The following is a 268,165-nucleotide window of genomic DNA, read 5'->3' on the forward strand; positions in this document are numbered from 1 at the left end:
CCACAGAGTGACACATGGTGGTGACACTCTCAGGTGACATCGGTAACTTCTGATTTTCCAAGACAAATGATGAGGTTTATATACTGTTTAAGCCTGCATTACACCAATGGTACAGTAACAGAAAATCTGGAAAAACAAGAGTAATGGCTTGGGAACTTTTACCAACAATTCCAGCTTATATGAACTTAACAAAAGGAGTTTTGGTTCACATCGTAAATCAATTAATACATTAATAGTGAGTTTCAATCACATCCTTCAAACTGGAAAAGCGATACTGAGATGATTGCAGTGGGAGCTGTGTACGTGTTCTCAAGGAGGGTCCCAGGCTGTCCTTCTGCATTCCAGTGACTTGCAGTTTCACATGCAATTAGGTTTTTATCCACATTGTATAAGAATATAGAAATCATAGGACATAATGCTAACCTCATAGTGCAACATGGTCTTATAACAGTATAATTCCTCAACAAAGTAGAAACAGTGAAGATTTATTTTAGGATTTGTCTAGGCTGTAACAAATAAATGTTTTTTATGTTTAAACCTTATTATGCTGTTTATCTTTTAGAGCAGAGAGGATGTTTTGAGTTCAGGTCCGCTTTAATATAGAGAAAGAACTAAAAACGATTATATTACAATATATACAATGTCCCAGGATGATCTTAAAAGTTTCATGGAACCATTTGAATACTCGTCGGGATATGGCTATGAGCAATTTAAAGGCACACTTGGTTGTTTGGAAATTTGATGGACACATACTGTACTAACAAATAATTAGAGGACATGTTAAGAAGTGGAGAGGAAGATCAAATGGGGTGGGATGGGGGTAAGGTGGGAATGGGGGACGGGTTAATGGTTTTTTAAGTTGAAACCAATATGTTCTTATTCTGGCATTTTGTAATAATAATAATCCAAACATTTGTATAGCTCTTTCTCCATATTCCCCTCTACCCCTTAAAGGACATCCGAGGTGAAAATAAACTGATGAGATAAACAATTGTATCCAACCATCATTTTTAGATAACCCACAGTTTTATTTTATATATTTAAATCTAGTTTTTACTGTTTAATTTTCCCTGCTCAATAACACCTTCATTGAAGTATGCCAGAGCTCAAATCTGTGAACTATTTACCCTTTTTTTCTCTTTCCTGCTCTCAGAGGCCATTTTCTGCCAGGAATGTGTTTTATGGTTGTAATTCCTTATCAGTGAAGGTTATGCTATAGTCCTTCCCAGTCCCGACCTGGACAGAAACTACCACTTGCATACCTGATACACTTGTCTGTCTCATCATGTCACATGACACCTCACTTGTCCTTTAAAGTGGACCTGATCTCTTGCATAGGACAGAAGGAAAGCATAGAGAAATGCACCATGTATGTATTTAGAGAGTTTAGCCTGTCAAATTCACTGTTATCTGTGACTAAGCACAAGTTGTAATTTGATCCCTCAGATGTGTCAGCTGACTGCCATGGCAGAGAGCTAATAGGTAAACACAGGATGTTAACAATATGTCTGCTTCCATGAAAGCAGGAAGTAGATAAAATACAGATTTATTGCAGGATTTGTATCAGTTGTAACAAAGAAATATTTTTCTTTAAAGGTTATTATGCTGCTGCTTATCTTTTAGAGCAGAGAGGAAGTTCTGAGTTCAGGTCCGCTTTAATGCTGGGCATACACGGCGCGATATTTGTTATCAATCAAGCTGCTGATGGCTCGATTGATAATATTCAACCTGTCCGATCACCGCGGCGGATCGACTCCACGCTCGTTCTCCGTGAGCGGACAAAGGAAGAAACGAGCGGCTGATAAGGAACTGCCCGAGCGGGAATCGATCCATGCGGCGAGCGGGGACGCGCCGGCATCGAGCCAGCGGCTCGATTCCGGTGCATAAACGCGCGGTGTATGCCCAGCATTAGTCTGCTTTTCTATCCACCCCATCACAAAATCATCAGGCAGCCTACATAGCCCAGACTGTCCTATTCAGATGGTAATTATGTAAATGAATTTACTAGAGATAAGATCAGGCACAGCTGAGAAAACAGGCAGATTTGGTTGGGCAGCTCCTGTATACATGCTAGATTCTCAGCTGAAATGGTCCTTGATCGCTTTACATGATTTGCAAACCTGGATACTATAGAGATAGATGCTATGAGCATAGGATTTAATGAAATATACTGTAATTCTAATATAAATAGACTTTGGATATCAGACACTTAAAGTGACCGTAAAGCGAGCTGCAAAAAAAAGGGTTTAGATATTCACCTCTAGAGGGAATGCTCTGGATCCCAAAGAGTCTTCCTGGTTTTCTCTCCATCTCCTCGTTTCACCACTGTCCTTCTGGTGCAATGATTCCACCTGAAGGTTGAATATGTCTTTGGCCCTCCTTGGGTAGCCTATGGAAATACTTGCGTCCCCGATTACTTCAGAAGATGAATAGCTCTGTACTGCACACACGTGAATCCAGTCTTGCGCAGTGCTGATGCTCCCATCTTCAGAAGCACTCGGGTAAAAACACATGCTTCCAAAGCCTTTTCGAGGAGTCACAAATTTTTAATAGGCGACCGCCGAGGAATGAGGAAATGGAGGGAAGGCTCTATGGGAGTCAGAGCCTTCCATCTAAATAGATTAGTATGTTCGGTAACTTTTTTTACAGATTGCTTCCAGTTTGCTTTGATACTGAAAACTGTACTGTTGTATTTCTGTGACTGACCATCATCATCATTTTTATGGAAAAAAAATAGAAACAAAAATGGGGTACATCCTACCCAAGAAAACTTAAGTGTTTCTGCGTCCTGTTCCTGTGTGTGTGTCCATGCGTTTGCAATACTGCGCATGTGCCGCATGGACAGCTGTTAGGACAGGAGAGTGCACGCGTGCGCCGGCGTGTGGTGATGACAGACCTAGAGCCCATTTTTAAACGTGCTAAGGTCACTAGTACTGTAATAATACAGACAATGATATGCACAAAATATAGACATTGGTACATAACACATCTGTCTCTGTCACTCGCAGTAGGGATAATTCTAAACTTGTTCCGGACAAATTTTGGACCAGTCCATCTATCTGCTCATGGGGAACTCTCAAGATTCCGTTTTGCTTTTCAAAAGTGCTGTAACTTCTTAGGGACCGACGCAGTACAAATCTACGTCGGGAGGGTGGCGCTGCAGTTCTGACTGGATGTAAACTCTACGTCCCATTCACCGCCCGTTCCGCCGCTCTTGCACTCTGCCCCCGCCGCAATGTGCTGCCCTGCCGCCTCTATGACGGCAGAGCACTGTGAGCCGGGCAGGAGCTGTTTTAATTGGCTCCTGGCCCTGTCATTACTGTAAGCCAATCCCATTGGCTTACATTGAGTGACAGGGTCAGGAGCCAATGAAAGTGGCTCCTGACCGGTGCACAGCGCTCTGCCGTCATAGAGACAGCAGAGAGAGCAGCCTGCGGCGGGGACAGATCGGCGTGACCGGCGGGAGCGACGGACTAATGCGGCGATTTGTCGGTATGCAGCGTTTTAGCGTACCAGCAGCCTCTTGTCCTTAAGGGGGCAGAGGCTGCTGGTACCAAAGTGGTTAAGGCCAGGATTTGCATACAAAGTGTCAGCCAGCCTCCCTGCTCACACGCCACTATTTTGGCGCTGCGTAATATGTTGGCGCTTTATAAATACAATAAATACAATACAATACAGTTGGGCTGTGCCTCTTCCATCCATGAAGTGCTTTTGAAAGTAAAGGAAAACCTAATAAATCTTCATAAGAAAATACACTAGTTCAAAACTTATAATGCTGGGAATACACCATGAGTTTTTTGGTCAGATATTGTAGATGGCTCGATAGATAATTTCCGACAGGTCTGATCTGATTTTGATCGTTTTTTTTCTGATCGATTTTCTCATAGAAGTGTTTGGAAATCGATCACAACATCGATTGGAAAATTGATCAGAAAATCGATTGGCCAGTAAATCTGCAGAAAAAACTTACAGTGTATTCCCAGCATTAGAAAGAGGTTCTGAGCTATCAGTTCATAATACCTACTGTAAGTGTTATAGTTTACAGTGCATGTGCTGTGGGACATACTGTATAGTGATCATTTAAGGAACTGTGTAGCTAAGCTGACATCTTCTCAAAACTAATGCAGAATTTGTTGTCCTAAATACCCAGTTATAAATTATGGCTAAAAGGGCAACAAACAAGGGGTATTCAAACCAATTTTTTCTCAGTTCAGGTGATGTAAGAAAAAGCATAAAGCCAGTGCCATTTCTTACAGCTCATCGGCATAAGGGCTGGTTCAGACGGACGCTTGCGGAGCGTTTACCGCAAGCGTTCGGAACGTCGCGGTAAACGCTCCTATTCAAGTGAATGGGAGCGTTTACACCGAGCTTTTGCGCGCTTTTACCCGAACGCGGCGTTCGGGTCCCGATTTTCGCGAGCGTTCGGGCTGCCCCTGGAAGCGACATGTTGCTTCCAGGGAGCGGCCAACTGCGACGGCTAATGTTCCCCTAGGGGAAGAAAAAAATGCGACCGCATCACGACGCGACCGAAGGCTACTGAAAGCCTGACCGCGCAGCCGCCGCAACGCCCCCAGGCGCGACGCCACGTCCGTCTGAACCAGCCCTTAATAATGCATTGTTAATAATTAGGGGGTGTGGTGGATAGCACCGCTAGAGTCTCTGGTTCAAATCTGGACCAGGATACAATCTGCACAGAGGTTGCATGCTCTCCTCATGTATATGTGGGCTTCCTCCAGGTACTCTGGGTTCCTCCCACATCCTGAATATATACAGATAGATTAATTGGTACACACAAACACGGCCTTCAACTTCAATATTATAAGAAAATGACTTACTATGGCAGGGACTGGATTGCTAGCTCCTCTAAAGGAACAGTAAGACTTCAATTCAGTAAAAGTGAGGTAAATTAAAGACTTGTGCAGTAAATAGAGTTGGGCCGAACCTCCGATTTTAGGTTCGCGAACCTGGTTCGCGAACTTCCGCGGAAGGTTCGGTTCGCGTTAAAGTTCGCGAACCGCAATAGACTTTAATGGGGATGCGAACTTTGAAAAAAAAAATAATTATGCTGGCCACAAAAGTGATAGAAAAGATGTTTCAAGGGGTCTAACACCTGGAGGGGGGCATGGCGGAGTGGGATACATGCCAAAAGTCCCGGGGAAAAATCTGGATTTGACGCAAAGCAGCGTTTTAAGGGCAGAAATCACATTGAATGCTAAATGACAGGCCTAAAGTGCTTTCAAACATCTTGCATGCGTATACATCAATCAGGTAGTGTAATTAAGGTACTGCTTCACACTGACACACCAAACTCACCGTGTAACGCACCGCAAACAGCTGTTTGTGTAGTGACAGCCGTGCTGGACTGGTGCGCACCATGGCGAGAGTGCAGGTTTTGGTGGCTTTACAGCCCATATGGTCACCTGGCTGATGTAGCTGAATGACAGAACAGTGACTGTCCAGCTGATCAAATTTGGTCTGACCACAATGAGGCAACGACCTTATTATCGTGGGTGTGCCCCCCGAGACACTCATCTAGGCGCCGGTCATTGCTTCATTGTGATACGCAAGCCCCTTCACCACGGCAAGGTAATGATCACGAAGGGGAATGGGCGCATGTACATGCCTTTTCTTTTGTTGTTGCAGCTGCCCGCAGTGCAGCCAGAAAAATTAGGCAGTCATGTTCACGCACCAGAAAAATTATTACAGCGGCCGCTGCTAGCAGCGGCCTAAAAAATTCAGCAATCCGCCTGGAGTCCCGGACCCTGTTGGTGGTGGCGGAGAAGGTAGTCAAGCGGCAGGCAGGCAGACATGCTGTGTGGAGGGACTGGGAGCGACTTAGTCTTCTTGGGGCAGGCCAGGCAGCCAGTCACACGGCGTGCAGGCAGAGATGCTGTGAGTGCGGGGACTGACTTAGTCTTGGGGCGGGCAGCAGCCCTCCGGGATCCATGCCTCATTCATTTTGATAAAGGTGAGGTACTTAACACTTTTGTGACTTAGGCGACTTCTCTTCTCTGTGACAATGCCTCCAGCTGCGCTGAAGGTCCTTTCTGACAGGACGCTTGCGGCAGGGCAGGAGAGAAGTTGGATGGCAAATTGGGACAGCTCTGGCCACAGGTCAAGCCTGCGCACCCAGTAGTTCAAGGGTTCCTCATCGCTGTTCACAGCAGTGTCTACATCCACACTTAAGGCCAGGTAGTCGGCTACCTGCCGTTCCAGGCGTTGGTGGAGGGTGGATCCGGAAGGGCTACGGCGAGGCGTTGGACTAAAGAACATCCGCATGTCCGACATCACCATGAGATCGCTGGAGTGTCCTGTCTTTGACTGCGTGGACACGGGAGGAGGATTAGTGGCAGTGGTACCTTGCTGGCGTTGTGCCGTCACATCACCCTTAAAGGCATTGTAAAGCATAGTTGACAGCTGGTTCTGCATGTGCTGCATCCTTTCCACCTTCCGGTGAGTTGGTAACAGGTCCGCCACTTTGTGCCTGTACCGAGGGTCTAGTAGTGTGGCCACCCAGTACAGGTCATTCCCCTTGAGGTTTTTTATACGGGGGTCCCTCAACAGGCAGGACAGCATAAAAGACGACATCTGCACAAAGTCGGATCCAGTACCCTCCATCTCCTCTTGCTCTTCCTCAGTGACGTCAGGTAAGTCAACCTTCTCCCCCCAGCCGCGAACAATACCACGGGAAGGTTGAGCAGCACAAGCCCCTTGCGATGCCTGCTGAGGTTGTTCTCCTGCCGCTGTCCCCTCCTCCTCCTCCTCCTCCTCCTCCTCCCCCAAAGAAACACCTTGCTCATCATCCTCTGAGTCTGACTCGTCTTCTGCATACGACTTCTCTTCTTCCTCCTCCTCCCCCCTCTGTGCTGCCGCAGGTGTTGAGGAAACAGCTGGGTCTGATGAAAATTGGTCCCATGCCTGTTCCTGCCGTAACGGTTCCTGGTCACGCTCATTCACAGCTTCATCCGCCACTCTACGCACAGCACGCTCCAAGAAGTAAGCGTAGGGAATTAAGTCGCTGATGGTGCCCTCACTGCGGCTCACCAGGTTGGTCACCTCCTCAAACGGCCGCATGAGCCTTCATGCATTTTCCATCAGTGTCCAGTTGTCGGGCCAGAACATCCCCATCTTCCCAGACTGTTTCATTCTACTGTAGTTGTAGAGGTAGTGGGTCACGGCTTTCTTCTGTTCTAGCAGGCGGGAGAACATGAGCAGGGTCGAGTTCCAGCGAGTCGGGCTATCGCAAATGAGGCGTCTCACCGGCATGTTGTTTTTGCGCTGAATTTCCGCAAAGCGTGCCATGGCTGTGTAAGACCGCCTCAAATGCCCACAGAACTTCCTGGCCTGCTTCAGGACATTCGCTAAGCCAGGGTACTTTGCCACAAATCTTTGAACCACTAGATTCATGACATGTGCCATGCAGGGTATGTGTGTCAGCTTCCCCATATGCAAAGCGGCAAGCAGATTACTGCCGTTGTCGCACACCACGTTGCCTATCTCCAGGTGGTGCGGGGTCAGCCACTCATCCACCTGTTTCTTAAGAGCAGCCAGGAGAGCTGCTCCAGTGTGACTCTCCGCTTTGAGACAAGACATGTCTAAGATGGCGTGACACCGTCTTACCTGGCATGCAGCATAGGCCCTGCGGAGCTGGGGCTGTGTAGCTGGAGAGGAGAACTGCCACTCAGCCAAGGAGGAGGAGGACAGCGAAGAGCATGTAGCAGGAGGAGAGGAGGTGGCAGGAGGCCTGCCTGCAAGCCGTGGAGGTGTCACAATTTGGTCCGCTGCGCCCTGCTTGCCATCGTTCACCACCAGGTTCACCCAATGGGCTGTGTAGGTAATGTAGCGGCCCTGCCCGTGCTTGGCAGACCAGGCATCCGTGGTCAGGTGTACCCTTGACCCAACGCTCTTCGCAAAATATGACACCACTTGCCTCTCAACTTCACGGTGCAGTTGGGGTATGGCCTTTCTCGAAAAATAAGTGCGGCCTGGCATCTTCCACTGCGGTGTTCCGATGGCCACAAATTTACGGAAGGCCTCAGAGTCCACCAGCCGGTATGGTAACAGCTGCCGAGCTAACAGTTCCGCCACGCCAGCTGTCAGACGCCGGGCAAGGGGGTGACTGGCCGAAATTGGCTTCTTCCGCTCAAACATTTCCTTCACGGACACCTGACTGCTGCTGTGGGCAGAGGAGCAGGAACCGCTCAAGGGCAGAGGCGAAGTGGAGGAGGGTGCCTGTGAAGGTGGAAGGGAGAAAGCGGCAGAAGCAGATAATGCACCTGATGGAGGAGGAAGAGGAGAAGGAGGGTGGCTTTGCTTTTGTGTGCTGCTGCTGCTTTTGCTCAGGTGGCCATCCCATTGCTGTTTGTGCCTTTTCTCCAGGTGCCTTCGTAAGGCACTTGTCCCTACGTGAGTGTTGGCCTTTCCACGGCTCAATTTTTGTTGGCAGAGCGAACAGATGGCTTTGGTCCGATCTGAGGCACACACATTAAAAAATTTCCACACCGCTGAGCCACCCTGGGATGTGGGCACTATGGGGACCTCAGCAGCTGATGCTGAAGGGCAAGTTGGCTGGCTGTACATAGGTGGCGATACATGGTGCCGGACTCTGCCACCAGCTGTTTCTGACGAAGAGCTGCCCCAGCTTCTTTCAGCAACTTCTCTCCTCCTACTACTCTCTGACTCCCCCTCTGAACTGTCCCCCTCTTCATCTCCTCTATTGGGAACATACAGAGGATCCCTATTACCGTCATCATCATAGTCATCCTGCCCGGCTTCGCTTGCCTCAGACAAATCCAAACTTGCACCATCAGTAGGTCCTTCATCCTCCTGACACGTTACATCCATAGTGTTGCCGCGTAACTCAGACATATGAGCTGGTGAAAATTCATCTGGCTGTAACAACAATGGCTGTGCATCAGTGATTTCACCACTAAATAATTCTTGCGAAGTGTCAAATGCAGCGGAAGTGGTGCTAGTAGTAGCGCTGGTGGCTGAGCAAGATGAGGTGTTCTGTGTCGCTAAATACTCAACCACGTCCTGACAATCTTGGGAGGTGATGGGACGTGCCTTCTTCCGAGCACTGTACTGTGGGCCAGGTCCACACGAAATTACATTTACACGACCTCGCGCAGACCTGCCGGGTGGCCTTCCTCTGGCTCTGGCACTACCTCTTCCTCTACCTGTTTTGTCCATATCGGGTATGCACGGAGTGGTATATCACACTGCGTGCACTCACGTAGGTAGGTGGGTTCACTTAACTGCACAGGTATGCGCACTGATGCGGTGGGTTCACTGAACAGAACAGGTATACAGTGGCGGGTTCACAGAACAGGTATGCAGTGGCAGGTTCACTGAACACAACAGGTATGCAGTGGCAGGTTCACTGAACACAACAGGTATGCAGTGGCGGGTTCACTGAACAGGTATACAGTGTCGGGTCCACTGAACAGAACAGGTATGCAGTGGCGGGTTCACTAAACAGAACAGGTATACAGTGGCGGGTTCACAGAACAGGTATGCAGTGGCAGGTTCACTGAACACAACAGGTATGCAGTGGCAAGTTCACTGAACACAACAGGTATGCAGTGGCGGGTTCACTGAACAGGTATACAGTGGCGGGTCCACTGAACAGAACAGGTATGCAGTGGCGGGTTCACTGAACAGGTATACAGTGGCGGGTCCACTGAAAAGAACAGGTATGCTGTGGCGGGTTCACTGAACAGGTATGCAGTGGTGGGTTCACAGCACAGGTATGCAGTGGTGGGTTCAATGAACAGGTATACAGTGGCGGGTCCACTGAACAGAACAGGTATGCAGTGGCAGGTTCACTGAACAGGTATGCAGTGGTGGGTTCACAGCACAGGTATGCAGTGGTGGGTTCACATAACAGGTATGCAGTGGTGGGTTCACAGCACAGGTATGCAGTGGTGGGTTCAATGAACAGGTATACAGTGGCGGGTCCACTGAACAGAACAGGTATGCAGTGGCAGGTTCACTGAACAGGTATGCAGTGGTGGGTTCACAGCACAGGTATGCAGTGGTGGGTTCACAGAACAGGTATGCAGTGGTGGGTTCACAGCACAGGTATGCAGTGGTGGGTTAAATGAACAGGTATACAGTTGCGGGTCCACTGAACAGAACAGGTATGCAGTGGCAGGTTCACTGAACAGGTATGCAGTGGTGGGTTCACAGCACAGGTATGCAGTGGTGGGTTCACAGAACAGGTATGCAGTGGTGGGTTCACAGCACAGGTATGCAGTGGTGGGTTCAATGAACAGGTATACAGTGGCGGGTCCACTGAACAGAACAGGTATGCAGTGGCAGGTTCACTGAACAGGTATGCAGTGGTGGGTTCACAGCACAGGTATGCAGTGGTGGGTTCACAGAACAGGTATGCAGTGGTGGGTTCACAGCACAGGTATGCAGTGGTGGGTTCAATGAACAGGTATACAGTGGCAGGTCCACTGAACAGAACAGGTATGCAGTGGCAGGTTCACTGAACAGGTATGCAGTGGTGGGTTCACAGCACAGGTATGCAGTGGTGGGTTTACAGAACAGGTATGCAGTGGTGGGTTCACAGCACAGGTATGCAGTGGTGGGTTCAATGAACAGGTATACAGTGGCGGGTCCACTGAACAGAACAGGTATGCAGTGGCAGGTTCACTGAACAGGTATGCAGTGGTGGGTTCACAGCACAGGTATGCAGTGGTGGGTTCACTGAACAGGTATGCAGTGGTGGGTTCACAGCACAGGTATGCAGTGGTGGGTTCACAGCACAGGTATGCAGTGGTGGGTTCACAGCACAGGTATGCAGTGGTGGGTTCACAGCACAGGTATGCAGTGGTGGGTTCACAGAACAGGTATGCAGCCAGACAGGAACAAGTTAAGCCTAACTAATCTTTCCCTGAGAGACAGTCTGCAGCAGCTCGCCCTACTCTCACTAACGCAGGCAGCACACGAGTGACCGTAATGGCCGCCGCTGCCTGCCTTATATAAGGGGGGGTGGGGCTCCAGGGGCTAGTGTAGCCTAATTGGCTACACTGGGCCTGCTGACTGTGATGTAGAGGGTCAAAGTTGACCCTCCATGTGCATTATGGGGCAAACCGAACTTCCGCAAAGGTTCGCCTGCGGGACGCGAACGCGAACCACCGAAGTTCGCGTGGAACCGTTCACAGGCGAACCGTTCGGCCCAACTCTAGCAGTAAATACCTTAAAGAAAAAAAGTCAAGAAATTGCAATTCACAAAGAGTAAAGCATTTGGTAAATTAAGTAGAAGGGTTTAGTATTTTTCTCCAGCTCTAACCAGTCGGTAACTCACAATCTTCATGCGGTCCAATAAAGAGAGCCAGACAGCCAATAGGGAGAGCCACACAGCCCTGCTTCTCACCCCATTTGATCCGATACTCTGCAGGGCAGTATTTCAGAATGGCAGAGCAGCAGAAGCAGACATTTAAAAAGGCTTTTCTGTATCCCTTTAGATGTGCATATTTATATACTGATACACAGATTGCTCTCTCTAGTTAGCAGAGTTGCACATCTAAAGGAATGAACTGGACAGAAAATAGAAGAGCTCATGCACATATCTGTAAGGCCTTGTTCACATTGCGTTCGGCTCGCATGTCTGTCTGCGGTGTGCTTTTTTTCTGCGATTTTCTGCATGTTCGCTAATTTTTGGGGGCGTTTTTGTACGCGCTTTTGCAGAGCGCTTCCATCTTTTGATCTGGAAAAAATAAATACAATGTATTTAAAAAAAAAACGCTTACGCAATCGCCTGCCAAAGCGATTTAGTGAGCCTTTTGCGTTTTTTCTATGCCTTCCATTGAGGCAAATCACCTCAAAAATGGCCCAAGCATCACTTTTCAACGTGGATCGCAAACAAACCGCGCTGATATGAACACTCTCATAGAGAATCATTGCACAAGCGCTTTCAGGGTGGTTTTGAAAATTGCCCGCTCTTAAAATTTTACAAAAACACCTCTAATGTGAATGAGGCCTAAGAGAAGACTGATAGCCTGCTGCCTGTAGCTTGCTGTCTGACCTGCTCCACAGCTGGAGAGACTCCAGGGATTAGTGAATTGAAGCATGTTTTCTTGGAAAATTACCAAACTTCTACCACATGGGGGAAATCTTAAGGAGCGTACACACGCCATATGCCGACAGTAGTACGTGAATACAGGCCTTCAGCAGAGGCTTGTACTCAAGTATTACTGTCGGCAGAACGACCGCCCCGCGGGAGGGTCTGACGGACCCATTGTTTGTAACAATATGGCGTGTGTACACGCCTTAAGTGTATTTGGGAAAAAAGTATAAAATACAGAATGTGGTATTTTACAGTCCTAAATTTTTTTACCAAACTGCCCTTAGTGATTTGAGGCCATATCGACCTGATTATATGCGCTATGAAAAAGTGCTGCTGCAGATGTCAGTGCTATATAAATATACAATACTGTGATAATAATTATTATTGCATAAACATATTAGGTAGGGCTGTACAATAAACAATAATGGGTGGATATTACAGACTTACATACATAACAAGTAAAAACGTTGATAGAGGCAGAGAAGAGGATCCTTCCCAATACACCTTATAATCTAAAGAACCTGCCAAACTACAATTCGTATAGGAAGCCAATGTTAGGTGCTAATGTGAGGATCATCCAGCAGTTAGTTTGGTTCTGAATGATCAGATCTCTACCAATGGGGCTAGCTTTTATATGCCAGGGGTGGACAAATTAAATACATACTGGCAATTTGGGGATTTCTTCATCCCTGGTCTGAATACGAGGGGCTTTCTAATTGTGTTTGGAAATAAATAAAAAACATTTGGCTGGATGAATCCAGTAGGGTTCATCCGAAGGGCCACTCAGCTCACTGTTGTAGATTTGAAACACTAAGAAGCTTTGGAACTGAGAGAAGGATCAGAGCAACAGTCCAGCCCCAATTATGTCCAAATTCTGTCAAGTAAGGAAAACTTGTTAAAACATTACATATAGAGATGGCCCGAACCTCTGATTTTAGGTTTGCGAACTTCCACAAAAGTTCGGTTTGCGTGAACTTTCGCGAACCGCAATAGACTTTAATGGGGAGGCAAACTTTGAAAACTAGAAACACTTACAGTATGCTGGCCACAAAAGGGATGGAAAAGATGATTCAAGGGGTCTAACATCTGAGTTTTTGCATGGATGAGTGGGATAGATGGCAAAAGTCCCGGGGGGAAATCTGGATTTGACGCAAAGCAGCGGTTTAAGGGCAGAAATCGCATTGAATGCTAAATTGCAGGCCTAAAGTGCTTTAAAACATCTTGCATATGTATACATCAATCAGGGAGTGTAATTAGAGTACTGCTTCACACTGACACACCAAACTCACTGTGTAACGCACCGCAAACAGCTGTTTGTGTTGTGACGGCCGTGCTGGACTGGTGCGCACCATGACGAGAGTGCAGGTGATGGCGGCTTACCAGCCCATATGGCCGGGCTGAGGTAGCTGAATTGACAGAACAGTGACTGTCCAGCTGATCAAATTTGGTCTGTCCACAATGAGGCAACGACCTTATTATCGTGGGTGTGCCCCCCTCGAGACACTCATATAGCCGGCGGTTATTGCTTCATTGTGATACGCAAGCCCCTTCACCACGGCAAGGTAATGATCATGAAGGGGAATAGGCACATGTACATGCCTTTTGTTTTGTTGTTGCAGCTCCGGTGCAGCCAGAAAAGTTATGCAGGCATGTACACGTACCAGAATAATTATTAAAAATTCAGGAATCCACCTGGAGTCCTGGACCCTGTTGGTGGTGGCGGAGAAGGCAGTCAACCGGCCTGCGGGCAGAGATGCTGTGTGGGGAGCGACTTAGTCTTGGGGCAGGCAGCCAGTCACATGGCGTGCAGGCAGAGATGCTGTGTGTGGGGACTGACTTAGTCTTTGGGCAGGCCTGAGCGTGCTTTGCAGACCAGGCATCCGTGGTCAGATGACCCAGCGCTGTGTGCCAGAGATGTCACCACTTGCCTTTCAACATCACGGTACAGTTTAGGTATCGCCTTTTTTGAGAAAAAATAGCGGCCTGGTATCTTCCACTGCGGTGTGTGGCTTTGCTTTTGTGTGCTGCTTTTCCTCAGGTGGTCATCCCATTGCAGTCTGTGCTTTGTAATCATGTGCCTTCGTAAGGTAGTTGTCCCTATGCGGGTCTTGGTCTTTCTCAATTTTTGGTGGCAGAGAGTACAGGTGGCATTGCTCTCATCTGAGGCAGACACACAAAAAATGTCCACACCGCTGAGCCCTAGGGTAATGGCACTTTGGTGGTGGCGGCCGACTGAGTGTTAAGTGGGGTGCCAGAATCAGAGCAGGAGGAGGAAGATAAGTCAAGCGTCCGTGTGGAAGCTGAGAAAGATGAGCTGTTCTGTGTTAAATAGTCAACTACGTCCTGACAATATTGAGGGTTGATGGCACGTGCCTTCTTCTGAACACTGTACTTTGGTTGAGGGTCGCACGAAATCACGACAGCGCAACCTCGAACAGACCTGCCAGATGGCCTGCCTCTGCTTTTTGTTTTGTCCATATTGGGGGGGGGGGGGGGTGTGAAGTGAAATGTATGCACTGACTTGACTAATACAATGTGCAGTCACACAGGTGCAGTTAACAGGTATGCACGGAGTGGTATATCACACTGCGTGCACTCACGTAGGTAGGTGGGTGCACTGAACACAACAGGTAGGTGTATGCAGTGATGGGTATTACAAATGTGCACCTGTCACACACACGTACCGTGAACAGGTACAGTGACTGGTGATATTAAATATCACACTGCGTGCGCTCATGTAGGTAGGTGGGTGCACTGAACACAACAGGTAGGTGTATGCAATGATGGGTATTACAAATGTGCACCTGTCACACACACACACACACACACACACACACACACACACACACACACACACACACACACACACACAGGTACCGCCGTGAACAGGTGCAATGACAGGTGGTGTTAACAATGCGCGTGCTCATGTAGGTAGGTAGGTGCACTGAACAGTGAACAGGTGCAGTGATTGGGATGAGATTACAAATCTGCAGCTGCCTGTCACACACACACACAGGTAGTCACTGATTGTGCTGGGCCTGGCAGTGGCACAGTAGGAACTACACCAAAGGCCAGCTGCGGCTGACTGACAGGGCTGTATATAATGCAAGTGGGCCACACACAAAAAAATAGATCACAAGATTAGCTCTCAAAAGAGCTGTTGAGGGATGCCTTTTTAGCAATAAGAACCAGCAAGGAGCAAGCTAACAAGCCTACAAGAGCCTAACTAAGCTTTCCCTATGAGAGTCTGCAGCAGCTCTCTGTTCTCTAATTACTTCAGGCATACGAGTGAGTGAAAAGCCTGACGCTGCCTGCCTTTTATAAGGGGGGAGGGGGGGGGGGGGGGTGGCTCCAGGAGGGAGTGTAGCCTGATTGGCTACAATGTGCCTGCTGACTGTGATGTAGAGGGTCAAAGTTGACCCTAATGATGCACTATGGAGGCGAATCGAACTTCTGGAAAAGTTCACGGTTATCCGCGAATGTGAACCACGGAAGTTCGCCGGGAACCGTTCGCCGGCGAACATTTTGGGCCATCTTTAATTACATACTGTATATACGCGAATACAAGTCAACCAATATTCAACCCTCTTAAAGAGGAACTCCAGTGAAAATAATGTATTAAAAAAGGGCTTCATTTTTACAATAATTATGTATAAATGATTTAGTCTGTGTTTGCCTATTGTAAAATCTTTTAAATCCCTGATTTACATTCTGACATTTATTACATGGTGACATTTTTACTGTTGGCAGGTGATGTAGCTGCTGCATGCATTTTTGGCAGTTGGAAACAGCTGTAGACAGCTATTTCCCACAATGCAACAAGGTTCACAGACAGGAAACTGCCAGGAGTACCACGGTCCTCAGGGTTTCTTGTGGGAGGGGTTTCACCACAATATTAGTCATACAGCACCCCCTGATGGTCTGTTTGTGAAAAGGAATTGTTTATTGACTCAAGTATAAGTCTACCCAGCAAAGGTAATGGTTGCACTTAGTGCTCAGGAGGGGTTAATGACTGCACTGAATACAGTATTGCAGCTCCTGTTCCTTAAAGGGATCCTTAAGCCTACGAAAAAGAATCTGTTTTACTCACCTGGGGCTTCTACCAGCCCCCTGCATCCGTCCTATGCCCTCTCAATCACTTGCAGATCCCCCTGTCCCCCGCCGGCAGCTACTTTAATTTTCGGCTGACAGGCTTACTGTTCCTGCGCAGGCCTGGCCACGCGTCTCCTTCTAAGTGTTCCCATCCGCAATAGCGCCCTGCGCAGGTCGGTATTGTGGACGGGAGTGCGTAGAAGGCTATGCATGGACAGGCCTGTCGGCAAAGTGAAAGTAGATGGCGGTGGGGGACAGGAAGATCCGCTCGTGACTGCGAGGGCACTGGGCAGCTGCAGGGGGCTGGTAGAAGCCCCAGGTGAGTAAAACTGATTTTTTTGGGTAGGCTTAAGGCTCAACACACACCATACAATCTTTGTTGTTCAATCTTACCACTTTCATGTAGTAGCTTAAAGCCCAATCTACACGATACGATTCTTTGTACGATTCTATTTACGATTCGATTAAATCCGACAAGTCCGATCGAGATTCGATTTGATTCAGTTCGATTTGCAATTGCAAAACAATGGCTAATGGAATTGCATCGAATCGAATCCCGATCGGACATGTCGGATTTAATAGAATCGTAATCGAATCGTACAAAGAATCGTATCGTGTAGATTGGGTTTAAGAGTTTATCCAATCATTCAAGGTATTTTCAATCTGTTGGCCCTTATACTACATAGATTTGGTAAATCTGTATAACCAAGATTGTATGGTGTGTGTTGAGCTTTAAGTGCAGGCAATACCTCCTCCAGGTCCCCAAGTGCTGCAATTATTCACTCCCTTTTATGCAGCCCAGTATTTCTACCCTGCCCTTTTCCTTAATTGTTGTGGCCAGGACTTTCAGACCTGTTTTCTTGCCATTTCCTTTCCTCAAAGTATCACTTACCACTGGGTACATTGCTGCAAATGGGAATGTCACTATAGTACACACATTACTCAGTGTGCTCAGTGTTGCCCGTGACTCGTGTATAAGTTGACCCCTATATTTGTATAAAGTATAATAAACCTACATTTTTTATACTTGAGTATATACAGTATCATGTCTGGCTACAGTGTAATATTTCTTTGCTCTGCTTTTTTCTTTTGAGTGATGATTGAGACGTAAGGCAAGCATTAACTATGTATATATGGTAAATTATTGATCTCTACCATATATTGATTGTTTACCACATTGCACTATTTGATTTTAGATCAGGTCTCAGCAGTGATCTGCACTGCTGCTGTCAATCGCTTTGTACTATTCTATTCTAGCTGTTGCTTGCATAGCACCGCTGCTCGCACCTGGACTTGGGCATACATGAGTAAGGTTTGTGCGTGTCAATGTGGAATTAAGCCGCTCGTGCATGGCTTTTTCCCCCGCGGACATTACTTGCTCACGCCCTGTCTAGATGTCCTCTTCCACTGAGGGGAACGTTCCCAGAAAATGAAAATGGACTCTGCACTGTGATGATGAGAAAGGTAAGGATCCAGAAATCCTGTACACCTTCCAGAGGTTTCAAACTTCTGAGGTAACTATCCAACTTTAAACACTACCCCCCACCCACCACACACACACACACACACACACACACAGGTTTGCTTTAAATGAAACATAATGTCTTACCTATTAAAATGTCTGCCTTTAGGCCTGAGTCATATATGTGTCAGCCTCCATGAATGTTTTAAACGGCATTTAAGGCTGCCTAATATGTGAAATGTGATTACATCCAAATTTTGTTGGGAGTAAAAAGAAGCTCTACGACCACTTCAATAGGGAAAATGCTGAAACCCCTTCACAGGTGATAACCAAAGGCAATGTAACAGTGCCAAGCAGCGTATCGAGCGCCTAGAATAACACCCTCAAACATTCCAGGCACAGAACGCTCCCGGTGACAGGAGTGTGACGGGGCGCACAGCCGGGCTGCGAATGCACAGTGGAGCCCTACTGGTGTGACTAGAGCCCTAATACCGGGAGGGAGGCTCGGGAGTGCAGCGAGGGAGGCAACAGTGTACATGGGGCTGGAGGTAGTCCCAGGTAACTATCAATTATTTTTCTTACTTGTCTAAGGTACCCTTAAGGCTACTTGCAGACCAAGACGTTGCATTAGGTGCCACGTTAAGGTCGCATAACGTGCACCTAACACAACGTATGGTGCTGCAAGAGAGGACGGTAGAGTGAGCCGCGTTAGGCGGCTCTATCCCTATAAGGTCTCCCAGAGTGGCGCTGATTGGCCGGCGGGACCACGTGATGCGGAGCGAGACACTCCACATCACGTGGTCCCGCCGGTAAATCAGCGGCCGCCAGTGCAGTGAATATTAAGTAGCCATGTGCGCGGCTACTGTAGCTGGCTCTCCCCGCCTCCTCTCCGCCCCCCACTGCGCATGTGCAAACAGTCTAACGCGGCTATAGCCGCTCTAACGCCGTAGCATGCTGCACTTTCCCAACAACGTGCAGCGTTACATGTAACGCAACCTGGGCTGTGTGAACAGCCCACTTGTGTTACATTGCTGTGCTTTGGGGGAGCGTTACAGGCGCACTAACGTGCGCCTGTAACGTCCCTGTGTGGAAGCAGCCTTAAAGGACACCTGAAGTGAGAGGGATATGGAGGCTGCCAATATTTATTTCCTCCTAAACAATACCAGTTACCTGGCTGTTCCGCTGACCCTGTCTCTAATACTTTTAGCCATAGATACAGAACAAGTAAGCAGATCAGATGTTTGACTCGATTTGCCGCATGCTTGTTTCAGGGGTGTGATCCACACACTACTGCAGCCAAAGAGATCAGCAGAAAGCTAGGAAACTAGTATTGTTTAAAAGGAAATAAATGTGGCAGCCTCCATATCCCTCTCACTCAGTTCAGGTGTACTTTAAAGTGAGGTAAAAAAGTACTACTAACACACAGTAAAAATTCACATGTTTTCATTATTGCCTCTTGCGTCTGCATTCCATAATTACGACATGCAGTGTTTATTTGTCGTCCAGCCCTGTGAGGCATGGATCCCTCCCTCTGTGTGCTCAGGTACAGACAGGTATCACAGCTGCCTCTCATACCACACCAAGCATTCTGCACATTACACTCAGCACATCCTGTACACAGTGCCAGCGGACTTTGTTCAGCTGTTCAGGTAATGAAAACGTTTACTGACTATATACTTTGTTTCTTATTTTCTGCTGCTCTTCTTAGTTTTAGGTTAAAATGGCTATTATTTATTTTGCATTACATATTTTTGGGATATTGAATAGTTTTGTCTCCATTAACATTTATATATTTTTTTCATTTTGCCCTTTTTTATTTAGCAGTTGAATTTTTGGGAATTTTGGGGTTATATGAAAGTTGGACTTCAGGGGGCTATAGGAAAGTGTACTTCAGTGGCATAGCTATAGAGACATTGACCCTAGTGTACATTTCACACTACTAACCCCCACATATGTATGATAATCCAATTATAAAGATGATCAAAAACCAGCTGCTGTGTGAGAGAGGTGTAAAGGTGGCCATACAGTTATATATTTGCAGCAGATTTGACCATCAGATAGATGTCTGTCAGATGCCTGTCAAGTCGAATCTTATAGGAATCTATCTGATGTGTGCCACACACTAGGAACAGATTTCCAATAGATTTCAGAATGAAATGTATTGAAAATCGTTTTAAATGCATTATTGGACCATTAAATCCAATGCAACTCTATGGGCCATCGATCTGATGCCAGCAGCAGATCGACCTAGCTTTTCCATCCTGTCAGATAGATCAAATCGATCGAAACCGGCCACAAATTGGTCAATAGATTTTATAGAATCGATTTCTGATAGATCCCATAGAATCGATTGATCAATGGCTGAAATCGACCAGTGTATGGGCCCCTTAAGGAGAGGAATAGATTATCACTATTCAAAGCACATACAGAGCTGATCATTCATCACCACGACAGCACCAATACAAAGCTAAAGTAGCGACTGGATGAGAGCCTCATTTGGGCCCCTCAGATTCAGGGGTCCTGGTGCGGTTGCAACGTCTATCTTCTATTGCTTTGCCACTAGTATACTTCACATTTCAAATGTACTATAAATGCCTGAACTGTAATGTTTTTAGATCAGTAGATTTTTCAGATTAATAGTCTTATTTATGGCTGTGTAATCAGGAGCACAAAAAGCTACAATAAAAATTGTGCTTTCTAGTACTGTTTTGCCATGTATCGTATGTAAATTTACTGCATATGCTATTAATACTATTTTTTAACTGGTGAGATTTTGCTTGTTTGAACTGAAAGGAATATGGAGGCTGCCATATTTATTTCCTTTTAAGGAGGAACTGTCGTGAAAGTCTTAAAATGTAAAACACATACAAATAAGAAGTACATTTCTTCCTGAGTAAAATGAGCCATAAATTACTTCTCTCCTATGTTGCTGTCACTTACAGTAAGTAGTAGAAATCTGACAGAAGCGACAGGTTTTGGACTAGTGCAATTCTCCATAGGGGATTCTAAGCATGACCTTTTTTCTTTATAAAGACATTCCCTGAAATAGAGTTATACAAAGATGCTGTCCAGCCTTCCTGACCGCTGCACACTTTTTGGCAGTTGGATGGAGCAACTGCCATTCACTAAGTGTTTTTTAAAATAAAGAAAACACTGAGAACCCCCCACAAGAAGATGGGCTAGTCCAAAATCTGTCGGTAATGCCAGATTTCTACTACTTACTGTAAGTGACAGCAACATTGGAGAAAAGTAATGTATGGGTCATTTTACTCTGGAAGAAATGTACTTCTTATTTGTATATGTTTACATGTAGTTTAAACTTTAATATTTTTGCGACACAGGTCCTTTAAACAATATCAGTTGCCTGGTGGTCCTGCTGATCTCTTTGACTGTAGTAATCTCTGCACACCTGAAACAAACATGCAGCTAATTGGCTCAGACTTGGGTCAGTGCACTTAATCTGCATGCTTGTTCAAGGTCTATGGCTAAAAGTATTAGGGCTCTTTCACATCAGAGCTTGCGTTGGAGAACGCTCAAAGCATAAGTTTTGTTGTATGCGTTTTAATGCGTTTTGATATGCGTTGCACTGCAGTGAGTGTGCGTTTTTAATCCGTTTTCAATGCGTTGCAGCACATAGAAAAACGCAGGTAATTTTTTTTTCTTTTAGTTTTCAACTTTCTACATTGTTCCTCTGTTGCATTCTGGGACTGATTGCCTGCGTTAACGGATTAAAAACGCGCATAGCGTTTTACATTGACTAACATTGTAACGCATAAAGCTAGCGTCGGCCGGAAAACTGCGCCTGGGTGCAGTGTAACGCAACGCACAAAAAGGCTGTGTTATATGTGAAAGCTAAAATGAAAGTCTATGGACTTTCATTTCACCTTGGGTAACGCAAACTTTACCCTTTGCGTTGAAACGCAGAAAATCTGCCCTAATGTGAAAGAGCCCTGAGAGAGGCAGAGAATCATCCAGGCAACTTGCACTGTTTGGGCTGGTGCACACCGAGCGGCTTTTTGGGCGTTTTCAGATCCGCTTGCGGCTGCGGATCTGCTTGGTCAATGTATCTCAATGGGGTGGTGCACACCAGAGCGGCAGGCGTTTTGCAGAAACGAAAAATGCCTGGGTGAGGCATTTTTTGGATTGCGGATGCGTTTCTGCCTCAATGTTAAGTATAGGAAAAACGCAAACCGCTCTGAAAAACGGCACTTCAGAGCGGTTTTGCAGGCGTTTTTGTTACAGAAGCTGTCCAGTAACAGCTTTACTGTAACAATATATGAAATCTACTATACTGAAAACCGCAGCAGCAATCCGCAAAACGCTAGCAAAACGCCTCATAAAAATAAAAAAAAGCGTTTAAAAATCTGCTAGCGTTTTGCGGATCTGCTAGCGGGTTTTGGTGTGCACCAGCCCTTTAAAAGGAAATATGTTAGCATCCATATCCCTCTCACTTCATATTCCCTTTGAGGCTGGTTTTATACCTATTTTTGCATTGCGATGGGAATGCAATGCTTCTGCCGCATCACACCGCAACGCAAAAAAGCACAAACATATGACCTGCAGCAGAGTTCGCCAACGGGGCCATATACATAGAACCTCCCCCAGCTCAGTGACGTACTCCCTGTTGGATAGGAAGTACAACAATGGGATTCCCGTCGTCCGTGCATGTGCGCTGCACTGCGCTCCCGTCGATTAAATTCCTGCATTGTCCATTGACTCCAATGACTCAGGGTCTATAGTTAAAAGTATTAGAGGCAGAGAATCAGTAGGACAGCCTCACAGGCCTAGTGCACACCAGAGCGGTTCTGCTGCGGTTTGCAATCCGCTTGCGGGTGCGGATCCGCTAGGGTAATGTATTTCAATGGGCTGGTGCACACCAGAGTGGGAGGCATTTTGCTGAAACGCATACTCCCGGGCTGCTGCATATTTTGGATTGCGGATGTGTTTCTGCCTCAATGTTAAGTATAGGAAAAACACAAACCGCTCTAAAAAACGGCACTTCAGAGCGGTTTGCCAGGCGTTTTTTGTTACAGTAGCTGTTCAGTAACAGCTTTACTGTAACAATATATGAAATCTACTACAACCAAAACCGCTTCCCAAAACCGCAAAATGCTAGCTGAAACGCTACAGAAAAAGAAGAAAAAGCGTTTCAAAATCTGCTAGCATTTTGCGGATCTGCTAGCGGTTTTTGGTGTGCACCAGGCCACAATGTGCATTGTTTACAGGGAAACAAATATGGCAGCAGCCTCCATATCCCGCTCATTACAGTTGTCATTGAATTAATTAAATTTCTATTTTTTCCTATATTTATTTCTACATTATTTAATCATTATTCACCCATTATAAATTCGGTACTTATCCGTTAGCCGGGCGCATCCGGCAGGTGGCGCTAATTACTATTCCTCCTCCAGGCCGACATGGATAGTAGGGAAAGATGTAACTCTGGTGGAGTTTTGTCGCCACCTAGAGGATGCGCCCGGCTAACGGATAAGTACCATAAATTCTTACCTCACCCCAATTTACATTTTTAAATTGATCAGAGATTAATCTATACTGGAGGCAAGGTGAATCACTAAGGGCTCTTTCACATCAGAGCTTGCGTTGGAGAACGCTCAAAGCATACGTTTTGTTGTATGCGTTTTAATGCATTTTGATATGCATTGCACTGCAGTGAGTGTGAGTTTTTAATCCGTTTTCAATGCGTTACAGCACATAGGAAAACGCAGGTAATTTTTTTTTTCTTTTAGTTTTCAACTTTCTACATTGTTCCTCTGTTGCATTCTGGGACTGATTGCCTGCGTTAACGGATTAAAAACGTGCATAGTGTGCGTTTTACATTGACTAACATTGTAACGCATAAAGCTAGCGTCGGCCGAAAAACTGCGCCTGGGTTCAGTGTAACGCAATGCACAAAAAGGCTGCGTTATATGTAAAAGCTAAAATGAAAGTCTGTGGACTTTCATTTCACCTTGGGTAACGCAAACTTTACCCGTTGCGTTGAAACGCAGAAAATCTGCCCTAATGTGAAAGAGCCCTAAGGAATGTTTTTTTTTCCCCCTCCTCTGTGAAATGAGCAGGGGCATCACATGATATATCAGAGAGATCTGGAGGAGAAAGCTGCAGGACATCATGGTTCTGCTTTCCTCATTCTTTATGGGCACTCAGTGGTCAAACCTATGTCCCCCTTGTTGTATGACTGTTAATTAGCTGATGTCAGATAACTGTGAAAAATAATACCAGCCATTTACTCTAGCCTGACTAGCATTGATGGAGGCTGAATACATTCAATGACCAAAAAGAAAGGTGTGGGTTTTAGGGCCCATGACAAATCATTCAGGGCTCGTTTCCACTATTGCGGTGCGGAATCGCTTGGATTCCACCGCTGATGAAATCGCACGCGGATGCGATTCCCCATGTGTTTTTTGCCGCGAATTCGCATAGGTGAGGGTATATGCGATTTTAACCATGTCACTGCCTGTGTGAATTTACATTGGTACCTATGCAAATTCGCATGCGAATTCACGGCAAAAAACGCATGGGGAAACCGTATGCGATTTCCCTATTAAATACATTGCATGCGATTCGCATGCATTCCACTCGCAGGCGAATTCTGCGGCTCTTTTTTGCGTTTTTTCACCGCTGAAAAAAACGCACCTCAACAACGCTACAGTGGAAACAGGCCCATCCACTTGCATTACATGTGCGAATCCGCATGCGTTAGACGCATGCGGATTCGCGATAGTGGAAACGAGCCCTCAAAAGCTATAAAACCTAGCTTTTAATTATAAACTTTAAGGCTGGTTTCACACCAGGACGTTGCGTTTTAGGGGACGTTATGGTTGCATAACGTGCCCCTAACGCAACGCCTGGTGCTCCCTGCTTTGGACGTCAGAGTGAGCCGCGTTGTGCAGCTCACTCTGGCGTCCGTGATGCCGTGATGCGCACTCTTGGACGCATGCGGCATCACGTGGTCCCACCGGCCAATCGCCGCACAGAGCGGCCGCTCCAGGAAGTAAACACTGCACGTCACCGAGTGCACTGAATATTAATTAGCCATGTGCCTGGCCGCTCTCCGCTCCTCCCCAACGTTACTGAGCATGTGCAAACAGTCTAACGCGGCTCTGCCGCTTACAAAGTACTGCATGCAGTACGTTATATTATGGCGCAGCGTTACACTGTAACGCAACGTGGGCACTGTGAACAGCCCATTGATTTTTCATTGCTGTGCGGTGGGGTGCGTTACAGGCTGCTCTAACGTGCGGCTGTAACGTCCCACTGTGAAACCAGCCTAAATGGTATACAGATTTGAAAAACATTGTAAAAGTCCATGGGCCATATGCAATTACCGTGTTCTCCTGAGTTTTCTCCTAGGTAATAATTTTTCACCTTCTCTTTAAAATAACTTCAGCATTTTGCAATTAAAAAAAGTACCAAAAGTAGTAGAAAAATAACTATCAAAATTATTTTGTGCATTTTCTTGCTTGCTGGTGGTTTAAAATGCATTTTTGACAAGATGTGAAGGTTTTACCAAATAGAAAAAGTGAATTGCATATGGGCCCATGTATCACATGATATTGTCAAGAATAGCCATTCTTGACAATCTCACTGATAGTATGCTGCAGATTTCTGTACAACCAATCGTTTTTATTGAATTGCAAGCCATTTTGGACCCCATGCCATGTTTTGTGATTTTTTCCTAAGGCCTCTTTCACAGTAGGACGTTGCGTTGCAGTGCGACGTTAAGGTCGCACAATGCGGCCCTAACGCAACGGAAGTAGACTTTAACTTGGACGTTTTCTTTATGCGTCTCTTCGTGTGCCGTTTTTGTCGCACGGTGATGGAACGAAAAGGGCGCATACGTTACATCATGTACAACACACATAACGCAGCAGATTCATTGCTAAACGCACAGCATGCAGCACTTTCTAATAACGTTACACACAAACGCAACCTGTGCTCTGTGAATGTCGCACAGACTTAGTATTGCTGTGCGTTAATCTGCGTTGAACCATTTTCTAACGTGTGACTTTAACGTCCCACTGTGAAAGAGGCCTGAATGTATTGCAACATGTAATGTTTTCCCCTTAATATTATTATTTAAATAAAGAATAATAATTATAGTTAATGACTTTTGTGTAACATTCTTGTTATTATTATTGAATAGTGTGTTGCGTATTACAGTACACATTTGTATACACAGTCATACAGGATTTATGTGAGACGGTGAGTCTGCATTGAGTCACAGACGTCTACTAGCACAGGGAAGTGGACATACCTTATCAGTGCAATCACTTTCGGCCGAAAGTCAATATTGCTTAACTCAACACAGTTATCAATATCATTTCAAATGAAATCATTTAAAATGCTCTTAATTGCAAACCAAGTTCTAGGTAATAAAGGAAATGTGGTGACTTCACAGGATGCAGTATATATGCATTATTAGGTGGATGTTATTCAGTCTGTCAACATTACAGTTTTGACTTCTTACAGCAATAGGAAGGAGGAGTTTTGTCAATAACAATGTTAAACAATCACGATGACACTGTATAAAGCAACATAAATTTGCCTCTCTTAAAGCAAACCTGAACTGAAAATTAAAAGTAAATAAAAAACATATACACGTCATACTTACCTCCCGCATAGTCTACTCATCAATCTTTTTCGACTCTCCTGCGTCCTGTTTGCCCACTGTGATCGATGGAATTCTCAGTCCTCTATGTTAAAAATGGCTATGACCCCGTAACAGCTTCCGAGTCAGCACACTGTTAAACTGTAATATTGTCTACATGAGCCATAGAGAAACATGGACATTGCCTTGCACATCAGTTGTTCCTTTAGTTATAACTGACAGCAACTGATATATAACTGACAGCAACTGATATAATTCAGTTTTGACAAAAACTTGTCAGAAATGGAAGGAATCATTGTAAGAAAAAAATGATGAGCTTCTGAGAGGAACTGATGGCGAGGTAAGTATGTAAGATTTATTTGCAGGTACATTATGGCCTCAATTCACTAAGCTTTATCAAACACCTTATCAAACGTTTGATAATTTACCTCATGGGTAAAAACTAATTTTGAATTCACTAAGGTGTTACAGTTTTATTGAACGTTTTATCAATAAAACATTTGATAAATATTTAACACCTTAGTGAATCCAAAATTAGATTTTTTGCATGAGGTAAATTATCAAACGTTTGATAAGGTGTTTGATAAAGCTTAGTGAATTGAGGCCTATGTGTTTATTTTAAATAATTTTACTCAATTCAGGTTTCCCTTTTAGGAAACATTATTGCTACTTGTTTTTTGTGGTATTTATAAGATGGTAAAAAACAAAATACATTTAAAAAAAACAACGTGCAGCATTATAATGTTTTTCAAGTTAAAGGGTAAATGTGGTGACCTAAAAAAAAATTTTGAACTCACCCGGTGGCACTTCTTCCAGCCCCTAGAAGTCTCTGTGTCCCAAGGTGCAGCCTTGCAGTCACCCACCCTTCAGCTGTTCCCTCCGTAATGGCCGGCGACCTGGTCACGCTCCTGCGCAAAATGCTCCCATCCATGGTAGAGCGATTGTGCACGCACCCGCACATGCGCAGAAGAAGGTGAGTCAAACTTTTTTTTTAGGTTGCTTAAGTAACAGGAAAAGTCACTTTGAGCAATGAAAAAATGGGAAAAGTGAAGAAAAACAGTATTTAGCGGAAAGTATTGAGTGATGATTTGTGTTATGTTCATTTTGCTACTGGCCTGTTTTACATTTATTTTTTTGCGTTGCGGTGGGGATGCGATGCTCCACATGACCCTGCAGCAGAGTGTACTGACAGGGTCCTATGCATAGCACCAACCCCCCCCCCCCCCCCCCCCCCTGCTCAGTGATGTACTCCCTGCTGGGCAGGGAGTATGTCACTGGGACTCCTGTCTGTCCGCGTATGCGTGCACTGCGCTCCTATTGATGAATTACCTGCGTCACCTATTGACTCCAATGACTTCTGCCGACGTTGCCTCGCCATGTAAGTCATACGGTAATGCACTGCAGACTTTGCGACAGCTCAGTGGCAATTCAGTAACTTCCGACGCACCGTGACACGGTAAGTGTGATAGGCCCCATTGACTTGCATTGCAGTTGCATTACCTTGGAGTAAAGCAACGTAACGCAAGGCACACTTGCAATGCAAGTGTAAAAGGGGCCTCAAAGAAAAATAAATAAACATATAAAATGGTGTACAATTTATGGTTCTATGGCTTGCCGGACACAGTAATCACATGCAATAACTGCTTGGTACAAAAGTATTTTATTGTGAATATTGAGTTTTATTGAGAAATACAAGTTAAGACAGTTTAATAGATTAGAATTGTTACAAAAGTTCTTTCTAATGGAATCCATTAAAAAAATGAGGCCTCCTTTATCAGTGTGTGATGTTTTTAATGATGGAAAATTTATTGGGAAAGGAAATCATCGCCAACAGGAAGGTAGATGAAGAATAAGGTCTTGTTGACACTGGGTGATTTTTCAGCGCTTTGCTGATCGCTGGCCCTCAAACAGGCTGGGTCATTAACTGGAGCAGATCGCAGGTAGTTAGTCAGGTGAACTCTCATCAGTGGCGACACAGGTGCAGTAAAAATAACTTCCCATTCTAGATCTACATTTAGGCTAAGTTCACAGTGCAGGTGGTGGTGCGACGTAACAGAGTCATTTTAACCCACAGAATCGCACTGCAAATACCACACAGCAGCAAGCAGTGAGCAGTTACCAGATAGCAGCAAGCAGTTGTGAGAGTACAAGAGTCTTTTCACTGTCTATCAACTGCTTGTGGAAAAGGGCCCTGAGTCTATTGTTGTTCAGAGGGCATCTGGTGAGATGCAATTCCTCTGACTACAGTAGCCTAACACAATGCAAGCAGTGCATTTCCGCATAATGCGCACTTTAACAGTGGCATTGAAGTATGCTTTTATTATAGTGTGATGCAACACAGCTCCCACTTAGCCTTACCCACCCACACTTTTGGGCGACAATCTTAAGTGAGTAGCTGGATTATTAACAAGCAATACTACTGTCCTTCAACTTAGAAAGTCTCTACAGCAGGATGCCTCTCACTTCACCAGTCCTAGATGATGGGTCGAATCAATCATTTCGAGAAGTCCAGTCTGATTTCCGATTGTTTTTCTGATTGATTTTGTGCATAAGTGATTGGAAAAATTGATGAGAAAAATGATCGGAAATCAGATCGGACCTGTCGTAAATCATTGTTTTGACCCCTTGATCTGATAGGAAATTGCATGGTGTGTACCAGGCATAGCACACTGCCTGTTGGTGCAATAGAAGAATAATAGTTCTGGCTTTTAGTATGTTGTAATCATTATGCTGGGAATACACAATGGATAGATGACTCGATAGATAATTTCCAACAGGTCCAATCTGATTTTGATCATTTTTGTAATCGATGGAAAATCGATCAGAAAAAACAATTGTAAAATCGATCAGCCAGTAAATCTGCTGAAAAAACTCATTGTATATTCCCAGCATTATATGTAAGCTGCAGTCCCTGATGTTTGCTCAGGTTTAAAGGGGTTCTTTCGCGAAAAAAGTAGGCAGTCCATCTTTTTAAGGGGAATTCTCAGGGCTTTCTTTGTTTTCAACAGCATTTCCTGAACAGCAGTTTAACTGCCAACATAGTAAGATACCAGCCAGCCTCACTACTCACTTGCACACTATTTTGTCAGTTAGACTTTGCAACTGCTGTTCAGGAAATGCTGTTGAAAACAAAGAAAACCCTGAGAATCCCCCTTAAAAAGATAGACTAGCCCAAAACCTGTCATCTGTCACATTTTTTAACTGCCTACTTTTTTTTTACGAAAGAACCCCTTTAACTGAGGAGTTTGTAATCTATTGCAAACCATTTTCTTCCTGTCAACAACCAACTGAATGCACTGAACAGTAAAGATGACTGATAAGAAGGGAATGGGGAGCAGTTGTTTAATGATTACCACTATTCAAAGTATGTATATATAATTAAATATTATAATACAGTAAATACATACAATATATCTGCTTTGAAAATATTTTCGGCAATTAAATATACATATTTCTATTTTTAACATGATTATTTAAAATATGTGTTAATCATCTACTTTACTTTTACATTTATTGTGTATTTTTTAATTAATTTTTTTTTACTTTATACAGTATCATTTGCCAAAAAATGGGTCTTATTGCTTGTTATAGGCGCTATCTATCCAACAAACAATAATAATGGCTTGCTGCACCACCAATAGTGTTACATTACACCAAAAACTTACTTACAAAAGAAGGTTCAGAGTGCGCTGCCCAAATGTCCATACAATACTTATCACCCTTAAGAAAAAATCAGTCCTCTTTAGAGGACTTACCTTTAGATCATGTATGATAGTTTTCTTCTTCTCTTTGTTAAATCTGGTTTTCCTCAAAATCAAACAAAAACAACATCTTAGTGCTGACTGTTGTAGCAATGGTAGAAGGGGTCCACTCCCCAGTGTAACCACCAGCAGGGTTGTTGATAGGATCCTAAGAGATCCGAGGCACTTTTGGGCACACCAGCCGAAAAAATGGATGTGCCTATGCACCAGAATGTGGGTGTGGCCATGGATGGGGCCAAATTTACATGAACTTAACAGCAGTCTAAGTAGGCCTGCCCAGCAAAATGTTGGATGAAGCTCTCCTCTCCATGAATACAAAAATAATCACAACACAATGCAATGATATTCCTGTTGGGCTTTACACGTCCAGTGCAATGTGATGGGTTCCAACAAAGTAACGCATAGCATGCTGTGCTTTAAGCAGATAACGTGTGCATTTACAGCGGCAGTGAGACATACTTTCATTGTACTGTATGCCTCGCTGTTTGGTCGCACCATAGTGGTAACACAAGGTGTGATATTTCATCTACATTGCATTGCAACACAACTGAGGCCTCTTGCACCCTACATGCATTTACGATTTTTTTATATGTCCGATTTTGGATTCCGATTAAAAATCTTAGCAGCAAGCAGTATGGTTTTTAATGTGGGTGTATATCTATCGATCTTTATACATTTTTGTATATAAAACAAATATTTAGGGTTATCTGATTTTCTCTCTTACTAGGAGCCTTCATCATGGGAATTCAAGAAGATTCAAGTGATGGAGAAATGAACTATAGTATACCAGGTAACAAAACAGTTGGAAGTTAAGTAAAGCATTGTAGTTGCCCTTGACCTGACTTATATGACAGCTGCTCTGGAAATATGTTTAGACCCGTGGAGAGGTCAGGTGTATGCATGCACAGAACTGGTGATCAGACAACATATATATAATATATCCATAATTATTTCCCACCGATCTGGCAGCCAGGGGTATGTGAAGCTTCTTATACCCTGAGATCTTTGTCTTCTGTACTGGAAAATGGCAGAACTACCATTAGGTCCATACATGATTGGTCAGAGACAACTTTTTCTAATTTTGGTTTTGTACTTTACCACAAAGACATTTAAGTGAACCAAATCAGATGCAGTTGTTGTGCAGACTTGCAGCTTTAATTCAGTGGGATGGACAAAACTATTGCATAAAAATGTGAGGCAACTAAAGCATTTTTTAACACAATCCCTTTATTTCAGAGGCACAAAAGTAATTGGACCCGTTGACTCAAATCTATTTTATGGGCAGATGTGTGCAAATCTGTTGTTATGTCATTATCAATTAAGCAGATAAAAGGCCTGGAGTTGATTTGACGTGTGGTGCTTGCATGTGGAAGATTTTGCTGTGAACAGACAACATGCGGTCAAAGAAGCTCTCCATGCAGGTGAAAAAAAAATATCCTTAAACTGCAAATCTGAGAAAATCCTACAATATTATGAGTAGCAAAATCTACAGTTTGGTACATCCTGAGAAAGAAAACAAGTGCTGGTGAACTCAAAAAGACCCGGACGTCCACGAAAGACAACAGTGGTAGATGGTCACAGAATAATTTCCATGGTGAAGAGAAACCGATCCATAACAGCCAACCAAATGAACAACATTCTCCAGATGGTAGGCGTATCAATATCCAAGTCTACCATAAAGAGGAGATTGCATGAAAGTAAATACAGGGGTGCACTGCAAGGTGCAAGCCACTCATATACTTCAAGAATAGAAAGACTAGACTGGACTTTGCTAAAGAACATCTGAAAAAGCCAGTACTGTTCTGGGCAAGAATGATGGCAATAGCAAAGTATGGAGAAGGCGTGGAACAGTTTATTATTCAAAGCCTACCACATAATCTGTAAAACACGTAGGTAGCAGTGTGATAGCTTGGGCGTGCATGGCTGCCAGTGGCAATGGGACATAGTGTTTATTGGTGATGTGACATAAGACAGAAGCAGCCAAATAAATTCTGAGGTGTTCAGAAACATACTGCCTGTTAAAATCCAGCTAAATGCAGTCAAATTGATTGGGTGGCATTTCAGGATACAGATGGAAAATGATTCAAAACATACAGCCAAAGCAACCCAGGATTTTATTAAAGCATAGAAGTGGAAAATTGAATGGCCAAGTCAGTCACCTGATCTTAACCCAAATGAGCCTGTATTTCACTTGTTAAAGATTAAACTTCGGACAGAAAGGCCCACAAACAAACAGCAACTGAAAGCCGCTACAGTAAAGGCCTGGCAAAGCATTAAAAAGAAGAAAGCCCAGCATCTGGTGATTTCCATGTGTTCAAGACTTCAGGCTGTCTTTACCAGCAAAGGGTTTTCAACCAAGTATTAGAAATGAATATTGCATTTCTAGTTATGTAATTTGTCCAATTACTTTTGAGCCCCTGAAATGAAGGGATTGTGTTAAAAATGCTTTAGTTGCCTCACATTCTCGTTTCTGATGATCCCATGCTTTACTTCACAGCTACATAAACAAAAGAGAGGGAGCACCGTTTCCAAAAAAACTTCACAGCTACACAGGTTGCTTGTATATCCCTTGTTGTTTGTATTTTTCTTTCATCGTAAGTTGTTAAAGCATCTTGTGTTGTTTTTTTTAATTCCCCATTTCCCCATACAACAGAGTTTTGTAAGGAACCACCAACTTCCTCTTGTAGCACAGACAGTATAGTAATAATGTAATTGCTGTCACCATATTTACAGTCACTTGATTTCCTTTGCATTTTGTGGTACAGCATGGTTACTATTGCTTAATTTTCCTTCTTACTTTCTCCAAATCTGCTTCATAAGTGATTCTGTAGTTCAGGATGTTTTTTTATGAATGTTTCCCTGTCTCTTTGCTGTAGATACAGATTCCCTTCCACCTTCATGCAAGGAACTGACACAAGCAATGCGCATCCAGCAAAGCTCTCTGGAAAAGAAAATGCAGAGTTGTTTGGAGGAGCTGCGTCGTCTGTGTCTCCGTGAGGCTGTAAGTCACTCACCAAATATCAAGCCTGGATTTATTTCTTGAAATGCATATACCCATATTTTCTGTCATATAAGATGTAAGATGCTCCACTCCCACCCCACCCCCCTCCCTCCCCACACCACCTTAGTAATTAGCAATTTAGCAGCAGTTTCTTAACTAATCCAACGGCTCCAGGTGATCACAGACCTGTCTACTATCTTGTTCTGCTCCTCTAGTTATGGCTTCTGCTGATTGCATCATCAGCAGAAGCATCACTAGGGAGAGCCGTGAGAGAGGAGATAGGTCTGCGATCACTGGGAGTCTCTGGATTAGTTAAGAAACTGCTGCTAACCTGCTAATTACTAAAGTTTGGGGGGAGCAGAGACACAAGGAGGAGAGCACACACACAAGGGGGATGCAGAGAGGGATCGAGCACTCACTGCACTACTATTATAGGGGGGGAGCGAACACATGCGGGCAAGGAGCGGACCACACAGGGGGAGCGGGGACACTCACAGGGGAGCAGATGGCACGCAAGGCACAATTCAGAGAGTCCCCAACGAGGCAGTGGGTTGGCAGTTTGTATTGGCACGCGCTCGTATTTCGGAGATTCCCTGCATTGGTTGTATAAGACGCAGGGACTTTTTCTCCCCATTTTTGCATCTTATATGGCGGCAAATATGGTATATAATAGATACAGCAGGTAGTAAAGAAAACACATTCTCCCAAAGGGAGTACTAATGTTCTAGAGAAATCTGTCTGAAGCGTCTTCAGCAGACACTAATCCCTAAAGCCTCTTTCGGGCGGATGGCTGAACTGCACATTTGTCAAACACTTGAGATTCCTGTCTGCCAGCTACCGAGTGCTTTTTCTCTGCAATTTCATGCAGCTGAATGGCAGCATTTGTAACCCCACTCTTGTCAGGATTTGACACGCAGTGCAGTTACCCAGCAGCAAAAGAAACGCATTAATGGCCTCAATTCACTAAGCTTTATCAAACACTTTACCGAACGTTTGATAATTTACTTCATGGGTCAAATCTAATTTTGAATTCACTGAGGTGTTATAGATTTATCGATAAAACATTCAATAAATCTGTAACACCTTAGTGAATTCAAAATTAGATTTTACCCATGAGATAAATTATCAAACGTTCAGTAAAGTGTTTGATAAAGCTTAGTGAATTGAGGCCATTATGTCACTTCTGAGCATGGCTGCAGCTGTGTTTAAATCAGTGCCTGGCCGATTCCTGAGAGCAGCTGACTGGTGGCAAATTGCTACATTCCACCTCCCACGTGAAAGAGGCCTAACACTTCTGGAGTCAGCTATAAAAATTCTGAAAATCACTTCCTTTATCGGTGACCACCTTTTTTACTGTACCAACGTTTTTAATATTGATTGAAAAAAATGCAACATACAAGGCATTTTGTCCCTGTCAAAGCTCAGCAGTTTGAAACCTTTGTGAAGATAGTGCTTTTGGAAACAAACCAAAGATCTTCTCAGATCTAGAACAGCCTTTCTCAACCTTTTTATCCTGGAGGAACCCTGCAAATAAATTTTGGATCTCAAGGAACCCCTGCAAACAAATGTTGAGGAACCCATGCATTTTTTTTTTTGCAAGAGGCACGGTCTTTAAAAGTAGGTTAGACTGTTTATTTCACTACCCCCTATTACACTGCTACTCATTACACTGTCTCCTTATCCTAGTGCTTTCTACTAATGCGCTCATTTTTATTCTGACCCCCAATTTAGTGCTTCTTTTTACAGTACCCCCTATTATAATGTTCTCTATTATAGTTCCCCTCCCCCCCCCCCCCTCGATGGGGAAAAATGCCAAGGAACCCCTGCAGAGTACTCAGGGAACCCTGGTTGAGAAAGCCTGGGCTAGAAGGTTTGCACACCGCACTACTGGCCAACCAAGCCAACATGAATGAAGATACTATTTAAGTTTTAATATAAACTCTTTAGCTAGGCCTATGTCCTGGTGGATTTTTATGTTTTGGCTGTTAAAGAAATGACAAGCTCTATATTTTAAACAAAGGACAACAAAAATGAAAACAACATTGGGACTAAATTTGGCACAACTGTGTCTGAACTAAAATGAGGCGAATTCGACCAACATTACTAGGCTGGTGCTTCTGTCTCCTTGGGCAGCCCTACTCTGACATGAGAGCGATCTGCAGAGGAAATTATGGGAATCTTTACTTATCTTTCACCCACAATCAGAACTTGGTCTGTGGCAGTAGACAACACCTCTGCGTTTGATGTACATTAGGGATTCTCCACACTATCATAGCATTAATGACTGCTTTGTACAAGTACCCACATTGCTGGTAACACCATCTCAAAGTGTCCCTTGATTGATGCAGATATATATTTGTTTGGAGTAGCTCTATATAGGTAGAGAACAGCATTCTCGTAGCACTTTTAGCCGGGTGCTCCACCCAGCTAATTCTGGTGACCGCTTGGCTGTCAAAGCTCTCCTATTGACAGCACATGCAGAGGAGGTGGGGCCATCCAGCAAAGCAGCGAACACCAATAAAGAGGGGCGGGACACACCCACAGCCCTCCAGTCCTGCGAGCCAGCAGCATAGGAGAGCGTGAATTTGCTGCCTGAAATTCTTGATTCAGGTTTTCATCATGGTAATTCAGGCAGCAAACTCGAGGGGGCAGCAGCGCTGTATACTGGAACAGCAGACGATCTTTCTCACGCTCGCCCCCCGCCGCTGACTCCCAGGACTGGAGAGCTACAAGCGGGTGTCCCGCCACCCTTCCCCAGCATTCACTGCACTCCTGACTGGCTCCACCTGCTCACCAAATGCTGCAAGATGCTGGATCTTCTCCCTTTATACTCCTCTATCATTGATGGGGGATCTGGGGCCAGTAAGGGTACTGGGGTTTTCCTGGGATTAATACTTCAGCCATTCCACAGTTTGAAGTGTCTCTGGGATAGTAAGATGACCTGAGGAGGCTTCTCTTGCACTCCATCAAGTTTCAGCCGTAGAAGCAGGGATAGGGAGGAGGGGGCCCTTTGACTTACTGCCTTGAAGGAGACAACACAGTGTATGCTTGCTGCAGTTCCCAATTACTCATCAGGGCGGAACTGGTCCATGGAAGCCACAGCAACACCTGGTAACCCTTCGGACTAGTTCAGGACAACTAAATATCTCCTGCCAGTACAAAACCAGGAAAGAGAATGCACACATCATCAGAGGGTCCCCACTACCCCCTTGGCTGAAGAGCTTACACTCCATCTGCTCCTGCAGGAATGCCCAGGCACCCCCTTGGGGAAGAGCTGCACTGTAATTAGGGAGAGACCTGGGAGCCTGTCAGCCAGCTCTGGGAAATTGCCCAGTTTTCCCCTATGGAAGTGTCGGCCCCGTATTTCCCTGTCCCGCCCCTCCTGGCTAATTTTTCTTTCACTTTGTTTTATTGCAAAGAAAAGATTCCAAGTATTACAGGCATAATATGGGCATTACATAGAATCTGGTCTAAATACAGTATTTGAGGCTACATATATTTATACATATAAAGAAGTTGTATGTCATATAAAAAGGATTCGGTAGGTCTGTTGTACACAATGATGTTAACTTACACAGGCTATCATAACTGGGGTGTGTGATGATACTAGAAACTGGCGATAGTAACATTGGGAGGTCAAGAAGTACTAGGTCCTGGAGTTGGATTTAGGTCCACAGAGATAGGGGTCCAATATTGCCATTCAGTGTGGTATTTCAGGGTGGAGTGGTGTAAAGTATGAAATAGGTAATCCATAAGGCGTATTTCCTCTATTCTATTGGCTACCATGGTGAGAGGAACCGCAGTTTGCTTCCATTGGCGGGCAATGGCCCGGTGACCACCTTTTTTGTATAATTAATTTACAAAAATGTTCTATAAAATACATATTGAAAACCTTGCTTGAACTGGGACTTTAATAAGGTCACATACCTAGTCATATGATTATTGGAAGTGCATCTATCTCTCTAACTGTGCTGTGTGCAGATGGACAATTCGTATCTGAAAGCCTGCACATGCGCAGAGAGGACCCACTGGCTTCCTGTTCCAGGGTCACAGCGCAACTTTATGTGGCCGATCCTATGTAATGGATACCGGCCACCCCGGGAGCAAGAGCAATTAGATAAGGGGCTGGTAAGTGTATACTCTTAGACCTCTTTCCCACCAAGACGTTGCGTGTTAGGGGACATTAAGGTCGCTGTTATAATTCGCATGGAGTTTGTGCGCTGCACCTGGAGCAAACAGAAACCAACGCACAAACCCGCAACCAGGCAGAGATGTCACTGTTTAGGAAAAGACTGCCAAACCAGGAGTAAATGAATAATAAGGATTTATTATTAAATGAAAATAAAGAAATACTGTGCATTCACCTCATGCACAGAAACAATCAGTATCAACTTGCAGGCAATGTATTCTACACACACATACAACACACTGCATCAAATAATACTGGCAGATATATACAATAAGCATACAAGGTATGAAAATCAGGGTTTATACAAGGACCTCTCTGCATAAGCGAGCTATGCAGAGTAGATCCAGTGTATAGAATTGTGTGCACACAGACCCTGGATCCAGAATAGTAATACAACATAAACCTAGGAATATATATACAAAATACAGATTACAATCGAGGAGGAGACACACGGATAGTCGGCAAGCAGAGGTCATACACAGGAGAGCAAACAGTACAGTAATCGCTAGGCAAAGAATAGTCGGAATACAAAGCACAAGGTCAAAACACGGGAGATCAATACAGCAGGGAATCAAGGAACAAGGTAACCAGGAACAGGGAACTCCGGACAGGATGGCTAGGATCAGGAACAAAGAGCTAGCAAGTTCAGAGTGTTCAGGTGTGGCTTAAATACCATGCGATAGTCCAGGCCTCCTCCCTGTCTGTGGAGAGATATCCAGAGAGTCCACCCTCTGCTGGTGGGCAGAGGAAAGTTCAGGCTGTATATTCATAGAGGCTGGTGACATCTGCTGGTAAAGCAGAGGTAGTACATGCAGGGATCTACCAGCAGATGCAGATTGTAACATTACCCCCCCCTCAAGGAGCAGCCTCCGGATGCTCCATTTAGACTTATGCCCACCTGGGTCCCAGAAAATACTGGCAAAGAGGCAGGCCATAAATCGGTCAGCAAATGAGGCCACAACCCGGGTATTACCAGGCTGACTGGACAAAAGGACCCAGAGGCAATAGGACATGTTGCAAGTCCCTCTGAAGACCTTTGGGTGAAACAAAAAAATGAAGGACACCAGGAAGAGCCATAGATTGGACATCCACAGGAGCAGGGCATCTGAGGTCATCAAATAAAACAGAAAACTGGATGCCATCAGGAAGGGATGCATAATGGCCATAAACAGGAGGAGGATACCACCAGGAGAGGCACCAGACAGGAACTCATCAGGAGAGGTACCAGACAGGATCTCATCAGGAGAGGCACCAGCAGGAGCAGCAGATGGGAGGGCATCGGCAGAAGCAGCAGACGGGAGGGCATCGGCAGCAACTGCGGACTTGGAGGCAACAGGAGCAGGAACTGCAGACTTGGAGGCAACAGGAGCAGGAACTGCAGACTTGGAGGCAACAGGAGCAGGAACTGCAGACTTGGAGGCAACAGGAGCAGGAACTGCAGACTTGGAGGCAACAGGAGCAGGAACTGCAGACTTGGAGGCAACAGGAGCAGGAACTGCAGACTTGGAGGCAACAGGAGCAGGAACTGCAGACTTGGAGGCAACAGGAGCAGGAACTGCAGACTTGGAGGCAACAGGAGCAGGAACTGCAGACTTGGAGGCAACAGGAGCAGGAACTGCAGACTTGGAGGCAACAGGAGCAGGAACTGCAGACTTGGAGGCAACAGGAGCAGGAACTGCAGACTTGGAGGCAACAGGAGCAGGAACTGCAGACTTGGAGGCAACAGGAGCAGGAACAGCAGACTTGGAGGCAACAGGAGCAGGAACAGCAGACTGTGGGTTATCAGGAGCAGGAACAGCAGACTGTGGGTTATCAGGAGCAGGAACAGCAGACTGTGGGTTATCAGGAGCAGGAACAGCAGACTGTGGGTTATCAGGAGCAGGAACAGCAGACTGTGAGTCATCAGGAGCAGGAACAGCAGACTGTGAGTCATCAGGAGCAGGAACAGCAGACTGTAGGTCATCAGGAGCAGAAACAGCAGACTGTAGGTCATCAGGAGCAGAAACAGCAGACTGTAGGTCATCAGGAGCAGAAACAGCAGACTGTAGGTCATCAGGAGCAGGAACAGCAGACTGTAGGTTATCAGGATGGATAAACTGTAAGTTATTTTCCAATAGAGCAGGCAAAGCAGCAGACTGGACAACAGTTTGTAAATGCAGGGTATCTGGAGGAATCTGTGGGAATTGAGTACCAGAAAATGTCTTTGAGGACAAGCCATCAGCAGAAATGAGTGTGCGCTTAGCCTCAGCAGAAGACTGTGGGAGCCCTCTTTCAGCCGAGCATTGAGGAAGCATGATCTCAGCAGGAGTCTGTGGAAACAGGGCATTAACAGGGGTCTGTGGTGCCTGAGTGTCAGACATCTGTGCGGATTGAACTTCAGCATAAGTCTGTGCTCTAGCAGAAGTTGAAGGGCAAAGGGCATCAGCAGAGACTCGAGAAAGCTGGACCTTTGGCTGAGCGACTGGCTGGACCACTGGCTGCATAGCTGACAAGACCCTTGGCAGAGCTATTAGCTGAACCTCAGATCGAGTAACTGGCAGACCAACTGATCGAGCACCTGGCTGGGCCTTTGGCTGAGCTGTGGAGTATGGTTCTGCTGGAACGGCAGACTGAGACTCTGCCGGAACAGCTGGCAGGAGGCTTGCTGAGACGTCTGGAGGACCCACTGCCAAACCAACTGACAGAGGTTCTGCCAAGCTGTCTGACTGGGTCACTGCCAAACTGACCAACAGGGACACTGCCAAGCCGACCGACAAGGACACTGCCAAATCTTCTGAAAGGGAAAACATTGGGCCAACGGACACTGGTACTGCTGAGCTGACAGACACTGGTACTGCTGAGCTGACTGGCACAGGCAGGGCTGAGGAGACTGGCACAGGCAGGGCTGAGGAGACTGGCACAGGCAGGGCTGAGGAGACTGGCACAGGCAGGGCTGAGGAGACTGGCACAGGCAGGGCTGAGGAGACTGGCACAGGCAGGGCTGAGGAGACTGGCACAGGCAGGGCTGAGGAGACTGGCACAGGCAGGGCTGAGGAGACTGGCACAGGCAGGGCTGAGGAGACTGGCACAGGCAGGGATGAGGAGACTGGCACAGGCAGGGATGAGGAGACTGGCACAGGCAGGGATGAGGAGACTGGCACAGGCAGGGATGAGGAGACTGGCACTGCTGAGGAGACTGGCACGACAGAAGTAACTGGCACGACTGAGGTAAGTGGTACAGGCAGAGCTGAGGTAACTGGCATAACAGGAACAGCAGGCTGGAGTGAAGATGGATTAGGTTTCGGTAAAGATACAGTTTGTGGATCTGCGGAAACTGGCAACATAACTGTTGGAGTCTTTGCGGTGGTAACTGGAAGGATGGAGGCTGTAGGAAAATATTTCCGTTTGAACTTAGATTTTTGACTCAGTCTGGAAGCAGGGGTGAGTTTAACAAAGTCCTGATGTGCAGAAGAACAGGGCAGGTATGATGTAGGTAGCTGGAACGACCATGGAGTGGATCTAACCGCAGTTTGTAAAGGAGCAGTTCTTTTATGATTTTTGGATACAGGTAATTCCAAGTCCGTGGAACAGGTTACTGAGGACAGAGAGCATGTCTCTCCCTTGATGCCTGGGGCAGAATTAACAGGTGGTGTGCTCTGATAATCATAAGAATGAGACAAAATTCTTTGCCAAGCGATTACTAGACCAGAACCTGATTCATATTTACAAGTCTTGTGATCAACCATAGACTGGACAGCACGCATGCATGCAAATATATATGAATCCCCTTTTTCTAGATAGAACTCAAGAAATCGATCCCAGTCACTCTTAAGGTAACCATACATCTGATCAATCTGTTCAGGATGGAATACTGGATCGAAGCTGACAAACTTATTGCTGGAACTGACAGGGTTAACATTGGCTGCTGAATGCTGCACAAACTGACTACCAGAAAACTCAGAAGGATCTTTTTTATGCAAAATCTTTTTCCATTCATCAATCAAAGGAAGTACACGGTCAGACTTGCAAACATTCAGGTTCATCAGAGAAGTTGCAGATTTTATACATGCATCCAAAAATGTCTTTTCTTTTGTGGAATAGAATTCATTAAATGATTCCCAATCATACTTTAATTCATCATTTAGTGCGTTAATTTCCCATCTACTGAATGGGGGATCCCAATCACTCTTAATGGGAGCTTGCAGATTACCCTGAGCATAATTGCAGGATTGAACTGTCTGTTTGGAAGTGACAGGAATATGATTAGTTTTAATTGGCTTGGTTTGGTTTATTACTGAGGAGGAGTTATTGCAATAGACAGGCAGGGATCTAACTTGAGTCCAGGAGGTAGAAGGATCTCTTACTGCAATTAGGGTTTGCAGAATCTGCAACAATGATTGCATCTCAGATTCTGCAGAGTTGCCCTGCTGCATAAAAGATTTAACATGCATAACAATTTGCATTAATTCTTCACGGGAATATGCTGACAATTCCTTATAACACTCATGTTGGTCTTCCTCTGCTAGCAAGGAGTAGAAGTTATTGTGCTGAATAGTCCAATCCACTTCCATAGCTGAAACAAATGAGATTCCAGTATTAATGGAAGTAGCAGGATCATGAGTGGACTTAATTGATTGAATCTGGTTAATTACTGGCCAGGATTTGGCTTGATTCAAAGGGGCAGCAGGACAATTAATGGGGCCTGATAAATTACCCGGAACATGCATTGTGGAATAAGCAACTGAATTTTGTTGGGCTTCAGAACAACATTCATGCAAAACCGACAAAAAGTCTTTTAAATCATAAGGAAAGGTTCTTTCATTACTCACAGACTGAACCCATGAAATCAGCTGCAGCAGATCCTCAAATGAATCGTCTGCAAACGTATAATAGCAAAGTTTCCTTTTGTCTCTTGCTAGAATAGCATATTCAGACAGGTGCTTTAAATCCATGTCAATCATGGCTGGAGAAACAGGATCTCAGACCTTTTCCTAGTGACAAATTGTTTGGCTAGCTCTTCTGTTATAATTCGCATGGAGTTTGTGCGCTGCACCTGGTGCAAACAGAAACCAACGCACAAACCCGCAACCAGGCAGAGATGTCACTGTTTAGGAAAAGACTGCCAAACCAGGAGTAAATGAATAATAAGGATTTATTATTAAATGAAAATAAAGAAATACTGTGCATTCACCTCATGCACAGAAACAATCAGTATCAACTTGCAGGCAATGTATTCTACACACACATACAACACACTGCATCAAATAATACTGGCAGATATATACAATAAGCATACAAGGTATGAAAATCAGGGTTTATACAAGGACCTCTCTGCATAAGCGAGCTATGCAGAGTAGATCCAGTGTATAGAATTGTGTGCACACAGACCCTGGATCCAGAATAGTAATACAACATAAACCTAGGAATATATATACAAAATACAGATTACAATCGAGGAGGAGACACACGGATAGTCGGCAAGCAGAGGTCATACACAGGAGATCAAACAGTACAGTAATCGCTAGGCAAAGAATAGTCGGAATACAAAGCACAAGGTCAAAACACGGGAGATCAATACAGCAGGGAATCAAGGAACAAGGTAACCAGGAACAGGGAACTCCGGACAGGATGGCTAGGATCAGGAACAAAGAGCTAGCAAGTTCAGAGTGTTCAGGTGTGGCTTAAATACCATGCGATAGTCCAGGCCTCCTCCCTGTCTGTGGAGAGATATCCAGAGAGTCCACCCTCTGCTGGTGGGCAGAGGAAAGTTCAGGCTGTATATTCATAGAGGCTGGTGACATCTGCTGGTAAAGCAGAGGTAGTACATGCAGGGATCTACCAGCAGATGCAGATTGTAACAGTCGCATAACGTGTCCCTAACGCAACGCATGGTGGTGTTGAAGTTGGCCGTCAGATTGAGCCGCGTTATGTGGCTCTCAAAGCAGCCGCTCCAGGATAGTGATGGGAAGTCCAGATCTTTTTAAGGATTCGGATCATTCGAATTGGATCATTGAAAATATCCGGATCTTTAAACCGAATCATTTGAATCATTTTACTAGGGAAGCAGACTGGGTGAAATGACTAGCAGGACAGGACTTTCCCTGCACTGTACATTCTGTATGTTCCTGTTTCTTCCAGACAGACATCCACTGTGAACTGAATCTTTCATTGTGATGATCCGGATGATTCGACTCACAAAAAAGATCCGGATCAAATGAACAATTCGTTCATGATCCAGACAACACTACGAGTCCCACCATGAGTCACCACAGTGCAGTGAATATTAATTAGCCATGTGGCTAGTCACTGAGCATGTGCAAACAATCTAACGCAGCTCTATAGGGGTATAACGTACAGCATGCTGCACTTTCATTTAACGTGCAGTGTTATACCCTAACGCAACATGTGCACTGTGTGTGAACAGCACATTGATTTTACAGTGCTGTGAGTTAGGCTGCGTTACTGGCTGCTGTAACGTGGGACTTTAACGTCCCACTGTGAAACCAGCCTTAACTAAATAGCCATGGGTATGCTTATATGCATACCCACGGCGTCTGCTCAGGGTCCCTTTAAAGTATACATCTGGGATTTAAAAGAAATAAAAAAAGAGTATACTCACCTTGGAGTTCTTCCAGCTCCTAGAAGTCTGTTAGGTGGCATGGTTATCCACCATGGTATCCATGGTTATGGTTATCAGGGCATGGTTCCACTCTGAGCCAGGCCTCCAGTCTTCCCTTCGTAAGATCGTGCCCCGCTGCCGGGATCATCTGCGCATGTCACCAGGACCGCTCTGAGTGTGTGCAATTCAATTCTCGCTGCGCAATCGCAGAGCTCTCCCAGCAACGGGAGCGGGATCACGAGAGGCATGTGGTGCACAGAAGATGAAAAGAGGGGAGACCGTAGGCCTGGCTTACAGCAGAATTGCGCCGTGGGACCTAACAGACTTCTAGCAGCTGGACGAAGCCCCGAGTGAGTAAAACTTTTTTTAAATTCCCAAATGTATCCCTTTAAGCTTTGTACACATTGTTAGATGGTTCTCGGGCCACCTCTGCTCTACCATGTGTATGGATCATCTTGTCCAAGCACCGACTGAGTCCATTGTTCTCCCTCCATTTCTCTCCTTCTACATGCCACTCAGTTGAAGGAGCTTCTGTATACAGATAAAAATAAGCTAGACCAGGGAAACACTTGTACATGGGATGGGGAAAGGCAGGCATCAGAAATAGAGGTTTTATTAACCTGCTGTGCTTCCACACAAACCCTTTCGCCTCACCTTGCTGTCTATGGGGGTCATCCAGCTGACACAATAGTCTGATAAGTCTTACAGATAGTGACACTGCACATTTTGCTGCAAATCTCAATCCTGAAATCCTAGTTTTGAAACATTCAAGTTACATGGTATGGTATATTTAAATGTGTTTATTTACAAATGTGCTTCTATTTTTTTTTTTTAATCAGGAACTGACTGGAGTCCTGCCAAAAGAGTTTCCCCTTAAGCCAGGCGAAACGCCTCCAAAAATCCGAAGACGAGTCGGAGCTTTATTTAAACTAGATGAAAGAACAATTCAGTACTCTAGCGAGGTGAGCGGACACCATCTTTATGTTTTGCTTGAACAGCAAAGAGTTCACATGATGTACCCTGTTAAGGCAGCAATATTACGGCATGTGCACCTTTAACAAAAATGATGTTTGCCCATAGACAAACACTAATTATAAAAAACATATTCATTAGAGGACATATACTTGGGATTTGAATAGTATTGTAGTAGTGGTACAGTGCATGTACAGTGGGTTGCAAAAGTATTCGGCCCCCTTGAAGTTTTCCACATTTTGTCACATTACTGCCACAAACATGCATCAATTTTATTGGAATTCCACATGAAAGACCAATACAAAGTGGTGTACATGTGAGAAGTGGAATGAAAATCAAACATGATTCCAAACATTTTTTACAAATCAATAACTGCAAAGTGGGTACTTTGTACTTTGTAGAACCACCTTTTGCTGCAATTACAGCTGCCAGTCTTTTAGGGTATGTCTCTACCAGCTTTGCACATCTAGAGACTAAAATCATTGCCCATTCTTCTTTGCAAAACAGCTCCAGCTCAGTCAGATTAGATGGATAGCGTTTGTGAACAGCAGTTTTCAGATCTTGCCACAGATTCTCGATTGGATTTAGATCTGGACTTTGACTGGGCCATTGTAACACATGGATATGTTTTGTTTTAAACCATTCCATTGTTGCCCTGGCTTTATGTTTAGGGTCGTTGTCCTGCTGGAAGGTGAACCTCCGCCCCAGTCTCAAGTCTTTGCAGACTCCAAGAGATTTTCTTCCAAGTTTGCCCTGTATTTGGCTCCATCCATCTTCCCATCAACTCTGACCAGCTTCCCTGTCCCTGCTGAAGAGATGCACCCCCCGAGCATGATGCTGCCACCACCATATTTGACACTGGGGATGGTGTGTTCAGAGTGATGTGCAGTGTTAGTTTTCCGCCACACATAGCGTTTTGCATTTTGGCCAAAAAAGTTCCATTTTGGTCTCATCTGACCAGAGCACCTTCTTCCACATGGTTGCTGTGTCCCTCACATGGCTTGTGGCAAACTGCAAATGGGACTTCTTATGCTTTTAGTTAACAATGCCTTTCTTCTTGCCACTCTTCCATAAAGGCCAACTTTGTACAGTGCATGACTAATAGTTGTCCTATGGACAGAGTCTCCCACCTGAGCTGTAAATCTCCGCAGCTCATTCAGAGTCACCATGGGCCTCTTGACTGCATTTCTGATCAGCGCTCTCTTGTTCGGCCTGTGAGTTTAGGTGGATGGCCTTGTCTTGGTAGGTTTACAGTTGTGCCATACTCCTTCCATTTCTGAATGATCGCTTGAACAGTGCTCCATGGGATGTTCAAGGCTTTGGAAATCTTTTTGTAGCCTAAGCCTGCTTTAAATTTCTCTATAACTTGATCCCTGACCTTTCCAGTGTGTTCTTTGGACTTCACTGTGTTGTTGCTCCCAATATTCTCTTAGACGACCTCTGAGGCCGTCACAGAGCAGCTCTATTTGCACTGACATTAGATTACACACAGGTGCACTCTATTTAGTCATCACAGGTGCACTCTATTTAGTCATTAACACTCATCAGGCAATGTCTATAGGCAACTGACTGCACTCAGATCAAAGGGGGCTGAATAATTATGCACACACCACTTTGCAGTTATTTATTTGTAAAAAATGTTTGGAATAATGTATGATTTTTGTTCCACTTCTCATGTGTACACCACTTTGTGTTGGTCTTTCGTGTGGGATTCCAATAAAATTGATTCATGTTTGTGGCAGTAATATGACAAAATGTGGAAAACTTCAAGGGGGCCGAATACTTTTGCAACCCACTGTATATAGTCCTCTGACACTAATTAAAGAAATTGTGCATTATGTGCCCATAATGTTTAAATGACTCCCTCACTTGTATGATGCTCAATCAACACCACCAAAAACAATACAATCAGTTAAAAACATACCCGTCAAGGATTATTTCAACACAAATTCTGTTTTAGTCATAATGCAAATAAACATCCACTAATGGAATCCACCACTCAATAAAAGCTTGCGGTATGACCTGGTGGAAATACTGCCTTAAACATATACTGAGCTCAGTAATCTAGTATTATACAGAGTGCATATACTGTATAGCCTATTTTATAGCTTTGCTAATACTCACAGGTTAGCTGCATACATACGCACATATGCACATACAGCCAACACAAACAAAAACCATAACCTGCCCAAGCTGCAAAATTACTAAGGCCTTTTGCACACTACTGGCCCATTCACACTTGTGCGCTTTACAAGCGATTGTAGCATTGCTGAAAATCGCTAGAGTTTTGAAAAACGTTTGTACAATGAAAATTATATGGAAGTGTTCTCATCTAAACGGTTTGTGATTTTCTGAAACGCAAACGCTTTGCCTGCAGCATTTTCTGAGCGATTAACGTTTCAATGTTAAGTATAGGAGCGCTGGTAAATTGCTCTGGAAGCGCTGTCCTGTTCACAATCAACAGTTTTTCCAGCGATTTTACCCATCAAGCCTTGCAGTTTACCCACAAAACCGCTCTTTTTCCTGTGCAGATGTCATTTCCAGTTTATGGAAGACTTAAACATAGCTTATTGAACTAGAAATCGCAAAAAGCTAATCGCTGAAAAAACGCTTTCTGTACAATCGTTGAAAAAAACCCTAGGAAAAAATGCTGTAAAACTCCAGAAAATGTTCCTGTGTTTGCGATTGCATTTAGTGATTTCTAGTGTGAATGGGCCCTACATGCGATTCCGATTTGCTATTTTGAAGCTATTTTATATGCGATTCCGATTTGTGATTTTAAGGGCCTTTTTCCACTACCTCGCGATTTGATTCTGATCGCAAATCGCAAGGTACATTAAAGTAATGGAAACTGCAGTAGCAATTTTCAGTAGCAATTTCCATTAGTGCGATCCGATTGCGATCCGATTTTGGTCAAAGCGCAATCGTCGTCCTGCCGCGTTTTGTGTGCGATTGAGCTGTACGAGTATAGTAGCTCAATCGCAATCGCATGGTGGAAATTGAAACGCGATTGTCGCGATTGTATTTCATAGTGGAAAAGCCATAAATTGGTACTGCATGCTGCGTTTTTTCTGTGTTTTTCTTCTTGTTTTGATAGCATCCAGGGAAAATCGGACTCGCAAATCAGAATCGCAAATCAGATATGCAGTGTGCAAGGAGCCTCTGCTGTGTGTGGGAAACAAATGTGATTTGCAAGTGATGTTCCCATACAGAGCATTCCAGGTGATGCCTCCATGGCAGATTACTTTCCTCACTGATATGGGGCCCCGAAACATGTGGGGGCTCTGTATGTCTATAACCTGGGGTGCAGAATTTCTACAATGTAAAGGTTAAGGAAATAATTGGCTATTCGCACTCTGCAGAACCACGTACATAAAAAAAAGTATCTTGGAAATTTGGGGCGCCCAGTAATACCAATAATAAAATATTGGTATTTAATACAGATATTTTACTATTAAAGTGTACAAACAATAGTAAAATATCAGTATTAAATACCATTAATATTTTACTATTCAGATATTGCTATAGTAATATTTTGATTGTTAGTTTGCAGAAAAAACTATATACGTTATTGGGCGCCCATACTTTTACTTGGGTGCCCACTTGTCACTACTTTGTATTGGTGTCAAGGGCAGCACCCGTTTTGCTCCAAAATTGCTTGCTTCCCTGCAGAACCTGCTGGGAACCTGTGTTAAGTGTTGCAGCAATTCTCCTGAACACTCCAGCAGAGTCATGTGGAGTTAATCCCCTACAATAAAAATGACCTCACTGGTCATAAGAACCTGCAGGACAGGTAGTAGTATTACTAATAGTATATTTGGTAGACCAGCTGTCCAGCACAGATTGCCTGCAAGTTCCCTGTAGGCAACTATCAATTATACCTGTCTCCACATGTTTATGCTCTGCATGGTGTATGTACAGTATGTTGTTTTATCCTCTCATATCCATGGGGGGAGCTGCTATTGCTCACCAGTGCCTAGTATAAGGGTCCATGATTTGTTGTCACACCTCTGACTATAGATAATTACACATATTAACATTTTTCGGACAAGCGTAATTGAAATCTACAATCACATTGGCTCACAGTGATCACATGGTCAGTCAGGAGCCAATGAAATTGGCTAATGATTGGCTCACGTAGCTCTGCTGCCTTACTGACAGCAGTTCGGGAACCGTTCATCGGCGAACACCTCACCTTGTACTACTTCCGGGTCGCTATGACCCGGAGTAGTACGGCTGCGCTGGGCCGGCAGTGCGCGTCCTTGATCGTGCGCCTGTTGCCGGACACTTTATGCGCATGTGCTTGACGTCATGAGTGACGTAACGCTCATGCGCAGAGAGTAGCCGGCAACAGCGCAGCCGTACTACTCCGGGTCAGTAGTAGCAGCCCATAGGGGTTCGCCTACATCCCTAGTCCTTAATGGGCCAGAGACTGCTGGTACTGAAGTGGTTAATTACAGAAGGCTAATTCCTTAGAAATGTTGTGTAGTATTTTGAATACTACTATTACAGTACTGCCTTCACCTGCTCCTTCTTGCTTGTTAGTACCATGGACAGCTTTAGTTCAGCAGCATCTTTTTAATTTAAGTGCTGAAATAAACTTACCATGCACATAGATACTATACACTTAAGTGTGAATACATTTCTAAAATATTCCTGCTCATTATAGAATAGTAGTGATAAAAGGCGTGCCTGTTATCTTTGTGAGAAAGCTCATAACAAATCTGGGGGAGGTTCCCTGCCAGAGAACGCCAATTGAATGATTCACGGAGTATGCAGGGTGGGGGAAGTCTAATCAATCATACAGACGTTCTGGAGTAGACTTGATACACACACTGCCATATACTGCAGCTCCGGTGGAACTATTAGTTTAAATGAACAACAGAATAGCTAATTAAAGACAAGACAATCTGTACCTCAGATTTGTGGGATCTTAACCACTTAAGGACCGTAGGCTTTGACCTCCCTAGTGACCAGGCTATTTTTTACAAATTAGGACACTGCAGCTTTAAAGAAAACCTGTAACAAGAAAAAGTTCCCCTGGGGTGTACTCACCACCTGTGGGGGAAGCCTCCGGATCCTATCAAGCTATTAAGGCTTCCCCTGTCCTCCTGTGTCCCACGGCGGTCTCGCTGTGCCCCTCCGAACAGCGGGGATATAAATATTTACCTTCCTGGCTCCAGCGTAGGCGCAGTATCGGCTCTCCGCTCGGAGATAGACGGAAATAGCCGATCGTTGTCGGGCCGCTCTACTACGCAGGTGCAAGTCTCCTGCGCCTGCGTAGTAGAGCAGCAGACCCGACGGAGATCGGCTATTTCCGCCTATCTCCGTGCTGAGAGCCGCAACAGTGCCCCCACTGGAGCCAGAGAATGTATATAAATGTAGCTTGTCAGGCTTGTCGAGTCTGGATTGCCGGAGACTTCGGGGGAGCCAATGCTGGATTGCCTGCAGCTACAGGGGAGGGGGAAGCCTCATTGGGACCCTGAGGCTTCCCCCTCCCGAGGTGAGTACCCCCCAGGGGAACTTTTTTTTGTTACAGTGTCTCTTTAAGGACTTGTGCAGGACCGTACAACTCAGCACACAAGTGATTCTCTCCTCCACCCCCCCTTTTTTTTGCCCACCAACAGGGCTGTCTGTTGGTGGGCTTTGATTGCTGCCAGCATGTTTATTTTTTTATTTGTTTATGTTTTGTTTTTTTTAATAAAATTTACTATTTATTTATTTAACCCACCCTCCCTCCCCCTGCCAGCCAATGACAGTGATCGTATGTCATAGGCATCAGCCTATGACAGCCGATCGCTCCTAAGCCTCCCAATACAGCGCTGCCGTAGATCGCAGCGCTGTACCATGTAAATAGATTGCGGCTTAGCCGTCTAACAGTCTCCTAGCGGCGATCGCCGATGGTAGACTGATGGCGGAATAGAGCTCCGTCATTTAAGCGGGGATGCGCGTGCATTGGTGTGAGTGATTCCCTGCAATCTCTGCCCCCAGGACTTCACGCTAGTTGCCGTTGAGCGGTCCTGGGGCTGCCGCCACTTCCATGCCGATTGGCAACAAGTTAAAGTGCACCTGTAGTGAAACAAGTGCCCCTGGGGGTACTTACCTCAGGAGGGGGAAAACCTGCTCTGGATCCTAAAGAGGCTTCCGTCGTCCTCCTCCACAGCCCCGTTTCAGAGCTGGAACCCCAAACAGAGCTTGTTGATGCTTGTCGGCAGCTAGGTACACAGCACTGTACTTCTTGGCTTTATTTGGAAAAAGCCGGGCTGCATATGATCCACGCTACTGCACAGACATGAGACGTCTACCCAGTAGCACAGACTTGATGAGGCTCAGCTGTTTCTGCAGGAGTTTATATTTAGGAGTAGGAAGATAGATACAATTGTTTATCTAATCAGTTTATTTTCACTTAGGCCTCACTTTAAATGACACCTATAATGATTAAAAATGAGTTTTACTTACCTGGGGCTTCCCTGCAGCCTTAATGTGCCCAGACCATCACTAAACGATCCTCCCGTCCCCCGCCGCTGCTAAGTTTCGTTATTGCAAGTTGCCAGCCACTTCGACTGCGCCTCCCTGGCTGCTCGCGTCCTCGTTTGCGATCGTGCGACCAGGGTCGTTGACTTGCAAGCTGCCGGTAACGAAACTTAGCCGTGGCGGGGGATCGGAAACTCTGTTTTTTTTCTAGTCATTACCGGTTTCCTTTAGATCTGCAGTAAGTCTCACACAATTGTTACCTTTGTATTAACTGTGTGTGAATTTTGCATACAAGGCTGCTAAGTGTGCTTGCGTATACCATGGATATGCAGACCCACTAGAAACAACACAATGTACTGCTAACAAAATTGTTCAACCTTATGTTTTATTTTTGTTGAACATGGCCTATAAAAAATGTAACACTGTGACCTCTGTGATATTATTAGGTGTGAGTCAATGTTCCAACATCTCTTCTGAGTTACTTATGGTGCATGCTTTCCACAGGATCCTCTTGGCTGCCTGGAAAGGGACCTGGCACTACAGCGACAGATAACAGAAGCTGCACGACGTTTGTACTTGGAAGAATCTCTCTCTAAACAAGTACGACATCAAAGAAAAGCTGCGCTGAAAGCTGCAGAGCAAAAACTCATTTTCCTAGAGAACAGACTGAGCCATGAAAGGAGCCAGGAGAACCTGCACATGGAAGGCAAGATAGAAGCTGCTGAACACATAAATAGTGGAGCTGGTGTACTAATGTTCTCCTCAGTTTTTGAGCAGTGTGTCTTCAAACCTGACCTGTTTTTTTTAACCTATTTAGGTTCCTGGCAATTTTGACATTCCTGCTGTTTCGCTATTGATACAGCAATAACTTTTTGATTACTTATGACATCTAAGTGATGTATACTATATTGTTGTTGTTTTTTTTTCAGCACAATCTAGGCTTTTGCTGGGTAACATTTTTTCCAAAAATTATTTTATAGGCATTATATAGGGAAAAATAGACATGAATGCAGAAAATATAATTTTTTTCATGTTTTACTCTTCCTAATTTTCACGTGACAAGTGCCACTGTTACTTCACACCTTAAAATATGCTCATTGTCTCTCCCAGGTTAAAATGATACCACATATGCCTTACTACATTATTAGTCGGGCATGTAGCCTACCATTATCCCCAGCCTGTGCATCTGTAGCAATCAGATTTGATTGCTACGGTGATAGTACTGTACAGATGCATCGCTTGGCAATGACAGAGTGATGCCTCTGTACAGCATTGGAGCCCCAAACTGTCGTCCTAGCAATCACATCCGATCGCTATGGATGACAATGATTAGAGGGGTGCATGCATCTTTAGGCCAAGTACAGGTGAATGGAATGAACTGGAATGTAGAACATACCCACTACAAATATTCTCCTCTAGTGGGCTCTATGTATCCACCAACCATTGGGTCTCCTGATGGGCCTCAGATATCACTGCCCTTTTTTCAACCGTCTCTATGGCTCACCAGGTGACCATTACATGTTTTTATCACCTGATAGACATTCTTTTAATAAATTAAGGACAGGTTTCAAGGCTCTGTTCTTCAGAGAATTTTAGCAAGTCAGGTCTATTGCCTCCAACAACTAAAATACAGAATTTATGTTTTCAAGCAGAAAATAACACAGTAGACCTAACTTGATATTCTGTTGTCCTTTTTAGAGAGTAGCAGTGCATCCGAATCCAGTTCACTCTCTGATGTAGCAACACTGGGGGAAGGTACGTGAAAAGAACTAATATACTAAGCTTATATTTGCAAAAAATGCTTTATATTCATATACCATATATAACTGTTACCAATTTTGCCTTCTTTGCAGATGACAGCCTGCACAGAGCACCAGTCAACAGACCCCAGAGACCTCAGACACTAGAGGGATTGTACACTTTTAGGACTGAGAATGAAAATGACAAATCTCCGGTACAGAACGGGCCCTGGAGAGAGTCCAGCCTAGATCAGCCATATGAGAAATGCCAGCGAAGGTCAAGCAGTTCCCACAGCTTCAGCAGGTAAAAGCATGAAACAAAATAGGCCAAGATATATTGGCCCCTATTCATTTGCCTTTTTCTCCTAAGTTTTCTCTTAGGAGATAATTTTTCATCTGTTTAAAATAACTTTTATGCAAACTGCGATTAAAAAGTACCAAAAAGTACCGTATCTTTCGGAATATAAGACACACTTTTTCTCCCCCAAAAAGAGGAAGAAAAAAGTGCCTGCGTCTTATATTTCAAAGGCAGGGAATCCCTGACTTCAGAACCGCCCGCTGATTCGAACCGCCAATCCACCGCATTGTCGGGGACTCCCTGCCTTGTCCCCCTGTGTGGTCTCCCGGGTCCCCGCTCCCCCGGTAACAATAACTGCAGAGCAGGGATGCTCAAATTCGGCTTCGGGAGATATCCGGATTTTTGCTATCCGGATATCTCCCAGTAATGCTGTGCGGGCTGGGCGGGGGGTCAAGCTTACCTCTCTGACGTCTTCTTCGGTCGTCCCTCAGCGCCTCCCACGATGCGCTCCAAGCGGCGGTCACCTGATTACAAACACTTCCTCCTTCCGGGTTGAAGGAGGAAGTGTTTGTAATCACGTGACGCGCATGGAGCGCATCGTGGGAGGCGCCGAGGGACGACCGAAGAAGACGTCAGAGAGGTAAGCTTGACCCCCCCGCCCAGCCCGCACAGCATTACTGGGAGATATCCGGATAGCAAAAATCCGGATATCTCCCGAAGCCGAATTTGAGCATCCCTACTGCAGAGCAACTCGCCTTCCTATGGATTCCAGCGCTGTGTGGTCTGCTGTGTGGTCCTCCGCCTCCAGCATGTCAGCTACACCTGTAAATGAAACGTTAGTGGCAGAGAAGCTCACCTACTCAGCGGCGGCGGCTGCGGCGACGATCTGCAGACATCTCGGTCCCGGGCGGCTTCCCCTAGTGACGGCTCCTGCTAATGACTCAATGATTCAATGAGTAATTTCCCATGACTCAATAACAGGAGCCTGTTAATGATTCCATGAGTCATTCCCCATGACTCAATGAGTCATTAGCAGGAGCTGTCACTAGGGGAAGCCGCCCAGGACCGAGATGTCTGCAGATCGCAGCCGCCGCCGCTGAGTAGGTGAGCTTCTCTGCCGCTAACGTTTCATTTGCAGGTGTAGCTGACATGCTGGAGGCAGAGGACCACACAGCAGACCACACAGCGCTGGAATCCATAGGCAGGTGAATTGCTCTTCCGTCATTGTTGCCAAGGGAGAGCGTCGACATGGGGGGAAAACGACAGAGGACAGGATGGGGACTGGGGTGGAGGAGGGGGGGCACACACATGGATATGCACAGGAGGGGGCACGCACAGGAGGACAGGAGGGGATACAGGGACTGGAGGACCACACGGGGGGGGGGGGTGAAGGGGACACAGAAACACACACAAGGGGGGCAGGAGGGGACACAGACGCACACACACAGGGGGACAGGAGTGGACACAAGAGGCCTGGAGGACCACAGAGGGGGGCTGGAGGAGACACACAGGACATGAGGGGACACATGGGACAGGAGGACCACACAAGGTGGCAGGAAGGGATGCCACACACAGGGGGACAGAAAGGGACACATAGTGGACACAAGAGGACAATGGGGAGAACATGGACTGTACAATACGCTCCTGGAATATGGACGCACCAGGTTTAGCATATACTATATACATTTTTTTCCCCAGATTCTTGCCGCTAAACCTAGGTGCGTCTTATATTCCAGAGCGTCTCATATTCCGAAAAATACGGTAAATGACAAATTTCTCTCAAAATTATTTTGAGTACTTTTTCACTTGCTGGAGGCTTCAAATGCATTTGATTGATAAGGTATGAAAATGTCACATGGGAGAAAACTAATGCTGGGAATACATAATAAGTTTTTGTGGCAGATAGATGGCTTAACCCTCCTGGCGGTTTAAAAAAATACACCAGGGGGCAGCAAAGTAGTGTTTTTTTTTTCATGTAGCGAAACAAAGTCTCGCTACATGATAGCCGCTGCTCAGCGGCATCCCCCCAGCCCCTCCGATCGCCGACGGCGATCGGAGATCAGGAGATCCCGTTCAAAGAACGGGATCTCCTGGAGGGCTTCCCCCGTCGCCATGGCGATGGGCGGGATGACGTCACCGACGTCAAAAGGGACTCCCATCCACCCCACAGCGCTGCCTGGCACTGATTGGCCAGGCAGCGCACGGGGTCTGGGGGGGGAGGCCGCGGCGCAAGGAATAGCGGCGGATCGGCGGGTAGCGGCGGCGATCAGATGCTACACGCAGCTAGCAAAGTGCTAGCTGCGTGTAGCAAAAAAAAATTCTGCAAATCGGCCCAGCGGGGCCTGAGCGGTGCCTCCCGGCGGCATAGCCCGTGCTCAGCACGGGCTTACCGCCAGGGAGGTTAATCGATCGTTAATTTCCAACGTGTCTGATCTGATTTCGACAGTTTTTCTAATCGATTTTCTCATAGAAGTGAATGGAAATCAAGCCGAAAAATGATCGGAAAATCAATCGGCCAGTAAATCTGCTGAAAAATCTCATCGTGTATTCCCAGCATTAGGAGAAAAAGTGAATTGAATAAGGGCCATTGACTATAAAAAACACACCTGGGAGAACTGTTACCCATACTATTCTGTTCTATGGAGGGTGGGGTGGGGTGGGGGGTGGGGTGGACAGGGTAGGTGGCCATTTGGTAACAGGCATCCATCCTGGCAGACCACTGGAGAGGAAGCTGAGGATGTCAGGAGGCACCTGTACACACACTATATTTTTGATCAAAATAATTACAAATGGTCAATTAGGTCATTAAAGATCTACATTATGCAGTTTTACGGTGGCCATACATAATGCTCTAGCTTCTCAACACATGGTGCGGGTACTCCAGGGGGTACTTTAGTTGGGCTCAGGGTGCACCAAGGTATGTTTAAAAATCATTATACACAAATATAATGTACTCCTAAGCAATATGTATGTGTTAAGGGGTACTTGGCTAACACAGTAATTTTATTTCAATAGATCAAGGCTCTGCATAGCTTTGTACTACATCGGGGAGCACAATGTTTGCAGCCACAGCAGTAAGATCAATTTTAGTGCAGGGTGGTAAAATATGTGTAATATCAGTATTTGGAAGATATTAATCTTTTAACCTCCCTGACTGTAATCCCGAGCTATGATCGGGCTAGCCGCTGGGAGCTCAATGTAGAGCAATGGCACGCAGCGGGCGGTTTCTCTTTCTTGTCCTTGGAGGCTCTGAATCACTCTGGTGAGATTGCCTTCAGCGATCTCAATACAGGGTTACAGCACCCCCTGGAGGACAGAGGGAAAATTGCAGTGCTGGAGCCCAGGTAAGTGAGTGAGTGCTGGGGCTGCTGCAGGCATCCTGGCATCATGATTTTTTCCTGATTTTAGAGTCTGAAATGTACTGAAAAAAACATAAAGTCCGGAAATAATCATACCGCCAGGTAGGTTAATAACTAAATAATATAATTAAATAATTAAATCTCAGTTAAATGTTTGTCTAGGGCAGACAGTCAGCAGCAGAGTTTCTTCTGTGTATAAGTTACCTGATTAGCTGTTATACCTTACCCACTAAGGAACCCCTTCAGTTGCTCTTGCAACTTGCAGCACATACTATAAGAGAGGTGTCTATGTCCTCCAGCCTTGTGGTACAAACAGCATTTTGATGCTTAAAGAGGAACGCCAGTGAAAATAATGTCATAAAAAGTGCTTCATTTTTACAATAATGATGTATAAATGATTTAGTCTGTGTTTGCCCATTGTAAAATATTTCCTCTCCCTGATTTACATTCTGACATTTATCACATGGTGAGATTTTTACTGCTGGCAGGTGATGTCAGTGGAAGTAGCTGCAGCTTGCTTTTTTGGCAGTTGGAAACAGCTGTAAACAGCTATTTCCTACATTGCAACGAGGTTCACGGACAGGAGACTGCCAGGACCATGGTCCTCACAATTTCCTGTGGGAGTAGTTTCACCACAATATCAGCCATACAGAGAAGCCTGATGATCCATTTAAGAAAAGGAATAGATTTCTCATGTAAAAGGGGGTATCAGCTACTTATTGGGATGAAGTTCAATTCTTGGTCATGGTTTCTCTTTTAACCAAACAGCAGCAGCCCCACCAACAGAGCCTCGCGTTGATGCCTTCAGCTAAGCTGCTTCAGCATTTGAGACTGCATTTTCGTAACTGATTTTAGATCCAAACCTCTCTTGGACGCAGTAAATGTAGTATGCTCATGCACGGCAACAAAAGTAGTGCACGAGCGGCCCCATGCTACTGCGTGGGCCGTACTTTGGTTTGCACAGTCTGGCTGCACTCATATACGCAGGTGAGCACGCCCACAAGCAATCTTTGACTTGGTGAAGATTGTTTAGAGGGTCCAAGTGCAGTGCAGAAGGAGCGTAGGAGGACCAGGGAAACCTCTAGACCATCCAGAGATTTCCACCCTACTGAGGTATCTAACGTTTTATTACAGGTACACTTTAACCACTTCCCGACCGCCGTATTGACAATTGGCGGCCGGGAAGTGGGCCCCGCAAGGACCGCCGTATTGACAAATGGCAGCGGTCCTTGTAGGGGCATGGGCGGAGCGATCACGTCATCCGTGACGCGATCCTCCGCCGCCGCCTGGCTCCGCTCACCCGCCGCAACATCCTGCCGGCCGTATGGAAGCGCCGGCGGGATGTTAACCCGACGATCGCCGCATACAAAGTGTATAATACACTTTGTAATGTTTACAAAGTGTATTATACAGGCTGCCTCCTGCCCTGGTGGTCCCAGTGTCCGAGGGACCACCAGGGCAGGCTGCAGCCACCCTAGTCTGCACCCAAGCACACTGATTCCCCCCCCCGCCCCCTGATTGCCCACAGCACCCCTCAGACCCCCCCTGCCCACCCCCCAGACCCCTGTTTGCACCCAATCACCCCCCTAATCACCCATCAATCACTCCCTGTCACTATCTAAAAACGCTATTTTTTTTATTCCCCCCCTGCCCCCTCCTGATCACCCCCCCCCAGACCCACCCCCCTGTGTACTGTATGCATCTATCCCCCTGATCACCTGTCAATCACCCATCAATCACCCATCAATCACCCCCTGTCACTGCCACCCATCAATCAGCCCCTAACCTGCCCCTTGCGGGCAATTTGATCACCCACCCACACCAATAGATTGCCGACGTCAGATCACCTCCCAAGTGCAGTGTTTACATCTATTCTCTACCCTAAACACCCACTAATTACCCATCAATCACCCCCCTATCACCACCTGTCACTGTTACCCATCAGATTAGACCCTAATCTGCCCCTTGCGGGCACCCAATCACCCGCCCACACGCTCAGATTGCCCTCAGACCCCCCCCTTATCAATTCGCCAGCGCATTACTTACATCTGTTCTCCCCTGTAATAACCCACTGATCACCTGTCAATCACCTGTCAATCACCCATCAATCACCCCCTGTCACTGCCACCCATCAATCACCCCCTGTCACTGCCACCCATCAATCAGCCCCTAACCTGCCCCTTGCGGGCAATCTGATCACCCACCCACACCAATAGATCGCCCGCAGATCCAACGTCCGATCACCTCCCAAGTGCAGTGTTTACATCTATTCTCTACCCTAAACACCCACTAATTACCCATCAATCACCCCCTATCACCACCTGTCACTGTTACCCATCAGATCAGACCCTAATCTGCCCCTTGCGGGCACCCAATCACCCGCCTACACGCTCAGATTGCCCTCAGACCCCCCCCTTATCAATTCGCCAGTGCAATATTTACATCTGTTCTCCCCTGTAATAACCCACTGATTACCTGTCAATCACCTGTCAATCACCTATCAATCACCCATCAATCACTCTGTCACTGCCACCCATCAATCACCCCCTGTCACTGCCACCCATCAATCAGCCCCTAACCTGCCCCTTGCGGGCAATCTGATCACCCACCCACACCAATAGATCGCCCGCAGATCTGACGTCCGATCACCTCCCAAGTGCAGTGTTTACATCTGTTCTCTACCCTAAACACCCACTAATTACCCATCAATCACCCCCTGTCACTGCTACCTATGGGATTAGACCCCTATCTGCCCCTAGGGCACTCAATCACCCGCCCACACCCTCAGAACGCCCTCAGACCCCAGCCCTGATCACCTCGCCAGTGCATTGCTTGCATCTATTCCCCCCTCTAATCACACCTTGAGACACCCATCAATCACCTCCTGTCACCCCCTAGCACACCTACCCATCAGATCAGGCCCTAATTTGCCCCGTGTGGGCTCCTGATCACTCAGCCAAACCCTCAGATCCCCCTCAGACCCCCTTCCGATCACCTCCCCAGTGCATTGATTGCATCTATTTTCCCCTCTAACCACCCCCTGAGACACCCATCAATCACCTCCTGTCACCCCCTAGCACTCCTATCCATCAGATCAGGCCCAATACAACCTGTCATCTAAAAGGCCACCCTGCTTTTGACCGGTTCCACAAAATTCGCCCCCTCATAGACCACCTGTCATCAAAATTTTCAGATGCTTATACCCCTGAACAGTCATTTTGAGACATTTGGTTTCCAGACTACTCACGGTTTTGGGCCCGTAAAATGCCAGGGCGGTATAGGAACCCTACAAGTGACCCCATTTTAGAAAAAAAGACACCCCAAGGTATTCTGTTAGGTGTATGACGAGTTCATAGAAGATTTTATTTTTTGTCACAAGTTAGCGGAAAATGACACTTTGTGAAAAAAAAAACAATTAAAATCAATTTCCGCTAACTTGTGACAAAAAAATAAAAACTTCTATGAACTCACCATACTCCTAACGGAATACCTTGGGGTGTCTTCTTTCTAAAATGGGGTGATTAGTGGGGTTCCTATACTGCCCTGGCATTTTAGGGGCCCTAAACCGTGAGGAGTAGTCTTGAAACAAAAATCACCTGTGAAATCCTAAAGGTACTCATTGGACTTTGGGCCCCTTAGCGCAGTTAGGGTGCAAAAAAGTGCCACACATGTGGTATCGCCGTACTCAGGAGAAGTAGTATAATGTGTTTTGGGGTGTATTTTTACACATACCCATGCTGGGTGGGAGAAATACCTCTGTAAATGACAATTTTTTGATTTTTTTTACACACAATTGTCCATTTACAGAGTTATTTCTCCCACCCAGCATGGGTATGTGTAAAAATACACCCCAAAACACATTGTACTACTTCTCCCGAGTACGGCGATACCACATGTGTGGCACTTTTTTACACCCTAACTGCGCTAAGGGGCCCAAAGTCCAATGAGTACCTTTAGGATTTCACAGGTCATTTTGAGAAATTTTGTTTCAAGACTACTCCTCACGGTTTAGGGCCCCTAAAATGCCAGGACAGTATAGGAACCCCACAAATGACTCAATTTAGAAAGAAGACACCCCAAGATATTCTGTTAGTAGTACGGTGAGTTCATAGAAGATTTTATTTTTTGTCACAAGTTAGCGGAAATTGATTTTTATTGGGTTTTTTCACAAAGTGTCATTTTCCGCTAACTTGTGACAAAAAATAAAATCTTCTATGAACTCACCATACTCCTAACGGAATACCTTGGGGTGTCTTCTTTCTAAAATGGGGTCATTTGTGGGGTTCCTATACTGTCCTGGCATTTTAGGGGCCCTAAACCGTAAGGAGTAGTCTTGAAACGAAATTTCTCAAAATGACCTGTGAAATCCTAAAGGTACTCATTGGACTTTGGGCCCCTTAGCGCAGTTAGGGTGCAAAAAAGTGCCACACATGTGGTATCGCCGTACTCAGGAGAAGTAGTATAATGTGTTTTGGGGTGTATTTTTACACATACCCATGCTGGGTGGGAGAAATAACTCTGTAAATGGACAATTGTGTGTAAAAAAAATCAAACAATTGTCATTTACAGATATATTTCTCCCACCCAGCATGGGTATGTGTAAAAATACACCCCAAAACACATTATACTACTTTTCCTGAGTACGGCAATACCACATGTGTGGCACTTTTTTGCAGCCTAACTGCGCTAAGGGGCCCAAAGTCCAATGAGCACCTTTAGGCTTTACAGGGGTGCTTACAAATTAGCACCCCCCAAAATGCGAGGACAGTAAACACACCCCACAAATGACCCCATTTTGGAAAGTAGACACTTCAAGGTATTCAGAGAGGGGCCTGGTGAGTCCGTGGCAGATTTCATTTTTTTTTTGTCGCAAGTTAGAAGAAATGGAAACTTTTTTTTTTTTTTTGTCACATATTTTTGTCACAAAGTGTCATTTTCCGCTTACTTGTGAAAAAAAAGAGTATCTTTTATGAACTCACCGTGCCTCTCAGTGAATACTTTGGGATGTCTTCTTTCCAAAATGGGGTCATTTGGGGGGTATTTATACTATCCTGGAATTCTAGCCCCTCATGAAACATGACAGGTGGTCAGAAAAGTCATAGATGCTTGAAAATGGGAAAATTCACTTTTTGCACCATAGTTTGTAAATGCTATAACTTTTACCCAAACCAATAAATATACACTGAATGGGGTTTTTTTTTAACCAGAAACATGTTTGTCCACATTTTTCGCGCTGCATGTATACAGAAATTTTACTTTATTTGAAAAATGTCAACACAGAAAGTAAAAAAAATCATTTTTTTTGACAAAATTCATGTCTTTTTTGATGAATATAATAAAAAGTAAAAATCGCAACAGCAATCAAATAGCACCAAAAGAAAGCTTTATTAGTGACAAGAAAAGGAGCCAAAATTCATTTAGGTGGTAGGTTTTATGAGCGAGCAATAAACCGTGAAAGCTGCAGTGGTCTGAATGGAAAAAAAGTGCCTGGTCCTTAAAGGGGTTAAAGCCCACGGTCCTCAAGTGGTTAAAGCCCAGCTAAACCCAAAAATGAACAATGCAAAATCTAATAGCACTCAGGATGATCAGTGAATTTCAACAGAGTGGTGGACAAAATCCGTTTCATGGAAATACAGGTGTTCAGAATCGGAACTGAAGCACAGGTTGAATACAGCTTTGTCTGGAATTCAGTTGGGAGGATCAATTAGTAATGACCATGTAACAAAGAAAGAAAGTTGTGAAAAAAATAAAGCAACCACAGTATAGTGTATCAGACAAAAGAGTCCATTTGTACTTATTGTTATACTCTCATTCTTGCAGCAATAGCAGCCCGGCAATGACCCCAGTATCAGAGGAATCTTCGACAGAAAGTATTAATTATCTCAACTTGGCAAACTTAACCTTACTAGAAAGCCCAGAAAGAAGTACCAAGAGACCTGTGTCATATTCAATAAGGTATTCCATTTATTTTCCAAAAAATATATAATTTACATTGTGCATAGTTTGGACCTTTGAGACATTTCCCAATTTATCTTTTCTCTTCTGCAGAGTTCACAGCATCCAAGATTCTGATAGCCGGGGCCGAACACTTTGTCGCAGAGCAACATTCAACACTCAGTCTAACAGCAATTTGTGTGCACTGTCCCTATCAAATCCTCTTTATACATCCTCCAACCCTCTGCACATCTCAAGCTCCTCAGACTCGTTGTTAGATGCTTGTAATGTCCAGCCCTCCTACAACCTGGCATACTGCCCTGTAGCTCCAAAAGGTGACGTTGTTCTGGTGGCACGTACTCCATCTGCTAGGGAACAGAATGTGATCTTTGGGCCATCTAAGTTTGTAGTTACTGAAGAGCTGAGGTGTTGGCATGCCAGAGCACGAATGAGAGGAGCTGATGTACCCAGGCCAAGATCTTTAGATAGGAAAGGAGCTGTTCGAAGAGGGGCAACTTTCAATCATGGTGGATACTTGCCAACACAGAAAGCACAGGTATGTCTGCTATCTCTGCACATTACGTATATGTCTATACTGTCATAGAGCCAAAATATTCTACTGCCCTGTACTGAGAAACCTGTATGCCCTTACTGAATGACAGGAAACAGAATCACTAAGGGGATTTCCATGGAAATATGTGAGGACTCTGTGTAGGTACAGAGAAACAATACACTGACACCATGCATTCCCTGAAGAAATGATTCATAAGCCATAAATAGTACAATATTACAGTATTCTGCCATTGTTAAGGGTGTGATGCACTGTTACTTCTTTGAAGCAGCCACCAGTGGCTTAGCAATAGAGGTTGCAGAGAGAGTGCGACCACAATGGGGCCTGCCCTTAACGGCAGTTTTAGCTCTTTATTGGTCCTGTGCTGGTAATGATCACTATTGATGCTTTGAATAGTGGTAATAATTAACAAACTGTTCCCCATCCCCTGCTTATTCTGTGGCGGTCCTTGGCAGGTTTAGGTGCACTATATCACTTGTTATGTATAGAGTGCTGAGGGGGGAGGGGGGGGGGCGCAATGTAACACCTGCACTGGGGCCCAAAGCTCCTGAGATATGCCACTGGCAGCCACCAACCAAAGTCTGACTAAATGTGCTAATTTGGCTTCAGGAACACAGAAGTCAACGCCATCTTAAATTTGCATTCCCAATAAGACAGTGGCAGTCTTAGGGAAACACAAACATACAATACAGTGTAGTGTTGATTGGAATTCTTTTCACATTTGAAAACTCACGTTTTTGTAAGCATTTTACCTTTTTAATATCTTGTTTTCAGCGCATGAACTATATAGTGCACATAAATCAATTTTTAATCTATTTTTAAATTATATATCTCACTTCAATTTACCTCATCAGTCACAAACAAACAAACAAAAAAGTCATGAGAAAAGTTTTGTGTTAATTAGTGCCTAAATACGCACATAGAAAAATGGTACATAAATGTGAACTCAATTCCAATTTAACAAATGATTTGTGAATGTTTTCTCCCTGTCTGGCCTATTATAAGCATTCTGCAATGACTCCCTGCAGATTGAAACTAGGAAAATTAAAATCTGTGTCTCCTCCCTTTTAGATTCCTTTGCCCATCTGCAGAGGGGGTGTGCCAAAACAGAAGGATGATATGGCCTATATCATATTCCCTGTTTCCCATCTTTGTCCCCACCTTAGGTGGCCATGGGTGTACTTTGGGCAAATACCTATATCTGGTGGTTGTTCGTTAATAGGAATGGGACATTGTGGTGTTAAAATCAGAATAATCAGATAAGGACAACCTTGCTCTGTCTATGGCGTCACCTGAGGCTCCATACACATCACACAGTGTGGGAAACTTAAGGTCAATAAAACACAATATTCTTTTTTTGATGCTGGGAATACACGGTTCGTTTTTTAGCTGATTAGGTGGTTCGATAGATAATTTCCGACATGTCCGATCTCCCTTTCGATTTTTTCGCTGCTCGATTTCTGATAGAAGTGAATGGAAAAAGATAAGAAAAACGAGCATAAGGTAAGAGAATCGACTGCAGAATCGAGCGGCAAAAATGATCGAGAGGAGAAACGCACGGCAGAAACGAACCGTGTATTCCCAGCATAAAGTGTATATAAAATACAACACAATAAAATGGTATGTAAGGATTAGTCCTACCTCCAAGAGATGATATGCTCAAGCCCACGTCAGCCACTGAATGGGCACCAACCTGGGGAAGTGGGGAGGATACCATGAAGCTTATTTATTGATTTATAATTAAACTTTATGTATGTAGTCCATCACCCTGGGTCATCTCTTGGAGGTAGGTATAATCCTAACACCCCAATTTTTTTTATTTATTTCATCTGGGCTCCTCCTTGTCTACGGTGACTCTCAATATACCTTTTTTGAGATATTTTTAGTATTTTAAGATGTTACAGCCATAAATATATGTGGTGTTCATTTTATCGTTATATCCATGTCATTTTTCAGTTATAGCCATGAATCAGCTACTTCCATGGGCACCTATGATGGCGTCCAAATTTCCCCACCAAATTTCCTGCTTCCCTCTTTCAGAGTTAAAATTATTGTGCCAAATCAATAGGTTAAGCCTTTAATGCTCTTTCACTTCTACAACACTCTTGTGCAATGTCAGGATTCTTTCTTTGGCTCTGCTGCTTCAGTGCAATAACACAAGACTTGAAGAATACACTTATAATGTCAACTAGACTGGGTGTGACAGCAAGACTATGTTCAAGAAGAGTATTGCATTTGGTAGGGAGCAGCTGAAGGACAGCAGATCTAAACATGAATAGTATGCATGGTAAGGACAAGAGGAAAGAAAAACAAAAGTGGGCTTATTGTCATTGCTGCAAATCGGCAACTATACTTCCAAGACCAACTATAAGTGTATCACAATATAGAGTATTGCCTGTTCTCCAACCGGACCAGGTTTCGCTTTTATGGTATACAGTAGAATCCCTATTATCCAGCACAGGCAGGGATTGCCTGCTACTCAATATGGGTTCTTGCCAATTGCTTAGGAAGTCAAGCAACTGGCCCTAAAATAACACTAACCTCACCCCTTGCAGAGCTTTGTACAGCAAAAGCAATTTACCAAACCTTTGGGTGCTGTCTTCTTAACTTCCTGCAGCTCCTATCAGTTTTCCTGTGTCCTCCCTGTATGCCTGTATGACTCCCAAAGTGTGCATGTGACAAGAAGCGGGTCAGATGTCACGCTGGGAGCCGTACATGCATGCAGGAAAGCCGCTGGGAGCTGCAGTAAGGCCTCATTCACACCTAAAATCGAAAATGCAAATGCAAGCATTTTGCATTTTTGTGGGGTTTTACACCCCCCCCCCCTCGGTGCTTCACTGCGTGCTGCATTTCTGGTAAAGCGCTTTTCCAAGCGCTTTTTCCGAGCGGTTTTTTAATACACTCCCTGACGCAAGTCAGGAAGTGAACACTTTGATACGGAAAAAATAAATACAATGTATTTGTTCTCAAAAATGCGAACTCAATCGCCACATAAAGCTGTTTTGTGAGCGTTTATCGCTCTTCCTATACCTTCCATTATAGTAAAAATGCCCCAAAAATAGTACAGGCACCGATTTGCTAAACGCACAGCACGTGAACCGCGCTGATATCAACCTTCTCATAGAGATTCATTGCACAAGCGTTTTGTGGGCAATTCTAAAAAACACCTGCACTTGAAAAAAGGCCAAAATGCCCCTAGTGTGAACTAGCCCTAAGTGTAGAAGACGGCGACCAGAAGTACGGTAAGTCGTTTTTTGCTGTGCAGTGCTCTGCAAACCACAAAAGTACTGTCCACATTCTTCCCCCTAGGCATACCGGTTTGTTGAGACTGCCGGATGCCCTTGTTCCGATTAACCTGGACTCTACTGTATAAGTATTTGGGTCCTGTGTGCAAGGTTCCACAATGTAAGTAATTTTAACTTGCTTTATAGTGGATACTTATAAATGTTATGCAACCATTTACGCCAAAAGCAATTGAACTGATGGTGTTTTACTTTTCACTGTATTTGTGGTGACGGTCACCTGTGAGTTTGTTTCTTGCACAAGGTGGCTGCAGGTTTTGCACAGACATAATAAGAGCACCAAGGAATTTACAGATACTGTGTTTTTTTTCCAATTGTGGATTTGGGATCCTTTGGTAGCCATATTAGGATTTATAAAGAATACTACTTGCCTTAAAAGCGCCTGTACATGCTTTTTTACCCGACTTCTGGACAATGTAAATAGTCCACTCCAGACATTATTATATAAAATACAGAATATATTATAAGTAATAAAATAATAAAATACCCCCCCCCCCATCCAGTAGTGGTGCTTACAGGCATGTGCTTATAGTGTGTGATGGGAAATCTGCCCCGGCTGCTTGCCCTTGTTTTAATTCATACTGTTGCTTGGAACTAGCATGCACTTTAGTAAAACCTGCAATGACTTATTTATTAACATTAACAATTATTCTCTTCTTGTGTCGACAGGTAACACCTGTACATGTGCTCAGGAGAACAGCGGAAGGGGCACCACTCCAATGGTTTGATCCAGAGGAAGCACAGATCATAAGCCAAGTCTAGGAACTGGGCAGTTTTAAGAGACAACCCTACTACATGGACAAACATCTGTTGATGTATTTTATTGTATATTTGTAGATATTTGTCAGCTGTCTCTTTAATCTGAACACAAAGGAACATGGATGCATTATGTCTTTACATCTTTTTAAAAATACCTGCCTGTAATGCCCATCTTTTTAGCTTCAGTAGTTTTTGAAGCTTATCTGAAACAGGTATGCAGCCCAATGGAATAAGACTGCAGGCAGAACACCTCATGTGCACACCTTTTCTGGAACAGTGAACCAGAAAGAGAGGCAGAGGAGCAGCACAACATTGACCCCACCCATATTCCTTCTAATACCATTCTTGTTTTTTATTTCTCTTTGCTGGACAGAGAATTATTTTGTTGTTTTGTTTGTTTTTTTTAACTAGAGTTTACATTACATTGCAGAGCAGTGTTACAGACTAATATTGTAAAGATGTCGGTATGTATAAATTACATATATACAGAATAAATATTAAACTTTGTTTAAGTGAATTGTGAACTACTGGCTGCAGGCACTCAAAAAGGTTTGAACAAAAAAACAATATAAAATATTAAGAGAGGTAATGTTAGCTTACCTCTCTCAGAAGACACACACCTGATGTATACGGTGGAGAATATCAAATTTATTGCAGAAAAACACAAGGACAATGCGTATTGTGGGATTATCCCACTTCTGCAGGTCTATAATGGTACGGTGCGAATGGCAGGGTTAGATATGTCTCGACCACCTTGATTCCTGGTGCTTTGTCAAGATCATCTTTTGAGTTAAGAGACTTGTGCTTATTGTTCAAAATGTTCATATTCACCATGCTGCAGTCTTAGGCCCCTTTTACACTTAAAATATAAACCTGCATTGCATCACCCAGTTTTTCCGCAGGGTAACACAACAACAATGCAAAGCAATGGGGCCTAGCACACTTACCATGCCATATTGCCCGATTCGCCGCGGAGTTCCCGTAAAGTCAACAGCGCGTTACCAGCCAACTTCTGGGGCGATGCAGTGGTGGAACTAATGTAAGTCGATTGGGCGATGCAATCGGCAGCAGTGTGGGGCGCATGCGCAAAACCATGGGAATACGACGGGGAAACCCGGGAATCCCAGTGTCGTACTTCCTGTCTAGCAAGTAGTACCGCAAACACACATTTCAAGTATAAAACTGTCCTTACTGATATTTCAGTGAAAAAGAAATGCAATGCAAGTCTAGATTTCATGATGGGACAGAGGCATTGCACACTCTGGGCCTCCTTTGGGCAAATAACATTCTTGACCAAACTTCTGGGCATAGACTGTATGGATCTTCTTGATGCTCCTAAACAGAACACAGTTCAGAGCCAGTGGATGGTGCTGCTCATTTGTGTTGAGCAGCATGTTGCCATGGTAGATGTAATTCTCACAGTCACTTCAAGGCCTCATTCGGAGTGTCTGGGCAGGACACAGACAGACACTGCTGTACACAAATCCACAGAAAAAGTAGCTATGAGTACTTTCTCCAAAAATATAAATCAGGCACATAACATTTAAGTTAAAATAAAAGGCTTAAAGGGACTCAGAGCTGAGCAATGAAAAAGATTGTATACATACCTGGGGCTTCCTCCAGCTCCATCCGCTCAGAACGCTCCCACGCCTCCATCCTCCATTACCCACAGCTTTGGGAACCGGGTCCCGTCACTGATGTCAGTCACGGCAGCCAGCAACGTAGAAGTGCGCCCTCTACATATTTCTGCAGCGGCTGCTGGAGAGATACGCAAACAGCACACTTCTCTTATGTTACACTGACTCCGACTGACGTCAGTGACGGGACCCGGTTCCCGAAGCTGTGGGCAGCAGAGGCCAGCGGCGTGGAAGCGTTCGGAGCGGATGCTACTGGAGGAAGCCCCAGGTATGTATAACATCTTTTTCATTGTTCAGCTCTGGACGTTTGACACACACACAAAAAAAACCTGCTTTTGTTTGCCTCTCTCAGGCTGTGCCCTCCGTTTGCTGCCATTCTGCTGTCCATTTTCAGGGCACAGCCTGAGAAAGAAGGACATTAACAAAAGCAGGTTCTGCATTTCACTTTGTTTTTATTAGTTTCAGATATCCTTTAAAGTAAACCTGAACTGATGAAAAGGATTTTTACTTACCTGGGGCTTCTTTCAGGCCTTTGTTCTCCGTCAGGTCCTTGATGTGCTTCTGGTCCCTTCCGTTGTGCCACAGATGGGTTGCGTAGGCCAATGCATGTGCGCTGCACCAGGCTGTCCACCTAGTTCATCACGCTTCTGTGGCCAGGAGCATTCTGTGCAAGCACAGTTACAACCTTAAACTGTGAAGAATGCTCTAGGCCACAGTAGCGTGAGGGGGGAATGCGCATTAGTCCATGAATGAACTGAGTCGCTGACCTTATGGGGCACAACCAAGGGGATCGGAGGACGGCAAGAGAGTTAATGGACTACAGGGGGCTGGAGAAAGCCCCAGGTAAATAGAAATCCTTTTCATCACTTTCAGGCAACGTTTAGGAAATAATCTTCTCTTTGTTTAAATTCGGCATATCAGATTCTGAACATGTGAATACTACCAAACAGCGCATGTCAGCAACATTTCAGTACCCAACAAGCACACAGGTTCAGGGGGAGTTCAATTACTTGCGCTTCACAGTGTGCTTCACATAACTCCATTGCTTCCTCCTTCCAAAGTCACGTGAAGCGCAAGTGAGTGAGCTTCCCCTGACCCTTTCTGCTTGTTCAGTACTGAAATGGTGCAGGGGACTTCATGCCGGAAGCCAACGGACACAGGAGTGAGTTGGAGGAAACAGACCTGGGAGGTAATTTTACATTTCTCTAAAGAATGTTTATTTTACACTGAATAGTCTCTTTAATGTGTACCCGAGGTTAAAGTGAACCCGAGCCGAAACTTGGGTTCCAAATCAGGTACATACCCTGAAGAGAGGGAAGCCTTAGGATTCTATTGTGGCTTCCCTGGGTGCTTGGAAGCTCCCCGTTGCTCGGTGCGGCCCCCTTCACATCAGGGCTGCACAGCTCCTCTTCTAGTATCACGGCTGCGCACTAGCCGCCCGCGTATGCGCAGTAGCATGAAGCCCGTGGCTCCGGCTTACTGCGTGAGCAGGATCAGCCAGCTATTGCGTTGCCATGATCCAATAATCCAGGAAGAGGAGCCACGCAGCCCCGATGTGATTAGCAACAATGCCTCGTCGCTAATCTTCCCGGGGGGGGGGGGTGCTTAGCGACAGGGGATAACAGAGGGAAGCCTCAATAGGATCCCGAGGCTTTCCTCTCTTAAAGAGACACTGAAGCGAAAAAAATATATGATATAATGAATTGGTTGTGTACTATGAATAATTACTAGAAGATTAGCAGCAAGGAAAATATTCTCATATTTTTATTTTCAGGTATATAGTGTTTTTTCTAACATTGCATCATTCTCTAATATGTGCAAATTACACAACACTCAGCATTCAAAATGATTCTTTCAGATCAGTCTGTGAACTAATGACCTCTCCTCTGCCAGAGGAAAAGTAAATAGTTCACTAACAGTTGCGATAATAAAAGTCAGAAAACAGCCCTCTCCACGACTTTGAAAGTCGTAGAGATAATGGCTTTTTTGTATAGAGATAACAACTGGAGTTTTTTAACTCTTCCTGTACTGGAAACAATTAGACTGATGTATCTGATCTTAATGTTTTATTTCTTAGCTGTACTACACATACAAATCATAATATCATGGTTTTTTTTCGCTTCAGTGTCTCTTTAAGGTAGGTATCTGAGCTTTGGTTTGGGTACACTTTAAAGAACACATACTGACCTAAGAAGAGGGAAGCCGCTGGATCCTGTAGAGCAGGAGTGTCAAACTCTATTACGTAAGGGGCAAAATCTACAACGTAGTCTAATTCACAGGCTAAATTGTTTATTAAGACTTAACATTTATTGAACAGGCTCAAACTAAGTGGCGTAACTATAACGCCCGTCAGGGGCCTGCTCCTCCCACCTAATGGAGAGTAGCGCAGTGGAGCAGTTTAATATTTACTTCCTCCAGCATTGTGTCGGGTTTTCTCTGATCTTTCTGACAACCACAAATGCTATGCTGCATATCTCTCACTCCTGAGGCATGTCACTTGACCGGGAGAAGGAGCTATGGAAGCACATAGCATGTGGCTGCCAGGAAGAACAGAAGAGGCCTGCTGCATTGCTGGATCAGGTAATTATGACATTGCTTCACTGTACTACTTCGCTATGTGGGAAGACATGACTGGATCTAAGGAGGGGGCCCTATGCTAATTTCCTGGGGTGGAGGAGCATGGGTTGTTGCTGTACCCCAGCTGAAACTGACAGTTTCAATTTGAAACAATCACTGGTGTTCTCTGGATGGAGAGGCAGTGTGCTTTGGTTCTTTTATTGCTTACATTTTAAGCTCTCGTAGAGCCACATAAAATGGCAACTAGCAGAAAATGGCTTCTTTCCACCCTTCTCTGTCCTTGTTAGCTTCACATTACTGTATCTAAACATCTTGGATACGGGATATGCAGCCAAATTGAAGAGGAACTGTAGTGAAAATAACATAATTAAAAAAATATTTTTTTTACTTAATTTATTTATAAATTATTTACTCAGTGTTTGCACATTGTAAAATCTTTCCTCTCTCCAATTAACATTTCGAAATGTATCATAGTTGGCAGTTGTAGTCCTGCCAGGTGAACTCTGCTGTATGTTCGTTTCTTATGCTGGGTACACACGGTGCGTTCCCGCACTCGATGCGCCGCTCGATTCCCGTCGATTCGATTATTTCCGAGCGCATTTTGATGATTTTTAGGTCGATTGCCATGTAAAGTATGGAAAATCGATCTAACGATCCATCGAAATGCGAAATGGACATGTCGGAAATAAACGAATCAATGGGAATCGAGCGGTGCATCGAGTGTGGGAACGCACTGTGTGTACCCAGCATTAGAGTTCTATGCACAGAGGATGATATTGCTTGCTTGGCATTTGGAAACAGCCATTATTTCCCACAATGCAATGAGGTTCCCAGGCAGAAAACTGTCAAGGCCATGGCCCTGACATCACACTGTGGGAGAGGTTTCACCATAATATCAGCCATACAGATGTCCATTACCGTACATCCTAGGAAGGCATTGGTGCGCAGAGCATAATTGTGACCATCAGACTGAAATCAGAGCAGCAATGTCTAAATGTACTGTACACAGGTTATTATCCTTTAAAGAGAATCTGAGGCAAAATAAATAAAATTAAAGGTTTACTTATTTATGAAGAGGGAAGCCTCCGGAACCTCCCCATGTCCTCCGGGAGTCCTCTGCTGCTGCCCAGGACCCCTTTGTAAATTGTTTACATGCTCCTCTTCATTCACAAGCAGAGCCGTGCTGCACCCATCTGAGTATGGGTGCGCCTGCACAGTAGCATGGACAAGTGGCTCCGGCTTACTGCCCAGGAACCGTCTTACTTGCATAGGTACAGAATGGCCACGTGCATAAAGAGAACCACGGCTATGTCTAATGTGCGATGTGACTTTTCGCCAGCATTGCACTACGATTATATCAGAATGCAATGTACATAGTGTGCAAGGAGCCTTAGCTTGTGGAAAGGGTGACTGGAAATTTAGGTGTCAACTACCATATGCCCTGAGCTTCTATTATCTGTCATGCACAGTCCCTCTCCTCTTGCTTCTATGCTTTTCCACTTGCTGACTGTCGCAGGCTGCTCCTTCTTACACTGCATGTACTGCCTATTGCTCTCTGGCTACAATATGAGCGGTTAAAGCAGAGAAGGGAGAAAAATAAATTAGAAGAGTGAGAGGTCACATTACTGGCCGTGACCCGCTCACCCTGGAAAGTTTGTGTTTATGTACTATAGCAGGCATATGGTGGCACATTGCGTGTGCAGAATGAGGTAATGTTTATGGAGTGAGATGTAACCACAAAATACATAAAATAAAGGCGCACAAAAATTTGGGCACCCAGTAATGCAATAGTAAAATATCGGTATTTAAAGTGTATCAGAGCTGAAAAATGTAAAAGATTTTATTCATACCTGGGGCTTTCTCTAGCCCCATCCGCTCTGATAGCTCCCACGCCACCGTCCTCCTCTGCCCGCAGCTTCGGGAACCGTGTCCCTGCACTTCCATCAGCTGGAGCCAGTCTAACATGAGAAGTGCGCTGTTTGCGTATCTCTCCAGCAGTCGCTGGAGATACGTAGGGGAAGCACTTCTGCGTAACTGGCCGCGACTGACATCAGTGACGGGAGCAATTGGAGCGGATGGGGCTGGAGGAAGCCCCAGGTATGTATAAAATCTTTTTCATTTTTCAGCTCTTAGTCCCTTTAATAACAATATTTTACTATTAACTGTAAAATATTGGTATTAAATACCAATATTTTACTATAGCTTTCCTTTCTAAGAGCCCTTAGAAAGGAAAAAAAAACCCTGCAATTTCTCAGGCGCCTCCATGAAAATGTGCATTTGGGCGCCCCGTAGCCTGATATATAGTGCTATTTACTGGGCGCCCAAATTTCTGCTCCGGCGCCCTAATACCAATAAAATACATTGGTGCCTATGGTGGCGCCCAGTTAGTCCACTTGATGTATACACCCAAATGCCATTGCTTCAGTAACCACACACATGAAAACAAAATACTGCAGGAGAAGGGGAAACAGACAGGAAATAGAAGAGACAAGCCCGTGTATGTCAGAAAATGCTCAAAATAAGTGAGCTATGTAGTGGCAGAAGCTAGTAGCAAATCCTCACCATTGAGCATGCGCCGTAAGGGAACTGCATATGCGCAGTCTTATAGCTGAAGCTGTTTCTGACAGGGAGCTATTTCTGACAGAACAACTGTTTGAAATTGTAGTTCGTTATTGGTGTTTACGAGAAATCTCTGATAGGCTGTGTCTGCGGAGGCGGGTGGGGCTAAGAGCAGCAGGAAAGAGTATTGTGAGTTACCATGTAGCCTCTCCGCTTCCGGTGTGCCCTGGGCTAATCTGCTGTACAACGACAGCAAGCAGAACTGGCCGGATCAGGGAGCCAGGTATGGGATGGCAGCTGCTGTGTGTGCGTGTCTCTGGATAGGGGAGTTTTCCGCTTCACCCGAACTGCTGTCACCGCTCTCTGGGCTAAGGACAGCATACTGTATAAGGTGTGCTGCATATGGTGACATGGCAATCAATAGACACATTGCAGGCAGTACATCATGCTAGATCCAGTCTGCTATTTACATGCTCGGCTTCTGCGAGGTTCCAAATGTCTGGTACTCAGGACGATGAATTTGGTTTTATTTTTCCTTTTGTATTATTTAGTGGAAAGCTAGACTGGACCATGCTGCTGCATGATATTGAAATCGTGTATATATGGTTGTGCATACATAGATATTGTTCTATCAATGTTAGGAAATTATATATGAACAGCAGACATGAATCTGGAGAGGATGTTGTGCTATAGCTAAAATATACCCATTCCAACTAAGGTCATGTAGCATGTAAATATTCAATTTATGTAAAAACATTCTGAGTAGATGACTGTCATAGAAGAATGTTCAGATGCTCAATGAAATGCTAATAAATGTGATGCACTTTTTATGCCAATTTTACGCAGCCCAAAGTGGGCCAACTAAAATCATAACCTACTGTGTTTGATTAATTTCCAAAGTGCATACATTTGCTTAAAGGATACACGAGGCACATTTAAAATAAAAATCAGATTTACTTACCTGGGGCATCCTACAGCCCCAGAAGCATATGTATACCTTGCCACAGCTCTGCTCTCAGGCACTCTCCCAGGGTCTCCTCCACTGCAGGTGCCGATTTTTAGCCAGGTCATTGGCCTCTGTGCATGCTTGAGCGCATGGCTGCGCCTCTGTGGCTGGGAGCATTTTGCACATGTAATGCCCCCCCATTTATAGGAGTACAAGCGGCACGGCCATGCGCATGTGCAGAAGCTGCAGACCTGGCTGTGTCAGAGGCTGCTGCAGAGGGGAACCCAGGAGACTGCCTGAGAGCTGAGTTGTGGCAAGGAACACAGTGTTCTAGGGGCTGGAGGAAACCCAAGGTAAGTACTGTAAAATTTTATTAATTTAATTTTGAATTAGAATTTACCTTCTAGTTCATGGCCATGCACCCCTTCATGTATGAGCTCATGAACAAGTGGCATCGGCTAATTGTGCAGGCTGTACACAAGGGTAAGGGCATCGTCGCAAGAACATTTCCGACAAGCTCTTGGTGGAAATGTTCAGAGAGTCCCTGCACAGCAATGGTGCTTTCCAGAAGGAGGTGGGACATTTTTTGATTATCCAGCTGCAACACTCTACTTAGGTAAGTATCTATTTATTTTTTTAATTTTTTTACTGAGATAGTACAGGTTTGCTTTAACAGTGCTGTGGAGTCAGTACAAAAATCTTTCGACTCCTACTTCTCAGTTTATGAAACCACCGACTCAAGACTCTGACTCCAGGTACCTAAAATGACTCCGACTCAGACTTCTAGACTCCGACTCCTTAGTCAAATACTTAGCAGGGTTGTGGATTTGGTACAAAAATAATCCAACTCCTCAGTTTATGAAACCACCGACTCCAATTCCAACTTCAGTTGTCCAAAATAACTATGACTACGACTCCACAGCCCTGTGCTTTTTAAAATTATCCTAAAATCTGCATCAGTTAGAGATTGCTAGTATTTCTGTGAGCATTTTATTGATCATCTCTTTTCAACAGTTGTTTAGATTTGTTCATGTGATAATATCTAGCTTGCCATTACCTTTCCTCACTGCTAGGTAATGTGCATTCTTAAAGGGAACCTTAACTGAGAGGGATATGGATGTTTCCTTTTAAACAATACCAGTTGCTTGGCAGTCCTGCTGATCTCTAAGTACAGTAGTGGCTGAATCAAACACCTGAAACAAGCATGCAGCTAATCCAGTCTGACTTCAGAGCACCTGATCTGCATGCTTGTTGAGGGGCTGTGGCTAAAAGTATTAGAGACACAGGATCAGCAGAAGAGTCAGGCAACTGGTATTATTTTAAAAGGAAAAATCCATATCCTTCTCAGTTTAGGTTCCCTTTAAGCTAAATACCACCCGATGGAGGAAGATGGATCCAGCGACGATCCATCTTCCGGCCAGCGGGTACACGAGACAGTCAAGCAATCGCAGTACTTTCCGCTGATGAATTTGTTGGGGATTTTCAAGATTTGACTTTCTGTGTGTGTTCTTATCGCCGCACATCGCTAAACGTTGCTCATGTGATTGCACACCTGTACCCACGTTGCAGGATTGTGGAAATGATCGCTCGTTGCTCAAAAAAATCTCCGGTCATTGGAAAAATCATCTGGAAAATTGTGTAGTGGATACGGGCCTTTAGATAGCTCTGGACTATGGCTTTTATCTGTGTTGTGGAAGGAATATTATTATTGGTACCTCAGTAGAGTGATGAGTAATCTTATTGCATATTTCACTTTTCTAATGTGAAGTTGCCATGGATCTGACTGCACACCAAGAGCGGTTCTGAATGTTTTTTAAAATGCTTGCGGGGGAAAACTGCTTGCCTAATGAATGGGATGGTACACACCGATTCATTTTCTCCCCAAACACAAACTCTGGTCCTGCAGCATTTTTGAGGTTTTCTGAGGCATTTCTGCCTCAATGTACACTATAGGAAAGTGGAAAATCACTCTGAAAAGTGATTTTCCAAACGTTTTTGTTACAGAAGCTGTTCAGTTACAGCTTTTCTGTAACAAAATATAAAATCTGCTACACAAAAACGCTCCCAAAAAATGTTAGGCATGTTTAGAAAATCTCTCTAAACATGCCTAGAATTGCTCTGAAAAACCTCTTCAAAAACCGCTAGCGTTTTGCGGACCTGCTATCGGTTTTTGGTTTGCACTGGCCCTGAGACCTGTTTACTAGGCAAACCTTTTGCTTCTTGTGACCATTAGTCTACACCGGGGATTTGCCTTGCGTTGTCAGACAATATTATTGCATTGTTAACGCGGTGCAATTATATTAGTTGTGACAGCTTTTAAAGCGAAAGCATCTCATTACATATACTTTATTATGCATGCAGCAGCAATTTTTATATTCTGAATATAGTTCATAATCTAACCATCTGGCCTCTGGGTATACTTGTTGGATAGCTGTAATTGAATGCTTACATTTCATGTTAACTTTTTAGTGGCATGTAAATTGGAGTCCTTTTCTTAGCGTAAATGGACATTATTGTTAATTTGAACTTCATGTCAAGTTATCACAAATTTTCCTCATGTGCAAAATTATGGTACTGGATTATTTTAGAGCGCAGAGAGCAGAAGTTATTTTGGGCACTTGTTAGGAGATCCAGTAGCAACCCCTTTTACCCACCATTTTTCGATAGTCCAGATTTTTAAAAGTTGTTGCCTTGATATCCATTACAGTGTTCTCCCCAGAAATTTTTCCCAGCGGGGTGGCATGAAATAGTAGCCGAGTGACATGAAAAAGTAGCCGGGTGGGGCAAGATAAGAGAATACAGGACCGGTGCTTCTGTGAGCAACTGTGCTTATAGCATAGCAGGAGGTGAGCCGATGACAGCCGGGTGCTCGCCAAAACTAGCCGGGTGGAGCACCTGGCTAAAAGAGCCTGGGGAGAACACTGCACTAATGTGACACCAATGCTGGGACTACGTGATGCAATTTCCCATCCAATCAATGGGTGAACGGATGAGAAGTTGTAGAAGTTGTACATGTCCAAACTGCTCCCGATCAATTAAAGAATCGATTTTCCAATGATACTTTGCAAAATCTTTTCTTTCTCGATCGGAAACAGATTGAACATCTCCTAAATAATGGCGAGTCCTGTCGATCGGGCTGAGAAATTGCATCGCGTGTTTCCAGCATTAGCGAATTAACTAAACCGTATTGAATCTTTGTGATCTTGAGTAGTGTCTTGTCTATGTAGGAGGTTTCAGAGGAACAAAGGAATAAAACCAGCAACAAGTTCTGAATTGTCGCTTCAAAAGATGTTGTAAATGCCACTGTCTGCCATTTGGCAGTATATCCACCTAACAGACCTGCAAGAACCTGCAGCATGTGCAACCCCCATAGGAATATGTACCTCTTGCTAGGAAATATCTAGCACTTTTTCTTTAGCTAAAAAGGCTGTGTACCAGCAAATATCAGTCTTTCAACTCTAAGGGCTGGTGCACACCAAGAGTGGTTCTGAGCGGTTTTTAAAACGCTTGTGGATAGAAAACCGCTTGCCTTATAAATGGGATGGTGCACAACAGAGCATTCATTTTTTCTCCCCCCAAATGAAAACTCAGGTCCTGCAGGATTTTGCAGTTTTCAGAGGCGTTTCTACCTCAATGTAAAGTATAGGGAAGTGGAAAATCGCTTTGAAAAGCGCTAGATCAGACCGATATTTCCATGAGTTTTTGTTACAGAAGCTGTTCAGTTACAGCTTTACTGTAACAAAATATAAAATCTGCTGCACAAAAACGCTCCAAAAATGCTAGGCATGTCTAGAAAAGTGCTATAAACATGCCTAGAATCGCTCTGAAAAACAGCTTCAAAAACAGCTAGCGTTTGGATCCGCTAGCGGTTTTTGGTGTGCACTGGCCCTCAGTAAAATTATTAGTGGTTTTAGGTAGTTAAGTCTACACTCATGTGCAGTCTCTGTACACTCGAGAATATCAGGTGGCTCTACTGCTGGGAAAATACTGTGTATGTGCAGCTGGAGCCTACGGATGAGATGCTGTGTGTCCTTGGACTCTGTCAAGATGGTGATGACTCTAGGGACGACGTGGCACGATTAGATTGCACACCGATGCCTGCCACCTATGAGGCAGCATGGTTTATGCAGGCACATTTATCAGTGATAAGGTGCGTTCATTGACAGGCTGACTTATTTTTGTCCGATTCTGGCAATTCGAGATATAAATTGCTGAATGATGGTTGCAAGGCACAGTCCATAATGCTAGGTACACACTAGGCAATAACCCTTCAGATCGATGAGTTGAAACGATTATTTTTAACATGGCTTATCTGCGCCTGATAATGGGACCGATTTTCAAATCACTGCTGCACAAAACCGATCATGTTATTTTGCACATCGGACATGTCAGAAATTGTAGATTGAACCCACCGATCTGACAGGAAATTGCATAGTGTGTACCTAGCATAAGGATGCGGGTTTGTTCTGCTTCCTAGCAAATAGTCCATGGTTTTTTTTTTTTTTTGTGCTTTGTTCTTATTGAGCAGACACCATTAATGAGACTTATTGATTGATTTGAGGCTAAAATCAATCCTAGTTTAATTGAGTGTACATTTTGAGGCAGTAGGTTGCCAGCAGATTCAGAGTGATTAAATTTGCCCAGGTACCTTATGGTCTCTTATCCACGAGCAGCTGACAGGCAGTGAATTCAAAGCCTGCTAGATGCTCCAGTCCACCGATCAGATGCTTGTTAGTGCTCAGTACTAGCAGTGGACAGGTTTCCCCAACCCCCCCATGAAGTTGCATCTGAGTCTGAGCATGTTGGTTGCCATGCTCAGATGCAACATGAGAGGGTTCTTTACCACCGGGTAATGCTGCCACGTGTCAGCGCTGGTGTTGCGTAGTGTTACAACCGCTGCTGTTTGGCTGCACTTTAATTGCACTCAATTGGCAGACAGATGAGGAGCTGGTCAATAAATGAGCAGTTCAACTGTCCATGTAGAAGAGGCCTAAGTGTACAGCTACAGAATGAGAATATACTGAACTGGGTTAGCAAATGGACAGATTGTCAGAGCCACCACCTGACCTTGCATCATTACACAGCAGCACTTATACAAAAACATAATAAAGCCACTAGCACAGTCACAAAGGCAGCAGTGTCAATAAAGGTATTCAGATAATACGTGCAGATCTTCTGCGTAAAACTTAGCAGATGGTTCTTGTTTAATTGATTTTACTGTGCATGCATGTTATGGGGTAATCCCCCTTATACTCCAATTTTTTTGTTCATGCAAGCTAAAGATTATTTTCACTTTTGCACCATTTGTGGCCTGCACTAGCTTTATATTTTTCTATACTTATGAAGGAAAAGTTATAGCATCCTTGACATTTACATCCGGCAGAAGTTCTGAAAAACCTGGTCAACCGGATTGTGAATATGTTATAAGACTGTGTGGCAGGCATAATCCTGCTTCACTTCCTCCTATTCTGTCCCCAAAATATCCTCTGAGGAAATTCAGAGTATGTACACAACAAATGACGAGACATGAGAATTTATGGAACTTCCCTTCATGTACTTCCAGGCCAGGTTTCTTTACCCAATATTTTGAGGTGCATCACACAGTCTGATTATTAGACTTTTTTTAAAATGTCTTTTTAAGGCACTGTATGAATATTACCCCATTTTTGACTGCCTACTAAAACTTTTGTATTTGCCACCATTACATTTTTATTTTTTTTTAAACCTCCCTCTAAAAATCCTAGTTTACAGGCTGAGTGTACAGTATTTGTCTGCTTTATGCCCAGCCAGTAATGAAATAAGGCATATGTGTGACTCTGAAAATAATAGTGATGCTATAGAAGGGTTGGGGAGGGGGAGGGGGCTGCCCTCCAAATATCCAAGTGCACATAGTATAATGGTCTGCATAAGGCATATGTGGCATCATTTTAACCTGGAAGAACTAATGAATATATTTTAAGGTATTTTATAGCAATGTCACTTACAGGGTGTGAAATCTCAAAAAAAAGTGTACTGTTTGTTTTACTCCTATTATTATTATTTTTTTTTTCCTTTAAAATGCCTATAAAATATTTTTTTAAAGAAAATATTACCTAGAGAAAGTCTAGATTGACCAGGAGCTCAGCTGATGGAGGGCAGTAGGTTAGTGAGTAGCTGGTATCAGAAATGGGCCTGCAAGCTTTTTACATGTAAACAGTGGACATTGCTGTGGAGTCGTATTCAATTTCAGAAACAAAACTGTGTAACTGTATTACTGAGATGCTTTTGAAGTGAATGGGATTGAGTAAAAAAAAAAAATAATTAAAAAAAATAAACCAGATACTTACCTTAGGAGAGGGAAGGCTCTGGGTCCTATAGAGCCTTCCCGCTTCTCTCTTGGTCCCCGTTCCAGCACAGGATCCCCCATAGCAGTATACGACCAATTTGGTCAAATACTGCTCTAATCCCTCGCCGCGAAAGGGAAGCTTCGGATGTGTTTGGGAGCCCGAGTGCTCCCGAAGACGGTCTGCTCCATATTGCGCACGCAGGAGCACCCTCTCTCGTGCACTCGCACATGCGCAGTATGGCGCCGCCTGTCTTTGGGAGGACTTTACTTCCGAAACCCCCCACGGCGGGGGATTCAAATGGAGGAGCTGCCGCTGTAACGAGGGACCCGGGAGAGGAGAGGAAAGGCTTTTTTTTTTAATATAAGATTCCCAATGACAATTTTTCAAAAAGTGTTTTCTCATTGGGTTTATATGTTACAAAAAGTCACATCTGGCAGTTGGATACAATACCATTGTTCAACATGGACAGAACTACAAAATTGTCCACAATTCAATGCCATTTTACTAGTATCACTTGACTTTGTTTGATTTCTTTACAGGTTTCTTTTGCAATTGTTACCAGAAGCTAACCTCATGAGTGCACCAAGGTCAAGGCGACAATGCAGGGACCACCAGCCAGAAACTGCTTCAGGTTGTGATCACACTCCCAGAACAATGTATGCTCTAAGCAAGTTTGTAGAACTGCCAACTCCACCACTATCGAGACATCAGTTGAAGAAATTGGAGGAGCACCGTTACAAAAGTTGTGGAAAATCACTGCTAGAGCCATTAATGCAAGGATTTTGGGAATGGTTAGTGGGAAAGGTTCCAGCATGGATTGCACCAAACCTCATAACCATCATAGGACTTATAATCAATGTCTTTACAACAGTAGTGCTAGCATGTTATTGTCCGACAGCAACAGAACAGGTAAGATGCAATAGTTCTCCTAATGACATATATTTATATTGTATGCATAGACTTCTCCAGAAACATTAGCCACATAGCATGGAGAGGCTTTTTTTCTGTTAATTAGCATGTCTGTTGCCGCTATGACTTGCAGGGAAAAACTGTACATAGTTACCAGATATGCAACTGTACATCACTTGTGAAAATCCATTGATTACATGGGTGTGTGAGGTTGCCTGCAGAGAAATAACTCGCACCTTTGAGTGACTGTCGCATACTGTGAATTGTTGTGGAGTGGAGAAAAGGGAAATGCTGACCATTTACAATAATGTCTATGCTCTTGCCAGTGCGTATCTTTTATCTACATTGCACATTTCCAACGCCTAAAATGCGCATTGGTACATGCTAAAACTCAAGTCCGTAACTGCTGTGTAATGGACAGACCTGTAGAAAGAGCACCACGTTTTTTTTTAATTATGCTCAGAAAAACACATTAGATGCGCATAGTCCATTGACTCTTTATTGATTTACAAATGCTGTCAGTTCTAATGCGTTTTCACATCAGAATCAATTTATTTAGCCAAATACAACAGGGGTTGTACCAGGAATTGTTTGTGGCACTTACAGGGTCGGTGATGGTACAGTAAGCATAGAGAGAGACAAAGCATGCAGTTACAATACAGTATGGTACAGTAGAATATACATAAGCAGACAAAAACACACTAAAAACAAGCCGAGAAAGGTCAGTGGGGCAGTCTGAATGCTATGTGAGCAGAGCTGAAGCATATTGGTGGGGCTCACTGCTTGCAACAATTCAGATGCCTCTCAGCGTGTCCAGAGAGGGAACGAAAGAGACACCAAGAGAAATTAGAGAGGCGGGAGGAAGAGAGAGAGAGAGAGGACAGATGGAAAGAAAGAGACGGGCCCATAGGCAAATCTTTTTCACCTGAATTTTCTCCTAGGTGATATTTTCACAACTTCTTCTAGGTGATATTTTCAGCTGCTTCTGAAAACACACAATTTACTTTGTCAGCCCCTATCTGACTGAACACATATAAAACGTACATGAAAAGAGGCTTTATTTACTTTTATTTCCCCCCCCTATCCTTTACTGTAACACTAATGTTTTAACTGGCTGATTGGCGGTCAGGTGATGATGAGCAGCCAGTAAGAGTCCTGGAGTGTCGGCTGCTCTTTCCTAGTTTTGAAGCTAAAGCTGGCCACAGGGTAGAAGTTTTGGACTCTTTAGCTGGCATACATTATACAATATTTTTGCCCAATTAAACTTTTTTATTTAACAAAAACATCCTTGGCAAAAATTGTGGTTAACCACAGCACAGGTATAGACCCATGGATAGCATTACGTAATTGGGAATGGCAGTTCTTGGACAGTGCCGATTGCAGGCTGGTTGGCCTGGCGGTTTTGTATGTAAAAGGCATCCGCTTGTGCAGCTAAATAAAGTGGTTGAGCCTGTACGTTTTTTCAGTCAGGTTCTTGGCACCTGCAATCAGACAAACTAGAGATGGTTCATTACCCAGGTATCACAACACCACCACCAATAATACATCATGTATTCCACTATACCAGCACAGCACCTGTGTTTAGTGATGGTGGTCTCTTCATGCACCCCCCCCCCCCCCATACACACAAGGCTCACCAGATAAACATCTCAGGCGGCAACACCAATATCCTGCAAGGACCTGTTTCGGCCTTCTGTAGTTTAGCTTGAAATCCCCTAAAAAAACAAAAAACAAAAAAAACAGCTGGTCATAGTGTACCATAAAATCTAATCAACATTAAAAACTTGGATTTGTACTCACAAGTGTAGATCAGTTTGTCAGCATATCAGAGCTATGTTTGATCACCAGGCTTAGGCTCCTGCAGTGTATCACATCCGCTTACTGTCTGATACTTCCATGCAGTCTCCGATCCAACTGTGTGCCTCCCTCTGGGATCCACCATTAAAAGCTTGCATGCCATGCTCTGGATACCTCCGCCCACTCCTGTGCAGTCTACGATCCACCTTCGTGCCTCCCACTGGTATCCACCATTAAAAGCTTGAAAGCCACACTTTGTCTAGCTCCGCCCACTCCCTGTGCAGTCTGTTATTCACCTGTGCGTCTCCTGCTGGTAACCACCAATTAAAAGATTGCAAGCCACGCTCTGGTTAGCTCCACCCAGTGCGGTTGTATAGCACATAGGTTCTCAACGTGTGGTACGCGTACCCCAGGGGGTACTTCTGATGGTTCTAGGGGGTACTCTGGCTTGATATACTTAACCAAAAATTAATAGATTTACGGTTTTAGAAAATGATAAATCTTATTTAAACAGCAGCAAATTAGTATTTTAGCTAATTAAAAGCAATAGTAAATGCTTGGAAATGGTTTAGAACCAATTATAATGTACTACGATTAAATATATCTTTGTCAAAGGGTACGTGTGATAATGTTTACCATGCTAGGGGGTACTTGGTGAGTACAGGGTTTTAAAAGGGGTACATACTAATAAAATGTTGAGAAACACTGGTATAGCATATGGCTAGCCTATGTCTACGTTACATTTTTAAATACCATTCAATTACACAGCAATTTAGAAGGGGAAGTAAAGAGAGAAGTAAATTATATTTTACACAGAAATGTCTTACTTTAAAAGAACAGGATGTGGAAGAAATTTCCACTTCCTGTTTACAGTAATTTTCTTTAATATGATTTCAACTACTGTACTGCAAAACACCATCTCTGTTTTCTTTTTTTACTGACAACTTTTGAACATATTTTAGGGGAAATGTTGTTTGTTTCCATGCAATATTGAAGTCTATTCCGAGAAACGCAACTTAATAAAATATGTACATGTAATTACAGCAAGTTTTCCCCTAGTCTTTCATTAAGTGATCCAGACCTACAAAATTCTGATGCTGGTAATAAACAGCTACTGAGTTTACAAGTGTGGACAGATTTGCTGTTGTGACACTGCAAAGCTTGGGGCTTGCTTTGTATCTGAAGAACACAGGGTGATTTCTTATGAGCCAGAGGTTAGCAGCTCCACTGAGGGCTCGTTCACGCTATGTGAGTTGCAGTGAGTTTTGACGCACTCCACATAGTGTGCGTTTTACATGGTAACATGAAAGTCCCTATACTTTCATTTTATCATTCACACTACATCAGTGAGTTGCTGTGGAGTGCATTTCAACTTGTCAGGAGTAATTTAAACTCATAGAAATTTGTGGAAATGCACAACAACTCACAAACCAATTCATTAGTTTTCATTTATGCATTTTAATGCATTTCAACCCACTTACTAGTGTGACCGGTGTGCAGCAGCCTGAAAAATGCAGCCTGAAACAAACCTGACTTTTGACTACATGCACTGGCCCTCCTCCTAGATGGTGTCCTATAATGAATGAAGAGTAGGGCCCCTGTGATCATGTGACCAGATCAAAAGAATCAGGAGCTCAGTCAATGTACAAGGGCTAGATAGTTAATTCTGATGACATTTTTTTTTAGCGATGTGCACAGAAAAAAAATCAGCAGCAATGGGATGACACAGAGGCATGTCACTGTGCACAGAACATGCCTCTGTGTCCTATTAAGATTTGAAAAACACACCTCGGGTTCTCTTTAAAGGGTACCTGAACTAAGGTAGTACGATGAGATAAACGTGTATGTACAGTGCTATTCTCACATATAACTAGACTGCTATTTTTTTCCTCCCCGAAAGGATTAAACATTCAGGTATGCATGTGAGTTTCTCTGTAGTTGGGACCTAGTCAGCCTGTAGCTAACCCTAACCTAAATAATATGGAATTACAGCTTTCTGAGTGCAGACAATAGATAAAAAAGGTCAATTATTCATATATTTACTCCTTGCTTCCACATTTACCATGGGGGGTCCATTGATTGTTGGAATATTGAACACCTCTACCGTCACTGCCCCCCCCCCCCCTCCAAACGAGCCCTTTCGAGATCTTTCCAGCATGCCGGATCGATCATTTCAATTGTGTGTGTCTGAAAGCTCAGGCGCTGGAATAGGCTGTCAGCCCCTGTGATGTGCGTGCACGTCCAGCAGAGAGTCAGAGATTATTGTCAAATGTTTAATGGGAGGTGCTGTTTGAATCTGTAGTATTTGCCTGGTGTTCTCTGTGCCTGCTTAGCCAGGTGGCAGTGTTATGAAGCAGGGAGGAGCTACATATGTTGCACCCACCTGGTAGTTAATAGCTTCTATCGTGTCATATTTAAAGGAAACCTGAGACAAAAGGACCAAAATAATTGATACTTGGGCTTCCTCCAGCCCCCTTCAGGCCATGGGCTCTCTCACCATCTCCCCAGGGCTGCTTGGATTGTTTTCTAGCCGTCCTGCACTCTCCATTGCGCAAGGCATTTGTCCCGCTCACATGCCTGGGAACGTTCCGAGCCTGCACAAGTGGATGATATTACTTCAATAATGCAGGATGGGCTACTTGTCCTGACAAGCCTTTCTACAAACAATACAACTGTCGACCTCTCTGCACACTGTCTACCTGCTACATTCCAATGTCCGTGTCCTTCTGCCATTATAACGTGGGGATACACTTGAATAGCAACTTGAATGCGCCCTCTGCTGTTTCAATTGAAGATTGGATTGTCTGCTGATTGATAGGAGGCAGCACTACTTGTGTTTTTGCTGGGGGTTTTAGCGTGCCTAACCTTTTGAACGGGAGATGTTGGGGCACCGTTCTCTACCAGATTCAGTCATTCTGATCCAATTGGCCAGATATCGATGCCACAGAGTAATGTATGGGCACTTTTAGGCTGCCTAGCATGCAGCGTAACACACTGAGGGCCTGAGCCCACTAACGCAGTTGTGCGCAGTTGTGTCCGCTTTTCAGCATATGTAACATTGATATGTTTATGAAAAGTGGACACAACTGCTCACAACTGTGTTAGTGGGCTCCGGCCTTAAGACTTTTTATAGTGTCTGCATTCTCTTTCAGTTCTGGACTGTACAGTCTTGACTTTTTTTCTGATTACATTATTCAAGTTGAATACAAATGTCTTTGAACATGATTGATAGGTTTTCATCTTTTTGAGTTCAGCCTAGTATTTCATAATTTACCTGTTAGTAGCGATGCTCTTCTGAGCAGCTACGAGTCTCTTAGCTACTGGGATTCAAAATGTTGAATTAAACAGCTGTGAGGGAGAGGGGGTTAACTTACCCATGCGTCTGTCGGATCCTGTGCGTTCCATTCACATCACAAGTTGCATTATATGACACTCCCACACTTTTCCTTCATTCCGGAAGGAGGAAGCGCGGGAGTGACGTGGAACGTGACATATGACGCAAATGATTGCGGTTACAGCTGTTTAACATTAATTAACATTTCAAATCATAGCTACTCAGAAGAGCATCGCTACCTGGTAGGTACTGAAGTTTACAATAGACCAAAAATACTGATGCCATATGTGTCAAGTGATCAAGCCAAGTGCTTGTAGGTCTGCTTGTGTGAAATTAGTCTACGGTTTCAGACACAGGCTGATGTATATACGGGAGTTCTCTGTCCTCCAGAAAGCACTTTGCAATTTCCCAGCAACATATGAAATTAAATGTTTTATTTTCCTTTAGGCCCCAACGTGGACCTATATTTCTTGTGCAGTTGGTTTGTTTATTTACCAGTCCTTGGATGCCATCGATGGGAAGCAAGCAAGGAGGACTAACAGTAGCACTCCACTAGGGGAACTTTTTGATCATGGATGTGACTCCCTTTCAACAGGTAATTTTTTTTTTCTTTGTCCCTAAATGAGGCTCTGATTAACAATGCCATATACTTATGTGATTCATTTTTAGTATACAAGCCTGTCGCCACCATTGTTTAGAGTAAACTTTTGTTCCTGTTTAGTTTTGCTGCAATTGAGGCTGAAATGCTGGTATTGTCCTACCAGGGTTTCTTGACTATGGAACAGGTCTTACCTGCTAAATGCTTTCTAATGCATTCAGTTGCTATAGAGGGGGGAGCCTAGGAGACCTGTCAGTCAAGGTCTCTTGGACACACATCAGGGAGGATTGGTGGGCGCTGTACACGCACTAGATTTTTGGACAGAGGTGGCCCTCGCCAACCAACTCAGCCGAGAACCATCTAGTGTGTGCACAAAGCTTTGAAGCAAACCTGAAGTGAAAATAAAATTATAGTTATCTAGGTTGAAAAAATAAGATGTGGATAGGACATGTTTGTAGAACTGATTTTGATTTGATTCAATAAAATGATTGAATCGGATGATTGATCGGGCAATAAATCAGGCAAAAGAACTTGCCTACGGTAACTTACTTAAACACTTGTAGTCGATGAAGTCCCTCAGCATCCTCTGGGCTCCCTCTGTTCTGCCCCCGGCGGTTCTGTTAGAGTGGCGACCTTAAGCCAAAGCCGTGGGCCACTGCACATGCATGTCCGTCTTGCTTGCACGCCCCTCGCTGTAAGTGTTCTGCGCATGCCCAGTTCTTGAAAGAATGCATTACGCATGCGCAGCACGTTTACAGCTACAGGCATGCGAGCAAGCCGGGCGCATGGAGGGGCCGCGCATGCACAGTGGCCCACGACTTAGTTACGAAGTTGCTGATCTAATCGAGCCGCCGGGCGCAGAACAGAGGGAGCCCGGAAGATGTTGAATAACTTTATTGACTACGAGGGGCTGGAGGAAGCCCTAGGTAAGTTCATTTGACTGATTTATTGTACTGCTCAGGGTCCTTTTTTAAAGTTTTTTTTTTTTTTGTTTTTTTTTTTTTGTTTCAAGTAAATGTGTTTTCTGTACACAAAAGTAACTGACAGCTGATGTTAATCAATAGGCTGATTCACATCTGAAGTTTTTTTGCGTGCAAAAGAAGAACTTGCAACCTGTTGCTTTTTTCTGCAGACTGCAGGGTTTTTACAAGTTACAGAGAACTCAGCAAGCTCATAGTGTCCCAGAACTACTAGGCAATTCTAAGCACTCTTACATTTTTAACATGAATTTTGCCTTTGTAAAGTGGAACTAGACTCAACTTCCTCTGTACTTTAAAAGATAAGCCACAGCTTTAACTTCCTGAGAGCACAGAAAGTAGTTTGTTGTTTGTTTTTTTTTGTTTGTTTTTTTGTGAATTGCACAAAGATAATTTACAGCAAAGTCCACAAGCACTCACAATGAGAACACCTCATAAAAAAAAACACTTTTAAAGAAAACCAGAGACTATTTAAACTAAACGTTTTATACATACCTAGGGCTTCCTCCAGGCCCATGTGCACGGATCGCTCCCACGCCACCGTCCTCCGTCTTCTGTATTGCCGTTACTGGGTCCCGTAACTTCGGCCAGTCGCGACCATGGGCCTGGAGGAAGCCCCAGGTATGTATAAAACTGAGTTTAAATCGTCTCTGGTACACTTTAAGCATGATAAAAACCAGACAAAAAATAAAGTACTGATGTATAAATGCCATAAAAATTACACGTTATACAGATTAACCACTTCCGTACCAGCAGTCTCTGGCCCCTTAAAGCAAAACGGTCGCGAAAATCTTCAAGTTTAAAACGCATACAAATAAGAAGTACATTTCTTCCAGAGTAAAATGAGCCATATATTACATTTTTCCTATGTTGCTGTCACTTACAGTAGGTAGTAGAAATCTGACAGAACTGACAGGTTTTGGGTTAGTCCATCTCCTTATGGGGTATTCTTAGCATGGCCTTTGTTCTTTATAAAGACATTCCCTGAAAAAGACTTAAACAATGATGCTGGCCAGCCTCTTTGCTCTCTGCACACTTATTTGGCAGTTGGACGGAGCAACTGCCATTCATGAAGTGCTTTTAAAAATAAACAAAACCCTGAGACCCCCCCCTTGATCCTGTAGATTACACTAGGGAGTGGAGGACCCTGCCAGAGGCTTACAATCTAAAGGGAGGGGTGGAAACACTAGGTGGGGCTGTTAAATATTTCTTAGAGTTACTCTGTGGTAGGAGGTGGGTAGGCCATCATAAAGAGGTGGGTTTTGAGGGCTTGCTTGAATGTGTTGAAAGAGGGAGCAAGTCTGATGGGTGGTGGAAGGGCATTCCAGAGGGTGGGGGCAGCTCTTGAGAAATCCTGCAGGCGGGCATGGGAGTGTGAAATGCGTGGGGTGGTGAGGCGAAAGTCGTTGGAGGAACGGAGGGGGCGACCTGGTGTATACCTGTGAACAAGCTCCGAGATGTAGGTAGGGTAGGTTTTGTGCACAGATTTATACGCCAGGCATAGATTATTGCTAATATACCCAATCGAAATACCAAAGATTTCATTGTGTGTAGGGACAGTAAGACACCGGGTGGCAGGCTTAAAACCACCTATTATTGCTAAACTTGCTCACGCAGGCCAGGATTACACCCAGGAAACTGTTTTACAATTTACCATACCTTGGCTTTCTCCTCTGCTACCAGCCAATAGAAGATGCCAAACTGTCCAAATAAGGCATTAAATTAAATGTTATAATGTCCTGGGTTTCTTGAGGGTCATGCATGATTGACTTATACTGATTTTTATTGTGAAGCATTTATAAGAATTTGAAAGAATTTGGAAATGCTAATGAGCTGGTACTGATTGTCATAACGGATGATTTCTAACTTTTGTCTTGGATATTTTTATATATGATGAAATAAAATTATATTTGGTTTCATGCACAATTGGCATCATTAAATCACTATTAGTATTATTATTATATAGCAATATACTTGCCCAGCGCAACCTGATTTTGCTTTTAAACATTGTGTTCTTTAAAATAAGATATACCATGTTACTATGTTATGTTCCCTTTTTAAAATAGGAGAGAGAGTAATGGGGAGTGCATTTCTGTAAAAAAAAAAAAAAACAAAAAAAAAAAACTCAGTGATCACAGGGTCAGGGGCCAATGAAAATAACTCCTGACTGGCTCAGGGAACTCTGCTGTCTCTATGGCTGGGGCTGCAGCTGCATGAAGTGTGTGGCGGCCTAATTGAAATCTACACCCTGGCAGGGCTAATGGGTTCCAAACGGTGTAGATTTCAAATGGCGTGGTCCAGAATTATTTAAGGCTTCTCCCAACACTTCACTGAATGTTGTATCAATACCAGTCCCCAGGGCATAATCCCCCTACTTTTGTCACCTCTCAACCGCTGTAGCCACGTCCTAGCATATTAATTACTGTACATTGTGATTCTGCTGAAAATGCACATGAAACGCATACTCGTGTGGAAAGCATGGAAAAACTTATGCATGCAAACGCACTGGGTCATAAAATTCGAGTCATTTTTAAAATTTCTGAGAAAGTTCAGTAGATCAAGCTTTATCTGTAGGGGAGCTCAATTACAGTAAAGCTTTAATTATGCACCACAAAACTTCAAATCTTCATTTTAGCCTTTCTAAAACCAAGATAAGAATATAGGTTTCCAGGAATGTCCTATTTAGTATTAAAATGCGTACACACCTGTGATGGATGTCGCCCATTGGGGATCGTGATCCGATCCCCGTGGGCAACATCGCTACTCCAAAGCTGTGTAGCTGACAATGCGCTTTGTCGCTATATGGAGAGGGGGGCGGGGGACAATGGAGCAGCATGTACGTGATGCAATCAGCCATCGTTTGGGAGAGTTGATCTGCTGGGTGGATATCTGGTCAGGGGCTGCCGTACACACGTTTGACTATTCAAGCGTGTAGCCTTTAGCACTATAGCTAAAATGTTTCATCTTATCAGTTTATTTTTGCTTCACGTTTGCTTGAAGTGTGAGTGCAATTATTTATAAACACATTGTACTTTAATCTCCCCCTGACCTCTGTGTGGTTAGCCTCATTGCTCTGAGTACCGTAGGTAAAATTGAGCACTGGTAGGAGGAGACAGCCCCAACCTTCAGATTTGCTCATAATCTGAACAAGGAAAAACTAAATCTATATGCAGCCTATGCATCTCCTCCATTGAAATTATTTGTTGGGGAGCATTTTTTTTTTTTTTTTTTTTTTTTTTTTTATAGTAGCCACTGTAACCTGTCACTAAGGCTCCTTTTCCATGGACGGCTGAACTTGTCAGGCAGTTCAGCCTTCCAATTGCCGGCCAGGAGTGTCTTGGGTGCAGTTTCTTTCAGCCAAATGGCAGTGAGTTTGACACGCGGTGGTGTTCTCTGAGGCAAGAAAATGTAACACATTTGTGAACACAACCGTGACTTCCTAGGGGGCTGCCTTTCCACCGCCTCTGTGCAGGGGAACAACTGACCAACGGAGAATTCACTGCCTTCAGCCTCCTGTGGAGGGGACTTAGAAAGAAACCAGTTGCAGTGACAAGCCTCTCACTGGTATACATTTTGTTGGAGTTATGTTTGTTTGCCACAGAGGCAGTCTGTAAAGACCTCACAACTACAAAAAATGCAGCTGTAACTGCAATCTCCTGGCCTGGCTCCACCAGCGGTATGCTTACTCCAGGCTTGACTCAAACTACTTAAAGGAATACTATCAATACCCAAGTGTTCTAAAATGACAATGTACAAATAATGTCTAAGTAGCTGTGTAAACATTTTCCTACTTTTCATGTTAAATATCAGATGCAAAAGCTGTAATTTATTGAGGGTAGGATTTAGCTATATTGGGACAAATCAATTGCAGAAGGCGTGTCTGCTTCAATGCACAGCCAGAGTTGCATATCAGACTACAGAAAGAAAATATCAAACTCTGAAAGCAAAAACAGTATGAAAAGCTGTGACAATTAGTTACATTTCCTTTGCTCTCTTCAGACACTTCAGTCAGAAACACAGGAGCTGCAGCTGTTAGGAGCTCTCTTCTCTGTCACACACAGAGTTAAACATAGAGTTAACTGATCAAGTGTGAGGGGAATTCCCCCTCCCCTCATGGCTCATTCTGCCCTCAGTTTTGGCGTCAGTAAAGTTTGAAAGTATTTTGATAACAGTAAACAAAGAGGTTGCTACAAAAATGTATACACCAGTACTTAGCAGCACTTCTCAAACAATTCCTGTGTCAATTTAAAAAAATATGTGAATCGATAGTATTCCTTTAAGCCAAAAGATTAATATTGCAGCAAAGCCACTGATGGCTTTTTTTTAAAGGGAGTAAGGCCCTTTTTCCTGGGAGGCTGAATGCTTTCACAGGCTGGGTGTTTTCTAGCGCTCACCGCAGGTGTTTTGGAATGCTCTGGAGTTATATGGAGAATTATAACTGAGTGCGATGGTTGCTGTCTGCAAAAGTAACATGTTTTTTTTTGTTTTTACGCTTTGGTAAAACAATCACATGTGAGACAATGATACTTGTGGTGGTACAAATGGAATTGCAGCCGGAAGGTGGTCGTGGTCATCAGCCAGGAGGTTGAACTGCCTGACAAGCGTGGGGCTTAAACCATCTTCATATTCCTCTTACTGCAGGTTTCCATGCAGAACCATGTGGTTTACTCAATACACCAAACAACGCCCGTTAAAGGACGCCTGAAGTGAGAGGAATATGGAGACTGCCATATTTCCTTTTTAAGTATACCAGTTGCCTGGCAGTCCTGCTGATCCTCTGAGCCATAGACCCTGAACAAGCTTGCAGATCAGATGTTTCTGACGGAAGTCTGACTAGATTAGTCACATGCTTATTTTGGGTGTGTGAATCGGACACTACTGCAGCCAGAGAGATCGTCAGGACTGCCAGGCAAATGGTATTGTTTATCAGGGAATAAAGAATGGCAGCCCTTTTAGTTCGGGTGTGCTTTTAATGCATCAGTTTGGGTGGATTAAGGCTTGTACATTTTTAGCACCACCATCATACGTTTTTGGCGTTTTGAAGAGTGGAAGATTCTATGGTTTTAATTTTAACATTTGAGCAGATAAGCAGTAAAATGGCTTATATCTTGTAGTAAAAGTGGACAGTAAATGGAATGTTGTAGTTGGCATTATGCCACCCATAGACATGACACTGTCGCCCAACCATCTGCTGTAAAAAAGATCATTTGTGTATCCAAATGAAAAATCTTACTGGGCTTAAATTCTACTGGGCTAATTCTTTGGGCTGAACATTGAGACAGTGCTAAAATGTATGACATTGTCACTTTGCAGTAATTGCAGAAGCTCCATTCACTGCAGTATCGTCTTGGCTACAGCCAGAGTCTGTCATTTAAAAGAAACCCAAGGTGTGAGACTTATGGAAGCCATATTTATATCCTTTAAAACAATACCAGTTGCCTGGCAGTTCTGCTGATCTTTCGGGTCAGTGGGGTCTGAATAACACTCCTGAAACAAGCATGCAGCTAATCTCGTCAGATTGGACAACAATGTCAAACACCTGATCTGCTACATGCTTGTTCATGGTCTATGGCCAATAGTATTAGAGGCAGAGGATCAACAGGACAGCCAGGCAATGTGCATTTTTTAAAAGGAAATAAAAACGTCAGCCTCCATATCCTTCTTTCCTTACTTTCCTTTTAAAACGTGGCCTGCCTTGCCTGTGGGCGAATATAAAGCAGACAGTGCACTGCTTCTACTGCTCTGTAGTGTCCCTGGCCAGCTGTAGATGCTTGCTGGTCTACTGTTTGTCAATGAAAATATCATGTCTATGGCCAGAGTAAGACTAAGTATTGTTAGGTCTGGTTTTGGAAGAAACATGAATGACATTCTGCCTGCAGTTGAAGGACAAAGCCTGTCTTTTATTTTACCCTGCTAATGTACTGTTGCTCTTGTTCATGGCAGTGTTTGTGGTTCTGGGAACCTGCATAGCTGTACAGCTTGGTACACACCCAGACTGGATGTTCTTCTGCTGCTTTGCGGGCATGTTTATGTTCTACTGTGCTCACTGGCAGACCTATGTATCTGGAATGCTCCGATTCGGAATGTAAGTAGTGTCAATCAAATTACTGAAATTGTTTCTAAAAAGTAAGAGTTTTTTGTCGTTTTTAACCGAACATAATTTGAGATATTAAAGATTTTCCGCACCTGTCAAAGTAGGCATTATGGGAAGTGTGGCAAGGAATGGTGAGCAATGCAGGACAGTGCTGAACTAGCTTTCTGGCGATATTGGGAGGTTCATGTTGACATTAACTGGGCTTAAGGGCCTATTCACACTTAAAAGCACAAAACCGCTTTGCGCAGTTGATTTTAGTGTGGTAAAAATCACTGTACACTTCTGCAATTCCCGATGATCGCGATCATCGCTTGTATAGGCACTGTACTGCAATCGATTGAAATTAAGTGAAAGTATAATAGGTTAATTATAATAATTAATAATTTCGAACATTTGTATAGTGCTTTTCTCCTGTCGGACTCAAAGCGCTCAAGAGCTGCAGCCACTGGATGCGCTCAAGAGGCCACCCAGCAGTGTTAGGGAGTCTTGCCTTGAACTCCGTACTGAATAGGTACTGGCCCTGGCCAGGATTTGAACCCTGGTCTCCCATGTCAAAGGTGGTGCCCTTAACCAGTACACTATCTCAGGTTCTCTTAAGAAGCTGAGAGGTAGAAGGGATCAGGCTAAGGGTGCCCATAAACGGTACAATTTTTTTCACCAAATGCGATCTTTTGATGCAATTTCAGTGATCGAATTGTATAGAAAATTTGCTGTTTATGAAGGCAATCAATAAGGAACGTTCTTTGGTCGATTTCTAAATAGGATAAAATCGATCCGAAAATTGGATTTTATGATAAAATTTGAAGAAAGAATCGTTCAGTAAATTTGAACAATTGAGAATTGCCTTCTGATTAGTTACAATTGTTCAAATCGTGTTGAAAGATCGCATTTAATGAAAAAATTGTACTGTTAATGGCACCTTAAAGTTGACTTGCCAAAAAAGCGACAAGCTAGGGCCACTTCCTATCCGTCTCCTCCCAGAGTGAACCCCACAACCCCCCCCCCCCCCCAATAGTCTACTGCTCACACCCCCTGCTTTCTTCACCATAGCAGTGAGATGTTGTCTGTCTCACACTGTTGGATGAGGTGAGCTCTGTTACAGCTGTTAGCAGGCTATGGGAGTACTCAGTCTATAACAGGGTAGGTTACCGATCATTGGGATGTGCATGCACATCAAGCATTTTGTGGGGGGGGGGGGGGTGGGAGGGATACATTCTATTACAGTCCCATGCTTTGCAGTTACACCCCTAGCTGACATTTTTTTTATTACATGGTGATTGTGGAAAATGCAGTGCATATATATTGTAGAATATGCAATGCACATTGAGTAATGCATAAACTAGCTAAACTAAAAATAAGTAGAAGTATTAAATTATGATTAGGAATAAACATTTATGTTCTACTGTGATTGAGCTGTTAATAAATGTTCTTTACACTTATAAATAACTTTGTTTGTCTTTTTTTTGCCTTTTTGAATGAAATCAGAATTGATGTTACAGAAGTGCAAATCTTCATAATAATCATGCATTTAATGGCTGTGATCGGTGGACCAGAGTTTTGGGAATCAATGGTAATTTGAATGATCTAATTATTTTAACATTTTGTTTTTAAGATTTAATTCTATTAACTGATTTACTAAACTGTTTCAAGACATACCATAATTCATGTTTCCTGATGTGCACATTCTAGATTTACAATTGTTTGCTTTCATACAAAAATGGTGGTGGGAATATATTGTTTAACAGACAGTGCAAAGAAGTGATATATGATGATTTAGAACTAACCAGTCAATTTCTGTTTACTAACCAGTCTATTTCCTTTTTGCCATCTATCTCCAGGACACTGTAACACACTACCAGAATTGTAGAAGTTTTCTACCACTGTGGGTGGTGGGAATGTTAGTTTTCATTGTTGGGGTCTTTCACCATGGCATATGTCAACTAATGGCCATTTTTATGGGGAACGCTGTAAGAATGGGTAGATTCCCACTGCCTGGGTAGACCCCAGGCGGTGGGAATCTATACTGTAATACAGTCAGGTCTCACTTCATTTACCATTATTTTTTTCTTTACAAAACCGAGATCTTCCTGCAACACTGTGCAGTGTTCTAAGACCGCCAATGAAACAAGAACAAGGAAAAATACGTCCCATATAACAGCACTACATAGTTGACACTGAAGGAAAAAAAAATTTGATTTGTATATGTAGTACAGCTAAGTAATAAAATATTAGACGCAGAGAAATAAGTCTAATATTCTATCCAGTACAGGAAGAGTTAAGAAACTCCAGTTATCTATGCAAAAGAGCCATTGAGCTCCATGACTTTCAAAGTCGAGGAGAGCTCTGTCTTCTAAAGCTTATTTCAACTGTCAGTCATTGTAATTTATTTTTCTCTACAGAGAAGGGTTCAGAACTTCACTAGCCTTCCCTGTAAAATCATTTAGAATACTGAGTAGTGTGTAAACTGCAAATATTAGAGAATGCTGCAATGTTATTAAAAAAACTACCGTATTTTTTGGACTATAAGACGCACTTTTTCTTCCCCAAAAGAGGGGGGGGGGGGGGAAGTTGGTGCGTCTTATAGTCCGAATGTACCTGTGCCAAGTGGGGATTTCGTGCTCCATCGATCGGATCTCCATTGTGGTGGAGCCGCGGCTTGTCCAGTAAGATGGGGAGGCGTAGGAGTCTCAGCAGACTATCTCATCTGATGCAGAGCCCCAGCAGTTCATGCGGACAGGATCTTCATTTTGGTGGCCCGGCTTGATGAGCGCTGATGTGTCCCCGCGGCTACTGCAAAAGCACCCCCGCCATTTCAGAATGGTCTCTCTGCAGGTCTGGACTTCCGCAAACAAGATGTCACACACTTCTGCCCAGCTCCGTGAGAGACTACAGATGCAGCGCTGCGGGTCCGGACTTCCGCAAACACAATGTCACACACTTCTTTCCAGCTCTATGAGTGACTGCAGATGCCGCTGATTGGCTTCCGATAGCCCTGCCGGCGGGACAAAGGCACTGCTTCTGAACCAATCACAATCCCCCTTCCGTGGAATGGGGATTGTGATTGGTTCAGGAGCGGTGCTCACGTCAGCAGGGCTATCAGCGCCAATCAGCTGCATCTGCAGTCACTCATCTAGCTGGAAAAAGTGTGTGACATTGTGTTTGCGGAAGTCCGGACCCGCAGCGCTGCATCTGTAGTCTCTCACGGAGCTGGGCAGAAGTGTGTTACAACTTGTTTGCAGAAGTCCGGACTGCAGCGAGACCATTCTGAAATGGCGGGGGTGCTTTTGCAGTAGCCACGGGGACACATCAGCGCTCATCAAGCCGGACAGACGATCCCAGAGTCTCTTTCCTCCTCCCCACGTGCAAGACAGAAACTCCATCTCCTGGAGACCCTAAGCACCAGAGAGCAGCATGAAGCACTGCATCATTGGACTGGGCCACCAAGCTGGTGAGGGGGTCTGCACGGGGGTGCTGGGCATATGTCTTGGGGAAGGGGCTGTACTGCTAATCTGCAATTTCACTGCTCAGCACTATCTAGAGAGATTTACAGGAGGTGGCAGTGGTACATCAGGAGTTTATATTTAGATTTATATTGTTGCACTGTTCTGTTTTCACAGTACAAGTTTATCTTTGGTTTTACATTGTTACACCTCATTGGGGGGGGGGGGGGTTTCACTTGATGCTGCGATTTGTGTCTGAAGCTCCACAAGGTGCTCCTGGACCATGGACTCACCAGGTTTAGTATATTTTTTATTTTTCTTTGATTTTGTCCCTCTAAACCTAGGTGCGTCTTATAGTCCGAAAAATACGGTATATAACTGAAAATAAAAATGACTATTTTCTTTGCTACTAATGGTCTAGTAATTATCCGTACTACACAACCAATTCATTATATCATAATGTTTTTTTCGCTTCAGTGTCTCTTTAAATAGTATGCAAAAGTATAAACAATTTATTGTACATCATAACACTATATATAAATAAAACCATCTAAAAACATGTCAGACTGCTCAGGCAATATATAGGCCAACAATCATATATGAATTAATTTTGCATGAAGATAATGAGTGATCAAATATTGATGAATGTTCGACTGATGCGCTTAGTAATAGAGCACCCTCAGGGATTGAACTTGGGTTCAATAGTTGCCCAAGTACAGTGCAAATAGTGCATAGAGCCCTACATATCATGCATTAGTAATTGTCAGTGGAAAAAACACATAATCAATACATATCATGTGCAAAACAAATTCAAAATTTGATTTTACCCATGAGGTAAATTATCAAACTTTCAATAAAGTGTTTGGTAAAACATAGTGAATTGAGGCCATAGTGCAACATGAGAGGGCAGAATACGTCATCCATATCAATGGAGGCAGCCACAAGGTGCCCGACAGGAGAGGGAGCCCTCGGCAGACTACTCTACCGGTGTCGCAGAGGTCACGCAGCTTTTACAAGAGAGGGGGTTCATTTTTTTTTTCTTGTGTGACAGAATAACAAAGTAGCAATAATAAATAAGGAGCGCTAGCTAAATGTCCAGTTAAACACACAAAATCAGGGAACTAAACTGTGGTGTAACAACAAGCAATTTAAAATATAGGCATCACAGTCTGCATCATATAACATTTGATAATTTATTGACTCATTTGTAACAAACCGTACAAAAATTCCCCTATAAACACAGACAGACAGACAGCGATGTCTGATGTGCCCACCTATCTTACAGCCCCCACACACGCGCACACACACACGTCACTCAAATGTCTGTGTGTCCATTATGGGACTTTGCTTGTATTGAATGACAGAGTGCACAACGATTGTTTGCTGCGTGCTGTAATAGTATATAGTGTAGTATATAGCAGAGCTGCATCACATTTCAATATCAAGCCTCACAGGATGCACATGTCTATGCAGAGGCACGGGCTGTTATAACACATGGAGCATTTGCCCAAGCGGGCTCTGAACACCACTTAGGATTTCGGCCGACGTTCCCAATTTTACTGCAGTTTAACCACTTGAGGACCGCCCCCAGCCGATGGGCGGCGGCAAAGTTCGGGCCTAAACGACCGCAATACGCCCATCGGCGGGGGCGGCTGCGGGCGTGGTAATGCGGCGATCGCGTCATTCGTGACGCGATCTGCCACGGGCGACTGGCTCCGTCCCCTCACGCTGTAACCCGCCGGCCGTTCGGAAGCGCCGGCGGGTTACTAGCACCCGGATCGCCGCTGTAATAGTGTATAATAGGCTTTGTAATGTATATTAAGCCTATTATACAGGCTGCCTCCTGCCCTGGTGGTCCCAGTGTCCGAGGGACCACCAGGGCAGGCTGCAGCCACCCTAGTCTGCACCCAAGCACACTGATTTCTCCCCCCCTGCCCCCTGATCGCCCACAGCACCCCTCAGACCCCCCCCCCACCCCCCAGACCCTTGTTTGCACCCAATCACCCCCCTAATCACCCATCAATCACTCCCTGTCACTATCTGTCAACGCTATTTTTTTTTTTATCTCCCCCCCCCCCCCCCCTGCCCCCACCTGATCACCCCCACCTGATCACCCCCCCCCCCCCGGTGTACTGTATGCATCTATCCCCCTGATCACCTGTCAATCACCCATCAATCACCCCCCGTCACTGCCAACCATCAATCAGCCCCTAACCTGCCCCTTGCGGGCAATCTGATCACCCACCCACACCAATAGATCGCCCGCAGATCCGACATCAGATCACCTCCCAAGTGCAGTGTTTACATCTGTTCTCTACCCTAAACACCCACTAATTACCCATCAATCACCCGCTATCACCACCTGTCACTGTTACCCATCAGATTAGACCCTAATCTGCCCCTAGGGCACTCAATCACCCGCCCACACCCTCAGAACGCCCTCAGACCCCAGCCCTGATCACCTCGCCAGTGCATTGCTTGCATCTATTTCCCCCCTCTAATCACACCTTGAGACACCCATCAATCACCTCCTGTCACCCCCTAGCACACCTACCCATCAGATCAGGCCCTAATTTGCCCCGTGTGAGGTTCCTGATCACTCGGCCAAACCCTCAGATCCCCCTCAGACCCCCTTCCGATCACCTCCCCAGTGCATTGATTGCATCTATTTTCCCCTCTAACCACCCCCTGAGACACCCATCAATCACCTCCTGTCACCCCCCCCCCCCCCCCCTAGCACTCCTATCCATCAGATCAGGCCCAATACAACCTGTCATCTAAGAGGCCACCCTTCTTATGACCGGTTCCACAAAATTTGCCCCCTCATAGACCACCTGTCATCAAAATTTGCAGATGCTTATACCCCTGAACAGTCATTTTGAGAAATTTGATTTCCAGACTACTCACGGTTTTGGGCCCGTAAAATGCCAGGGCAGTATAGGAACCCCACAAGTGACCCCATTTTAGAAAAGACACCCCAAGGTATTCTGTCAGGTGTATGACGAGTTCATAGAAGATTTTTTTTTTTTTTTGTCAAAAGTTAGCAGAAATTGTTGGTTTTTTTTTTCACAAAGTGTCATTTTTCACTAACTTGTGACAAACAATAAAATCTTCTATGAACTCACCATACTCCTAACAGAATACCTTGGGGTGTCTTCTTTCTAAAATGGGGTCACTTGTGGGGTTCCTATACTGCCCTGGCATTTTAGGGGCCATAAACCGTGAGGAGTAGTCTAGAAAACAAATGCCTCAAAATGACCTGTGAATAGGACGTTGGGCCCCTTAGCGCACCTAGGCTGCAAAAAAGTGTCACACATGTGGTATCGCCGTACTCAGGAGATGTAGTATAATGTCTTTTGGGGTGTATTTTTATACATACCCATGCGGGGTGGGAGAAATCTCTCTGTACATGGACAATTGTGTGTGTAAAAAAAAAAAAAATCAAATTGTCATTTACAGAGATATTTCTCCCACCCAGCATCTGTATGTGTAAAAATACACCACAACACACATTATACTACTTCTCCTGAGTACGGCGGTAACACATGTGTGGCACTTTTTTGCACCCTAAGTGCTCTATGGGGCCCAAAGTCCAATGAGTACCTTTAGGATTTCACAGGTCATTTTGCGACATTTGGTTTCAAGACTACTCCTCACGGTTTAGGGCCCCTAAAATGCCAGGACAGTATAGGAACCCCACAAATGACCCCATTTTTGAAAGAAGACACACAAAGGTATTCCGTTAGGAATATGGTGAGTTCATAGAAGATTTTATTTTTTGTCACAAGTTAGCGGAAAATGACACTTAGCGGAAATTGATTTTAATTGTTTTTTTTCACAACGTGTCATTTTCCGCTAACTTGTGACAAAAAATAAAATCTTCTATGAACTCACCATACTCCTAACGGAATACCTTTGGGTGTCTTCTTTCAAAAATGGGGTCATTTGTGGGGTTCCTATACTGTCCTGGCATTTTAGGGGCCCTAAACCGTGAGGAGTAGTCTTGAAACCAAATGTCGCAAAATGACCTGTGAAATCCTAAAGGTACTCATTGGACTTTGGGCCCCTTAGCGCAGTTAGGGTGCAAAAAAGTGCCACACGTGGTATCGCCGTACTCAGGAGAAGTAGTATAATGTGTTTTGGGGTGTATTTTTACACATACCCATGCTGAGTGGGAGAAATATCTCTGTAACTAGACAATTGTGTGTAAAAAATAAATAAATAAATAAATAAATAAATTAAATAAATAAAAAAATTGTCATTTACGGAGACCTTTCTCCCACCCAGCATGGGTATGTGTAAAACTACACCCCAAAACACATTATACTACTTCTCCTCACTCACCATGCCTCTCAGTGAATACTTTGGGATGTCTTCTTTCCAAAATGGGGTCATTTGTGGGGTGTGTTTACTGTCCTCGCATTTTGGGGGGTGCTAATTTGTAAGCACCCCTGTAAAGCCTAAAGGTGCTCATTGGACTTTGGGCCCCTTAGCGCAGTTAGGCTGCAAAAAAGTGCCACACATGTGGTATTGCCGTACTCAGGAGAAGTAGTATAATGTGTTTTGGGGTGTATTTTTACACATACCCATGCTGGGTGGGAGAAATATATCTGTAAATGACAATTGTTTGATTTTGTTTTACACACAATTGTCCATTTACAGAGAGATTTCTCCCACTCAGCATGGGTATGTGTAAAAATACACCCCAAAACACATTATACTACTTCTCCTGAGTACGGCAATACCACATGTGTGGCACTTTTTTGCAGCCTAACTGCGCTAAGGGGCCCAAAGTCCAATGAGCACCTTTAGGCTTTACAGGGTTGCTTACAATTTTGCACCCCCCAAAATGCCAGGACAGTGAACACACCCCACAAATTACCCCATTTTGGAAAGTAGACACTTCAAAGTATTCAGAGAGGGCTATGGTGAGTCCGTGGCAGATTTCATTTTTTTTTGTCGCAAGTTAGAAGAAATGGAACCCTTTTTTTTTTTTTTTTTTTTTTTTTGTCACAAAGTGTCATTTTCCGCTAACTTGTGACAAAAAAATAAAATCTTCTATGAACTCACCATGCCTCTCAGTGAATACTTTGGGATGTCTTCTTTCCAAAATGGGGTCATTTGGGGGGCATTTATACTATCCTGGAATTTTAGCACCTCATGAAACATGACAGGTGGGCAGAAAAGTCGGAAATGCTTCAAAATGGGAAAATTCACTTTTGGCACAATAGTTTGTAAACGCTATAACTTTTACCCAATCCAATAAATATACACTGAATGTTTTTTTTTTTCCATCAAAGACATGTAGCAGAATAACTTTCGCGCTCAAATGTATAGGAAATTTTACTTTATTTGGAAAATGTCAGCACAGAAAGTTAGTCATTTTTTTGACAAAATTCATGACTTTTTTGATGAATATAATAAAAACTAAAACTCGCAGCAGCAATCAAATAGCACCAAAAGAAAGCTGTATTAGTGACAAGAAAAGGAGGTAAAATTCATTTAGGTGGTAGGTTGTATGACCGAGCAATACACCGTGAAAGCTGCAGTGGTCTGAATGGAGAAAAAGGCTCTGGTCTTTAAGGGGCGAAAAGACTGTGGTCCTTAAGTGGTTAAATTCATGCAGTCCATGACAAAATCCTCACTGTCATGCAATTAAGGATTGGTCCCTGTACCACACTCTAAAACACGCTGTCCCGGGCAAGTTTGGAGCGGCTGGGTACACAATTAGTATCGCCCTGCAATCAGAGCTTCATCAGGTGGCAGAACAACAAGAATATGTATACATACTTTCAAGGGAAAAAAAAACAACTGTCTGGCAAATAGTTATTGCCTGGCAGTCAGTGATTTGGCTGAGTAGCCTTGTTAACAGATGTAATTTATGTTGGTTTACCCAAAATCACCTTGTAGCTTCCGATATCCTTCAATTTGGCCATAAAGTTCTCTCTATATCCCACCTGAGTGTATAATGAGTGGCTGCATTTAAATCGTTAAAACATTTTTGGCTGCTGAGCTGTTTTAACACAGTCCACCCTTTAATGTGAGAATGCACTGGGGCCCATTTAGTGAGTGCTGATGGGTGCTGCTTTGAACCTCACAACAGCACATAGCAAAATGAAACAGAAGTCCATTTATAAAGGGTCATTTTTGTTTTCTTTGCAGCGTTGAACGTGCTGTGAGCAGCAGTTTATGCATTTTAAAAAAATACATTCTAGGAAGCAGGGCTGGGGCGCCACAGACATGAACGCTTAAGCAAAGTGCTCCAGCGCAAAAACTCTCTCCCTTATGGTTACAGTGTCCCATGGTAAAAATAGGCAATGCTGTCAGATCAGTAATCGTAGAAGCCCCAAGGAGACTTTGGAGCCTACCTGAGCTGCGGCATGACAGCTCTTCAGAAAAAGACCTGTAACCCTTGACCAACTGTCTGCTAATATGGCATTAGTACATACAGGATCCTCCTAGGTTGAGACTTATGCTGGCACTCCTGGGGTGAGCAGCTGTCCACATTGGGTGATATCACTAAAACCTCTACAGATGCCAAATGCTGCCTGATGGGGACAATTAATGCATTACGGCAAGGGGCTCTGCTCTGATAGAGAGGGAATTATTCATTTTACGATTGAGTCTACCCAAACTACCAGAGGCAGAAGCATAGGCATTAAGAGCAGCAAGAAATTATGTTTGTCATTGGTGCTCCTAAGTAAATGAGGGCTGGGAAATGTCCTGATGACCTAACGATTCGGTATAGTTTCATGAGATGCTTGTCCCAGGAGTTCTTCAAAGCTTTTAATGTTCTTAATAACAATAAACACTCCATGGGATTACTTGAGGCCCAGATTTCCCTGATTCCTAAAGAGGGGAAGAACCTATGGAACTGTGCCAATCTCATTGAACAAGGATATTAAAATTTTAGACCCCACATGATCGATGTAGATTTAGTTGGGTGTGTCCCATATAGGGAGCCCTGGGTCTACACAATTAGGGCTATTAACATCCAGCATTGGCTCGCTCTGCGTTTTTATGTAGCTACCTACATAGAGTAGAGTGCTATGGGGCCATATGAAAGAAGTCCAATTTTCTTTGGGCTTAGGGGACAAGATGTCCTACTGTAGTTTATCCTCCTATACAGTGATCCCAATGCTAGGAATAAAGTTAATCAATCAATATTCACAGAATTCAGGCAATGATGCCCCCCATTATCTATTATATTTATTATGACCCTTGAAACACTCTTGAATGCCATTAGGGTGATCCAGAAATCGAAAGGGTAACCATTAAGGAGGAAAGAACTCTTATTTGTGATGCAGCTGAACATAGCAATGCCTAAGGTAATCAAAGAATGATGGAAGTTTTGCAAGCTGTCAAACTTTAAAATATTGTAAATCGCATGCATTTTATATGTCGTTAAAGAGTAACTGTCAGGCTGCAGAAGCTAATTTAAACCTCTATTCTCCTGTGTTAAACAGTTTAGAAGGAAGCCAAAAAAGGCATTACTGAAGATAAAAATCTCTCTTACCTTTGATGTGTGCTTATCAGCAAAGCTGTTAGACCCAAGCAGGACGCAAGCCGCATACTATACTGCAAAGCATTCTGGGGCCCTCCCCTCGGCCGCTAATGAGACGTTACAGCAGCTTGTAATCAGTCCAGCGCGTAGCACTGATAAATCTCCGGGCAGAGTACACTGCAGGAGTCAGCTATTGTTTCTAGCCACATGGCTAATTAATATTCACTGCACACTGTGTTATTCAGTACGAGCTTTTCTGTGATCAGGAAGCAGGGAGGACATGACGACACATTTGGCTTCATAGAAGTCAGAAAAACATGGAACCTGCCATGAGCTGTCAGGAGCATCAATCTCTGCATATACTATATAAAAATTCTGTGAAGTACAAATGTGGACAGTGAAATGCATATGTAATGTAAGTACAGCCAATCTTTAGCTACTGATATACCGTATATACTCGCATACAAGCCGAATTTTTGACCCCCAAAAAGGGGGTCAAAAGTTGGGGGGTCGGCTTGTATGCGAGTCTTCCCTGGTGGTCCGTGGTCCGCGGCCCCCGCTACCCCCTCCCGCCGCCGCTGCTATTACCTGCAGCGGCTTCCTCTTCCCCGGCGCTTCCTCTTCCCCGCTCTGCGCTCTCATGCCCGTATGAAGAGATCACAGCAGCGCGCCCGGCTCTGCTGCTGTGACGATGCAGGGGGCAGGAAAGAGCGGTTCCCCTGGTAACGGCGATACAGATCGCCGCCACAGGGAGCCGCGCTCTTTCCTGCCCCCTGCATCGTCACAGCAGCAGCACCGGGCGCGCTGCTGTGATCTCTTCATACGGGCATGAGAGCGCAGAGCGGGGAAGAGGAAGCGCCGGGGAAGAGGAAGCCGCTGCAGGTAATAGCAGCAGCAGCGGTGGCGGCGGCGGGAGGGGGGCGAGCAGGGCACTATACTGGCCACTACCTACCTACACTGGGTACTATACTAGCTATACCGGGGCACTACCTACCTAAACTGGGCACTATACTAGCTAAACTGGGCACTTTACTAGCTATACTGGGGCACTACCTACCTATACTGGGGCACTATATACTAGCTATACTGGGAATTATACTAGCTAAACTGGGCACTTTACTAGCTAAACTGGGCACTTTACTAGCTATACTGGGGCACTACCTACCTATACTGGGGCACTATACTAGCTATACTGGGAACTATACTAGCTAAACTGGGCACTTTACTAGCTAAACTGGGCACTATACTAGCTATACTGGGGCACTACCTACCTATACTGGGCACTATACTGGCTAAACTGGGCACTATACTAGCTATACTGGGGCACTACCTACCCTTACTGGGCACTATACTAGCTATACTGGGACACACTGGGGGGATCACGCGGCCAGCATTTCCTACCCCTGGCTTATATGGGGGTCAATCATTATTTTTCCCTGGTTTTTCATGGAAAAGTTGGGGGGTCGGCTTATATGCGGGTTGGCTTATATGCGAGTATATACGGTATGTGTTTATTTTCTCTGAGACCTTATACCTAACAGCTCCTCTTTAAGCTCCCTATGTTTGAAGATTTTGAAGCTGTCGTGATTAATGTTGCCTGTTAGGCTTGAGCTCAGTATACCAGAGCAATACCGTGGAGCAGCTTATGGCAGGAAAAGAGGGGGAACAATTTGCTTCGGGGTCATTGTTGCTTTGAGATCTGTTGTAATTACATAAATGAAGTAAAGCCAGTTTGACATAGCTGGTGATGACTTCAGCCATTTAAAGGAATGCCTTATTGCAAATCTTAGGCAGGGAACACGCTTATCTTTCAGTTTTCTGCACTCGTTTTTCTGCGTACTTTTCCTGCACATCAAGTGTGTTTCTATGCAGGAAACTGTGCACGTTTTTCACAGCAGCTGATGTAATTGATAGAGAAAACTGACAGAATGTGCCGAGTCATCATGCAGAATGTCAGGTTTTTTTTCTGCTCGCGAAAAACATATGTGTGAACTTTGATTAACATGAGTTCTGTTTTTCTGTGCAGAAAACGCGCACGAAAACAGTCAAGTCTGTTCTCTGCCTCAATTAATTGCAGACATTACAGGTCTAATTCTGGTCTAGCTGGCCTAATATGGTGTGGAATAGAGTTGTTTGTCATCTGGGCATTTTAAAAATTTAGTAAACAAAAAGTAAATCAGATAAGGCTTTGAGGTCCTGGACTTAAAGTGGATCCGAGATGAACTTTTACTCATTGCATAATATTGTTCCTTTCCTATTGTTTATAGGGCATTCCTCAAGCCAAATACTTTTTTGTTTTTGTTTTAATACTCTAATTCCCTATAAACTACACAAGCCATGCCCCACAGGTTTTCAGAGAGCCAAGGCACTTTCAGACAGTAGCAAGGGCTCATGGGAGCTCTGTCTGGGCAGGGGGAGGTATTACTAGCCAGAGATTTCAGAGGCGGAGGGGGGGGATTGGTTTTTTTTTTTTTTTTTTTGCCCAAGGTACAGATAAACCTGCCTCTGTGTAATGTTTACAAACAACATGGCTGCTGTCATTGTATCACAGGAATACTCAATCATATTCTGTTAAAGCTGTTTGCAACTAGATTTTATGTGTAAACTATCTAAACTTTAACACACACACACACACACACACACACACACACACACACACACACACACACACACACACACACACACACACACACACACACACACACACACACACACACACACACACACACACACACACACACACACACACACACACACACACACACACACACACACACACACACACACACACACACACATATTTGACATATCTGTTTTTGGATTAGCCCATCTCCTTATGGGGTATTCTCAGTAGTTTCTTTATTCTTTACATAAGAACTCCCTGGAAAGGCTCTATACATAGATACATTTTGGCCAGTCGCCGCTGTCAATCAAGCCCACATTGTCCGCGGCTTACTGCACAGGCGCAGAACTCCTGCGCAGTAAGCCACGGACAGTGTGGGCTTGATTGATAGTGGCGCTTGACGCAGGCGCAGTAAGGACGACCTCGAGGTCGTCCTCTGCACCATGCAGGGAGCCCAGGACGGCGGAGGAGAGCGGAGTGGTCAGCGTGGGACAGTCGGCTGCAAGGGGCTAGAGAAAGCCCCAGGTGAGTAAAGCGTTTTTTTTTGTTTTTTTTTTGTAATATGTAAAAGTTCACTGCAGCGCTGCAGGCTTCCACAGCTAGATAGCAGGATTTGTTGGGGCCCTGTGCTCGTTTGCCGCTCTGATTTGTTCGTGCAGGCAGGTGTAGCGCTGACCGGTTGCTGTCTGGCGTCCCAGCTCAGCGTACTTCACAGTCTCCACGCTCCTCACTCGTCTCTACACCGGCATAGTCACATGCAGAGGCTCTCGGGAGTGACGTCAGCTGAGAGCGGGCTATGTGGCCAGGCGTGTTGTAAACTCCGCCCACCAACGTGTTTCACGCCGGGGGCGTTTCTTCAGGGTGTAACGCCCTCCTCCCGAACTGTCACTTTTATGCTGTCTGGACCATCCTCCTGGGACACGTCATAGGTTAGTATTTAAAGTCACAGATATGTGCATACAGTGATTTTACTCAGCGAGGATTCACAAAGTACCATTTCAAAATGAAACCTATTTCATCAATCATTACGCATCTTGGATCTATATCGCTTCAATTCAGACACGGCTTACTTAGATGCTCAGTGTTTTTACTCTCTTTCATAGCAAAGCAACTTTTATTCCCACAAATTGCAGTGCATTTCGTTAGTTTCGTCACCTTCTATTGCAACAAGTCCTTTTTCTAGGATCAGTATCAATTGGCCTGTTACAATTCATTGGCATGAAGATCGGTTCTAATAGACAGTCCATCAAGTCTTGGCTGCAGTTTATCTTACATCGCCCTCTAAAAATAACACATTGAGAAACTAACTTTTTTTTAGCCACCACTAGGGGCATACTTTTTATCTACATCTACAGATCGAAAGTACTATTCTGCCAAATCATGCACTCTCATCAGGCATACGTATTTAAACGCAGAAAAGCCCTCAAGTCCAACGCTCTATTGAGGCCATGTGGATACAGGGTATTAAGCCTATGTATCCACATGGCCTCCTTACAATACATCACATTGTCATGGTCACCCCGTCTGTTTGAGATATTAAGTTTATAAATTCCTTTTATTTTAGTCCCAGTTAGGTCACTATTCTGGAATTCTGCATAATGTACTGCCAGAAAACTTTTTTTTTTCCCTCATTTTTATCCTCAATCGGGAATGTTCTAAGACACGGTTCTTCATCATTCTTTTAGTTTTTCCTATATATTTTAGTCCGCAAAGACATTCAATCATATATATTACTTTTTCAGTCTGACCGTTAATATGGGATCTGAATTCAAAAGTGTTTTGGCCCGAACTGTCAAATGTTTATTGTCCATACGACTAATATGTGGACATAATTTACACTTTGAACATTTATATGTCCCATTTGGAATATGTCAATTAAAGGAATACTATCTGTAAGAATTGGACTGTTTGAAAATCCATCCTTAGAGCACATGTTTCTAAGACAAAAGACTCACTTCCTGTTTAACTGACCTTAGGCGGAGATAAAGTTCAAATCTGCATCCTTTCAGCCAATGACATTGAGCTGCATTAAGGGAAGTGATGTAGGGTGAGGGGGTGGAGTCAAGCAGGATAAAGGCTTTGACCATGTGCTGTGAGGGGGTCTTTGGCTGGAATGGGCTGGTGAGGCTGTTAGCGGGAAACCATGGCTAGGTAAGCTGTATCTGCGCATTGTGGGCTGTATTTAGAAGATATATTGGGGGGGTCTTTTGCTGGAATCTGCGGGGGTGAGAAGTGGCTTCTTGGATCTGCTGGTGGGGCTGTGGTAAGATGTAAATGGGTCTGTGTAATGTGGGCTGTAAGGAGGAGATTTAGTGGGAAGCTGCACTAATGTTATATATTAATGTATACATTGTGGGCATTGTTTCCTAAGCTTTGTGTTTATATGGTTGAATGGCTCTGTACATGTTGTTTTCTGTAGTTCATCAGTATTTGTACCTGTTTCGCAAATACCACTTGCAATATAAACTTTATTTATACTCTTGTTGGTGTGTATTTCTTTGCCAAACGACCACCTAGAACTTACGAGAAATCGGTATTGTTGTCTTTATTAATATCCCATTGTTGATACAATATTTTCAGCAATATCGTATTTCTTACACTATCGATACCCAAGTGTTCTAAAATGACAATGTACAAATTATGTCTAAGTAGCTGTGTAAACATTTTCCTACTTTTCATGTTAAATATCGGAGGCAAAAGCTTTACTTTATTGAGCGTAGGATTTAGCTATATTGTGACAAATCAATTGCAGAAGGGGTGTCTGCTTCAATGCACAGCCAGAGTTGCATATCAGACTACAGAAAACAAATATCAAACTCTGAAAGCAAAAACAGTATGAAAAGCTGTGACAATTAGTTACATTTCCTCTGCTCTCTTCAGACACTTCCATCAAAAACACAGGACACAGAAGCTGCAGCTGTTGGGAGCTTTCTCTCTGTCACACACAGAGTTACACATAGTTAACTGATAAAGTGTGAGGGGAATTTCCCCTCTCATGGCTCAGTCTGCCATCAGTTTTGGCATCAGTAAAGTTTGAAAGTATTTTGATAACAGTAAACAAAGAGGTTGCTACTAAAATGTATACACCAGTACTTGGCAGCACTTCCCAAACAATTCCTGTGTCAATTGAAAAAAATATGTGAATCAATAGTATTCCTTTAAGCCATGTAGAGGTGTATCTTTTATATTTACTTTTGACAAGTTTATCACGTAGATTAGGTGCACGTTTGGCCGTCATAAGGGGTCTAGGCCCTACTATTTTAAGAATTTCTGATGAAGCTGTCAAAATGCTCCAATTTTTTTCCAGTACACTGCGCAGAGATTCCCAATGTGAACCAAACCTACTGATCAGTAGAAAGTGGTTATCACCCCTGTCTTTAGGGAACTCCTGAGAGCATAGTAGTTCGGATCTCGTCACATCCCATGCCTTACGCAGAGCCCTGCGTAGGATGCGGTGTGAATATCCTCTTTGTCTAAAACTATTGTATGGTGCTCTAGCTTCTACTCGGAACATTTCGTCACTCAAACAATTTCGTCTTAAACGTCAGAATTGTCCATATGGCACCCCCCTAATAAGCGATGGAGGATGATGACTGGAGGCATGTAACAGGCTATTGCCTGCAGTCAGTTTACGGAAGGTAGATGTAGATAGTCCATCCCCTTCAATCCTCAGCTGCTAATCGAGAAAGCTTAAATGCGGCCGATCAACTGTATACGTCAATTTTATATTTTTGTCATTTTTATTTAGTCTGTCAATCAACTCTACAAGCTCAATCTCTAAACCGGTCCAGACCAGGAGCACGTCATCTATATATAGTGAAGCCAGAGGGCGGCGTGTGCCCGGAACCCCGCATCGCGATACACATCCTGGTGCTCCCAGAGCCCCAAGTGGAGGTATGCGTATGCCGGTGCACACGCCACCCCCATTGACGTGCCCCTGATCTGCCTGTAAAAGGTCCCATCAAAGGAAAAGCAATGAAAATGCAAGATAAGCTCAATTGCATCGTAAACAAATTGGTTGTATTCAGAAAATTCCGGGAAGTGTCCATGCAGCAAGAACTGCACCACCCGGAGCCCCTCCCCGTGAGGAAGCGACGTGTACAACTACTCCACGTCGACTCCCACGAGGTGGGACCCCCTGGGGAACCTTTAAGTCCTCCATCATTCCCAAGAGGCTTTTGGTATCGAGCACAAACGAAGGTAGTTCACTAACCAATGGCTTTAGCCGTTCATCTACGTATTTTCCCAAACGTTGGGTCGATCTCCCTATTCCTTGCCATGATTGGGCGGCCTGGGGGGTTGGTTAGGCTTTTGTGGACTTTGGGGATCGTATAAAACGTAGGGACAGTGAAAGTGTCCACGCTCATATAGTCCCGTTCTCCTTCTGTAATCACTCCCCTATGACACGCCTCGTCTACCAAAGTGTTAACTTTATACACTACCGCTGGGAAAGGATTAAATGTAAGTTTTTGGTAAGTCTCATTGTCATCAAGTAGTTGTTTACATTCTGCAACATAGTCCATCTCATTAAGGACAACTACGTTGCCTCCTTTATCGCCTGGCTTAACGATCAGGCCCTTAGTCTCCTGCAGTTCCCTGCAAGCTTTCAATTCAGCTTTTGATAAATTTGGTTAGTCGGATCTCCTTGTGCAATCTATTGTCTTTAAATCTTGTTGTACCGTCTCTAGGAATACTGATACGTATTTATTATTGGGGGCGGAGGGGGGCATTTTTATAGATTTCTTAAGTTTTTTTGTTGGGACTAATGGATTATCAGTCAGTAAATCAATCTGTTCTAAATGTAAATCCTCATTGTCATCATCAAACTTCACCGACCAGGGTGGTGGCACATTTCCTTCATTTTGCAGTTCCAAAAGATCATTTATTAAGACCGCATCCGATTCATTCCTAGTAGTCGTTATGTCTCGTATAGTGCCCGTATTCGGTGTGTCAACAGAATAACTTCCGGGTCATCCCTGTCTTCTCTGTTCTGTTCAGTGCATCACTGAATGAAGCAGGAAGAGGAAGTGACTCGCATGGCCATTGCAAGAGGCTCCTCCAGAGGGGTCATAGCACGACATTGTTAGAAGTCATCTGTCTTAACCTTTTCAGCCGCGCGGACGTGAGCTTCACGTCCGCAGCGGCAAGTGCTAGAGCCGCAGGGACGCGCTAGTCACGTCCCTGCAGTTTGGGTGGTCTGCAGGCGATCGTGCGGGCAGATGTCCGCGATCGCGCTGCTGCTGCTAGCAGAGGGGATTGGCTGCAGGGGACAAAAGTCCCCTGTGCCAATCCGAGCATGTCCGCCGAGAATTAACACTGTTTTTGTTGAAAAACAGTGTTTATTCGGTAAATGGAGCCGCCGCGCTATCTCCCGCCGCGATTTCCGCCGGTTTCCGCCGCCCGATCATTAAATTTATGAATGGAAACAATGTTTCCATTCATAACTTCCCCGCCGCCGCTGTGATCGGAGGCTTCCGATGGAAGCCTACGTCACTTCCCTGGTTACAATGTAGTGATACATTGTATCCCCATTAGCGTACTTTGTACGCTAATGGGATTTTTGCTCAGTAGGGACATCTTGTGGCCAAATAGTATAACACACCTACCGAGTTTGGGGAATACAAATAAATGGTTATTTATGTCAAGAGGACATTAAATTAATAAATATTGGGCTAAAAATTTGTGATGCATGTAAAACTGAAAAAGTGCACCTTTATTTCCAAATAAAATATTGTCACCATACATTACACTAGGGGTATAATTTGAACGTTTAACTAACGAAGGCAAATGGCCAAATAAAATGTGTGGATTTTAGTTATGGTAGCATTAATTATTTTAAAACTGTAATGGCTCAAAACTGAAAAATAATGCATTTTTTTAATTTTTTTCTTATTATTCCCATTATAGTACAGTTAGATTAAAATAATTCTTAGCATAATTTACCACCCAAGGAAAGCCTAATTGCTGGCGGAAAAAACAAGGTAGAGATCATTTTGTTGTGATAAGTAGTGATAAAGTTATTGGGGAATGAAAGGGAGAAGCGCTGACAGGTGAAAATTCCTCTCGTCCATAAGGTGAAAAATACCCGCGGGCTGAAATGGTTAAAGGCATGCCCATGAGAGGTGCTCGAAGTCCTTTTAAAGCAAACCCAAACGGTACAAAACTGCAAAAGACAGACACAGAATCCTAAAATTCACCACCTGCAGAGTCCAAATGGAATCTCCTTTCTTCCCTTTGGTGTCTGGGTTGGCTGCTAGATCCTGTGGAATTCCAGGTCCTCCAAATGGAGGAAAAAATGGAGACGACCTCAGAACAGAGTCTGGTTCAGTGCGTGGTTTCCTGCTGCTGCTGAGCTGGGACGAGCCAGAGGGAAAGTTAACTGACAATGGGCAGAGAGAGGGCAGTAATGGGAGGGATGGGGAAGGAAAAAATAAAGGTCAGCCTCTTCCTGTGGCTTGATAATCAGCAACTTAGTTGAATATTTTAGTGGTGGATTTTGGGGACCAGGGTTGGCAGCAATGAGGAAAGGATCGGCCAGATAAGTATATTTGCCGTAAAGGCACATGTCTGAATTGCGAATCTAAATTCTTTACAACTAAGTGATGTAGTTGTAGATAGATGGAAATTTTAAACAAAGACAATTTATTGGAGAAAATTAAGTTTGGAGAATTGAAGCTCCTTTGGGAAGCAGAGGTGTACCCACTACATCACTGTCTCATGCACTTGAGGAAATATGAAAACTCTTATTTGCCAAATACCTAATGTAACAAAAGCACACATGGTTTAAAAGAATTTTTCACAATTTTCATTTTTTTTTTAAGGGCATCAAAAATGTATACATGGATATTGTAATGTGCACATGACTGCTTATTCTTGCTTTGTTCTGTTTCTCTTATTAAAGGTTCCAATGCTGAACATCCAAATGAAGCTTGTTCCTGCCCTCTGTACAGTTGCTGGCACCATATTTTCTTCTATCAATTATTTTCAAGTCATCTTTACAGGTGGTGTTGGAAAGAACGGGTCAACAATCGCAGTAAGTTCTGGTTTTCAACTTAAGAAGAACTCCAGAAAATGTGATGGATGGTGTGTAAATAACTGTTGTGCAATAATTTACACTTGTACACAGTACAGAGGTCATCACTTAGAAAGAAGAATGACCATGTACACTGTGCTTTATATATGCAAATGACGCAGTCAAATATTGAGCAGCTGCCCTGAAAAGACCTATATGTGGTTGGGAAAACACTGCTGATTACTGGGTAGTGTTGAAAAGTTCAAAAGGTAATTTTTCTTTATCATTAAATGAACCAGGACACTGTGATGGCTGCTGTGTACACTTCAGACTTAAAGGGATACGGTAGGGGGGTCGGGGGAAAATGAGTTGAAGTTACCCGGGGCTTCTAATGGTCCCCCACAGACATCCTGTGCCCGCGCAGCCACTCACCGATGCTCCGGCCCCGCCTCCGGTTCACTTCTGGAATTTCAGACTTTAAAGTCTGAAAACCACTGCGCCTGCGTTGCCGTGTCCTCGCTTCCCCTGATGTCACCAGGAGCGCACGGTGCAGGCACAGTCCATACTGGGCCTGCACAGTACGCTCCTGGTGCCATCAGCGGGAGTGAGGACACGGCAACGCAGGCGCAGTGGTTTTCAGACTTTAAAGTCTGAAATTCCAGAGGTGGGGCCAGAGCATCGGTGAGTGGCTGCGCAGGCACAGGATGTCTGTGGGGACCATTAGAAGCCCCGGGTAACTTCAACTCATTTTCCCCTGACCCCCCCTACAGTGTCCCTTTAAAGGAAACCTTAAATAAGGGAGAGAAGTTGATTGTTACTCAAGTCATGGACTTTAGTTGGAAGGACACTGAGGGACCTGATAGTGGGGGCTGGAAGAAGCCCCAGGGAAAGTGAGCCTTTTTTCCCCCAAACTAAACAGTTATTTTAATGCAACCATTAAGTGAGTGAAAGGGAGTAAAAAAGATGGATACCATAGAGCCTTCATGGTCCTTGCTATGCCCCTCCATTGCTGTCCCCTGTTCAAATTTCGCACCTTCAGGACTCCTTGGAAGCGCACACATTACATGTTCGAGTGAGGACTGTATGCGCAGTATGGATCTGCTTGTCTTCAGAAGTACTCAAAGCCTTCTGAGGAGTCTCTAAGAGGTATTCTACTAGCATGTCAATAACTTCAACAGGGGGACAGCACTGAGAGATGACTAGGAAGGCTCTATGACAGTGATGTCTAACCTTGGCACTCCAGCTGTGACAAAACTACAAATCCCATTATGCCTCTGCCTCCCCAAGTTATGCTTAGAGCTGTCAGATTATTGCAATGCCTCATGGGACTTGTAGTTCCAGCACAGCTGGAGTGCCAAGGTTAGCCATCACTGCTCTATGAAATGCAAAGCCTTCTCTCTACATATGTATGTAACTTTTTTTTTTTCCTCTGGGTTTCCTTAAAGGACATCCGAGGTGAAAATAAACTAATGAAATAAACAATTGTATCTATCCTCCTCCTAAAAATTACTTTTTTAAGATATTCCAGTTTTATTTTATATTTAAATCTACTTTTTTTTTTATGGTTTTATTGTTTTTGCTTAATGACACATTAATTGAAGTATGCCAGAGTTAAAATCTATGAACTATTGAACCTTTTTATCTATTTCCTGCCCTCCAGAAGCCATTTTCTGCTAGGAAAGGGTTTTATAGTTGTAATTTCTTATCAGTGAGGGTCACACTGTAGTCTGACCCAGTCCTGACTCAGACAGGAATCGCTACTTACATACCTGATCATTAACTCTTTCAGGAAGAGAAAGAAGGAAAAAAAAAAGGAACACTGCATAGGTTTTGTGTGTGCTAGCACTGTACATACACATGTCTATTACACCATGTCACACGTCACCTCAGGTATCCTTTAAAGCACACCTGAAGTGAGCGGGATTTGGAGGATGACATGTATTATTTTTAAACTATGCAAATTGCCTAGATGACCTGCTGATCTTCTGCTTCTAATATTTGTAGCCATAAATCCTGAGCAAGCATGCAAACTGGATTAGCTGCATGCTTGTTTCAGGTGTGTGATTTAGACAATACTGATGCATGCAAGATGATCAGGACTGCCAGGCAACTGGCACGGTTTAAAAATAAATATGGCAGCCTCCATTTCAGGTGTCCTTTAAGTGCTGGAGAGAGGTTACAGCCTACCATGTGTTTTCTGGGTCCTACTGTGCTGTCATTTAGACCAGCTTTGAGTGCAGCTTTCCATTGCCAGTATTCAGATTATTGCTGTTGTAGTGCACTGCAAGATTGGGGGACCACAGACCACACTGGCGAAAAAACTGTCCATGCAACCAATGGCAGAACCAGTGGGTCATGGGAGAGACGGTGTGTAGTAAAAGTCACCTCTCTTTACACCAATTTTACTTTTTCTGTCAGGGAAAAATGAGGTGTGATTTATACTTGTACTTGTTCATAATCCAGTATGCATGGTGCAGTGTGGCATAACATATAGTAAAAACCTGTCTCTTAATGCTACACTGCAATATTATTCTACTTATTCTATAGTTCTCCTACCCACCTTTTGTCCCAAAATAAATCGCCTATTTCACAGTACAGTTGGTGCAGGCAGCAGTCCTTATGCAGGGGTATGCTATATTCTATTCAAAGGGAGCTGTACATGTCAAGAAGAAAAAGGCATCCTGTCGCTCAAGGAGTTGCTTAATTATTATGCTGGATACACACCATGCGTTTCCGCGTTCGATGGGTCCGTCGATACGCATCGATTCGATTATTTCCGACATGTCCGATTCAAGCATCGATGGATCGTTAGGTCGATTTGCCATACTTTACATGCCAATCGACCTAAAAATCTTCGAAATGCTTTCGGAACTGCTCGGAAATAATCGAATCGACGCGTATCGACGGGCGCATTCGACGCGGAAACGCATGGTGTGTATCCAACTCTTTTGAGAAAAAAATACCTGACACTGCTGTGGTTTGCAAAAAGCAATTTATATTCAGCATGTCCATAAGATGACATGCAGCGCTGCGTAATATGTTGGCACTTTATAAATACAATAAATAAATAAATAATGCAGATGGACTAATACATACCGGGATGGTGGGGTTAGTCGGTGGGTGTGTGGCGCAGTGGTGAACCTGATGACCATTGCTGGTAAGCACTTCTTCAAAGGTTGTGTCAATTATCATTCGCGACAGCCTTCTAAGGGGAGAAGTGGACTGAGGTGTTAAAACAATGAGAGAATGTTTACATACATATTGTACATTATACACATTAGTTATTGTTTACACCCTTCTTTTCTGTTTTTCAATTTAGTTTAAGATGTATGGCTTCTATTGTCTTTCTAATTGTATTCCTTTTTTTTTTTTTTTTCCCTAGGGGACTAGTGTTTTATCTCCAATGCTGCACATTGGCACTGTCATTGTTTTAGCTACAATGATTTACAAGAAATCTGCTGTTCAGCTCTTTGAAAAGCATCCGTGCCTTTATATTCTTGCATTTGGATTTGTTTCTGCAAAAGTAACAAATAAATTAGTGGTAAGCACTTTTCTTTCAAAATGTAAATTTTGTTCTTGCTAAATATATTAAACTTTTGTTGCCTAGCTTAAAATTTGCATGGTTTGTATATAAATACCAGGCTTCCATTGTAAAATGTAAAAGCAATAACCACAAAATCCCAAGGAAAAAACAAAAAACCCACAAATTTGGATACGTTGCCCAGAGCAACCGATCTGAATCCTTGTTTTATTCAATTACTTTAAAGGACCACTATCGTGAAAAAAAAAAAGGCAGTTAAAATCTGACAGAGCCGACAGGTTTTGGGCCAGTCCATCTCCTCATGGGGGGTTCTCAGGGTTTTCTTTGTTTTCAACAACATTTCCTGAACAGCAGTTTAGCTGCCAAAATGGTAAGATATCAGCCAGCCTCCCTAATCACTTGCACACGATTTTGTCAGTTATACTTTGCTGTTCAGGAAATGCTGTTGAAAACAAAGCAAACCCTGAAAATCCCCCATGAGGAGATGGACTGGCCCAAAACCTGTCGGTTCTGTCAGATTTTAACTGCCTAGTTTTTTCGCGATAGTGGTCCGTTAACTAATAGGCTGCTTTGGGAAAGTTCTCCAGCTTTGCTCCAGTTGGTCACAGTAGTAACAATTTAAAGTTTTTCAGTTTAAAACTGCTATTTTTCTAAATATTGTCTGTTTTATTACTGAACAACCTGAGTTTTCTATCTTTTCCTGGACTGTAGCAGGTGCACATGAAACACGGAACGGTAGAAGGATAGGATAGGCTAAAGCACCTAGGGAGCCCTGTTGTGTATCATCCTCCTTTGGGGAGCTCTTCCCTCTTTTCCTCTAGGAGGTCGTCAGGTCAAGGGGAAGACGTCCTGAGGCTGTTTTCCACCTTGGAGGGCCTGGGCCTTTAAAACCCTTGGGGTGCAGGTGGTGGCCCTTAAAGTGGATCCGAGATAAACTTTTACTCCTTGCATAATTGTGCCCCTTACATATAGTTTTTATAGGGCATTCCTCAAGCCAAATACTTTTTTTTTTTTTTTTTAAATTTAATTCCCTATAAACTAAACAAGCCTCACCCACACCTCCTTCAGCGCCTAGGCATTCTGAGTGGCATGTAGCAAGTGCTCATGGGAGCTCAGTCTGGGGAGGAGGAGGCAACGTTACCAGCCAGAGACTTCAGAGGCAAGGGGGCGGAAAGAGGCGGAGAGGAGAGTGGAGTTTTCACAGGCTGAGGGGTGGAGATACAGAGCAGCTTGGCTGTGTAATGATGACAAGCAGAATATGGCTGCTCTCATTGTATCACAGGAAGAAATAATATACTGTTGAAGCTGTTTGCAGCTAGATTTGCTGTGTAAACTATCTAAACTTTAGATAAGTTAAATAGACAAATTACTTGTTACTTTTTAATCTCACATCCACTTTAAGGAGTCCTTTTGTCTACATACCCATTAGTAGTGGTTCTGATATGGGGGGTACCAAGGAAACCGAGGACCGAAAAGACACACAATAAAAAAAACACCAAGAGCAAATAGTGCAATATGTCTTTACACCAAGTTAAATATGTGAGGAAAAACCATCTCCGCTCGGGTCTGCACAGTACCATAGAAGTCACACTCCTGTTAGATTGGGTAGTTCCTAGTTGTAAGGGCTACTCAAAACCTACAACCTCCAAATAAGAGTTGTGATAAGTATAGATGTAAAATGGTGGAGGTGCCCAAAAGGTATAAAGCACTTTAAAAAGGTGTGCAATATTAAGCTTACCTCTCCTGTGGTGAAGTAGCACATGGAGCAATCAAAAACTCAATTGAGATGTCAAGTGTTTATTGCTCAAAAGGCTCAGACAAAGTGTTTATTGGGTATCTCCTGCTTCATCAGGTCAATAAAAACCATCAAAAAGTACCTCTTAGCCAAAATGTAGTAGATTTGGGCTCCTGTAACGATCGGTGTAACACAGAGAGGGTCTGATTATTGGTGATCTGCAGTATCACCAAAAATACAGATAGATATATATATATATATATACCTGATTATTGATGATCTGCAGTATCACCGATAATCAGATATATTACTAACCTCCGGACGCCTGAGAGATATGAGTGTTTGGTGCAACAGTAAAACTTTGAGAACAATACCAGGAGGACAGGTACAAGGCAGTAAGGAATACTGCAAGAGTAAGTACCTTTCAGCAGCCTGAGACTCTCCCGCGGGGAGGAGTCAGACTGGGAGAGTGAAGGACCAGAGCGTGAGTGACACCAATAGAAGGATGCCACTGACTGATCTGTGAACTCTTTCTTAACTGGGGAGATAGCTCTCAAGGTCGGACAAGCCAGGTCGGCAACACACTGACATACAAAGTACAAAGACAGGAGGCTGATTTGGTAATCCTAAGGCAAGCAGGGTTTGGCAACAGAGTATCAGATATAGCGAAGTACCAAATCAGTGAACAGAAGAGTGGTCAGGAAAGCAGAAAGTCATAACAGATAATAAACAATGCCTAGTCTTGGGTGGGAGCTCCGTGATCATCAACACCCTGGAACTAGTCTGAAGTATAACAGAATGATAACACAGATTCTGACAATAATGTCTGAGTGCTTCCACGTAGTGATCGCAACGGCAGACAACCAGTGAATGACCAGCACCCAGTATATATAGCCCAGCGCTCTCCAGCGCCTCCCCTAAGTGCTGGACCAATGGGAACTGGTACAATCGTCAGCTGACCGGCTTGGTCAGCTGACTCCCTTCTGGCTGTCATAAAAGTTCTGCCTCTCAATGCATGCGTCCTTCTGAACCTGTATGGACTATCAGTCCCAGCCACACCAGACATGTCTTGCGTACCACCCGCCGCGCTGGACGTGGAGCCTGCCGCACCGCTATCAAGGCATGCGGCGGTTTCTCTGCGTTCAGCCATACTGGCAGATGTAGGCCTACGCGTGCAAACCGCTGCGTTGGATGCGGAATCAGCCGCCTTACTCTGAGCGCACGCAGCGGCTTTTCCGCGTTTTCTCACAGCTCATTAAAAATCTCAATTGAGTTTTTGGAGACTGGTAGGAGGCACCAATGCGTTTCACGGTAAAAGCCCCTTCCTGATAAAAATTCTCGTGCCATTAAAACAAATATTGGTGCTCAGAGCTAAGAACTGAGGAAGCGTTTTTTACCGTGAAGCACATTATCCAGCAAAGTGCATAATAAAGATAAGAAAAACTTTTGACTACTACTTGGCTTGAAGTCTACTCATTGAAAGTAGGATCTGAACCTTGTATCTTCTTGGATACCCGATAGGATAGCCAGTTCAATCAGTTTTAACACTTCATATACGCGTGTCAGGGAACTGTTTTTGTTTGTTGGGGGGGGGGGGGCACACCTCCTACCTTTTTACCATTCTCCCTACAACTTCTCCCCTGAACTAGGGTTGACCTCCAAGTCTAGCCCCGAGAGGACATTTTTTGAGCAGCAACCAGCAAAGCGCCATTAAAGACTGTGTGGGGATGGTACTTCCCCACATGTGCTTTCAAGTGGTTGCCTTCCAGCACCCCTTCCTTGTGAGAATATTCATATATTCATTATAAGCCTAGCGATATAACTATATTGCACCAGATTGGGCTTCCAGTATCCCTGTGTTTATTTTCTTCACAAGTCTGGTTCAATTGAGTAATTTGATTGCACCATGTGCTACTTCACCACAAGAGAGGTAAGCTTACCATAACTCTCCATTTTATAACTTTTGGGGGCCTCTGCTGTATCAGGTCCATTAGTAGCGAGACAGCTCTTGGCTAAACCATATTTCTCTCCTTTGGATGTGTTTTTAGTCCTGCTGCATGTGTGATAGATGATGAAATCCCAAGGACCGAGAGAACAGCCAAATTAGCTGGCATGACACTAGGAAATATCATTCCGAGGGATGGCATCCCCTTAACTCTTCTATCTAAAGTAATTTCCTGAGACAGCCAAGGGCAGATTAATCAAATTTGCTGCTAACAAAACCTAGTCAGTTGCCTAGAGTAACCAGTCAGGTTTTAGCTGTGGGAATAAACCTGAATTCTACTTGATTGCAATGGTCATCTACTCCATTCTCAAAACTGTTCTGATAAATCATCGCCTTTTTTTTTTTTTGTTTGTTTGTTTTTTCATTTTTTTTTCATTTAAACGAAACTTGCCCTTTTTTGAGCTCAGTATAGAATATGTAATTAAAGAATTATTGCATCAAAAATACCTTTTCTCTAATGGCAATTTTATTTATTTTTCTAATGGGTTTTAGGTTGCTCACATGACGAAAAGTGAGATGCATTTACATGACACTGCTTTTATTGGACCCGCCTTGTTGTTCCTAGATCAGTATTTTAACAGCTTCATTGATGAATACATTGTTTTGTGGATTGCTTTGGTAAGTAAAGTTTGTGGGCTTTTTTGTTTCTCAAAAGTTGTAGAAATTTGTGCCGATGCCCTTTTATCAAACAATGACAAGTGGTCTGACACAGTTTTTTGAATCATTGACCCAGAATGTGTATGCAAGTATGTAAATGAGATACTGCTGAAGCCAATGTTCAGCAGTTACCCGTGCCCTCCGTCGGCAGAAAATTGGGTCAAACAGATTAATGCATACTTAAAGATGGAAAAATGAATATATGCGCATGGAGGGGCTCCCCACAAATTCGATTTGGTCAGGATGGTTGGATACTCCGGGGCTACCGGACTTAATTCGTGATAGAATTTTTGGAGGGCTTACTTAATTTTTGATACTTGGATATATAAGGCAGGTCCTCTCACCTTGTATAAGATGTGAGGATCAGATTGGGCTGCGCTGTGCCACTGCTGTATCTTATTTTTTGTTAGTTCTGTATTATCTGGCTGCTGTCTCTTTGATTCATACAGTCTATTAAAACAAAAAGGCAAATATAACAAAACATTCAAACACAGGCTGATTTAAAAAAAAAAGAAAAAAAAAAAGTTTAGCAGTTTAAGAGGGGAGGGGGGAGAGATATAGCAGTGCCGCACTCCATATTCTCCTAGTTATATATTTCCCTCCTTCCCCCAGCCTTTTATAGGCTGCGTTGATCAAGTCGCATAACTAAATCATGGTTCATACTATGCAAACAAGTTCAGATTAGTGGAACTAAATGAAAGGGTTCCTGTGCAAAGCAATAGGATCTGTGCACATTATCCATACAGTGCATTTCGAACACAAGATTGTGCAGTGCACACTTTTGGCAGGTTGGCTGGACAAAGGGGATGTTGACGAAATTAATAGAAGCCTATGAAAGCAGTGTCCAATCTCACTAGGCTAGGTGCCATATACATATTGCAAATTACTCACCTGTTGCTGTGCATCTGGGTCTTCCACCACTGCTGGCACTGCTTCTCAGGTCCTCTGCATGGGAGAAGCGCCGGTGTATAGATCGAAGCCCTGTCAGAACCATCAGGCTCCCATTGGTTTGCAACAGACCAATGGGAATCCTCCCTCCACATGAAGGATTCTCATTGGTTCACTGTGGTGGACCAATGAGAATCCTCCCCGGTACTTTGGGATTTATTATGAGCCTGATGATTTTGATGGGGTTTAAATCTATATACCTTTGCTTCTCCTGTTCAGAGGACCCAAGCAGAGTTGCCAGCAGTGGAGGACCTGAACAGACGGCGGCAGGTGAATCAAATTGGTGGCAACGTATGTGAACAAATTGCACGGACATAGCCCTTATCTTGTAATACTAAACTTCCAGGTAGTACAGAGGCTTCCTAGGCCTTCCTTTGGCTCACTGATTCATTGTAGGGACCCTTTTGACCTATTTGACTTGGCTTGGGTCGAATAGGTTAGGTATCTTCCAGCTGCGCTTCCCGGCCTTGGATGAATGCATCTGTACTGGAAAGATTAGACAGTGCAGTCTCGGAGCAGCGCTTTTCAGCGCTGCTAGATTTGGGCGCAGCCGGCGCCTCCATAGACTACAGTAGGAATCGTTCCTATTGCAGCGCTCAGTGAGTAACGTCGGCTCCGTCAGAAGACGGAGCCGAGGTTGCTTAAAAACATAATAATTCGGCCTCCAGCAATAGCTGGAAGCCGAATTATTTCATTTCCCCACTATCCATGGCGGCCTGGAGGGGGAATAGTAATTAAATCGGCCCTTGTGCAGAAGCAGGATCATCCATATACCGCTGTATCCTGCGCCCAAGTCTACCGGCGCCGATTTCAAATGTACTCGTGCAGTCTAAGCACTGCTGATGTCCCTATGGATTGCATCACTGTGTGTTGCTTAAACCATGATCACCGATGCACTTGTGCGTTTGATATATTTTAGGACTGAGCGGCTCAGATCCCTTTAACCACTTCCACACCATGAAATTGTGTGCTGATCTGTGCTGCGTGGGCTCTCCAGCCCACAGCACAGATCAGCTAGCAGCCAGGGCGATCAGACTTCCCCCCCCCCCTTTTTTCCCCACTAGGGGGATGTCCTGCTGGGGGGGTCTGATCGCCGCCGGCTGCTTGCGCTTGCGGGGGGGGGCTCTTCAAAGCCCCCCTCCGCAGCGCTTCCTGGCCTCCTTCCCCTTCCCTCCCTCTCCCTCCCCCTGTGAGCGGCGCAGGACGGATTTCCGTCCTGCGCCTGATGGGATAGGCTTTAGCCTATCAGATGCCGGCGATCCCCGGCCAATCAGAGGCCGGGGATCACCGATCTCCTCTACGGCGCTGCTGCGCAGCAGCGCCGTATGCATGTAAACACCGGGGAAGATCTTACATTTACCCTGCGAGCCGCCGATCGGCTCGCAGGGTGTTCACGGAGACACCCTCCGTGAACTGACATGGAACGGCCGCTCATACGAGCGGCCGTTTCCATGGTATACACTTCAGGATTCAGGGGCGTATATATACGCACCGAGAATCCGGAAGTGGTTAATGATACATAATTGTAAATTTAATACAGCCCCTGGGCCAATTTTTCTAATCCAGTTGGTTAAAAATCTGTGGTCCTCTGTCTTTTCAAGAGCTGAAAAGTTGTACAGTTACTAAGGGAATACTTTATAGTACCCATCCAGTAATTTAGAGTATCAAATTATCTATTTCTAAATGTTGTGAGTACGCAATGGTAAGTTACAGTTGTCAATGAGCTAATAACGCTTCTGTATTCCTTCAGGTACTTTCTCTGCTCGATCTGATCCGCTACAGTGTGAGCGTCTGCAATCAAATAGCCTCTCATCTTCACATTGAAGTCTTCAGAATAAAAACAAATGGCTTCTATTCTAACCACCATTAAGTGACCTAAAATGAGACAAAGTGCATGTTCTATGGCAGAGAAGAGATGGTGAAATCCAAAAGCAGATATAAGTGTCTTACAAACCTCTCCTCGAGCGCAGTTTTCTATGTGTATGGAATATTGTTACGTTAACACAGTGGCACATTATTTCAGTCTTGAGAGGATTCAGGCGTAAGAGAGAAACATTTGATTTTGATTTCTGAAAAGCCCAGAACCATTTTAAATCAGTATTTTTAAAAGCCCACAATCTTAATGGATACCCACTTGGTGAAAATATATTAATGCTCCTCAACGTTACTTTTAGCGTAGCTTCACCACAATATAAAACTACAGTCTTCTAATACATATATATTTTTTTTAATAAAGTTATGGGAGCGGCCATTCAGTTGAAAGTGTCCAACAGCTTTTTGAACTCTTTATTCATTGTAATCATATGGGATGTATTATCAGCTTTGACATTTTTGAATATTCTTTGACATATACAGTAGTTAGATTTAAATTAAAGTGACCCTGTAAAAAGTCCCTGCCTCTCTATCTGGAAGTAAGGCTATATGATCTAAAGCCTTACTACCTCAGCAGTGCAGGCTGTACCTCTGTGAATGCTGGACTTTCTGGTTCAAAACCACAGCCACATCCACTCACACCTTTGCCACACCTCCATTTGTCATTTCATAACCTGGCTTCTCTCCCTCTTGGTGACATCAATGCCTAGCCTCTACCAATATTGAGGCCAGGTCCTCATAAGGGGCAGGAGCTAGTGAGTCCTATGGGGATTTGCTGCGCCTCATTGAAGGACTGTTTATAAAAGCTAAAGAGTCATATTGCCAGATAGGCAGGCAGTGACCCAGTGCAGGGATTCTTTAAAGGAGATGTCAAAAAAGACTCTCTATTTTATATTTTCGGCCTCCTAATCTATGCTCGGCTGATTTATGAGCGAAAACCTCTATTGGAGCATATTCAGCTATCTACATCTATTATCTTTCGGAGCCAATATAAAAGGAAGCAGGCATAAGTGCTTTGACTCACTCAGGGTAGCTCCCACTGGTTTTATTGGTGTGATTCCAGTAGTGAGTGACAAAGGTGCATCCACACACATTTTTAACTCCTTGATCCCAGATTATTTTATTAATATTTAGTTTCCCTTTTAATAACATATACACCATTTCTAAAAATAAAAATGCCTGTATGTTTACAAGTTTGTTTCTTTTGCTGTGTCTCAGAGCTTTCATACAGCTAGTGCAGTGATTGTTAACTTGCTAGGTAGCGAGACTGTTCTGTGACCCCTGATATTGTCACTCATATAATATTCATTTATATAATATGCAGTGTGTCTACACACAACAAAGCAAAGATGCAACAGTACCAAAAAACTTTTCTTTTATTGCTGCTATGTGCTGTTACAGCAAAAGACCGTATTGAACAAGTCGCATCACAGAAGACCCTGCTATGTTACAGGACTCTGTACTCTACCTTGACTGTCACATGGTCACTCTTGATTGACCCATCCACCAGCTAAATTCCACAAAGGGCTGTATTCCTACACGTTTTTCTCATGAAGCAGCTATTCTGTCTGCCACTGTGTAAGGAATACTTTCTTTATATTCACTTATCAACTTAATTGCTCCTAGAATTTAAATTGATCAGTTTTGGCTTTCACGCTCAGATAAACCCCTAAGTGAAGTTCATAAACGCTGAAAGCACACTTTTTTTTTAAATTTAGAAATCTGTGTTATAGCTGTGTTTACCTGCAGCTTTACACCTATTCAGACAGTTCCAGATGCCACACCACTTTGCCTCCTTCCTGTCTGAAAAGTACAGACAGAATTCAAACTTCCTTTCAACTGAGCTTCTGTCTGAATTTAGAGCAGGCTGGGCCTATACAGTGCTTGACAGAAGCTCCTGGCCTAACTGAATAGGGAAGAACAGTGTGTAGTGAAAATAAAGAAATGTAAAAACCTAGTCAGAGGCAGCCTTCTCTATGGGATAAAATTACCAAGAGCTGCACATGCCAACTCTGCACCTCTCCTGCATGCTCCATAAACACACAACAGCAAGCCTGTACATCTGCTATTTTCATTCTCCACTATTGTCGCTACCTCTGTCACTGCCCTTTGCTTCACACTTACTTTTTACAATTACCTTACGGAATTTGCACCTTTCATTGATGTACCTAGTTTCTGTGTTGCATGTTTGCATCTGATTGCCTTGCCCACTATCTGAATTATTGACAAGGCTGTTTTAACCTGGGCCTAAAGGACTTACGATGCGAGAATTGTCTAAAAAAAAAAAAAAAAGTTAAATACCTGGCTGCAAGTTTTATCCACAGAGGACGCCATCCGTGCTGTTTCATTCCGCCGTGGTCTCTTGCTTCATTTCACCCTGAGGTTGGGACCTGATCCGATCCCTCGAGTCAGCCGCATTCGCCCCATCAAATATGGCTGCCAGGTCCTGCCGCAAGTGTGGCTGCTCAGCTCTGAGTCCTCCTCCAGACCTGTCATGGCTCCCAGCAGTCTCGTGGATGTAAAGCACGAGAGACTGCCGGGAGCCATGACCGGGCTGGAGGAGGACTCAGAGCTGCAGAGCCGCACTTGCGAACTGCACAGGCGTGGCAGGACCTGACGCCCATATTTGATGGGGCTAATGCAGACGACCCGAGGGATTGGGTCGGTTCCCGACCTCAGGGGGAAAATAAGTAAGAGACCACAGCGGAATTAAACAGGGTGTGGATGGCGTCCTCTGTGGATAAAACTTGAAGCCAGGTAATTAACTTTTTTTTTACAATTGTCGCATCTCAAGTCCTTTAAAGTAAACCTGAGATGGGCAAAAATAAATAATTTATACATACCGCTCCAGGCTGATCGCTCCCTCCCTGTACTCCTCCATTGCCTGGATCATCTGCAATTGGCCCTGGAAAGTCCTCCGGTCTAGGGTGTTCTATGCTTGCGCGTTGCTGTGAATGCCCTGCACCTGCACAGTACTGTGCAGGAGCAGAACTCTCCCAGCGACCGAAGCACGCACAGCTAGACTGGCTCTGACTAGACGACCAATTGCTGCTGAGGACGGCAAGGGAGCGATTAGCCTGGAGGGGACTGGCGGAAGCCCTTCTCAGGTACTCTGTCCTGAACACTTTTTCCTCATGAAAACCTTTATTTTACCTTTTTTGTTGCTTCATTACACTATTTTTATTCACTTAAGTCTGTGTGCTTTTGGGCTTTGCCTTGTTCAGTTTTACTTTTAGTTGGGCTGTAAGAGCCAACTGATATTTTTTGTGTGGATAGACGCTGATAAGCATTACATGAAAACGTTTGGCTCTGAACCATGAACACAGTCTCATTCTTCTTGAGTTCTGCACCTCTTGCTACATTGTCCATACTATAAAATCCAAGAATTTGACAAGGCAAGTGAGATGCTGCACACTACCAGAAATATGAGTGAGTGTGCATACATCATCCTAACAGCCATAAGCCTTTCAAATCTCTCTGACTATACTGCTGCAGCTTAGCTACACGAGTGTTGTTTTACATAGCCATGGTTGGGTGGATGAAGGCGAATTTACAGAACTGTATATGTAAGGTTTACATTTGTGCCAATTTTGATTTTTTTTTTTTTATAAGGTTGGTTGCTGTGAACCCCTAAGTAAAAGTTTGATTTTATCTGATATTGGACTAACTTATGAAAATAAATCTTTCCGTTCTGTATCCAGAGTGCTGGTGTGATGACCACAAGTGTTTTGAAACCAAAAGTCTGAAGCTATGTGTACATCTGTAAGATGTGTGTAGTCTGAAATGACCAGTCCTGATAGTTTTGGGCAACAGGTTATGAAAAAAAAACCTTTTTCTCCAAAGGCAGTAATGGCTAACCTTGGCACTCTAGTTGTGACAAAACTACTAATCCCATCATGCCTCTGCCTCCCCGAGTTAAAGAGGAACTCCAGTGAAAATAATGTAGTAAAAAAAGTGCTTCATTTTTACCATGATTATGTATAAATGATTTAGTCAGTGTTTGCTCATTGTAAAATCTTTCCTCTCCCCGATTTACATTCTGACATTTATTACATGGTGACATTTTTACTGTGGGCAGGTTATGTAGCTGTTTCTAGCTGTTTTGGCTGTTAGAGACAGCTGTAAACAGCTAATTCCTGTCTGTGAACATTGTTACATTGTGGCAGTTTGCCCAGAGTACCGCGGTACTCAGAGCTTCTTGTGGGAGGGGTTTCAGCACAAAATCAGTCATACAACGCCCCCTGATGGTCTGTTTGTGAAAATCATATTTCTCATGTAAAAGGGGGTATCAGCTACTGATTGGGATAAAGTTCAACTCTAGGTTGGAGTTTCTCTTTAAGCTTAGAGCTGTCAGAGTATTTCAATGCCTCATGGGACTTGTAGTTCCACCACAGCTGGAGTGCCAAGGTTAGCCATCACTGTCCTAAAGTGTTATTTTTTCTTCCAGTAGATAATTTTTTGTCTTTTGTTTAAAATAACTTTTCTGCACTCTGCAATTGAAAAAGTACCAAAAAGTAGATGGGACACAGAGGCATGTTCTCTGCCTCATGACATGCGTCTGTGTCCCCCAGACGCCGCTTTCTGCCTCCCCACTGCTGCTGTATAGCTCCCCGAAATGATCGACAATATTTGTCGCTATTTCCGAGGGTAATGGGAGAGGGATTCCCTGCTCAAAATGCCCACTGGGGGTGTTCTTGCAGGCTTTCCAGGGCTGTCCATGATTGGTTCCCCCCCCCCCCCCCCACTGCATGCTGAAAGAGAATCTCTCTCTCCTTCTAGCGTTGTGACCCCAAAGGTCACAGAAGTGAAAGTGATCCAATGCAGGGTGGTGATGGCGGCAACCTGCTGCATGAAACAGTCACCCACGGATTTTAGCAAAATAAGACATCCAGGCTCATCTCCCAGATGGGGACACCTAACTAAAGGTGCCCATACATGGTACAATTTTTTTTTCGATTAGATAATTTAGTTTGATTATTCAGTTAGATCGACTATAGATTTTTCCAACATGTCTGATCGGATTTTAATTGAAAATCGGGATAATCGTTTGTTTTTCTTGATCGATAAAAAAGATTATTTTTAATTTTCATTTGATTCGATCGTTTTGGTTGAAAAAAATGGGAAAATCAAACGTTTTTATTGTACCGTATATGGGTACAATTAGATGTAATAAAATTGTATGCTAGAGGGGTGTGGCCAGGTGGAAAACATAATTTACTGGTGCCGTTACTAAAAATGGTCAATGAAAAGCTTAGAATTATGGCTATTTATTCAACTACTGTATTTTTCGGCATATAAAATGCTCCAGACTATAATATGCATCCTAGAAAATGCTGTTGACAGCACTTTTTCACCTACTTTCTTGAAATTTTTCAATTGCAAAGTGCTGAAAAGTTATTTTAGACAAGCTGAAGTGTGTGTGTGTGTGTGTGTGTGTGTGTGTGTGTGTGTGTGTGTGTGTGTGTGTGTGTGTGTGTGTGTGTGTGTGTGTGTGTGTGTGTCTTCCTGACTCTGACCCACGGCAGCCAACATGTAACAGATGCTTCATGCATCTAAAATTTGAAGTGTGTGCAATTTCAGGTTCTTTACACTTTAAATTTAAAAGGCAAACCTTGTACATGCTTTAACCAGTCTTCCGGGAACAACACACTTTGCCATTAAAACCCATTACTTGTAACTAGTTTGACTGGAAAAGGGGGAAGATAGCTACAGTTTGAAGCCAGGCTGCAAGGGCTTTAGGCCAGTACCACACTTGTTAAAATTGTATTACAACTGAAAACCAAGGTTAGTCAATGGGGTGGTTCACACTTGAATGCGATTTAAGCATGTTGAAAAAAGAAATGTACACCTTAGAACATGAAATTGCACATTGTCTGCGTTTTCACATTGACAATCATTAACAACTGTGGAATAATGCAAGAATTTAAACGCAGACAGACGTACATAGTGTGAAAAGTTGCATGTGGGAAGGGCAGGTTTCTAAATGAAGTGTACAAAATAAGTGCCAATCTAAACCCCTTGCATTTAAAAATACATATACACAGTAACCTTTGACACCAAAAAACGCTAAAGACCTTAAAGTGATTGGGAACCGCATTTACCTCCCTGGTGTTCTGGACGAGCTAGGCTCGTCCAGAGACGCCGGAGGTCACCGCTCAGGCCCCGCTGGGCCGATTTTGAATAAATTTTTTTTATTTAAAATACACAGCAAGCACTTTGCTTGCTGCATGTTGTACCTGATCGCCGCTGATCCGCCACTACCCGTCGTGATACAGGCGCCCCCCCCCCCCTCCTGAAACCCCGTGCACTGCCTGGCCAATCAGTGCCAGGCAGCGCTGAGGGGTTGATCGGGACTCCCTGTGACGTCACGACGTTCGTCGCCATGGCGACGGGGGAAGCCCTCCAGGAAATCCCGTTCAGAACAGGATTTCCGGACGGGTGATTGCGGCGATCGGAGGGCAGGGAGGGGGGAAATCATGTAGCAAGCGCTAGGCTAGCTACATGATAAATTTAAAAAAAAAATGCAAAAAACGTTCCTATCAGAACGCCTGGCAGGTTAAAAAAAAAAATGAAGCAAATACTTAGCTAAGGAGAGGGAAGGCTCTGGGTTGTATAGAGCCTTCCGTCTCCTCTCTCGGTGCTCTCTATCTTGTGCTGGCTCCCCCAAACCCCGTTTCAATCTCCCGCCGAAAAAGGGTATTTGGAATTCTTCGGGAGCCATGTCCTCCCAAAGACGTGCGGCTCCATACTGCACAGGCGTGAGCGTGCAAGAGAGCGTGCTTGCACAGGTGCAGTACAGGGCCGCCCTTCTTCAGGAGCACTATGGCGCCTCCTTTGGCCAGGTAAAGCAGTATTTGACTAATTTAGTCAAATACTGCTACCGAGTGAGCCAGCACCGGAATGACGGGACCAGGAGAGGAGCCGGAAGGCTCTATAAAAGACAAAGACAAACACATATAGCGCTTTTCTCCTGGCGGACTCAAAGCGCCAGAGCTGCAGCCACTAGGACGCGCTCTATAGGCAGTAGCAGTGTTAGGGAGACTTGCCTAAGGTCTCCTGCTGAATAGGTGCTGGCTTTGCTAGCTGCGTGTAACTTCCGATCGTCGCCCCTGCCAATACCCACCGTGCCGCGCAGCCCCACCCCTCCCCGACCCCTTGCACAGCCTGGCCAATCAGTGCCAGGCAGCGCTGAGGGGTGGATCGGAACTCCCTATGACGTCGGTGACGTCATCCCGCCCCGTCGCCATGGCGACCGGGGAAGCCCAGCAGGAAATCCCGTTCTGAACGGGATTTTCTGCTTACTCTGATCGCCGAAGCTGCGCTGCGGCTATCGTGTAGCGAGCCCTGGGCTCGCTACATGATTTAAAAAATAAAAAAATTTAAAAAATAGTGCTGCGCCACCTCCTGGGCGATATAATTGTATCGCCCAGAGGGTTAAATGCGGTTCCCATTCACTTGAAAATGGAGGATACATTTGGAGGATGGAGGTTTTGGGAAATTAATACACTTCGTTTAAATGTCTTGAGTGGTCTGAGAAATAAAAGAATGATTTAACCAACATTGTCCTGGTTCTTCTTATGGCTCTTCTTTTCCATGGGCAGCCGAAGGCAGTGAATTCACCCACTTGTCAATTGCAACCGAAAGGCACTTGGGACTGGTAGGCTGAACTGCCCGACGAATAAGTATTTCTGCTGCCCATGGAAAAGTAGCCTAACACAGTTCTAATGTTAATCATGTACAGTAAGTTTCTAACTGTACAAGTGTCCATTATTGGTTGGACTTTCCATTGCATTTATTAAATTAGTTTCAAATCATTGAAAGAGAATACATTATTTCCAAGTGTTTTATTACATTTGTCTTCCCCCTCCTTGGGATACTTTTACACTATACACGTTAAGCATCCTGAAAAAATAGGATCACAACAGTGTTAACCACCCTGGTGTTCTATCTCCCCAGGATTTCCGTGCAAAAAGTGGTTCCATTAATTTCCAATAATTTTCAACTTTTTTTTTTGCAATCTTTTTATTTTATTTTTTTATTCAATTCAATACAGGTTATTGTATTGAATTTAATTTAAAAAAAGTGTTTGCTGAGAGATGTTGATGATGCTGTGTGACCCTGGTGCCATCAACGCCGATCGACCTGGGATATGTGATCGCCGAGGGAGAAGCAAAATCCCCCAAGGGACATGGAAGAAAGCACTGGGGAAAGCTATCAGAGGTATGCGATGAGGGATCAGCACGCCAATGGTGAGTATAAGACCCAGGTGTAGTTAGCCAGATGTATTAGCCAGATGTGCAGCCAGGTATAGTTAGCTAGATGTTTTACTAGGTATATAGTGAGCCAGATGTTTGTCAGGTATATAGGGAGACAGATGTGCAGCCAGGTCTAGGGAGCCAGGTTTGCAGGTGCCTCTGCCCCCCCCCCCCCCCCCCCATTCCCCCTGATCCCCGTACTCCCCCCGACTGTGGCCGGGGACTGTGTGTGTGGGGGGGATTCCCCTTCTATGCGGGCTGGTAGTGGCCTGCGGGGATCCCACTTCTGTGGAAAATTAGCATGGGGTCCGCTCTAAGTATCCAAACCTCTCAACTCCCATGTGGCTGGTAACACGCACGCACACACTCTCTCACACACTCTCCCCCTAACACCATCTACACACATAGCCGAGTTGTGCAGCAGAGCAGTGTATTATTTACCTGCTCCAGCGATGCATTGTGTCTCTGAGGGCCCATTCACACCTATAATCGCAAAACGCCATCGATTACCGCCGGCGTTTTGCAGGAGTGATTTACCCGCGATTAACACGGAAAAATCACTGGACACTGCGGCGGTTTTGGAGTGATCGCGATTAGTGTGCTTTGCACGCTAATCACAATCGCTAAACGCTAATCGCCGGCAAACCGCTGCATGCAGAGCGTTTGCGGTTAACGCTAACCGCACATGTGGCAGTGAGAACGCTGCCACTTGCTACAACGTCTATTGGTTTTTACAAAACCGCTAGCGGTTTGCCCTGAGCGGGAATCGAGCGATTCCCGCTCAGGTGTGAATGGGGACTAAGGCCTGGTGCACACCAAAAACCGCTAGCAGATCCGCAAAATGCTAGCAGATTTTGAAACGCTTTTTCTTCTTTTTCTGTAGCGTTTCAGCTAGCATTTTGCGGTTTTGTGAAGCGTTTTTGGTGTAGTAGATTTCATGTATTGTTACAGTAAAGCTGTTACTGAGCAGCTACTGTAACAACGCCTGGCAAACCGCTCTGAAGTGCCGTTTTTCAGAGCGGTTTGCGTTTTTACTATACTTAACATTGAGGCAGAAACGCATCCGCAATCCAAAATCTGCAGCAGCCCGGGAGTATGCCTTTCTGCAAAACGCCTCCCGCTCTGGTGTGCACCAGCCCATTGAAATATATTACCCTAGCGGATCCGCACCCGCAAGCGGATCGCAAACCGCAGCAGAACCGCTCTGGTGTGCACTAGGCCTTACTGCACACCTTGGTTTCCTGATCACATGACATACCTCAGGAGCCTGAATATGCAGCACAGTGTGCATGGCTGTCAGAAAGACCAGAGGAGACCCAAAGCAGTCTTGGAGCAGGTAAATATTAAACTACTCCACTGCGCTACTCTGCAGAAGGGGGAGGAGAAGGCCTCCAACTTCCCTATAGTTAGCCACTGTTCCATAAATGTTAAATCCTCTGTGTGTATATACCAATTTCTTAACCACTTGAGGACCGTGGGCTTTACCCCCCTTAAGACCAGGCACTTTTTTTCCATTCAGACCACTGCAGCTTTCTCGGTTTATTGCTCGCTCATGCAACCTACCACCTAAATGAATTTTGGCTCCTTTTCTTGTCACTAATAAAGCTTTCTTTTGGTGCTATTTGATTGCTGCTGCGATTTTTACTTTTTTATTATATTCATCAAAAAAGACATGAATTTTGGCAAAAAAATGATTTTTTTTAACTTTCTGTGCTGAAATTTTTCAAATAAAGTAAAATTTCTGTATACATGCAGCGCGAAAAATGTGGACAAACATGTTTTTGATTAAAAAAAAAACCCATTCAGTGTATATTTATTGGTTTGGGTAAAAGTTATAGCGTTTACAAACTATGGTGCAAGAAGTGAATTTTCCCATTTTCAGGCATCTATGACTTTTCTGACCCCCTGTCATGTTTCATGAGGGGCTAGAATTCCAGGATAGTATAAATACCCCCCAAATGACCCCATTTTGGAAAGAAGACATCCCAAAGTATTCACTGAGAGGCATAGTGAGTTCATAGAAGATATTATTTTTGTCACAAGCGGAAAATGACACTTTGTGACAAAAAAAAAAAGTTTCCATTTCATCTAACTTGCGACAAAAAAAAATGAAATCTGCCACGGACTCACCATGCCCCTCTCTGAATACCTTGAAGTGTATACTTTCCAAAATGGGGTCATTTGTGGGGTATGTTTACTGTCCTCGCATTTTGGGGGGTGCTAATTTGTAAGCACCTCTGTAAAGCCTAAAGGTGCTCATTGGACTTTAGGCCCCTTAGCGCAGTTAGGCTGCAAAAAAGTGCCACACATGTGGTATTGCTGTACTCAGTAGAAGTAGTATGTGTTTTGGGGTGTATTTTTACACATACCGATGCTGGGTGGGAGAAATATCTCTGTTAATAACAATTTTTTTTATTTTTTTTTACACACAATTGTCCATTTACAGAGGTCTTTCTCCCACTCAGCATGGGTATGTGTAAAAATACACCCCAAAACACATTATACTACTACTCCCGAGTACGGCGATACCACATGTGACACTTTTTTACACCCTAAGTACGCTAAGGGGCCCAAAGTCCAATGAGTACCTTTAGGATTTCACAGGTCATTTTGCGACATTTGGTTTCAAGACTACTCCTCACGGTTTAGGGCCCCTAAAATGCCAGGGCAGTATAGGAACCCCACAAGTGACCCCATTTTAGAAAGAAGACACCCCAAGGTATTCCGTTAGGTGTATGGCGAGTTCATAGAAGATTTTATTTTTTGTCACAAGTTAGTGAAAAATGACACTTTGTGAAAAAAAAAGAATAAAAATCAATTTCCGCTAACTTTTGACAAAAAATAAAATCTATGAACTCGTCATACACCTAACAGAATACATTGGGGTGTCTTTTTTCTAAAATGGGGTCACTTGTGGGGTTCCTATACTGCCCTGGCATTTTACGGGCCCAAAACCGTGAGTAGTCTGGAAACCAAATGTCTCAAAATGACTGTTCAGGGGTATAAGCATCTGCAAATTTTGATGACAGGTGGTGTATGAGGGGGCGAATTTTGTGGAACCGGTCATAAGCAGGGTGGCCTTTTAGATGACAGGTTGTATTGGGCCTGATCTGATGGATAGGAGTGCTAGGGGGGTGACAGGAGGTGATTGATGGGTGTCTCAGGGGGTGGTTAGAGGGGAGAATAGATGCAATCAATGCACTGGGGAGGTGATCGGAAGGGGGTTTGAGGGCGTTCTGAGGGTGTGGGCGGGTGATTGAGTGCCCTAGGGGCAGATAGGGGTCTAATCTGATGGATAGCAGTGACAGGGGGTGATTGATGGGTAATTAGTGGGTGTTTGGAGGAGAGAACAGATGTAAACACTGCACTTGGGAGGTGATCTGACGTCGGATCTGTGGGCGATCTATTGGTGTGTGTGGGTGATCAGATTGCCCGCAAGGGGCAGGTTAGGGGCTGATTGATGGGTGGCAGTGCCAGGGGGTGATTGATGGGTGATTGACAGGTGATCAGTGGGTTATTACAGGGAAGAACAGATGTAACTAATGCACTGGCGAATTGATAAGGGGGGGTCTGAGGGCAATCTGAGCGTGTAGGCGGGTGATTGGGTGCCCGCAAGGGGCAGATCTGATGGGTAACAGTGACAGGTGGTGATAGGGGGTGATTGATGGGTAATAAGTGGGTGTTTAGGGTAGAGAACAGATGTAAACACTGCACTTGGGAGGTGATCGGTCGTTGGATCTGCGGGCGATCTATTGGTGTGGGTGATTAGATTGCCCACAAGGGGCAGGTTAGGGGCTGATTGATGGGTGGCAGTGCCAGGGGGTGATTGATGGGTGGCAGTGACGGGGTGATTGATGGGTGGCAGTGACAGGGGGTGATTGATGGGTGATTGACAGGTGATCAGTGGGTTATTACAGGGAAGAACAGATGTAACTAATGCACTGGCAAATTGATAAGGGGGGGGGGGGTCTGAGGGCAATCTGAGCATGTAGGCGGGTGATTGGGTGCCGACAAGGGGCAGATTAGGGTCTGATCTGATGGGTAACAGTGATAGGGGGTGATTGATGGGTAATTAGTGGGTGTTTAGGGTAGAGAACAGATGTAAACACTGCACTTGGGAGGTGATCTGACGACGAATCTGCGGGCGATCTATTGGTGTGGGTGGGTGATCAGATTGCCCGCAAGGGGCAGGTTAGGGGCTGATTGATGGGTGGCAGTGACGGGGTGATTGATGGGTGATTGACAGGTGATCAGGGGGATAGAGAGGTATACAGTACACAGGGGGGGGGGGGGTCCGGGGAGAATCTAAGGGGTGGGGGGGGTGATCAGGAGTCCCCAGGGGGCAGTTAAAAAAAAATAGCGTTGACAGATAGTGACAGGGAGTGATTGATGGGTGATTAGGGGGATGATTGGGTGTAAACAGGGGTCTGGGGGGTGGGCAGGGGGGGGGTCTGAGGGGTGCTGTGGGCGATCAGGGGGCAGGGGGGGGGGGAGATCAGTGTGCTTGGGTGCGACATAGTGTGGCTGCAGTCTGCCCTGGTGTATTATACACTTTGTATGCGGCGATTGTCGGGTTAACATCCCGCCGGCGCTTCCGTATGGCCGGCAGGATGTTGCGGCGGGTGAACGGAGTCAGGCGCCGGCGGAGGATCGCGTCACGGATGACGCGATCGCTCCGCCCATGCTCCTACAAAGACCGCCGCCTCTGTGGGTGAGCTGGTCCTTGTGGGCTCCACTTCCCGGCCGCCCCTGTGCGTTAGGCGGTCGGGAAGTGGTTAACCTCCCTGGCGGTAAGCCGCCGCGGAGGATTTCTCAGGCCCTAGTGTGCTGATTTGCATAATTTTTTTTCCTGGTACACGCAGCTAGAACTTTGATAGCTGCGTGTACAAACCGATCGCCGCCGATTCGCCGCTACCCGCAGTGCCACCCCCCCCCCCTCCAGACCCCTTGTGCAGCCTAGCCAATCACCACCAGGCGGTGCTAAGGGGTGGATCGGGACTCGCCCGTGCGCCATGACGTGGATGACGTCATCCCGATCATCGCCATGGCGACGGGGGAAGCCAAACAGGAAATCCCGTTCTGAATGGGATCTCCTGTTTGCTCTGATCGCCGGAGGCGATCAGAAGGGGAGGGGGGATGCCGCTGCATAGCGGCTATCATGCAGCTAGCGCTAGGCTAAAAAAATTAAAGTGCTGCGCTGCCCCCTGGCGGTTTTGATAGACCGCCAGGGAGGTTAATTACCAAACCAAACTCTTGCCCAGGCGTTTTGTCCAGCAGGCTAGCAAAAGGGGATTGGCAGGTAACCACAGCAATGCAATTTTTTGCCTAGCAGAAAATAATGCTTCCCTGATAAACATTTTGGTACAGGCTAGAGTGTTTTCATTTTAGATAACACCTAAAAGGTAAAATAAAGGGTCCAGGGTTCAGATTAACTTTAAGAAACCATTTTGGAAATTGATTCCCAGCAGATTCAATCACTGATTGAATGTGCTATGAAACATTTAGGCTCCTTTGCGTTGTGTCACAATGGACAATATCATGCCCCAGCAGCTAAGCTACACTACACTTCACTTTACACTAAATCCTGCTGTGCCACCAGCTAAGCTACACTACCACTTCATGTAAGTTGTCACCTGATCCAGCTGCTGCGCTCCTTTCCCCTTCTCTCCGGTCTTACCGCTGTACACGCACTCCTCCTCTGTCTCCAGCTGCTGCTATACACTGAGGCTGCCTGCTGCTACTGTATACACACTCTGATCCTTGTATTTCCTGGTGGGCTCCGTACTTCCTCATTAGTGGTTCCCCGTGACTATTTTATTTAATCAGATGAGCCCCCATTAGACTACTTGGGGCTGGTAAGACCTACTGAAAGCAGAAGGGAGTGTCAGTTTAACCTGCATAAGTCTCCTTCCACACTATGCAGGTTGCCCAATGCTGCCGTAAAGTCACATCATATGTTACAGCTGCGATGCATACAGTACCATTGAAAGTATGCTTACCACCACTGTAAACACATATATTACCTTGTGAACACATTGCACACAGCGCAGTATCCCGACTGAACCGGCTGCAATGCACCACACCGCAATCACATGACATAGGACAGTGGATGGCTAACCTTGGCACTCCAGCTGTGGTGGAACTACAAGTCCCATGAGGCATTGCAATACTCTGACAACTCTAAGCATAACTTGGGGAGGCAGAGGCATGATGGGATTTGTAGTTTTGTCACAGCTGGAGTGTCAAGGTTAGCCATCACTGACATAGGAAAATCATTGTGTTGTAGATTAGCTGGTGGAGCAGCATGGGTAGTGTAGTGTAGTGTGATGCAGCGCAGTGCAGCTTAGCTGTTGGGGCAGCAAGGGTTAGTGTAGTACAGTGCAACTGGCGGGGGAAGCAGGATTTAGTAAGTAGCTTGGCAGTAGGCCTGAAAGATAAATTGAATTTAAACCGAAATCATGATCACCAAGATCACAATTTTGGAATCATCGAAGTGGTGATTATCGCGATGACGTAATTTCCCCATGCGGGAAGTTTGAAGACACGGCTTTAAACTTCCACCAAGTCCCAGCGTGTGCGGCCCGTAGTGTCAGCAGTGTTGGTCATACATTCCACACGAGTCCAATGCTATCAGTCCTCTATCGCCGTCTGCGGCTCTTGTTCACAGCATACTTCCTAGTTCCTGTATGTCACATGACATACAGGAAGTATGCCATCCATTAGAGCCTGCAGGAGGCGAAGTGGATAGACGGGCATTGCTGGACTCGTGCTGGAAGGTATGTCCAGCACTGCTGCAGCTTGGGGAGACAAAGCAGGCATAGAGAGACAAAAAGGGCACCAAGAGACACAAAAGGGGCACAGAGAGACAAACGGGACACAAAGGGGGCACAGAGAGAGACCAGATGGGGCACAGAGAAAGACCCAGAAGGGGCACAGAGAGACACAAAAGGGGCACGAAAGAGACCCAGTGGGGGCACAGGGAGAGTCAAAGGGGGCACAAAGACACACAGGGTGCACAAAGAGAGACGGGACAGAGAGGCACAGATGGGCAACAAAGCTTAATTTGAAGGAAATTGTGAATCGAATCGAAATTGTGATTTGGGACAGAGATCGATCAATTCAATTTTTTCCTAAAATCGTTCAGGCCTACTGGGCAGTGTAGCTTAGTTTGAGTAACTTAGAGACAGCTGGGGGGCAAAGGTCCATAAGATGCTCCTGCTCCATGGACGCACTAGGTTTAGTATATTTTTTTCCCCTGATTTTTGTCCTCTAAACCACACCTAGGTTTAGAGGACAAAAATTGGGGAAAAAGGTCTTATGGTCTGGAGCACCTTATAGTCCAAAAAATACTAGTGGCAGGCAGAAATGATAGTTTGATTTCACTGTCAGGCAGGTAGTGCCTTGTAGATTGTAGTGACACACAGCCAGTGATTTATAGATTCTAGTGGCTGTCAGATAATGAAAATAACTTACAAGACCATAAGGTTGCACAGGCTTTCCCCTCCCAGCTGCTTGCATGCTCTCCTCCTACAACCCGTATGGAGGAACAGGGCTTCTTTCTCTAGTCGTCTTATCAAATCATGCGGTACGGGCGAGTAGAGCTCATGCTGCTTAAAGGTGCCGCACCACCATGGGAGATTTTGGGGGAAGCGCTTCTTTTGAACCTGTGGCATTCTCAGACACACGCCTTGAATCTACTGGGGCAGGAATGCTTTATGCACAAGTGCCAAAAAGTGAAGGGAAACCTCACCAATGGGGACACAGACAGCAATAAAAACCTGACAAGTTCAGACTGTACCAGGCTACCTAAAAACAAAACATTATTAAAGCAAACAGTCCAAGAAATAAAACAGTATTTCTTTAAGACATCTAAAAAACAAATGGCAGAGTTTAGTGTAGCGTGTGTGCGCCTTAAAGTGTACCTGAAATTAAATTTGATTAAAAAAAATAGATTCCGCAGTAAAGAGATATATATATATAGTATATATATATATATATATATATATATATATATATATATATATATATATATATTTTTTTTCCCCTGATCTCTTACATCCCACCATTCCAGCACAGGGTCCCTCTAAGCATATTTGATAAGGGCTTGTCGAATGTGCTTCTTGTGGCTGTGCGCTCGCTGTGTATGAGCTTCTCTGCACTGGGCATGTGTGAGTAAGGTCCAAGCATGCCCAGTAGAACGGACCTGCATGAGCGCTTCATTCTACCGAGCCTGCGCAGAGCTTATGTGTGCATGCCCATTATGAAAAAGAGTATACTTGGAACACAGCCATTCGAAGGAAAGGATCCTGGGAAGCAACGTTTTGGTTAGAAAATTAGAAGCCTTTGTACAATCCAGAGGCTTCCCACTACTGAGGTAAGTGAAGGTGGCCACTAATGATCCAATCTTTTTCATCCAATCTTACCATTTCTATGTAATATAAGGGAACTGCCTAAATTATCCATTCAATGTATTCACTCATTGTACCTTTATACTACATAGATTTGGTAAAACTGGATGAAAAAGATTGGATCATTAGTGGCCACCTTTAAGTATCCAGTTTTTAACCCCTTCCTTGTCACAGTTTTGCGTCAATGCAGCAAATATTGTGTAAACTGCAGAATTAATGTGCATATATGCACACAATAAGGCTCGGTTCAGACTACAGACAAAAAAAGTACAATTTTCCACAACAGAGAACAATGGATAATTGAGCATATCGAAGGATCCACAGTTATCAATAGGAGCCATTCAGACTTGTCTGTCTTTGGGCTGGTGCACATCAAGAGCGGTTCTGAGGGCTCGTTTTGGGCTGAAAAAACGCTTGGCTGATGAATGTGAATGGGATGGTGCACACCAGAGCGGTTCGGTTTTCCCCGAAGCGCTAACTCGGGTCCTGCAGAATTTTTTGCAGATTTTTGAGGCGTTTCTTCTGCCTCAATGTTAAGTATAGGAAAGTGGAAAAACGCTCTGAAAAATGCTAGATCAGAGAGGTTTTCCAAGCGTTTTTGTTACAGAAGCTGTTCAGTTAAAGCTTTACTGTGACAAAATATAAAATCTGCTACATAAAAACGCTCCAAATAACGATAGGCATGTTTAGACAATTGCTCTAAACATGCCTAGAATCGCTTTCAAAACCGCTAGTTGTTTTTGGTGTGCACTGCTTAAATGCATCCATTGTTTATGTAGCAGGACGTAAACTCAAGACCTGCTCAACTTTTATGGACAGTGCAGAAAATGCTGGGAACAGATTCTTGCACTTTCTTCTATTCTTCTGTCACCTTCCCTTCTCTATCACCGCCACCGGGGACATTTCTATCGGTTTGTTTCAATCTGGCCTGGAACCCACTAGCAGTACATCACTAAGCCATATCTAAGCTCTTGTAATTTGAAAAGCTCTTCCTAATGTAATGCTATGGGAATGATCCCACTTGAGCAATGTGATTTTATAAAAATCACCCATAGCATTGCATTAGCAAGAGCTTTTCAAATCACTAGCGCTTAGAAAAGGCTGCTAGAGGGTGTGAGCCCAAATGGGATGGTGAATCCCAACTGGGAGCCCAAGTAGTTTATGCTTTTGCTGGGAACTTGCTGTGCAATTTTACAATGCACATAAAATTACATTGCCAATCACACAGCAAAGCGGTCTTTGTGTGGCCCATAGGCTTACACTATATGCGATTTTGCATGCATTTTACACTATTGCAAAACGCAAATGCATGTGATGCAGCTGTGCTTTTTGAAAGAATTTTCACTTGTGATTCAAAAATCAGAAGGGCTAGCACAAGCGTAACTGCGATCAGAATCCTGCAAAGATACGTTTCATTTCTACAAAAACGAAATCGCAGTAATTTAAAGTGTCATTCTTGACTCTCTATTTTATAATAAATATGTTTGGGATTCACAAGCAATTTGCTATTCTGTTACAGTCGCTTCTATTAAAAAAGAGACCCTTAGGCTGTTTTTTTTTCTGCAGAAAAATGTAATGCAAAAATTTGCTCAACAACACAATGGGCTCTATTCACTAACAGGCAAAAACACCGCAAAATTTTACCGATATATTTCCGCCAGCGGTAAACTCCGCATTTTTTCCACATTCACTAATATTTTCCGCATGCGGGAAAAAAGATGCGGAAACAGCCATTATTCATGCGGGAATCATGCGGTAAAAAGGTCGCATGAAAAAGTGTTTTAAAAAAAAAACTTAAAGTCCAGCAAGCACAGCCCTTAAAGGGATACTGTAGGGGGTCGGGGGAAAATGAGTTGAACTTACCCGAGGCTTTTAATGGTCCCCCGCAGACATCTTGTGCCCACGCAGCCACTCACCGATGCTCTGGCCCCGCCTCCGGTTCACTTCTGGAATTTCAGACTTTAAAGTCGGAAAACCACTGCACCTGCGTTGCCATGTCCTCAATCCCGTTGATGTCACCAGGAGCGTACTGCGCGCAGACACAGACCATACTGGGCCTGCGCAGTATGCTTTTGGTGACATCAGCGGGAGTGAGGACACGGCAACGCAGGCGCAGTGGTTTTCCAACTTTAAAGAGAATCTGTATTGTTAAAAATCGTACAAAAGTAAACATACCAGTGCGTTAGGGGACATCTTCTATTACCCTCTGACACAATTTTGCCGCTCCTCGCCGCATTAAAAATGGTTAAAAACAGTTTTAAAAAGTTTGTTTATAAACAAACAAAATGGCCACCAAAACAGGAAGTAGGTTGATGTACAGTATGTCCACACATAGAAAATACATCCATACACAAGCAGGCTGTATACAGCCTTCCTTTTGAATCTCAAGAGATCATTTGTGTGTTTCTTTCCCCCTGTTCTCATGCACTGAAGTTTCAGGCTGCTTGTTTCTTCCTGCAAACAGCTTTGCCCTTGTCTGTAATTCTTCAGTATGTGAAAGCCCAGCCAGCTCAGAGGACGATTTATCCAGCTTGTAAAAGATAAGAGAGAAGAGAGAATCTGCCATAATCTAAATAACACACAGGCAGTGTGCAGAGAGGGGCGATTCATCACAGAACCACAACACTGAAGAACTTGGCAGCCTTCCAGACACAGGCCGACAAGTCTGACAGGGGAAAGATACATTGATTTATTACAGAGACAGTGATAGTATAAAGTGCTGCAGTAAGCCAGAACACATTAGAATAGCTTTTTGAACTTGTAGGATGATAAAAAACAGGATGCAATTTTTGTTACGGAGTCTCTTTAAAGTCTGAAATTCCAGAGGTGAACCGGAGGCAGGGCCAGAGCATCGGTGAGTGGCTGCGCGGGCACAGGATGTCTGCGGAGGACCATTAGAAGCCCCGGGTAAGTTCAACTCATTTTCTCCCGACCCCCCTATTATCCCTTTAAGCCTCCACACTTCATTAAAGTCAATGGGATGCAGAATATATCACCTACTATTTGTAGGTGATAAAAAAAATCGGTAAATAACGACGAAATGATGCGCCTGAACATTTTTGAGAATTGATTTTTTATTGCGGAAAATACAGACTTTTGCGGAAATTTTTCCGCATGAATCCCGCACTTTTTCCGCATGCGGAAAAAACATGCGGAACATTTTGAGAATTTCTACTTGACGGTATTTTGGTCGCAAACTTCCCGCATGTGCTTTACCGCATGCGGGAAGGCTTTGAGAATAGAGCCCAATGCCACTGACTTGCATCAGATGTGCAGCAACCACAAAGTTTGCACAAAAGGAAAACACACACATTTGTGGGGCCAGGGTTAGAGAGAAGTCACTGTCTACTACAGTAATATTGCTGTGTATTAAATGTGGCATGTTATGAAAGTACAACCCAGTTGGTCACTGATTTCTAAACTAGTCAAAATGTTAAATATATTATCTTGTCTTGGAGTAAAACGCTTAGATTCGGGTGGATGTTAGTCCGCGTAGTGCTTGCTTCCAGCTGTGGCCTGTAATCCATGCATGGAGCCAGGCTAGTCAGGGAAGCAGCAGACAGCGAGCAAGTCACACATAACCCAGCATACAGCAGCCAGGAGATCGCTATGTACCAGCAGGCAGGAACACGTCACTGGCACCTCTTGGCCAGCAGGGGCCGTCACACATGACGTCATATTCTAGCCAGCGCTTCTCTGACCCCATCGTCCAACCGGAATGCTCCGGAAGCGGAAAAAAGAGCAGCTGCCTGAAGTTGTCACTGTCCCCTTCCTCCCCTGTGCTGCCTCCTTCACTCTTCCCTCGTCTGCTCCTTCATTCCTCCTGTGCTCCCGGTGCCGCCATTCCCCTCCTCTATAGCCTGTGCTGATGATGGAGCTCACCTCCCGGGTGACCCGCCTGTAACCAGCCCAGAATACCGGCTGCTGCTGCGTATAGCTGATCCTCTTCTCCACACAAGTAATGGCAATTTTTGCTGCTGTCTGTGGCTTGTTTCTTTTGCGCTGTGACGTCACTTGTGTGTGTCCATCTGCTGTCACTACATCTACCTAGCTGTTTTCTTAATTTTTCAAAATTCTATGTAATGGGGATCTTTAGTATCAGCAGTATATACCTACTGTTTGTGTCATTTGTGTGTGGTATTTGCTGGTTTTAAGAAACCTGTGTCACAAACCTAGATATAGGTGTAGTTGGGGATTATTAGGATTTGCTTTTTTCTTTTTTTTTGTGGCTGTTGGTTTTTATAATTCATGCTTTGAATACAGAAAGTTTATTTTGCTTTTCTGTAATTTTCCCTTACTTATGGTGTGGGAGGATAAGAGTGCTTTCTTACATTACTGCGTTATCGCTGCGATGTGAAACAATCGCACTACACATTATAACTGCACTGCGAGGAGAAAAAAAAGCATGCAACTTCCGGTGCATTTCTGGGATTCGCAGGGTAATGCACTGCAGCTTCTGCGGTACATCTGCGGAGCCCGGAGTACTTCCGTCGCACTGTAAACAGTGGCATGCCTCATAGACTTTAATGGCCACTGTGACGTTTTGCGGCGAGAGAGAGTACCACAATGTCATGCGATGAGTGTAAAAGGGGCCTGACTGTTACTTCCATGTGAATGTTTATCCTGTGTACAGGTGTCAGCTTACAAGTTTTTGGCTGGCTAATGAATATGGTTTCTATGGGTAACAAGCATAAATACTCTCCACACATTAGGCCTTGAGATACAAGTTTATCACTTTAACTGGAATAGTAATGCTGGGAGCACACGATGCAATTTCCCGTCCGATCGACAGGTGTCCAAACTGCTACCAATTTATAAAGGAATTCATTTTATGATGATAACTTTGGAAAATTGATCCCTTTCTCGATCGGAAACATATCAGACATGTTGGAAATAATCGCCCGATTTCCTCCGATCGGACAGGAAATTGCATTCTGTGTTCCCAGCATTAAACTAAACTGATTAAAGACTTGTGCGCACTAACACTGTCACTGGTATGCCATGGCTAGAAATGGTGACGGGCAGTGAGAGCAACATAAGGAGGAAGGGACAGGCAGAATTTATGACTCATAAATATTACTTCTGTTATAAATTTACAATAGTCTGATTTATTAAAGTAAGTTATTTTTGTTATTGTGTATTTATTTAGCCAAGTGCCTAAATATTACCTTTGTGTGAAAAAAGAAGCTCTAGCTGAAAATCCTTTTTTAACAACATGATGGTATGACCTGAAGTGTCTCAGCTGGAGGAGTTAAAGGAGTTAAAGGAATCCAAGCAGCGTAGAGTATAAGACTCTCCGGCATGTAAGAAACACCTAGGTTTAGAGGGCAAAAGTCAGGAAAAAAAAAACCCTAGGTGTGTCTATGGTGCAGGGGTGTCTTATGAACCTTTACCTCCTAAGCTACACTGTCTAGCTACACTAGCCCCTGCTACCCCACACTACACTTTACTAACCTCTGTTGTCACCACCAACTACACTACAATTCACTAACACCTGCTGCCATCAACTACACTACACTACATTTCACTAACTAACCCATGAAATATCTCACCTGATCCTGCCACCACGATCTTCCCCCTCCTCCATCTCGCTCTGGTCATCCAAGGGCGCCCCATCATCCAGGATAAAGCACTTCAAGGTCCCAGCCGCCGCACTCCTCTTTGCTGCAGTCTCCGTATGTAGACTGCAGCTTTGCATATACACATGCTGTTTCTGTCGCCACCATCCTCCACGGTTACAGCATCCTCCTTGGCACTTCTGATTCCAGTGCCTCTTCTGTGTGACCTGTGACACACATGCGCTGAGGTCATGCATGATGCGCAGAGGAGGAGCGTGGCAGCTGGAACCCTGACCTTCATCCTGGATGACGGGGCACCCTTGAATGACTAGAGCGAGACGGAGAAGGAGAGGATCACTGCGGCAGGATCCAGTAAGTGTATTCCAGGGGCAATAAAACCATGTCTTTGGACTATAATACACACCCACTCCCCCCCCCCCCCCTCCCCAGCTTTTGAGGGAGAAAAAGTGCATCTTTTATATTGCGAAAATACAGTATTTATCAATATATATAAAACGAGCCTTCCCTTTTGGTGGCTGCTCTCTAACCCCCTGTCTTTAGACTGGTATTCATCTTCTCCAGGGAGACCCGCAGGTTGAAGCTCCTGAGGGTGTCGCATGCTCGACCGCTGCAGTGCATGCTGGGAAAATGTAGTCCTCCGATGGGAGTAAATCGCTTGGCTGGGAGGTGTGCTTGTATCGAAGGACCACATCTTCTGGCATGCACTGCAGCAGCCAGGAGCGCGTGACACTAGTTAGGGCAATTCAAACTTGCAGCTGTACGTCTCCCTGTTGAAGATGGATGCCAGCACAAAGACAGGAGCTAGGAAGCAGCCCACATGCCTGGCACACTCCATTTATGAACCTCCCTTAGGGATACAGCGCCTTGCAAAAGTATCACCCTCCTTTCTTATTTTGTGTCCTCACAACCTCATTTGACCTGAGCACCTTCCTCAATACATTTTGGGAGTCACACATGCCTTTTGGCAAACTCCAAACATGCCTTCTTATTTTTAAGTAATGGCTGTTTCAGGCCACCCTTCTGTGACGACCAGCTTTATTAAGTGTGCAGCTGATTTTGCTTCTATGTACAGAAACTGCAGTCTAAGGTGCGAAGCTGTGAAAATCCTGCAGGGTTACTGTGCAGCCTCTCTGATCAGTGACCTCCTTGTCTCTGTGAGTTTTTTCCGCCCTCTCTTGGCAGGTTTGTTGTGGTACCTTGTTCTTTCCATTGGAAGATGATGGATTTGATGGTGCTCCAGGGAACATTCAAAGCTTTGATAGTGTGTTTTTTTTTTATTTTATAACCTGACGATGCAGATTGGCAGTCCGGTGCAGCCACCGCACCACACAGCCAAAAACAGGCCTTCGGAGAATACCGCATTAGTACACGGTACTCCCCGTCTGGCATCCAGCCAAGCTGGATGGGCAGTCGATGATGTGCAAGGAAGCGTATTGTTATAATACGCTTCCACACTTGTGTGACACTGAAAACTGCAGCAGGTCTTTTTTAAAGCGAACCCGAGGTGGTATTTAATTATGTTACTGGGGCACAGAGGCTGGTTGTGCACCCTAAGACCAGCCTCCATTGCCCCATGGTGTGCCTCCATGTCCTCCCTGCGCGCCGCTATACCCCCGCAGTGCTGGCGACACGCAGTGTGTCGCCAGCACAATGTTTACCTAAGCGCTGTCTGTCAGCGCCGCTCCCCCGCCTCCTCCGCATCGGCGCTACCCGCCCGCGTCACTTCCCTCCTATCAGCGGGAGGGAAGGGATACAGGCGGGTAGCGCCGAGGCGGGGGAGCGGCGCTGACAGACAGCGCTTAGGTAAACAATGTGCTGGTGACACGCTGCGTGTCGCCAGCACTGCGGGGGGTATAGCGGCGCGCAGGGGGGACATGGAGGCACACCATGGGGCAACAGAGGCTGGTGTTAGTGTGCACAACCAGCCTCTGTGCCCCACTAACATAATGAAATCCCACCTCGGGTTCTCTTTAAAGACGTGTGCGTTACCATAGACTTACATGACTTCAGGTCCAACGCAGATCGCCGCAGGATGCCTCAGGAGCCGCATGGTAAGATAGGTATGGGCGCGCATTTGATAGGGAACGCAACGCCGCAACGTACTGCAACGTGGGGAGTGTGAACTCCCCCATAGACTTTCATTAGGCTGCTGTAAATTTACCGCACTGCCTCAGTGTGAAAGGGCCTTGACTTGTACTTCTCAACAACTTTGTCCCTGACTTGTTTGGAAAGCCCCTTGGTCTTCATGGTGTGGTGCCTCTTTCTTAGTGGTGTTGAAGCCTCTAGGGCTTTTTTTTTTTTTTTAGATGAGTCTGCTTATACTGACAGATTATGTGACACTTATATTGCATACAAGTTGACTTAATTTCACTAATTCTGTGTCTTTTAAAGGTAGTTGTACCAGGACTTTCAGGGCTTCATGGCAAAGGGCAATTTTCAGTGTATAATTTTAGTTACGATAAATCGTTCTTCTTTACTGTATTTATAGCACATGTATACCACTTTCAATAAACTGAGGAGTCGGAGTCAGATGATTTTTGAACCAAATCCATAGCCTTTTTAAAAATTAGACTAAGGAGCAGGAGGTGAGAAGTTGGAGCAATTTTGGGTACCTAGAGTCGGATGATTTTTGTACTGACTCCACAACCCTGCTATTTACAATTTATTTTCATTCAGAATATAGTATAGCTCAGGCGGTGCACCACAGACTGTACCCATTGCCCATCTCACATCCCTTTCATCTTATGCACGAGAAGTATTAGAATGTCATTGTTTTTACACAAGATGAACGTTTTATGACAAAGAATTGAATGTAAGGGCATCAGCAATAAATCAACATTAGCAGTGCCGAGCTTTTCACTTTGTCTTCTTGTCATTGAAATATACTGCCTCAGCTCAGAGCACGCTGACAGACTGCACACCGCAATCTGAGTTGTCCTCTCCAAGTGTGTTTGTTTCCGTGTGCCTACACACTACTCTTGGTGTTGCATTGTGGACTTTCTATGGCTGAAGGGTTTAGTGCACCGGAGATGTCAAATTCTGACGACGAGCATATCTCAGTTGATGATATTACTGTGGATGGAGGAAATGAACAAAGAACTGTGAATGTGCAGGGGTATTGTGTTACAACAGGAAGATCTGATCTGTGTGGTTTCTTTGCTGGGAGCAGTAGTTCCACTAGGTCAGACAGTTAAGTGGGTGCCAAGGTGCTAATACAAAACCTTGAGGCTGTGTGAAAAGGAGGTGGGTGTCTTCTGGACAGTCACCACATTAGAGCAATACAAGGAAAGCAGTTTAGTTGCAAGAGGTTTCAGATGTTACCAGGAACGTTCTGAATACAGACAAGATACAAAATTTGTTGAATCCTGGGGGGGAAGCCTTACTAGAATTTTCAGCACGTTTACAAGAAATTGTTTTAAACAGAAGTAAAGTTGAATTGGATCTTTTAACCTCTGAAATCGCTGAGCAGAAGCATGAATTCGGCAAATTTAGTCTCTGAGGAACAATGATTCAACTCTTAAAGAAATAGATTGCAAACTTGTTCCTATCCAAGATAACATAAAAGCATGAAAACGTTGTACATTTTTATGAGACAAAGAGGACTACAAGTTCGGAAGAGTTTTCTTCTGGGCATCTAATCTTAACCCGAGACCTAGAGGTAGACCAGGAATGACAAGAAAACCAAAAGGCTACTGGACTACTGACTCAGAGTCTAGTGGCGAAGAAACACCTGTTAAGAAGACCCCTAAGAAGCCAAAAAACAATCCATCTGATGCCCCTTTAGGCGGAGGACAAGGAGAGGCCGGGGCAAAAATAATAGAAAAAGACAAACAAGTTGCATGGGAAGACAAACCGAACAACGAGCAAAAAGAGGAGAGTGAACTAACGGAAACTATGCCATCTAGCCCTAAAGTGAACGTGTTGAACCTTACCACTGAAGAACTGCCAGAGGGAGCTATTAGTCTCCTGAGCAAGGGACTGAATTTCTGTCTGACCCAACAGTTCGACTATGCACAATGTAAGGTTGACCTTTATAAGGGTATAAGAAAACTTAACATCAAGCATCACTTTGGTTTGAAAAAAAAAGTGAGGACTCTGTAGATATGGGGCCATATGCAATTCATTTTTTCACCTGAGTTTTCTCCTAGGAGATCATTTTTCATCTTCAAAATAAAATAACTTTCCAGCACTTTTCAACTAAAACAGTACCAAAGAGTAAATGAAAAAGTATTAGCAAAATAATATTCAGTATTTACTTGTTTTCTGGTGGCTTAAAGTGCGTTTTATTGACAAATTTAAAAACCTCACCCAGGAGAAAAAGTGAATTGCATATGGCCCATGGTGTCAGAAGTTGCAGAAGCTAAACCTAGGATAGGTCCTTTGGGTTTCATTGTTAGTGGTAATTGGAGTTGAAATATTGACTATATTGCGTAAACTGTCTATGGAGTCAGCGCAGGCTAATGTGCCTGATACTGACCCCTTTAATTTCAAGCATGCAAATTTGTTATTCCCTTCCTCACCCAATCCGGTTCCTGTATCGATTAAAAAACAGGTTGAACAGGAGATAAGAGCACTGGTTTATCCCACCATACAATCTAACCTAACTGCAAAAGAAAAAACTGCTCTATCATGGCTTAAAAAATGCCCAGATCTCACTATACAAAGGGCAGACAAAGGAGGTTCTGTAGTCATTCTCTTTACTGAGAACTACAAAAAAGAAGCATTTAGACAATTAAGCAATACAGAGACATACAGCCCTCTTAGGTGGCGACCTCACGGTGTCCTTTCAGGGTGCCCTGAGGTCGCTTCTTCGTAGAGGTGCTGAAGATGGCCATATTTCGCCAACTCTGGCACACAATCTGCTACCCTCTACCCGGTTAAACCAGTATGGTACCACCTCCCCAAAGTACACAAGTTAGTCACCGATCCCCCTGCCCGACCGATTGTGTCGGGCCTGGGATCAGTGATGGAACGTTTGTCCAGATATCTGGACCATGTTCTCAGACCATATCTTTCTATGATTCCCTCACATTTGGGTGATACTCTGTATGTTTTAGTAGGCATGGAATCCCCCTGTGGCATGCAGGAGATCTGTTGGTAACCATTTATGTCACAAGTCTTTACAGCAGAATTCCACATGAAGCAGGCCTCAAGGCAGTGAGGATGTATCTGTCTCGGGGCAAGAAAAATGCTGGTTTCAACAATTATATCTGTGAATGTCTTAATGTGTTCTTGATCACCGTCTTTCTTTTTGGGAACTCTTGGTACCAACAGATCTGCGGAACAGCCATGGGGACACCAGTCGCATGTACCTATGCAAATCGCTTCCTTGGTGCATGGGAAGAACAATTCATATATTCAGAGAGAAATCCTTTCTGTGGTCTCCTGAGAACATGGTCCAGACATGTGGACGACATTCTGACCTTCTGGTCAGGTGATATTCAAACCTTTCACAAATTCCTCTCCTATATTAATTGCAATGACATTAATATGAAATTCACGGTGGATTGGTCCTCAAAGAAAATCTGCTTTTTGGACCTAGAGTTGCACATCGTGGATAACGAGGTCCTTATTAAGGGCTATTGAAAACCCACGGTGTCCAACACCATACTCCACCGGGAAAGTTATTACCCTGAACACATTTTTCGATCTTTACCCTACAGTCAATTTCTCTGCCTCAGGAGAAATAACAGTAGGATAACAGACTTTATTGTCCAAACACAAGATCTAAAGTCCTGACACGTGGAGAGAGGCTATCGTCCAAGTGACCTTGACCATGCTGTCAATCGAGCATTCGAAATTGACATCCTTGTTGATTAGGAGTCGCAGAAAAGACACCGGTCGCACTTCAAAGTCCTGTGTCTTCTCTTTATTGTTTTTTCTCCTATGGAGAAACAAATTAAATAGACCATACAGAAGAATTGAAATTTGTTATTACAGGACCCAATTCTTAAAGATTCTCTCGGTTCCAAACCTCCTGATTTCTCTCAAAAAAGCCCCCACTATTGGTGATTTGGTGATGCGTAGCGACATCTGCAGTGATCCACTGCGCACTTGGCTACATAAATTTGTACCAAATGGCAACTACCGTTGCGGCAACTGCAAAGCTTGCAAATTTATGAAAATCAGTCCTATTGACCATGTTGTCCATTCATTTTGGACGTGCAGGAGCGAGTATGTGGTCTATGCCATCTGGTGTACTTACCAGAGATTGTACATTGGCAAGACGACCAGAATGGTGAAGGACCGCATTCTCGAACACGTACGTCCTTTGCCTTCAAGCAGACTGGTCGAACATTTTCGTTCAGTCCATAACGGCAAAGAAGAGGACCTGACTTTTGCAGTGATTGACCAGTGCAATTTACCTCGCAGAGGCGGAGACAGACGTAGACTCCGTTTAAGACTTGAGATATGGTGGATCCTGGGATCTGATGCTACAGGCCCACTGGGATTTAACGACCACACCGATTTGGTCTGCTTTCTCGATCCATAACTAAACCACATCGGTAACCCTGGTCTGTTCCTCTTTTTGGTCTCTATTTTGTGGCTATTACATATTTTCTGCATCTCTTAAAGTAGGTTCCTTAGCCCCGGCTGCCTCCGCTCCCCCGACGCCCCTGGAGGCAGTGGTATCGCTATGGGCGGGACCACCCGGTCCTCCGCGAACGTTCTCCCTTTTTACAGCGGGTCTGTTTGCGTATTTATGAACCCTCTATTAACTAATTCTTTGTTTTACAAATATGCATGGCTCACTGTCCTAGACACATTTCACTATTTAAGTACAATTCTGGACTTCTGAAATTCCGCTTCTTCTGCATCTCCTTTAGTCTCGGTGGTGGCGCCCACATCTAAGATGGTGATCCATAAAGTCACGTGTCACTTTCTATCACACGTCACAACGCGGTTGCACCCTTTCTCTCTTTTTTTACGGTCCTTTGCCTTTATGTTCATCACCCTTCTTCATCTTTGTAGGCAATTTGAATTGTTACCTGCATATTCTTTGCTTTATGGTGCAAATTTTCCCTCTTTTCAGTAGGTGTCACTGCAGTGCTGCCTCTACAAGCTAATATAGACTCATTGGCTATCATTCATAAAGAGGCTGTCGGTAAGGGGAATCAATGCGGGAAAACACCGCTGCCGGTATTTTAGACTTCTGGGTGGGCATTCATAAAAATGTATCCATGTGCGGTAGCAGTGCGGAGATTCCCCGAACTAGGCAGGCGGTAGGCAGGTGGAAGGGTTGCGGAGACACGGAAGCTGCCGAGTTGATACATTTCTCCGTGTTCCGCTCTGCTGCAGCTGCCTGGAAGGTCTGTGTGTCTCCATTCACTTACATTGGTATCGCCACATCAGAGTGAGCGGTACTTCCCGACCTTACACCGCTTGCGGTGATCTTTATGAATTAACATTTTGCTACATTTGTTCCGATAATCACCGCACAAGGCGGTGATTTATCACTCTGCTCGGTAGTGTCATTTTTTTCATGCGGAAAGAGCCTTTATGAATGCTGACTTTGCCGAGTGCTCGGTAAAGTCAGCTGTTTTAAGCATTTCCGCATGCGTAAATGCTTTATGAATGATAGCCATTGAGAAAATGTCTCTACTAAATCAGAATTATACGATTTAAGACAGCACAGTTTGGACATCTGCTATGAGAATCTATACTTAAAGTTATTACTAACATAACTTTTGCACCAATGCAAATCTTATGCAAGGGTTGATGAAACATTTTAAATGCAAATGTCACTTTTCACGTGTTTAAAATTACGCATGACGCCACTTTACACATGACACGTTACGCAATACACGTGACGTGTTACGCAATACGCATGATGCCATTGGCATCCTTCCTCCCCTATTGCTTTTTAACACCATTTTGTATTCAGCATATCGTGCATATCTAAGCCTCGGAAGAAGCTACTACAGCAAAACAGTCGTCAGGCCGTGTACCAGACAGTACCCACTGCACATCCCACATCTCCTTCATCTTATGCACGACAAGTATTCTCTTGAATGTCATTGTGTTTACACAAGGTGAACGTTTATGACAAAGAATTGAATGTAAGTGCATCAGCAATAAATCAATGTTAGCAGTGCCGAACTTTTCAGCGTGTCTTCTTGTCATTAGAATATAGCTCTAACTTAATTGTGCCAAGCCAATTTTATTATTTTTTTTTTCTCCCTGTACCATGAAACCCATATTACAAACAGGTTTGATTAAAGGACCACTGTCGCAAAAAAATTTAAATTTATGTAAACATAAGATGTATGTTTCTTCCAGAGAAAAAGGATCCATAAATTACACTTCTCCTATGTTGCTGTCACAGTAAGTAGAAGAAATCTGACAGAACCAACAGGTTTTGGGCTAGCTCATCTCCTCATGGGGGATTCTCAGGGTTTTCTTTATTTTTAAAAGCTCTTAGTGAATGGCAGTTGCTCTGTCCAACTGGCAAAAAAGTGTTCAGCGAGCAGGGAGGCTGGCCAGCATCTTTTAGGGCCCGTTTCCACTATCGCGAATCTGCATGCGTCCAACGCATGCAGATCCGCACATGTAATACAAGTGGATGGGCCTGTTTCCGCTGTAGCGTTGTTGAGGTGCGTTTTTTTCAGCGTGAAAAAAACGCACAAAAGAGCCAACGATTTCGCCTGCGTCGGGAATCCGTGCGAATCGCCGCTAATGTATTTAATAGTAAAAACGCATGCGTTTGTTACATGCGTTTTTACCCGCGATTTCGCGTGCGATTTCGCACCTTTTTCAATTTTATTTAGCCCTGGCAGTGTCATGGTTAATTTCGCATGGCACCCTGCCATGCGAAATCGCAGGCGAAATCGCGGGTAAAAACGCATGTGGAAACGCATCCGCATGCGTTTTTACAAGCGTCGGAATGCGGCCGAAATCGCGTCGCAACAGTGGAAACAAGCCCTAAGTAAAAAATTTTTCAAGGAGTGTCTTTCTAAAGAATAAAGGCCATGCTGAAGATTCCCTATGGATAGATGGACTAGCCCAAAACCTGTCGGTAATGTCAGATTTATACTACCTGCTGTAAGTGACAGCAACATAGGATAAAAGTCATTTATGGCTCATTTTACTCTGGAAGAAACATCCTTCTTATTTGTATGTGTTTACATGTATTTTACATTTTAACCACTTCACCACTGAGGGGTTTTACCCCCTGAGCACCAGAGCAATTTTCACCTTTCAGCGCTCCCTCTATTCATTCGTCTATAACTTTATTATTACTTATCGCAATGAAATGAACTATATCTTGTTTTTTCCGCCACCAATTAGGCTTTCTTTAGGTGGGACATTATGCCAAGAATTATTTTATTCTAAATGTGTTTTAATGGGAAAATAGGAAAAATGTGGGAAAAAAATTATTTTCCAATTTTTGGCCATTATAGTTTTTAAATAATGGATGCTACTGTAATTAAAACCCATGAAATGTATTTGCCCTTTTGTCCCGGTTATAAAACCGTTTAAATTATGTCCCTATCAGAATGTTTGGCGCCAATATTTTATTTGGAAATAAGGGTGCATTTTTTTCAGTTTTGCGTCCATCCCTAATTACAAGCCCATAGTTTATAAAGTAACAGTGTTATACCCTCTTGACATAAATATTTAAAAAGTTCAGTCCCTAAGGTAACTATTTATGTATTTTTTTTAATTGTAAATTTTTTAATTTTTTTTCAACTACAAAAGGGAGGTAATGAGTTAATTTTTTGTGTAACATTAATTTATTTCTATGTAAAAAATGCTTAGGGTGTAGTTTTACTATTTGGCCACAAGATGGCAACAGTAACTTTTTTCCTTCCGGACGCTCGCAGGAAGTACAAGGAGGCTGTGAGTGTTTTTTTTTTTTGTTTTTTTTTTTCACAATGATCGCGCTGCCCGTCGGAGAGCAGCGGATCATTGCGGGGCTTAGATCAACGAACGGGAATGGATTTTCCCGTTCATTGATCTCCGGGCGAGCGGGCGGCGACGTGTTTACTAGCGGCGGGCGGCGTGTTTACGAGCGGGAGCGCGGGCAGCTGCGGGAGCGCGAAAAGTACGGATTTCTCCGTCCCTGGGGGTTAAAGGATGGAAAAAGGGACGGAGAAATTCGTACGGGCGGGGGTAAAGTGGTTAAGATTTGCGCAACATTGGTCCTTTAGGCTTGGTTTACATTAGCTTTTGCCAACGGAACTGGCTGTGTGGTTCCGTGGTCCGTTCCGTTGAACGTACAAAAAAATGCAGCAGGACCCAATTTTCTGGACCGTTTTGCTCAGCGTAACGGAAACCGAAGGTTGTGCAGCACAATAGGAACCTATGGAAAACAGACATTTTACAGCACACTGGCTGCAAAAACTGACTGTTATCCAGGATCCAGATGGCCGATTCGGTACATCCGGCTCTGCAAAAAAACGCACAAGTGAACTGGGCTTTAACCACACTTTCCACCACTACAGTATATCTACTTCCACTGTGACTTTATCTAAGCCACAAGGACGTAGATATAAGTTGTGTAGCTGAAGCACAGCTGTGCACAATTGGACTTGCTCCTGTGCAAAACCTCTGGCATGATCTGCTGCAGCACTAATTGGTGAAAGCAGATATATGTTCCCTCAATAGGATTGATTTTTTTTACCATTAAAAATACTTTTATTTTCTCAGTTCATAGTGAAAAATACACAGTGTAACATTATTTCAGAATCAAATATCTTCACCATAAATTGTAGAAGGAACATAATTTAGTGATAATTTTTTTTGTGATAAACAGTAGAAATAGCCAAACAAATGTTGTGTTTTTTTTATCTACTATAGCGCTTTTTATTTTTAAACTGGAATTTGGTAAAACTTAGAAATAGTGTTTTTTCTATTTTTTCCCCTGTCTTGTAACATCAAAAAGATCCCCTGGGGGGTACTCACCTCGGGTGGGGGAAGCCTCCGGATCCTAATGAGGCTTCCCACGCCGTCCTCTGTCCCACGGGGGTCTAGCTGCAGCCCTCCGAACAGCCGGCGACAGACCCGACTGTCAGTTCAATATTTACCTTTGCTGGCTCCAGCGGGGGCGTTGTGGCTGCTTTCGGCTCCGAACTACATGGAAATACCCGATCGCCGTCGGGTCCGCTCTACTGCGCAGGCGCCGGAAACTTGCGCCTGCGTAGTAGAGCAGAGCAGACCCAACGGCGATCGGGTATTTCCGCCTACTTCGGAGCCGACAGCCCTCAGAGCGCCTGCGCAGGAGCCGGGAAGGTAAATATTGACGTCATCTTTCACGGAGGGCTGCAGCGAGACCCCTGAGGGACGGAGGACGGCGTGGGAAGCCTCATTAGGATCCGGAGGCTTCTCCCACCCGAGGTGAGTACCCCCCAGGGGATCTTTTGACGTTACAGATCCTCTTTATAATGCGTAGAAAACAAAATTGAGGGAAAAATTGCTATACAATGAAAGCCTAGTTGATCTTGAAAAAAAAAAATATTTTATTTAGGTGTCATAAGTAGGGGTAACATTATTGCTGATTAAATAGGGACATAGCTAAAATGTCATAACTGCTCTGGTCTATAAGGTGGAAACAATATCTGGATGCAAAGTGGTTAAAGATCCCTCCCAAGGTATATGTTTTTCTCAAAGCATAAAGCCTGTAGAATTAAAATAAGCTCTTTAGCCAAAAATATTGCCAAGCCCTCCAAATAATGGAATTCAGGTGTTGCAAGCACTCCCATGGCCACAGGTATATAAAATCAAGCACACTACTTGCACAAACATTTGTGAAATAATGGGTTTCTCTTAATCTCAGTACATTCCAGTGTATACTATAAGGCTCCCTGCACACTGCAAATTTGCGATTCCGTTTCCGATTTGCAATTCCGATTTTCCCTGAATGCTATCAACAGAAAAACGCATAAAAAATGCAGCATGCAGTAACGATTAAAAATCGGAATCGCATGCAGTGTGCAGGGAGCCTGAGGGCCCGTTTCCACTGTTGCGACGCGATTTCGCCGGCATCCCGACGCTTGTAAAAACGCATGCGGATGCGTCTCCGCATGCGTTTTTACCCGCGATTTCGCGTGCGATTTCGCATGGCAGGGTGCTATGCGAAATTAACCATGACTCTGCCAGGGCAAAATAACATTGAAAAAGGTGCGAAATCGCACGCGAATCGCGGGTAAAAACGCATGTAAAAAACGCATGCGTTTTTCCTATTAAATACATTAGCGGCGATTCGCATGGATTCTCGACGCAGGCGAATTCTGTGGGTCCCGTCGTGCAGATTTGGCCCGCCGCCAAATCGCTCCCGCACGCCGCACATATGGAAACAGCCCCGGCCACTTCAATGTACCAAGCGAATCCGCATGTCGGCGCCGCATGCGGATTCGCTATGGTGGAAACGAGCCCTGACTGATAGGATACCACCTGGCAATAAGTCCATGCTTGAAATGTCCTTGCTTCTAAGTTTTTTCCATGGTCAACTGTTAGTGGTATTATAACCAGTGCTGGTCGTAATGGAAAAATCTACGCTTACGGATCATTACGCGTAATTTTACGCTATTACGCATTACGCAATTACGGTTACGGCGTAGGAAATTATCTACGGTACATCACTGTAATTACGCGTAAACTTACGCAGTTACGCGTAAGGATACCGTAATGTAGGCGCTTACACTATGATGTTACGCGTAGTGCCGTAATACCCATTAATGCGTATTTTTTTTCGCATACGGACGATATGTACGCAATAGCAGTCAATGTGACAGTTATTGCGTACATATCATTCGTATGCGTCAAAACGTACGCTTATACTGAAGGGCGGGAGAAGATACTATTGGTTGCTTAGGATGTTAGTACGTTAGTAATTACGTGTAAAATTACGCGTAAGTGTTCGTAAAATTACGCAGACCTAGCAATTACGGTAGACAGTGTAATTACGATACCACTTTACTGCTTACGCGTAAATAATTACGCGTAAGACCGTAATTTACGCATAGCGCTTACGCGTAAATTTATATTGAATTACGATGCGTAATTACGCTCATGCGTAATTTCGGCCCAGCACTGATTATAACAATGTTAAAGGATATCCGAGGTGAAAATAAACTGATGATAAAAACAATTGTTTCTATCCTCCTCTTAAAAATGACTTTTTTTTTTTAAAGATATCCCACAGTTTTATATTTAAATCTAGTTTTTATTGTTTCATTGTCTCTGCTCAATGACACCTTAATTGGAGTACGCCAAAGCTCAAATCTATGAATTATTGATCCTTTTTATCTCTTTCCTGCTCTCTGAAGCCATTTACTGACAGGAAAGTGTTTTATGGCTGTAATTACTTATCAGTGAGGGTTATGCTATAGTCCGACCCGGACAGAAACTGTCACTTGCATAGCTGATGTTTAACTTTATTTTTTAGGCAGAGAAAGAAGAAGAAAAAAAACAGCCCAGTTATGTGTGTGCTTGGCACTGTACATACACATGTCTCTCTCATCATGTCACATGTCACCTCGGTTGTCCTTTAAGGCAACTGGGAGCAACAGCAACTCAGCCACGTGGTCGTGGTCACAGATTGGGGTCAGTGCAAAAGTTTCCAACTTTCTGCAGTCATTCGCTACAAAGTTTGGGGCCGGTTTTACACTTGCTTTTTGCGTTTTGATGGTCCTGCCGCATCCCACCGAGACAAAGAAAACTACAATCAATGACCCTGCGGCAGAGTGCGCCGAGTGGGTCATATGCATAGCACCGCCCCCCACACAGTGATGTACTCCATGCTGGGCAGGATACACGTCACTTGAATTCTCAGTCTGCACATGCACGCCACAACGCATCATGCTCTGTCATTTACACTACCTGCGTCGTCCATAGACTCAAGCACCGTGTGAGGACGCAATGCCGTAAGTGTGAATCACCCCATTCACTTGCATTGCCGTTGCGTCACCCTGCAATAGAAAACGCACTGCAAACTTGTAATGCAAGTGGCTTCAGACCTCATGTGGCCTTAACCACTTCGCCGCCCGGGTACAGTATATCTACGCTCCTTTGGACTTCAGTTCCCCGCCCGGAGCGTAGATATACGCACGCCACTGCCGCTGCTGTCCGCGCTCGCACGTGCGCGCACTCCCGCGATCGTGCACGCCGCCGCCCGCTCGCCTGGAGATCAATGAACGGGAAAATCCATTCCCGTTCGTTCATCTCTGCCCCCGCAATGATTGGCATACTTCTATGAGAAGCAGCGTGACCATTGTGAAAAAACTCAGTTTCCCAGCCACCCTTCCTGCAAGCGTCCTTCCGATGCTTGTAGGACGCCTGCAAAAAAAATGTGGCCATCTTGTGGCCAAAAAGTAATACTACACCCAAAAACATTTTTCACATACACATACATTGTTTTCACTATTAATTTTAACTCATTAACTCCCACACTCCCCAATTGTTACCAATATTTTTTTTTTTTTTTTGCAATATTAAAATTTAAAAAAATTACAATAAAAAAAAAAAAACTTAAAGAGTTACCTTAGGTGCTGAAATATTTAAATATTTATATCAAGAGGGTATAACACTGTTACTTTATAAATTATGGGCTTGTAATTAGGGATAGATGCAAAACTGAAAAAAATGCACCTTTATTTGCAAATAAAATATTGGCGCCAAACATTGTGGTAGGGACATAATTTAAACGGTGTAATAACTGGGACAAATGGGCATATAAGTAACATGGATTTTTATTATACTAGCATGCATTATTTTATTTTTTTTAAAACAAATTTTATTTTATTTTCTTATACAACATCCAACATGCCGAAAGATGAAAATGGGTGATCGAACAAATTTAGATACAGTAACATGGAATGAAACGCATTAAGCTTACATCATTTTAAACGCTCATTTGTTCGTATTGTCAAATATCTATATATTTCTTGTTAATTTCCACAACTCCCCCCTCCAGCCTCCCCCCCCCCCCCCCCTCCCCCTTCTCCCCTTGTCCTCTGTCATCTCCGAGAGTGCTTCACTGCCCACATTAGTTTTAAGAGATATCCAGCTTGCCCAATGTTCCTTGTAGGTGACTCGTCAGGTACCACTTGGTATACTTGAAATGTTCCATTGTATTTTTAATTGCAGTGTCCGAAAAAAAGAGACTAAAATAAACATTTTCCTTTTTTTTAAAAAAAACCCGTTGTCTTTTTGTCTTTTTGAATGATTGCTTCTAGTTTATCCTGGTTGAAAAGATGATGGAGTTCCTCTTTGACATCCCAGACCGTCGGGACACTGGGGTAGATCCATTTGTTGAAAATAACTTTGTGAGAAGCTATTATAATCAAGTGCGTTAGTTTACTAGGATTGGGATTGTGTGAAGCGGGATTCTCCTGTTTTTGGGGTTCAAAATAGTTAAACAATAACATAAGTGGATCCAAGGTCAGCTGGATTTTACACATTCGTTTAACATACCTAATGATATCACTCCAAAACTTTACGATCGTCGGATAAGCCCATAAACAATGAAAAACGTCTGCATTTTGTAATGAGCACTTGGGGCACCTCGGCAAATAATACGCCGGAGGGGTTTTATATTTAATGTTGAAGGCGTATTTTGCTCTGTGAATCGGCTTCAGTTGCGATTCTCTCCATTGTTCCCCCTGGTACTATTTTATGTACTATTCTATACCCTTCCAGAATTTTTCCTTCAATGTTGTCTATGGGTATGTCTTTTTTCCATTTAGATAAATTGTTTAACGATTTTATCTGCAATTTTTATTTCTTGCAGTCTGGAATGGTTTTCAGAAAGTGATACTTGGTAGGTTTGTGGAGAGATAAATCTGTCAAAAGCATCTGGCATCGCTATGTCAGTGATGTTTATTTTGCTACGTAAAAAAGATTTTAACTGGCAATAGTATAGGAAATGGCTTTTGGGGATATTAAATTTAGATCTTAATTCCTGAAATGACAGAATTCTCCCCCTGCGCATATCACAGAGCTGCCCCAAGCGCTCCACTCCCCTGTCCATCCATGACAGGAACCCTCCATGAGCTATGCTGGCAGGGAAACCTGGTGTTCCCCAGAATGGCATATACTTTGAGACCTGCTGTGGTACCCCAAAAATTTTCCTTAACGCCCTCCACGCTTGAATAGTATCTTTAATTACTTTGCTATTTTTTAGTTTTGGGGGCATATGATTTTTTGGGGGGGTATGTAAAAGACCAGCTAGTGACCACGGGTCTGCGAAGGCCGCCTCGAGTGAGTAGTTGGAGTAAATGCTACTCTTGTTTAGCCAATCTCTCACGTGCCTGGCAAGACCAGCAAGATTGTAGCGGCGAATGTCTGGGATTGCCAGGCCTCCCCACATTCTAGGAAGTGTTAATTTGATTAGAGCTATCCTGGATTTTTTTTTCCACAGGAATCTGGAAAAAGCTTTAAGTTCTTTTATATCTGAGTGTATCAGCAATAAAGGGATGGTCTGTAAGGGGTAAAGTAGTCTACCAAATGTGACCGATTTTATCAGGGCCGCTCTGCCCGCCAAGTTAATGGGTAAATTCTCCCACCTCAATAGCTGCCGTTTTAGGTCCTGGATCAGGGGGCCATAACTGAGGGTATACAACATGTTTGGGTCTTTATGGATTTTGATTCCTAAGTATGTGATCACCGATTTAACCTTCACCGAAAGATGATTTAAGTTATGTTTGGGTTCACAGGGGGACAGGTATAGAAGTTCACTTTTAGAGACATTGATTTTCAAGCCACTAAAAGAGCCCACTTATTTGATAATTTTAAGAGCTGCTTCTAGTTGGGATGCCGGATCTTTCAAAAACAGCAATATATCGTCGGCGAACATGGCCTGGCTAATTAGTTTGTTTCCGATTTCTATACCAGGTATGTGTTTCTCTAGTTGTTGGATCAGGGGTTCTAGGGCCAGGTTAAAAAGTAAAGGATACAAAGGGCAGCCTTGTCTTGTTCCTTTCTCTAGGGGGAAAGCTTCAGAAAGAAATCCTGGTGTGTAGATTTTCGCACTTGAGTTTGTGTGCATTGCTCTAATTAGTTGTCTTATTTCTCCCTGGATGTTCATTTTATCTAAGACCCTATCCAACCAGATCCAGTTTACGTTATCGAAAGCCTTCTCTGCGTCTATCATGAGAAGAGCTTATGTGCTAGAGGATTTAGGATATGATCTTACGTGATCCTGAGCTATTAAAACTTTTCGTATATTGGCTATGGCGGAGCGATGTCGCACAAAGCCCACTTGGTTCGGGCTTACTAATTTGGGAAGAAGGTCGGCTAATCCATCCGCCATAATTTTAGAGAGGATTTTGAGGTCCTGATTGATTAAAGAAAGCGGGCGGTAGCAACCTGGATCTAAAGGGTCCTTGCCTTGTTTTGGTAGCAATTTAACGTATGCCATGTTCACTGAAGAGGGGTATTGCCCCTTTTCCAAGATTTTTATGAAAAGAGTGGCTAGATACGGGGTTATTTCGTGTCTCAGGATCTTGTAGAATTCAGGGGTAAGGTCATCTGGGCCTGGGGCTTTTTTATTTGCTAAACCTTTAATTATGCCATTAACTTCTTCTGGGGATATAGGTGCGTTCAGGAGCTGTAAATCTTCCTCTGACAGAGAGGGCAGAGATAGTTGATCAAACCAAGAGGGAAGTTTTGGTTCTGGGTTTTGTGGCTGTGGTTGCTCATATAGTTTTCTATAAAAATCTCTAAATATTAAGCTAATGGCTTTGGGATTATTACAAATCTGCCCTGAGGGAGATCTCAAATGAGTTATTACTGTTGTCGCTTGTGGAGGTTTAGACATTCGAGCTAAGAGGCTACCCATTTTATTCCCATATTTGTAGTAGTATAGATCTCTATATGATTTTAAATATCTTTCCCTGATTTTAAAGTCCGTGTCATATTTTTTCTTTGCTGCTAACCAGTTTAAGCGCGACTCCGGAGAAGGGTTATTGAGAAAAATTTTATGGGCTGAACGGAGCTCCTCCATAGAAGATGTGTAAGCTTCATGTGATTTATTTTTCTTGCCCGCTATATAGCTAATTATTTTCCCCCTAAGTGTAGGCTTTGCAGCTTCCCAGAACAGAAATATATCCTTAGAGTGTATGGCATTATCGCCCTTATATTCTCACCACCACTGCACCATCAACTGGGCAAATCCCTCATCTTCATATAAATATGAGCGGAAATGCCAGATAATATCTCTGCCTTTAGGAACTAAAAGGGAGAAGGTTAGCTGTATTGGAGCGTGATCCGAAATAACTAGATCTAGTATCTCTGATTGTTCTAGCTGAGACATTACATAGGGTGACCCTAAGTAGTAATCCAGCCGGGACCAGATGTTATGAGGAATAGAGTTGAATGTAAACTCCTCTCCATCTGGGTGGAACTGCCTCCAACTGTCACATAGCAGTGTAGATTCTAAATATTCGTTGAACAATTGTGATTTTGTTGAGGTGAGACTGCTAGCTGGTACCCTCTTAGATCTATCTTCATGGGTATTTACGATGGCATTGAAGTCACCTCCCTGAATAATTTTAGTTCCCCCCCAGCAGTAGCACCTCCTTTGCCAGATCATTTAAAAAAAGTTTTGTCCCCCTCATTTGGGACATATACGTTGAACAACACCACCTCTTCACCTGCCAGGCGCAACCTGATCCATACCCATCTCCCCTCATTGTCACATTTGTGGGTTAGCACTTGGCCCTGTAGAGTTTTTTTTGTTCAGTAAAATCAGTACCCCCGATTTACGTCCCCTAGCTGGTGACCCAAAGACCTGTCCCACCCATGATTTCTGCATAAATTTGAATTGCTCCTGAGCCAAGTGGCACTCTTGGAGTAGTGCTATGTCAGTTTTGACTCTTTTAAGATGGCGAAGTACTATTGACCTCTTCCCCCGTAATCTTAGACCCTTAACATTCTATGATGTTATCTTAAGCGCCATATGAGTGGAGAACTATGGATCAAGTTAGCCATTGATAAGTAAACCTTCGGCAGTAATATTTTGTATGCACTCCCGAGATGACAGATCCCTCCCTAGCCCCTTTCCCTTCCACCTTGCTAACAGGTGGTTTGAGGTAAGAGCAAAGCTGCTCCTTTAAAAGTTCCAGATGTTCAGAGGTCCTTTAGCAAAACTAGAGAACAAAATAAAGAAAACAGAAAAAAAAAATAACCAGTGAACAGTAACATATTTACGTGACTCCACTTCTTCCCTGGAAGTAGTCCTCATCCAGTTGTCTCCAAAGACGCCTCTCCCACCAGTTTATAATCCTTAGTTGGGATCAACCAATATTTCTTATTCAAATACAGTAGAACTTGAGGAGAAGATGTCAAGTTATAAAAAGAAAAATTGTCTACTTAGCTTGAAAAAGAAAAGAACAGTAGAATACTTTTGGTAAAACAGTGCCCCCTGCCTACCGTGTTCAGGTAGTGCAGATTGATTGCGTCCTCAGTCTGGGTGTGAGTTGTCAGTGTTTAAAAATGTCATGGCTTCAGTGGCTGAGTGGAAAACATGTGTTTCTCCTTCGTTGTCCGTGACCCTTAAGATAGCTGGGTATTGCAATGCAAACTTCCATTTTTTTCTTAATACATAGTGCACATGCTGAATTGAAGGCTTGTCGTTTTTTTGATACTTCCGCAGAGTAGTCATTACAAATACGAATTTGGGTATTCTGGTATTCTAAAGGATGATCCAGCTCTCTGTACGTTCGTAGTAGCTCATTTTTCTCAGCAAAATCTAAGTATCTTGCTAGTACAAGACGTGGGGGTCTCTTGTCTGAGGCTGAACATGGTGGCCCCACTCTATGAGCACGTTCCACCTTACAGCCCCTCTTAAATCCGAGCATTTTAGGGAAAGTGGAGGCACAAATCCCGCAGGGCTTGAGCTGTCATGGCCTCAGGCAGTCCCACCACCCTAAGGTTGTTGCGCCGCGACCTATTTTCTAGATCTTGGAGCTTTTCCTGCATTTGTTTGTGTTCTGCCCTTAGCTGTTTATCATCTTTTGCCTCCTTGGCCCTGTCATCTTCAATCTGCTGGATGCGTGCTTCTGCCTGATCCAGGCGCTGGTTATGTGAGTGAAGTTGAAGGCAGACATCTTTAAGTGTATTGTCTATAGCAGCTTGTATTACTGCGTGTAGTTCTGGTGCAAGCTTCTCGACTACTGCTGCCGCCAATGTCTGGTAATTTATCTCCCCTTTCTCCCTCTCACCTGTGGCTGGTATCTGGGCTTCCTTGTCCATGTCTCGGACTGGTGTTGGCTGCTGTTCTGGAGCCAGGGCGGAGGTTAGGGCCTGCGCAGTCTGTGAGGAAGAAGTGTCGGCAGCCATGTTGGGCGCGGCGTCTTCCATGCCCGGGAGCTGCTTGGTGGTGGAGCGGGTCAGGTAGCGATCCATGGAGCGCCGGAACGCTGTCTGGAGGGTCCGGCTATCTTCCAGCTGCTGTTTGAGGCAAGCGGGGCACTTTAGCTGAGCTGGGGATTGCCGGCGGGAGAGACGGCTAGCGGAGCTCCGCGATTAGCCTCTCCACCATCCAGGCGCCGGAACCGAAAGTCCGTAGCATGCATTATTTAAAAACTATAATGGTGGAAAAACTGAAAAATGTTTTTTTTTTTTTTCCGAATGTTTTCCTATTTTCCCATTAAAACACATTTAGAATAAAATAATCCTTGGCATAGTGTCCCACCTAAAGAAAGCCTAATTGGTGGTGAAAAAAACAAGATATAGTTCATTTTATTGTGATAAGTAATGATAAAGTTATAGTCGAATGAATGTAAGGAGCGCTGAAAGGAGAAAATTGCTTGGATGCTGAAGGGGTAAAACCCCTTAGTTGTGAAGTGGTTAAGATTAGATCAAGAACAGTGTGTAGAGAGCTTTATGGCAGGGCTGTGGAGTCGGTCCAAAAATACTCCGACTCCCGACTCCTCAGTTTAGGATGACTCCGACTCCTCTAATTTGCATATTACAATTTTGTTGATTAACAGTATGTAACGTGAAATTCGTCTCTTAACTGCCAACGCTTAGGAATTTTACAAGACAACTGAAGTGAGAAGGATATGTAGACTACTATATTTATTCCCTTTAGACTAAAACTAGTCCTTGGTAAGAGTACTTGTAAAAGGTGCAGACCAGAACAAAGAACATCTATCAGGCCCTAGGCAATGTAACTGTGGGTACATGTAAGAATGATGTGCAGGTACTCTGCAGGGGAATGAGGAGATTCTTCCTCTATTACACATTCTTCATGCACAATTTGAACCAGGTTTATGGGTGACAGACAACACCTCTCTGTTCGATGTGCACAACATTCTCAGTGGATTCCCTGCAGCTCTGTGGGGAGTGCATATGTAGAGTATAGTACTACTGTGTAACAAAGTAAATCTGAGACAGATGAAATTAAAGTTTTATACATACCTGGGGCTTCCTCCAGCCCCCTTCAGGCTAATCAGTCCCTCGCTGTCCTCCGCCACCTGGATCTTCTGCTATGAGTCCAGGTACTTGAGCCAGTCTGGTGTAGTGCACATGCACACACTCCGCCGACGGGAGCGTACTACACCTGCGCAGCACTATTGCGCAGGTGCAGAATGCTCCTGGCTGTGGAAGCGGCACGTAGCCAGACTGTGCTGACTGGCTGAATTACCAGGACTCATACCAGAGAACCAGTTGGTGGAGGTAGACAGCGAGGGACTGATTAGCCTGAAGAGGGCTGGAAGAAGCCCCAGGTATGTATAACACTTTTGTTTTCATCCGTCTCTGGTACCCTTTAATTTGTAGTCACCAAACCAAATTTTAACATATCAAATTATTTGATTTCATGAGCAAAGAGAGTGCATACATTTGCATAAACCAGCATCAACACAGAATTATTTCCATCTCATTGACCATCTCTATTAGTGACACGGCTACACATCAGGCTTTATTCTTACAGCATAGACGTTATTTAGTATATATAAGAGATTCCTGTGTACACATCATATATACTGTACAGTCACAATCAGATAAGTATATCTGACTTTAAAAATACGGGGACTGCTTTATTGAAGCAGCACAAGTAACTAATTTTGATTTTGCTATTACTGTGTATATATACTGTATATATACATTATTTTTAATGACTATTATCTGATAAATAGAACATTTCATCATATTTTCTATTTTAATTACAGTTACAAATTCATTAGGAGTCGGAGTCGGTGCATTTTTCCCAACTCCGACTCCAGGCACCAAAATTGCTCCGACTCCACAGCCCTGCTTTATGGACTGGGTTTCCATGGGTGAGCTGTTGCAGCCATGCCTTACACCACCAAGTGTAATGCACACTGCCACTGGAGCATTGGAGATGTGTTCTCTGGAGTTATGAATCATGCTTCTCTGTCTTAGGCTTGGAACCCACTGCAAAACGCTATCGCTAATCGCAAGCGCTAGCATTTAGCATTAGCAGTTTGTCAGTGGTTTCATGAGTGTTTTAGGAAGTGATTTTACAAAGTGTATTAATTTGCCAGCGATTGTGTAGCGATTAGCGTTTTAAAGTCTGATTGATCCTTTCAATTTTAATTTTGTTACAGTGTGTGGTAACGTTAAAACGCTAGCAAAATCGCTCCATGCAGGTTTTGATGAGCGATTACGCCAGCGTTTATATACTTTACATTGACGCACTAACGCTCCCAAAATGCTGCATGTCCTGCGTTTGCGATTTGAGGAATCGCAAACGCTCCAGTGGAAGTTGCCCCATCCATTTACATTAGCTAAGCGTTTTCGCAAAACGCTAGTGTTCTGTAACGCTCCAAAAATGCTCTCAAAATCGCCCTTGTGGGTTCTAGCCCTTACAGTCCAATGGACGAGTCTATGTATGGCCAATGTCAGGAGAAAAATACTTACCTGACTACATTGTGCTAGGTGTAAAGTTTGGTGGAGAGGGGATTATGGTGTTAGTTCTAGTGAAAGGCGCTCTGGATGCTTCAGGATACCAATATATTTATATATACTATTATACTATTTATATTATGCTTTGTGGGAATAGTTTGAGGATGTACAAAGCAAGGTCCATAAAGACATGGAAGAGAGAGTTTGTTGTGGAGAAATTTGACTAGCCCTGACCTCAACTCAATAGAACACCTTTGGGATAAATTAGAGTGTAGACGAGGCATTGGCAAACTCGGCCCTCCAGCTGTTACGGAACTACAAGTCTCTCAATACATTTGCCTTTGAGTCATGAGTGTGGCTTTCAGACTCCTACAATGCATTGTGGGACTTGTAGTTCCTTAACAGCTGGAGGGCCAAGTTGCCCATGCCTGGTGTAGACTGTGAGCCAGGCCTTCTACTCTTAACATCACTGTCTAACTTCACAAATTCGCTTCTAGAAGAGTGGTAAAATAACCATATTTTGCGGAAAACCTTACCAGAACAGTTGAAGCTATTACAACTGCAGAGGGTGGGCCAACTCGATATTAAAACAGTTGATTAATGGTGCATACACACATCCAATTTTGGTTGGCTTATTTTAACGCATAGTATGAATGTCAACAGATTTTGAATACTATGAACAGCTCGCATACTACATGGAAGTGGTAGAAAATTGGCCAATCAAATTTGGATGTGTGTACCAGGCTTAAAGGACAACGGAAGTGAGAAGACAATGGAGGCTGCCATGTTTTTCCTTTTAGACAATACAGGTTGCCTGACAGCCCTGCTGGTCTGTTTGGCTGCAGAAGTGTCCTAATAACACCAGAAACAAGTATACAGCTAATCTGTCAGATCTGGCATTAATGTCAGAAACACCTGATCTGCTGCATGCTTGTACAGGGTCTATGGCTGGAGGTATTAGAGGCAGAGGGTCAGAAGGACTGCCAGGCAACTGGTATTGCTAAAGAGGAAATAAACATGGCAGCTTCCATATGCTTCTCTCTTCAGTTGTCCTTTAAAGAGACTCTGTAACAAAAATTGCATCCTGTTTTCTACCATCCTACAAGTTCCAAAACCTATTTTAATGTGCTCTGGCTTACTGCAGCACTTTCTACTATCACCATCTCTGTAATAAATCAGCTTATCTTTCCCCTGTCTGACTTGTCGCCCTGTGTCTAGAAGGCTGCCAAGTTCTTCAGTGTTGTGGTTCTGCTATGCACGCCCCCCTCCAGGCCCCCTCTATGCACACTGCCTGTGTGTTATGTAGATTAGGGAAGCTTCTCTCTGCTCTCTTATCTTTTACAAGCTGGATAAATCGTCCTCTGAGCTGGCTGGGCTTTCACATACTGTGGAATTACAGACACAGGCAGAGCTATTTGCAGGAAGAAACAATCAGCCTGTCACTTCAGTGCACGAGAGCTGCAGGGGGAAAGAAACACACAAATGATCTCTTGAGATTCAAAAGGAAGAGTGTATACAGCCTGCTTGTGTATGGATGTATTTTCTATGTGTGGACATACTGTACATCAACCTACTTCCTGTTTTGGTGGCCATTTTGTTTGTTTATAAACAAACTTTTTAAAACTGTTTTTAACCACTTTTAATGCGGCGGGGAGCGGCAAAATTGTGACAGAGGGGAATAGGAGATGTCCCCTAACGCACTGGTATGTTTACTTTTGTGCAATTTTTTAACAATACAGGATACATAAGCCAAATGAAGAAAAAAAATCAGCTTTACTTACCTGTGGCTTTCTCCAGACCCTAGAAGCTTTTATGTCCCTCGTTGCAGCTCTGCTCTCTGCTATTGTCCTGAGGTCCCCTCTGTAGCTGCCTTCTGCACGACCGCGCAGGTGCACCGCTTGCGGTCCCACTGCCGTGATAGGGAGCGTTTTGCGCCTTGGTTTCAAATTCAGATAGGCAGTGGACCCAAAAACTGCCAATCAGATTTGTTTGATTTCAATGGGAAAATTGTTTCCATTCCCACATTATGGATTCCAAGGACCCCAAAGCTCATAATCTTGGTCATTTACTTACCATGTGTCAAGGTTAGAAAAAGTGGTCAGACCCAACAACAACCAAATACATACTCAAGTAACACCAGGTCTTCAGCTAGTAAGGTATAAAATTTAAGGAAGGGTGGTATCCCTTTTCATTCACTTACTACTGTCTGTGACTCCGGTGGTCCTCCTGCTCCCAGTTTCAGCTTGTGTTACTCTAATTAGGGCATGCGTGAGTTTTAAAACTGCATAGCAGAAAGAATCGCTTATACATAAAGGAAAGAAGACTTTCACAAAAGCTTCCGTTTACTGGGCATGCATAGTTTAGGAAATTGTTAATGCACAGGGAGATATCACACGATCACGTCAATCCTCATTGTGCTCCTTCAACATATTGCCAACTGCTGTGAGGCTTTCTCTATTGTGCCTCCCAACCCCACATCCTCATAGTGTCTAGAACAACTCCAATCGTCCCCCAGTTGGCTTTGCCAATTTACTAATAGCGGCTTCAGTCCTTGGCTAAATTACCTAATGCCTTCTTTGAATATACACCCACAGGTGTCTGACTACTTGAGTTAGCATCTGTCTCATATTTTATTTTTTTGTCACAGGTTTGCTTTGTCATCATCAAGTGGTAGTTATTGGTAACAACCTACTACTTTTTAGATACTAGGCTCCCATCATATTTAGCAATGTAACTACTGCAAGCCTGACACCAATGGGATAAATTCAGTTGTTGAGCCTTGTGTACACACTATACAATCTTTGGCCAGGACAGTTGTTCAGCGCAGTCTCAGCCAAGAATCTATCGTGGGTAAAGCTGCCCCTTAGTGAACCAGATTAAACTCTATAAATAAATGTATGTGGTAATGAGAATAACCAGTAGGAAATTTACAAATGTACAATATAGTTCTGGGTGGTTGTGTTGTGTTGAGCTGAACAGTAAAAAAAAATATAGACCTCTCAACAGAGGTAAACCATCCCATACCATTTACAGCAAACCATTTACAGCAAGTATTATCTACAAATTGCAGCAAGTAAAGGGGGCCATACATCAGGAGACTTGGAAGCTGATTGATCATCCGATTCAACTTTTATAATCGGAATCAGAATAAAATCGATGCCCCAAGTGCCTGTCCGATCGACAATGCGACCTATTTTGTCCCGAAATTAATCGATCGGACATGCTGCAAAATGTCAGGCCGATATGCTTGATCGGATGCGCGGCGGTAACGGTACTGTCCCCTTAATGTTCAATGTGCGTCGTCCACCCCGGTGCCCAGTGCAAGCTGTACATTACCTGTCCGCTGCCTCTGCTTGTCCTCCGCTGGCGCCGGGCACACTACTTGCTCCATACACTCCTCACGTGGTTGGCAATGCGTGTGTGGCATGTGTGTGACGTCACACGCGCCCACGCATAAACCAGCAGCCATGTGGGGCACGTGTATGGAGCGAGGAGTGAGACCTGGGCCAGCGGAGGACAAGCAGTGGACAGGTAATGTACAGGGTGAGCCATTTATATGGATACACCTTAACCACTTAAGCCTTTTGGACGACGTATAGTATACGTGCTCGCGCGCTCCAGGGCCGCGGTTCGTTAGCCCGGGGATCAATGAACCGGGACATGGTGCCCGATCATTGATCCCTTTCCCCAGCAGAAAAAGCGACGGCTTCTCTCGGAAGCCTTGCTCTTTCTGCCTCTTACGTCCCCCCTACCTCCCTCTAAGTGTACATGTTGCGCTTAGAGTGACGTAATGTAAACAAACTTAGGGTTGCCATCTTGTGGCCAAATAGTAAAACTACATTACATTTTAAAAAAACTAAAAAAAAAAATACATCTTTTACATTAAAAAAATACTATTTACACCCACCCTCCCAAAAATACCCAAATAAAATGTTAAAAATATATATATATATATATGCAAAGATGAGAAAAAAATTTTTTTTATTATTTTTATAAGCTTGTAAATAGTGATGGATGCAAAATGGAAAAAATGCACTTTTATTTCCAAATAAAATGTTCTCACCATACATTGTGATAGGGACATCATTTAAATGGTGTAATACCCGGGACTATTAGGCAAATACAATACGTGGGTTTTAATTATGGAGGCATGTATTATTTTAAAACTATAATGGCCGAAAACTGAGAGATAATGAATTTTTTCCATTTTTTCTTATTCTTCCTGTTAAATGCATTCACAGTAAAGTAGCTCTTAGCAAAATGTACCACCTAAAGAAAGCCTAATTGGTGGCGGGAAAATATAGATCAGTTCATTGTAGGGTTGCCGCGGTTTACCGGTTTCACGATATATCGCGGTATTAATTTACATGGTAACCGTACCGTGCACATTTCCGAAATACCGGTTTGCCCTATTTCCGGGTTGACGTCAGGCGCTGGCTGCGTACGCGTCCTGTAATGATGACGCGAGTGCGACCTGCCGCGACCGCGGCATGTAATTTAAACGCTGCTCCCCTAGCGGCTGGAGCGCACACGCATCTACGCACCACGTAGGCACGTACTCCTCCTCCTGCCTTCCCGCCCAGAGTCTGTGAGTGCTGCGTACTGCCGCTGCGTAGCTTGTACGACCCAGGAGGGAGCCATATTTCCAGCCAGGCCAGCAACAAAGTAAGGCAAGGGGGAAACGCCCTAGAGCCACCCTAAAGGAAAAAATAAGGGCATCGCCACGCCAACGCCAATTCGCCACCACCACCACCTTAAGGGTATGCATCCAGCCCCACCTGACCTCATGGCCTGCCGCCTGAGAGCCTCCCCCACTGTGTCTGACTCTGGGGCCTGGGCCTGCCTGCCACTGCCAGCCTGAGCCAGCTAGGAAAGCAGACCCTGGCTGCACGGTGCACCTGCTGCATGTATTTAGAGAGTTTAGCCTGTGTGAGTGCAAGCAAGTCATTTGATCCCCAATGTGTCATCATCTCTGAGACTGAGTCTGACTACCACCTGTGCTGTGCATAAGCTCGTCTGATCACAAGTTGTAATTTGATCTCTCCCAGTCCTCGTGCCACTGCCACTGCCACGGTGCCACCAATAAGCTAGTTGTAAAAGAGAATTGCACTGCAGAATGCTTCCTGAGGAGGATTTCCACCAGCCACAGATCATGCAGGCTGAGGCATCAGAAATGCAGCCAGCTGAGTCAAGAAATATGCAGGATGCTGATCCTAAGATGCACAGAAGAAGTAATATGCAGGAAGTGGAAATTGAGCTACACAAAAGCATGCAGGCAACAGAGCCACAGCAAACGGCAGAAAGAATCCTGCTCCATCCACCAAATAAAAAAGTCAAAACTGCAGCATGGGAACATTTTGGATATCCCAAAAACGACCGTGGCTTTGTCATGGAGGACGGATTTCCAGTATGTCGCAATTGTGGGCGAAAAGTGGCTGCCAAAGGAGGAAACACCTCGAACATGTTTGCTCATCTCCGAGAACACCATCCCTCTGTGTCTCACTCTCTACAACATAGCAAGGTATGTATCCATCCATTCCCATTTCAATTTCCTCACTGCCTAATTTTTTATCAATGCTGCATTATTGCTGTGTACTTTAACTTTTAGGCCTGTGCATGCCTGTGCAACCAGAGACGAAGCACCCTCATGTATTTTACGTTTTTTTTAACATATATCAGTGGAAAAGTTGCAACATTATTAGAGAAAACACCCTGACCTGCTCTCTGTTTCATTATTTACTGTCAGCTTGCTTCTTATCAGCCCTGATAAAATCCCCGAGACCCCGACTGTCTGAGCGCTGTTCAGTCTGTCTTTGTTCAGGAATCTTTATAGGTGAGTCTCTTTTCTGTGCTGTCTTTTCAAGCCTAAGCCTGCCCCCTTCCCCTTGTGGCTCTGCTGCTCATGAATCATTATCTGCCTGTGCCTGAGTCATTATAGCAAAGCCAGACTGAATGCTCAGTCTGGGATTTTATCGGGGCTCATGGGCTGATCAGAAGCAATCTGAATGAACAGTAAATAATGAAACAGAGAGCAGGCCAGGGTAGGTGTTTTCTCTAATGTTCCAACTTCCCACTAATATGGTAAAAAACATGAGGATGCTTTGTCTCTGCTTTACTTTAAATGTAAATTATATATACATATTTTAGTGAGTGATTTTGTGGTAATTGTTTCTTCTTTCTGTAGGATGAAGCTAAGAAGACTGAATATTCCAGCACTGTTCAACCAACTGTCATGCAGTCATTTATAAAGGGAACAAAATTAGACCCCAAGTCTAAACAAGCCAAAGATTTGAACCGTGCTGTGGCATACTTCATTGCCAAGGACATGATGCCCTTAAGATTAGTGGAAAAACCTGGCTTTCTACACCTGATGAAAAAGGCCATCCCACTGTACAAGGTGCCATCAAGAACATACTTTTCCAGTAATGAAATACCTCGCATGTACAAAGAAGTGAGATCCAGTGTTGAACAACAGCTGAAGGAAGCTATGTGGTATGCAGTCACCACAGACCTGTGGACCAGTAGCAGTGGAGGAGGGGAACCATTCATTAGTTTTACAGTCCACTACCTCTCTTCAGATTGGAAACTGATATGTCATTGCTTGGAGACTCTCTTTTTTCCAGAAGACCACACTGCAGAACACATCTCTGAAATGTTTGACAACATTCTCCAAGATTGGAATCTTCCAAAGGAAAGCCTGTGTGGAATTACTACAGACAACGCGTCAAATATGAAGAAGGCCTTTTTAGAGTTCCCTTGTGTTTGGCTCACATGTTTTGGACACAATTTAAATTTGGCCATTAACAAAGTCTTGAAAATGCAAAGGGTAGAATCAGCTGTCAGAGCCTGCCGACATTTAGTACAGGGTTTTTCTAGGAGTTGGAAAAAGAAAAGAGATTTAAAAAAGAAACAGTCAGACCTGGAACTTCCTGAGCATGCCCTAATCCATGATGTGGTAACAAGGTGGGGATCTACATTTGAGATGATCTCCAGGTTCCTGGAACAGCAACAGGCTGTCTGCGCAGTGCTGGCCATTGACCGAGGTACATGGCACCTCATGCCAAAAGACAGCGACATTGCCACTCTTGAGAATGTCAACAAGATTCTTCAACCACTTCATGAGCTCACTGATGCCCTTGCCTCTGAGAAACGGGTCACACTGTCCTCACTCACACCAATACTTGAGCACATTGGCAATGAAATCCTTAAGGAGCAAACTGAAGACAGCATACTTACCTCACAGATGAAGACTATAATGAGGGAAGACTTGCTAGAAGGGAGATACACAGAGTCAATGCAACGTGTGTTGCACATCTCCTGCTTACTAGATCCGCGATTTAAGAGAAGCTTTTGTAAAAACCTGGATGACACAGTTGAGGCATGTATTGAAGAAGCTGAGAATCTTGCACCAATGTCACACTCACTAGAAGAATCCACTCCAGTAAATGAAGGAGCAGAGGGAACAGAAAGCCGTAGCACTACCAGTTGTACCAGTACCACCACCACCACTAAGAAAGAGAAGGGTCTATCTGGGTTGCTACAGCGAATCACATCATCCCGGCAGAACAAGGCAACATTAGGAAATGAAAACATTCATGAAAAAGTGCTGTCCGAAGTGTCCATGTACATATCTCTTCCTACTATCAGCAGTGACGCTGACCCTCTTTCTTGGTGGAAAATGCATAGGCAAGAAATGCCTCTTCTGGCAAATGTGGCAAGAAAGTATCTCTGCATACCTGCAACAAGCGTGCCTTCAGAGAAAATCTTTAGTACCAGCGGACATATCCTGTCTCCTCAGCGGTCAAGGATGAGCCCTGAAACTCTCAACATGCTTACATTTCTTCACCATAACCTGGCCTAAACAAATACATGTTAATCTCCGACTCTCATGATGAATTGTGAATGTGAATTTCATGTCAGATAGATGGGTCGAATTGGATAATTTCCGACAGGTCTGATCTGATTTCCGATCGTTTTTCTGATTGATTTGCATTGATCATGTAAGTGGTCAGAAAATCAATCAGTAAAACGATCGGAGATCCGATCGGATCTGTCTGAAATTATCTAGTATAGGTCGACCCATCTGTCTGATGGGAAATTGCATGGTGCACAACTTTAGTGACTGTAATATACTCCTTGAATACCAGTCTGGTGGTGGTGGTACTGGTACTCACTCAGCCCAGGGCCTGGCATAAAGTGTCTGTGAGTGACTCTGTGTACTTACTTACTGTTGTTGGCAATTTTGAATTGACCTTCACTTATCGTATTGCTGATGTTTTCCATGGATTAGGGCATGCTCAGGAAGTTTCCATGCAATTTCATGTCAGATAGATGGGTCGAATTGGATAATTTCCGACAGGTCTGATCTGATTTCCGATCGTTTTTCTGATTGATTTGCATTGATCATCTAAGTGGTCAGAAAATCAATCAGGAAAACGATCGGAGATCCGATCGGATCTGTCTGAAATTATCTAATATAGGCCGACCCATCTGTCTGATGGGAAATTGCATTGTGCACAACTTTAGTGACTGTAATATACTTATTGAATACCAGTCTGGTGGTGGTGGTACTGGTACTCACAAAGCCCAGGGCCTGGCATAAAGTGTCTGTGAGTGACTCTGTGTACTTACTTACTGTTGTTGGCAATTTTGAATTGACCTTCACTTATCGTATTGCTGATGTTTTCCATGGATTAGGGCATGCTCAGGAAGTTTCCATGCAATTTCATGTCAGATAGATGGGTCGAATTGGATAATTTCCGACAGGTCTGATCTGATTTCCGATCGTTTTTCTGTTTGATTTGCATTGATCATCTAAGTGATCAGAAAATCGCTCAGGAATACGATCGGAGATCTGATTGGATCTGTCTGAAATTATCTAGTTATAGGTCGACCCATCTGTCTGATGGGAAATTGCATGGTGCACAACAAGACTTCAGGACAGGTTCTGGCTGTAATATAATACAATGCATGGCATGCAATTTATTACACGTTAATAAAAGTTAAGATTAAGAACCAATTAAAGTGGAACTGAACTCAGAAGAACGTTCTCCTCTGTGCTCCAAAAGATATGCAACAGCATGATAACCTTTTCCTTGTTATACCTGAACCTGATACAATTCCTAAAATAAATCTGCACAGTTTAGCAGATAGACATAACATACTGTACTTTCTCATTTTCAAATGGCCTTATTATCTGCCCTAGTGCCCTCTCTTTGCCATAGGCAGTCATGTGACACACAGGGGAGAGATCAGATTACAACTTGTGATTATTAGAGTTTAATCATCATTAGACACAAATGAGGGGGAATTAAACAGGCTAAACTCTCTAAATACATACAGGGTGCATTTATCTATGTGTTTTTTCAGTCCTATGCAAGAGTTCAGGTCCACTTTAAGAATGACAGCCAGCAAAATAGCAAATTGCTCTGTTGTGAATTTTGGATTGACCTTTACTTTTTGTATTGTTGGTTTCAAGCATGACAGGAGGTCAGACACTAACCCTTAAGGGTTTAATAAAGAAGAGTTTGTTTAAATTTGACTGTCTCATTTTTATAAGGGTATTTGTAATGAGAATAATTGTACAATACCGTATACCGTGATACCGTCATACCGCGGTATTTTTTTTGACGGTTATCATACCGTCAATTTTCATACCGTTGCAACCCTAGTTCATTGTCATAAGTAGTGATAAAGATATAGGCGACTGAATGGGAGGTGAAAATTGCTCGGATGCATAAAGTGAAACACGACTGAGGGCTGAAGTGGTTAATAAAATGGGAATGGTTGGTGATATTAACTTCCTGTTTGGGGCACATTAGTATATGTGAGAGGGGAAACTTTTCAAGATGGGTGGTGACCATGGTGGCCATTTTGAAGTCGGCCATTTTGAATCCAACTTTTGTTTTTTCAATAGGAAGAGGGTCATGTGACACATCAAACTTATTGGGAATTTCTCAAGAAAAACAATGGTGTGCTTGGTTTTAACATAACTTTATTCTTTCATGAGTTATTTACAAGTTTCTGACCACTTATAAGATGTGTTCAGTGTGCTGCCCATTGTGTTGGATTGTCAATGAAACCCTCTTCTCCCACTCTTCACACACTGATAGCAACACCGCAGGAGAAATGCTAGCACAGGCTTTCAGTATCCGTAGTTTCAGGTGCTGCACATCTCGTATCTTCACAGCATAGACAATTGCCTTCAGATGACCCCAAAGATAAAAGTCTACGGGGGTCAAATCGGGAGACCTTGGGGTCCATTCAACTGGCCCACGACGACCAATCCACTTTCCAGGAAACTGTTTATCTAGGAATGCTCGGACCTGAAACCCATAATGTGGTGGTGCACCATCCTGCTGGAAAAACACCGGGAACGTGGCAGCTTCAGTGCATAAAGAGGGGAACACATTATCATGTAGCAATTTCGCATATCCAGTGGCCTTGAGGTTTCCATTGATGAAGAATGGCCCCACTATCTTTGTACCCCATATACCATACCACACTATACCATCAATTTTTGGAGGGAGGGATGTATCTAATGTGGGTTAGTGTCAGACCAATAGCGGTGGTTTTGTTTGTTAACTTTACCATTCACATAAAAGTTTGCCTCATCACTGAACAAAATTTTCTGCGTAAATTGAGGGTCCTGTTCCAACTTTTGTTTTGCCCATTCTGCAAATTCAGTGCGCCAATCTGGGTCATCCTCGTTGAGATGCTGCTGTAGCTTGAGTTTGTAAGGGTGCCATTTGTGAGTAGCTAATATCCGCTGAAGGGATGTTTCGACTATTGCCACTCTCCAGTGACATGCGGCGAGTGCTACACTGTGGGCTCTTGCTGAATGAAGCTAGGCCAGCCACTGATGTTACTTCATTAGTGACAGATTTCATGCATCCACATTTTGGCAAATCCAACACTGAACCAGTTTCACGAAACTGAGCAAGCAGTTTGCTATCTGTAGCATGGGAGATGGGTGGTCTCGTAGGGTGTCTTGCATTGAAATCTGCTGCAATGACCCGGTTACTGCATTCACCAGACATCAACACAATTTCTATCCGCTCCTCACGTGTTAATCTTGGCGACATATGGCTGTAAACAAAGAGAAACTTGTAAATAACTCATGAAAGAATAACTCATGTTAAAACCAAGAACACCATTGTTTTTCTTGTGAAATTCCCAATAAATTTGATGTCACATGACCCTCTTTCTATTGAAAAATCAAAAGTTGGATTCAAAATGGCCGACTACAAAATGGCCGCCATGGTCACCACCCATCTTAAAAAGTTTCCTACCTCACATATACTAATGTGCTACAAACAGGAAGTTAATATTAACTACGATTCCCATTTTATTAAGGTGTATCCATATAAATGGCCCACCCTGTATATAACACTGGGCACTGATAGAGGTGAGGCACACATCAGGGAGAACGGCAAGGCAGTTGGATGCAGCGCACAAGGCCGATTCCAGACCAATTTCAGCATGAAATTGATTGGGAATCGACCTGTGGTGTATTGGCAGTTGATCTCTAATCAGATTTGATTAAAGAGATTGGTCTCTTGGTTGAATCAGCCCATCATCGCTAGATGTATGGCTACCTTAGGACTTTGTACATACTTTAAAGGGGAACTGAAGTAAGAGGTATACGGAGGCTGCCATATTTATTTCCTTTTAATCAATACCAGTTGCCTGGCAGCCCTGCTGGTCTATTTCTCTGCAGTAGTATCTGAATAACACCAGAAACAAGCATGCAGCTAGTCTTGTCAGATCTGACTTTAAAGTCTGAAACACCTGATATGCTGCATGCTTGTTCAGGGGCTATGGCTAATAGTATTAGAGGAAGAGGATCAGCAGGGCTGCCAGGCAACTGGTATTGCTTAAAAGGAAATAAACATGGCAGCCTCCATATACCTCTCTCTTCAGCTCCCCTTTAAATGGTTCTCGGTAGAGGCGGCCCTAAACAGAATCTAGCCTGTGTATGGCAGCATAGATGCATCAGTGATTGATCCAGCCTACCAGATAACTTTGTCAGAGCGCAGGCTGAAGCCTGGGACACACTTTCAATTATGATTGGCCAATCCCTGACCAACCTGCTCATAGTATTCAAAATCTGTTGGTCCTCATACTACATGGAGGAGGTAAAATTGGTCAATGATTAGCCAATCCTGATTGAAAGTGTGTATCTGCATAAAGTGAACCTGAACTGAGTAAAAAAGAAACACATGCTTGCTTTAATTACATTCTTAAGGACCATCAACCCCCACCTGAATGTATGGAATCCCAAATTGCACTCATACCCAAACCAGCCAGTGATCGTACGAATGTCAAAAGCTTCTGCCACATTTCATTACTAAATTTTGACTGCAAACTCTTAACAGCCATCTTTGTGGCCAGACTTAATACATTTCTCCCCTCACTGATCTCTACAGATTAAGTGGGATTTATTCCTTTCCGACAGGTATCTGACAATATTAGGGGAATCATCCTCCTCATTTAACAAGCCAACATCTCCAAGACTCCTCTCACTGTTCTCACTATTGATATAGAAAAAGCGTTTGACACCTTAGAGTGGTCCTATATGTTCCAAGTTATTAAGAATGCTGGTATCACTGGTCCATATCTTAACTCCATTAACCTCCCCGGCGTTCTATTGAGATCGCCAGGGAGGCTGCGGGAGGTTTTTTTTTTAATTAAAAAAAAACTATTTCATGCAGCCAACTGAAAGTTGGCTGCATGAAAGCCCACTAGAGGGCGCTCCGGAGGCGTTCTTCCGATCGCCTCCGGCGCCCAGAATAAACAAGGAAGGCCGCAATGAGCGGCCTTACTTGTTTTGCTTAGATCGTCGCCATAGCGACGAGCGGAGTGACGTCATGGACGTCAGCCGACGTCCTGACGTCAGCCGCCTCCGATCCAGCCCTTAGCGCTGGCCGGAACTTTTTGTTCCGGCTGCGCAGGGCTCAGGCGGCTAGGGGGGCCCTCTTTCGCCGCTGCTCGCGGCGAATCGCCGCAGAGCGGCGGCGATCAGGCAGCACACGCGGCTGGCAAAGTGCCGGCTGCGTGTGCTGCACTTTATTTGAAGAAAATCGGCCCAGCAGGGCCTGAGCGGCAGCCTCCGGCGGTGATGGACGAGCTGAGCTCGTCCATACCGCTCAGGAGGTTAATCATCTCTACTCTCTTCCTTGTGCTTCCCTTAAGATCTCTGAGCAACTCCCTAACCTTCCCCTACATTGAGAGGCACTCGTCAAGGTTGTCCACTTTCACCTGCCCTGTTTGCACTAGATATTGAGCCACTAGCAGAATGTATACGTTGACACCCTCATATTCATGGTTTCCCTTTAGGCACCACTGAGCTGAAGCTTACTCTATTTGCCGATAACATTCTTCTTACCCTCACAAACCCTTCTGACTCAATTCCATCTCTACTCAATGTTCTGGCATGTTTCGAGGGTCTATCTGGGCTCAAGGTTAACGTTAACAGAGATAATGTTCTGTCAAACCCCTAAATACCAAGGATTCACAATAGCTAGTGTCCACAACTTTTATATAAGGGACCATTATGTCCAATATCTTGGTATTAAATTGACTAATTACCATACTCTATACAGATAGAACTATACCCCCCCCCCCCCCCAAATAGCTAAATTAAAACAAGATCTAGCAGATTGGGACATCACCTCTATCTCCTGGTCTGGTTGCATCACTGCGGTCAAAAATTTCTTTAGAGTACTGCCTATTGCGGTCAAGACTGCTTGACATCTTATCCCTCCAGCAAACTATTTTTGATATATATGGAGGTACAAGGAACCCTGAATCAGTAAAAACACAATGATGTGGCATAAAGCTGATGGTGGACTTTCAGTCCCAAATCTTCTTAAATACTTCAAAGCTTCCCAGTTAGCCTAATTACCATTAATTTATGCTAAAATGCACACTCCATCATGGGTGACTATTGAGAACAAAATTCTGACTACTTTTATTCTAGAGAGCTTGGTCTGGTCACGCAAAGCTATCCCATCTGAAATTGTCACATGTTCTCCTGTCACTACCCACACCCTACAAGTGTGGTGGAAATACAATATATATATATATATATATATATATATATATATATATATATATATATATATATATATATATATATATATATATATATATATATATATATATACGCTTTAGGAGAAATGCACTCCGTGGTTCGCGTTCAACAAGTGTCAGGTGCAGACAAAGAATGAATTAATAAAAAGAGGCAACGCGCACACTTGTCTCTAAAGGTAACCAAGATTAAAAGTCTCACAGTTCCACCAAGGATTTAATCCAAGGATGTGCTCCACGGATCCAGCCGTTACAGCAAAACTGTCCTTTTGGTCTCTGGTCCTTGGACAATCACATCAACATGCAAAAAATACAGAGAAGAGGAATATAGTGTGATATTGCTAACAACAGTTGAATCCTGCTGCAGACACCAACACCAAGATATATTTTAAACTGTGAAAAAGGAAAGTGACCTAATCAGCACCAGTGCCAGGACACCCCCCTAAGTGCCCGCACTCACCGCGCTGACCTCCTAACACTCCGGAGGTGGGATTGTCCAAGGACCAGAGACCAAAAGGACAGTTTTGCTGTAACGGCTGGATCCGTGGAGCACATCCTTGGATTAAATCCTTGGTGGAACTGTGAGACTTTTAATCTTGGTTACATTTAGAGACAAGTGTGCGCGTTGCCTCTTTTTATTAAGTGTGGTGGAAATTCCGCTTTAAATACCACTTGCAGTCCTTTTGCATCTCCCCTTACGGAATTTGTTGGTGATACTGATTTCTCTGTGGGATTGGAGACTAGAGCACTACTCTGGTGGCAAACTAATAGTATTACTACCCTGAATCAAGTTGCTACAAACGGTAAATTACCCTCCCTCGAGGACCTTGTTACCAAACTCCAGCTTCCCAATTCTGAATCCTTTTGGTGTAGATGGCTGTACCATTTTTTTAATATTCACTAGTTAATCCCTTACTGGAATTTAGAACCTCTACATTTGAAATGTATTGTCAAACCGACCCATTAATAAAATGGATGGTGTCATTTTTATATTCTGTAATGAATGAAGCCCTCGATCTGGTGCAGAAATGCAACGTTTCAGCACTGCTGATATTGCTTTACATAAGTAGCAGGTAAAAATAATTTTTATTAGACTTCAGGCTCTCGTTATTGTGCAGCTGCTTACAGATTTGGCTATGTTTTAGTAGGTTTAATAGGTTTGATTAAACTGTATTCATGTTGTAGTTTTAAAGGAATACTTAAGCAAAAAATAAAAATGATTTTAATTTACCTAGGGCTTCTTCCAGCCCCCTTGCCTCGTCCTGTGCCCACAACGTCCTCCTGGTCCCCTCCGGCCAGCAGGGGTGACCCCGCAAAGCTGGCCTGTCTCCGAGAGTTGGAGGGGACCAGTAGGACTTTGTAGACACAGGACGAGGCAGGGGGACTGGAAAAAGTCCCAGGTAAGTTAAAATCATATTTATTTTTTGCTTAAGTATTCCTTTAAAACTACAACATGAGTTAAAATATGTGTAAGCTAATGCATACAAAGTACATTTATTCCAGGGTAAAATGAGCCATAAACTTGTAGTAGAAAGAAGGGGACACCGAGAGCCCAATATAGTGTAGTATGTTAAGTCGCCAAGTTATTCGAATCGAGGATGTATACAGATTTATGCTCACAAAGGTCGGTTGCCGCAAAGGCAGCCACTGTGTAGGCGGGTGGGAAGAAGTCCTGTTAACAGGAAACAAGGGGTAATACCCCTCCACCAGGGGTGGACTTAGCAATATGAAACGAAGCTTGGAACAGAGGCGCCAAAGTTGGGTAAAAATGTTTTAAAAAAGTGGTGGTAGTGGTGGATTTACCTCCCCATCAAATAAACATTGGTATAAATTCAACAATCATACCATGTGATTGTAGCACTTTTTTGATTGTATGAAGTGTTGAACTTATACCAACACAGTTTGTGTTTATTTGATGACCAAAAAAAAAAATATCTCCAATGTGGCCTTATACTATCCAACTACTGTACATATCAGAATAAAGACATGAATTATTATGTAATAAAGATTATGTTTTTAATTGGGCAGCAAGTCTTGCATTACATTATTTGCAAAGGATGATCCAACAACGTTGGGCCCCAAATATTGTCAATTTTAGCAGAGCATATTTCATTCTTATTTAGTTATTGGTTTTAAACTACCCTTGTAGCTCCATGCAAATATATAAAATCAAGAGATACAATCAATTCAACATACAGTGAAATAAACCAAAAAAATATAGATCTCAAAATGCATAGCCAACCTGCCAAAAAGGAATACATAAAGAGAACACGACAGCCATTAGGCTAGAAGCATACCAGGCATTGCGGAAAATTGAGTTTTCTGCACCGTGCATTTTTTAATTGACAATGCTTTTTTTTTTTTTTTTTTTTTTTTATGCCTGTATTATTGAGGAAACTAATAAATATTGCTGTTAAAAATAACAGTAATACAAAAATACTTGGCTCTAGGTTGATAGAAGTTGTAAAGGATTGTGTAAGAACTTTGTTTTTCCATCTTAGCAGTCATTACATCAGAGGATATTTCATTAGAGAGAGAGAGTGAGAAGAGCGTATGTGTGTGTTAAACTTTTTTTTTTTTTTTATTAATTTTTTTTACTACAAATAACTTCTCCCTCTTTTCCTTAGTATTACACTTTTTATTGATTACCTGTTTACATTTTGTAGGAATTCCATTCCTTGGATATGAGAAAACCACGTCGCAAGTCACCACAAGGAGATGATGGACCACAGTCTTCCTCCCCCTATGGATTATCTTGTTCACCCAGCCGGGAAACTCTAACATACGCACAAGCCCAGCGCATGGTCGATACTGAAATAGATGGGCGCATTCATCGAATTAGTATCTTTGAACCCCTCCGGATTGTATCAGAGGATGAGCTCACAGCCCAAGACATTACAGAGTGCAACAGCAACAAAGAAAATAATGAAGTAACACTGTCGACTAATTGTCGCAAGACCCCAACCAAAGGGAAGAAGAGAGAAATTTCTCCAAAGCAAGATGTGAACACTAATATGACTCAGTTGCCACAGGCTGTTGTTAAAGATTTGGAACCAACCGACGAGGAAACTATAGAGGCAAATTTTGCATTGCCAGATAAATTTTATCGCTATATTGAACGTCCAGCTGAAGAGGTGGATAAAGATGTCGAGTATGACCTTGATGAGGTTGATCTTAGGTGGTTGGAACTGATGAATGAAAAACGCCAGGATGATGGGTTTTCTTTGGTTTCTCCGGACGCATTTGAACTTTTGATAGACCGGTTAGAAAAGGAGTCATACCTCCAAAATAAGCGTATTGGTGTTACGCAGTCGCTTGTTGATGAAAATGCATTTTGTTGTGTTTGCTTGGATGATGAGTGCCACAATAGTAATGCCATATTATTTTGTGATATATGCAACCTTGCAGTTCACCAGGAGTGCTATGGTGTGCCGTACATCCCAGAAGGGCAATGGCTTTGTCGCTGTTGTTTGCAGTCACCATCAACACCTGTTAATTGTGTGCTTTGCCCTAATCAAGGTGGAGCTTTTAAACAGACTAGTGATGGACGGTGGGCACATGTCATATGTGCCATCTGGGTCCCTGAAGTATGCTTTGCTAACACTGTATTTTTGGAGCCAGTTGAAGGCGTAGATAACATTCCACCTGCTCGCTGGAGGCTGACCTGTTACTTATGTAAATTGAAAGGGCATGGGGCATCAATCCAGTGTCATAAAGCAAACTGCTATACAGCCTTTCATGTCACATGTGCTCAAAGGGCTGGATTATTTATGAAAGTGGAACCAGTGCGTGAAACTGGACTGAATGGAACCACCTTTACTGTGCGCAAAACTGCATATTGTGAGGCCCATCGGCCTCCCGGCACTCCGCAAGAAGAGTCCTCGAGCCAACTGCCAGAAATTGTTTCTGAGGAGCAGGGCATGGACAAAAATAACCTGGAAGGTGAAGAGGATGATGAGAACAAAAATGGAGATATGAAAAGTTTCCCTGAGAAATTATACGCAAAGGAGAACAACAAACTAGTCCAGAAGAGAGATCATTTGCCAGTCATGGCTGATTTGGAGGTCCCGTTGTGTAGGTAAGACTAGTTGTTTGTTTTTCTTTTTCCTGTTTTAACCTTTTTATAACATTTTGGCCTCAATTCATAAAGAGTTGTGCGATAAAAACAATCAGGTCATTATAATCATAAAGCTTTTGACAGGTGCGGTAGAAGTTTGGTAATTTAATGAAATAACAGGCTTCAATTCACAAACAACTTTTCCGGTAACAGCAGAGTGTGGAGTTGTCCCTGTTTTGTTACAAGCTGTTCCATGCACTGCCAGCATTACAATAGTAAGAGGCATCCCCGACATTCCCTTAGAATGTACATGTTTGTTATACTCCCTCTGCATCTGTTTATTAGGCTTTCTTAACATTTTACTTTATTGCCACAGTTTAGATGAACTTCCAATAAACATTAAACACACCATGCTTAGTTGATTTCCCCACTTGCTCCTCCGCTTCTTCAAACATGAACCTAAAGGGTTAAACGTCTGAAGGGCCGCAGGGAAAACCTCTTTGTTCCTGCTTTCTCTCCTCCACTGCCTCTGGGGTAGAAAAGCTTGACCCTCCCCAGAAGGTGTTGCACCTTATCAGCTGGACTTGCAGGAGACAGGGCTGTTTCTATTGGCTCTCTGCTCATGTCGCTCATAGGTTATCCCTCTCTGCTTCTGTGTGTGACACACAGTCTCCCACTGTTTCCAATACACCAGAGTTGCCGGTAATCACACTGCACATGTAACTGGGCTTTACCGCATGTTTTAATCTTCATGAATTGACATTTACTGACAGTTGTTGAGGTGTTTACCGCACAAGTTGGTAATTTACCTCACTGCTCAGTAATTTCAGCTTCCCATGCAGTAACAGCCTTTATGAATTGAAATGTTCCCGAGTGCTCGGTAAAGTCAGCTGTTTTCTGCATTACTGCATGCGGTAACGCTTTATGAATCAAGGCCTTTTAAATGTATTGTTTGTACTAATCCTAATTTAATATTGAAGTCTTGTTGATTAATTCTTTGACACGTTATTCCAGCACCCATGTGCTTGCTATACAAAGCATTTGGACCTAAGGAGAAGTTCAGATATAATTTGTTTGCCCAATTAGACATTCAGTTAGATAAAACCTTGAGGGCCCGTTTCCACTTGTGCAGTGCGAATCGCTGTTGTAAAAATTTGCATGCGGATGCGAATTTCGCATGCGGGTGTATGCGAATTTTCATGCGAATTCGCATAAATGACGCTGTATGCAAATGTAACCATGGCAGTGCCTGTGTGCTCTTTCATTGATTCCAACGAATTTGTGTGCGAATTGGCATGAAAATTTGCGCGCGAATTTGCATGAAAATTCGCATACACCCGCATATCGTTATGCTGTATGCGAATTCTGCTGGCTCTGCCATGCGAATTTTTACCGCGGACGAAAACGCTCAGAAATCCTGACAAGTGGAAACAGTCCCATCCACTTGTATTGGCTATGCGAATTTGCATGCGGCAAATGCATGCGAATTAACGATAGTGGAAACGGGCCCTCATATTAAGGGCTAAAATCGATCAAAACATTAACACAGTGTTGGTATTTAGTCATAGTAAAATAATTGGTTGTCATATCAATTGTATTATCAAAAACAAAACCGAGTGATAATTAAATAGTGTATGGCCAGCTTAACCGACTATATATCTGGTGATCAGGATCGGTGGAGATGGCAGAGCAGATAGCTTAATCTACTAATCTGGAGCAGTACAACAAATTTCTCACTTAATCAGTTTTGAATGGCCAATGTGATGAATAGCGGAAAAGCCGCCGCATGTTCTGACAGTAAGGCGGCTGATTCCGCGTCTGATGCGGCGGTTTGTCCGCGTCAGCATGCGTCTGGGTTGTCTGGAACTGGTGGTGCACATGGGAGGAATGGCGTGGGGGCCGCCGCGTGTCCTGACGGTAAGGCGGCAGATTCCGCGTCCAGTGCGGCGGTTTCCCCGCAGCAACATGTGTCTGGGCTGTCTGGACCTAGTAGTGCACACAGATGGAGAGCTACGCGCGCGCTGCAAGACAAGCTCTTTATACCAATAGGAGGAAGATCAGCTGATCAGGGCGGTCAGCTGATCCCTGCTCAGTCAGTGATTGGTTGATGGGAGCTGGGCGGCGCTGTGGAGCGCTTTACTATATATATCTCCTGCTGTTCAGTTGCTGGTTGTCTGGCGTTGCGAATGTTTATGTGTTAGCACTCAGACCTTAGTCAGATGCTTTAGTGTGGTGAAGAAGGACCTGGGAAATCCACACTTAGCCAGTTACTGTAGATCATCTGTGGTATTCTCTAGCATAGTTCCAAGGTGTTGAGATCACGGCCCTCACACCCTAGACTAGGAATACTGTATATCATCTGTGTTATTCTCTAGCATAGTTCCAGGGTGTTGAGATCACAGCTCTCACACCCCAGACTAGGAATACTGTATATCATCTGTGTTATTCTCTAGCATAGTTCCAGGGTGTTGAGATCACGGACCTTACACCTCAGACTAGGCCTTGTTCTGATATCTGTTATAACCTGTAGCTTTCCTGACAATGCTTCTGATCTCTGATTTGGTACTTTGCATATCTGATACTCTGTTGCCGACCTGGCCTGTCTGACCTTCTGGCTGTCACCCCCCCGCAGGGTGTCCAGCCTTTCCGCGGGGGTCCCCTGCTCTACAGAGGGGTCACTGCTCCTTATCAGTCAGGGACTCCCTCTCCAGGTGTCCTTGACTGCAGTAGAGTCTTCTCTACTTATTGGACCACCTGCTACACCGGTGGTCCAAAGGTTACTGTTGCACCAAAACACTTACACACTCAGGTGTCTAGAGGTTAGACATATTTGATTATTGGCGATTCTGCAGATCCCCAATAATCAGGTATATCTGTATTCTTGGGGATACTGCACATCGCCAAGAATCAGATTCTCTCTCTGGTTGCTGACACCCATCGTTACAGCCAGCAGGTGTGTTTTATATAAATCAACATGTTAAAGAAGCTCTCTTCTTCTGTGTGTTGGCTGCTGTAAGCAGATTGCCTCTCCCAAGTGAAAGCTGGGGCATGTTTTCAATATTGGCTTTCTGCGGAACAGCAGACTAGGCCAGGGGACATCTATGCTGGACAACTTTGCTCCACTTGCTAGCTTCTGGAACCACTAGTGTCCATGTGCATTCAACTATATTTCTGACTGTGTGCAGATAGGCTACCTAATGTGTCAGACGATAAGCATTGATGGGGTCCAGGCTCCAATGCAAATACTGAAACTTAGACGTGTAGATAATTCCATAGATAACTGAGGGGACTGCAGAAGCCAAAGACCTTCTGTTGAGGATTGCTGAATTTTTTAACTGAATGCTGCCTACTGTGCATTCTCTCGTTTTTTAAAGATAATTTCCTAATACAGAGGCTGCCATTTCTAATAAACCATGCCAATTGACTTACTTCAGTGCTGATGCTCTGTCTCCATTACTTTAATGTCTGGTACACACCATACAATTTCCCTTCAGATAGATGGGTCGAATAGATAATTTCCAACAGGTCCGATCTGATTTCTGATCGATTTTCTGATTAATTTTGTATAGAATTGATCAGAAAAAACGATCTGAAAAATGATGGGACCTTTTGGAAATTATCTATTCGACACATCTATCTGAAGAGAAATTGTATGATGTGTACCAGGCTTAAGTTACTGGTCCAAATCAGATTATTTGAATCTGCTCTGACTCCACTGGTTGCATGCTTGTTTCAGGTCTTTGACTTGAAAACAACCAAGCACTAAAGCTCAGCTTGACGGCCAGGCAACTGGGAATGAGGATGGCAGCTTCTGTATTCCTCTCTTTTCAGGTTCCTTTTAACACAGCTATTAGATTTCCTTAACTGGATTTTCCAAGTTTTGTGGTTTCCTTGGTTTGCAAGTCTAGAAAAGCCGCTTCCTGCCAATGTCATGGTCCTCTTGTCCCTGGCAATACCTCTAACTGCCTATGATCACACTCCTCTTTTACCTCTAGGCTGTTTAGTCTGAATTCTACAGCAATGCAGAGACTAGGCAGTGGTAACATAGGGAATGTCAGCACAAAGATAGAGGAACCTGGTATTTTTAAGGGGAACTATGTAATAGTCATGTCTCTGGCTAGTTTCAGTAGTATCATTACATCACATAAGGGAGCTCAGAGCAATAATCAGTTATAGCATAATTTATTAATCATATCTGCGTACAAAAGACCAAAAAACACAGTAAAATTCCCAGATATTCAGATACCCGCCTCACACGCCCATAGAAACAGAGCTGACTTAACTATTACTACATTCCTCATGTTGCTAGTGTTATTTTTATCTGTATGCCATTAATGACTACTACTGAAACTACCGAAGAGGACTATAGGTTATCAACCAATTAAATTCACTGGGCTCATCTCACCCTAAAAAATTGAAACCATCATTACATCACATAAGGGAGCTCAGAGCAATAATCAGTTATAGCATAATTTATTAATCATATCTGCGTACAAAAGACCAAAAACACAATAAAATTCCCACCCATAAAAACCACTGTGGTTAACTAAATGCAGCACCTGTAACCTGTATAAGATAAAGGCAGTCCTGGAGTGCACTCCTTTTAAGACCAGGGCTGTATAATGCAAAATGCAAAAATCTTCAGGCCCATTTAGTATTCCACAGATTAATTGACAGCCAGACAAGGGAGAAAGTGTATCTTCATCCTCAACCCATGTGCAAGTGTAAGCACGCCTCTATACAATAGCGCAGGGGTTCCCAACCTTTGCCGTCCCGGGGACCACTTTCTGGCCAAATTTTTCTTCGGGACCGGGGGGGTGTCCTAGTGGACAGTGTCGTGTGCAGCGTGTTACGGGGGGAGGGCTGGGGTGTGGTGGCATAGCTAGCATAGTTGCCCCAGGATAGGGAGTTTAGTTGCCCCAGTATGGCTAGTATAGTTACCCCAGTATAGGTAGTATAGTGCCCCAGTATAGCTAGTATAGTGCCTAGTATAGTGCCCAGTATAGCTAGTATAGTGCCCAGTATGACTAGGGAGTGCCCCAGTATATCTGTCTGGATCCACCAGCGATACTGTCTTTATATGCGTAAGCATAAATTTGTATGTTTATACCCGCTCGCCTCTAGCATAAAAGGGAAGGCTTGAGTAAAAACGGTTACACATCTGATGAAATCCGATAGGATGAAACGCGTCACGTGCGCCAGTGACGCCGACTAGGTGGGCGGTGCCGCGTCCTCCCCGTGCCTCCGCGCGCTTCCTCTAGCCTTGACTGTGGCTGATGCGTGCAGTACTCTTTCCCAACAGCAGCTCCCCGCAATCAATATGGGAACACATCGCGGGTCTCCAGGTTATTCCGGAGGGGTCTAAACACAGTTCCGTGCCGGGTCACGTGAGTTGGCACAAATAAGTAATTACCTGGAGTTACTGCTGAGAGAGGCTGGAGAGGTTTGACACAAATGTATGTGGCTGTAATGCGCACGTGTATACGCTATTGTATAGAGGCGTGCTTACACTTGCACACGGGTTGAGGATGAAGATATACTTTCTCCCTTGTCTGGCTGTCAATTAACCACTTGAGGACCACAGTCTTTTCGCCCCTTAAGGACCAGGGCCTTTTTTTTCATTCAGACCACTGCAGCTTTCACAGTTTATTGCTCGCTCATACAACCTACCACCTAAATGAATTTTACCTCCTTTTCTTGTCACTAATACAGCTTTCTTTTGGTGCTATTTGATTGCTGCTGCGAGTTTTATTTATTGGATTGGGTAAAAGTTATAGCGTTTACAAACTATGGTGCAAAAAGTGAATTTTCCCATATTGAAGCATCTCTAACTTTCTGACCACCTGTCATGTTTCATGAGGTGCTAAAATTCCAGGATAGTATAAATACCCCCCAAATGACCCCATTTTGGAAAGAAGACATCCCAAAGCTTTCAGTGAGAGGCATGGTGAGTTCATAGAAGATTTTATTTTTTGTCAAAAGTTAGCGGAAAATGACACACACCGTGTGACACAAAAAAAAAAAAAGGTTCCATTTCTTCTAACTTGCGACAAAAAAAGAATGAAATCTGCCCTGGACTCACTATGCTCCTCTCTGAATACCTTGAAGTGTCTACTTTCCAAAATGGGGTCATTTGTGGGGTATGTTCACTGCCCTGGCATTTTGGGGGGTGCCTAATTGTAAGCACCCCTGTAAAGCCTAAAGATGCTCATTGGACTTTGGGCCCCTTAGCGCAGTTAGGCTGCAAAAAAGTGCCACACATGTGGTATTGCCGTACTCAGGAGAAGTAGTATAATGTGTTTTGGGGTGTATTTTTACACATACCCATGCTGGGTGGGAGAAATATCTCCGTAAAGGACAATTTTTTTTTTTATTTTTTTTACACACAATTGTCTATTTCTCCCACTCAGCATGGGTATGTGTAAAAATACACCACAAAACACATTATACTACTTCTCCTGAGTACGGCGGTACCACATGTGTGGCATTTTTTTGCACCCTAAGTGCGCTAAGGGGCACAAAGTCCAATGAGTACCTTTAGGATTTCACAGGTCATTTTGCGACATTTGGTTTCAAGACTACTCCTCTCGGTTTAGAGCCCCTAAAATGCCAGGGCAGTATAGGAACCCCACAAATGACCCCATTTTAGAAAGAAGACACCCCAAGGTATTCCGTTAGGAGTATGGTGAGTTCATAGAAGATTTTATTTTTTTTCACAAGTTAGCAGAAATTGATTTTTATTGTTTTTTTTCACAAAGTGTCATTTTCCGCTAACTTGTGACAAAAAATAAAATCTTCTATGAACTCGCCATACTCCTAACGGAATAGCTTGGGGTGTCTTCTTTCTAAAATGGGGTCGTTTGTGGAGTTCCTATACTGCCCTGGCATTTTAGGGGCCCTAAACCGTGAGGAGTAGTCTTGAAACCAAATGTCGCAAAATGACCTGTGAAATCCTAAAGGTGCTCATTGGACTTTGGGCCCCTTAGCGCACTTAGGGTGCAAAAAAATGCCACACATGTGGTACCGCCGTACTCAGGAGAAGTAGTATAATGTGTTTTGTGGTGTATTTTTACACATACAGATGCTGGGTGGGAGAAATATCTCTGTAAATGGACAATTGTTTGATTTTTTTTTTACACACAATTGTCCATTTACAGAGAGATTTCTCCCACCCAGCATGGGTATGTATAAAAATACACCCCAAAACACATTATACTACTTCTCCTGAGTACGGCAATACCACATGTGACACTTTTTTGCAACCTAGGTGCGCTAAGGGGCCTAACGTCCTATTCACAGGTCATTTTGAGGCATTTGGATTCTAGACTACTCCTCACGGTTTAGGGCCCCTAAAATGCCAGGGCAGTATAGGAACCCTACAAGTGACCCCATTTTAGAAAGAAGACACCCCAAGGTATTCCGTTAGGTGTATGGCGAGTTCATAGAAGATTTTATTTTTTGTAAGTTAGTGAAAAATGACACTTTGTGAAAAAAACAATAAAAATCAATTTCCGCTAACTGTTGACAAAAAATAAATTCTTCTATGAACTCATCATACACCTAACAGAATACCTTGGGGTGTCTTTTTTCTGAAATGGGGTCACTTGTGGGGTTCCTATACTGCCCTGGCATTTTACGGGCCCAAAACCATGAGTAGTCGGGAAACCAAATTTCTCAAAATGACTGTTCAGGGGTATAAGCATCTGCAAATTTTGATGACAGGTGGTCTATGAGGGGGCAAATTTTGTGGAACCGGTCATAAGCAGGATGGCCTCTTAGATGACAGGTTGCATTGGGCCTGATCTGATGGATAGAAGTGCTAAGGGGGTGACAGGAGGTGATTGGTGGGTGTCTCAGGGGGTGGTTAGAGGGGAAAATAGATGCAATCAATGCACTGGGGAGGTGATCGGAAGGGGGTCTGAGGGTTTGGCCGAGTGATCAAGAGCCCACACGGAGCAAATTAGGGCCTGATCTGATGGGTAGGTGTGCTAGGGGGTGACAGGAGGTGATTGATGGGTGTCTCAAGGTGTGATTAGAGGGGGAAATAGATGCAAGCAATGCACTGGCGAGGTGATCAGGGCTGGGGTCTAAGGGGGGTTCTGAGGGTGTGGGCGGGTGATTGGGTGCCCTAGGTGCAGATAGGGGTCTAATCTGATGGGTATCAGTGACGGGCTGATTGATGGGTGATCAGTGGGTGATTAGATGGCAGAACAGATGTAAACAATGCACTTGGGAGGTGATCTGATGTCGGATCTGCGGACGATCTATTGGTGTGGGTGGGTGATCAGATTGCCCGCAAGGGGCAGGTTAGGGGCTGATTGATGGGTGGCAGTGACAGGGGGTGATTGATGGGTGATTGGCAGGTGATCAGGGGGGATAGATGCATACAGTACACAGGATGGGGGGGGGGGTCTGGGGAGAATCTGAGGGGTGGGGGGGTGATCAGGAGGGAGCAGGGGGCAGTTTAGGGTTAAAAAAAAATATTGTTGACAGATAGTGACAGGGAGTGATTGATGGGTGATTAGGGGGGTGATTGGGTGCAAACAGGGGTCTGGGGGGTGGGCAGGGGGGGGGGGTCTGAGGGGTGCTATGGGCGATCAGAGGGAAGGGGGGCAGGATCAGTGTGCTTGGTGCAGACTAGGGTGGCTGCAGCCTGCCCTGGTGCTCGGACACTGGGACCACCAGGGCAGGAGGCAGCCAGTATAATAGGCTTTGTATACATTACAAAGCCTATTATACGAAGTACATGCGGCGATCCGGGTGCTAGTAGCCCGCGGGCGCTTCCGAACGGCCGGCGGGTTACAGCGCGAGGTGGGCGGAGCCAGTAGCCGGTGGCTGATCGCGTCACGAATGACGCGATCGCCGCATAACCACGCCTGCCGCCGCCTCCGCCGATGGGCGTATTGCGGTCGTTTAGGCCCGGACTTTGCCGCCACCCATCGGCTGGGGGCGGTCGGCAAGTGGTTAATCTGTGGAATACTAAATGGGCCTGAAGATTTTTGCATTTTGTATTATACAGCCCTGGTCCTAAAAGGAGTGCACTCCAGGACTGCCTTTATCTTATACAGGTTATCTGCCCGGGGCACAGAGAAGGAGGGGAGAGCAGCAGGCACACAGGGATTCAGTTGTGGGGGGGAGTTCCTGACTCCTCCCTCTCCTCGGCCCCCCTCCATTGAAAAGATATGTGGCAGCGCCGTGGGTAACCTTGTAGTGCAAACTTGCCATCCGGGATCTACACAATGTTCACTGCCGCCAGGCTGTCTCCAGCAATTCACTACTTTCGCTAAACAGGAGTCTCTGTGTGCCCGCTGCTCCCCCCTTCTTCATTGTAATCCCCCTGCTGCTCCCTCCTTCATTTTAACCCCCCAGCTTGCCATAACTGGCCACCTATGCTGGGGCACCCATAACTGGCCACCTATGCTGGGGCACCCATAACTGGCTACCTATGCTGGGGCACCTATGCCTGGCTACTTATACTGGGGGCACCTATGCCTGGCTTCCTAAACTGAGTGCGCCTATGCCTGTTTACCTATACCAGGGGCACCTTCGCCTGGCTACCTATACTATGGAGTTAAATACTGCATCACAAATAACATCTTCAAAACCCCTGGGGGGGGGGGATTTTTACATCCTCACCCTGGGAGCAATTTAGCCTTGAAAGTGCCCTTAGTTGAGTCCATAGATTCTCAGGTCTGTAGGCAGTCATTGGGGTTGGTGACAGCAGCCAGTGCTGCTGAGATGGGATGGTTACAAGGGTAGTGCCCAAGGTTACTACTGTACCAGTTTAGTACACATTGACTCACTACAGAAGCACTTTTACAATGCTCCTCTTAATTGTTATGTTCAAAATGAAATTAAGATATTTAATATTTAGCCTTCCTCTCTCACTTCATATTGGACTTATACTGGGCTTATACTCAGGAATGTGAGTATTAAGTAATACCTAGATAGTGGTTCTGTGTCACCATGCGCTATCTGGGAAACCAAAGTTGCTGATTTAAAGCTGAATTATCGCTAATACCTTTTGTTTTAAGAAGGCAAAATAACTTTGAGGGCCCTTTCACACTGTAGCGGTGCGGAAAATTGCTGCAGTGCTATCACAGGGCAATTAAAGTCTAAGGGGAAAATCACATTACCGCATTGCGGTGTGCTAGAAGTCCTCAATCTGCCGTGCTTCCAAAACTACGTTACCGTGCATAGCTGCGGCAATCTGCGTTGGACCAGAAGTGATGTAAGTCTATGGCAACGTGTGTCAGTGTGAATACCCATCGCAAGTTTTACGCGTCACTTCCTGCGTGACTGGAATACTAACAGGGAATAACACATAGTAATGCGTTATTCCCTGAAGGCCTTTTTTGGGCGGTGCGGTGTGCTCTCCGCAACGCTGCCGCCAGTTTACAGTGTGAAACCGGCCTCAGGCTTGGAACCCACAAGGGCATTTATAGCAGCATTTTAGGATCACCGACAAACGCCGGCGATTCCCAAAAATGCTTTGCCAATGTAAGTGAGTGAGGGGGAACCCATTAGTGCGATTAGAGGTAATCTCAATCGCAGGACATGAAGCATTTTGAGTGCATTTGTGCTCAGTGCAAAGTATATAAGTGCTGCATAAATTGCTTATCAAAGCGCTTTGGGTAAAAAAAAAGAAAAGAAAAAAAAGAAGAAACCGCAAATCGGAAGCACTGTACAGTTAACTGTACAGCACTTTCGAGAGTCTGTATATCGCAAACGCTCTTGGAATCGCTGCACACAGTGCTGCGGCAATATTAAAGCTCTGCAGTGATTCCTAATGGGTTCCAGACCTTAGTGTTGTTTTTTAATAAAGGGCTTTTTTGTCTCTTTTATACTCCTTTATACTTTCCTAGTGGCTCTGGGTCACCATGAGCTATCTGGGTATTACTTAGTTCTGGTCTAAGTCCTTTACCATAGAGCCATATCAATCCATGCCATGTACTGATGAGGACCAGAAAGTCTGAAACAGGCTGTAAGCATGTTGAATTGATGTGGCTCTGTAAAATTTAGTAGCTATATAGGCTCACTATACAGCAGCAGTTCTGGATGTGTAGCCTTGCTTTCAGGAGCATAAAGGTATGATTTGCATATTCAGGAGTGAGGCATCCTGGGAAAACAAAGTTGCTCACTTAGAGCTGAATTATTACAAATCCATTCTGTTTTAAGAAGGCAAAATTACATTTAGGATGTCAGTAGGTAAGAGTGAGGTTTTTATCCAATGCTTTTTATTATTTATTTAACATAAGTCTGCATTTATGCATCCACTGTATCCAGGATACATATGTGTTAATAATAACCACCAACCTTACTGCTCACCCTCTTGTTGTTTTTTTATGACTAGATAGCAATTTAATTAACAATGTATGCGTATGTTACCATTGTTATAAAGGTATATTGAGCTTTTGCTGAAGCCTGGAGACTCCTCACCTTGTTGGTCATAGAGGTATGTTACCTGCACCCAGCAGTGCTGAATTCTGTGTTTATAAAAAGTCTGCTATCTGCTAAAATACACGTTGTAATGCGGCCATTACAACTGCACCCCTCCTACCTTTTGAAAATGAATATTTATGGTTTTATGTGTTCATTTTTCAGATTATTAAAAATCTCTAGTGGAGTTTGCTTGCAAAAAAAGACCCAGTTTATGCAACATCTACACAGTTACTGGCTCCTCAAACGTCACTCTAGAAATGGAGCGCCTCTTATTAGAAGACTTCATTCCCATGTGCAGTCTCAAAGGACTGCAGAACAGGTAAGCCTGACTGACATTTCAAAGTAACATAGCCTTGATCTGCCTTGCGTATTAAATAGAACAGTTACTTTCCCTTGGCTGACATTCTGTCAGTGTCTGCATTCCCTGATTTTAGGGCAGATTAGAATATATAAGGAAGGCACAGATTGGTTGGTAGCAGTGATGGCCTTCCACAAAACTGAACTGTTTTTTTAGTTACCACAGGACACAACTCCCTTATGTCCTTGCCTCTCGCCGCATCATGCGCTCCATCTTACAGTTGTGAAGGCGATGATGGAGAGCAGCGGCAAGAGGCTTTTTCCATATCAGTTACCTAAAGGCAAAATATATACTTACTCAGAGGTACACACCTAACCGCTCACTCCGCTCTTCCAATGAACTTCGATTAACCGCCCCCCGCATCACCCAGTCCCATGCACGCCTCCAGGACTTCTCAAGAGCTGCTCCAACACTATGGAACTCCCTACCTCCACCCATTAGGGCAGCCCCCTCCTTCAACATCTTCAAGAAAGCCCTCAAAACTTACCTTTTCACTCTGGCCTACTACCCCTCACAAGTGCTCTAAACCCACAGCTGAACTCTGGTCCCCTACCTTTCGTGTCCTTACCTCTCCCTCTAGATTGTAAGCCTTTGGACAGGGTCCTCCTCCTTTTGTGTCCTACCTGATCATGCACCTCCATTACTGTGCACCCATGCTATGCATCTGAGTGAACCTAACTTGCCTAATCTCCATGCTCCCCTCCAGTGACTAAGCATAACCTTATACTCATACTGTGGTCTTTCTTGTATTCATGTATTGTGTGTGTGCTGTGTGTCACCCCTAAATATTGTCTGTAACCTAAACTAATGTCCAGCGCTGTGTAATATGTTGGCGCTTTATAAATACAATAAATAAATAAATATACTTAGTGCATTACTGTTTCCAAAATCTAGACACTCAGCCAAGTGACACGTGGATACGTGTGTCAAAAGCAGGGCTGAGGAGTCAGAGCAATTTCTGGGTACCTGGAGTCGGAGTTGGGAAAAAATGCTCCGACTCCTAATAAATTTAAACTGTAATTAAAGGAGAAAATATGATAAAATGTTCTATTTCTTCATGATAAATAAATTATATATATGTTACGGCCAGAACCCGAAGTGTGGCCACTTCTAGTTCTGGCCGGCCACTTCGGGTTCTGGCCGGCCAATGCGCGAAGTGGCCGCAGCGCTGCGGCCAATGTGAGAAATGTTTTGTTGACGCCGTCTCGCCGCGGCCAAATTGATGACAAACTTGCTTAATTTTAATGAAATGTAGCCGGCGGCAATGTCATAGATGAAGCCGCCGGCTTTCGCGCACTGCCTCTCCCCGATCCCCCCTCCCTCCTCTCCCCGCCTCCCATTACAATACATAGCAGCCGGGCGGGGACATGCAGCCGGAGAGTCGTTCGTCGCGGCAGGGGAATGCAGAGCGGGTGCTGGCAGAAGCGATGTCTGCAGCCTCCCCCGCTCTGCTGCCCCTGCTGCGACGAACGACTCTCCGGCTGCATGTCCCCGCCCGGCTGCTACGTATTGTAATGGGAGGCGGCGAGAGGAGGGAGGGGGGATCGGGGAGAGGCAGTGCGCGAAAGCCGGCGGCTTCATCTATTCTATGACATTGCCGCCGGCTACATTTCATTAAATTAAGCAAGTTTGTCATCAATTTGGCCGGGCGAGACGGCTGTAAACATTCCATTTCTCACATTGGCCGCAGCGCTGCGGCCACTTCGCATATTGGCCGGCCAGAACCCGAAGTGGCCGGCCAGAACTAGAAGTGGCCACACTTCGGGTTCTGGCCGTAACATATACACGAATAGCAATACTTAGTCCACAAAAATGAAATAAACCAATCAAAAAAAGTTATTTGTGCTGCTGCAATAAAGCAGTCACTGCATTTTTTAAAGTCAGATATACATATCCCAACGGCATGAAGAGAGAGTGAAGGATTGATTTGACCCATAAATGCTTTATGCCTAGTACACACCATACAATTTTCTGTAGGGTTTTCTGTTAGATTTACCTGCCAGAAAGATAACTTCCAACATGTTGGACATTATCTAACCATCTATCTGCCTAGCAATTAAGCATTGTTCTACTCAGCAGGAGATATCCAGAAGACAATGCACCAGAGATAATGACCAGTCTCTACCAGCTACCTATACTTTGCAGAAAATAATCTAATTACTGTAGATTTTTACATAAAATCTAACATAACAATCTTAAGCGATGCTCGCTCGATTGATAAGATCCGACAGGACGGATCTCCGCACCGCCGATTCCTTGCTCGATCCCTGCGAGGGGACAATGGCAGGGAATCGTGCGGGAGATAAGCGGCGCCGGCGGGGACAAGCGGGCACGAGCGGGGAATCGAATGCGGCGCGGGGACGCGGCGGGCACGCGGAAGAGGCGATCCGGCGGCTAATCGAGCCGCCGGATCGCTGCAATGTCCCATGGTGTAGATGGGGCTTAATGCCTGGCATACACGGCTCGACTGCAGGCTTAAAGCCTCATCTACACGCGTAGATGAGGCTGCGATCCGGCGGCTCGATTAGCCGCCGGATCGCCTCTTGCACGTGCCAGGCGCGTCCCCGCTCGCCGCGTGTGCGCCGCATTCGATTCCCCGCCGGCGCCGCTTATCTTCCGCTCAATTCCCTGCCATTGTCCCCTCGCGGGGAGCGAGCAGGGAGTCGGCGGTGAGGAGATCCGTCCTGTCGGATCTTATCAATCGAGCCGAATCAGCGGCTCGATTTATAAGGAACATCGCGGCCGCATCTTCGCGTGTAGATGCAGCTTAAGGCCCATACACACGTCGGATTTTTTTAAACGACGGGTCGTTTGGACATCCCGTCGTTCAGTCGTCCGGACGTCAAATCGGTCGTGTGAACAGTCTGTCGTTCAGCTGATAAGACTGGTCTTGAGCGATCCGCCAGGCAAACGACCTGTCGTTTAAAAAAATCCGACGTGTGTATGGGCCTTTATTAATCGAGCCGCTGATGGCTCGATTGATAATATCCGACAGGTCCGATGACCTGCCGGATAGATTCCCCGCCGGCAGACAATAGCAGGGAATCGAGCGGCTGATAAGGAGCGGGGCGAGCGGGAATCAATCCGCGCTCACGCGCAGGGATGCGACGGAGATGCGGCGGGAGTCGATCCGGCGGCTGATCGGCCGCCGGTTCGATCCATGTATGCCCAGCATAACATGAAATTGTATGGTATGTACTAGGCATTAGACCCACCTGACTGTGCTGATGAGCATACACACCGGAGGCACGAGATAATAGATTTGGAAACAGTAACGCACTATGTACAGTAAAGGTACGTACACACGCACTACCTGAAGCAAACGAGGGGTCCATCCGCACCTCCCGCTGGGTGGATCGTTCAGGAACAGCCTTATCAGTCCGCCGACAGTGCGTACACACGCACTACAGTCTGCTGAAAGTCCGCCCAGCGGGAGGGTCCGACGGACCCGTCGTTTGCTTCTGTAGTGCGTGTGTACGCACCTTATATCTTCTTTACATTTATTGACTACTGGAGATTTGACGGCGAACACACTGAACAAACTGTGATTTGGTCTGTGGCTTATAAGTGAACAGCGCAATTTTCTGTTTGACAAATAACATTTGATGTGGGTGTGAGAATTTGGTGGCATTTACACATTCTGTAATGCAGTAACCTTTCAACAACCCTCATTATAATCTAATATGATACAGAGGATTTAGTTTTTATACTTTCATCTTCATTTTAAAGCTTTTTTTTTCAAGTGCCTGAAACTATTGCACAGCTATGTACAGTATATTTATATATGTTACATAAGAATTACCGTATTCACCCGATTAAAACCACACACACTCACTCTCACAGTCACTCACTCTTTACACCCAAACTTTGGGTGTCAAAAAGTCGGCTCGTCCGTGGTGATATACAGTACCCTGTGATCTGTATTTTGTAACTTAAAGGAAACATGAAGTAACAGGTATTTAAAGGGCTGCATTGTTAACTTCCTTTTAAAAATTAAAATGTTACTTCTCTGGTTGCTGTAGTGATCATCCGCCTGTGATACATCCTGAGGGTAATACACTTGAAATGCATGCTAGTTCCAGGCCAGCTATACAGGATGTATTACAGGCAGGGGATCAATACTGCAACCAGAAACGTAGCATTTTTAAAAGGTTGTCTGCATGGTTGTTGCATGTTTGTAACTGAAGCCAAATGACAGGACAGCCAACAACTGACGCTTTATAAAAGGGAATAAAGTAGGCGGCCTTCATAATCTTCTCACTACAGGTTTCCTTTAAAAATACTTGTATGTTTCTTTTATTTTTAAACCTGACTTACATTGTGGCATGTCCTAACCTAATGTTTAGAAAGAGAGAAACGGGCAGACGTCATCGGTAAAGGAGGCGCTGAAGTATTGGCAGAAATTACGACATGATCTGGAGCGAGCCAGACTGCTGACTGAACTTATTCGAAAGAGGGAGAAATTAAAAAGAGAGCAAGTGGGTGATACTTCCGATCCATGTCGTTATGTGGAAATGCAGTTTTTGTATGCTTTTTGATTAAAATGTGTTATTGTCTTTATTGATTTTGTATTGGTTGGTAATTTTAATTAGCAAGTATGCCCCTTACTGATTTATAAAATAGAAAACGGTTTGCAAGGATAAGGTCATTAATCGATGAAAGCTATGACCGTGTTCCCTCATGTTCTCAAATGCGTTTCCCATTTGAACATGCGGTATATCTGTTTTTTTGTTTTTTTTTTCTCTTTTTCTATGGTTCAGTTGTGGTGACAGCACTCAGCTTTTCTCATTTCTTCATGACAAATAATGAATTTGAGAATGAAGAGACTTTCTTTTAAAAGTAAAACCATACCTGTTAATATGGTGGCTGCTGTAAATTAACACTTTCCTCTTAAGCCCCATCTACACAATATGATTATTTGTGCGATTCGATTACAATTCTATTTACGATCCGATTAAATCCGTCATGTCCGATCGGGATTCGATTCAATTTGAATTGCCATTGTTTTGCAATGGCAAATCAAATTGAATCGAATCGAATCCCGATCAGACATGTCAGATTTAAGGCCCATACACACGTCGGATTTTTCTGAACGACCCGTCGTTTGAACGTTCCGTCGTTCAGTCGTTCGCACGTCAAATCCGACGTGTGTACAGACTATCGTTCGGGTGATAAGACTGGTTTCCAGCGATCCGCCGGGCGGATCGCTGGAAACCAGTCTTATCACGCGAACGATAGTCCGTACACACGTCTGATTCCGCGTGCGAACGACTGAACGACGGGACGTTCAAACGACCCGTCGTTCAGAAAAATCCGACGTGTGTATGGGCCTTTAATCGGATCGTATATAGAATCGTAATCGAAACGCACAAAGAATTGTATTGTGTAGATGGGGCTTAAGATGCTATCAGAATATCTGTACAGTTGATGAGATACTGACACCTGAACACCAAGCCTTTATTTTTTTGTTCATAGCGCCACTCCACAGAATGCTATGAGGACCAAAATACGTTAGATGTATAATTCAGGGGTTCCCCTACTGACATAAGTATATAACTTTGTTTCTTTTTTTTTTTTTTTTTTTTACGGTTACATGTGTACCTTAAAGCATAACTGTGCCTTGATGCTGGGAATACATGTGTCAATTCTGAGCTGATAAGATGGTTAGATAATTTCCGCCATGTCCGATCACCATTTGATCGTTTTGCCGCTCGATTTCTCATTGAAGTGAATTGAAAAAAGATAAGAAAAACGTGCGGAAGATAAGGGAAACGAGCGGGCAAAACAATAGGGCGCAGAATCGAGCGCCAGAATTGACCCGTGTATTCCCAGCATTAGAGTAAATTACACTATGCAGGGCAAGCGGTCACTGGATTTACAGTAATTCTGTCCATTATGTTGATAATTAAATCTATACATTTACTTGACATTTTACTGTCTTTTTGGGTGCTGATTTCCTCTCCCCACGTCGTGCATTTCATAACTACTGTGTACACAGAGGATCAGGCCCCTCCCACTTCCAGAGTTATAGCTGAGTGTTATCTGTGTCTTAATAATTCTGTTTACTCCCTTATCTCCTGTTTGTTTACATAGTTAACCTCCTTAGCGGTAATCCAGAGTCATGCTCGGGATGGAAATCCGCAGTAAAGGCGCACAGAGCAGTAAAGGCTGTCGGCAGACTGATAAGACCCGCTCGGCAGGTCAGTCAAAAACAGTCTTACCAGTCTGACAACAGCTTGGACTCACGTGCTACTGTCGGCAGAACGACCACCCCGCGGGAGGGTCTGACGGACCCGTCGTTTGTAAAAATACGGCGTGTGTACGTGCTTTAATCCTGTGCTTGAGTGAGTTATATGCCGGAGCTGCTGCATATCGCTCTGTGGTGTTTTTGTTTTCTTTTTTTTTTTTTAGGTCTAAACGCTTGTGAAAAAATTGCACAGCTTTTAGACTCTAAATCTGGAAATGATCATAACTCCAGGGAGGTTAAGTTGGGCTTTGTAAATAAATATTTAATGTGGAAGGGATCATGGTGCACTGAAACGGATTCACAGAGGTCCTATAACATTAGGGCTGGTTCACACTGAGGGCAGTTGCACTGTGTTTGCCGATCGCCAGTGATTGGCAAAGCACTAGAGCAGTTTTAACCTATCCTTGTTCTCACAGAAGGGTTTCCATATTTAGAAAATTGAAATCTTGCTGCATTTACCATTTTTTTTCTTCTTAAGGGGCCCATACACCTAACGATTTTCCCACCAATATACAGCAGATTCGATCACTGTTTGCAAACGCAAAGGATTGATTTCCGTCCGAAATCAATGGTTCCCGTCGAGCTGTCAGTGCGGAAGATTTTGCTCGATCGCTGGCGGGTCGGGAGTGCGTCGATATCGGCGTTCGAATGCCCGACGACTGACGTAATACAGCGGCAATGCATTACCTGCTCCGGCCGGCACGAGTCCTCCCGGTCACCGCGGTCTCTTCTCCGCTGGGCTCCAGGGCTGCAGCTTCACTGAACTTCCTGTCCCAGCAGGACGTTTAAACAGTAGAGCACCCTCTACTGTTTAAACTGCCCCAAACAGAAAGAAGTGAAGCCAGCCGGTCCGGAACCCAGCGGAGATGAGACCAGGGGACACGCGTCGGCGGAGCAGGTAATGTATGGGGGGGGGCAGCGGCAGCACCACCACAACCACAGATTGTGATCAGTTTCAGGCTGAAATTCGATTCACAATCTGTTTGCAGTAAAGGCAGCCATACGATCCCTCTCTGATCAGATTCGATCAGAGAGGGATCTATCTGTTGGTCGAATCTGATGGAAAATTGACCAGTGTATGGCCACCTTTAAAGCGGACCTGAAATCAGAAGTCCTCTCTGCTCTAAAAGATACGCAACAGCATAATAACCTTTAAACAAAAAACTTCTTTGTTACACCTGATACAAATCCTAAAATAAATCTGCACTGTTCCTACTTCCTGATTCATGGAAGCAGACATATTGTTAACCTCCTGTACTTTTAAATGGCCAATACCTGCCATCTCTGCCATAGGCAGTCATGTGACACAGGGGAGAGATCAGATTACAACTTGTGATTAGACACAGATGAGGGGGAATTAAACAGGCTAAACTCTCTAAATACATACAGGGTGCATTTCTCTATGTATTTCACACTTAGCAATTGAGATGCGATTTTCAGATTTGCGCATTCCTTTAACATGGACCTGAAGAGTTCAGGTCCACGTTAAAGGAATGCGCAAATCTGAAAATCGCATCTCAATTGCTAAGTGCTTAACAATTGAAATTGGATTTTGCAGTGTAAATTAAGCTTAAACCATTTTTCTGCAAGGAAAAAGAGGTGGTTCCAAGTGGACTTTTTTTTTTTTTTTTGATTTTTTTGTTTTGTTCCTGGACACATTTCATTACTCCTACAATGGGTACTCAATGATCGAAATAAATAAGAACTGTCACAAAAAAAAATATATAATTACTCATGGGGATCTGTTATCTTTCGCTTTATGTTGCCATCTGTCCCTTTATAAGAAAGTGCGTGTGAAAACCCAAGTGTTAAATCTTGAGTCATACATGTAGCTATCGCTTTTGCTCTACTTTTCTTTTTATCAATTCTTTCAGTTTACACCTTTGCAATCATTTTTTGTGATGGGCCAGAAATCTCTATGTAGCTAACTATTTCTGATTTTCTATTTAGGTAAAACTGCATCAGGCAGCAATGGAGCTACAGCTGACCCCATTTATTGTGTTTCTGCGGGCCACTCTTGATTTGTTGCAGGAGAAAGACCCCGCTAACATATTTAAAGAGCCAGTAAATCTCAAAGAGGTAAGCTGGCCATTGTGGCTCCCTTGAAATATAAGGCTCAGTGTATTCCACGTGATACAAGTGTCTCTCTTTCCCCAGGTACCTGATTACAGGGATTTTGTTTTGCACCCAATGGACTTTTCCACAATGCGGCACAAACTGGAATGCCACCAGTACTCCTCCTTTCCGGCTTTTGAAGATGATTTCCATCTAATCATCTCAAATTGCTTGCGTTATAATTCTCAGGAAACTGTGTTCCATCAGGCTGCTCTACGGCTGCACCAGCTGGGTACGGCGGTGCTCCATCATGCTAGACGTCAGGCAGAAAGCATTGGCTATGACACGCACACCCTGCTGCACCTCGCTGAGAAACCTCATGCTGATGACTACTACCGCTTCTCCTGGGAAGAGGGTGAGAATTCTTCTTGAGAAAACGTTCTGTGTAATATATACGTGTTTATGAATGTGTTGCCTTGCCTTGCCTAAACATTGCATAGATACATCGGTACTTATTTATTGTACCTTCAACAACTTTTGCAGCCTCTTGTTCAAACTATATTTGCTCCCTGAGATGTTCTAATGATCGATGGAAAGCCGAAGGTCTTGGTTTTCATTTGCACCAGGTCCTGAGTACTTCCAATGCATTGTGTCTGAGTTATGTGATGCATGAAAAAAGGGAAGTCCACTGCATCTGGTTGCTCTGTTTACTCCTGCACCAGGAAGATTCAACATTAAAGCACTTTGTCATTATGTAACACAACAAAGGCTGGTTTTCAGTCTGTTGGTTTGTATGTCTGTGGGATTGATCTAAAACGTCTACCTGATGAAAGGAGCTCAAACAAGGCGTTTCCAGGGTTTTCCTTGATAATATTTTTGGCCCTTCTCATACGAGTCTTATACAAGAACTCCAGTGTTGTAGGTCAGTACCGTTGCAGGGCTTCTCTACAAGCCTTGGTGCAGCTGTTGTACCAGGCGTCATGCAATTGGTCAAATGCTTTCTATAGCGCATCTTTAGAAATTAACCATCAGCGTCTGTTGAAGGTTAGCACTCCTTAGTTTTCTTAAAAGGTAGAGGCGTTGTTGTTCTTTGCTAGTTACAGCTAAAGCATTGTCAGCCCAGGACAGATTCTCTGCGATGGTGACTCCCAAAAGCTGGAAACTCTCTTCACAGCCTCTGCATTGATCATTATCGGTATGTGATTAGTCTTTTTGGTGGTCCTAAAGTCCAGAATAGCTTCTTTGGTCTTTCTTGAATTTAATAACCGGTTGTTAATGTCACACCATGCAGTCAGGTTCCTAACTTCTCCTCTGTATGCAGTTTCCTCATTGGATTCCAAAAAGTGCCACCTGATGCCCTCTTGTGTAAGAGTCAGTCAGTGTAGCAGCTTGGAGGGCTGAACTGGGGAGGGGGTGGTTATGCCGCGGCCGGGTGTTTGCCTATGGGTGCAATAAAGCATTAGGAGGCCACAGGCTTATCTACAGGTTCCTGGAGCAAAGACATTTTTGCCCCTTGGGTCCTGCTGGCTGCCACAGCGCCCTCTGCAGTCATGATGCATGGCACCTTACAGGTCATCTGCATGTTCTACTGCTGCGTGATTGAGCCACTAGACATGTGGGAACTCCTCGGAAAGGATCAGATTCAACAGTGCAGTGGAGAACATCAACTGGCCCTTCTGGGACATCTGGGTGGAGGAGTGGACAGAGCAGCCATGTGCAGTGGACACTCCTCTTATAACAGTGCATCAGAATGACTCTGGACCTGGTACAAATGAAAGCCAAGACCTTTGGCTTTCCAACAATGGCTAGATCTTGCCAGAGGCTTAAAGAGACTCCGTAACAAAAATTACATCCTGTTTTTTATCATCCTACAAGTTCCAAAAGCTATTCTAATGTGTTCTGGCTTACTGCAGCACGTTCTACTATCACCATCTCTGTAATAAATCAACTTCTCTCTCTCTTGTCAGACTTGTCAGCGTGTGTCTGGAAGGCTGCCAAGTTCTTCAGTGTTGTAGTTCTGTGATGCATCTCCCCCCTCCTGGCCCCTCTATGCACACTGCCTGTGTATAATGATCTTTTGAGATACAAAAGGAAGGGTGTATACAGCCTGCTTGTGTATGGATGTATTTTCTATGTGTGGACATACTGTACATCAACCTACTTCCTGTTTTGGTGGCCATTTTGTTCGTTTATAAACAAACTTTTTAAAACTGTTTTTAACCACTTTTAATGCGGCGAGGAGTGGCGAAATTGTGACAGAGGGTAATAGGAGATGTCCCCTAACGCACTGGTATGTTTACTTTTGTGCGATTTTAACAATACAGATTCTCTTTAAACAAATAATTTGTACAGAAGGGCTGCCATAGTTGTCTGCAGTATTATATGTAAGTACTGATGCATCATATTTAATTATAACTTCAGGATCTGTGGCTATGGCAGGATTCATAAACTCTTTTCCAGTACATGACTTACTTCTCTGGTTCTTAACCCACCTCTGTCAGACGTTATACATCATAAGACAGGGAAATGCTATTTTGCCTTTGACATTACCATGTAAAACCTCACAATATACCAGCTATACACTAAACACTTTGTTGTTGATACACAATTATGCCCAGCTGTCACTGTTCAGGTGCATGGTTGAACCTATATTATCAGGTATTGTCCCCACCCCCTTTCCCCCCAGTATTGACAGATATACATATATTTTGACAGATTTCCTGCTTTTGTCTTTTTACATCTATGAATATGAGATATTGTAGGTTTCCCTGTATTTATCTCTACTTCGCAAAACTATTTGGTGATTTTTGGTTTGCAGGAATATTGAATGGGAGCTCACTTTTTAGTTTAATTTTAGTTTTAGTTGGAACATTATTTAGCAGACCGCTTAAAGCGGATCTGAGATGAAAAACTAACTATAACAAGTAACTTGTCTATATATCTTATGTAAAGTTTAGATAGTTTACACAGCATATCTAGCTGCATACAGCTTCAAAAGTTTATGATTATTTATTCCTGTGATACAATGAAGGCAGCCATGTTCTTTTATTCACATTGTTACAGGCTGAGGCCTGGAGATGCTATCAGCTTGCCTGTGTGTAAATTCAGTCCCCTCTCCTCCTCCCCTCTGCCTCTGAAATCAATGGCTAGTAACCTCCTCCTCCTCCAGCCCAGACTGAGCTCCCATAAGCCCTTGCTACAGTGCCAAGGCACAAAAGGAGCTGTGGACAAGGCTTGTTTAGTTTATAGGGAATTAGAGTATTAAAACAAAACAAAAAAAAGTATTTGGCTTGATGAATGCCCTATAAACTAAATGAAAGGAACACAATTATGCAATGAGTAAAAGTTTATCTCGGATCCACTTTAATGCTGGTCGCATGCATTATATGTGCCCATACAAGTATAGATTGCGACCCCTCCATACACTGCACACACAGATTATCAACACATTTCTCAATGAACTCTATTAAAAATTTTGAACTGCAGTGTTGCATTGTTCAATACATTGTAACGCTAATGGCCTCAGCTGTGTCCCTGTCCAGTCCGGTCAACCAAAATTTTCCATCTTGTCCAATCAGATCATTTTGATAAATTTTTTTCTGCAGCTTGAGATTCAGTTGTGCAATATACTTACAGAATGACAGAGCTCAGATATGTTAATTGCATTTAATTGAATCTGTTCAATGCAATGTCCCGGTCACACTTTACTTCTTTGTTTTTATAAGCCTGCAGTCCTTAACATCCTAGTTACAAGTTTAATTCTACATAGATAGAAATTGTATTTGTTTTCTTCTAGTAGGACACAACCACAAAAAAATACAATATAATCATCAATCAGATCTTCAGAAATGGCACACCATCCTTCATACAATATAAATGATGCCACATAAGTAAAAGGGACATGGGTCTACTATCTCTTTGGTTGCTCCAATGTCAATGGATGCAGCCAAGAGTAAAACATATTATGCTAGCCATGACAGACACCATCGAAAGATTAGATGACTATAAAGAAAAGAAAAATTGAGAAGTAACTTTCCCCTTAAAAAATGCAATCATTTTCTTTAGTTAAGACCTAGATTGACGTTTAGTCGGATTCACCCATACCTTAAACCAGGTATCCATATCTGTCGTGGTGCCTATAGCTGTATCCCAGTATTGCATATAGCCATGTTTAAAGTCCTGAGAGGTATTAGTAGGAGCATTTATACAAATGTAGAGCATATAAATTAGTTGTTTCTGTTGAGGAGCCCTCTCCCAAATTGACTCAAATGGCAATTTTTTTGGAAGTTTCAGTGTAGGGGATAGTGACCGTAGGAAATTACGAATTTTCATATATTGTAGAAAGTAGGTGTTGTCCAGCGACAACTTTTCCCGAAGAACATCAAAATAGTTTAGCTTTTAATCAAAGGGATCCAAAACAGGCGGGGTTTCCTTTTTTTAAGTTCCAAAGAGCAGAACTAGGATGCCATGGTACAAATTGAGTGAAATATGTGGATATTTAGACAACCAAGCCCCCATTTAATGGAGCTGACTGGCCACATAGGTAGTTATAGATATTGGGAACTGAAAGCCCCCCCCCCATAGCTTTTCTGAAGCATCAGTACATTCCAATCAAACCTTGGCAGCCTACAAAGCCAGATTAACTGAAATAACTTCCTCTGTAGGGGGACAAAAAAGATCTTGGTCTCCAGAAGGGCATTACCTACATCACATAAACCAATTTTGGAAGGGAGTTCATCTCAAATGACACCATCCGGCCAATCCAAGAAATAGGAAAGTCCTCCTACCTTGCTAGATCTTCACAAATTCTAGATATTAAAGGCAGATTGTTCTACTGAACCGTTTTAGCTGTCTCACTAGGAATAAATATACCCAAATTATGCTAAACTTTTAAGTTTTCTGTTTTCTCATCCCTTAGTTGATGAAATTTTGCTACCTGAGAACAGAGCCCATCTTTCTCCTGAATGCCAACTAAAGGAGCTTTTAGAGAAGCTGGATATCGTTAGCAGCTTCCGTACTAGTGGAGCACGCACAAGGCGCCTGAAACTGCTGAGAAGGGAAATAAACCTTCTGCGACAAAGACTGGCATCACGCAGCAAAGACTTGAATGATGCATGTGCTGGTAAGTACTTTCACTTTATGTACACACTTTCTTTCCTTGGCTGTAGCGTTGCATGCTAGTTCCAGGCAGTGAAGCTGTGTAGAAGTGTGCATATAGTTACACCACGGGTGAATTGGGCACAGGGCTCAACCTGCTTCCACTCAAATTCCTGGCGTTGTTAAATTATAGTCTCCATCTGAGTCGTATCAACTCAGAGGAAGAAGTAATTCAACGTCCGGTACCCCAAATTCCCCTTACGCACCCCGCGCACTATAGCAATACTGCTATAGAGGTGACAAGCATTGGCGCTCTGAGCTAAAACACCTGCTTTGGCGTAGAAGACAGTGGCTCTCAAACGCTTCTATTGCAGGGTATCCTAAGTGGTTTGAAAATTCTTCCAAGATCCCCTTGAGTAAAAACAAGCACCAAATTTCTGTTGAAACTGCTAGTGGTTTATTGCTTTTTTTTTAGGTACTAGTTTATTTAAGATGTTCTACATTTTAACATTTTCCTTTATGTTGCTTATGTTTAGATGGAAAAGTTACCCAGCCTCCTATGCTAGAGCCCACAGACCCTGCCATCCCACAGCATGATGTTACAGCTCACGAGCATCCTCCTACCTTGCAGCCCATCACTCGCAGCCCTCCCCACAAGCAAGGGAAGACTGTATCTAATGTGAAAACTTCCAGTCCTTCAGGACAGAATTTGAGGAGAAGGGGAGCTGCTGTTAAGCACAAATCCTGGAAAAAGAGAAAAACATCCCCTGACAACACTCACCAGTCTCCTAGTGGAAATGAAAGTGATGAAGAAAGAACAGAGGACTATACAGCTCTAGGTAGCCTGTTCTAAAAGCTTACCTTACATTTGTCACTGTTAAGTTCTTCAAGAGCAACTATAGCCGTTTCCAAGGTTATCTGCAGATCTTCTCTCCCACACACTGTACATAGTAAATAGTGCATTTTCACTAATTTTAGTAAATACTCCTGTAAATACGGTACCTTTTTTGAACTCCGATCATGTGACCTTCTGTAAGCCAGAGCATACTGTACCACTGCACTAACAGTTTTTGTCACACTGCCTGATTTGTTCCTCCTTTACACTTCTTTGATGTGGTATAGTTCCCTTTCTGTTGGTGCACATATGTGGATTTCAAAAAATATCAGCTGCTACCCTCTCAGTTGAAGCTCCTTCCCCTCTCCCCTGCAATCTGTAACAGCAGTTGCCCACCATAACAATCTCTTGCCAAGTTGGCTTTGGGGATTGTCCTAGCACTTTGGACCTTTATTGTGCTACCTTTTGGCAAACTTTGTTGTCCAGAGCCTGCAGCTTACCCTTTGCCCATTGTAACTTTAAAACATCAACAGGAAGCCTGTTCACATTTCTGACATTCTGTTTTTATATCTTCCATATTTCTCTTTGTTCAGGTTTCTTTGGTGTTCAGGTTTCTTTTAAAGAGATCCTGTACTGTCTCAATTGCATGTAGATGTGGTATGCATCCTTAACCACCTCATTCAGCACTGGCTGTGGCTTGGTGAGCAGAGGAGACCTGTTATACTTCTCCCTGCCATGTCCTCTCCCATCCTAGCCATGTCATGGACTGGCCTGTACACCAAGTACCAACACATCACATAAGAAGATGATAGACAAGCTGTATTTACATTTTTAACCCACTTTAGAGCCCCATCAGTCCCATTAGTAGAGTTACACAACATGTCTGAGTTGGTAAGCTTGCACATTATATAGCCTTACCACCAGTGATCCTCCATACCCTGCTCTCACTCAGCTTTAAACACAATACTGTCAAGGCTCATTGAATCCTGTTGGTCGGCACGGATGGAGTAGACGGTAAGCGGGCAATTTTTTTACAGTACATGATAAAGGAATCTTATCTTCACTTGTACTTGTTTCAACAGAAATGCAGGACTTGTATCACTAATATTATCTGTTTATACTGTTAGTCAGTTTCTAGAATAACATTTTGAGGTTTATTTCTAACCTTGCCTGTCCTGAATGCTGCTTGTATCCAGGCTTATATTTGCATAAAATTTGCATACGTTGGAATTCTCAGAATCTCATTGATTATCCCTAGTGCTAATGTGTAAGTGAAGCATTGTTTGCCAGGGCTTTGGGAGGCAATTTATGAATATCTATTCATTATGTATTTGTTGTTTTAATTTGCAGAAGAAGCCAATGGGTTTAGAACACATAATGATGCTGGATCAGATTCTGACAGCAGCACTGAGTTATATAGAGAACCCCCTGTGTATTCTAATGGGTAGGTAATGTCTCTGTTCTGTTCTTTTTCCTATGACACATACAAGGAAATGTATTTGACTGCCCTGTTTGAAATATTTTAGGAAGGTAGCTCCTCTAGGAAAGCCTGCCCTCTCCCATCTACCCATTCTTGGGGCTATGAATGGTGATTATGCAAGTCGAGGTAAGGCCTCTTAGACTTTTCTTTAAAAAACAAAACCCTGTTCAGGCTCATTGTTTTATGCCTACTGCGAGAAATAATCAGTTACACACAAGGTTTTTTTCAGCTGCACACACTCCATTTTTGCATTCATTATTTTTATTACCTGTCTGGTTCGGTTTCCAAAGCTGTCTTTATGTGTTGTTTTCAATTGCTATTTGCTTGAAAGATCAGCGGGTCTTTTAACCAATCAAACTCCTCCTCCCTCTATACAGTCATTACGTACATGAGGTACTTGGTAAGTAGCGTGAATCGACGCACCAGCTAGTCTTTCCCGCTGGGTACCTTACTCCTTAAGGTCAGGTGATAGCTGTCTGCTTGATTAGCAACTTCCACTCTCCTTGCTGTATCATACCTCATGTTCAGTAGAGAAGTACAGTAAGTGGCAGCCTTGTTTTGCAGAGCAAAGGAGAGAGACTGCTACCATCATTGGGAGGTGCATAGGAAAGATGAATATATCCCCCTCATCAGAATCCATTTTTACAACTAGAATTTGCACCCCTTTACCCCACCAGAATACATTCTCCTCTCACTTGTGGCCAGCAGGAGAGAAGCGGTGTGAAGACTGTATGACAATTGCCTGCACACCTCTGGGCCCCTAGAAGTCAGTGTGTGGCTTGCTGCAGTTCTGTTGTGCTTCAGTGTTCTGCTGTCACCTCTGTAATGATCACTGACCCAGTGGACCGGTGGCTTGGTTCACCTGGAGCGCTTAGCAGATGTGAAGTAGCACTGCGCAGAAGCTGCTTACCTACCAGGTCAGGGATCATTACAGAGGGGGCAGGAGAAGGCTGAAGCATGGTAGAACTGCGCCAAGGGACACACTGACTTCTAGGGGCTGGAAGAAGCCAGGTAGCTTTATGTGCAGTCAGTTTTTTACTTAGTTTCAGACAGATCACTGTGACTTCAGGTCTGCCTCCCAGTGGGTCCTCAGTGTAATACAGTAACTCTTAGTGCCCCCTAAGGGCTAGAGTCCACCCTCCCTCCTCCACAGTTTCCCCTAGTGGGAGTACCCAACACTCTTTCCTCTTCCAATGCCCACTTTTCCATAGTTGTTCTGCCGCTGTGGTGCTGCACACATCTCTATCATGAGTTGCCACATCCTGTTAGGCTTGTGTATGAAAAGTGTGATAAAGGGGAAAAAATGTTGCAATAGCAAACAGTGCTCTTACAGAGATTTTATATTTCAGGTTTGAAATCATATCAGTTGTTTTGATTGGCTGTGAAGGGCAACGGTATTTTATTTTTTATTTTTTTTGCACACCTTGAGGCAAGATTGAAGATACAGTGTGTGTCAGAAGTGAATGGAATGAAAGTATGGACACGATTGTGAGCACAGTGAATGCTCTTGGTTTGTAGTGCAGCAATGGAGAAGTCTCTACCAGCACAGTGTTACACATATGATTTTTTTTTTCTTTTTACCTACAGAAAGCCTTTTGACGTCATTCGATCGCTCTGTAGAAATGAAGCCTCTCCAGTTGGTATGGGCAAAGTGTCGTGGATACCCCTCCTACCCCGCCTTGGTAAGAGCCTAAGCCTGATTGTGCAATCTTGTTGTATTTTAGCACATTTACATAGTGTAGATCAAATATACTTTGAACATATTAACTTCAATGCACTAAGTATTACCTCATGCAGTAAAGGAGAAAACTGAATTTACTGAACATTTTGTGAAATATCAATTCACTAAGGCATGGAAAACTGAAATTTCCAACTAGTGAGGTGAATTACTGACGTGAATTATATACCTCAATAGAAATGAGTTCACAAATAATAGAACAAGTGGTAAAACAAGTGAGCTGCTCAGTATTTTATCTCCAGCCTGGAGCTGTCGGTAATTAACAAACATTCTGATATGGAAAGTTATAGAAGGGAGGAAGCCGAGCCGAAAAAAAGGTGAAAACTAATTCACATAGTCAGGAATATAAGAAAGTTATTAATAAAAAACATATTTCCCTATATTATTATGGAGTAATTAAAATGGTTATTAAGACTAATGGTTTTGAGTTGATACAAATTTTATGTTAACCACTTGAGGACCAGCTTTAAAGAGAATCTGTACTCTAATATTCTTACAATAAAAAGCATACCATTCTATTCATTATTTTCTCCTGGGCCCCTCTGTGCTGTTTCTGCCACTCTCTGCTGCAATCCTGGCTTGTAATTAACAGTTTTAGGCAGTGTTTACAAACAAACTAACCAGCTTCTAATAGGCTCAGCTAAGCATAGTGTGTGAGTCATTCATAGTATGCAGGGGGCCTGCAGAGGGTGTGTATCGCTTCTACCAATCACAAGCAGCCCTGCACATTCCACACAATCAAGCTTTAGCCCGACAAACAGGACAGAGGAAAGATACATTGATTTATTACAGAGACAGTGCAGTTAGGAAAGACTGCAGTAAGCCAGAGCAGATTAGAACAGGCATAGGAACTTATAGGATAGAAGAACTAAGGCTGAAAAATTTGTTACAGAGTCTCTTTAAGGCCTCGCAGCAGGGCCGCACAACTCATCACACAAGTGAACCTATGCCTATTTTTTTTTTTTTTTTACTATTTTTTGCTCCCTTCCCCTGTCATCCTATCACAGCAATTGGCTGTTATAGGCTTCAGCCTATCGCCGTCGATCACTTCTGTGTCCCCCAGGGGGACAGCCATGTGAAATGCCTTAGATCGCAGCACTGTACAGCCTTATTAGATGGCTAACAGTCTAACAGACTGACAGTCTCAGAGTGGTAATCACCTTCCAAGCGGAGATGCGCACTCATCGGCACGCGCGCTCTCCTGCTAGCCCCATAGAAGGCCATTCACACCAAAAGGCGTGGAGTGGTCCTGGGACAGCCTCCGCGTTCACGCCTATTGCATGGAGCGGTCGTCAAGCAGTTCATATGCCGTTTGGACCTGCACTTTACTCGTAACAAAAAAAAAATGCTGTCTGTATCATATCTTTCATTCATTTTCCCTTCACTGCAATTATCCATCAAATATTAAATGGAAAAACTGCGTGGTTCCTGAAAATTCCAAATGAAATACTGTATGAGGTAAAAATCTTAGTGAATTGTCATGTCATATATGCATTTGGAAAAATTCAGGGTTAAATATCTAAAACACTGCAGTATTTTAGCGATCCTTTATTTTTTACCGAACATCTTTGTCAATTGAAGCAATAGTTTAGGTAGTCCCTCCTACTACAAAGATGGTAAAATTCTTCTCAGCCAAGATAATATGTCTAAAGCCCAATCTACACGATACGATTCGATTACGATTCTATTTACGGTCCGATTAAATCCGACATGTCCGATCGGGATTTGATTTAATTCGATTTGCCATTGTTTTGCAATGGCAAATCGAATTGAATCCCTATCGGACATATTGGATTTAATCGGATCGTAAATAGAATGGTAATCGAATCGTACAAAGAATCGTATCGTGTAGATTGGGCTTTATGGACAGCAACTGATTGCATAATGCATGGCAGACAGAAATGTCTTGGCCAGAACTGGCTTTAAATCGGTATTGTCACCATAAAAATCGAATTTCAACAGCAACTGGTCTGAGTGTATTAAGTGATAAAGATGCTAATCCTGCATTCAAAATTTGCAAAACTTTTTCTGCCGTTATGGTTTGGAGTTATCACATACTTTAGGAGCATTGGCCCTAGTTCCAAACAGTGCCAAGGAGTTGAATGCTGGGAGTTCTTTTTATCTATAATATATTCCTCCTCTTCCATTTATTTCCCTGCCTTCCCTGCCTAGCTCCTTATCAGAAACACCCTCTGATTACTTGTGTTTACAAGCAAGGCTGAGGTGACTCAGTAATTGGATGTGTAAATAAAAAAAAGACAGTGCAGTTGTTAGTATACATCTGTTATGTAAGTAGAAGTAGTACCGTATATACTAGAGTATAAGCTGACCCGAGTATCAGTCAGTCATATAGCATCCTGAATATGGCAGCTTCAGCTACATGACAGGTGGTTAAACTTCAATTGCTTCTCTAATTTGAGGTGTTCATATCCTTTGCAGTATTGGCGTGTGTATACAAATAAAATGGAAATATGAGTTCCCTGACACAATGCTCTAAGCTAACAAATATTTCAGCTGTAGCATCCCAGCTCTTTGCAGTATGGTAGAGTGTATGGAGGAATAGACATGACATGCAACTGTCACAATTCAACACTCTACATCTGATGTCCAAATGCTCTGGCTTAGATTTATAGATTGCCACCCTTCCCTAGTTTGGAAAGAATGTGTGCAGAATGGATTTTTAGAGCAGTGCGCCGTGGTCACCCCTCTCTCCCCGCTACCCTTCCTGAGAGCGGAGCAATATACCGTACTTTAGGCTGCCCCGAACCACTCACCCAGCCAGCATATGTACAGAAGCGTGGTGACCACAGAGTCTCTTTCCCCACTACTCCTACCCAGAGCGGAGCGATATACATTGATTTCGGCTGTCCCCGGGCCACGCACCTCGCATATCCATAGACGTGCACCACAGAGTGTTCACTCGCCCGTCCACACTGCCTGCCGTGATCCCGTATGTATGATGTCCTGCAGTGATGCCTCTCATTACATGCGCCACTGCGGGACGTTATACATACGACATGATGAGTGAGTAAACACTCTGCTGTGCGCGTCTCTGAATATGCCAGGTGGGTGGCTTGGGGACAGGCAAAAACCATGTATAGCGCTCCGCTCTGGGGAAGGGTAACTGGAAAAGAGAGATTTGGGGGTGACCACGCTTCTGTGCGTATGGCGGGTTGGTGGCCCGGGGCAGCCTAATGCAGAGTATATTGCTCAGCTCGGCGGAAGGGTAGCGGGAAGAGAGACGGGTGACCGCGGCGCACAGCTCTTAAAATCCATTCTGTATGCATTCTTTTTGAACTAGGGAAGGGGGGCAATCTAGTGGTTGGGGTATTTAAAGGCTAGTGACTCGAGTAAAAGCTGAGACCACCACTTTTGGGCCACTTTCTTGGTCTCAAACTCTGCTTATACTCGAGTATATACGGTATTTATCTACTTATATATGTGTTTTTTATTTCTAGGTTAGCATGGGTGTCGCTTGTTCTTTAACATTGTCTTCAATCATTTTAGATAATTGATCCAGATATGCCAAGGGAGGGTTTACTGCACAATGGCATACCTATTCCTGTACCCCCTTTGGATGTCCTTAAGCTGGGAGAACAGAGACAACTTGAGAATGTTGGGCAACAGCTTTATTTAGTTTTATTTTTTGATAATAAAAGAACGTGGTAAGTAATTTATATTTCCCTACAAAGTAATGAATTTCTCAGTTTTTAAAGATTTCTACAGTTTTCATTGAATTACTGCTTCCATATGTAACTACATTGTTTATGAATGATCTAACTGGATTCCGCAGTTTCTTGTAGAAAATTAGAAAAATATTCAAACTGGCATTTTCTTAATCTGAATCTGTTCCCATCCACATACCCCACTGTGTACAAGTGCGGCCGTACTGTGCCTGCGTAAGTACAGCCATCCCTGCACAATAACCTGGAACCGTTCATGCTTGAGGATCACCACACGGGCGCTGACGTACTCGTGTGGGCGCAGCAAGACCACATTCATGCACCCAGGTAGCAGTGGTGGTCTGTAGAACGGATCCAGAGGCTTCCCATCTCAAGATCACTATCCACTTTGGGTTTTCTTTAACCACTTGCCGACCGCGCACTCATACCGCGCGTCGGCAAAGTGGCAGCTGCAGGACCAGCGACGCAGTTCTGCGTCGCCGGCTGCAGGCTAATTAATCAGGAAGCAGCCGCTCGCGCGAGCGGCTGCTTCCTGTCAATTCACGGCGGGGGGCTCCGTGAATAGCCTGCAGGCCGCCGATCGCGGCTCGCAGGCTAAATGTAAACACAAGCGGAAATAATCCGCTTTGTTTACATTGTACGGCCCCGTAAGGCAGATCGGCGATCCCCGGCCAATCAGCGGCCGTGGATCGACGCCATGTGACAGGGGACAGCCTGTCACTGGCTGCACAGGATGGATAGCGTCCTGTGCCGCGCGGATCACCGGGGGGGAACAGGTAGGAGAGGGAGGGGAGGAATTCCGCAGCGGAGGGGGGCTTTGAGGTGCCCCCCCCCCCCCGCAACACTCATCAGGCAGGAGCGATCAGACCCCCCCAGCACATCATCCCCCTAGTGGGGAAAAAAGGGGGGCGATCTGGTCGCTCTGCGTGCCAGCTGATCTGTGCTGGGGGCTGCAGAGCCCACCCAGCACAGATCAGCTAAAACAGCGCTGGTCCTTAAGGGGGGGTAAAGGGTGGGTCCTCAAGTGGTTAAAGGGGTTCTGTGGAGGGGTTTAAAAAAACTGACACTTACCTGGGGCTTCTATTGGCCCCCTGCAGTGTCATATTTTTGTTTTTTAAACCCTCCATTGAACCCATTTTAAGTACTGTTAAGATTCCTTATATCAAGCAAAGGGCAATATCAGCCCTTATTTTCATTCAGTGGGAACTTAATTTGAGTGGAATATGAATGCTGCCATCTTCATTCACTAATAAGTATTGCCAGTTGCCTGACAGCTTTGCCTACATTAAAGCACACCTGAAGTGAGAGGGATATGGAGGCTACTGTATTTATTTCCTTTTATGCAATATCAGTTTCCTGACTGTCTTGCTGATCTCTTTGGCTGCAGTAATATCTGAATCACTCAACTGAAACAAGCAGTGCAGTTAATCTGGTCAGCGATTTGTCAAAAAAATCTCATCTCCATGCTAGTTTAGGGTTTATGGCTAAAATAATTGGATGTAGATGAACAGCAGACAGCCAGGCAATGTGCATTGTTTAAAAGGAAATAAACATGTCAGCCTACAAATCCCTGTTATTTCAGGTGTCCTTTAACCATTTAATGCAAACTGGGCATATATATACGTCCAGTGTATTTGTGGCTGGTGCACCACCAGTTTGTTACTAATTGAGGCACATGTTGTGTTATTTTAACTGTGACAAGTTGTAGAATACATTTTGGTGTGTTTTAAAGCTTGGACCCACGTTGCATAAAAGATTGGTACGGATCAAACATAAAAAGTAATTTCCAAAATTAAGATAGCAGAATAGATTAGCAGAATAGATTTTAGGGTGTTTTAGGGTTGAGGGCTATCTTGTGTACTCTTTTTTTAGTTGGAAACTGAATCAAGAGCAGTAACATTTTCATATATTCTGTACCAAAATAAAAGACTTTTAAAATGAAAAAGTGACAGAATATAAAAGAAAATACATTTGTTTTTACCTAGGAATGTAGCTTTTTAAATATGTATGGCCTGAGGGCACATAACTGTAATTTTTGCTAATAAGGTCTTGTAATCATCGATGGTGTACAATGAGAAAGCAAAAAACACTAAACAGAACTAAAACCCCTTTATTTTCAAATACAATTATGTCACCATACATTGTACTAGGAACATAATCTAAATGTTATAACCAGGATGGATAAGCAAACAAAATTTGTGAGTTCAACTTATAGTTAACACTGTGTATTGTAAAGCTATAATGGGTGTAAATGGAGAAATAGTGTATTTTTTTCTATTTGTTTCCCTTATTTTCCCTTTTTAAAGAGACTCTGAAGCAAACAAAAATTACTATTTTTACCTGCTAGATCGCTTCAGTAGTCTCATTAGATGTAAACCGCCGCATCCCCACCACAAAACGAGGGCTTTAGACCCCCCAAATCCCGGGGCAAACATCCACGACCATCTTGGTCGTGGATTGTGCTGCCCTGAGAGGCAGAGCTTTCTGCTGTAGCTCTGCCTCTCCTGGCGTCAATCGCCGTGCGGATCTCCGCCTCTCCCCCGACCCTCTCTGTGAAGGAAGAGTAAGAGGGGCGGGGAGAGGCGGCGATCCGCTGCGATTGACATCAGCAGAGGCAGAGCTGCAGCTGAAAGCTCTTCCTCTTTCAGGAAGCGCCGGCCAGATTTGGGGGATCTAAAGCCCTTGTTTCGCGACGGGGATGCGGCGGTTTACATCTGAGTGCTGAAGCGAACTAGAAGGTAAAAAATAGCAATTTTTGTTCGCTTTAGTCTCTCTTTAAAAAGCATACAAAATAAAGTAATATCTAGAAAAGATATAACTCCCAAAAAAGCACAATTGTGGTGAAAAAAACAAGATTTTGATCATTTAGGTGTGATAAGTAGTGATAAAGTTACTGCCAAATGAATGGGAGGATCGCTGAAAGGTAAAAATGGTTGTTGGCAGGAAGTGGTTAAGTCACTGGCCCAAAATGAGCATTCAGATGCGTTGACCCTGGTCTGACTCCACTGCATGTATGTTGCTGGTGTGCGACTTAAATACAACTAAAGCCAAAAGCACAGAATGAAAAGCAGTCAACTGGCATTGTTTATAAGGGAAATAAGATGGCAACCTGCATATTCCTCTCTTTTCAGGTTCATTTTAAAGTCAGACAAACGGAGACAATGCACACATACTTTATAGCCCCACTGAGTTCATGAGATGAGAGACAAATTGATATAATGCCCTCGTTCATCATTTAGCAATCCATAATTGGCAAGGGATGGCTCTTCTCGGGCAGTTCATTTTCTCGGGCATGTTATTTTTTATAGCAAATTTTGTACAATTTATTTTTCCTTTTTTCTTTCAATTTTAGGCAGTGGCTCCCCAGAGACAAGCTTTTACCTTTGGGTGCTGAGGACACGGTAGACAAACTGAAAATGCTGGAAGGTCGAAAGACCAGCATCCGCAAGTCCGTGCAGGTGGCCTATGATCGAGCCATGACCCATCTGAACCGTGTCAAGGGTAACCACCTGTTCATTACACCCAACTACCTGTACTAAGCCTGCTACTGGTTTTGTAACGGAGGATATTGTCACATTCTCCAACAGCAGTCTATTCTGAAACTTGGCAGTGACCCTTGAAATGAATTGTCTGAAGTTCTTCATCTCACTGCAAGACGAAAAGCATTTAACCTAGTGAGCTGTTGAGTGTGCCAATGAACTGAATCAAAGCATGTTGTTTTTAACCCCCCCCCCCCCCCCCCCCCCCTACACCCACATCTGGCAAAGTAAATAGAATAAACAACTAGAGCTTTTATTTCCATTTTTCTTCAAATTTGTGTTGTGGTATAAAATACAATCCCTCCATGACATGTCATTTCACCCACGTTCATTTTAGGTTAGGTAACAAATACTCTACCCCCTTATAAGCCAAAAAGTTATTGTAATTTGAGTCCTTTGTCTTGGAAACTATATATGTATAAAAAAAAAAAAGAGTTCTGTTCTGGCTGGTTCCAACAAAAGTTAAAATAAATAGCTACTTACAAACTTACAAAAAAGAATATATTAAATGTAATTGATACTTTTATATATTAGGAATGGTGTTTAACGATTGTATAATTGTGGCATTAAGCAGAGTTTTCAGAGGTTTGTCTCCTGTGGTTTTAATGCGTGTATGGAGAGTTTATTAATCAACAGGACAAACAAAGTGTCTTCAACTCCAAAAATCATAGCTTTGTGTACTGTAGAGATTTTTTTTCAATGGTCTGCCTATCCAAACAAGATATCTCTGCTTTGGGTGGATGCTGACAAGTTGAATTATACACCTAGCTTAGGGGAGATCTCAGCAGCCAGAATTCTCTTGCTGCGGCAAGAAAGTTTACAGGCTGAGTGATTGCATCCTGGATCCTATGTGAAGACATTAGTCTTATAGCGTCCCTGATAGGTATAGAATGCTACAAGATGATTCAACTCACCAGCATCTATCTGTGAAAAGCTATACAGAATAGCAATACTTGCTGTTGAACTCATAATTTATGTTAATCTTTCGACAATCTATGTATTTTTCTGAAGAAGATAGCGGTGATATACTGTAGATAGACTATTGCTGAAACATAGTCACTGTTGCACAGGCTTACACACTGGGAAATATTTTTAGCTTAATATTTGTGCGTTTTTACACTAGACATGTTGTAAACCGCGTGTAAAATTGGAGAGGCATACATGATTTGGGGCACCTTTTCGCAACTCATTCATCATAGTGTATTCTGTGTTTCAGCAGTGCACTGTTAAATTTATATATAATGTGACTAGCGCTTCTGAAATGCACTGTCTGCAGTCACATCTCAAAACGCATTTGTTTTCACGTGCTAAAATGCATACAAAAAACCAGTCCAAAATGCATGTAATATACACAAAGCCTAAAGGAAAGCTGAAGTCCGAGAAATATGTTGGGTGCCATCATTGGCTTCCTTTTATAAAATGCTGCTTGGCTTTTGTAGCGATCATCAGCTTCTAGCGCTATGAATCACTAGTGTGCAGATCAGGTGATTTCACTCAGTTGCGAAGAACTGCTTCAGGAAGTTTATCTCTCTAGTTATATAAGTTATTGAGAAGGTTTTTTTCCTTGCTTATAATATGCATTCAAATTTTGCTGAAAACTGCATTTTAGCTGTTTAAAACACTGCCTGGCATGGAGTGTGTTTAAATGGATTCTCAACTAGTATTATTGTTCGAATTAGGCATAGCTGATTCAGACCCCCCCAATACTCCAGTATGCAGCTGTTCAGTACTGAACAAGCAGACGGGGTCAGGAGTTCACTCCTTTGCGAGTTGTTTCATGTGACTACAAAGGAGGTAGAAGTATCAGTGTTGTGAAACGCAACATGGTTGTCGAGGAACTCCCCCCTGAACCAGTCTGCTTGTTCGTGCTGACCAGCGGCAGTCTGGAGTATTCGGGTCTTCTGCATTGGCTATGCCAAATTCGAACACCAACACTATTCTCAACATGACATTTTTAAAAATTATAAATTACTAATTACATCGTTTAGAAATGTCATGCAATTCTCCTTTAATCCGTGGGCTGCATACGTGTTTCAGGTGTGTGACTAATATTCCTTAACCGTGAAGCAAGTGTGTAGACAGTGTAAACGCTCTTGGGCATAGCCTATCCATTTTAGAATCAGGATGTTAACCACTTAAGTACCAGCGGTCTCTGCCCCCTTAAGGACCAGAGGCCGCTGGCATCAGAAATGGCGGGACACCGACGAATCACGGCACATACCGCATGCCACAACCACCATCCACACCGCAGGCTGGGAACCTCAGCCACCCACTCTGCCGTCTCTATGACGGCAGGGATCTTGTGAGCCGGTCATGAGCCGCTTTCATTGGCTCCTGACACTGTCTATTAATGTAAGCCAATGGGAGTTGCTTACGTTGATGCACAGGGTCAGGAGACAATTAAACCAGCTCCTGACACGCTCACAGGGCTCTGCCCTTTTATAGAGAAGACAGAGTGAGTGAGCTGCAAGCGGGGAGACAAGGGCAAGATCGTCGGGAGCAACAGAAGTGGCGAGAACGCATGGCATCGGTGAATTGAAATCTACGCCCTGGCAGCCAGATCTGCATCAAAACATGGGGTTAGATTACAATTCACGTCATTCTTAAATGGTTAAAGAACAACGCTTCTTAACTTTCTGCATCTTTGCTTTGTTGTGCCCATTGTCTTCCCAAAATTAAATACCATAGTCCACTCCTGTAGTTTTTTTTAATGGACTTTAGTATGGCAGTAACATCTTTCTGCCTTGGATACTGCAAAGCACAGGCAATGAAATTCCACCGTTTACCTGCATAAAGACCTTAGTGGAACTATGGAGATGGAATAGCTCTGTGGTCCTGGGTATATGTAGGAAACAACTGGTGGTTTAGTCCTTCAAAACCGAAGTAAGTCGATGTCTGATGATCAATCATTGGCTTCTCCTATCTCTTGGCGACTCCAACATCTTGGGCATGTTGGGGTTTTTCCAGTTTTTCTCTCAACACAAGATTAAACTAGATAAATATTTAGCAATGACAGTAGGACCACTTCACAAAGGTCATGTCAGCTTGTAGACATTGTGCATATTTGAAGTGAGATCTCATCACTGGGCTTCCTGAGAGCCATGAACAACTGCTGGATGATTCAATTCTTCAGCACTTGGGTGGATGGATATTTTTTTGTCTTTTAGAATTGCCAGATTGTAAAAATTTTAGTGATGTATCTACAGAAATGTGTAAATTTTAGTGATTATGACAATCTGCACCAATGATCTTAGAGCTTACAAATGAAAAAGAGAAATCGAAAACAGATAATATTTAAAACAGATACATGTATTTTAATGGCTACAGTTAGTTGGGGAGTGCAATACAAATTATGTTAAAGCTATACTTGTAGGATATATATATATATATATATATATATATATATATATATATATATGTGTGTGTATATATATATATATATATATATATATATATATATATATATATATATATATATATATATATATATATATATATGTATATGTATGTATGTGTGTATATATATATATATATATATATATATATATATATATATATATATATATATATATATATATATATATATATATATATATATATATATATATATATATATATATGTTCCAGAGGGGGTCAGCAGCTGTCACAGGCCTCACGTAGGGTGTGCAAGCAACTGGGGTAGCCCAATCCCCAAGTATTGATAAAGAACAACGTGGAGTTGCAGCACACAGCTCTTTGTTTATTCAGAGCAAATTCAAGATACAAACAGACGGTTTCAGTCGTCCCCGACCTTTATCAATGCCCATTGATAAAGGTCGGGGACGACCGAAACCGTCTGTTTGTATCTTGAATTTGCTCTGAATGAACAAAGAGCTGTGTGCTGCAACTCCTCGTTGTTCTTTATATATCTCCCTTCCTGGCCTCCCAGGATCTTATATCTTTAATGATGCACTACTGACAAAGGTCTAGTTTGTCATTAGTTATATATTTAGTATGCCTTTGTAAATTATATTATGTGTGCTGCTATTTGTGTTTTAGTAACACTGTTTATTAGGGGGTATTTATCCAGTCATCTTGCCAGAGGCGTGCCCTCAAATATATAACTTCCTTTTTATTTTATTTTTCAGTCTGTGGTTAAAACCATCCATTAAAGTGAGTCTAAAGGGAGACTTAAAATAAAAAAAACTATACTCACCTAAGGAGAGGGAAGGCCCTGGGTCCTATAGAGCCTTCCCATTCTACTCACAGTATATTCGTTCCCCGCAGGCTACTCCGTTTGAATCTGCCGCTGCGGGAGACTTCGGAGGCTCTGTACTCGAGAGTGTGCTTGTGCATGAGTGCTTCTGAAGACTACCCAAGCCAGCCAAACCCAGAAGAGAGCAGTCTACGACCAAACGGTCATAGACTGCTAACAGGGGGGGATGCGGGGACTGGGAGGAGAACGGGAAGGTTTTATAGGGCCCAGAGCCTTCCCTCTCCTTAAGCGAGTATCTGTTTTTTTATTCTCGCTTTAGACTCTAAGTGCGCAGGACTGCTGCTGGTACTGCACAGGGGTAATAAATACTATGCCGAGTGATTTGAGAATTAAAGCATTTATAATTTGAGGAGCCTTTATCAGCTTCCTTTCCTTGATGCTGCAAAATAGTTGATGGAACTGCCATACCTACCTGGATTTCTTAAGTCTGAGACCACACAAATCTGCAAATCACAGGGTGACTGCCCAGCTAAAAGTGTGCAGCAACACTTTATAGTCCTAATAAACAGTGATACCTGGTGCACTGCTACGTGTTTCCAAAGAGATGTTTTATCCATATGCAGTGGTAATATCAGCGACCCCTTCTTCAGGGCGTCTAATACTAAGCACAACTTGTGAAAACACCAGAATACTGTGTATTATGTATAACACACAGACACTGAATCACTAACTAAAAGGCACAAAGGATACAAAGATTATAAATGGGTTTGCTGGGCATGTGCAGTGTGATTAAGACCTTAAAGCAAACCTGAAGCAAAAAAAACTTATTATATAATGAATTGTATGTGCACTACAGATAGTGAATAGAACATTAGTAAGAAAGGAGTCTCATATTTCTATTTTCAGTTACATAGCTTTTTTTTTTTTTTTTTTTTGTATAACCTTGCATTATTCTGTCACAGTTGGAGTTTAAAAAAACACACTCTTTCTTAAGCTACAAAATAAAAGAAATAATGACTCTTTGAACTTGGCTGCAGTAAAACCTTATCCAAGCTGTCTCTCACTGTTTCTTGGCTGTTTAAGTGCTTCAGAAAACAGTACTGTATTCGAGCTCAGAGAGGCTCTTTAGCATAGATAAGTTTTTTTTTTTTTTTTTTAACTCTTCCTGTAGTAGAAAACAACATGAGCCTTTTTTCTTTGTTACTGTTGTTCTATTTCTTAGCTGTACTACACATACAATTCATTATCTCATAAGTTTATTTTTTCGCTTCACGTTTGCTGTAAAGGGAACCTTAACCCTGCAAAATAAAAAAACTTTCACTTAACCGTGGTTTCTCCAAGCCCCCTGCAGCCATCCTGTGCAGTCGCAGCTCCTCCATTGTCCTCCGTTTCCCGCTGCACGTTAGTTTCGCTTTCGGCTGACTCGCAGTCAGCCCCCGGCCATGTGTATTCTTGTCCTCCTTGCCGGCGTCAATCGTGTCCTGTGCAGGTGCAGTACGCTTGCGCAGGGCACACTTGACAGCAGCAAGGCGGCCAAGAATACGCGTGGCCGGGGGCCGACTCTTGGTCAGCCGAAAATGAAACGAATGCGCGGCGGTGACCGGAGGACACTGGAGGAGCTGCGAGGGCACAGGACGGCTGCCGGGGGGTTGGGGAAACCACAGGTACGTTAAACTTTTTTTTTTTTTTTTTTTTTTTTTGCAGGGTTAAGGTTCACTTTAACTAAAAATCTTCAAGGATTAAATGATGAATACAAGAGCTCTTAATAAAAAAAAAAAAAAAAAGTTTTTTATAAAAAGAAAAATTATTTCAATTTAGGATCAAGAAAAATGTACACAAGGCCTTCCACAGCACACACTCAAGGCACATCATAGCTGCAGCAGAGCCTGTGAACAATATGAATATTACACACACACACTCTCTCTCTCTCTTGCAGCGTTAAAGGACAACTGAGGTGACATGTGACATGATGAGATAGACATGTGTTTGTATAGTGCCAAGCACACAAATAACTAGGCTATGTTCCTTTTTTTCTTTCTCTGCCTGAAAGAGTTAAAAATCAGGTATGCAAGTGACAGTTTCTGTCTGGGTCGGACTGGGTCAGACTATAGGATAACCCTCACTGATTAGTAATTACAGCCATAAAATATTTTTCTGTCAGTAAATGTCTTCTGAGAGCAGGAAAGAGATAAAAAGGGTCAATAATTCATAGATTTAAGCTCTAATATACTTCAATGAAGATGTCATTGAGCAGAGACAATAAAACGGTAAAAACTAAAATACAACTGTGGGATATCTAAAAAAAAAAAAGTCATTTTTAGCATTTTTGGTTTTTGGCAGTTGGAAATTGCTGTAAACAGCTATTTCCTACAATACAACAAGGTTTACAGACAGGAAACTGCCAAAAGTTCGAACTTTTCTTGTGGGAGGGGTTACTTGTGGGAGGGGTTTCACCACAATATCAGTCATACAGCGCCTTCTGATTGTCTGTTTGTGAAAAGGAATAGATTTTGCATGTAAAAGGGGGTATCAGCTACTGATTGGGATAAAGTTCAATTTTTGGTCAGAGTTTCTCTTTAAGTCTATAAAGCTGCGCAGTGTTCAGGGAATATATATCCAGAACGTCTCTTTCTTATATCCCTTACTATATCATATTATGGTCTCCTTCCCTGTGAAGTGTAATGACCTTTTCTAGTAATGAGAACACGGAGCTCATGCATGTGGTGTGACCGCATAGCAAGGCAGTAAGTAACTGGTTTTCCAGGATTACAATCTCAGATTTACCAATTCCATGTAGTACAAGTGCCAACAGATTAAACATTATTTTTAAAAGGCTGTTTTGCTAATCTTTCTACTACTTGAAAGTTGTAAGATTAGACAACCAAGATTGTATGGTGTGTGGCCACCCTTATGTTTCTGGAACCACCTCTTGAAGACACCCGAACTCTTGCCGACCTAAACAACACATAGAGTAAATGGTATAACAACCATAGTAATCTTTTACATGATATCTGTTCCTTTATATGATATCTGTGCCTGTTATGCCGATAAAAAATGGCACCAGTTAAGGGCATTGTACACATTGAAAGCACTTTACATATCCCTTCTTTAAAGAGATCATTCTTTAGAAACCCGTGTTTAGACATGCCAAGCCCGTTTTTGTGCAAAGCCCATTGGGTCCTATTAGTAAGGGCACTTGTTTATAAATGCATCTTCCTTAGACCCTAAAGCCTGGTGCACACTTTCAATTTTGATTGGCCAATGAATGGCCAATTTTATCACTGCCATGTAGTATGAGTACAGATTTTGAATATTATGAACAGATTGTTTAGCTACGCTCTCATACCATATGGAGGTGGTAAAATTGGCAAAAAAATCGACTAGGCTTAAAGCTTGCAGGCAATGTGTAAAATACTTAAGAATTTTGATTGAGCTGATAAAATTTACTTGTGAGTAATAAATGATCCTAAAAAGATGAACTAGTGTACGTCCTATGGTATCATGCAGACATCTGTGACTAATCACACAACGCTCCGCCTGTGTGCGAATAGTGCTGATAAATGTCGCTGTCTGTTTTGGGCTCTTGCGCACCTCCAGTATTTGTGTTCACGATAACACATACATTTTTTTTTTCCTCCAAATTCCTGCGCACTTTTTTTGTGCATGGGGTTGCTTTTTCATCCACTCTAAATAACCTTAAAACACATGCATTTTAAAAATCACATGCACTTGCAAAAACAGTGTTCAAAAGTACACTGTTTAAAAGAGACCCTTTATCACAAGGAGTATACTGTTCCATCACCTTAATTAATCCTATGCAAATATAGCCATTTTATCATACCACTGAATACTGCTAAAGATTTGACTACCATATGTACTTTCGCCCTAATTTTATTGATTACAGATCTATAACTAGTATATATTCTCCAAAATGCTTATTTTAGATGTTTAAACCGTTTTCTCTGCTGTCATAGAGATCACAACAACTAAAACCTAATGCTGCAGCCACTGTCTTCAAAAAAACACCCTGCGGGGTGATGTAAGCAACGATTGTTGCTGAGGAGCAGGGTGCATGTCATGGACTTGCTCAGTTGTGCATATTTCAGCAGATGCAGAAAGTCCGTTGTAGTGGAAGAGATGGTGAGGCATTGCTCTTGTGTATTTGTGCAAGTCGCACTACCATAAATTGTGCAGTCCTGATGACCACTCGTTAGTTTCCGGCTACACTAATTACATTGGGAGAGTGGATGGTGTTTTCTTTTTCATTTTAGAATTCTTGGTGCTTTTTTAAGTAAATCTTTATTAGATGTGTACAGAAAGCTTTTTTTTTAAGTTGTTTTAGTTTATGATGGGTTTAACTGCCCCATTTCACTTTAAAAAATAGTTCGTTAGCAACTGATTTATGCTTTAGCCACTATAACTAGTCAGCAGACCCAACATCACTGCTTAGGGAGGGATCACACTTGGATCTGCTGAAAACGGGCAGGGTTTTCCATGGAGGTGTTTAATTTGTATGCTTCCACACGTCAGCTGATAGCAGCTGGCTGCCAGCAATGAGATTCACATGCGGTGTGCAAAAAAGTTAGGACAGCACGTTTTTTGGGGTTTTTTTTTTTGTTTTTGTATTTTTTGTACTGCACTTACCGTAAATGTGACCCAACCCATTGATTAAAGGAACCCTGAGCAGTAAAAAACAAAAAAACAGATCTGGACTTACGTGGGGCTTCCTTGAGGTCCCCCAACATCCTCTTTGGCTCTTCCTTGGTCCCGCTGGTGGCTCCAGTAATCCGGTCGCCATACGTAAGTGTTAAGTGTCCTGCGCATGTGTGGTTCTCTAAAGACTGAACCACGCATGTGCAGGACACTTACAGCGACCAAGGAAGAGCCGAAGAGGATGCTGGGGGGATCTCGCCAGCTACATGTGGTTGGAGGAAGCCCCAGATTTCGGGGGGGGGGGGATTGGGAGGGTGTTACTGCTCAGGGTCCCTTTAACATGGGCTGCCACATCTGGTGCGATTCTGCATGCAGCAAAACAAAGTGCGAAAACCAAGTGTGACTCTTGCCTAATGCAGGAAAAAAGTTCATGTGCGCTCAACCCCCTTAAATCATACCAGTCTGTGCAGGATCTGGTGAGCCAGGCCAGTCCACAAGAGCAAAAAAGGAAGGATCTGCAAGCCAGACAAGGTCGATGAAAAAAGCTGGTATTCTTTATTTGAAACTCCACATGACAGAGCAATAAAAACACAGGTTCATCTGACGTGTATCGAGCCTACAATGTGCCCTTAGTCATAGTTGGAGTGAGCCTGTTTAGGAGGGGGCTATATGTAGGTGGGAGGAGATAAAACTCCGCCCTATACCTCAGACAGCCAGCTCCTTAAATAGACATTACATACAATAAAGTAGCATATAAAAAGACTTGTAAATGTGTATATATACAAAAAGGAGAAAGCAATTTCAGATTGGAGTATCAATGCACATATATAGAGTTTGAATCACAAACAGGGGCATATTAGTACCATATACAAGGCTTAAATCCCAACGTGTATTCAAACCCCGGGGGGTACGAGCCCCCATTCTGTGAATCCAATAGGCCTCACGTCTCAAAAGTAACCTTTGTATAACCCCCCCCCCCCCCCCCCCCCCTTGTTGAACGAAAAACTCGCTCCACCCCTTGGAAGCTAAAAGAGGATAAGGCCTCTTTATATGCATTTTCGAAAATGCTTGAAAACGGCCGAATTGCGAAAAGTCTTCCAATTGGTGCCGCAATAGTGTTCGGCTATACGTGCTCTTAAGTTACGAGTGGTGAAGCCCACATATTGAATTCGACAAGATGTGAATGTAATTGCGTAGATAGTGTGCTATGTGTAACAATTTACATACTGTTTAATAGGAAAGTTTTGATTGGCTGAAAATGAAAAGACTGAATTGCCTCGTTTTTATGGCAATGGCAGTAATTGCACGTTGAGAAACCGCAGGGTTAGGAGCCTACGGTAGTGAGCCAGGTGGGAGTACGAATCGTGGATGGGGACCGGAAGGGGCTTGGAGAGAGGATGTGTGCATGGATACTCTATCTGAAATTGCTTTCTCCTTTTTGTATATTTAATACCTTGGTGAGTTTACACACAATCACTTTCTATTTCCAGCAGTAACTTTTTTTTTACATTACTTTTAAACATTTATCGATGTTATTAATGCATATTTTTGTACATTTATAAGTCTTTGTATATGCTACTTCATTGTATGTAATGTCTCTTTAAGGAGCTGGCTGTCTGAGGTATAGGGCGGAGTTTTATCGCCTCCCACCTACATATAGTCCCCCTCCTTAACAGGCTCACTGTAACTATGACTAAAGGCAGATTGTAGGCCCGATAGGCGTCAGTTGAACCTGTGGTTTTATTGCACTCTGTCATGTGGAGTTTCAAATAAAGAATACCAGCTTTTTTCATCGACCTTGTCTGGCTTGGGATCCTTCCTTTTTTGCTCTTGCCTAATGGTTTTGCCTAAATATCCTTGGAAATGGGGTGTCCCGGATATCTTTATTACTTCTTTTGGATGCTTCATTGGCATTGTTTGGCAGAAAAGTTCTTACTCTACTTATTAATCAGTATAGACTTAACTCACGCGTTTCTATGGTAGCACAATATTTTTAACTCGTTTGTAGAAAATTCCACTTCCAAAAGAAGCAATTTTCATCAGTAAAACAGGCTGGCTAGATCACCTAGATTAGGGTTGTTATATTGGAGTTTGATTTGTAAAATTTTTTAGCCACCAAGCAGTTAGCAAGCTTGAACATTGTGTGCACACTCGCATGTTCCTGACAGCAGGACAGGCGGTTGCTTGACTGTACCTTAAAGAGATACTGTAGGGGGGTCAGGGGAAAATGAGTTGAACTTACCCGGGGCTTCTAACAGTCCCCCGCAGACATCCTGTGTTGGCGCAGCCACTCACCGATGCTCCGGCCCCGCCTCCAGTTCACTTCTGGAATTTCTGACTTTAAAGTCAGAAAACCACTGCGCCTGCACGCCCGTGTCCTCGCTCCCGCTGATGTCACCAGGAGTGTACTGCGCAGACACAGACCATACTGGGCCTGCGCTGTGCGCTTTTGATGACATCAGCGGGATCGAGGACACGGCAACGCAGGCGCAGTGGTTTTCAGACTTTAAAGTCTGAAATTCCAGAAGTGAACCGAAGGTGGGGCCGGAGCATCGGTGAGTGGCTGCGCCAACACAGGATGTCTGCGGGGGACCGTTAGAAGCCCCGGGTAAGTTCAACTTATTTTACCCTGACCCCCCTACAGTATCCCTTTAACTAAACAACGGTGGATCTGAACATGCGTGTAAGTAAGCCCCAAGTACCATGGAGCGAAGTGGTGGTGTATAAACTAATATTTAAAGTGAACCCGAGGTGAGAGTGACATGGAGGCTGCCATATTTATTTCCTTTTAAACATTACCAGTTGCCTGGCAGCCCTGCTGATCTATTTTCTGCAGTAGTGTCTGAATCACCCCAGAAACAAGCATGCAGCTAATCTTGTCAGTTCTGGCAATATTGTCAGAAATGCCTGATCTGCATATGCTTGTTCAGGGTATGTGGCTGAAAGTATTAGAGGCAGAGTATCAGCAAGGAAATAAATATGGCAGCCTCCATCTCACTCTCTCACCTTGGGTTCACTTTAAGAGCTAATGTATAGTTGCAATTAATTGTTTAGGATTCCCATTTTTACCATCGATTATCCTGGTTTCAGTGCCACAAATTCCTCTTATACCTACATATTGCTGTTTAGCCTAGGCTATGATGTAATGCAGCATTTTCCCCCAAGAACACTCTGGGAGATGATATGCTATTTTCTGATCACTTTGCAGAAGAAAAAGACCACATACCTCAGTGATTTTCCTTGCCAACTGTAAAGATTAGTGATGGTCAATGAGATGCAAATAATTCCAAATTAATGCAGAATTATGCAAATTTAGATAAAAAATGAACCAATCAAAGGAAGCCAAGAAGAGATCTGATTTCCACACTGCATAGATTTCTATGCTAAATTTGCATAATCCTGTATTTTTACATCTCATTGACCATCCCTAGTTAGGATGTCCGCATCTGTGATACATTTCAGAATGTAAATGAGGGTGAGGGTAAACTTTACAATGGGCAAACATTGTCTAAACATGTATAAATGAATAATATAAAAATAAGACATTTTATTGATTAAGATATATTTAGTAAAGTTCCTCTATAAGTGACATATGCAACAAAAGGTTGTTTAATGTTCTCAAATAACAAAGAAAAAAAATATAATTTCTTGGCATGCAATACAAATGTGCTTGAAGAGAGTCTGAAGCAAACAAATAAAATAAAACCCAGATACTTACCTAAGGAGAAGGAAGGCTTTGGGTCCTGTAGAGCCTTCCGGTTCCTCTCCTGGTCCCCACGTTCCACTGCTGGCTCCCCCGTTAGAAGTCTCTGACCGATGAGTCGGATTCTGCTCTCTACCGCTGCACGAGGCTTTGGAAGTCTTCAGGAACCCAAAAGCTCACGAAGATGAGCTGCTCTGTACTGGGCATGCTCAAGCACGCTATCTTGCGCACTTGGGCTCCTGAAGACTTCTGAAGCCCCCCGCTGTGGAAGGTTTGAACAGAGGAGCCAGTGCTGGAGTGCGGGGACCATGAGATGAACGGGAAGGCTCATCAGGACCCAGAGCCTTTCCTCTCCTTAGGTAAGTATCTGTTTTGTTTTTTTCGCTTCAGATTCTCTTTGAAGCAATCCCGAGGTGAACCTCAGGTGAAAAATGAAATACTTACCTAAGGAGAGGGAAGCTTCTGGATCCTCGAGAGGCTTCCCACGCTGTGCTCTGGATCGCTTCTGCTTCCCAGGACCTTCTGGAACCTCATTGGGACGTGCACCTCTTCTGTGTAGTAGCTCAGAGCCCCTCATGCACATGCCTGAAGAGAAGCGCCATTCCAATCTTCTTTGCAACAAGCCCTTGTCTGAATTCTTCCTGGGGTTCGCACTTGATAATGGGGGACCGGAGGATGGTGTGGGAAATCTCTATAGGATCCATAGGCTTCCCTCGTCTTAGGTAAGTATGTGTTTTCGTTCCCAAGGTTCGCCTCAAGTCCTGCAAATTATATGTATATTTTAATGATGAGCACTTTTATGTAATAATGCTGATCTTAAAAGGGCCAGCATTCAGAGACACATAGTGATTGTGAAAGAAATATTGGAGTTCATTTGCTAAGATTGTCAGATCACAGGTGAACTTAAGCAATCCTGGACTAGGTTTTTTACACTGATGTTGGGTGGCAAGTTTTTAGCTCTCTCCTGTGTCCTACCTGAATATAGCTAAAATTGCTGAGAGAATAATAAGCAGGTGTGTGACACATATGCAGTGAAAATGTTCATATACAACATTCAGGCTGTCCTAGATTTATTAAAGATAAGCTTTTGCAGGTGGGTACATGCTGCTGTAATAGTACAAACTCCAATTATTTAAGCACTCATGTAATCTGTGGTTTATTCTGATGTGGCCCAAATGAGAGCGTTGCTGTGTGATAGAAAACACTTGGTTAAAAAGTGGTTGGTTGCTGGATCACATCTGTTCTCCAGTGCTCTCTAAAGTGGCCATACATCACTCGATGTGACACCAGATCAACCAATAGATAGTTCAGAGAGTTATCTTTTGCCTGCCCATACACTGCACAGCGATTTTCAATAGATTTCATGTGAAATCTATTTGAAAATGTTCTGCTGCCACCCCAAGTGTACATGAGTGTCCCCGAATCCGGGCCTCCTCCAGTGTCCTTGAGCCAGATGACACCCGTGCATGTAGTGACGACGATACATTCTGTAGCTGTCGAGGGGGTCAGAGGGCTGGCGGTGTGGCGCACAATGGAGTGGCACAGAGTGTGCGGGGTGAGTAGGAGAACAATGCCCTCAGCTTGTACTCAGCTGAGTCAATCCACTGGGCGAATTTCTCACAGACACAGTTACTGTGTAGATAGGAGCGGCTGGGCACATCCAGTTAAAAAAGACCTTTATTGTAAACAATTAAAAAAATTCACATCCACAGCAACAGTGTACCAGGAGAGAGAGGGATTAGCATGAAGAGATGGTCAACAGCTGTTTCGCACTGCAAATAAGTGCTTCCTTAGGATGTGGTCCTGAGGAAGCACTTATTTGCAGTGCGAAACAGCTGTCGACCATCTCTTCATGCTAATCCCTCTCTCTCCTGGTACACTGTTGCTGTGGATGTGAATTTTTTTACTTGTTTACAATTTTTAATTGTTTACAATAAAGGTCTTTTTTTAACTGGATGTGCCCAGCCGCTCCTATCTACACAGTAACTGGCTTGGTGGAACTGCTTTTTGGGCTTTGAGCACTCTGGAGAGACCCAGTACAGTGGTCCTGTGCACCTTTCTCTCATTATTGGTGAATTTCTCACAGATACACTGGGGGAATTGGAGGACACTTTACACACAATGGGCCTAATTCACAAAGAGGTGCAAACACTTTGCACGCCTGTGAAAAGCCCTTTATCACGCTCGCAAAGTTTTGCGCATGCGCCCATTTAGCCCTATTGGACTTTGCGCGCGCTTCGCGCGATCAGCAGCACAAAGCGGTGATAACTCTGCTAGTGCAAAGGTTTTCACACCTAAAGTCTTTTAGGCGGGATAACTGAGTTATCACCGCTTTGTGAATCAGGCCCAATGGATTCTTGGCAGAAGCAGCCTTGAGCAGCCACCTTGGCCAGGAGCCATCTAGCTTGTGTATAAGGCTTTAATGTTCTGGGTGGGCTAGGGGCTGGAAGTCTCCTCCGGACCTGCTCTCTTAACATGGCATTATGGAAACATAAGATGAGGCCTCAAATAATACTGGGTGTCTTCCTTTTAGCCTGCATTTACAAGCTATGGAAGCACAAAGTAGTATCAGAGAGCTTCACAGACCAGTAGAACAGTTGGTAAACAACTTCATGTTTGATTCCGGGCAGATATGATCACTTTCATTCTGCCAGAATTCCAGTGCCAAGACATGTCCAGTCTATCGCATTTCCATCCATTTTTTCCTATAATCTATCAATGCTATCCACCACACAGGTGGGGAGATGTGCATCGATTGAAGGCAGGGTAGAAGCGATGGTCAATCAAGGAACCATAGCTGTGCACTGCATTGAACAGTGCAATGCTGTGGTTCAGTCCTTTTTCACTTGAACTCCTGCTGACTCTATTGAATATTGTTGATGTGCTGTGTGTGATAGGAAGCTCGTCATCTGAAGCAATTATTTTGCCTCATCAGATGGCAATCTATAAGGGTAGGGTCACCTTAAAGGGTACCTGAAGCAAGGAAAAGAAAAAGTTAGATGCCTAGACAGACAGAAGCACGGGGATTCTCCATTGGGCTGCAGTAGACCAATGGGAATCCTCAGCAACAGAGAGAATTTTCATTGGTGCATAATGAAATAATGAAAATTCACCCTGTTACTAGGGAAAATTGGCCTGTTGCAACCTATGGAGAGCCATGCTTCTGCTGGCCTCCAGGCTGTGGGAGGGATCAAGCGGCGGGATGAGCGGTGGCGGCAAGACAGGTGAGCGACGATGCGTACGTACCGACGCGATCGACATGCGGATGCAGAACATGCCCTACCATCAAACAGCTCAGTTTTTCAGAAAACCGGATCCGTTGACACGGATCCGATCTGGAACCAGACAAGTGTGGACCGACCCTAAAGCAGAATCGGATGAGTCAGCCTAAATTGAGGTTGAAATGTCTTATTTGTGTTGAGGACTTGCAATTTAACATAGATCACACTTATGTTTTAAAACGTGCTCACAAATCACATCTGCTGTTTACAAACAAGGAATTTACAGACAAGTTATGTATGCAGCCAATTAATGTATACATGTACTGAAATATTTGCTTACATGTGTCTGTGTATTTACAGATCTAGCATATGGAACTTAACAGGCTTTGCATTAGACCATTACTGTATGTTATATTTATGTATATAATATCTACTTATTAGAGGCTTTATAGCACCTCTGTAGGCACAAATTGATGTGATTGTTGATCTGTGGATCCACTTGATTGCAGAGCTTATTTATGTCCGTGTATATGTTCCTTAATTAGCGAACGTCAAATAAATCCCTCTTGAAACCCAGACAATGGCCCCTTCCTGCATGACAGACATTCGGAACTATGGGGCATGGCGAGATTTTCTGTGCCTGCCTCCTTGCAGCCTGGTTGCTGCTGTGTGGATTGCACCATCCTGCTAGTCACACCCACAGAATATGAAACAAAAACAATGTCCCATTACTTCTCTGTTTCTGGTCCATGTTATCAAAATTTCTAGACAGAATGTTTAGGTGCAGAAGCCTTATTTCACTTAAAAAAGGAACACTGAGCTTGTTTAGATTTGTGCCTAGAGTTTGGCTTTAAATATGCCTATAAACTCAACATTTTCAGTAAAGTTTGCTTTGATTGCAAGAATTCTATAGCCTTTTCACATTTGGTATGCATTCTTTGGCCAACACCCCTATACCAGCTGACTTGCTTCCTAATACAGAAGTTTTTTTTCCCAGGGTAAATTGTAATCCCAGCTGTCAAAAAGTATGGTAGTAATGTTTTTTTTTAGTTACATGTGCAATTCATATTCGAAGTAGATCACATTGTGAATGGTGAAGGGCTGGTTCAGATGGGCTTTTGCAGGACAGCTGGTGGTGGCTCGTTTAACCAATGCTTAAAGGGATACTTAAGTCAAAATAAAAAAATGATTTTTACTCACCTGGGGCATCCCTCAGCCCCCTGAAGCTGTATGGTGCCCTCGCAGCCTCGCTTCGATCCTCCTGTCCCCGCCGGCGGCTACTTCCGGGTTTGGCGACAGCCGCCAACAGGCTGGGAACGGGAGTGATTCTCCGCGTTCCCAGCCGCTATATCACCCTCTAGGCTGCTATAGCGTATAACATATATGCTATAGCAGCATAGAGGGTGATATAGCGGCTGGGAACGCGGAGAATCACTCGCTTTCCCAGCTTGTCGGCGGCTGTCGCCGAATCCGGAAGTAGCCGCCCGCCGGGGACAGGAGGATCGGAGCGAGGCAGCGAGGACACCATACAGCTTCAGGGGGCTGAGGGATGCCCCAGGTGAGTAAAAATCATTTTTTAATTTTGACTTAAGTATCCCTTTAACTCTTTTTTTCAGCTATAGGGCACATAAAAGCATTCATCTTGAGCCCCCTGGGTGGGGGGGGGGCAGAGAACTGCTTGAACATAGCCATCGAGACGATGGCATCAACCACAGAGTTTATGCATACAATGCGAAAAGCTATCCGGGTTGTTTAAAAAATGCTTCCACTCAGTGGTCAATCAAGCTTTCATTGATGGAAATGGCACATTTACCGCCTGTCTGAACCAGCCCTAAAACTGACCTCCAAGCAGGCATATATGTAACGTTTTCCTTTCATTTCCTGTTTAGGCAGAAATAATTCCATGTCTGCTGATGTAACAATATAGGCAGCACAGGTGGCAACAGAAAATGTCCATGTGATGCTATATTTTTAGGCTATTACCTGACCTCTTTATTGTTGTATTATTGCTAAGGTCCCTTTCCAGCTGTTGGTGCTAGCCATGTTTATTTCTCCAAAGTTATGTGGAGTTTGAGGTTCCCTTCTATCCAGTAGACTGTATTCAGGATCTAGATGACACCTATTGGATACTGAGGCTGAAAAGGTTATAAGCAGCTTTCTGAGAGAACCATTGGCATGGCAATAGGTGTGATGGCATGAAAGTTTCTGGCACTAGTTTCAGTGTAAAGGACATACGATGACCAAATATCTCTCTGCTCATTGAGTTGCACAGAGTAATCTAGAAGAGTGAAAACTGAGCCAGCTGCTGTTGAATTTGTATTACACTGTAATTGGGTAGACTATCCCTTGATTAACATGTAATAGCAAGTAAAAACAGGTTTAAGAAATGCGTCCTCACTAGGTCCTGTCATTTCAAGTCTTGTGTTCTGTTTAGAGTATTGACCTGTTAGTATCATTCAAAGGTTGCTTTGATTTTGTCATTGCATGCTTTTGCAATGAAAAATAAAATTAAAATATGGTTGCTTAAATATGATAATAAAGTGGACCTATACTCAAAACCTGTTCACACCCCTCTCCCACATGTCCTTTTTTTGTTTTGTTGTATTATTCACTGCATCTTTTGAATTTTACCTACACACTATCTATTGGTTTTTATGTAAGTATTTTATTGTCCTGAATCAAAGTCTTTAATTGCTCGGTTCGTTCAAAAAAGATGTAGAGAAAAAGAAAGGTACACTCCACTGTTATGTAATGTGGAACTGGCCAAAGCATCTGCAGCAATAAAACCAGTGTGGATTTTCCTAGGCAACGTGGCATTATCACATGATCCGAAGCCCAATGTGGATTTGTTTGATTTTTGTTTTTGTCACTTTAAAAGGTAAGGAAATTCTCTAAATAAGATGTTAGTTTGAACTGGTCCTGCTGCTTCCTATTAACATTGGCAAAGTTTAAATCCTGGGTATAGGTCCCCTTTTAAGCGAGCGATAACTGCACCATGAAATGTTACTTATTCCCAAATGTATAAATGATTGCCAGTTAAAAAGAATACTTTATCTATAGTAGATCTTATTTATTTATTTATTTCTGAGTAATCATTTTTTTCCTCCAATTAAGAACATCCTGTCTCCATTTTTAATAACAACTTTAAAAAATTACCATATATCCTTAAATGTATTGTTTAGTTTTGTTGTGAAATATATGAACTTTATCAATGGATTACTAAAATAAGATAAATGCAAGTAAAATTGTGAATGTCTTTTTATGACTATTAAAATAAATGTTACCACGATTCCCTTGTGTTTTTACTGAAGTTGCTACTAGTTTGATTTTTGTTTTTATTCTGTGTTTGCTTGGATTTGTATGTATGTACTGTAGATGTGTAGATGGAATGTTCACACAGTAATGGGCATTCTTCAGAGAGCAGCAGTCAGATTTAAAACACACCTGTGACTAACTTGGGTTAAAAAAGCAACACAAAAAAACAAAAAAACCTGTGCATAAGGGGAACAACTGTGTCTCAGGGGTTACTGTTGTGGAAATCTGAAAACACTAAAGTAGGAGGCAAATCTAGGAGCTGGAAACTGGAGAATCCACGTACACAAACGCATACAAACCCCTGGCACTCTACAACTGCAAGTTGATGGTGCTATCCACTAAGCCATCATTCTACATTTTAAAAATAGGCCTGTGAGAATTGTCCTGCAACTTCAATCTTGAGCTCTCATATCCCAAGCACCCCTATTGGGTCTTCAAAGTGATGGGTGGTTGCAATGACTTATGGGCCTCCCCCACTCGCTCTACTTTCACTTAAAGTGACACTGAAGCGAAAAAAAATATATGATATCATGAATTGGTTGTGTAGTACGGATAATTACTAGAAGATTGGTGGCAAAAAAAAATTCTCATATTTTTATTTTCGGTTATACAGCTTTTTTTTTTTTTATAACATTGCATCATTCTCGAATATGTGCAATTTTCACATTACTCAGCATTCTAAATTTTTTTGTAGAACAGGCAGTGAGCTTTTGACCTGTCCTGAACTATTCTCTGCAAAAGAAAAACACAATACAGCTGAGATAACCTAATCCGAAGTCAGAGCTCTCTGCGACTTTCAAAGTCGTAGAACTCAATGGCTATTTACATAGATAACTGGAGTTTCTTAACTCTTACTGGAAACAAATGTTAGACTTACCGTATGTCTCTGCTCCTAATGCTTTATTTCTTAGCTGTACCACACATACAAAATCATTATATCATAATTTGTTTTTCGCTTCAGTGTCTCTTTAAGCTTCAGTTTCCCATAGCTCTAAATCGACATAATTTTGTCATTCAGTTTTCACAAATGGCAATTTCTGGTGTTGTTTCATATTTACAGTTACTGTTTTTAACATTTGTTACATATTTACTCAACCTCAAGTATACTGAAATTGTGGCGGGTACATTGGGGGCCTAAGAGAGTATAAGAAATTGCCAGCCAGGTTTCACACCCGCCATGTTATTTCCGGACCTCTCCAATGATTTATTATTGGATAATGAACCGGGGATGTACAGAATAGGACAAGCCACAGTATGTATAACCAAGCGCAGAGACATTTAGGGGGGGGGGGGGGGGTCGGCATTGCAGTGGTACCAGGTAAGTAGGACAACACAACCACCAATCTCATGACTAGGTGTTAATAAGTAAACGTTAGTCTGAATCTGTTTTTATTCCGGACAGCAAAGGTTAGGTTCTGATACACAACTACCATGAAGGTCTATAATTTTGTGCAGCGTTCTTGTAATAGTAGACTTGTGTAATTTTAATGCAATATAACAACCACTACCTGTAGGTTATGTGACAAAATTGCAGTTCTTAGAGATTCTTTCAGCGTTTTCTTTTCAATTCTCTGCTGAGTAATGGGACAGCCGGGCTTGGGCAAGCCGTCAGTAGTTTGAACCCTTCTCCACTTGTAGATAAACTTCTGGACTGTGAAATCGCTGCTGTCCAACTGTTTCACTAGCTTTCTAACTCCCTTTCCAGACAATAGAGCAAATCAAACCAAATTGAGTTTAAATATAAGCCATCATACGTTGAGTTTTTTTTTTGTTTGTTTTTGTTTTTTTATGGATTAGAAGATTGAGTCAATAAAAACATTGAATCCACTCACAAATCTCTTTAAGCATGTATTCACAGCAAGACTGTTCTCACCCATGGTATGCAAGTCCTACATCAGCATTCTACCTGAAATTGGGAAAAGACACCTACATATGAGATCTTATAGGGCAACCTCGCTATTACAGGTAGATATGAAGCTGCAGTCTAAATACTCTGATTCCCTGTAAGGATCCCTCCTGTAGCGTGTTCTGTCTGTTGCAGTGGAGCTGCAAATGGACAGTTCTGGCTTATCTGCTGGCATTCGGTTGGGCATTCGTAATAAGTCTCATTGTCATTTGCAATCGCTCTGCAGTTCTGGGCAGCTCAGGATGCTGTCATCATTCCACCAATTGCTTGTTGCAGCTGAGCTGCGGCCAGATAGCCCTGGATTTCCTGCATGCATGTTGTTACATAATACTGAATTATTTTTTATGGGAGTCCTTTGCATTCACAGCCAGCAAGCAAATGGTAATCAAGCCAGCTCAGGATTGAGTGATTACCATTCAGCTGTGTGGAGATTTGCATACCTGCATCCATTGGCTGATGCCGGCATAAAAGTCTGCCTCCCATTTCATACCCCACCCGTCATAGTGGTCAGTACGCTGATCTGCTGGGTACCTTGTTACTCTGTATAGTTCTGTTATTGTAGTTCTATGCGACCTTACTACTTGTGCTTTAGTTAGTTTCTTGATAAATATATATGCAGACTTGCTAATATATATTTATCCATTAGTTGAGCCGTTTGTTATTTTCCTTATTATTGTGTATTGCCTAGTTCCATGCTTGATAGACGTTCGCTGCATCCGCAGTGGGTTAGTGAAGTCCATTATCCAGATAGCTTGGATTCTGCCATCACCACATTGGTGACTGGTAATATTCCTGCTACTCTAGTTTTTGGGAACGTAACTATAGGCTGCAGTTGCTATAAGTTACGTTCTATCCTGTAGTCTTGCCTGGGTGGATGCTTGCTGGTGACTGTTGTTAGCCTGCTTTCTCTGCTTCTGTGGACTGTGAGCTGCGGTTGCTACTAGTTACGCTCCAATCTATAGTCCTGTCTTGTACCTGTCTGAATGCTTGCTATCGCTAAGGCAGTGCAAAATCACACTGTGCTGCCATTGTGTTTTATTTGTAACGATATTTGGTCAAAGTATAACCCCCATGCATTATATTCCCATACCGGTTAAGCAGGCTCAGGTAAGCTTTGTGTCAGGAAGAGTACCAGTAGCTGCATGATTATTGGAATTGTTATGCAGGTCTGGAGAAATATAGGCTGTTAGGGGCGGCTCTAAGAAGCAGAACTTTAAAGTGGTATTGTCACCATAAAAATCAAATTTCATCAGCAACTGGTCTGAGTGTATTAAGTGATAAAGATGCTAATCCTGCATTCAAAACTTTTTCTGCTGTCATGGTTTGGAGTTATCACATACTTTAGGAGCACTGGCCCTAGTGCCGAACAGTGCCAAAGAGTTGAATGCTGGGAGTTCTTTTTATCTATAATATATTCCTCCTCTTCCATTTATTTCCCTGCCTAGCTCCTTATCAGAAACACCCTCTGATTACTTGTGTTTACAAGCAAGGCTGAGGTGAATCAGTGATTAGATGTGTAAATAAAAAAAAGACAGTGCAGTTAGTATACACCTCAGTGGGAGTGTGGCCTGGTGCACACCAGAGGAGTTTTTCTGAGCGTTTTGAGTTTTTAAATCTGCTGCTAATGTTATCCTATGTGTCTGCGCACACTGGAGCAATGAGGTTTTGTAAAAAAAAAACATAGCATTACATTGGGAAGAGCTTTTGAAACCTCGAAAAGCTCTTCCCAATGTAATGCTATGGGGTTTTTCAAAACCTCATTGCTCCAGTGTGCACAGACACATAGGATAACATTAGCAGCAGATTTAAAAACTCAAAACGCTTAGAAAAACTCCTCTGGTGTGCACCAGGCCTGTCTGAAGACTCTGGGAGGAGTCTTCAGACACTCCCACTAATTGGAAAATGCTGGAAAAACCAATGGCCACTATTGGATTCAGAGGCCTGTTTATTATGTTTCATTTATTAAGTAATGCACTCTTTTCCAGACATATTCTTGGAGAAAAGTATTCTCCCATCAGGATTCTTGCAAAGGCAACTAGACAGGGGTTCATATGACATCCCACTTGCCTACTCATCCTAACAAGGGTTAAAACACACTGATCTTGCATCCTAAAAACCTCCCAAACATTTGTGTTTTTAAATATGAATTCATTATTACCAATGGAAAAAACAATTCTGAAACAAAAATACTATTTTAATATAGCACATTATAGCATAAAATATCGGGGCATTACATTAACAAGAGACTCAATTTATAAAGTGGATTTTACCTCAATAATTCAACAAATAATAAACTCTCAGCCTGGTGAAAGACTTAGGGCTAGTTCACAGTGCTCAGTTGCTCATCAGATTTACATATATATTTGGGTTGAAAAAAAGACATCTCCATCGAGTTCAACCAGAAAATAAAGTACAACACTACCCTGCACCCTCACTTATCGCTTTTGATCGAGATCATAACGCATGCGTTATTCAACTGAGCACTCTGAACCTAGCCTTAAGCCCTTATTCAATTCACTTTTTGCCTATGTTTAAGCAACAGAGTACCCAACAAGCTCATGGTGAACCAGAACTCCTAGGAGTGTGCAAGGGGCTACAATGGACCAAAAAGCCCTCTAAGACTTTTTGGTCCATTGTAGCTCCTTACACACTCCTAGGAGTTCTGGTTCACCATGAGCTTGCTGGGTAGTCTGTAACTCTAGGTGTTTCAAGTCCTACCCCATAGAGCCACATTAATCCATGCCATGCACTGATGAAGACCAACCAATCTTAAACGGTCTGTATGCATGATGGATTATTGTGGCTCTGTAATAACAAGCTGACAGATCATTGCATTTTATCGGATCTGGAAGTGTGGCTAGCTTACATGTACAACAATGGATAATTTGTATATATTCAGCAGTGATGCACTGGGAGACATCTCGGAGCTCACTCCAACCTGCATTATCACAAATACTTTGTTTTAAGAAAGCAAACTTTTGTTTTCCATGTTTAAGTAAGAAGTTTTGAATCAGGATAATACCATTTATTGGATAACTTAAAAGAATAAGATTAAGGCCCCCTGCATACTGCAAATCCGATTTACGTTTCCGATTTTCCCTGGATGCTTTAAAAATTAGAAGAAAATTGCAGAAAAAACGAAGCATGCAGTACTGATTAAAAATCGCAAATTGGAATTGCATGTAAAATCGTGTCAAAATCGCAAATCAGAATTGGAAATACATGTAGTGTGCAAGAGGCCCTAAGCAAGCTTTCGGCTTTGCAGCCTACGTCAGACTTCAATCCTGTTTGCTTACAAGATGTTGGAACAGACAGCTATAGACGTACAACATCAAAAGGGGATACATAGATTTTTTTTTTCCAAGCATAAATTCATGTCATTAAGATGTCTTAAGTTCACACCTAGGGCGTTTTTGCCCTTTTTTCAAGCGCCGGCGATTTTGAAAATCGCCCTAAAAAGCTTGTGCAATGATTCCCTATGAGAGTGTTCTCATCTGAGCGGTTTGTTTCCAATCCACTCAGCAAAGCGCTGCTTGTACCATTTTCTGAACATTTTTGGTCAATAGAAGGTATAGAGAAATCGCAAAGCGCCTGAAAAAGCACTTTGTATAGCGATTTCCCCAGCGCTTTCATGAAAAAATACATGTAATTATTATTCATTTCTGGGTCATAGAGTTCACTTCCTGACTTGCGTCAGGAAGTGAAAAAGCTGAATCGCTCTGCAAAAGCGCTTAGAAAAGCATTTAAAAATTAAAAAGTGCCAGGAGGGGGGGAAAAATCGCAAATCACTGGCGTCAGCGATTGCGATTTTAGATGTGAACAAAGACTAAGTGAAAGGCATTAAGGCATTGTAAATTCCTAGTTCAAAAGTTTAGCTACAAGCAGAGTCAATGCAATATAGGCTGAGAAACAGTTATGGCACTAAATATCAACCTCATACCAATATAAAAAGTTGTTGTCCTTATTCAAGCCTTTGTCCACTGCTTTGAACCAATTTATAAATGTTGTCTGCTATTAATCTTTCTTTCAACGATTTGAAGCCACCCTTCAGGGCAGTGACACAAAGATTCAAGCTGTGTCCTTTGGAACGATAGTGTGTAGCAACTGGGAGATGCCTCTGAGTCCCAATTGTGTGAGTATTGAGTAAACAAGGGGTCATATCTATTAGTCATAAATCAACTAACAACCTCTCACCCCAATTAGATGTTCTGTTTCACTTAAGGCATCTCAATGACATGCATTTATGCTTGCAAAAAAAAATCTATCCCCTTTTGATGTTGCATGTGTATAGTAGTCTGTTCCAAAACCTTGTAAGAAAACAGGATTAAAGTCTGACGAAGGCTACAAAGCAAAAATATTGCTTACTCTTATTCTTTTAAGTTAGCCAATAAATGGTATCATCCCGATTCACAACTTCTTGCTTTTACTGATGTCTAACACTGTACAATACTCTACTGCTACTCCTACATTTATAGACTGATACAGTGAATCAGAGGGACTAGAGGAGTCATGCAGACTAAAGAGATGATGGGATCTCTTTTATTTACTATTGTCACTATCAGAAGTCTAACCACAACTGGTTAGATGTCTACTTATTACTGAACAGGTCTTAGTGAATTCAAGCCATGTTTTTTGGTAAATTACCAAAGCACATTTTGTTTTTGTGCTAAAAATTCGGCTTATTTACAAGTATATACGGTAAATAAACTTTATATTGCATTTGAGACTTGCAATGCATGTGCAGACATCGATGAACTACAGAAAGCAACATTTACAGAACAATTCAACAACATAAAAACATAAACCATTGACAACGCTCACAAAAAATACATTAATACCTAGTCATAGTGCAGCTTCCCAAGACCTTCTAAAGTACACCCCTTAACCAGCCTGGCGGTATGGACGAGCTCAGCTCGTCCATTACCGCCGAAGGCTGGCGCTCAGGCCCTGCTAGGCCGATTCTCATCAAATAAAAAGGAGCACACGCAGCCGGCACTTTGCCAGCCGCGTGTGCTACCTGATCGCCGCCGCAGTGCGGCGATGCACCGCGTGCAGCAGCGAAAGAGGGTCCCCCCAGCCGGACCAAACCGTTCCGGCCAGCGCTAAGGGCTGGATCGGAGGCGGCTAATGTCAGGACGGCGGATGACGTCACTCCGCTCGTCGCCATGGCTCATGGCGGCCCTTCTTGTTACTTCTGATCGCCGGAGGCGATCAGAAGTACGCATTATGAGCGCCCTCTAGTGGGCTTTCATGCAGCCAACTTTCAGTTGGCTGCATGCAATCGTTTTTTTTTAATTAAAAAAAAAACGTCCGGTCGCCAGCCTGGTGATCTTAATAGAACGCCAGGCTGGTTAATACACAGGTCCATACCATCTTACCAAGCCAGGATCACCTCCAGCAGCCCAAGCAGAATACAAAGAACCCCTTTGTCACCTGTTGCAAAGAGTTTAGTCCCATTGACTCCACCCCTTAGCACACATCACTTCCCTTTTAGGAGCCTCAGTGTCATTGGCTGAAAGAATCCTTTTTAGCAGATTTAAACTTCAACTCCGCCTTATCAGCAGGTAGAGATGTTGGTGAACCGTTCGCCAGCGAATCTATGGGCCGATACTACATCCGGGTCGCTATGACACGTAGTAGTACGGCTGCGCTGGGCCGGCGGTGCGTGTCTTTGATCGCGCACCTGTCGCCGGGCACTCTGCGCATGAGTGTGACGTCACTCATGACGTCACGCACATGCACAGAGAGTGCCCGGCAACAGGCACGTGATCAAGGACGCGCACTGCCGGCCCAGCGCAGCCGTACTACTACGGGTCACAGCGACCCGGATGTAGTACAGGGTGAGGGGTTCGCCGACATCTCTATCAGCAGGAAGTGAAGGCTGTTGTTTGAAGAATAGTACATTTCTTACTTCATGTAGCTACTTCCACTTACAGAATTATACAGGATGCTGCATTTAAATCCGGCCTCAGCTGTCTGTCATGAGCGTGTGAGGCAGATGCCGGCCAGTCTGTCCCTGCACCTGTACTTACTTCCTGCTGTGTGAGGTCTCCAGCTCTATTGCCACATGTGTTGCCGGTACTCACTGCCATATGAAAATGTTACTCATACGGCAGGGAATACCGGGGACACACTCTGCAACAAAGTCGGAGACCACACACACTGCAGGGAGGAAGAGAGTACAGGGACGGCATCTGCCTCATGTGCTTCTGGCAGGTAGCTAAGGCCAATTTTAAGGTAAGACTGAAGCGAAAAACCAACAGATACTTACCTGAGGAGAGAGAGAAGACTGTGTCCTATAAAGCTTTACCGTTGTCCTCATGGTGTCCTTGTTCCCCCTGCAGGCTCCTCCATTTGAATCTCCCGTCTCCAGAGACTTTGACAATCTTCGGAAACACTCGGGCTCCCAAAGACTGTAGGCTCTGTACTGCGCACAAGTGAGTGCGTGAGAGAGGGTGCTCACGCAAGTGCAGTAAGGAGCAGCCCGTCTTCAGGAGCCTAAGTGCTTCCGAAGACTGCCAAGCAGATGCAGAAGAGAGCAGTCTACAAACTATTGGTCATAGACTGCTAATGGGGGAACATGGAGACTGGGAAGGCTCTTGTAAAGGCTCTTGTGGATATGTATAGGATGGAGTGTTTGTGTACTGTTGAATATATGGTAGCTAAAAGTTATGTTGACAGTACTTGTATGTTTAAAGCAAAAACTTTACAATGATTTGTGAAAAAGGTTATTACCTAAATCATCATTTGGTGGTTTGATGTCCACAGTTCTGAGGAGGATGTGTGATACTGTGGCATAAGGAAAAGTGATAGCTGGATAATACAGGCACTCACCGATACACAGATGAATCCTTGAAGACACAAGCTGCCAGATGTTCCTATTCTACAAAGGTGCATACACCATTCCAATAAATCCTCAGCTCTAGCCATATTTTCACTCTTGAGTTCCTACACTCAGAACATAGTTACCTTCAGCCACCCACTTCACAACAAAGCTCACCCCTGATGACTGTGGAAGGCCGAAACCAATGGGTTTGGAGATGGAGCAAGTCTACAGTTTACCACAGTAGCACTTACTTGCATTATGTGTGATGTGAGTTTATGCATATCCACAATACAAGTGTACTGTATTCCTCAATGGTTTAACTACTTCAGGACCACAGTGCTAAACCCCCCTAAAGACCAGGCTATTATTTGTTTAAATGGCCACTGCAGCTCTAGGCCAAGCCGCACAACACCGCACACTAGTGTGTTCCCCCAGGGGTCTAAAGCCCCCCCCCCCCCCCTGTTTATTTTTGTTTGTATAAATATTTATCTGTTGTTTTTTTTTTTATATTTTTCACTATTTTTTTAAAAAACCCTTTTCCCTATGAGAGCCGATCGCTCTCTTGTGCCTCGGGAACAGCCGTGTCTCACTGCATATTTTATGGAAATCCGTATAGGTAATTACCCCACCTGTGATAGTGTGTGGTTTTCTGCAAAACATGTACTGTTAGTGGACCTTGAGGACAGGGTTGGGGAACTCTGGTATAGCACATACTGCTCGGTAAGTGTCACTTACCAGCTTTCTAGCAGTGCATCAGGCAGGCAGCTGTGTGTGTGACTCAGAGGTTTTCTGTCCAATGCAGCCTGTCATCCCTCTAGATGTGCTGCAGCCACCAGGGAGAGCTCTTCAGTATGTTACAATACAAATATGCACATCTAAAGGGATGCCTGCAGAATTGTCCGCTTCCTCTGATTTGATACAGTGAAAGACCCACCTGATACCCCATCGCATCAAATCCGAGTAAGAAGCAGGCTGCTCCCTATTGGCTGCCTGGCTCTCCCCAAACGCTCTCTGTCAAATCTACCACACAGAGACAGCCAGTTATCGGCTGCTGTGAGCTGGAGTAAAAAAACGAACACTTTTGGCCAGTAAATTAAATGCAGAAATCTTTGTGAATTGACATTTCTTGACGTTTCCCGAGGTAATTATCACACAAGTCGGTAATTTACTTCATTAGTCGGGAACTCTGATTTTCTGTGCGGTGATAGGTTTAGCCCAATTGTAACTTGGCAAGGTGATCGGTAAAATCAGCTGTTTTCAGCATTACCGAATGCGGTAATGCTTTGTAAATAGAGCCCAAAATGTTGTGACCATGCCCACTCTTACTACCATGGGAGGTGTGTGTGTAGCCTAGAAATTTCCCTGATCCTGCAAGGCTTCTAAACCTTCCTGTCCTCATCTTGAATTCTAAAGACCCTTCACTAGTGCCACAGTTTGGATGATACTCACTTGACTGCTACTGTGGTTCATGCAACAGGCTCCTCCATCTTGTCCTACCCACTCTCTGGCCTGGTGCACACCAAAACCCGCTAGCAGATCCGCAAAATGCTAGCAGATTTTGAAACGCTTTTTATTTTTCTGTAGTGTTTCACCCAGCATTTTGCGTTTTTGTGAAGCGTTTTTGGTGTAGTAGATTTCAGATATTGTTACAGTAAAGCTGTTACTGAACAGCTTCTGTAACAAAAACGCTCTGAACTGCCGTTTTTCAGAGCGGTTTGCGGTTTTCCTATACTTAACATTGAGGCAGAAACGCATCCACAATCCAAAAAATGCCTCACCCCGGGAGTATGCGTTTCTGGAAAACGCCTCCTACTCTGGTGTGAACCACCCCATTGAGATACATTGACCAAGTGTATCCGCAGCCGCAAGCGGCTGCAGAAACGCTGAAAAAGCCGCTCGGTGTGCACCAGCCCTCTCTCTCCATAGAACAAAGTGGGCTTCTCAGCAGACAGCCTCGCATTACATTTGAGCACTGATGGCTTCCAAACTGTCCCACACAGTGATCATTAAAGGGGCACTATGGTGAAATGATAGCTTTTCAGTTAAATAATATCTGTCAGAGGTATGATTGTAAAAAAAATGTAAATGGCTTGTATAAGGTAATCAGGAGAGACACATTACATATAGATCTCTGTGCAGGACTTCGGGTATTATCTTACTGACGAGGCAGAGAGAAAGCTCATTTATATGTGGGGGAGGACGGTTAAAATAGCAGCTCTAAATGTTTTATCAACTCCCTTCCACGGCTGAGGTATGAGTCGTGGCATTTTCCAGCTGTAAGAGCTCCTGTGAACACTGACTGACAAGTTTTGTTTTGAAAGCTACAAGGTTCTGTGAGACCCCTCTACACCATTCGCAGGGTCTGCTGTGGACAGCTCAAGGGGCAGCAGTATCTTCAAAGAAAGACACACGCTGACAGCGCAGCTATGCTATGCCTGTATTTGGGGAAAATAAAGGTGTGAGTAAAAGACCCCAGTAAGGCCTTGTTCACATTGTAAGCAATTTTGCTTATTTTTAAGTGCTTGCAATTTTAAATATCGCCATAAAAGCGCTTGTGCAATGTTAGCTTATGTGAGTGTTCTCACATAAGCGATGAGCTTTCTATATAATCGCAAAAACGGCTCCTGTACCATTTCCAGAGTGTTTGCAAATCAATAAAAAGTATAGCAGGGGGCGTGGCTAAGATGGCCGACTGAACGGACGCTTCTTACAGAGCTCCGCTGCCCAGCATCTTCCACACGGACAATCTACGGGTTTTGGAGTGGTCTTTAATAGATATTATTACCTCTAATACCCCCTGCTATAAAGGAGACCAAACTGGAGTCCGGGAACGTGCCTCCCCGGGAGATAAATCAGCTGGATAGCTTCCCATCGGTATCCACGTGGGATTCCTGCGCCGGCCCGGAGAGAACACCCGGAACCCAGCATCGGGCCTCTCCATATCCTGAGATGCCGCCTAAAGCAAACAAGAGTAACAAAGAAAAAGAGGACGGTGGAGAACCCGCTGACCAGCCGCTCTCAACACCAATACACCAGAAATCATCTCACCGCGGTAAACAGCATAAAGATGGAGGCGGCCAGGAGGAAAGCGCGGAAGAGGGAGCGAACTCGCCATCCTCGGCTGAACTCCTGGAGGCAATCCGCACATGCCAAACTACCCTAACTGTTAAAATAGACCACCTAGATACAAGCCTTAGCCTGCTAAGAGGAGATATGGGGAAGCTAAGGGAGAGAACGAAGGAGGTGGAACGGAGGACATCCGATCTTGAAGATACAGTGCAGGCCCATAGAGTGGCGATCCCCGGTATGCAACTTCGCCTTACCCACCTAGAGGAGAAGTCGGTGGACGCGGAGAACCGCAACCGCCGCAACAACCTGCGCATCATAGGCCTGCCAGAGGGAATAGAGGGGAGTAATGCAGCTACCTTCATGGAAGATCTTTTCCGAGAGCTGCTCCCGGGGGACACGTTCTCCAATCATTTTGTGATCGAGCGTGCCCATCGAGTGCCATCCAAAAAGGGACCCCCAGGCTCGCTTCCCCGACCGGTTATACTGAAGCTGCTTAATTTCAGGGATCGTGACGCCATATTAACTGCAGCAAGGAAGGCAGGAGAACTCCGCCACAACAACTCCAAGATTATGATCTTCCCGGATTATACAATAGAGACCCAGCGTCAGAGGCAGTCTTTCCAGAATGCGAAGAATAAGCTAAAGGAAAAAGGCATTACTTACTCCATGCAATTCCCTGCTAAACTTCGGGTGGAGGATGGGGAAACTGTTCAATTTTTTGATAAACCTGCAGATGTCTTCAAGTGGCTGGACACCTTACCGGCCAAGTGAGTGAGTACATTTATAAATTACATCGCTTTTTATTTGATTCACTTATAATAGTATTTGGGGTTGGATGTGTTTTGCGGCTGCAGGACATGGCTTAGAGACTGATATGGCTCTTTAACTGTGATACTAGACACGACTTTCGGTTGGGGGCGACACACATGGAAGAGCTTAAAGATGGCCGCGGATTTCCTCAATGCGGGCTGCTAGCACGTACTCTTGCTGCTTAGACTTCCCGCTCTCATCTTCCCGCCCTTGGAACTGAGCCAACTCCAGTGGGACAGGTGTCAGGCCCTGTTGCTATCCACGTACAAATCTAGTGAACTGTTAACGCTAATGGACGGGGACATCTCAGCCATACACCCCCTTGGAATACTAGCTACAGAACTTTTACACTGAAACCCCAAATACACATCCACGCATGGAATATGCTCAAATAACGAAAACGTATATGCTAATATGGAGGAACTTGATACCCCTTAGAAATGCTATATGGATTGATACATCTACGCCTATGCTAAATGGGAGTCAGCCTATCTCCCTACCAGTGAAACCTCACCCAGTTGTGCTGATTACATGAATTTGTTTTGTAGGAGAGAGGCACTGATATATGCTGACAGGTGACCGGAGCCGTTTGGAATGCTGAGGAACATTAGCACATTTATCTGCGAAATCAGAGCTGCACCATTTAGGCCTGCTTCCCTTTACTCGCTTGAAGCTGCTGTGTTTCCCTCCTGCTATAAAATAGTACCATACAGCATCAGGAGTGAAATACTAACTGTTGAACGTGTTTATAAAAATTTCTTTGCAATTCCGCCCTGGGGTTCTCTGCGCCGCTGGGCGCTCGTCTCGGGGACCACGGTGAAGGCAGTTTATGCAGACCAGTACGCACCCAGTTATTACTATTACAAACCCTAAATCAGGAATCTAGCTTTCTGGTCACGCTGTGGTCCGCGAGCGAGTGCACAGGGGAATAATTAGCTACTTTACGCTATATGGCAGTACCAGGGCTGAATGATACTACTCTTGATGCCAAGAGATGCCAGAGATATTATGCTATTGAGAAACCAACAAGAGTTCTATCTCAGGTAAAGCTGAACTTCCATACTCTTTCTAAGCTCTGGTTTGCTATTATACTATTTTACGTTAAAATGTTTACAGTTATACTCTGTGTGCTCGCCCCTATGGTGGATGATATTGAAAACAATGATATAGCCGTTTATTATTTCACTCTTCACTAAATATGCCGCTCACCTTGATCCCTATAACTCCGGGACCTCCCCAGTGGTGGCCCTATAAAGGCACAAGTACTTGGGTGAACTACAAAACAAGAGAGAACAAGCTACAAATAGCGATGATCTACTGATAGATACTATATTCTCTCTTATCACAATCTAGGAGTGACAGAAGATATGCTTCACAGCTAGTTATTGTATCTAGAAAGGTTATCACATCCCATTTCCGTCCAGCAGATGGGGCTACAGAACCACAGATGGAGGGTGGTAGAGGAGTAGTGCTGAGCTATAACAGAAAGATGAGTTCCCTCAAGTTCCAAGTTGTTTTGGGTCAAAATGTATATGTATAACTGCACTGGATTGCCCCTTTGGTAATACACATTAGCACCCATATCCCAAAACTGCTCCTACCTAAATATTTGAACACTTATGGGAGATACACCATTGCCAATACCTATAGGCCTATAAACTATTCAAAGTACCAGTTGTTAGTAGCCTAGCACTTAACAGAATACCCCAACTGTCAATGACTCTCTTTGTTGAGATCAAATAAGAGGGGGGGGGGGGGGGGATATAGAGAAGAAATTAAGTTTTGTACCTCCTAGTAATAACTGGGAGTTGCTGGGCAGTGGACCTCTTCAGCCCATCTGACCGCTCCCACACACGGGTGTGTAATTATATTACACACTAGTTTATAAGTTAGAACCTTTCTCCTTGGCGGATAGCTAAGGGAAGGTTGGGGAGTTTGGGGATTAAGCTACAACACAAGTTAGTAGACGTAGCAGGGAGGGTGTTGGGAATATAAGTAGTGGACTATAAGTCTCTGAGGTTCCTGGGAACAGGAATGGTGTTCTCTCTCTTACTCTATTTCTTTTCTCGGTCCTCTCTTGGACCAACTCACCTTAAAACAATGTCATATGTGCATATATGCTCTTTGAAGGTTTATGATGGCAACTTTACAACGGGATAATGTGCCAACTAGCTTGACCTGTGTCTCATGGAATGTTAGGGGGTTAAATTCCAAAATTAAACGCTCCTTAGTCTTTGAATTTCTTAAAAAATACCACCCCCATATATGTATCTTCCAGGAAACCCATCTTATTGGTAAAACGATCATGGCTTTGAAGAAGCCATGGGTCGGTCACTATTTCCACTCTACGTACTCTACGCACTCAAGAGGAGTCAGTATACTATTCCACAAGTCCCTGCACATTGTGATACATCAGGTCAAGCTGGATAATTTTGGCAGGTATATAATAGTCCAGGCAACCATCTTTGGTATACAGTTTGTTATTATAGGTCTGTACCTTCCTCCTGTTGGAAATGTAGAACTTCTTAATGAATTAATTGCTATAATCTCACAGCTACCGCCTGCAAAAATTATATGGGCAGGTGATTTCAACCTAGCGCCAAACCCGGTAAAAGATAGACTAAAACTTACAGGACCAGAAAGATTCAATCTAAGTGAATGGGCAAATACACACACTTTAGTAGACACATGGAGGTGGAAGCACCCGGATGAGCTGAAGTATACTTGCTCTTCAGCCACACATAGGACACTCTCCCGCATTGATCTCATATATACATCAAGTGATGTGCTACCTATGATCGCAAAAGCAGACATCCTCCCCAGTGGTATATCCGACCACGCCCCAACATTACTTACGCTTACTGTTAAATAAATATTAATATCCAGATCCTGGAGATTATCCAGGTTCTGGATTAAGGAATCAATGGTAGACACCGCAATCACCGAGGCACTACAGAACTATTGGGCAGATAATGAAAGGACAGCCTCCTCGGAGGTGGTCTGGGACGCGCAAAAAGCATGTATCAGAGGATACTACATAGCTGAAATCTCCAATGCTAGGAAACAAGCTAATATTATACTTGAAAACGCTGAACAGCGTGCCACGCAAGCTGAGACCACATATACTAACAATAAAACATCACAATCCTACAAAGATTGGCAGGCAGCGCTCGCCAAGGTAGAGCTCCTACGGGTGGACTGCTGTAGACGGGCGTTGCTGGCTAAATCCCAAACTATATTTGCTAAGGGGGACAAAAATGACAAACTTCTAGCTTGGCTGCTTAGAGATACTAGGTCAAATACTGCGATCCCCGGGATCAGGTCCGAGGAGGGCTGTTTATGCGTAGACCAACACACTATAGAGCAGACCTTTATACAATACTACACAACCTTATACTCCTCTAAAGTAAACTACTCTACCTCACAACTAGATACGTTTCTGCACAACATTGAATTCCCTACCCTTAGTGAAGAGCAAACTAAAGCCTTGGATGCACCGCTTACCCTGGACGAGATCACAGACGCTATTGCAGAAATGCAATGTGGGAAATCTCCAGGTCTAGACGGATACCCATCAGAATATTACAAGCACTACCACCTTACCCTTGCACCCAAATTGCTAGCTGTCCAGAAGGCAGCGCTCGAGGATGGTGTGCCCCCTGCTTCCTGGTCGGAGGCATTAATAGCATTAATCATAAAACCCGGCAAAGACCCCACTATGTGCACCTCATATAGACCCATCTCACTCATCAATGTCGATGCAAAAATAATTGCAAAAGCCCTAGCTACCAGGCTTAATAAACATATCCTTACCATAATTCATCAGGATCAAACAGGGTTTATGCCCGGAAAGGGAACGGACATAAACCTGAGAAGGTTACACACTAATCTAGTAGCCAATCACAGCAATACCGGGGACAGGGTTCTGGCCTCACTAGATAATGAAAAAGCCTTCGACTCGGTTGAGTGGGGATACCTCTGGAAAGTGATGAGCAAATTTGGTATCGGTGGTAACTTTATAAAAATGGTACAATTACTATATCAAAACCCCACGGCTAGGCTACGTATTAATAATAAAATATCACAACCATTTCCGCTCCTTAGGGGGACTAGACAGGGGTGTCCCCTCTCGCCGAGTCTATTTGCCATAGCTATAGAACCTTTGGCTATAATGCTTAGAAGCTCTGACGGGTTTGAGGGGTTAAAACTGGGGAGACTAGAAGAAAAAATTTCACTCTATGCGGACGACATATTATTATATCTTGCAGACTCGGGACCTTCCCTCTCTACGGCCTTCCATATAGTAGACCACTTTAGTAAATGGTCAGGATTAAAAATCAATAAAACTAAGTCCATTCTTTTCCCCTTAGATAATAACACCCCTGGGGGGGGCTCAAGTGGGTTGGACTTACAATGGGTAACCAAATTTAAATACTTGGGAATTATAATACAGAAAGACACTAAGCTATTCCTGACGAATAATTTTTTCCCTATTATACAACAGGTTAAGGATAAATGTAATACCTGGCAGGACCTACCTCTAACGTTAATAGGAAGAGTCAATGCAGTCAAGATGATGCTATTACCTAAATTCACATATATTTTCCGCAATTCCCCAGTATGGATCCCCAAAAAACACTTTAACGAAATAAATAAAATACTAATTCCATTCATATGGTCCAATAAACTCCCCCGAATGTCTCTTCAAACATTGATGCTTCCGACCTCCGAGGGTGGGCTATCCATGCCTAATTTCTTCTATTACTTCCTTGCAGCGCAACTAGTCACAGTCCGTTGGTGGTTCTCCAGAAACGAGCTTAACCCCGCAATAGTAGCAGAAGCGGCAATCATGGGATCATATGAGGCCCTTTTAAATCTCCCTTTTAGAGGATCAAACTCATCCCCACATATAACTATAGTCATGAAAACCACGATTCGTGCGTGGCAATATCTACAAAAGAAATTTGCAGTGTCTGCGAGACAATCCCCATACACCCCCCTTTGGGGCAACCCTAATATACCTCACTTCTCTTCTATACCAGACCCGGCACTATGGGCGAAACATGGGATCAAAATATTGAAAGATATTACTAATACGGGAACACTAATGCCCTTCACAGAACTTAGACAATTATATAATATCCCTCGACAAATGTATTTCAGGTATCTACAACTCTCACATGCATTCATTGCCCAATTTGGAAGGGGGGGTGTGCAACTGGGGTCCGACCCACTGGAATCTCTCCTTATACAGGAAAATTTAGGAAAACCCCTATCAGCCATATATACAGACCTGCTAATCCAAATGGGCCACAATACTGATAAACTACGTACGCAATGGGCAGGTGACATAGGGGAAATAGAGAATGAGGAGTGGGAGGAAGTGGTGGGAAGGGGAGCTGGGGTCCTGATCTCGTCCAGGGACAGACTAATGCATCTAAAATATCTTCATAGAGTGTACTTCACTCCACATAGGCTGCATAGAATCAATCAAGCCCACTCTAATATATGCACTAGATGTGGTACACTAATAGGAGCCTACCTACATATGTTCTGGACATGCCCAAAACTCAAAAGGTTTTGGGAACAGGTTGAAAAAACTATTGGGAAGGTACTAGATCTTCCGTTCAAACTTGACATAAGAATGGCAATGCTGGGAATATTTGCAAAAACTAGCCACAATAGATATAAACAAGCTATGATATTCACACTTTGCCATGTTGCTAGGAAAATCATTCTAATTCACTGGAACCAGCCGGTAGAGCCCTCTAAGACTGAATGGATTTCAACAGTTAATCATATGCTCCCCCTGTGCAAAATGACATACAAAAGCAGAAACTGCCCAAATAAGTTCGAGAACATATGGTCTAGGTGGTGTGATAAACACTGTAGGAGTCTTCAAACAGAGATCTGAATATATGTTTTATTGAACATTATACGTGAGACACAATGTATTTATTCACCGATAAAAGTGAGTGTAGCATCTTTACAGACAATTGAGTAATAAAATGTATCTCCTTACTCCGGCCATAGAACGTTCAGAGACACTTCTCTATATGTAATATGGAATACCGACATATGTGACATATTGTTAATTAGACTCTATTAATATGTCTTCTCTTTACTTGAATAACATATTATAAGCAACATAACTTAAGATGTCTTTTCTTTCTTCTCCCTTTCATCTCTTTTACTCTTCTCTTCTCTTCATATTTTCTTCACTGTCTTCTTGGGACTCTGACTTACCACAGCTTACTGTTTTGGGTAATATGTTTGTAAGTTGTAACCACAGTTATGTTGTACTGTTGTACTGAAAAAAGAAAACAATAAAAAACTTACCTGTTAAAAAAAAAATAAAAAGTATAGCAAAATCACTAAGCGCTTGAAAAAGCGATTTGCGCTTTAATGAATAAATACATTGGATTTATTCATTTACAAGTCAAAGAATTCACTGCCTGATTGACGTCAAGCAGTGAACAAAACATCGCTACACAAAATCTCTTACAAAAGCGCTTTTCTAAGTGAAAATCGCTCTGAAAAGTTCTTAGACATTCGCTCACAAAATCACTCAGCGCTTGTGCTGGCAAATTATAATGTGAACAAGGCCTCACTTTTACAGGGGGAGTGATCAGATAGATGTAATGGTATTGCTCAGGTACCACATGGAGGTCGGTGCTACTCTTTGGTGCACTTTAATGACTATGGAGCGATCTGTAGGAGGACGCAAATGGAGAGCACACTTAGGGACTCTGGTGTGTAAAGGGAAGCTGGTGCAGGAATAATCTCACCTGATCTGATGGTTGGCAGTCCTGTATAGGAGAAGCCAGCAAAGGAGGCATGCGTCCCACTAGCCGGGGATCAGGCTTGTTGTGGCAAGTTGTCCGTCTCCTCAGGGTGGTAATAGACACCGGGGTAGCTGTCCGTTCTGCATATAGCAACCCACTGCTGGGTGCTATCACTGCGATGGACAGGAGCACCGGCAAGTGGGTGAGCAGAGTGCTCAGAATGGTATGCTGTAAAGAGCAGCTATGGTGCACCAAACAGTCTTCCTACTCTGCGTGACTGCACTATACAGCTCACAGGTAGTTAGGCTGGGGGAAAACGGAAGAGGAATACAACAGTAATGTAAATAGAAGTGCATGCAGTAAGCTAAAAAAAAAAAACGGCATCCACCGTATATGGATAACAACATACAGTACAAATATCTTTTTTGGGTAAAGGCAAATATATATTTATTACGTGTGTGTGTGTGTGTGTTTTCTCTTTAAAGTGAATCTGAAGCTAAAAAATAAAATTAAAAAACAAACAGATACTTACCTAATGAGAGGGACGGCTCTGGGTCCTATAGAACCTTCCTGTTCCTCCACTTGTTCCCCCATTGGATAGATCCCTCCAAGACTGTTGGAACAAAAAAATGTATGGTATTGTGTGGTATATTATGTACAAAGATAGTGGGACCATTCTTCATCAATGGAAACCTCAAGGCCACTGGATATGCAAAATTGCTACATGATGATGTGTTTCCCTCTTTATCCACTGAAGCTGGCATGTTCCCTGAGTTTTACCAGCAAGATGGTGCACCACCACATTATGGGTGTCAGGTTTAATCTTTGAGGACAACTGAAGGCAATTGTCTATGCTGTGAAGATACGAGATGTGCAGCACCTGAAACTACTGATACTGGAAGCCTGCGCTAGCATTTCTCCTGCGGTGTTGCTATCATTGTGTGAAGAGTGGGAGAAGAGGGTTGTATTGAAAATCCAACACAATGGGCAGCACATTGAACACATTTTATAAGTGGTCAGAAACTTGTAAATAATTAATGAAAGAATAAAGTCATGTTAAAACCAAGCACACCATTGTTTTTCTTATGAAATTCCCAATAAGTTTGATGTGTCACATGGCCCTCTTCCTATTGAAAAAAACTGTTGGATTCAAATTGGCCAACTTCAAAATAGCCACCATGGTCACCACCCATCTTTAAAGGTTTCCTCCCTCACATATACTAATGTGCCACAAACAAGTTAATATCACCAACCATTCCCATTTTATTAAGGTGTATCCATATAAATGACCCACCCTGTACTTTATCGAGCTATAACAGGCCTAAAAAGGGCTGTACAACATTTCAGGAGCTCATGCTCCTTTCCTCAGGCAAAGCAGTGTCTGATACATTGAACAAACAATATAAAGGGGTCCTTAGTAGATGATTGGTGGTTCTGCATTTGAAACAACCAATCCTAGGTAAGTATTTAAATGATTATGTAAATAAAATGATTATGCCAATACAAACCTTGGTTCATAAACCTTTGCGGTGGCATTTCCTGAATGAATATTCAAATAATGGTGCAATCCCATAGTCCTTTGCGATAATAAGGGATCTATATACATTATATTAATTATAGTGTAAATCACGTTAGTGCAATTAGGAGGTTTATCTGGTGTATATATTTTAAGATGAATTCCAACTTTGTTTTTTAAGGGAGTATAAATACTGACTCTAGATGGCAGCAGTGTTAATACACAGGTAGCTCAGTAAAGTGCCCTATGTAAGAAAAATATTGATTAAAAATAGGGATAATGACCCCTGTACACTGCAAATCTGACTACCAACTCCAACTCCCCCCAGAAACCATAAAAACGTATCATGCAGTACTGACTCAAACTCGACTCTTTCATAGTCCCCCATGAGGTTCTTCAACTTCTCAATCACATGGTCCCACCATTCAGCCATGGAGCCAAAACACCCAGACTCTTTGGTTTTAATCCACACCTTCCCAAATCCCTTCCATTCCATAATTCACTGTGATGTACACCAGCAACCTGTGTTACTTGCCAAAACTCAACTTTGCCCATGCTTGATATGATATGGTATTAAAGTGGTTATTATTAGTTTTACATTGAATAAACAGATTTCACTTTGATCTGTATAAGGTACCAAATAAAAAGTAGCAGCCATAGTAGGATAGGAGCAATATTTTCATACATCATGATCTGCCTAAAATCCTGGCAGGCCATTCAGGTACTTGATGTGCATATTTCAGCAAGATGCTGTGAAAGCAGTTAAGAGACATGCAGAGGCCTTCTCAAAAGCAGAATACATTTCAGTAGTGTGGGGACAATGTAGTAAAACAAATCTTTGAACATCACTTTCACAAGGCATAAGCGAAAAGCCAATCACAGTGGGGCAGGAGGAGGTGTATCAGGGGTGGACAAACACATTCAGCAGACGGCTTGGAAATGATTTTCATAGACTAGCTGGTGTTGCGTGCTATGCTGCGTGGAGCAGGAGTACATATGCCATTCTGCCGCATGTGTGTGCAAGCCATCCTGCTGCATGCTACATTCAACTGTCTGCCAGTTATAGTGGGGCAGGGCAGGACAGGGTGTATCTGGGGCAGATTAGGAGATTTACTTTTAAAGGCAACCTAACCTAACCTGGCTAATTATTTTTTTTCTTGAGGAAAAAATGCATAATTATTGTAAAGAGAAAGTCTACCTAATTATGATGATGGAAGGGAGATTCTGCCTAATTACATTTAGGGTGAAGTCTGCCAAATTACAATTTTTAGGTGGGACACTAGTTAAGTTTGTGTAGGAACTAAATCTGTTTAGGGGGCGCTCTGCAAACTCATGTGAAATGCGCTGCCTAGGTTTTTTTTAAGGGCGTGGAAGAAACCCTGTCCAAGTGCATGTTTCTGTTGGAGAACCATTTCCTAATTATATTGATTGAATGTCAAACCTGCATGGAGAGGCAGACGTGGGAGAGGAGTTGGATACTGGGGCCTCGTCCGCACTGTGCCCCAGCCCCTCTTCTGCCTCTTCATGCAGGTTTGATGTTCCACGCTCTGCACCCATACATAGTCTGGTGTTTGATGTGATGCTATAGAGCAGGGTTGTCAAACCGAAAAACAAAGTGGTCCGAAATTGTACACTGGGACCTAGTAGCGGGCCAACCTCAATGTCTACTGGCCACCTTCCTAGCATATAAAGTTCCCTGGTGGCTCCCCTCCCTCCTCTATACAGTTCCCTGGTGTTTAGTGCTTCCCCCTCCCTCCCCATATGGTTCCTAGATGATCTATGGCTTCACCTCCAATATAGCTTCTTTCATGGTCTAGAGTGAGCCAAACATAAAGCGAAGTGGGGAAACCACAATTATTTAGTGTTGGTGGTTTTAAATGCATTTTACTAACAAGTTTGAAAATATCAACTAGCAGAAAACTGAAGAGAAAAAGTTAATTGCATATGGGCCATGGTGAGATAAGTTTGGTTGTGGTGAGATAAGATATTGGTTGCAGTGGCATACCTACCATAAGGCTGCAGGTGCTCATAGCACCGGGTGTAGCCATGGCTAGGAGGGCAGCTGTGGTGCTCAGTCACTGTATTCTTTACCCGGTATTTTTTTCATAGTTGGGCAACATTCTGGAAAATAGCAGCAGGATGTCTGCAGTCCTAGTGAGAGATCTTCCTGCCATTTCTCC

The 268,165-nt window shown here is 43.7% G+C and overlaps 4 protein-coding genes and 2 long non-coding RNA genes across 6 annotated transcripts; 4 read left to right on the forward strand and 2 right to left on the reverse strand.

Moving 5' to 3' along the window:
- Window positions 1-19,209: 19,209 nt before the first annotated feature.
- INAVA (innate immunity activator) lies at window positions 19,210-67,736 on the forward strand. The gene is made up of 10 exons (XM_068269445.1): window positions 19,210-19,282; window positions 30,751-30,813; window positions 32,900-33,024; window positions 44,651-44,773; window positions 51,762-51,963; window positions 52,956-53,012; window positions 53,111-53,300; window positions 62,474-62,608; window positions 62,702-63,143; window positions 67,130-67,736. Exons 2-10 carry the CDS (start codon window positions 30,762-30,764, stop codon window positions 67,220-67,222), a joined length of 1,419 nt encoding a protein of 472 aa, XP_068125546.1. The 5' UTR covers window positions 19,210-19,282; window positions 30,751-30,761; the 3' UTR covers window positions 67,223-67,736.
- A 111-nt stretch (window positions 67,737-67,847) lies between these two features.
- On the reverse strand, window positions 67,848-71,756 carry LOC137546697 (uncharacterized). Its single transcript, XR_011026322.1, has 2 exons — window positions 71,642-71,756; window positions 67,848-68,692 (listed from the first exon to the last, which is right to left on the reverse strand). It is a non-coding gene; the product is annotated as an uncharacterized lncRNA (long non-coding RNA).
- A 2,344-nt stretch (window positions 71,757-74,100) lies between these two features.
- Window positions 74,101-129,015, forward strand: CEPT1 (choline/ethanolamine phosphotransferase 1). The gene is made up of 9 exons (XM_068269446.1): window positions 74,101-74,275; window positions 81,804-82,173; window positions 87,752-87,899; window positions 94,823-94,964; window positions 96,459-96,543; window positions 115,442-115,573; window positions 118,935-119,093; window positions 123,326-123,451; window positions 126,189-129,015. The coding sequence occupies exons 2-9, from the start codon at window positions 81,838-81,840 to the stop codon at window positions 126,306-126,308; spliced, it is 1,248 nt and encodes a 415-aa protein (XP_068125547.1). The 5' UTR covers window positions 74,101-74,275; window positions 81,804-81,837; the 3' UTR covers window positions 126,309-129,015.
- On the reverse strand, window positions 82,683-146,939 carry LOC137546696 (uncharacterized). The gene is made up of 5 exons (XR_011026321.1): window positions 146,856-146,939; window positions 123,835-123,940; window positions 118,649-118,757; window positions 83,811-83,888; window positions 82,683-83,158 (listed from the first exon to the last, which is right to left on the reverse strand). It is a non-coding gene; the product is annotated as an uncharacterized lncRNA (long non-coding RNA).
- Window positions 146,636-226,242, forward strand: BRPF3 (bromodomain and PHD finger containing 3). Its single transcript, XM_068269443.1, has 13 exons — window positions 146,636-146,931; window positions 188,122-189,533; window positions 201,117-201,273; window positions 205,659-205,790; window positions 209,510-209,638; window positions 209,717-210,029; window positions 214,533-214,736; window positions 215,248-215,550; window positions 216,897-216,990; window positions 217,073-217,152; window positions 218,614-218,708; window positions 222,272-222,429; window positions 225,800-226,242. Exons 2-13 carry the CDS (start codon window positions 188,140-188,142, stop codon window positions 225,984-225,986), a joined length of 3,246 nt encoding a protein of 1,081 aa, XP_068125544.1. The 5' UTR covers window positions 146,636-146,931; window positions 188,122-188,139; the 3' UTR covers window positions 225,987-226,242.
- LOC137544445 (E3 SUMO-protein ligase ZBED1-like) lies at window positions 176,750-179,250 on the forward strand. The gene is made up of 2 exons (XM_068265522.1): window positions 176,750-176,885; window positions 177,549-179,250. Exons 1-2 carry the CDS (start codon window positions 176,754-176,756, stop codon window positions 179,223-179,225), a joined length of 1,809 nt encoding a protein of 602 aa, XP_068121623.1. The 5' UTR covers window positions 176,750-176,753; the 3' UTR covers window positions 179,226-179,250.
- Window positions 226,243-268,165: the final 41,923 nt, after the last annotated feature.

The sequence above is a fragment of the Hyperolius riggenbachi genome, chromosome 2, assembly GCF_040937935.1.
Source record: "Hyperolius riggenbachi isolate aHypRig1 chromosome 2, aHypRig1.pri, whole genome shotgun sequence".
NCBI lineage: Eukaryota > Metazoa > Chordata > Amphibia > Anura > Hyperoliidae > Hyperolius > Hyperolius riggenbachi.

What these genes read in the sequence shown, in the direction of transcription:
- INAVA (XM_068269445.1), top strand. Translation starts at nt 30,762, where the DNA reads ATGGGAATTCAAGAAGATTCAAGTGATGGAGAAATGAACTATAGTATA. An exon ending in AGTTCCCACAGCTTCAGCAG is followed by an intron (nt 53,301 to 62,473) that starts GTAAAAGCATGA and finishes TCATTCTTGCAG; the next exon opens with CAATAGCAGCCCGGCAATGA. An exon ending in TGCCAACACAGAAAGCACAG is followed by an intron (nt 63,144 to 67,129) that starts GTATGTCTGCTA and finishes TTGTGTCGACAG; the next exon opens with GTAACACCTGTACATGTGCT.
- CEPT1 (XM_068269446.1), top strand. Translation starts at nt 81,838, where the DNA reads ATGAGTGCACCAAGGTCAAGGCGACAATGCAGGGACCACCAGCCAGAA. An exon ending in GGAATGCTCCGATTCGGAAT is followed by an intron (nt 94,965 to 96,458) that starts GTAAGTAGTGTC and finishes GAATGAAATCAG; the next exon opens with AATTGATGTTACAGAAGTGC. An exon ending in TTGTTTTGTGGATTGCTTTG is followed by an intron (nt 123,452 to 126,188) that starts GTAAGTAAAGTT and finishes GTATTCCTTCAG; the next exon opens with GTACTTTCTCTGCTCGATCT.
- LOC137544445 (XM_068265522.1), top strand. Translation starts at nt 176,754, where the DNA reads ATGGAGGACGGATTTCCAGTATGTCGCAATTGTGGGCGAAAAGTGGCT. An exon ending in ACTCTCTACAACATAGCAAG is followed by an intron (nt 176,886 to 177,548) that starts GTATGTATCCAT and finishes TTCTTTCTGTAG; the next exon opens with GATGAAGCTAAGAAGACTGA.
- BRPF3 (XM_068269443.1), top strand. Translation starts at nt 188,140, where the DNA reads ATGAGAAAACCACGTCGCAAGTCACCACAAGGAGATGATGGACCACAG. An exon ending in AGCCAGTAAATCTCAAAGAG is followed by an intron (nt 209,639 to 209,716) that starts GTAAGCTGGCCA and finishes CTCTTTCCCCAG; the next exon opens with GTACCTGATTACAGGGATTT. An exon ending in ACCCCTCCTACCCCGCCTTG is followed by an intron (nt 218,709 to 222,271) that starts GTAAGAGCCTAA and finishes CAATCATTTTAG; the next exon opens with ATAATTGATCCAGATATGCC.